Source organism: Spodoptera frugiperda, chromosome 29, assembly GCF_023101765.2.
Source record: "Spodoptera frugiperda isolate SF20-4 chromosome 29, AGI-APGP_CSIRO_Sfru_2.0, whole genome shotgun sequence".
NCBI lineage: Eukaryota > Metazoa > Arthropoda > Insecta > Lepidoptera > Noctuidae > Spodoptera > Spodoptera frugiperda.
This window is the reverse complement of record NC_064240.1, coordinates 3,846,289-4,077,664: the sequence shown is the minus strand read 5'-3', so window position 1 is coordinate 4,077,664 and position 231,376 is coordinate 3,846,289. Positions and strand designations below refer to the sequence as shown.

Sequence of the window (231,376 nt, the reverse complement as noted above, 5' to 3'; positions counted from 1 at the left end):
TCATCCGTGATCATGGCGCTTGCCACAGAATCTGGAATTGTGTCTGGATCTGTTGCATTGAGGAAACCTGGATCTGTGGTTAAAAAAAATTTGTACCTACCTTTTTTTGAGGGGGAAAATTATCCAATGGCTTCTCCCGCCTTGGGCGAGAGGGAGCGTCAGACTCTTACTGACTAAAAACCACCCCGTTCCTACTCCTGCTTTTTGAGCCGGAGCCGCTAGGCAGTCCGCTGCTCCGGGTCGAATCTTTTATGCAACTAGTGCATAAATATGAAATATCCCATATATTATGTAGTTTCAAAATTGCATATTGCGTTTTGTAATGTGATGTGCAATTTTGTTATTTATCGATTCAGATTCAAATTAATGTTTTATCGTTCATGTTCAACGAATTCACGCTTAGGTTCACTCATTTATAAAACTGTGGCATGCGCATAAGCAGACATTAATTTTTTTTTTAATGTTTAATCTATGAAAACGCGAACTGTGGAAATGTGAGGTATTCTTTGATATTTTACGAAGTAGTATGAAGAGACGTGATGCCTTATTAAAGCACTAGCTACTCCTGCACGGTTTCACCAGCTCTGCTCGGTTCCTATTGATCGCAGCGTGATGCTATATAGCCGATAACCTTCCTTAAGTCCATTAAGGACTATCCAACACAAAAATGGTTATTCAAATCGGTCCAGCAGTTCTGGAGACTACAGCGTTCATACAAACTTCCTCTATAAATGGACCATTCAGCACAAAAAGAATTATTCAAATCGGACCAGCAGTTCTGCAGGTTAGCGCGTTAAAACAAACAAATAAATTCTTCAGCTTTATAATTACGTATTAATATAGCTAATGAGTAGATTACCTCTCCGAGCTCTATTAATATCACTTCATTGGTTATGTAGTCACAAGGCTCATATTGGCCAATACCTACCCGAAACCTTCTTTAGTGTTTCACCTTGTTTTTTTTTTATTTAGTACATATTAAGGTACTTCATACATTGGTAGGTACTTCTGTTCCTAATCTATGCGATACTATCATTTACATAATGATGCATTATGGATTGCACTTGCAACAATGTCAAAGATTAACATGTAAGTACTAGGATAAACTATTTACATTGTATATTAGTGGTGCAAATACTAAATGAGTTTGTTATTTATGTACAAAGCCATAAGGCTCATATTTACTCACAGGTTATTAAAAATAACATCTTGCGCACAACATCTTGTTAGTAAAACAAAGACTAATTTATTGTCGATTTACTTATCTTATTGTAGATAATGAAATGATTAATTAGGTACTTGTTTCATACATTACTTGTTACTAATCCTGTACCAATTTTTTTTAGCGTTGATACTTCTGCGTTTGGCCACCAACCCGCTTACTGCCAGTACGGCGAAGCGATGATGTGGCCGAAGATGGAGCACACAGACTTAGAAAGTACCTACTCACTCTGACTTTAAAAAGGCCTGAGTTTTATTTCTCATGAATAATATTTTTTGCATCTTTTATGCCTTGTTCACACTATGCTAGCATTTTAGTCACATAGCAAGTATTTAGTAGTTCTCTCTCGCTTCAATTTTAGGACAGAAGCGAGAGAGAGCTATTATGTACTGGCTACTGGACTAGAATACTAGCGTAGTGCGAATAATTCGGTATATCAATTAACACGAAATAGATAATTAAGAAAGTAGGAAAGTAGAAGCGGCGTTGAAATTGCACTGGCTGGCCGCTGGACCAAAGAGTTTCAACGCATTCTGTGGATTCTTTCTCTTTTTAAAATAGCCGCTCAAAGCTAATCTGATTTACTATATTATTATACGCGATCCCGACCCAGCTTCGCATGGGTGCAATGGTGATATATTATGCATGTATTATACATATCGACGGTTAAAAGGAAATAAGCGACAAAAAATGAAATGTTCAGGAGAGCCGTTTAAACTCGTCGGTCGTCGAAAGTTTTTTTTGCTAGGGTATAAACGCCAAAAATGTCATCGTAGAGCCATGAGAGTAAGCGCATTCGAAAGAGCGGAAAATTTTACATAGGATAGCATAATAAACAAATTTTTGACCAAAATGTCGCTTATACCCTATTTCCTTTAACATATTAAACTAGCAAACCCGGCGAACTCCGTTTCGCCATCAATGATTTTCCCTGATTCCCTTTTTTTTCTTGAATTTTCTTTGCTATAAACCTCACGGAGCCCGAGACCTTTCCAGCGAATGCAAAACCGTGGAAATCGGTTCGTGCGTTCTGGAGTTATAGCGTCAGGAAGGAAAACCCGACTTATTTTTATATTATAGATAAGCTTAATTTATTTAAAAGTGTACAATAAAGGTTATTTATTTATTATTCCTTTTAACCGTTCTAACCTTCCCCTTGAGTCACTTTATCTGTTAAAAAAAACCGCATCAAAATCCGTTGCGTAGTTTTAAAGATTTAAGCATACAAAGGGACATAGGGACAGAGCAAGCGACTTTGTTTTATACTATGTAGTGATTTATATTGGTAGTTATATGTAGAACAATTATTATAAGTAGGTAGATAAAGAGATTACTAAAGACGGCGTTGCAAGATAGCTATAAATAATTTTTATAATAGAGGTAAATCAATTGTCTCTATGTAATTAGTTGATGGCTGGCGTTAATTACTTCATTGAAGCGTTAAAGCACTAATTTCAATGCGAAGATAGTATAATAAGAACTAATAATTACAACACCTAGGCAACCTTAAAATTGCCTGTATTGTCAGTATTGTATGGTACATAGATACGTTAGAATTTTAAACCTAGTTTTATAGAATTTAACCACAGTTTTCGCTTTCTGACTGCCTCGTTGGTCGAGTGTTCGCAAGTGCGACTGCCGGACAAGAGGTCTCAGGTTCAATTCCCGAATCGAGCAAAAGTATTACTGGGCTTTTTTCGATTTATCGAAAATTTCTCAGTAGTAGCACGGAGTCTGGAATTGTGCCCAGTATATGGCAATAGGCTCAACCCCTATTATATGGGACTTATAACTCAAATGCTGAAGAGTGGGTGAACATTGTATAATAGCAGCATTATGTGCCGTAATGTGCACCTCTGCCTACCTCTTCGGGGATAGGAGCGCGGCGTTGCGTTGCTTGTTATCGCTTTCTAAAAAAAGCATCAAATGAAAGAATTGAGCTGTTTATTTTTATATTTTTCGTGACTGGTAATTTACCTCATGATGTGATTTGCAAAGTAAGTGCCGAATAAGTTTGTCCCAGACCTGGTTTGATGGCATCGAACGGTGAAGTAAAACGAGGTAAAGGTTTTTTGTATAAACCAGAAATAAATGCGAATAAGGAAAATTCATGACATTATTTTTTGTTAGGTCTTGTATAAGTACTGGTGGTCTCAGCGTCGCCGTGATCAGAATATGAAATATTATCTAGACGTAAGTCAGTGAATCGAAGCTAGAGTAGAAAAGGGGTGGCTTTTGACTATAAACCACCCGTTTCAGTAGCAAAGATTCTAAGTGGCTCTCGCCTAGGAGGACAATTAATTTGAAGATTATGCTCGCTCATAAAAAGTTCGTAGATAATTAATGACTTTACAGTTACTAAAACCATAGAACAGTAAAGTCTAGTTTTAATAATGCTAAAGTTGAAGTCAAAGCATTTATTTCAATTAATCCTTAACTAGGCACTTTTGAAACGTCAAATTGAAATGTCCATAATTCAGTCCGTCAGTGAATCTTGGTGTTAGTGGGTAATCTTTTAGGAACTTTTATTGACGCCTACTAACAACCATAGTATAGTTAGTTTCTTTTAATAAATCTAAATATTGACAGTACAGTAGAATCGTTTCTCAAGTCGATCCATAGCAAAGAAAAAATAAAAACATTTCTGAATAGGTACGAATCATCTATCTACTAATATTTTTGTTTACCTAATTTAATAACAAGTGGAAAAACCCAACATAATAATGACATTGAACTCAAGTAAGTCACATTTAAAGTTAAATGATAAGGACACTTTTAAATGACGATCTGCAGGTTTACTCGTTTATTAAAATTAATGTTTCCTTTGTGTCTACCCAGCCTTGTACGTTTGACATCGAAGGAAAAAATACATTGCCATATTTTTTGTGAAAAACTTAACGACTTTTTAAATATAGGTTTATTTTGAATACAACTCTTCGAAACGGAGGTTTTAGGTACCTAGAACCGTTACAAATGTCTGATCAAACCTCATCCAATTTTGCTATGAGGCCTAATATTATGTATATGTATAAAAAGAGACTAAATATTGAAAGTGGCGAAATCACGAGCTCAATTCTAGTACCCATAGTTTTAATTTGCTTTACGTGAATGAGAGCGCGTTCGGCGCTCTGATTGGTTGATTTATTCGAGCTGGCCAATCAGAACGCCGAACACTTGTTTCAATTACTATATAAGAAGGTACCTATAAGTACATAAGCAAACTCCTACTAAGGATACAAATTTTATATTTTTACAGAGGAGTTTAGAATTTTGATTATTAGTTTAGTAGGTGCATAGTTGTACAAATCACGTCGTACCTACCAATACACGTATCAAATAAGTGTCACACTTTTTTAATTTAGTAGGTACCTAATCATAAAATATGTTTGTATTAATATTTAAAGGTCATGAGTATAGATATAATCATATTTATCTAAAAATAACTAACTACATAACAAGTATAAATAAATTGGAATCACGCCATTCATAAGTCCTTTTTATTTTGCATACCTAATTTGACAGAGAATGAATTCCTACATATTGATAACCTCATCATAATTAGGTAGAAGATTATTATTATTATATCATCATTAAATACTTCAGCTTAATAGTTTTATCATATATTTTAATCTTATCATCTGATAAACTTTGTTTAAGAGTAGGCACGATATATATTTTAATTTTATGTAAAAAGATAACATGATATTGGATGGCTAACCTGCCCTATTAGAGGCCGCTAGTACCGGAGCTGCGAGCTACCTAGTTAAGAAGGTAACTTTATATAAGACACTTTGCCTAATCTATAAACAGACTAATTAAATACCCATAGGCTCAATGTGAGTCGCTGCTTCCGACTACCTAGCGGGTTTATCGGGGCTCCGGCTCGAATAGCAGGAGTAGGAACGGGGTGGTTTTCAGTCAGTAAGAGTCTCTCCCTCACGACTCGTCCAAGGTGGGAGAAGTCATTGGATGATTTTCCCCTTTAAAAAGAAGGGGCCGTTGGTAAGGGAATAAATCTGCTACTATAATTTATTCAAACAATCTAATTATAATTGTATCTCGTTCTTTGAACTGCTTGACATAGCGTTACTTGTTTAGCTGGTTTGTTATCTAAGTAATTATTATCATTAAAATAAAGTTATTGAGACTTATCGTAACTTTGAAGGCTAGACCAAGTTTTATTGTCGAGTTTCCTTTACGAATAAAGCTGTAAAATACGTCACATTACACTCGTTTTAACTCTTCTTTTAGCAACTACTAACATGAAGATTCAAAACACGTTTTTTTCGGACGATAATGATGATGACTTTTCCGTTAAAAAATCTTTGCCGTGAAAAAAATGTAGACAGATATTTACTTGAATCTTGTGTTAAGTGTCTATTTTTTTAATGATTAATATCAAAGTCTTAATTTAATTTATTGTGACTAGACATTCAATAGATAAAGTCAATTTATTTTCGAGAAGTTTCCCTACCTAATAGCTCACTTGGGTTATCATAAGCAATGAAGCCGCGAAGTCATTATCGCGTATGTCAGAGATTAAAACATTTCTTTAGGCTGTCAACGAACCCTGACCTTGAATAGATATAAAAAATACTCAATGAAATCACGTGAGCCACGTGTAAAATACGGAATCAATTAGGTATTTGATTCAGGAAAAGGATAAAAATCCTAAGACGGGATTTTGAAATTCAAAATCGATTTAGTTCGTCAGTTAGGTAATGTGAAAAAATATTAAGTAGATATGTTTTTTTATTTAGTCGTAGGTATAAGAAAAACAACACTTAGATAAAACGAAATTAAGTATAGGAGTAGCTAGCTACGTAGGTAATTGTTGAGTATAAAAATGTACCGAGAAGTGAGGTCACGCAATATTTGAAATAAATATATCGTCGAAAATATTTGTTTTGATAAGAAAACTAAAAAATACACGTGTAATGTTTTAAAATAAACTATAAGACAAACATTAACATAAATATTAGTTAAAAATTATTATTGCTTCAGAAAACAACAAAACCTTTACTTTTAAACGTATTATCATTAAAAAATAATTTTAATGTTACCAAGAATAGTTTTTTTCTTTTTTATTCAGTTTTTTTTTTTGGGGAAGTACCTATATCTATATGTATGTAGATATAATATAATTTACTCACATAAACTAAAACTTCGTGTGATACACCTGTAGGTAAAATATTCTGATATCCGTTGATAAATCAGTTGGCCAAAGCAGTGATCGATCACGTACCTAATCATAAACACGTGTTGAAATATTGAATAATATTGATTAGTCATTTGCATACTGTTAATTAGGTTAGAATCTATGAACAATGGGTTTTATACTTTTATCAATTTAATACTTGTTTACAATATTATTGAACAGTACCTACATAGTACTATTGTTTTTAGACTACTAATTGGCGCACTCAGAGACATTAAATGTTTACTTAAACTATAGGTACCTTAGTAACGATTTTGTTCCGAAAACGGACTGGTTTAAGTAATCATTAAATTACTCGTTTACGTACGGCGGAGTACGGCGCCACAAGTTCTTGAGTAACTCTTCGAGTCAATAGTTACTTCCATAATTGGTACTTTCGCACTATAATAAATCATCTAGATATATTTATTTTTGCAAGTATTAGAACTTGAAACGGGATATTTACCATGTTTATCTATTTCTATGAGTTTCCGATATTTCAGCACTGTTGCAAGCGCCATGATATACTCATATAAATAGATAAACATGGTAAATATCCCGTTTCAAGTTCTAATACTAGTGTTAGTGACCATGTCAGTTTAAAAACTTATATTTTTGCAAGATCTAGGTATCAGTTATTTTTACTATAATTTACATTACCTATTTACCAACATTAATTTTGAACATCATCATCAACGAGCAACGATAGTACAATAAATTGGTTTTATAAAACGGTGTCAATAATTTATAGACTAACGGATCTCATCAAATTAAATGACTGACTCAAGATATCATCTTCTTAAATGCATTCATAATAAATTGGTGCCAATATAATAATACTATAATAGATCTAACTGACTAGCTGACGGTGAACGTAAGCGCTATGATTCGATCGTAGAGTTGTATTAACTTTCCGGAGCTGCGGACTACTTACCAGGTTACCGGGGCTCCGGCTCGAAAAGCACGAGTAAGAACGGGGTGGTTTTTAATCAGGACGAGTTTGACACTCCCTCTCGCTACGCCCAAGATGGGAGAAGACATTAGATCTTTTTCCCTCATTAAAAAAAGATTTGTATTAACTTTCTCAGTTTAGGGAAGTCAGGAACTGATGAAAGATAATACAGCGAATTCTTGTCATCTTTCTTCTATCCAAATAAGAATGTGCGTATAAAATTGTAAGGATATAAAGTTACATGTGTATAGTAAAAGTACCTATTCTTAATTAGTACCTACCTACTATCAAATTAATTAAATAGGCTCACAAAACCGTTTAACCTAATTAAAAAATTAATTACATGTACGTGTACGCATATGTGTGCGAGGGCGTCAGTCACGCGCATTACGGCATGGCCAATTTTTTGATAATTATCGTAGTGTGCTAATTTTTAAGCCGATAAATCTAATTAGATAATGTCTTATTTGGGTTTTGATTTTTTGTAATTTACGGTATGAGGTATATAATATTATATTACTCTGCCACTAACGTAGATACTTAAGTATATCTGCTATTTTACCCCTACCAAAAATATGAAAACACGTCAAGATGGACCGAGTTGAAATAAAGCTAAAAGCGAAACCTAGTACGTCTGAATCTTATGTATACTTCAAAGAGTCATCAGACCACCACAGATGGAACCTGGACCTGGGTGATGCCTGATCCGGAGCTGCGGACGACCTAACGGGTTTAGGAGTAGGAATGGGTGGTTTTTAGTCAGTAAAAGTCCGACACTCCTCTCGTCTCGCCCAAGGCAAGAGACGTCATTGGATGATTTTCCCGCCTTAAAAAAAAGTATGTCTGAATTATAACAATATGAAATTGTACAAACAGCTGTGTCCTCAACTAAGGCCGCGTTAAGCATCTGCCTACATACATACCTCGGGTCCACAAGCGTGTTGTTTGTAGTCTCGGTGCACATGAACCAGTTTGGCAGTAGGTACGCTCTATATTCTATATAAAGCCCATTGACCTTTGCTATGTGACTCAGAGATACAACTAAAGTCAATAATACCTACATTATAATAGTGTTATCATAACTGCCGGCAATAGTTATTATTAAATTGAAGAAGTAACTTACACTTAGAAGAATTACATACTACAAAGTCTGGACCTAAGTCCAGTATTGTGTAATTTCCGAAGCTGAGGACTACCTAGCGGGTTTACCGGGGCTCCGGCTCGAAAAGCAGGAGTAGGAACGGGGTGGTTTCTAGTCAGTAAATGTCTGACACTCCCTTTCGTCTCACCGAAGCCGGGAGAATACATTGGATGATTTTGTTCCCTCAAAAATAAAAGAATTGTGTAATTATACTTTGTCTGAGCGGACGATAGTACTAAGACTTAAGAAAGAGCTAGAAGACATTTGTTATTAGTCATAGAAGTGCGGAAAGATAACCTTTCTATTTCCTCATTTCTATTAGGAAAGAGAGCGTGTAAACGGCTAAAATCTCGTGTAGGAATGATTGACGTAAAGAATAAATAAAAGATGGCATGATTGTACGAAATATGATACCTACTTATTTTTTCGAGCGTACGAGTACCTAATCGCCGCCGCCCTTAGACATCTGAAATACCAGTGGCGTTCGGTTATAAGCGTTGCCGGCCTTTTGGGATTAAAAATTTAAGGGTTGTTGGGGGATCGGGGTTTGAGGAAGTTCGGGCCTCTGGTAACCTCACACACATCGCAAGCAATGTTTTAAATCGCTTTTCTGTGAGGCCGTGCTATTACTCCAGTCGAAACGGCCCTGGCGTTCGTGGTGATGCATAACTCTCCCACACTTGAAGGAACTTATTAAAAACTAATGACGAAACCAGTGTTCCTTATTCTTAAAAATTCGTAAAATACTTAAAGCTAAACAAGATAGCCGAAAAATTTCAAGAATAAAACTTTTGTTTTTGGAGGTTAAAGGCTATCTAACATCACACTACAAAACTTAGCAACAAAGCCCACGGATAAATTCTCGAAAAATGGCGATTCTTGATAAACAAGCAAATAATTTAATTAAAATCACTCACAACAAACTAGTTCCTTCATGTTAGTATGAACATTATCATCACGATGTTTGTTCATTGACGCTTTGCTGATAACGTTATATTTACCAACTTGTTTATTGTGTATCATATTTTAATTCACGGCTACTTTATTATGAGTAACAACACTACTTGGATTGCTGCGCATTTCCCGGTTCCATATCAGCCAAGGCTTTGTCCTATAGAGATAAAAGTGCAAAAAAATCCTGACAATGGCTTATTTCTGATCTATGGAGGTCACGGTTAAAGTTACACGTGTAGTTATCCCATTAGCATAATAGTTATTGATTTTAAAATAGGTCTGAATGATGTAATGTCAAACGAGTTTGGTGCTTCAAGTGTTGTGGGAGAGCAAGTAACTGCTCCGTTAACTATTGCTGGTTCAATTATTACTCAGTGTAAGCCAACCAGTTCGGGAACGACTTCGTGGAGATTGAAAATAAGATTCGTAGGAAAATATAAAAATTACTTTCTAGTAGATACATAATCAATTTCTAAATCTAATCTTTACTGCGTACCGACGTCACAAGTAATAATCGGATTAAATAGCGTTGGTACTTTAGATAATTAAATATCTCATAGCAATAAGTCACTGGCATATTTTATGCAATTTCATTGAAGTGGTTGACAAAGATGTTTTGTGTTCCTTTCTAAGATTGCTTTCATTATTATGAATGGTTGGTGCGTTGTCTAAAAATAACTGTAACTCTGTCTTATAACCTTCAGAAGCAATACAGGCGTGAGAGGGACCGCTTTGACCAATCACTGCCGTAACTGTACTCTCCGACATTTTGTCCTAACCGACCTCTGGAAATAAATGAAAATGCTTTAAAGTTTTGAACCCCTTTGTTACATTAACCGCCATTTGGGGTTAAAATTGACTGGCCCTAACAGAGGATTTGCCTTCAATAGATTTTTGTTGGCAGTCAAAGTATTAAAGACTCATCATTCATCACTACCCTAGGTACCTTCCGAGAGAGAGGCACCTTCCTGAGAATATGTCTGTCGTGTCTATGCAATAACCGGTCATTGGTAAATAAAGTTAGAATTAGTTTTTATATCAAGTTGATATCTAAAACACTATTCCTTATCATAAAGTCTATTTGGAGAAGTCTTATCATAAAATATATGCCTAGAAACTTTATCATTCTAATCCAAATTTGGAAAAAAATTGAGAACAGAATTTAGTAACTAAGCGGTAAAGATATACATAGAACCTATGCCTATATTCGGACGTAGTACCCATAAATATGAGCACTTGGCAAATACCTACACGTATAACAGACAAGACAAAAAAATATTAACCTTTTGAACGCCAATGGCATGTATAGATGTCATGCGCAAGCGTGCCCTGTGCGCCACCGACATCTATAGATGCCAAGAAACAGATCACAGAGAAAAACAAAATAAACACATTAAATCATTACTTTCACGTGTTTTATTGATGTATCTTAAGAACTGAATACCCAGTTATTACATAATTGTACACAGTGAACAAAATTGCAATATAGTTATTCTAATATTTGATTGATAAAAACAACTTAAATATCGGCTAAAAAAGCATGTTCTCTCGCGCCAATGGCATGTATACATGCCTACTAGTGATGTAGTGTAATTCAAGTAATATTAAAACTTCAGCTAAATGACTCGCTTATTTTTTGTAATAACTATTAAAAAGTATATATATATATAACCTTAGTCTCTGAGAAAAAAGGTAAATATACTATATTTTAAACTGAAAAATTCTTGGGTATAATAGCATATTTACTATATTTTCAATATTATCGATATTGAGCATAATAATTATACACAATTGTTGATTTTTTATATATTTTTAAGTTTCACGTGACGGTTTCAATTACAAGGCTGTTAATGAGCATAATAAATAAATACGATTGTTGATTTTTTTATATTTTTAAGTTTCATGTGTCATTTTACAAATACAAGGCTGATATTGAGCATAATAATTATACACAATTGTTGATTTTTTATATATTTTTAAGTTTCAAGTGACGGTTTCAATTACAAGGCTGTTAATGAGCATAATAAATAAATACGATTGTTGATTTTTTTATTTTTAAGTTTCATGTGACATTTTACAAATACAAGGCAACTATTTTAAGAATATGAAAGTGTATAAATAATATCACTAAAATCTGTACCTATTTAGCAGTTTTCAAATTTGATTACCTAATACATAAATGAACTCGATAAGTTACATTATTCAGCTACATCCCTAATCATAAACGAGAGATTAAAAAAAATGGATAGTTGCCCGCGCCATTGGCATGTATACATGCCAATGGCGCGTAACTGATAGATAATAGTGCTGTAACTTGCTGCAATTTTATATGTATTTTTGTGTCTCAAAAGGTTGATATTTTATTGATAGTTGCTATTAATGTGGTCTTAAGTTTATTACAGTGGGAGATTAGGTTAAATAAATATTCTTTTTATGTTATAAACAGTTTATTCAAAAAAATTTCAGACGAAAATTATTACTCACTTTGGTTTATCGATAACATTTTGGAATCCCTAATATTTTCAAGGTTATTTCGTTGAATTTGTGGCTTGGCGTGGAGGGCACAGCGAAGCGTTTATGCTCTGGCGGTCAAAAGGTTAAAGCATTTGTTTCTTCTTAATCACATTGGGGTTTGCAATTCAAAAGATTTCTCTCAGGTATGCCCAAATCCTATACAAACAAGATAAAAAGCAGCGTAATATTATTTTCCAAAATGCAAGTTTTCTAATGGCAAATTAAGTGCATTTGCCATTTACCATTACCGTTAAACGCTGCCGACAGCTAGTCAGTGGGCCTCCTCTACGTAAGAGAACCTTTAGAATGAACCCTTACGCCTGCCATAACCTCCTTAGTAGGTGGGTTGGGGTTTCGGAATCGTAGTTTAAATTGGAGTGCTATTGCCTAATCTCTATCTTTTTATTGTATTTCTCTATCTTTACCTTGTCCTCTCTTTCCTATGACTAAATAGCTATGATTCAATAATTAAGGTTATTCAAAGCTTGGGTACCGTACCTATTTATGAACGTCGCAGTTGTTTTTATGCACGTGTGTGTGAATGCAAGAATGTATGCAGTTACTCAATAAGTACTTCTGCTTGTACTGATAATGATCTTTTGTTTGCTTTGTTAAGTGCGTGCTTAGGATCCATTTTCATTTTACCTTTTAGTAACTGCGCTTCTTCATTCATTAAATATTATTAGTATTTTTAGATATCATTAGGTATCCGTTACTGTTCGGACATATTGATAAATTATTTTTCATTTGTACAAAGGAAATGTGATATTTGTAATCAATATTTCAATGTCTGTCCGGTCTACAAATAAATAGCGTATCCTGCAGACATACAAGTTTATAAGCAAAATAGCTACCAACTCTAGCCTAATAAAACGTTCAACCTTTAATATTTTCACATAAAAATGTAACTCTACTTTTATTAATAGAATTGAATATTGTATAAATACAAATACTTGTAATAACTATTACATAAATTATTCAAAGTAGATTCTTCATATTATATGTAAAAACGGAATTATAAAGAAGTAACTATACATTAACGAATATCTAAAAATAAATATACATAAAACCTAGACGACTGGTTTTCCCAAATTAAAGTAGGTAATACCTACATTTTACGTACCTACCTAGTCTAGTCTAGTCATTATAAAAATATGATTATCCTACCTACTTGGCCCTACCTTAATATGGTGTATGCAGCCAGTTGAACGAACGTCTGATGAATGCCTGATTTACATACCCATACTTATTCAAATTAATCGATTTTAGATATTATTTATAAACACATATATTTATAGTTAAGGAAAACAGGTTAAGGTATCAAAGAATCTACGCAATATTTGGTGATATTTTGGTAAATGTAATACGCAGTTTTTGCTTTATAAAGATTTTAAGGAAAGAACTAAAAAACGGGTATTGCTAGTACAGATTTCGTAAACCTCACGATTTACTAAATCTTTTTTTAAGAGGTGACAATCACCCAACGTCTTCTCTCGCCCTGGGTAAGGCGAGTGGGAGTGTGAAACTCTTACTGACTAAAATCCACTCTGTTCCTACTCCTGCTTTTCGAGCCGGAGCCCCGATAAACCCGCTAAGTAGTCCGCAGCTCCGGCTCACTTTGAGCCTATGGGTATTTAATTAGTATGTTTTTAGATTAGGCAAAGTGACTTATATAAAGTTACCTTCTTAACTAGTCCTAACGACCTTCCTTTCAGGTTATGTGAATAAGTTGATAATCACGATAAAAAGTAATTTGCAGATTTGTATTCGTGTTACGTCTACTTTTATATCTTTTTCGTTTGATTATGAGATTAAAATAAATGCTGGATTTTATAGTTTTATTACTGCATTCTATTTTAAGAAATATTGCTTAAGTAGTTAAGTTTACATTATCATAGTTTATTCAACTAACATCTCTTCAAGGAAAACAGGTTAAATATATTGAAATGCGGATTTAGTAGTAGACTAATGGTATTTAAAAGTTTCGGTAACGATACCCCGTGTAGCCAAATAACGAAAAAGTAAGCTTTTTCTTAAACCGTTGACTGTCGGCAGAAAATTATTGAAGGCAAATCTTCCCGCTAAGCGTCGACCACCAGTGACCGATGTGGCGGTTAACATGTTAAGTAAGTCTTAGCTTTTCTTTAAAACATATGGTCAAAGTATGTAGGTACTCATGAGTAAAAAAATATCTGTAGTGAGTAGTGACGCGATGACGGTTCAGAGAGCAATTTCTCAGTTAGGTAGACTGGTCATTAGCTAATCAGGAACACATCATAGCCATCCTGTTTAGTCCACGTCACCGTTTGATAACTACGTCCTTTTGTTCTAGTGAGTTTCCGAACCTCTTATTTATCGGATCCGGTATACCGTAGATTAAAAGCACCGACGCAACGGTCCTACAACTGCTCGGTTTAGGTTTTAAAGGGTCAAATATTTCTGAAGATTTTGCTATTTAGTTGTTAGTTTTGACATGATTGGAAGAGAGAGAATTTCTTTTAAACCTATTTTTTAATAGGATCATTAATGCATGCTTCATTTTGCGCCCTTAGAGGTACACTTAGGTATAAAGTTTAAATTGGAAATACTTAATAACTTCCAATGTTTGTAACTAATTAAATACATACTTCTAGTCACATTTTATCAGACCTATTTCAATTATTCTGACGATATCTAATACTAACAGACTAGTGCAATAGGTCGTTCCACGTAGTAACCGATCGGCCACTTCAAGACGCTAGTAAACGCCAATTATTTGATTGCGTCAAGATCAGAATGATATCCCCTTTGACGGTTATCTTAACGGTCATTGAGAGGATGCATGTATAGAAGTTTCTAGCGAAATTAAATTACAATTTTATGCTACAATGAAATAATATACCAATATAATTATGTGCTAGTTTCTATCAAACATGTATCCTATCCTAATAAAAACATCACGCCTTTTATCCCCGAAGGGGTGCACATTACGGTACACAATGCCGCTATACAATTTAGGTACACCCACTTTTCACAATTTGTTATATTAAAAAAATATTAATTATTTCAGCCCAGAATTTAATTGTTGTTTTTCTTGCATTTTTTAGTATTTCTATCTTGTTGATACATGTCAGACTAAGCTTTTTAAATGCGTAAGTTGACACGTCCGTCCCTTTTCAAGTATGGTTTATAAAATTGATATTTAATAAGATAGATTTACTAATTACTAATTATCACAGAACGGTAGCCAATTACAGTGCGTGTGCTATCGGATTGGCTAATTAGATTTAATTTAATCTAACGCGTGTAATCTCAGTCAGCCTATCATTGCACAATATTTAATTTGTAGTAATCAGTACACTTCTAACTACTTAATCCACACATTGATTAACTTTGAAATCAGAGTACAAAAATAGATTTGTATGTGAATGAAATGAAAAAGCATAGGAGTTGCTTAGCTGAAAATATTATTTTAGAAATACATAAGTACCTATTTTTTAATTTCATAAAAAAAATCTACACCGGCTACGCGTAAAGCCGTTGTAGTTTATAGTAGTAATTCAGGTATTGTGGCATAATTTATAGATTATGCAGTAAATCGTTTGAGAAATTATTCAAATTATTCTTACATCTTTTAATTCGAAAATCTATTAATCATTCGAAGTCAAGATTTACATTTGACTATGCGACTGCGTTCTAACAGGTAGGTAGGTATTATACGGCTTTTGGTTAACTAAATGAAATGAATTAAAAAAACTTGTTTCGGAAAGTTATAAAACATTTATTTTCCAGTAGATTCCGACATTACCAACATATAGGTAAAAATAAATAATCAGGCACTTGACGAACACATTCTATACCAGCGGTTATATACCGACGGCAAAGTACCAAATACCTCCTAACTGACAAGACCTTCAAACTCCAAATTTTTACGCAAATTGAAGAAATAAAACGATTGATTTCCTGAGTTTTCATACAATAGTTAGGTACAATATCGATTAAAATTTCGAAAAAATTACAGTTAGGGAGTATTGGTACTTCACCGTCGATACACCACTTGACTAATTAGGTAATTTGAATACAACACTGAGCACGTACCAGTCTTTTAATATCCTTACATCATTCGTAATTTATAATGTGATTTATAAATGTAGAAATACAAGTTCACACTGGTTAACAAAACTGCAATATTGTCGTACAATTATTATAATCACCAAACCAGTATTATCCAGATACACAGGTAAGAGAGAATTTTACAAAAAAAAATGTCATGCATTATACTTCTTCTACTAATTTTTCTAAACTAACCAGAGTTAGTTGATAGGCTTTTGAGCAATTTTTACCTAATTTCATATTAAACCTTAATTAAATGGTATTCTAAAACACCCAGGCACTTAAAGTTACATTTGATTCGAATTGAGTTTTCGTTTCATTTACTTCACCTAAACTTAGACAAATAACATGTTTATTAGGGTAAGAATTATAATCCTTAGTTGTTAGTGGCGGTTACAAATTGAAGTATCATACAAAATAGGAACTTATCGCCTATATTTATAAAAAAACCTACTTAAACTATTTTCTAAGTTGTACCAGTTTAATAGACAGCACCGGCACCGTTACGTAACGATACCAATACGTACTTAGGTAATACCGCATACGTTTGACATGATTTGTAAGGACAAGCACGTGACGGTAATTCACGTGTTTGCAATTCTTTCATTTCATTCAAAAAAATTACTACTTATGGAATTGATACTTCAACGTATCTTTTCCAGTTAACAATAGTGACACTAATCCACAATTACATTTTATTACTTAGTTATCACATATAACTGTATTGAGTATCACGTGTAAGTATTAAACACCTTAATTTACTGAAATAAATCCAGTTCATCCATCTTCTAACTGTTTTTCAATGGTCCCATTATTTCCATTCAACTCTACCATTTCAGCTGCGATTTTATGCTTCTTAGGTTTGTACGCGTCGGGCCCTATTAACGACAAACCTACTGGTAAAAATATTAAACCATTAAACAAACCAAATAATATAACTAGGAGGAAAATTTTAAAGAAGGATTGGAAAGTATACGCTTTGGACATACTAAGAAGAGATAGTGACAGGAAAGTGGAGCCACCGCCCAACATTACCGCAGATCCAATGGAAGTGACTGTTTTGAACGCTCTTTCTGAACTAGAGCCTTCTGTCAATGTTAAAAATGTATGTCCAACGTGAGCAGCGTAATCTACACACAAACCAGTCGCGAGCTCGAGACCTATACAACACACTATATCTACAGTCATACCCCATCTTTGCATACAACCTAATACATTGAGAATAGTTAATAAAACACAAACAAATATCCATAAACACATTTGCAGATTTGTTATTAAAATAACAGTGCAAAGCATTACACAAAGTAGTGCCAGCTCTATGTTCCTTTCGACTTCGACTGCTATTATTTCATCAGTGACCCAATTTGCAAATACTTTTGACCAAACGCTGCGATACCCATCACCAGTTGTTATATTTGTAGTTTTGACAATATTTCTTACATGATTCATAGCTGGTATATATTCTTCAGGGCCTCTAAATTTTGCAAAATTGAAAAGCATTGTTGAAGCCTTTATTTGTGTAGCTGGAATACCACATGCGAACGTTTCAGCGAATTTAAAATTAACTTGAAATCTGCCACCAATAGGACTGTATAGAAATCTTGACAAATGTCTATTAAATTCTTGGTCCGTTAATGCTGAAGCATTTTTTACGAGATCGCGATTATAGTTTTGTAAAACATATTGATGAAAATGTTCAACCCAAGTACTTACATCATAAATATAAGTTTCCTTTTTTAATTCCTGAATCATATCATGTATTTTAATGAATTCTTTATTATAGTTCATTTCACCTAAAAATACCATGGCCATATTTCCCTCTTCGGGATAGTAAACTTCGTTAGCATTAAGAAAATCTTTATAATACGTGTCGTCAGGAATAAACCACTTCGGGTCAAATCTTTGCTCCAAGTGAAGAATAGCTTGTATACTAAAACCAGTAATAATTAAAGTAAATAAAATTACGACGATTTTGCCGGGAATTGTAAATACGACTCGTTTGTAAAATTGTTCCAAAAATGTTTGAAATACAGTTTTACTGTCTGAAATTCTTATTTGCTTTTTATGTTGATAGCAGAAAAGAATTCCGTTTCTATTATCTTCAATTCTTTTTAAATCTAATGTGAATACCGCCACATAAAACGTAACTGAAAAACAAAATATGAAAAATACGCCCATGGCGGCATAAATACAAAAGGACTTTAACGACGGAAGGATCGTAATAGCACCAATAAGCAGAGCAACTATGTCCGTAAAGGACGTAATTACAATAGATACGCCGGCGTGTTTCAACATTAGGCCTACTTTTACAGGTAAAGTTTTTTTAGCTGCTGAATCAGGCAAATTATTCCAACAAGCATTCATTACAAACATATCGTCAATTCCAAGACCCATGAGAAGAAATGGTAGAGATGAATGAATTGGACCAAATGATATACCAAGAACAGAACACCAACTCACAGCAGTTATGTAAGCTAAGCCTACACACAAAAGGCCTACACTACCCAATGTCAGCTTAATTTCTAACCAGTTATAACGTGACAATGCAAACTGGATATACAAAAACATTAATAGTATTCCTAAAAAGAGTTTATCTAATTCATCAAACATGGCTTTGCCACTAATATCAGCAAAACTCCTCCCAGCCTCATAGTATATATTAATATCAGAAAAATTATGAGAAATTGACTCCATTAAATCTAAAAATTCACTTTCCCACATAGCTAGGGGAATGGACACCCAGTCTTCAGTACCAACTAAATTACCCACCTCATTAACATCAATATTAGTCATATTTACTTGAGTAAACCAGGTCAACATAATAGACCCAGCAGAAATAATATCACCATGTTCATCATATTTCATAGCACCAAAAAGTTTTGTATAGTCATAAGGGTGACCACTAGTGGGGTTCACTTTGATCTTATTTATCTTTTCTACAATATCATGTTTAGTGGCTTGATTTATTTCTTCTTGATTATTTTTCCATAAATCCAAAATATTGAGTCGATAACATGTAAATTGAAAACTTTCTAAGAAATCACAATAAAACTCATCATTAACCCAAAGAGTTGGGTCTGAAAAATCACTGACACCACTAGCACTTGTATTTGAATGAGCACTATTTTCAGGTAACATTTCCAAGGACCTTTTCACTCGACCAGCATTATAAAAATTCACAATAGGGACTTTATAACACAATTCTTTCAATGAATATTCTTCATTTTTATATTTTACTTGTATTGAATTAATTTTCTTTGTGATATTGTTGATTGCAGATAAAACTTCAGGTTCAAGGACATTATCCGCTGTTATAATTACTTTTTGAAGTCTAAACCCAGTACCAAATGTGTCTATATACCAGTTTGTGTCATAATAAAAATCTGACTCTGGTGGTACCCATAAATTCATAGGATTCTTTTCTATGTGAAATCTTAGTAGACCAATACAGCTCAGGAGCACAAAACTGAATGTGAAAAGGACTGTCTTCCATGGATGTCTTGCCACAGCCACTCCAAGTTTGAAAAATAATCCTTCAACTATGTGAACAGATTTAGAAGACACAGATTCCCATAGTTTTTGGGGAGATCTAAAACTTTTGTCTTTAGGCATTTTTCTGAATTTCACACCTTATTAAACAAGATAACTTTTCATTTATTGTTTTTAATACTGTCACTGGATTGTGTATTTTTCTTCTGAATTATTGCGCGGTTATTTGAACACTACATGTACGTAGTTCTATTTTAAAATATCGAAGGAACGCAGCTCGACCGCTACATGTGTACGCACGCAGACGGCGACCGTCCGCCGCTCAGAACGCGACTGATATATTTATCTGCGGCTACGCGTCGCGTCGAGAGACGCAATTATCCAATTTTTTTATTTGATAATGCCACTACTTTGCCTACATGTATAGCCTACAGACTGATACCCAGTAGCTACATTAAACACAAGATTTAACGCTTCCTTATCAAAGTGAATCATTCACAGCTAATTTTAAGCAATTATTTAGCATAAATGCATAATAAATGTGACTAACCGGCAATTCATTCATAACAAAACTACGAATAGGTACTTTATATGGTGTATTGGTAAGTATTCGTTTTATTTATTAATATTTCGTATTTGTACGTACCATATCTTTTGTTTGGGCAAATAATTAATAAAATATAACCCATTTCATGTTTGGCCATTATCACAACATAACAGTACCAATCTATTGTAGAATGTAGATAGCGGTATTCACTGAATTGAAGAGTTTTGTATGACTATATAAAATCAAACAAATATTATTATTAATTAAACACATTCACTTTCCGAGTTTACCGACCAAAAGGTGTCATCCGGCCGTCATTTTCACTTTGACATTTTATGACTTTTCCCGCCAATCGCGTCATAGATGCATAAGGTGCATTTCCGTTGCAATAATTCTATTTGGTATTACCGACATGGCTAACATTGAGTATTTATTTATGTGGTAAATCTACTGTAAAAGTTAGCAACGTGATGTAGGTTGATTCTTCAGATTCATCTTTGGTAATTTGTAGTTAGGAAAATATCTAATCACATTTATAATAATTATTTACTTGACGCCTGTTGAGTGGTGCTACGACAAGTGCTCTTATAAAAAGAAGGCTCATAGACGTGTCGTGGATTGTTTCTTGCTTTTTGTTTTGAAGATTTGAACATGATAATATTTTTTTAATTTTACAAGTTTATATATAGCTCCTCACACTGATACCAGGTTTAAATTTTACTAGGTTTTCTATAGCCGAATTATATATTTTTTTATATTCTGTCACACAGCTCACGCTATCGCATACACATACTCCATTCTGGCCATTCCACTCCAATCTCACTCCCACTGTCACTTTGTAATCGGAGCGAGTGTCATGTGTCTGTCAAGTGTCAGTGTCATTATCAGTTATACCGTTTTGTATACATGTGTCACCTTATGTTTATAGCAAGCAATGAAAGTTGTGCACGGAACAAAACTGAGCAATAAATTATCCTAGATAAGTGATTAAATCTTCTTAAATAATTATAACAGCGTTATAATTATTTATTCAAGATGTGGACCACCAAGACTTTTCTAACCAAAACAAAGCGCGGCAACATAATAAAAGTAAGGTTATGTTTTCCAATTTAATGTTCTTATTATTGTTTTCTTGGCACTAACTGTGTGAATGTGTTACAGATTGTGAGAGAACATTATTTACGAGATGATTTGCTGTGTGGATCTGCTGCGTGTAACACGTGTCCTCATAAAGATGACGAGTTTGTGTTGGATGGTAAACCGGAGTCAATATGCTCGCTGTACTCGTATCCTCACTACCTGATCCTCGACACGAATGTAGTGCTCCACCAGATCGATGTGCTGGAAGAAGACGCCTTGTCAAACGTAATTATACTGCAAACTGTGTTGGAAGAAGTCAAACACCAAAACACTGCGATATATCAGAGACTGTTGGAGATTATAGCGAACAAGAAAAGAAAATTTTATTCCTTCGTTAATGAACATCATAAGTAAGATATATTTTTTTAAGATTTTATTACTGTTTTTTTTTACTTCCACACAGGTAAGAAGAAGTAAGAAGTTTAAGCTACACAAAATATATTAAAGACTTGTTTCACAATGCCTTGATAGTCGCAATGTATCAGATAACTTTGAATTAAGAGTATATTTTGTATTAATTATCTGTCACATAAGTGTATAAGGCTCTTATATGAAGATGGTGAAACACGCGCTAAGTATCTCTTATGAAAAGTGACTTTATTGGAAAAATTACACTATTTTGCTCCAACAAATAATGTAATCAAAAAAATGACACTGTATTGTTATAGTAACTTAAACATGTAATAAATGTTCCAGGGACACCTATATAGAGAGGAATCCAGGTGAAAAACAAAATGACCGTAATGACAGAGCTATTCGTAAGGCAGCAGCTTGGTACGAGACACATTTGAGTATCAACAGTGTTGTGGGACAGTTCCCTAAGATTGTGTTACTCACTGATGATGAGAACAACAGGAAAATTGCTCAGGAAGAGGGCATAGTCTGCTGTTCTAGTAAGTGCAATCATTCTTTTTCTTCTCCTCCAATAATATCTTCTGATTTATTTTGTTGCGGGATCCAACACAATTATTCATATTCATGTCCCTAGGACGCACCACACTTCAGTGTTCCGGTGTTTTCATGGCCATATCTACTGTAGATCCTGGCTTACAGGAGTTGTAGCGGTTTTGGGAGGCATTGTGGTGGCTTGTCCCAATAAAAGAGTACAATCATCATAACTGATGTCTGATTGTAATTGGATTCTTTTCTTAAACATAAAACAACAGTTTGAAAAACATTAAGATCTATTAAAAAAACAATTCCAATGGGCATGCATTTGTTGATTGTATTTTATTTAGCTTCCTATAACAAGTGCACTATTATGAAGTGATTATAATTCTAGTCAATTTTATTTACAGTCAAGGATTATGTTGAAAATGTGACTGGCTTCATAGGCCTTCTGGACAAACTGTCAAAGAATGTGGCACCAGAGGCATGTTCAAAGGATGCTCTCTACCCTGCTCATTTGACTCCGGCTCAGATCCATGAAGGTATAAGAGGTGGGAAACTTCATCAAGGCACATTCAGAGCTTCTCGGGACAATTTCTTAGAGGGCACTGCAGTTATCAATGGATTTGAGAAACCTGTAAGTATTTAACATGTACTACTTTAATAATTATGTTATCAGCTTACTATGAGCAGCATTCCGCGACGCACGACACGAAAGCTGCTCATAAATCTAAACATCAGATGAAACTAGTCGAGTTGCTCATCAAACAGTTACATGAGTAAGCTGATAACATAATAAGTAATTTAGTATGTTACGAAAGTTATAATAAGACTGTACTACTTTGTTTAAAATATTCCATTTCATAAAACATTGTCATAAATTAATTTGAAAAACTGATAATATTTAACTGATGTCATGATTGTAATTTCCTCAATTCCTTCACAGATCCTATTACAAGGACACAGTGGTATAAACAGAGCAGTCGATGGAGACTCCATAGCTGTAGAAATATTTCCTGAAGAGGAATGGAGACGTCCAATGGACATTGTTCTAGAAGATAAGGCTGATGATGATCCTGGTGATCAGTTGGAAGAAGAAGCGGTTCTACTGAAGAATACGAAGCCTGTTGAGAAAGGCGATGATGAAATTACACCAACTGGCAGGGTTGTTGGTATCATAAGGAGGAAATGGAGGCAGTATTGTGGTATACTGATGAAGAGCAAGTTTCCAGGTAATTTATGATATTATTTTTATTGAGTAGGGGGCAAACTCTCGGACACTCGCAACACCATCCCACCAGGTTCCTTAGTCTGCTATTACAATTGTGTCAGAATGGTCGATCACTGATCAGTGCCCCTGTGCTCTTCCTTGATGTTTACACGATAATTTGTCTAAACCAATTCTTTATAGTTGTTTATTTGGAAACACAAACTGTTTTTTTAGCCATTCCATGCTGTCATTGGATTTTTAAAATCAAATATCAAATAATAGTTAATTATATTGGGGCTTTGCCTCTGGCTCGAAGCAGGAGTACGAATAAGGTAGTTTTTAGTTACTAAGAGTCTGATAACTACTTCCTCTCGCCTCATCCAAGGCAGAGATTGATGATGATCCTCACCTCCTTCTCCCCTCACAAAAAAGAAACCTGGAGATTCCAACATGTCTTCTTGCTTGCCACTAACATTTTGAAATTCCAAAATCTATTTCTCATTCCAGGAGCCACTCGCCACTTATTCGTGCCGGCTGAGAAGCGTATACCTCGTGTCCGTATAGAGACGCGTCAGAGCGACGTGTTGGCCAGCCAACGGATACTGGTCGCTCTCGACTCCTGGCCCAGGAACAGTCGCTACCCACTCGGACACTTCGTCAGAGCTCTCGGGAAAATCGGTGAGTTGCATCTTGCAAATATTTTATTAACACATTAGACGCCATATCGGACAACGTTGTCCGACACTAGTGGAGGAATAGCCTTTAACAGTTTTTTGTTGGCAATGAAAGGCTTAAATACGTCTTCCTTACATTTCTAATCCTTAATGGTCTGTAAGATCACAACCAATTAGTTTCCAGGTCAAAAAGAATTAATTTTAAAAATCTCCTTAGTCTGAAAAATATTATTCTGAAAATCGCATCAAAATTGGTTCAGTTAAACGCGAGATAATTGCGCACAAATACATACAAGTTCAAACCATGGCTCGGAACCGGTTTAAAAAATACCGGTTAATACCGGTTTATATCGGTTTTCCTCCGAACTTTTCTTAAGAACGTGAACATTAAAGAACTTTATTTTAACCTAAATTAACCGGTTTATTCGACGAGGGACATGTCGGTACACGCGTTGAAATATTATTATTGAAATAAGCTGAACAGCGCGCGGCGTTTCTTTGATGTGCGTCGTATTAACCGGTTTTTATTGCTCTAAACCGGTTAATCCGAAAAAACCTTTATGAAAATACTGTTCCAAATACCGGTTTAAAAAAACCGGTTTCGCGAACGAAACCCAATGTAAAGGTTTTGCGTACAAGTACATAATAACGGTTTGAAAATTTAACCGGTATCCGAGCCTTGGTTCAAACAGAACCTCTTAAAACAAACAAATTAAAAATAAAGAAACCCGACTTAAAAAAAGAAAAGGATGCGAACGATGCGATGTATCTATTTAATTTTTGATTTTGACTAATATGATTCTTATTTCTTAGGTGATAAGAACGCTGAGAACGAGGTGATATTATTAGAACATGATGTGCCTCACGCAAGGTTCAGTGAAGCTGTGCTGGCGTGTCTACCACCTAACGACTGGACCATACCTGAGGAGGTACGATTTTTAAATTTAATTTGCATAATAAGTCATATCAGTCCGTTCGTACTCAGCTAAGCAATGTTTTTTATATGGAAAGATGCGTGCTATGGTTGCGTGAGAAGGATGCGTGCTATGGATATGTGCTATGGATGGCTCGAGCTGCGCATCTTCCTCGCATAGCTACATATCTTAGTATCAGTGGAAACAGTCACATAGTTTCACAGCTTAACTATTACATCTTTATAGCATAGCTACATAGCACATCTCTGGTGGAAAACCTCACCCTAAGACACACAATACAACTAATCAAAACCATAAAAATGAAATACTTTCATTCACAATTCACAGGAAATAAAGAAACGCGTGGACCTGCGTTCCGAATGCATTTGTTCAGTGGACCCGCCTGGCTGTACGGACATAGACGACGCGTTACACGCGAAGGCCTTGCCTGGCAACACGGAGGACGGACTCAAACGGTACGAGGTGGGCGTCCATATTGCTGACGTCACACACTTCGTGCGACCTAACACCGCGCTAGACAAGGAGGCTGCCAATAGATCCACTACTGTCTATCTTGTTGGACGCAGGATTGATATGGTGCCAGGTTTGTTGTATTTATTATTTATAGGCTCACCCCCTATTACATGGGATTTATAACACAAATGGTGAAATGTGGGTGTATGTTGTATAGCGGCATTATGTGCACCTCTGCCTACCCCTTCAGGGGTAAATGGAGTGACGTTACGTATTTTACTACTTTTTTCATTCGAATTGTTTTCGCCATTTTTTGCAAATAAGTAGGAGTAAGTCTGTCATCGAAATTAGTGTAGCATTTCAGATGTTAAATGCTAAAATTCACTTTTACATTTACAATGTTTTTGCCATAATTTAGTCCAAGTGTCAATAATTTTATACTTTTCTTTATTTCAGATTTGTTAAGTTCCAACCTGTGTTCGTTGCGAGGCGGCGAGGAGCGTCTAGCATTCTCTTGCGTGTGGGAAGTGGATGAGAATGCCAATATTCTGCACACCAAGTTTCATAAAAGTGTTATAAAAGTAAGTGTAAATAATGACGTCATTAAGTTAGTATAGGATTAAGTTTATCAGAAGTATATCAGTGTGGGAGAGTCATGCTTCGGCACGAATGAGTCGACTCGACTGCAGTCATACTACGGCCTTCGGAAAACCGACGTGAAAAAACACTTGCGTCATGTTTTCTTGTGTGTGTGAAGTTACCGGAGGCCTAATTACCAATCTTTCCAATGTTACCAATCCACGATTCCCCAGCAACCATTAAATTCCTAACTCCCAAAAGGTCCATGTCCATGTCCAAATGTCATGGTCAAATGTCCATGGGCGGCGGCGATTGCTTACCATCAAGTGATATGTCTGCTTGCATACAGGCTTATACCATAAAGAAATGTAATCCTTTGATCGGTTGTTATGTAATTCCAGTCAGCAGCGGCAATGACGTACGAGGAAGCACAGATAGCGATAGATGACAAATCTAGGAATGACGCCATCGTGTCTTCCCTGAGGATACTGAACGCACTCGCCAAGAAACTCAATAGGAAACGTCTGGACAACGGTGCCTTGTCACTGTCCTCGCCTGAAATCAGGTTCCAGGTAAGCTAGTTAGATATATAATTAGAAAAGATATTCAATGTTTCAATGTTTTTCGTATCGTTTGTATGTGGTTAAATGTTATAGTTTGCTATTTTTCTGTGACTATAAATTTTTTGGGGAAAAAACTAGGGATTCGGAGATTTTTACCTCAATAAATTTCCCCGGTGGCCATTAGCACGTAAAGGAGGCACCGGGTCCTCTTAGTAGACTAACCCTACGCCATGACTATACCATGGATAAGGTAGCGGGTTAAAGTTGTAATATGTTATAGTTTTGTAACTTTTTTCTCTTTGTGATATAGACATACATTAATTTAGACTGTTAATAATAATTACACATTGTTTAAACAGCACCTTATAAATTCAACAGATAGACTCAGAAACGCACGACCCCGTAGAAGTGCAGGCGAAGAAGATCCTGGACACGAACTCGATGGTGGAGGAGTTCATGTTGCTGGCCAACATCAGCGTGGCGCAGCGCTTGGCGGCGGAGTTCCCGCAGTGCGCGCTACTGCGGCGACATCCCGCGCCCCCGCCCGCCAACTTCCATACCTTCTTGAAGGCTGCTAAGCAACAGGTGACTTTTATTTTTTACTAGCTGGCCCGGCAAACTTTGTACCGCCTTAAACATTTTTTTCTCACCTTTTAAACCTTCCCTGGGCTTCCATAAACTTTTTAAGGCCAAAATTTGCCAAATCAGTCCAGCCGTTCTTGAGTTTTAGCGAGACTAACGAACAGCAATTGATTTTTATATATAGAGATGTTTCTTTTTTTTTTAATACCATCTGAATGTTGCACAGATTACAGACACGGACAGATATACAACTTTCACTACTGGTCGTTATTAAAACGTTTATAGACTTTTAACAAATTTAAATATAAGATTTCACACCAAGCATTCCTATCGAGTTTTCTACAAATTATCCGTCGAATTCAATCAATCTTGGTATCCTATGAAAGTCTCGACAATGATAACGACTGAAATAGATCGATAAGTCGTAACTCTCGACTCTTAAATGATAAATGATATTTATTTCTGTAAATAGGTTATAAAATAACACTTTTACACGTCAATATTTCAAATAGCTAGATGAGGCCGGCATTTCCTATCCGACTACTCTGAGAAGAAATGCCGAAACAAACTCAGAGGTCACAGTCTCTTTTAAAGTCCAGACAATGAAATAGAGGATAATGTGAGAGAACCGTGCAAGTTGATTCTGTAGTGGTCTTTAGAGGAAAGAACCACAACAGTATGAGCGGACCTGTTCAGATGGTAGTACGCATGTGTCAGTATACAATCAGCTCAGCTAACGGCTGTTGCTGAATGATCCGACGAACAATGTCAACCAAAAGAACATTTGGGTAGATCTCGTAAATGCTCACACTCTTTTAGTCGATTTTTTCTAGGAAGTCATTAATTTACATGAGTAAGCCTTATTTTTAGTTAATTAAATATTTAATCTAAACATTTTTTCTAGGGCTTCGATCTAGACGTATCGACAAACAAGGCGTTCTCTAAATCCCTGGACGCGGCAGTGATCCCGGGCCGTCCGTTCTTCAACACGCTACTGCGCATCATGGCGACGCGTTGCATGCAACAAGCTCAGTACTTCTCCAGCGGGAGTAAGACCGTCGAGGAGTACTACCATTACGGTCTCGCCTGCCCTATCTACACGCATTTCACGTCGCCTATCAGACGGTAAGTACTCGTTAGACGTTAGAGTTTGTACTTTTTTATGGTATAGGGTGGAGCAAGCAGATGGATTACCTGATGGTAAGCCATCGGTGTTGTCCATGAACACCCTCAAAAACAGAGGAATTACTTAAGGAACGCTTGGTAACCTCACTTACAAGGCGAAATACAACGTAAACGTGCACTTTATCTGGTGTCTTTATCTGGTCATGACATTTTAAATAGGTCTGATGCCTTATCTGCTGCAGGCTACCTAGCGGGTTTACTGGGGCTCCGGCTAAAGCACGGGGAACGGGGTGGTTTTTAGTCTAGTCAGTAAAAGACTGAGACTACCTCTCACTTCGCCCAAAGCGGAAGAAGTCATTGGATGATTAAAAAGTAGTGTGGTTATTTCCATTTTTAGTATTATTATTTATGTCATTATTTTCGCTCCCACAGTTACGCAGACGTGATAGTGCATCGCCTGCTGGCGGCGAGTATAGGCTGCGACGTGACCCACGCCACGCTGCTGGACACGAAGGTGGCCAACTCCGTCTGCGACAACCTCAACTACCGACACAGGCAGGCGCAGTACGCCGGACGAGCGTCTGTCACCATGAACACACATGTACGTTATATCGTGTTTATTTATAACTAGCAATCCTCCCTAGCTTCGCATAGGTGCAATGGTGATACATTATGTAAGCGACAATGTAAGCGGAAAAAAGATAATTGATGACACCACATTAGAAAACCTTAAAAATAACAGTATTTCTCCACTATTTAATGGAGGTTATTATACATATAAACATTCTTCTTGAATCAATCTATCTATTAAAAATGTTCGTGGTTCTGTTGGTCAAAGATTTCAATTTCTTTTTTTCGGATTTTTTTATGATTCTTTCTTAATTTGGAAGAATGTTATTATATGTAACTATTGGTGACAAGTTTTGAATCGGTCACGAAATATTTTATTTTCTGTACCTGTAAAAGATATACCACCGTTATAGTTTGCGCAACATAGCGCATTAGTAGCGCAGTGTTCACGCTTTGCGCAACCGTCGCTCAGCTATGTTGAATAAATTAATGAGTGCTGTTTAATTTCTTTGTACAGATTCTTTTCAACAAACGCGTGGAGGTGGAGTTGGCAAGTGTACTCGCCGTGAAACGGAATGCAGTGCACGTGCTTATACCGAAGTATGGACTCGAGGGGCCTCTGTACTTGCCTTCTGACAAGTTCACCTATAATGAAGAGGTAAGAGGATATCAAATATAACTTGTTATTGTCCTCTGACATTTTTTTTAAGAGGAGAACATCATCCTGTGACTTCTCTCGCCCTGGGCGAGGCAAAGGGAGTGTCAGACTCTCACTGACTAAAAACCTCCCTGTTCCTGCTCCTGCTTTTCGAGCCGGAGCCCCGGTAAACCCGCTAGGTAGTCCTCAGCTCCCTCTGGTATAGGTCACCTACACTTAATCATATACCACAGATCCAAACTGTTTTTTCTTAATGAAAATCGAAATGATTGAAACAGTTTGCTCAGATATTTGGCATGCAAATACAAAAATAAAGATTAATTCAGTACAGAGACAACAATCATTGGTTGGCTATTAAGACCGACCAATGGTTTTACATTATATGGATTAATTAAAAACCATATTTTATATTTTAGTGTAACAATCTTTATCCACTGTCTCTGTACTGAGTTTTTATATTCTTACCTACATACCAAATTACTGCATTGTACTGGCAAATTGACTACGTGTTTTCAAAAGTTTAGCAATAAAAAACATTCCAAATCTCATTTAACACAATATTTCTTCCACAGGAACACATCCAAACATGCGGAGACATAGTGCTGAAGACATTTGATGAGCTCACGGTTCGTCTTAGTCTGGACAGCAGCAACCTTCAACATAGGAAACTGGTCTTCGAGCTGGTGAAGCCACATATCCCAGGGTTCAGTGTTGATATAATGGAAGTTGAAGACTCCAAGGCAGAAACTGAGAAAGACCAGAAGAAGCGCAAAGAAGAGACCCCAGCCAAAAGCAGTAAGAAGTCTAAAAAGAAATGATACTGTATGTAAATGTAAATATATTTTCTTTATTACAAATTCTTGTTGTTTTTTTTTTTATAATGCGGTCCAAATGGAAATTTGTTGTAGAAACCCCAACGTTATTACTGGTGTAACGAATGACAGTTTTAAGATATTCGCCAATGCGAATGCGAATATCTAATCAGTAGACCTGTTTAATCTGTAGATTAGTCTACTCGACAGACCCGTCTACTCAGCAGACGCGTCTACTCGATAGACCCGTCTACTTAATAGACCAGTCTGCTCATGATTATTTAGTCTATTCAGTAGACATGTAGTTGTTGTGTAGTTTAGGTAAGGATTAGGTTAGGTTTAGGGAGGTTTAAATGAAGTTAGGTTTAGTTTTAAAGCTAACCTAACACTAAACCTTAACCTAACCTAAAACCTAAACCTAGCGCGTGATTAGTCTACTCAGTCTATTCAGCAGACCCGTCTCCTCAGCAGCTCTGTCTACTCCGTTGACGCGTCTACTTAATAGACCCGTCTACTCAATAGACCAGTCTATTTAGTAGACCAGTCTGTTTAGTAGACCAGTCTGTTTAGTAGACCAGTCTGTTTAGTAGACCAGTCTGTTTAGTAGAACAGTCTGTTTAGTAGACCAGTCTGTTAAGTAGACCAGTCTGTTAGTAGACCAGTCTGTTTAGTAGACCAGTCTGTTTAGTAGACCAGTCTGTTTAGTAGACCAGTCTGTTTAGTACACCAGTCTGTTTAGTAGACCAGTCTGTTTAGTAGACCAGTCTGTTTAGTACACCAGTCTGTTTAGTAGACCAGTCTGTTTATTAGACCAGTCTGTTCAGTAGACCAGTCTGCTCAGTAGATCAGTCCACTCAGTAGATCTGTCTATTTAGTCTACTCAGTAGACATGTAGTTGTTGGGTAGTTTAAGTAAGGATTAGGTTAGGTTAGGTTTCAGTTAGGTTTTGATTAGGTTTAGGTTAGGTTTAGGTTAGGTTTAGGTTAGGTATAGGTTAGGTTTAGGTTAGGTATAGGTTAAGTATAGGTTAGGTATAGGTTAGGTTAGGTTAGCTTATTATGGGGCTAGAAGAGGCCCTTCTCCTGCGCCCGGTGCGCCTACTGTGGTGGGTGGGGAAGGGAGTCGATATCTCTCTTTCCCGCTCTGCAGTTTCCTTCTGTGATAATATCACGTCCTTACCTAAACCTAACCTAACCTAACCTAAACCTAACCTAAACCTAACCCATACCTAACCCAAACCTAACCCAAACCTAACCCAAACCTAACCCAAACCTAACCCAAACCTAACCCAAATCTAACCTAAACCTAACCCAAACCTAACCTAAACCTAACTTGAACTGAATATGCGTCTTATTTTTTCAGCCGCTTCATTTACATTTCTGAGAAGGATTTTGATAGACGGCCAATGTCGTCAACATAAAAAGGGACTTCATGTAAAAATCAACCGGTGTTAGGTTTCTTATATTTCCATGGCATGCACGATGTCCACAACCTAACACCGGTTGGCCATCTATCAAAATCCTTTTCGGAAATGCGTAAGCAAAGTTAGTAGTATTTTAGCACTTTACAACTGAACCGATTTTAATAAATTTGACTTTACATTTTTATACTTAACTGAAGCCGCGGTTAAAAGACTAGTTTAATATAAATGAAAATAACATTACTTTCCTTGAAACGGTGACAATTGATTCTTATTAAATGCGTAATAACTTATATTATAAATTCTCTTTCATATGTTTCTAATTAGGTGTGAAAATATTGCAGACTATATCATTATATGACATGCAAGTGAAGTGTAAATTACTGTTCAAGGACCTTGTTTTATATTAAAATATACGTAATATCATATTTTATTGTATAGAATGTATTTCTTCTGCAGTTCACATTGTAGTGTTCAGTAGTAATTGTCTTACAAATAAGTAAAAATGTTTAGCTTGGATACGTATGCGGGTGATGCCGTCGTGTAAGTATTAAATTACCATATTTGTTCAATATTATTATTAAAACTTAGCCAGCTTAATGTGATCACTCTCAACTGCGATTGGGACTTCAAAATCAGATTATTTCTGGAGCTGTGGACAACGTAATAGGTTACCGGAGCTCTGGCTCAAAGTAGGAGAAGGACCGGAGTGGTTTTTAGTCAGTAAGAGTCTGATACGCTCTCTCGCCTCACCCAAGGTGGGAGAAAACATTGGATGATTGTTCCTCCTTAAAAAATCAGAAGTCATTGGATGATTGTCGCCCCTAAAAATCAGATTATTTTGCATGTATTTTGACTACACCACATATTGAAATGAATACCAAAAAATTTTAGAATTTAAACATAATTTATCTCACATACGGAAATGGTACTCGTATTCGTCGTATTTCAATACGTCTACCTACTAACGATCACTTATTCTAAACTTTTCCAGAGGCATCACCGGTCCTATGGACTACAAATACATGAAAGTACTGCGTTTTGTTCTCCGCATTATAAGTGGGTGGCCTGGCAAGGCGCTAGGCGAGAAGACCTTAATGATTGAAGGGATGGGTCATGCGTACTACAACACTATACTTTCCTTAATATATTTGGCTTTAGGCGTAGCTTATTTGAAGAAGAACGCTCATAGATTTGGATTTTTGGAACTTGGACAGCTGTATATAGTGTTACTTATGAATATGTTGTCTACTGTGAGTTTTGTTGTTATTTTTTTATGGAATTAGGAGGCAAACGAGTATACAGAACCGTTAGTACGAGTTGGCTTTACGTTTAAAGTAGTACCAATCAGATCGCCTGCACAGATACCTGATGGTAAGCGACCAGCGCCACTCATGGATACTCACAACACCAGAGAGGTGTTTGTAACTGCCGGCTTTTTAAGAATAGGTACGCTATTTTCCTGAATGTTTGAAGAACATATCAGTTCGGAAAACGCCAGCGACAGGTCATGCCAGTTTTGCTGTGTGAGGCAGAAAGGAATTCACTTACGACTATGTATTGTAACGACTATGCGCCACAGGCTTTAAATACTGCCAATCAGAGCACCGAACGTGATCTCATTTCGTTCATGTTCAACTTAAAGCAAACTTGTACTAAGGGTCTCTTAAGTTACCTACTCTTTGACTCACACGCGGCTCGTGACTTTCACTGCGAGTGGTTAAAGAGCAAAGAGTATAATAAGTATAGGAAAAGAGTTAATAATGATCTTGCTTGTTACAGTCGCGAGCATTTACTCTATGCCTCTCAAAAAAGTATCGAGCCGTAGCAAAGATATTCATACAAAAAGTTCATCTGTTCTATTTCAAGGACAAATCTGATTATGCTATGAGCGTAAGTACTATAAATAGTGCTCTAAAAGTTAATTAGAGCACGATGTTTCGTATTTCTTATTTCACTTTTCAATTTGACTGCCTCGTTGGTCGAGTGGTCGCAATTGCGACAAGGGTTTCGAGTTCGATTCTCGGATCGGGTAAAGTATTACTGGGCTTTTTTCGGATTTTCGAAAATTTCTCAGTAGTAGCATGGAATCTGGAATTGTGCTCAGTATATGGCAATATAGGCTTACTTGCTTGTACACAAAATGGTGAAAAGTGCCCATTGTATAGTGGCATTAAGTGCCGTATAGGTGCACCTCTGCCAACCATCTTGCGGATAAAAGGCGTGACGTAGACTTTTTAATATTTTTGGAGACTATCCTTTAGTCACCTTTAGTCACCTACCTACATAACATAAAACATAAGAAAATGCCATGAAAGTTGTACCAATCTTCTTAATTTCAGATACACATAACAGTACACAGAATATCATATTTCTCAGCGGTGTACGTGAGCATAATGCTGTCCATAGCGGCGTGCCTCTTCAACCTGATACCCATGTACAATAACTACGCTGCCGGTAACTTTGAATCGTTCGATACGTTACAGAACAAAACGTATGAACAAGCCATTTCTTGTCTGTATCCGTGGAACTTTGAAACTAACTTCAAAGGATATCTTGTTGCGACTCTTAGTGGCTGGTAAATGTCTGAATCTATTAATAATACTATATTTTGAAGACTAGGTAGAACTAGAATAGGTTGCATTGTCTGAACGGTTGGTTTGGTGCCTAGGCAACTGGCTGTCGGGCAACGTGTAGCGGTCCGATTCCCCCACGAGTAACTCTTTGTGTGATCCACAAATTGTTGTTACTGGTCTGCGTGGGGCAACTTTAAAAAAAAAACTCATCTGATAAATGGTAGATAGTAAATGATAATGAATAACTCTTCAGCACGTCATATAAATTTAAGTGAGCGGCTCGAAAAGCAGGAGTAGAAACGGGGTGGTTTTTAGTCAGTAAGAGTCTGACACTCCCTCTTGCCTCGCCCAAAGCGGGGGAAGTTATTGGATGATTTATGCCCTTAAAAAAAACCCGCCACGAGCCAGGAGCTGGAGCGGGTTGGTCAGTAAGGAAGGTGTTTTAATGGAGGATTTACCTTGAACAGTTTCTTGTCGCCAGTCAAAGAAATTGAGTAGGAAATTAGTGGTGAATTTACCTTGAACAGTTTCTTGTCGCCAGTCAAAGAAACTAATTATAAAAATATGAACATTCCTCTGTCTTCTAAGTTTGTCATCACTTCTTAATCATAGTCTAATGATTTACTTTCTCCGCCACCATTCAAGGTACGGCACAGTATTATGTGGCAGCAGCGTCTCCATGTTCGACCTGTTCCTCTGTCTGATGATCTTCAATCTATGGGGCCATTTCAAAATACTCATTTACAACCTCGATCACTTTCCTCGACCGGCATCAGAAGTCGTTGATGCAGAGGGGGAGGAGAGAAGCGGGAGGATTATAGGGTCCGAAATGTACTCAGAGAGTGAATTGGAAGAGGTTGCTGTCAAGTTGAAGGAATGCATACAGTACCACATGTTGATTGTTGAGTGAGTTTTTAAATATGTAATTTTGATTCTTATTTCTCTTGGTCTATTAACTTTTTTATGGAACCTGGGGGTAAGCGATCAGCGCCGCCAATGGGTATCCATTGGCGGCGCTAATCGCTTACCATCAATACTAGAGGAGTCACAGGTCTGTCACCGACCTATTAAAAAGGAGGACTTTTTTCTTGAAGGTTTGAAGGTCGTATTGGTTCGGAAATACCGCCATCGACAGTTAATTCCACAGTTATGAGAAAGCACGAATCTTTCTGCCTCGTGGCAGAAAAATTCGTGAGACATTTAATGGTTGAATATTCTTTAGTAACGAGTTTTTTGCTAAGGACTGACTCAAGTTACCATTAAGGCCTAATGTCCATGACGCGTTATTTGACGAATGCATGCAACCTACAAATAACGGTAGGTGAATTTGTATGAGGATTGAGAAGCCTAACTGACTCTGCGTACATATATGGTGGTAACCAATCAGATTTGAGCAAATGTCAGTATTGTTATTTCTTGAACATCTTTCAGCTTCACAAACAACATGTCAGATGCATTTGGAATGGCGCTCTTCATATATTACTCTTTCCATCAAATCACTGGTTGTCTGCTCTTACTTGAGTGTTCGCAAATGGTAAGGTTTTTCTGATATTGAACTTAGACATTGGTATTTGTAATTTACCGTTTTAAATAAAAGTACAACTATGTAAAGTTAACTTATAATAAAAATCTATATTTTCATCACAGACGGCTGCAGCCCTGTCGCGTTACTTACCATTGACCATAATTATGTTTGGCGAGCTGGTTCTACTATCAATTATTTTCGAAACTATCGGCACAATGGTAATTTCTTTTTATATATTTTACCTCTTTTCCCGAAATATTTTCACTCACTTGTGATCCTAGTACAACAGGCACAATTTCTTAAGCAACGCTTATGAACGTGCCGAAGTACACTGCAGTACGTTTATGAGTCTCAGGTACGCCTAAGTCAACAGCGCGGTTACTGGTAGCTTTTCCAATGTATTATGCAACCGCGATAGCAACCGCTTCAGGCAATATAATCTTTTGCTTAGTAGTCTTTCTTATGACTATTGGTAATTGAAAATAAGCATCTCAATAACTTATTTTTCATGCACATCAATTTCACACTTGCAGAGTGAGAAATTAAAGGACGCGGTATACAAAATGCCTTGGGAGTACATGGATACTAAGAATCGTAGGACTGTACTAATATTCCTCATAAAAGTCCAGGAGCCAATCCATGTGAAAGCAGGAGGCTTGGTCGATGTAGGAGTCACCACTATGGCTTCGGTAAGCTTTGTTCTATAATGTACCTTATATCTTTAACTTAAAGTGCAATTTCGTATAAGTACTTAATTATACATAGTTGGTATTACCTACGGAGAAGGTACTAGACTGAAATCCACGGTTAAAAACTAGTTAACTATATGCTAGAAGTAGAACCAAATTATGGTAAAAAGTAAAATATGTTTTTATAATTAATATTTTTTTCTTGCTTTCAGATTCTAAAGACGTCGTTCTCATATTTCGCTTTCTTACGCACATTTTAAAAAAGATGTCTCTACGTATTTATTAACTAGTGTTTATAATATTTCTTGTATTGATATTACGCACTGCAATGCAAGTACTATTAATATTATATTGCACGTTTAGACATTTCATTTACTGCTGCAAAACTACTTGAAACTCACTACCCGTAACTCGTAGCATACCTTGATCTCACTACGTAACGCTACGAGTGCTACTACGCATATGTAGTATACGTAGCCACAATTCGTAGCATTGCGTAACCTGACTACGCCACGCTACGAGTGCTACTACGCATATGTAGTAAACGTAGCCACAATTCGTAGCATCGCGTAACCTGACAATGCAACGCTACGAGTGCTACTACGCCAATGTCGCCACAGTCGGTAGCATTGTGTAGCCTGACTATGCATCGGTACGAGTGCTACAAGTCTGTTACCAAATTATGAGCAATGCTCCACGAATTTTATTGTTGTTTTAGTGATATGCGCAATGTAGGAGAGTATTCATGTCAATTTTCTGACAACTATTTAATTGAATTTTAGTCATTAAGTTTTAATGTACAATGTTAACACGTTAATAAAGTATTCTACATGTCTTGTTTCCTTTGAAGTTTTATTCTATAAAATAATTACGATCGGCCTTGTAATTGATGTTGAATTATTAATGAGTGTGAGAAAATAGGCATGCAATTCATTCCAAGTAGCAAAATGTATTACACATTAGTCTTTATAACTTAAGGGATGCTGAATAATAACATAATTTAGAATATTGTCTAATGAAAGGGCTGAAATAAAAACGAAAATATTTTCTACTTTTATTAAAAACAATAATAAATGTCATAACTAACTAACAATTGACATTGACATGATCACAGTTTCGTAACATCAGATATAATAACAACTTACGTAATTAGGTACTCTCGAATGTCAATATAATAATATAGATAAACACACAATTTATCACGGTTGTATATAACTAGCAGTCATCTCATCGTTTACATGATGAGTCTGTACGTCCACTTTCCACCTATTTGCTTCAATCTCGTGTCGGTAACTTGGTAAATTCCTGCCCCGGTGTGGCGTAGTGCCACTCGACTGTATTGAATTTACTTCGCTTAGCTAGAAGCTAGTGATTGAACTAGTTGGCTATACGTCGGCGCATTGGAGGTGGGCTCACTGCCGTAGTCGGCGGAGGTCGTAAGGTATCTCCAGAGTCTTCTGCATCTTCTGTATCTTCTTGACTCTCCGCGCTAGTGCTTGGTACCTCTTCTGGAGTGATAATCTGCGGTACAGTCCCAGCGGCAAGGTGCGCTCTAGCAGTGATCTTGGCAATTTCCTGGTCGATCTTAGCGACTAGTTGTTCGATAGCGGTGGGCCAGCGAGTGGCCGGGATGATGTGAGACGGCACCAGCCGCGCGTCGGCCATTACTGCTAGACGCACGGTGTCCGCGTACTGGATCACCGTTAGAGACATACCTGGAATAATAAATCGAATATCGTTAGAAAAAAATAAGCTAGTAATAGCAACTACCTACTTTCATCTAACAGTAAGAGTTATCATACGGTTGGATTGGAAACTATAAAAAGTATTATTACCTCTACGAATATTTTGAAAGATATTAAACATTTAAAGACGTAACATTCAACAAGTTAATACTTACTTATATTCGCTTGTGGAGGTCTCCAGTACACGACGGCATCGACCTCTTGTCCCCACAGCGTTTGTCGTGGAGGCGTGTGAGGCGGCGCGTCAATCTCGGCGTAAGAGAGTGCATAGCGTCGCGACACCAGGTTGAGAATCAGACGTGCTACCGGTGAGGGTATAGCGCGCGTCAACGCTCCAAATCGCGCTTGCGCCGCCCAGCCTGCCGCGAGCGCGCGTTGTCGCTCGCATGCGCGCCGCACTACAGCACTCACACGGCGCGGTGATGCGCCCGGCGTTAGTGACAGACATACCATACCTGTGTAAAAAAATATTAGTTATATATTATACTCTGTCAGCTTAGGTAGTTAACTAAAGGTAAATCTTGGCACAAGTTTTATATGAACAATGTTTTGAACAAATTAAAATAAAGTCATTTGAAAAGTAACTTTATCTGAAACTTAGTACGAGTTTGCTGCACATTTAACGCAATCAAGAGCGCGTTCGGCGCTGATTGGCCGGCTAGAATGAACCAACAGTTTGACTTTAAAATTACTTTGCGGACATTATTTCTTTTATTTAAATCAAATTGTTCGTATAAAAGTTGTGCAAAGATTGTTTACATTTAATTATTTCCTAACTAACCTAGATGGGGAAGGCCTATGTTCAGCGGTGGACGTCTTGTGGCTGATATGATGATGATGATGAATTTCCTAAACAGATGGACTGTAGATATGGATTAAAAGAAAATGTTGAGGACGGATTTAATAAAAAAAAATATTAAAGATTTTTTCGGGTCCAGTACTTTATGGCTTCCATTTATAGTTTTCATCATAATCACATTTAATTTTAATAACGTACAATGTATGAAATGATGTGTCACATGTTGCTTGGAGCTTCAAGCACTCCATAATGATTCTGTCATTTCAAGTGTTAAGCGAAGTGATATGTATATTAGGAGACTTTTCTGCCAGAAAGCTCCCTTCTGCTCTGCACTCGACGTCCGACCGGGAAATAGTGAAATTATAGTGCAAACTATGTGTTATATTTTACAGTTTTTGTTTAACAATGAGTGAGTGTGAATGTAGTGTAAAGTGTAAATGAAACCATATTAAATGCTCACCTCCAGTTTGTGACTTCTTATAACTCTTGCCGTGTCCCTCGGCGAAGGTGTAAAGGAAGTCCTCATGTGCTGCTCGGGCGGTTGTGAGAACAGTTTCTGGTGAATGTGACTGGGAGTTGTCGAAGAAAGCCCTCAAGGCTTCTGTGACGGCGAACAGTGCTATGTCGGTTGAAGATACGTCCAGTGCTCGAGCTGCGCGCTCCACTCCCGCTCGGGGCACGGGCCGCGACCATGCTGTTACCTGATTGATGATAAGTGATTAAGTAACTTTATTTCTATGTCTAATTATGTCGACATTCCATTTTTTATCATTTATAGCATAGTGTCCTTAAAGATTTTTAATATATTTGATCAGGTAAAACATTTACAATATGTATTTTAAGCAGAATTTTTACCGTGTACAACTTTGATGTATGTATTCTAAGGGCAATATTATTCTATAAAACTTTGTATAGAATTCAAAAGTTACACTCAAGTTACCTTTCTCCCGCACAAAGACACGGTCTGCAGCACATGTCGGTTTCCATCGTCAGCCCCGATCGTATCAGTCCAAAGTCTGGCAGGAGCACGATACACTTCAAGCACTCCTTGGCAAGCCTCACTGACAGCAGCCACGCACAGCTGCGCAAGCTCTGCATACTTCCACGTCAGGGTGTCTGGTTGTCTCGCATGACCACAACTCCGTAACTCGTTCAGAGCAATCAGTTCGTTGCGAACACGAAGCGGCAGTACAAAGAACTGGCGCAGTGACGTGAATATTGCACCGATTGCCATTCCCGGCCATTTTCTAGGGTCTGCTGTTATTAGTGGTGATATGATTATCTGTGAATGAAATGTTTTTGAGTAAAGAAACTAGATTTTTAAAGGCCTGCTAGATTATTTCATACAATTGTGTCTTACCTTTGGTATAGTCAAATTTCTTCTGTTACATTCTCTTTGGATTGCTGCTAAAAGTGTGAGTGCAGTGACAGGAGCTTCTGAAGACGTATCTCTGCCATTAGACTTCTTGTTAAGTTCTCTCAATGCACTCACAGTTGCTATTAGGACTAGACCTGCCACGTGGAATGCTCCAGGCAGAGTTTTGAGGGCTCTCGGACTTTCTACTGGGTCGTATTCTGATACGAACTCATTCCAAGCGTTCGATAGGTTCTCATTGACTTTGCCCCATAGCTCTGGAATAGCTGATGGCGAAGGAGACAATTGAGTTAATGGACTCTGTTGTGTATACTCTGTCGGTGATACAATGATTCTGTCAGAAGGGTTGATCTGTTCCATGAGGAGCAAGTCTCCGATGTTCAGGGACTTCTTCCCTGAGAGCAGGAGGTGATGTACGCGGACTAGAATGTAGTACTTCGGTTCTGCAGACACGCATGGTATGACAATGTACTGCCACGGAGATTGGTCGCTCGCGAAGTATTTTGATACTATATCGCTCACGTATTCCTGAAAACGAAAGCAGTTTATGATTAGTTACATATTGACATAGGAAAAACTGAAAGAATTTTGGTATTTTCCAATAAAATTTACGTTTAATGATGAGCAATCTTACCTGAATATTATGCTCGCCGACTTGCCGCCCTCGATACACAGCGCTCGCCACGATGAAGTGGTTCTCAGGTCTGAAGACCACACTGGGATCCCACGCGTAGTTTCCCCATCTGGACACCAGCTGGTGCCGAAGTCTCGGGAACATGAGGCCATCATTCTTATCCCGTTTGTTGATCACATGGTCAGTTAAATGATTCTTTATTTGTTCAGGGTCTAATGTGCCTGGAGTGGAAAGGATTGGGTTATTGGATGGTTATTAGCAGTATCATCTGGTCATCCGTAATTAATAGGCCACTGTTCAATGTTGAACAGTCTATGTAGGCTTTTCCCTACTAACTTCTTAATCAGCTAATATTAGTGTATGCTTGTCCATTTACTTATACACATATAAATTTAAGTTGTCCTGTTAATGTAGGTAAATGTGCAATTGTGCACAGAACCTAACGATGTAAAAAGGCATTGCACATTTTGGTGTCACGATGAATGTTATGCAAATTTCTGTGAAGCTTCCTTGTACTTATTATGTTAATTCTAAAACCCTTAAAAGTCCTTATATTATAAATTACACTATATAGTAAGTTACATACCTTTTACAGAGAGTAAAACATTAATGATTCCTTGGTTTCTATGTGTGTCGAGTAGAGTGCGCACTGTGTCTGTCCATATAAATTCTAGGTGTGGATACCTGCTGGATAGCAGCTTCAGCCAGAGGTATTTGCTTACTCGTACGACTGGAATTGAAAAACAATATTTCTTTAAGCATTTTCTTTATTCACAATATCTGTTTAAGCATGAGTATTTGATTCGATTCTCCTGTTTAGTTTTGTATTGTTTTCAAATAAAATCAGTATTTGCGCCGAGTTAAAAACGACACCGGCAATTTTGTCGTTCAGCATCGACTGTTAATAAATAAACATGGCATGCTATTTAAGTGTGGGAGAGCCATGCTTCAGCACGATTGGGCCGGGTTGCCCAGAGTGCTCACAGAAAACTGACGTGAAACAACGCTTGTGTTTCGTTGTGTGACTTAGGTTACACAACGAAACACAAGCGGAGGCCCAATAATCCCCCTTCCCAATCTTCCTTATTCCCGATTCCCAACCCCTAAAGTCCTAACCCCCAAATGGCTGGCAACGCACTGGTAACGCCTCTGGTGTTTCAAGTGTCAATGGGCGATGCTATTGCATCAGGTGATGCTTACGCTCGTTTACTGACTTATCCCATAAAAAATGTTTATTAATTTTATAGTCAGACTGATTAATATGAAGAACTTACCAATATATGAAACGGCAAGCACAGGCAGGGCAGACACAGCGATCCAAAACGCACAGTACGTGTAGAACTCGTCCACGAGGCGCGCGCGCACGCCTCTTCTCTTTGCGATCATATTCTTGTGAAGACTGTCAGCTGAATAAGATAGATACTCATATATTTTCACTCTATTTATATTGTCTTCTGACGTAATTTTGTAGGAGATAACATAATCATACATATGGTTATTAATTCTTAATGATAGCATAGTTCGTGTCGGTGATTTGAGCTCAGTGTTTAGTAAAAGACTCTCCACATCTTATGATAGATTTAGAACTGATAACTAAAAACTCCTTAGGTAATTTTTTTAAGGAGACATTAACTCGTCTACTAGCCCTAAAATTATATCTACTTTACAATACACGATATTTATACCCATCTAAGCAACATTCGTACCATGTAATTTTGATACAACATTAAGATCTTAATTCGATAAAACTGTATGAAAAGAAATGGGAGAAATTACGTTAACATTACATAAATTTGTTTTTTTGGGACCACCTGATAGCTTAGCGGCAGGGCAGCGGTATGGGAGGACGTGGCATCCTCCCATACCACTGCAAATCCTGTAAGCCAGGATCTACAGTAGATACAACCATAAAAACATCGGAACACTGAAGTCCGGCGCGTCATGAATGACTGTCTTGGATCCCGCTACGAAATAAATCAGAAGATATTATTAGAGGAGAAGAAAAAGAAAACGATAGTTTCCACTTCCATCGGTTATAAATTAGGTATATAAAGTCCTTTAAATATCATTGGAAACTTAAATCCAGCGTCATCGTTTCGGATAAGCACTTGTTTAATATTAAGTGCATGTACAGTCCTAAGTGCACATTATAGTACGTACTTAGTGCATTATTTATACTTATATAGTACATATGTGATTCGGTTCGTTGCGTTGTTTCTAAACTATCGTTGATAACAACGAAGTGAATTGAAAACAATTAGACGGGTAAACAATATTGTTGTTGTGTTTGATTTTCCAATTTATTCATCTGTTGGTCTGATAGATGTTGTTTTTCTATTTAACTAACTTCAAAAATAGGGATGTTCTCAGTTTGACCTGCTTGTATGTACGTTTGTGCGCGATTATCTTGCGTTTGGATGAACCGATTTTGATGCAGTTTTAAGCATAGTATTATTCTGACTTAGGAGAAGGTCTCGCAATTTAATTTTAGAAGGCAATTCCCTTTAAAAGTGTTATTTTAAAAACGTTTTCGCGTATTTGCAGAAAAATGGCTGCGTTTTCGAGTTTCGCGCCTAGCAACACATTTAGCAGTTAGTTATAATAAGTATTTCACATTATTAGTAGGCCACTATCTTAATTAATTTAACCGTAATTTCATTAATAATGATTGCTGATGAATGTCACGTGAATGTAGGCACTGGAGAGTGCTTAATACCTACGTCTAGATATAATAAGGCAAAAGTATAATAATTTTAATAGTTACCTATTAATATTCGTGAGTAAATCTCGTAATCTTTAGTTTATAAACAATTGTAATCTTTCTTAAATTACCAATTGAGTATTGCGTACGAGACATGAAGAAGATAATTTCACTGATTTGAGTATAAGGGTTCTTTTCTACCAGAAATATGCTACGTAACTATGCTACGAAGATGTAATAGCTATACTGTGAAATCATGTGACCGTTTCCACCGATACTAAGCTATGTGTCCTTGTAAGATGTGTTATGGAGATGCGTGGCCGCAAAGTAGCTGTGCGAGGAAGATGTGCAGCTTGAGTATGCGATGTATCGATAGTAGGGAAGCCATCCATAGCACACATCCATAGCACGCAGCCATAGCATGCATGTTTCCATATAAAAAAACATAGCTTAGTTGAGTCCGTTTCCACCAGTGCCAAGCTATGTGTACCAATGAATATTCTTGGTGGAAGCCAAACGCATCCACAGCAACGTAGCATATCACATCTATAGTGTAAAAGCACCCTACATCGCTCGCTCTGATATAAGTAATTCATAAGAGTTTTATACAAAAGATATGAATTATATAATCTACCGGGTTTTTCTCACCCGGATCTTTGTTGGTATGTTTATAAACAAATCGGGAGTGATTGTGTTAAGTATTGTTTAACATTTCATTGTACTAGTAGTTTTAATTAGATAGCGTTGTGGGCCGGCTTGCCCTCAATATTTTGTTATGAAATACCGACATCGTTATATCGTACCGGCGAAATATTCGCTTGTAGTGTTTTTTTAATGTAAATGTAATCACTTCGTTGTGTGAGTAGGTACTAGGTACACATTATTGGCTCATAAAATGATCAGTACTTTGTTAGGTACCTTTAGTATAGTATATAGGTAATTTTAATATGTACGAATGGAATAAAGATGATTTTAATGCATACATAACTGACCGATTAAAAGCCACTTATGGTGGTTAATGACTGAAACGAAAATCATGAAGTCTAAATTTGTATCTAGCGTTGGCGTGATCTTATATTAACAGATAAAGCAGTGTATATTATTATTTAAGTTATCGATAAGATCTGGTTTTTTGACCCTATGGTGTAACTTTGAGCCATTGAAACTTAGAACAAAGTGTATATTAGTTTTTCTTTGGTCTTAAAGTTTGGGTCGAAATCACCCCATAGGGTCAAAGAGACCCGATCTTACGTTAATCAAACATACCTGTTTTTATATTTGTTTCAAGTTTCACACACATTACCTAACACTAAAGTACTTTAAATAAAATTAACTTAACGTCTTAGTTATGTGACCACATAATCTAAAGTTAATTCACTTGGATCAGCACACGAAGCATGACTTATAAACACCGTATCCACTTTTAATAAAATTAAAATAAATCACAGATAAAAATCACTATCTAAATCCATTTTACAGACAAACAAATAGAGCCAGCATACACGATTAGAAATTACTTATACGAAATTATAAATCCCCTTTTTTATGCAGACAACACGACACTCGCACATAATTCCCAAATTACTTAACCCGAATAAATTGAGAGAACGCGAAACTTCAAACGAAATATATTTAATTTAGTTTAAGGCTTTATAATGTAGCCATTTGTGTACTGTGGTCAGTCGAGAACTGATGTCTGGCCAAAGCATTCACTTTCTCCCACCTTTGGTGAAAGGTTACGTTCATTCATAAAATCTTTAACTAAACAAATAAATAAAGAGATCAAAATTGCTTTCTTTAATGTGATATAGTTGTTATAAGGTAACCTAACCAAATAAGGCCTACCTTAGTTTTATTACCGCCTAGCTCGTAGGTTTAAAATGACAATGGGCTGATAATTTCAAAATCTTATATTTATTTATTAAACTTTGTAATAATGGAATCAAAATGGCTTTAGAAACAAAAATTACAATTTTGTAAACACAAATAACTAAAGTGTCACTTTGGCCTTATTGGGAACCCTATGTCTTAATAAGGCCTCAATAAAAACTAGTAAGTATTCAACTTCTTAATTATAACAAAACTTTGTCAATGCTTATAAGTAAATGTAATGAGATCTTATTAATTAATTTTCGTCATTATACATCAAGCTAAACGAGTTTCTCATCATGTAATACCCAAGTAACATCTTTGAAGTCATCGGTACCCCAGCATTAGTCAAACGAATGAGAATAACTTCTTGTTCTGTAGCCAATTTAGCGACCGACCTAGCTTTCGTGTAGTAGAAACCACTCTTTAGATGATGCGTACTTCTTTGGAAGTTATATCTGGCTGCAGCAGCCTACCGGGTTAAACAGGGTGCATAAAATTCGAAGGGTGAATAGATACTATGAAGAATTTCCCGATATCCATTCACCCCTTTTCTGTATCTATTCACCCCGTTTACCCCTTTCTACCATTTTAACAGCGTTTTCCATCTTTTGCAAAATCCATTGGCTTTATTTTTGACAGAAGCTGGTGATCCGTTTTCTATGAAATTACTGAAAAACAACTATGCCATAATAAGGCCTACACTTTTTTTTGTAGGCTTTATTAGGACATGGCACATAGGTAAACAAAACAACGATTATATGAAATACACCGATATTATAGCTATTTCACTTATGTGAGGAGATGGCTAAATGTATAATTGTCATACAGACAAAACATGGCACGTCGTATACTGATAAATATAAAAATACTAACAGTTTACGATACTCGAATTTTATAAAAACTAAAGTGCGCTCCACGTCGTGATTGTTTTCGTCTGTAGGTTCCAACATAATCGCGGTACGGGTTGCTTGCTGTGCTCAAATTAGTTAAGTAATGTGCATGCACACTTCTACAAACTTTGGCGACCATTTGACATCGGGAAGAGGGAAATTTTCAAAATAGGCTTTATTGGGGCATAGGCCTTATTTGGTTAGGTTACTATACATATAATATGTTGGTAACAATAAAGGACTCTGTCGGATACGCAACTTAAAGGACTAATGACTAATACTAAATATTATTGTTAATATTAGAACATTTTATCAAGACAAAACAACATTTTATTTTTCAAAATTTGTAGTAAATATGTACCTCATAGATTGTTTAGTTAAAATTTGAGGAAACACGGGCTTCAAAAAACTTTATTTTAAATAAAAAACCAATTCTTTAGATCTACTTTTTATTGTTAATCGGTTACGTAAGATAGAAATCTTTAACATTTATGTAACATCACGTCTTTGTTAGTGGTAAGCAGGAATGAAATGGATGTGGTTAACCTAACGTTTTTAGTTTCATAGTAATTAAGTTCCTGTATACACATTCGATACCTACAGCCTATTACGTTCATTCAGGTCATTCGCTTAGATCATTAATGATGAAAACATAGGTACACCGCCCATATATACTCCACTATTTAATTTAACTAGATTTCCTACAGATGGATACGTATCTGCAAAGTAACGCCTAATTCTACTCTATAGAACAAATACCTACGCCTTTTTTTAAGGGGGGAAATCATCCAAAGACGTCTCCCGCCTTGGGTGACGCAGGAGGGAGTCAAACTCTTACTCACTACAAACCACCCGTTCCTTCTCCTGCTTTGAGCCGGAGCCCCGGTAACTTGTTACGTTGTCCGTAGCCCCGGAGAACAAATACGGCTAACAAATAAACATCAGATACAATTTCAGACCCTGTGTTGTTTCTGGATTTAAAATACTTTGATTGAACCACCAATATAAAAAAATTGAACCACTGTAGAAAAAGAAATTTCGTGTCTAATTAGGTACTGGACTTGCGAGACAATCACGATTAAATATGTAGTTCAAATATGTATAATAAAATTATTGAGTATTTCGACAAATAGTTAATATTCGTTCGGTTATCATGAATGATTAATTGAGAAAGGTCAACGGCCAAGATTAAGACGACTGACGTTATCTTAATCACTGATAATGGAATAGGTATTCTATTGAGATTAGTTGTTTACAATATTTATGTGTAATTTTATTATAACTTTCGTGAGACATACTAAATTTATTATATGTTATCGGCTTACTCACGTAACTGTTTGACGAGGAACTCGACTAGTTTCAAGCCATGCTAGAGGCTCATATTCATTAGCAGCATTCCGCGACACACGCTAGCCGATAGCATAATAATTAATATTTATGTGTTTAGCAGTTTTAGTAAACGTTTGGACAAGTTTCGTCATTTTAATTGTACTATTTTTACTATTACGTTTATTCAGTATGTTGCCCAGTTTTTTAAAGTAAAACAATGTTTTATTACGTTCTGGCTGTTGACCGTATTTCGTCATTGTAGTATTATAATGATTTCTGACAGAAATTGGGTTTTTGTTTATTTTTGATTAATACTTATTTTAAAAAACGTAGCTAAACATCTCTGTAAGTCGGGTTTATTTGACCCTAGGGGGTAACTTTGACCCAAACTTTTAAACCAATGAAAAACAGGTAAAACTAATACCTACGCTTTGTTTTGGATTCCTATTCTAAAACCTAAACGGTGGTCGGGTTTCTTTGATACGGAATAAAACAATTTACGTATATTCAAATGAATTCATTTATTACGTCAAATAACTTGTAGTGAGTTAATTATATTCTCATTGTTTCCAAACAATAAATACGAAACTGCTTAATTACGAAGTTAAATGGTCAGACCGAATGTTTATTAAATATTTGTTTATGATAAGTAAAACTATTCCTTTATATCTGAATTTTTAGAATATTTCGTGTTATGAATAGAAATAATGCCATTATAAATCTAGTTATTGCCACAATATTTGTGCAAGCTCTGTTATTACTTATTTGAGAAGTGTCCAGTACCCTTAGTATAAGTTTGCTTTACGTTTAAAGTAATCGAAACATAAAGCAAACTCATACTAAGGGCACTGTGTACTTGTGTAGGTATCTAACAAAGGTTATGTTTCCTACAAGGACTTCTAATCAGCCGAGTAAATAGGTAAATATTTATTTAGAAAGCTGACGTCCAAGCATCTTGACTCCTCTCCTATCTATATGACCCTGTTGCAAGCGATAATTATACGTATCACGAAACTGTCTCATCCTTTGTAATACGTAACGCTTAGTTATATTTTATTCACTGACGTCCGCATTACGTGCAAATAAGAAAATATTGTGATATAAATAAGTAGAATGTCTTTATAAATGTCGATTCACTGTATAATTTAATTTTTATTTTAGTTCACAGCACATGTGAGTCAATCCACGGACAGTGCACGCACAGTATAATTTAAAATATCAGTTGTATAAGAGAACCTCTTTGGTTCCAGAGAATTGCTTGTCAACACAACAAAGACGTTTACAGTTTGACAGGTATCATAATAGAAATACACAAAATAATTAATTATTTGAAAATGAACTGAGAAACTGTGGCTAACCAATTAGTGTGACCATTCTCTCCCGTTTATCAGAAGTTAATGAATGAATGGAATTAGTATAAGACAGTAAATGGACCAACCTTTTATTTTTATCACCGTCAAGTCATCAAAGTGCAACACAAACGTTCGATATTTTCGATTGTCACTTGTAAAGTTTTGAAAAGATGGCGGGAGGCGCGCTCGGTGTGGCGCAGGCGCGGTGCGGTCGGCGAGTGAGGGCCGCGGTAGGTCGGGCCAGTCGCGCCGCCATCACAGCCGCACCCGCCGCCCGATACAACGAGACGTGATTCCCTCGCTTATCGACTCCTCGACCAAGGTCCAAATGGAAACACTAACAATGTTCTCCACTGGTCATTGTAAAATCAATAATTATAGAAACGAGGTGATTGTGTCGTGAGCTATGACACAGTAGCCGTGGAGAGTTTATACTTTTCTACTAGATGAATACGTAATTCGATTTTATGTCGATAGTCCACACTCTATACCCACGTAGCATCTAACATCAACATACAAATATTTCAACTGTAGCCCAGCTTCTCTGAAATCGCTGGTTGATGCTGTTGCTAACTGCATTTTACTTACCTGCTGCACTGTTTTGTCTGCTTATTTAGGTAGACTTCGTTATTTACGTATCGATGCTATTCCTTTAGTTTCTTCCATCGGCACATCGTTTAGTTTTTAACGGGCCTATTTGTTTATTACTTTTAATTATGCCATTACATAATTATAATTACGAAATCTCCATTTATCAAATGTATATAATAAAATTATTTTATTACTCAGCTACTTCACCTATAGGCTATAGGTAGGTATGTTCTTTGTACATTTCTTTAGCTGCCTTTATTCGATTAATCCTATTGAAATATTTTTCTAATAAGATTTTATATTTGGTTGTAGCTTTGTTTTTGCTACGCCGTAGCGAGGCTACCTTTGTAGCTCGTAGCAATAACTTTTGGCATTGTAATGTACCTACCTAGATAGTGGTTTAGGTATTTGTAGGTGCATGCCTGTTCTTTAAATTCTATTTAGTTAGTTTTTTCACATTCACCCCGTTTCATTTTGAGATTTATATTTCATGATAAACTGACGAATGGTGAATAAAGAGACGAAGCTATGTACATTTTCAATTCAGCGTAGTATGGAATCCATTGAATTTCCATATCTTTTTAATGTTGATACCTTTTATACTTACAGAATTATTCTTGTTAATTTGATTGTACGGCTTTTTCACGTCACTTCGAATAGTTGCCGACAGCAACGCGAAGGCGAGCTCGACGCGCATGATTGCTTCTTATCATGGGCCCCTGATGTTGCTTGAAACTAGTCGAGTAACCTTTGTCGAATAGTCCTACAACCTAATAAATAAAATAGATCGAAATTTATAAGTAATACAAAAAGAAAAACGAACAAAAATTAAAATTATTTATTGAAACAACTTCAATTTTTAAATTAAATAATCTTTACTAAAGCTAGTGGGCTTAGACTTACATAACTAACGTAGGAAAGCGCAATATATTGGATAGATACAAGTAGCCATAAGTACACAATAAATTGAAATATATTCCTGAAGTACATACGTAGGTAACCGTTCTAGGTATCAATATAGGATACTTAACTTTAGGCTCTGCAGAAGATTACGTTTTACTAAGTTTAAATATTAAATTACATTAACATTGATTCGACAAATGCTTTAAAATGACATCTGTATTTAAAATGCCTTACAAGCGAGTGATGTTTGTACCTATTTGATACCTACTTTGTCTAAATAACTTTACACAGCAAATTAATGTTCGTAAAACATGAATAAGTTAATTTTGATTATGTCACGTCCGATACACAAGTAACCATACTCAGTGATTAACAATAGGGAAGATATCATGTCGTAGGTATAAATTAAATATAAGGTCTTACAGCCACTCTTATCACATATGACAGCTTTATTTACTAGTTTGTCTACCATAGAAAATCTAAGATAACTTTATCGCCTGTATACAAATTTGTAAATTAAATCTACAAAATTAGTTTCCGTTTAAGGTAATCCACTAACTGTATTATACAGGAGGTCAATATTCGTTTGATTACAATAAAATAAAATGCACTAAGCATCGGATTATGAAATATTTAATTTCTCGTCAAACTAAAATCTTACAATACGATTTTAGGATATTAGATCAAACTATAACATCGATATAATTTGGCATCGTTCAACTAAACGTAGCTTAATTAATTAGCTTTACGATGAGAGGAAATAAATGCGAACAAGCGTTGCTCTAGCGCCCTAGTGACGTCACTACGTTAGTGACGTCACAATCGCAGTCACACACGTCGCACCTGCGGACAGTGTCCAGACAGTCGGGGCAGATGGACTGACGTCATCGGTACATAACATACGAGCGGAACTTGGATACATCATGTCCGGACACTGCCCAGCAAACCGATTCAAAATAATATCACAACAATGCGGGGAATAAACGGAAACGTCACTTCATATAGCACTCGCTTTGACATGTTTAGTGGAAAGGAATTTTTGTTCGATAGACCTCCGCGGGATGCCGCTGACCTTCTTGGGCGAGGCGCTGCAGTTGATGGAGGAGGGCAGCGACTTGTACCCGCCGTCGGAGCTGCAGTCGGTGTCGGTGGACTGGCCCGTGAGCCCCGGGCTGCGGCGCGCCTCGCTGAGCTCGCCGTGCGACGTGTGGCGCGCCGCGAGCTCGCCGTGCGACGTGTGGCTCGTGGCGAGCTCGCCGTGCGACGTGTGGCGGCCGAGCGCGAACGGCTGCTGCTGGAAGTTCTCGATGGAGCGCGAGCGCGCGGCGGGCGGCGCGCGGCGCTCGTGGCGCTCGCCCAGCGACTGGTCGCGCCGCAGGTAGCGCCGCCCGTCGCCCGCCACGGCCTGCAGGTACTTGCTGCCCACGCGGCTGCTGGGCCGCAGCTGCACGGGCTCGTCCGTGTTACTGAGTCCGTTCACTTTCCTAACACCGCACTGGCATTTGTTCACAGTCCCGTTGGTAACAGGTCTCTTAGTCTTTTGTGCTTCACTGTAAGACGGCAGCTTCCTCACGCTAGCTTGTTCATTCCAACTGCGAAAGTAACGACAATATTAGCAATGATTGTTCATGTAATAGAGCAGTTTCTTTTTTAATTGCTACTACATATTTTGTTAATACATTAGGGAAGAATACGTGGTACTTGGTTTATTTTAGCTATTGTAGAGATATTCTTCTTATTTTATGTGAACCTCACCTTTATGTTCTGCCGGGGCAGCGTGCAACACAGAGATATAATTCATAATCAAAGTAAATTCAAATATTAAAATTAATGTTACAGTACAAATGTAGGAAACCACACGACTACCTACAGTCAAACAACACAACAGTCGTCACTAATAGTTTGACAAGTAAGCTACTTGATCCTAATCGATACGTGCTAACAGTGCCGTGCTCTTCAAACCAAACCCATAGACACTCCATGCTAAGACTTTATGTCAGTTCTAGCACCATCAGTTTCACTATCACAGCCAACCGATCACCAAACCTTGCATTATTGTGTTTGCAAGCCTTTTAGTGTCACACCTAGTCACAAAACATACTATTTACATTACGGACGTATTTTCCTATTACCGCACCATGTTCAATCTTCATGCATACTAGCGCAGTGACGGATCACTTGATGTATTTGTAGCAATACTCGTCGATGTCCCTATCAGAGACCAGAAACACGGCATCGTCGTTGGTCCGGTACAAGAGATGCAGTAAGCACAACACATTGACGGAACACAAGAGGCAAACAGCGAGCAAGCAGTCGAGCCACGCTACCTGATCCGACGGACGAACCCTCCCTCCACCCAAGTGGAAACTGCCGCGTCCAATATCCAACATCACGAGAATTTTCAACGAAAATCCAATTCGGAATTTAAAGCAGCATGTGAGGAAAATTAGAACAAAATGAACAATTTTGAAGGACCTGATAATGATGATGACAAATTATAGATGATAACAGATGAATCGACTCTTGTTGATTACATAGATAAATATAAATGAACAAGGATAATTAAATCAGATGAAAATACCAGTGAAATAGGGGGATAGTGTTAAAGTGATTCTACACATTGATGTTGGTGCAAATGTCATTTTTTTATTCATGTAGTCTTTGAATATGATGACCCATTTCGAATTGTTTAGGTTGGATACTAATGTCTGGCTTCTAGTCAGGGTGTGTTGTACGAGTGATGAGCAATGATCTCTATATTGGGACATGTATAAGGGGATGCTGGGTGGTATGTACATTACAATGATGGATGAGTGCAGTGTATGTAACATGGACTTTACTGTTGCGAAGATATACCTAAAACAATAAATAAACATATTTGATAGTGTGGAATAAATAGGAAAGGAAAGTTGGTATGACTAAGTAAATAGAAAGTGAGGTAGCGGTATGGAATAATGTTGAAGCAATAGTTAAGTGTTGCACACAGTGTGTGTAATACGGTGTATTGTATTATAACATTTATTGTTTGTTTTGTTACCTCACTAATCCGGAATTGTCAGAACTCGTTAACGCCGAGCTCATCGGCGGCCGCAACTGGAATAGAAACACGGAATTGTTGGTTGGAATATTGTAATGTGTATTAGTGTACTTATGTTGTGTTTGTGTTTCCCTTACCCGGTCGGTTTGTGTGGCCACGTTGCACGTGTCGTCCTGCCTCGGCTCGTGGCTCTCGGCCATGCGAAGCATCTGTTGTTGCAGGACGCGCACCAACCGGTCACGCTCCTCTAACTGACTCTGCAAATATTTATGGTATTCAGTAAGTATTAGTGTATTATAACTCTCGTGAAACATATTCATTAATTATTACTTATTACTTCGCGGTTCGGCGTTCGCCGCGTCGTGTGTCGTGCAACGCTTTTCATGAATATGAGCTCCTAGCGCGTCTCGAAACTAGTCGAGTTTGTCGTTAGATAATTATGTACATGAGTAGGTATATTAAGTATTTAAACCGAAAACATTCGTTACGAAGTTGTATATAATTTTTTTTACTTAGACAAACTTACTAACATATTAACTTAAATTCGAAAATAATGTGACAGTACGGCTACTGAATTTAGATAGGGATAAATGAAAAGAATAATCACGCAATGTGTTAAAGGATTTATGAGGAAAAATTTTTGGCAGAGGAGAATGTAAGAAAAATTGAATCCCAAGCATTACGGGATGAGGGGATCAGTAAAATGTCCTTTTAATCCTCCCTGTCAAACGTCTTCTTATCAAAAAAACCTTTTCATATTGTGTTTCATATTTTGTGATTGATTTGTGCTTCTTCTTGAGAAGGTGGATCGTTCGTACCGGCTAATATATTGATGGTAAGATCTTTGGTAGTGTAGTCAGTTAGAGCCTGGCGAGAGAAGGCTCTGGATGATATACCCCATTTTAAAAAAGTGATCTGTGGTAGTTGCTCACCTGCAGGTAGAGTATTTGTCGGCGCATCTCTGCGCAGGCGTCGGGGTGCAGCGGCGAGGCGGGGGGGCGGCGCCCGTTGCCGCGCGCGGGGCTCTCCGCGCACGCCGCCAGCAACGGGTCGAGAGTTTCGCTCTGTGTATGGAAATTACAAACTTTGAACCTTCTAATTGTTTAATGTCTTCGTGATAGACAAAATAAACTTCCACCAAATATTCCAGTTAGACCCCTTACGCACTAGCGATTGACCGCTCTACAACCGCGTTGTTAGGCAATACGAACCGCCTGGACGGTCAACCACTGTGTAAGGAGGCTTAGTTTAAATTAATGTAATAATTAACATTTTGACATAAGATTACGCTATGTATTCCCCGAAAGCCAGATGTTACTTAAATGTAAAATCATGTCTCCACTACCTACTACCCTAATTTACAGGAAATGTATAACGAGTCCAATTTTTTGCTAAACCAACCCCAAAATTGAATCTGATATAACCTTTGCATGGTGGTAGCACTTGTGCGAACATTTGTGATAGTAACTAATCATGGAAGCTACCATACTTGGCCTCTGTTAAGATGAGACAGAAAATAAGCAATATTTCTTCGACGCGGTGTTTTAACATTTCATTTAAAAGTAAGTAGTTAAGTAGACTTCAAAGTACACAATTTGCTACCTAGTTGACTCAGGTGTTCACTGCCCGTTCTTAAGGACCATTATTTATGCATTCTTATGCTTTGTCAAACAATCCGGTTGTAAGGGCTTTCAGAATATGCTAATTTTCAAAAGCATATTTTCAAGAACTATTTTGATTGAATACTGAAGTAAGAGCCCTAGATGTAGCTTTTACATTACAGATGTTATATTGTTTTTTTTTTAATTTCAGATATAATAAACCGTTTATCGGATTTACTTCTTTACAATTTAGTATTAGCCTTGACCAGTTGACCTATCTGCGTCCTCAATCCGCCTAAATGCCAGACTTGAGATTATGGCCATTCCTCTCTAAATAGGGAGTTTGAGGCATTGTATATTCCTACTATTGTAACTACTTCTACATATAAGTGACCAAATACCCAAACCATTGTATACGAAACTCAAGAATGAAGATCTATCATAATCAACCTTCTTTACAGATAGATTAGAAAATCCTAGTGTGGGCGAACATTTATTTAAATAATATGTGGACTCAAGAATGTAAAAGTACCCAAGCTAGCAAAACAGTGCTAAAAGTTGCAAAGTTATTAAAATTTAGATAAATAAATAATGGTACCTAAGTGGGTAGACGAAATTAAGTATCCCTAAGCGTTTATGTTTGCTTTTAAGAAAAAGTTTCAATTTAACAACTTTAACTTAGGTAAAGTAACTTTTGTCTTTTGTTTTTCATGAGAAACCTAAGTGCCCTTAGATTCCTAGTACCAAGTACCTACATTGTTTTATTTACATATTTTATAAGGTACAACTTTAAGTATAAACTTTTATATGATGTGAGAATGATAATTACAATCGTAGTTTTGTATATAACGGACTTCAAGATATAAAAATAAAGAACATAACATAATGAATGTGAATTCATATCATTTGCTTCGTGATATAACTGAGAAACATAACTGAACACCTACGACTGTTAGGTAAATGCATTGTGTAAGGTTTAAACAAGAAAATAGAAAGTAAGAATGAGTTTAACAACAAGAGATTCGGCTTAAATCTAGCCTACAAAGATTAACAATCTTACCTCATCCAAAACCGCAATTAATTTGAATAAATATAACATTTGTTAAGACAATGACCTTGTGATTTAATCAGGAAGTACTCGTAGCAATACACAATTGAACATAGTATATAAAATTGAAGGATAATGCATTTTAAAGCGGTGTTATTAGGTAAATTTTGCCATAAAACAGTTTCATACATTCAGCGTCGTATAGTGCAGTGCATAAGTGCTGTATTGCATAGGCAGGGTTACTTACACTCATCGAATGATGCTCCTCCCCAGGCTGCGTGCGGCAAACAAGGCGATGCAACCAAATAAACAAATACATTACAACACGCCAAAACAAATTAAATGTGCCAAGTACAAGCAAATTAATGCTGTTTAGTGAAACACCACTGTCCATTGAACTGTGACCGTATATACGATCTATATCGAAGTGAAATCTATCGTTAAACTTTTCAATGGACATCGGTGTTTAATAAAAAAAGACATTAAAACACTACAGACACAAATAGAAAATCTAGGCTAGATCTAGAAAATAAGTATTAAAGTTTAAAGGACGGTTTTAGAGGCAAAAACATACTGTTTTTAGTTCAAAGCGTTTCAATAGCATTCAGTCGTTGTCAGATTTCTATCTAGCATTATATGTAGGTAGATATAAATCTGTGAACTGTATAGTAACTGTAGGTAACTGCCTGGGATGGGAACGATGGGTCGAGAGAAAGGGGTGACTACACAAACCTAGTTTCTATTACATACACGCTAAGTAGTAGAAAAAGAAAAATAAAATTCTAATTGAGTTACAACAGTAAGTGCGCGCATTAAATATTCTATTCGAACAAACATGCTATTTCGTTATGCACAACAATACTAGGAACGAACAATTTAAAACTATTTCTAATAGGAAGTAATAATGGTATTGGATAACTGAAATAAATTGTGAATGATTTATTGTAATTGACTACAATCTAATGGGTTGTAAGTGCGATGTTTGGAGTCCGATTCTTGTGTAGTAAAATGTGTTTAAGGACTAGTAGTATGTAAAGTAAATTGTGAGTATATGTAGAATCTTAATAAAATTATCACCTAAGAAACTAGTCTTTTACTATTTGACTCTAAGAGCAAAGATACCTGATGAATAATTGGCGTCTATATCTACAACTAGACTGCAATTACAAATGTTTTATTACTGTTTCTAGTTAGTACAGTTGAATCTAAATGTTCTACAATATACAGTTTTCTCATAAAATTAATTTGAACTTAATATTCCTAAACGTCTAACTGGCATCTTCATCAACTAGTAAAATAATAAAGTTATTCTAGACTACTTAAAACCGGACCACGAAAGTAAAATCCATATTAATTGGTACAAATATGATTATGATTCACTATCTCTGAATGGGAACAATTAATGTAAATAGTCCATCGAGCCACGGCAGCAGGTAATTAATATGCGTGTGCAGTGAAACAGATCATCCGATAGACACAGTTTCATTTGAGACACGAGATACATACACACGCAAAGACAAAGAAATGAGCACATTAAATTACTATAGTAATACCACTAGACCACCTTACATAAGTCTCGAAATAATTGAGAAAGTGAGTTTTGAGGTAAAGTGGAACGAAGTTAGCTGCGTCATTTTTCATATTTATTTGGTTTCTGTCAAACGTCTAGTTGTTTCTATTCTAAGTGGCACGTAACTGTTCTTGGTATCGAACAAGCAGAAAATGCTTCTATTTATTATTATGTAGGTACCTATTCTGTGCTGAAATGTCTGCTTATTGAACTGAATAAGATGACAAGATGCTCTTTGTTAAGGTTGTGATTAGGGATTGTTTTGTTTGTGAAGTATTTGAAGGATAGGGTTTAGATGAATAGAGAATTGATGAAAGGTATTGAGAGCTATCGGTAGCCCTGATTGACAAGATATGAATTAGACAATAAAACATTATTATCTACACATAACAAACACAACGTTAGAAGGTGACTGACCTCCTGTAAGACCCTCTTGAGCTGCAGCAGCAGTGTCTTAATGTCGACCACGTCTTGCAGCAGCGAGGCGGGCGCCGGCGCAGGCGATGCACTGCCATCACTGATGCCGGCGTCCGACGGCGTCTGCGTCCGGGAGCGCTGCAGAAGCCGCGCTGTGCGAACTGGCAAACTGGCCCTGTAACCATACATTATTTATTTAAACAACTGTCCCTTATTCTTCAAGCAAATATTTGAGAATATATTAGACTACTATTATAGGAATATCGATCTCTCAAAGGAGGAAAACCCGTCACGATAACTGAAAAACAATTTCCGAAAGTACATTATCTACGCATTCCAATGAAATTGATATATCGGATACGAGGAGAGAATCCATCACCCGCCATTAATCTTGATACGACACATGTATTCTGATCTCAAATACGAACGTAGACCTTGTTTATCATTATGCTTTATCATACCATTTCAACGCCGTTATCTTTTGGGAGGAAACAACAAATTCCAGATCTCACTATCAATGGAGATGGATCAATTGATACCTGAGTTATTTAGTAGATTGCTAGTCTATAAATAGATATTTCCTGAAAGCGCTCGATATTTCCGAAAATTAATAGGCACAGTAATGGCTTGCTGATTCCATTTGAGGGTCATGACGATGGGTGTGAGCGCGACCCGCCTACACAAATTAATTAGCTAAACTAGGGCGACAGGCGACGATACAGACGTTATACCACCTGTTATAGATAGTTAAATACTATATGAAAACAATCTAGGTAATTGATGTCGCCTATCTGAGTCATTTTATTTTATTTAGTAAGTTTGAATAAATTAGCTCATAGACAATTACATAAAGTACCGTAAAACGGGGTGAATAGAAACAAATCGGGGGTGAATAGGAACAACATTTTGTTGTGTTTTCACGTAATTTAAAACTGTTTACACCATTTAAATATTTTTTATTAATTCAATATTAAAACCAAAAATGCTTTATTAAAACCAAAAATATGAAAACAAACTAATAATCCTAATAAAAAATTTGTTTCTATTCACCCCATTTTACCGTAGTGGTACCCAAACGGTGGTCCGTGGACCACTAGTGGTTCGCAGAAGTAAAACAATGGTCTGTGAAATAAAATAAATACACAAGCCCAAATTAAAAATATCAAAGGAGATAACTAAGAGATTTCAATAATCCATAAGTTACTGTTTTAATGAGTGAATGAGAAAATCAGAGTGGAATCACATAAAGTAATAGTGATCCCTAACATAACCAAAAATTATCATAGTGGTTCTTGATCAGGAAAAGATTGGGAACCCCTGACATAGAGGGAAATAATACGCTTCAGTTCTTTTGATACACAAACTAGGACCCTAAATAATTATGTTTAATGTAGTTTCAGGTCTACATCTAGGTATTTGAACGTGTCTGTCAAGTCATGTTTACTAATTATACTGGATCAAAACGATGAGAATCCCACGAATGAATAAATAGTGCGTGTTTCCATATTGTGGAAAGTAATATCAATTAGAACGATGTTAAGAATGTAGGTGCTTTATGTACCTATGTATCTACCTACCTACAAGGAGATTAGTAACTCCCAGACGTCTTAATGAGTCAAAGTGTGCTGTCTAGTTCATCAAGGCTGACTTTAATTATTTGTTTTATTGCTACTCGGTGTATTAGCAGTAAGTTATAATGTAGTCTAGAGTTTTATGAGTATTTGAACAGCAACAAATAAAAAACAGTTTTATAAAAAAGGGCCTTCGAATTGCACGTACCTAAGTTCCTATATCTGATAATATATATAGATTAGATATGTGTTTATTTATAAATGTAATGGATAAAAATAAGGTTTGAATCCGCATTTATTTCAACGAAACAATACAACAAAAGGATCTAAGGGGAATGCATTGCATTAAAACAAACGTAAGATGCTTGCAATTGTGAGATACCTACGTCATGATGAACAACAAATGACGTTACTGCTATTAGAAAAAGAAAACCAATAACAACCGGTTACGAAATCATGAACCAATAGAGCGTATAGGAAAGGTAATATACCAAATAAAAATGCAACTGAAATACGCGTGCCCGCTGTCACGCCCATTACAAAACAAGTAGGTATGTAATTAATATGACCGCCATCATCACTAGCTGTGACTAAGGTGGACCTTCGAACAAACAAGGATAATACTACCTAGTCTGTTTATGATTCATTTATAGTTCAGTACATACGTACAGTGGATTCAACCCGCCTAAATCACTGCCTCTCCATTGGCCTTGCAATGTTGCTTCAGTAGTTACTTGGCCTTTATGCACACGAAACAGTACTAAATATTGCTCACAGACCGACGAGGTTGTGTATAAAATAACATTCGACGATGATTTAATTAAGAGCTCGCAAAATGAAGCAAAGTTCTCCTTCGAGAATAGCAGAGAAATGTAAACGAACAGCGCGAGTTCTTGTTCCACATAACATTTTCATAAACAAACAGTTTTGAAAACACGACACAGTCCTACATAAACCACTTGATATCGTAAGATAACACTCCTGATTCACCGAAGCCGATACGATATCGATTTGATTTTTAAGAATTATTTTCAAGAAATATTAAATTCTGAGACGCGCCTCATTCATATTTTATGTCACTTTCTATCTTAAATTGCAGAAACCGCACAGTGAACACACGCGATAGTCACATTGCTAGTGTATTTATTGGCCACCTGTATTGTTTGGCCCTCTGGCTGCGCAGGCTGGGCGCGGGGCTGGACGAGCGCGCGGCGGCGGGCTCGGAGACAGCGACGTGGAGGTCCGTCTTCTGTCTTCGTGCACCCATTGCATGATGCTGGGCGTGCCCAGCCGCGCCGGTGTTCGTAGACGTGGCCGAAACTGACCGCATGTCGCGCGGGAGACTTTCACAGCGCGCACGCACGCGGACAACTGAAGTACGGCCGCGGTTCGCGCTATCGGCGCCGCCACCGCCGCACCAGCCGCACCAGCTCGCCCGGAAAAATCAGATCTCGTGGCGTCGACCCTATCCATTCATGCCGAACGGATCATAATCATCACGCAGTTTTCTTTTTGTTACACTCTATTTGCACCCGCGTACTGTTAAACCTACAAGTCTACGCACCGTGATGACGGCACGGTTCGTTTTATTTGTTTATCATAATGTCTGACACAACATGACGCGAGATGATAATGCACACGCGGCCACTGACTCTTAGTTTGGCAACAGGGGCATGTCAAATGACGCAGCGAGGTGTGTCGGAAAGGGAGAAGGCTGAACGAGCGATTCTAATGTCTGAGTCGTCACACCGAGCGTCACGCTCACTGACCGCGCACTGCCACCACAAGCACTTTCTTTTGCACGTGATTCTGTTTGTTTTGTGTCATTATAAAAATAGTGTCCGTAACGACCAGGTCACAGTTAATGTAGCACTAACACGTAAAATAGCACAACAGTTTCACACACTACGCTTCACACGAATGGACGGAGAACTAATACAAGGGGTGTGATAATGATTAGAGATCTTATAGGTCAGTGTCAATGTCTCGACGAGTTTGTTTGTTTTGTACAGGGCCGCCGGTCTGGTTTTCATCTGCTAGTGAGTACAAGTGTAGCGCGCATGCGTGAGTCCGTTCAATAACCACCCCCTGGCTCAGCTGATTTATTTCTATATTCTCTCTGTTACACACTGTTGGTAACTCAACACAGTTCGCAATGTATTAGGTACATTAAATTATACTCGCGTAACACGAGCCTTGTATGAATAAAAGAACTTTGTGAGTGAAACTGACGTCATCATAGATTTCAGTCTGAGTATGACGTCATTTTTGTAGCTGACAATACTGGGAAAACTTTTTCATTTTATCATATGACAGAGCTATAACTTGATCTGAATAGAATATTATATTATCATGAAACATGATTATCCATTAGGGTTTGTTTACAATTCGGGCCAAATATTAGGCGTATCGAATGTGTTATCTTCTTAATCCACTGTAGCTAAATAAACATATTTAATGAACTGTTTATATGAATAATATACTGGCTTTTTTATAGAGGGTAAAATCGTTCAATGAATTCTCTCGCCTTGACTAAAAACCACCACGTTCCGACTCCTGTTTTTCGGAGCCCCGGTAACCCGCTAGGCAGTCCACAGTAGCGGATAACAATAGACTGGCTAAGTATTTCTTTTTTATCCCGTTAGTGTTTATTGAGTAAGTACTTACGTCAGTGTGTAAAGTACTGGTAGTATTACTGGGGCGGTAATGGAAGCAAACCAAAGCTGTGTCGGTCACGGTTTAGGCTGGCGACGATCGTAGCCAAGCGGAACGCAATTGTCTAAAAATACGGTAACTTACCATGGGTACAATTACCATCCTGATATTGTTCGGAACTAAATTGCTGGAAAAAACTGGTTTCATACTAAATAATTCGTTTTGAACTTTGTACAGATGATGCCTATTCGTTATTTTACACTTGCGAACAAAGAAATGGAGCCACTAGTACTTTTTTCATTTTAAAGAACCCTCCGTACTTTAAAAACGAAATCGTTAAGAAATACTCTTATTTAAAAGTTGATGAAATTGACTTTCATACGACATACGTTACCAATTAATAAAATACTTATATCAGAAAATGTTTATCAAGAAAATATGAAAAATAAAATCGCTTGTGGCTTCCTTTCTTTGTTCCCCAGTGTATTTTGTTATACCAACATATCATACTTATAATCCCAAGCGGGATGAAAAGGGCAGGTGTCATTTGCCTGTCGCAAAGTTTTAGTATACTATTTTGAAACCTACTAAAAATAAAATATCAAATGAAAGAACGTACATTAATGTCTCCTCAGACTTTGAGGAAACAAATGAATACATTATAACAAAAACCAAAATATAAGAACACAAACATATTCTCACAGTAATTAACCAAACATCTAGAAGAGACGAAGCTTATCTAATAATAACATTATTAATAAAGAGAAAGAACAATTTACATTCACTCTTTCACTCAATTAAGTATCCAAAATTATTAAAACGCAAAAATGCATTTAGAAACACTCGTACTTATTCAATTTGCAGACAAGAAAGTTATGTATGAAACTAATGTTTTATAACTGTTTATTTTAGGTACAGTCAGCCAAGCTATTTAGTATGCGGGTAAAAAAATATCAGATAGATTCAGTACAAATACCGTAACAATTGGTTCGTTACTGAGCCGATCAACGGTTACAAAAGATTTGGTTTCGATACAAACCATATCTTATTAATGCTACTAATATTATAAATGCGAATGTTTGTTACTAAATTATGTCTAAAACGGCTGTAACGATCAAGATTAAATTTGGAACAAGGGTAGATTATGGTCTGGAATAACACGTAGGTTACTTTTACCCCACAGGAACGCGGGGAAACCACTGGCAGAAGCTAATGATATTATATAAAAATAGCTACTGTCTCTGAACTGAATCAGTCTTTAATGTCTTACGTGCATACTTCATAACTTGTCTGAGTGTATATAACATGCAAATAAAGTATGTAAAAGAAGTAGAAAATATAATTATGTACTCGTATTAAGTAAAAGTGTGATCATGCGTTACTCACGTTAGTGCCAAGTAATGACTAAAGTACTCAGGGGAATGGCCGTAAGAGGCAAAGCATGTTTGACTAATTATTACTTTTAATTATAACCCTGCTTACTAAACTGTTGGTAAGGAAACGGCTCGTTCCCTGTTTCCTGTTAAGCAAGGGATCGCGAAACGTTGTTAATTTTTTAATTAAGGATTTTAACGCTGTTTAGTTTAACTTTACTTACTTTAAGGATTATCTTTGTTTTTAAACTTAGGTAATTTAATTTCGTAATATGTTATTAATTATTATAATTATGTAATACTTATGAGGAAAATATAGAAATAATTTAAATTACCAACTAAAACAATTAGGTAATAATATGATGGCCTTTGCCTTACAGTACAATGTAAATCTAAATGTAATGATCACTTGGTAAGTAGATATTATAAACAAAAAATAAGCCATGATACCCTTAATATTAAGTACTGAAATAAAGTGATTAAGGTTTTAATACAAAATACGCTATGAATTAACAACCTAAATGACAAACTTGTGTCATTAGTCGTAGTAACAGTACCTACTAAATGGCTCAACCATTAATTTGGTTCAACTAAACGGCGCGCCTGTAATTTTACACTGTTTAGCACGAATACTTGTGTACAACAATTAAGTAAAACGAACTTTGCTTATTAAAAATATGTAGTGTTCTAGAAACTTATTATTTTTAAAAAAAATATCATTCTTTGGCAAAAACACAAAAATGAAGAATAGAAAAGTTGAAGTTAAAAGAAAGTACCTAGTAGGTACAATAGGGATGATAACGGGGTATGAAAATTAGAAATCTATGTAGTCCGTCAGTTTGGTAATGAAAAAATATTAGACACGTATTTTTTATTTTGCCATATAAGATAACAGTACTTAGGTAAAACGAATCAAAGTTTAGGAATGAGAGCATATACGAAATTTCTACGTATAAAACGTATCAAGTGACGTCACGCGATATTTCAAATCAATGTATATATCTTCGAAATTATTTTTCAGTTTCAATGTACAAAATAATGTACAAGACGGACATTAAAATAAAAAATAGTAATTTACCCTATTCTGTCCCTTTTTATTACTCCATAGATTACTTAAAAATCAATTAAAAGACCAGTGGTTAACATTTCACGCGTAATGTAATACCTGAGCAAATAAATTGAAGTGTTGGTAATGCGATACGGTGTCTAAGAACTTACTTAATTGTTTGGATCGAAACATATCGGATAACCTGTCCGAATACGAGCAAAAAAAATGTCAATATTGTTACAAAGTGCTGTTAATACTTTTTATTAACCAAAAACATACAAGTGTTTTAAATCCAAGTGTAAGTTTAGGGATCAAGACAAGTTAAAATTCATGTAGATATTTTTAAGGGGTTTTTTTGAGAGGGGAAATTCATCCAATGACTTCTCCTGCCATATATTAGACGATCCCTCTCGCCTCTTGTCAGACTCTTACTGACAAAATACCACCCCGTTCCTACTTTTGCTTTTCGAGCGATTAAAGAGTTGTTGGGGAATTTAAGGGGAATTGGTGATTGGGAGGATTAGGGAGGGAGGTAATTGGGCCTTCTGTCTGCCCAAACTTATCTTTTAAAGTCAATCAAACAAATTAGACGATATTCTTTTTAGTAATAACACGAGCAGTCCATAAGTTTTAATTAGGGTTTCAATTAATGATGTTCAGTAACACAGTCGGCGTATTTTGACCTCGGGGCAACCGCAGCCCGCAGGCGATGCTATTCAAACGATATAGGACCACTTCTTTCTCACCGGGGACTCAAGTTACCGTGGTCTGCTTTGCTAATTAATACTACGCAATTTGTTCATTGTTTCTGTATTGTTTTAGGTTACAAGTATGTCTACTGTGTAGTGTGTATGACATTGTTAGACTACCTATATTGTGTTGTGATTTCGGTAGTTATATTGTTAGATGTAGTGCAAAACAATTTAGTGTTGTATCAAGTGCATGGCTCATTAAAAGGTGAAATTCATAGTTGGATCTATAGATATAATTATGTGGTTGGATCATTGTATAAAAAAGTACGTTACCGAAATCAGCTCAATACTTCAGAAATCAACACTAAAAATAATTTCACGCTGGTTTACTAGAAATGTAATTTTAAATGTGTATCTTAGTGATAGCCGAAACCATAATAATCACGTTTTAATTTTGTACAAACGAACGAAAAACGAATCTACAAAACAGCGCAGATTAAAACACGTAAATTCAACGTCTAGACACTTCCTGACTACCTATCTACACAAACACGATAGGAAGTACATAGGGGTTGCAGTGCAGACGGCATTGCACGCAATACCATGAATATTTGCACATAAAAACTACTTAACTGCCTTACTACAGCAGTTACCATGCGTGTCGTCACAGGGGTTGATTTTACCCCCAGTTCCACCTTAGTAAATGCATAAATATGTATGTGACATTATCGTAGCACGTTTTAAAGTTAACTGTGTATGTTAATCTTGACATTTAACGTCATTAAGAGGTTGTTCCAAGTGTTTTTGGTGGTATTTTAAAGGCTAACGTAATGAGGCTAATGAGTGGAAACGTACTTAAGGTTAGACAGGAATTTCAATGTTTGTAAACGTTATTGCAGTGGTTACGTACTAGATTAAAAAGTACTAGTAACTTACGAAATCCAGATGATATAGTAGACAGAAGAGCTCTAAAGTTCAAAACATATACATACGTTTAAGATATGAAAGTCCCCAGAGGATGAAAGCATTTTTATTAGGCCTTACTTAATTGGTTTAAGGGCTTTCACAGCTTTAAGTTATTATGTATTTGTCATTTTTTATGGTCGATCACTGAAATTGTAAATGCTATGTCTCTAGGTATGCTTTTTTACGTTATGCTACGCATACTACGAGTGACGCAGTTGGCTTATGCAGGTGCAGCCATTTTGAATTGCGTGCCCAACGCAATCGATATCAATTCATTCCTCAAAATTTTTATAGTGCAAAAAGTTCAACGTAATACTTTTCTAATGTTACTGGCATACTATTAAGTAGTAGAGTAGTCCGTAATATTACTATTAGCATCGTAATTTGTGTATTAGACACGTTCAATAACTTTCCATCAATCTGTTTTTTATGGTTGTCGAACCTGCCAATCATTGCATCAAAGTATGGTGCGTGAAGGCTTCGAATCGACAAGATATCTTTTTTCTTTTGGCATATTATCATGAAACTTTTACGTAAGCATGCCAATTAGATATTATATTGTACATTGAAAAGGCACCGCCGCTTCTGAGGTCGTTAACTTTTACTGTTTAGTTCATAATTGCTATACTCACAAGGAAAATAAGAATAGGTATCAACATACCGTCTATTATACATATGGTAGAATAGCAGTAAAATAATTAAATACGTATCAAATTATATATTTTATTGATACATAACAGGTGTGTTACAAAAACATTCATTGATGCAAAAAGATTTTTTAATATTTGGATCTATCTAAGGGAATATGAATCAACACAAAAAAATAAAATTCACGTTCATATTTTCATGATATCTAAACGATTGAGATGAAGGTATATTAATTATTTATAAGTGTTCGGAATCGCAAAAGTCATTCCATAATATCTCACGCTGTGGTTACAGCCATTACGGAGCACATTACAAGTAAATGCAATTTCCTAACGTTTCAGTGTAGGTAAAATTAGAAACTTCAATAGTTAGTTGTGCTTCCCTAAAATATCTCATTGTTTTATAGATGCATGTTGAACTAAAACTTATGAATTACAAAACAATTTCTTGATGATTTATTTACATGTAAACACGAAAATAAATACGCAATACACAAAATACGAAAACGAATAATTTCTGCGTATTCCTCTGTTATTACTCCCCGTGTAAAGAATTCTAATTCATTATATTATCTAAGCTACTACGAGTAACAAAACAAAAAAGTTAAATAGGTATTCTAACATGAGGCAATTGACAGATTGGTTTGCAGAATTCCATTGCAAAAATACAAAAAAAAAAACACGCACTAGAGCAGATACCGTACGGTATCGTAATAGCTTCGTCATCTGAGATTAAGAAGCCATTTAAATGATATAAATGATTGAATCTAAAGCCTTTTATGTGCTGTTTTATAGATAGCCACCGAGTGGGTGTAAATGGCACAAGTCGGCCAAAACGTAATCCCACGAGAAAACCTTGATTCACTTTTCTGTTGTTTTCGATTTGTTACTAAACTTTGTTTGTGTGTACTGTTTGGGTTTAGTAGCTACGATGAAAGCAAATAGTTTCCAGATTACAATTCTTAAATTATGAAAAAGCGGTATATCTTTTTTTTAGGGAGAAACTCATCGAATGACTTCTCTCGCCGAGGCGAGAGGGAGTGTCAGACTCTTACTGACTAAAAACACCTCGTTCCTACTCCTGCTTTTCGAGCCGGATCCCGGTAACCCGCTAGGCAGTCCGCAGTTCAACTTTCAGTTATTCTTAAGAGAAGAGAGAAATTTTGGAAATTTAAATCTTTAGGTATAGGTTTATTGTCTGACCAGTAAACTGAAGCCTCTGGGCTAGTTTTTAGTGGTCGCACTAACAAAATTGCTACTACTCTACAAGATACAAGATTAATGTCTTCGTTTTAGTGAGCCACCATTTTTACGAGGTAGTCTATGCAATTATCTATATATCTCATCTATCTCAGATCATAGACACCTGATATTGGAATGTAACTGTAAATCGTACACACACAAGTTTCTATGACAAGGTGAAGTGTAACTCTTGACCGGTTTCTTAGTATTTGTGTTACCTACATTATGTCATTCGTATGAAAGAACGACTATGTATTGTTTCTGCAGAGAGTTAAACATTGTTTACGCTGGAATTAATCTAATTTTAAGGTTTAAAACGAACGCTAGTTTATGTTTCAAACCACGGTGCGGATAAAAATGCATTACAAAAAATGCCATCCTCCCATTTTTTAATTTGACGTTTCTTGTTTATAATTACTGTGACCATTTTTATTTTGACTTAAATACATTACCTACAATACTACCATTATGTGTTTCATATTTTAATATGTTTATGGCAAAATAAAAATGGGCACGGTAATTAGAAACGTCAAACTGGACAATGATCAAAAAGTGTCTGTACCTAAATTATTTTATACACAGTAACATCGATAATTTACTTATAATGTTCGGCATTATTGATGTAATACATACTTAATAACATTGTACCTACTATCAGAAAAATATGAGACCAATCTTCGTAATTTTTTAAAGACGTTACATAAGGTCCCACCGCCATGATTAAAGTTAATTATTGGCCTATTCAAAGTTTAATAACTTTACGTAATATTGTGACTCAGTCAAAAAGCTCAATGGTACTTTTAAAATATTTCCTTTTCGAACAAGTTTTTTGTGACCTAGTAGATACTCGTTTTTCTATTAACTTACATATTTGAAGGGGGCTATTAGCTAACTTGACATTTGCCATTAACGTATGGTGAATAAAATGGGTGTTATTCAATAAACATAACAATGCAATGTCTCTGTGAAACCTATCTACTTGACAATGGAATTGTTATTAAGAATTATGGTTTGTGAAATTCGATCATTCTCATATAGGTACCCAGGGGTAATAGAAATTTTACTAGGAAAGTAAAGTTATAAATGTCAAATAGTTTCTATTTATTTATTTATTAGGGAAATTACGAGAGGCAGTAGAAAGGAGATGTGCATATATCCTGTACAAGACATGTGAACACTTAAGGTTTGTTATGGGAGATATCGTAACATCCAATCATAATTTTATTACATTTAAGATTAACTTTTATTACGTACATTTGTAGGAACTTTTACATGATACATGGAGAAAGCTTGTCCTGCTTTTATAAACATAAAACCAATGTTTTTCTTCGTTTTATGATCATCATCATTGTTTACGATAATGTTTAAAAAAGACAGTGAGATATTAAAACTCTATAATGGCTTTTGTTTAATTTGGTTTTCAATAAACGTGAGAATAGCGGATTGAGTGATCCCTAATACTAAAGGATTGTTATTGAATTTGGATTTTAGTTTACTAATATAGTTAGTGTGACCATAAACATCACCTGTATTGTTTGAAGGAGAGGAGAGCTGTAGTCACTCTTCGTCAGTTCTATTATTCAGTCGTATTGAATAAAAGGTGAGTCCATTAACACATATCGATTGTTGTAATGCTAATTATTGATCCAAGCGATATTTTTGCCAAAATTAATTTATTCGGAATTACTGAATTTTCTCCATCGATTGATGTATAGGTATAACTAAATATCGCAAAAAATATGCCACATAGATCAAATTAATCTCTCAACCGTCATTGTTATTATATAACAACTTTTTGGTGTATAACTACATTGCGATTGAAGAAATAAATTGTTTGTTTGCTCTATGTGAATTATTGATTGTTGCAAATATGTTGCCGGCTTGAAGCAGGAGTAGGAACGGGCGGTTTTTAATCAGTAAGAGACTACATTCTCTCTGCGCTCCCCTATGGAGGGAGTAGTAATTGAATATTTTTTATCTTACCACAAAATTGAGGTGCAATGTAAGTACATACCTTTGTGCTTGGCCATTGAGCATAGTAACCACTTGGGCCACAATCCCCTTGACCGGAGCCTCCTTCTCCAACATGATTGGCTTTTCCATAGTCATCACACTGATTTTATTCACAAACAGTCACTTGAACACTGATTATCCTATTGTTTGTCTTAAAACTTGAAGATATGTTTCGTTACAATATTTGGTATTTTGATATGTGCATTATTAGTTAGTTCTGAAAGTATATTTTCGGTTGCAGGTAAGGGCTTCCCAAGATATATGTTGCTTTTTGATTTGTGTTATTCATTTTACTGTGCTGAGTCGACGATTACTGTAGTAGTTCGGAACTTTAGAAAACAATAAAGTAAAAATGCTTTGTGTGCTTTCATTTTGTATAAATAATTAGGCTACTAATACTAGACTGTTATGAGTAATAAAATTAACCCATTTATCAAAATTGTCGGTAGCTTTATACGTAACGATTAACGTCAAATGATTTCTAAATAAATTCAAAGCGGAATTGATACCGGTACATGGTTAATTAAAACGTAAAAATATCGATACAAACAGGTGTTACATAGACACCGTTACCTGGTCTCTGTCTATTTATCTATGTATGTAGGTAGGTATGTATGTATGTATGTATGTATGTATGTATGTATGTATGTATGTATGTATGTAACTACATGTCTTTCTAACATGACATCTGACGTGAATTACGAAATTTTAAAACTAGGTGATTTAAACGATTGTAGTCAGAAATGTAGAACGTCGATAGTAGACGGACTTAGATAAAAAACTATTCGTGTTTGAAACTTATGTTTTGGTACATTATTATTAATATATCGTCATGTTTTTTATCCCCGAAGGGGTAGGCAGAAGTGCACATTACAGTACGTTATATCACTGTACAATGTACACCTACTTTTCACAATTTATGATATAAGTCCCATGTAATAGGCGGTGATAGCCTATTATGGCCTATTGCCACTACCGGACACATTTCCTTGTTTTATAACATTAATTTAGATTTTCTATTCGAATTAAACTATCTGTAAGTTAATCGCCGATTCTGGATAATCCATACTTATTCTTTTAAGTTTTCAAAGGCCATGAAATAAGTAAGTGCTATAATGTTGTTCAGAGGATTCCCTCGATACTAAAACCTACCCATAAGATTTATTATTACGAGATGAGCAACTAGAACAAGCAGGACATAAAACTGAAATTGATGTGTCTGTGAATCTAGAGGACTAATAACTTTAAGTGGCTATTATACTACCTATAGAACTTCTGATATATGTATCTATCGATTGATATACATTATAAGTGTAGTTAAATTGAATCTCTAACAGTAAAGTCCACTGAGAAAATGTCTGTTAAACAAATACAATAAGTTAGTGAAAATATGAAATTAATAATTGCATTTTAGTGATTCGTGATTGAAGAGACGTGCAGACGCACGAGATTTCTTTAAATAGCAATAAAAATATAAGTAATAACTCCACAGTAAGACGAGATAATAAAAATCTATTATTATTTCTGAAACAAATACTAGGTACCTTGTTATAAAATAACTGCCTGTGCTACTATAAATATATAACTCCCTATGTTACTATTGGCTTTGCAAATTGAATGTACAGTAAACTTAAGTATTAAATAAAAAGGGGTAAATGAAATATTTATATAAAAAGTATAGATACTGCTATAAAGTAATATAGTAATCGTCCAATTATTGTATAAATAGGAGGTAAAAGTGCATAAAAAATGCTTAATTAAATTTGACTAGATTTTCAGCTAATTTAAAAAGCATTACTCAACTTTATGGTGAGTTCATCTATCGATTAATCGGCGATTTGTTACAAGAATCGATTGCGTAAATCTAATGAATTTTTCACCAGCATTTTATCAGGTCTTGCGAAAATCACCTCGGACTTTTTCTCATGACCTCGACCGTTTATTTTCTCTGTTGCTTACTTAGCGTTTAACGACTGTATTTCTATGTAATTGTTATTAATACCATTCTACTAATATTGTTCTTTAATTACGAACACATTTGTGTTAATTGTTTGCTTAATTATTATTCCCTAGAGTTATGTAGTTATGTTAGCAGAATGGTTATCATTATACTTAGTCTATTGTTGTTTGTTATTTATCCATTGATACTATTTGATACAGATGCTCATCGATTATAATTTGCTCAAAGATCAGCGATTACAAGTAATTTTCTGTCACCGAATAATCTAAATTATTGATGTTAGATAAATAACACGATAATGAAATGAAAGAAAACACAAATGTGAATGAAAGATTTCACACATTCCGCATAACGAGGAGTCCCTTTGTGACTCGTAGAGCTTTTTCTCAAGATTTACGGGAGTAATCCGTGATTTTAAGTTACTTTACATGTCTCACGATTGTTAGAAAAATAACACAAATGTGTGTTCAGAAGGATTTTTGTTTTTCAACAACAAATGCAATATTTCTGACAGTCTAAATTATGCTTAAAACTTTGTACTATACAAGTTGAAATGATAACATTAGCTAGTATATAATATAATCTAAACTAGTACTTAGAAAGTTGCCATCACATATGAAGCTAATGGATAATTTGGAGTGTGGTCACTAAAGATTATGGAACTAAGGTCGAATTTGTATGAAAGCCGGATAGCTAATGTGTTATGACTTCTTTTATACGTTTTATGAATGGAATTGTTTTGCGTGAAAGTTATTTGTGGACAATGTACTAGTAAGTACAAGCAAATGGCTGACTAAGATTTCCTTTGTGATTTGCATCTAGGAAAGACTGTATGATTGATATTCCTATCTAAATGATTCTAGATATAAGGCATTATGTAACAAATAGACTTGGTATAATTCATATTTTTCTATTTAAAAAGATGATGAGAAAGTATAAAGATCATAATACTAAAGATTCTAATTCTGAAACAAAAACGGTTTGCAACAAACAAAAAACTAGAAAATTCATTATGTATGTATGTAAGTAAGTAAGCATTAATTACTTGAAGCTTCAAAGAACGGTACCATTTGCAGTCACTAGCACCATAAAGTATTCTAATGTATGAACTAACGTGAGCATAAACCAGTTTTATGAACAACTTTTTTCATTTTACAGCGTACTAAAGCACATTATTTCAATATTTCACTCACAAATCTTGAACACTGATACATTCTTCTATATAATCACAATTATCAGACATTTAGTTAACTGTTTATAAGTGTAATATTACTAAATAGGAGTCAAATAATATTATAAGCTTTAGGGAACTGAGCCAAGCCAATACTAAAAGTTTCGAGCAAAGCTATTCAATGTTGTCATGGCAACGGATTTTCGACAACAATAGCTCATTGAACCGTGCTTCAATTCAATTGCAGAGTAATAAATTCTTTTGAGATCAGACAATGTCGAGATCCTTATATTATTATTTATAGACAGATAAAGAATAAGTAGTGTATAAAAGATACAAAAACGGTAAAACATGATCCGAAGAAGCGTAGAAAATAAGTTATTTATTTATACTACGATTTGAGAAATGTCTCATGCTTAGCCAAATAACCGAAATAGTTACGACATCAAATGTGTTTTATTGTAATGCAGTATTTTGTCTGATAATAATTATATAATATGATATAATTTAAAAATCATGTTGACGATTTGGTGTTAATTGAAAGTCAATATTGTTACATTATGAATAAATGAATAAATCTAGACTCTAATGAAATAATCCTAATACTAGCTAGAAATACAATTTGAAGAAATAAATTGGCTTTATTCACATTAATTTCACTAGATACTGCACAAGTTTATAATAAAATTATTTACTTCTATGAAAGGCTGGATATTCTATGTTTATACATAATAGCAGCGAGCAAGGACGACCACGATTCCTACTTAGGTAATAAGATCTATTTAGAACAACATTTACCTAGTACATAAGTACGTGCAGATGCCCTATGTGAGCAATGTGCAACGTATAGATAAGTAAATCAATGTACACAGATCGAAATACACTCTTGTTATCTGGGAGATAAGATACCATTTGTAATAACTCTGGCTATGTGTTGAGGGCAAATGTTAAAGCCGATTGCATTTTTTTGTTTACTTATGGGCTTAGTAGTAAAATTGTGAAGAACGGGGATGTTATATCATTAGTAATATAATAATAAGTTCATGTGCTTATTTAGGTAGGTATTTATTGTATTTTTTTATAACGATAGGTATTGAATTCTTTCCGAAACTACGAATGCAATTGATTGCAAAGTAGGTAAAAGGTTGTTGAGGAATAAAATGTTTAAATAGTTTCAAATAAAAATGTAATAAACTATGTCTACCCTAGTTCACAATTAGAAAAATATTTATTTTATGAAGGTAAGCGTAAAGCACAACCGACTCATTTACTTGTTATCATAAAACACTTATCAGTCTGATTCACGAGGGAAGAGCATAAAATTAACATCCTTTGTTGACACAGCAATAACAGCAACTGATAGCAATTTCATTGGAGGGTCCATAACCTTATTCAACTCATTGCATTGTGTCCACAACTAGAATCATTTGAGTTAACTAGCTTAAATAGAATATCTATTTGCTGCCACTTCACTGCGACCATTCCCAGTAGCTTCCATGTTAGGAGTATAAAGTTGAGTACTTCCAATAGGGTTACTGCCTCGTAATTAAATTACTAGCTTTACATTGCATTGGAATCACACTCAGCACGTAACAAATAACACAATCCTCGGGAGCCGTTACCCTGATTTTAGATTCACGCTAGGCACTGTTCCTGAGGCATCCTAATTTAAACGTAACGTAAACATTGGCACTGTGCGATTAACCGCAGCTGCACATTATTGTTTGTTGAATTACGCGATCGTTCAGTGACCCGTGCGTTCGATATCGGAAGATAATAATCTCGATCGGATCGTGTCGTGTTCGCGAGGTCGCCGGCACGTGTCGTGGTCGTGCTGCGTGCCGACTACGTACGTCCGCGTGCGCGACGAGTTACAGACTAACATCCGATCGGGCCCGGCGTGGCACGCGGACGCAAACACGCGGCGAGATGAACCGAAGCCCCGAGCCAGCTGCGCCGCTTGCTACTTTATCTGATTACCTCATGGAGCAAGGACCTTTCGACACACAAAGCTCGCCGTAAAATCTACCTTGAAAATCGATGGCCGTACCGCGAAATTCTTACGAAACGTCGTTACTTGACAGCTTCAGATGAAACACAATTATAGTTACGACCATACCGAAGTGACCAGACTTGAATGTTTCAAACGAATATGGGTCTCTAATAATAAGCTTTTGGTTTACCTACATGGTACTACGAAAGTAAAACGTTGTAGCGAGGTGCTACGAGAATTAACAAATGTGGAAGTAGCACATACTTTTGAATATTTTGTCCTTCAAAAAGTAATGAGAGCTCAGTGATAAAAGGTTTAAAGGAAGGTTACCTGGCCCCAGCTGCAAGTCGCAAGGAAACAATTTCCCATTGTCGTAAAAAGCTATTGTGGTGTCATGCAACGGCGCGGGCGCATGGAGGTCAAATGTATACCCACACAATTAATCTGATAATTGGAACTGGAACGGTTCTTTGGCATTGTTTCAATTTTTACGAACACTTGCGCAAACACCTCTGTGTTGAGCTGTCATGATACGAAGTGCATTTAACATAATAGAAGCCCGCACGTGTAGGGTCAGGCGGAGACGTTTTAGAAAATTAAGTGGGGTGAGGATAATGCGGGAGCCAACGTTTTGTATGACCTTTACATAAAAAGACCAGACACAAGAGGAACAATATGTTATACTACGCTACGTTACTGGTATAAAATTACCTGAATAAAAAAACATACCGACTAAAGTAACAGGAACGTAATACCTGCATAATACGCTACGCACGGAACAAGCCGAGCCGCACCTTGATATTTACGATAACAAGCCGAAAGTAAATTTGAAAATATTTTATAATTGACCTGACCTTATTGTTTAAATGTTAATGCTCCGTAATAGTTTGGAACAAATCGGTACAAGAACAGTAGCAGTAGCCAGCAATTAACTAAATTATACGCACCTACACCTATACCGGTCGACGTTTTAAGTAATCGGTGCTCCGTATCTCTGTAATGTTTTATTTTTGGACTACTTACGGTGTACTAAGATTGTTTCATTAATATTCCATTAAGTAAGGGCAGCTAATGCGATAAGGGGAGCCACTTGGCTTACTATTATACTACAATGGCTTCCAGATTTTAAGGTTAAACTCGTAGAAAGTCCGCAACCGTAACAACAGTTTTTCGCTTGACTACTTGTAAAGGCCATGCCCTAAAACGTTGACGGATGTTTTTTCGTCAAGCTTTAGGGATCACGTTTCAATAATCTAGTATCTTGATGTGTAGTCACGTACACCGAAAATGTTGTATAAGATTAACAATGTACAAAATATATCTCGAAAATCTTTAACCGAAACTTTGTTTTTTAAATATTCGTCATTTCAATTAGGCACAAGTTTTCTAAGAAGACATTATGTATTTAACTTTTTTTTTGGGACAAGCCCGCCACATCCTCCATAACCGCTGTAACTCCTGTAAGCCAGGATCTACAGTAGATACAACCATGTGTTGTTGTTGTTGAATGTTTTGGATCCCGCAACGAAATAAATCAGAAGATTATTATAGGAGGAGGAAAAGAAACCTATAGTTTCCACTTCCCTTGATGAATTACGTATTTAACTATCAGAAGTAAATGATTTATTTTGTTGCGGGATCCCAGACAGTTACTAGCTTACAGGAGTTGCAGCGGTGTGGGAAGATGTGGCAGCAGGTCCCATTAAAAAAATGAAGTAAATGTAGATTCCAAACTTGTTGTAGGAAGGTTTATAATCATACCTAGGTCATAGGTATTGTTATGTTCCGATCTGATTCTTAGTGTTTGCTATGTGTATACACAGCGGTGTCAACAGCGGCTTTGTTCGAATATTTCTATGAGCACAAACAATACTCTTGACATAACTACAAGGCCTAGGTGATCGTAAACTATAATAAATAAGGTGTAGGAATTGTAGGAATCTGTAAGTATCTATTAAACAAAGTATTAAGTACCTACTTTGTGTTGAAATAACAGACAAAGGCACCTAAACTATTTCTTTATCGAGTAACTGACTGACAGTCAAAGCATAGCCTTCTTTTTTTTAAGGGGGAAAATCTTCCAGTGACTTTTCACCCCTTGGGCGAGGCGAGAGGGAGTGTTAGGTACATATTGATTAAAAACCACCCGGTTCCTACTACTGCTTTTTGAGATGGAGCCCTGGTAACCGGCAGTAGGCGCCCAGCTTACTAGAGCTAAAAAGCTGATATTTGTCATGAATATTTCTCGGGTAAAGGTATGGGAGCACTAAGAGAGGATTACCCTAAATTCCTACGGGAACGCGTAATATGGTACTTAATTAACAATTAATGCTTCTGAAATCTCTGCCGCTAGTAAACACTACTTAGTTATTAAATAATATCCCTTGTAGACTAGCCATACAGATTCTGAATGATAGTATTTGATAAATTAGTAAATTTAATAATATTTAATATTTGTACATGAAGTCGTAACTTTGACTATTACAGTTTAACAGTGGTACGTAATCGACAAAATATTTCTTATCATTGATCCATTGCTACTATCAGTAATTGCAATCTAATGTTTAATAGTCGTTTGTTTGTTTGTGTGATGTAACTTTACACGTGGTTCAGGTTGGCACTCAGAAAATTAATCTGTCTATTACCACAAGTAATACGAACTTCATACGTTAATAATGTTATTTTGCTTTTAAAGAAAATGCGATTTTCATATTCTCTGTATTTTTTGGTTCCATGCGTCGCTTTGCTTTGATCAATTTAAAATAGCATTTTATATTTTCATATCGTTAGAGCTACATTTGAGACTAGTCTCAGCATCGTGCCCTTTTTACATGGTAAATATATTAAAATATGGGATGGAAAAATAAAAATACGTTATTTCCATCCCTATCATTGTACCTACTCCAAGTACTTGTGGTACATTACTTGAATAGGTATGCAAAGAAAATGTAGATATCTGAATAGTAGCTACTCCTTCATTGAACTGTGACACCCTAACACACGTGTTGTGAGCAAGAACGGTCCATTAACTGTAAACAAAGACCGCGACCGTTTGCGTACGTTTACGTTTTCCAACATAATTCTATCATTCTATGTAAGCACCAACGTTGTTATGTAATACATTATAGAATGTAGTTCTTTATAATTTTGTTTGTTTTCTTGATATATCAATAAATAGTATATAATGATAAATCATAGTTATCATCAGTTAACTCGAGTCGTCCAATCAAAACGCCGAACGCGCTCTCGTTTCGGTTACTTTAAACGTAAAGCAAACTCGTACTAAGGGTACTGATGGAAGACGTCTATTGCTGAACAAAGGCCTTTAGTCCTCCACGTTGAACGACAGCTCGCCAATTACATTCAATGGCTCCCTGCGATTCTGTCAATTTTGTCTATCCAACTTCTTTTTTATGACGGGAGGAAATCTCCAAGAGGCGCGAAATCTTCTTTGAAGAGAAAAACATATAGGGAGTGTTGGATTCTTACCTCACTAAAACCACCCCGGTGTCTACCATCATCACCATATAGGGAGCACCGGGTCTTCTAATAGGTCCTAATCTACACTAATATTATAAAGAGGAAAACTTTGTTTGTTTGTTTGGTTGTAATGAATAGGCTCAAAAACTACCGATTTTAAAAATTCTTTCACCATTCGAAAGCTACATTATCCACTAGTGAAGTGTAAAATAATTAGTATCTACAACTTACCCGATGTTGGTAAGACTGTTGTTGCTTGCTGTAAGCGAGTCGGAAGCGTTTATTCCTTGCGCCATGGCGGCTAGCTGCCGGTCCAGCAGATTGTTCTGCTCCAGCAGCTGGCTCCATTGCCGCACCGCGGTTTTTGATGATGATAGTTCCTGACGAAGCTGCCTCTCGTCTAAAGAGTTGAGGCCGCTGCGAAGTGAACTGTCCAGCCTATGAAGAAAATATTGACGATACTTGAACATATTTTATTATAATTTATAGAATTATGAGTCCTAAAGAAGGGTGCTCTTCCAACTGAGATGTGCTATGTAGCTATGCTACAAAGATGTATGTTTATATGTGTAGCTAAGCTGTGAAATTATGTGACCATTTCCACTGGTACTAAGCTTTGTAGCTGTGCGAGAAAGACGCGCAGCGCGAGTGTGCGATGTATCGATAGTTCCCTACTATCCATAGCAGGCATATGTCCATATAAGAAATGTAGCTCAGCTGAGTCCGTTTCCATCAGTGCTAAGCTATGTGTACCAATGATTGGTAGAAGCCAAACGCTTCCACAGGAACGTAGCATAGCACATCTCAGGTAGAAAAGCACCCTAAATGAGCATTTCTTGTGACCGGTGGTAGGTACAATTTCTTCCAAACATAATTATATGTTAGGTTTTATTTTGATCTGATATAGATAATGAGTAAATACATACTATACATATGTTACAACAAACATACTTAATCATGTTTATACATATGTATTTGGATGACTCAGAAGATTACACTAAATAAGTAGATATACTGAAAGCACTTTTAGTTCCGAAGAAGACTGTGTTATTTATTATGATTAAGTTCTCAGTAAAACTTAAAGATGTTTCTAATTACCTCTCAATATAGTCGTCAACGCTCTGTAGGCTTGTGATGGACTGCGCCAGATCGTTGTCCATCATCAGGTCATCGGACGCGAGGCTGGACAGCGTGTCCAGTGACGGCGTCCGCTCCGTGCCGCCATTCCGCAAACCACACACTGTTATAATAGAAAAAGTAATTTAGAATAAATAAATATTTATAATTAATTCGTTGAAACCACGATTCAAACATTCTAGATTTGTCCTAGTAAAGATAAAAAAAGTAAAATAAGATTACGAGCATTTACTTTACCGCCAATTTAATAAAATTTAAAAATAGAATACAATGTGCCATCAAAATATTTTTTGTCGTATTCTACGTGCGTGCGTCGCGCGAAACGACTAAAGAGGTTTTATTATTTTAAATTACTATTTTTATTAAAAGTTTAATATTTTTGTTTGGTTAATTATTCTTTTTTTTAATAGAAATTAATGTGACTTCTAAATGTTATTGCCGTATTCTACGTGTGTCGTGCGAAACGACAAAAAAGGTTTTATTATTTTAAATGACTATATATTTTTATTAAACGTTTCATAGTTTTGCTTGGATAATGGAAATAAGTTTAGCGTTATCTAAATGTTAATTAATTTAATATGATAAACGTGGTTTTGTTATAGCAGCAGATACGTGATGATTTCGAATAAAACTACTTCTTAGTATTTTGTAATGTTGATTGAAACCAAGACAATGATACTTTGCGGCTATTGTTCGATGTTCATTTCAGAGCATCGTTGATGATAGCCTTGGCAAAGAAATCAAAAAGTTTAATCTACAAGTTCAATACAGTTTTTTGTGAAGGAAGCCTCAGGCCATATAGAAACAAAGCAACGAACTATGTATGACGTAATTTCTTTTAAATTTTTCCTGTTCTAGAACAATCTGGAACCGAAAATTATTTTAAATTATTTTTACTCACATTTGCGATTCCTTTGCACCAATGGACTGGAAGTGATACGCTCTCTTGACCTTCGCAGATGTTTACTCGTGTCTGTCTCAACCGTTTTATTTGAAGGGCTGCCGTCTGCGTTTTCTAGAACAAAGAAAGGGACGTAAAAGGTAACTTAAATGTAAGTATTAAGGTTTAAAATTCAATAAAGAGACGCTCAAAGGAAAATTAAAATAAGATTGGATACTATAACATGTGCTAGACTTTGCACCTGACTTCGAAATTGTTCAAAGTTTTCTTTTGTTTAGAAATAAATTGCTTAACTACAACCATTAGCTTGATCGGCAAAATTTCTCAAGAGTCAATGGATTGTCATTAGATTCAAGTTACTACCTGACCCCTTAGTACGAGTTTCCTTTACATTTTAAGTAATAAGCCGGCTCGAATAAACCAACCAATCAGAGCACCGCAAACGCTCTCATTTCGATAACTTTAAATGTAAAGTAAACTCATCAAGGCTCCGACTCAAAGCACGAGAAGGAACGGGGTGGTTTTTAGTCAGCGTGTCTGACACTCCCTCTCGCCTCACCCAAGGCGGGAGAAGTCGTTGGATGATTTTCGCCACTTAAAAAAATGGGGACAGTTCGGTAGGTTAGGTTAAGTTAGATTGTAACTCCTAAAGAAATCGAATCATCATCAGAAATAAACAGCTACCAGCATTGTACTTCGTTCGATGTAATTTATTAAACAGGCTAGACCTTTAATTCAATAGATAATTAAATGCCAGTTGACTGCGACCAGGTACTTACTTCTGAAGAGTAATGCTGGCTGGTCAGCGATCTCATCATCGAAGAAATCTCGGCCATCAGACAGGGAGAGGGACCCAGAGGCATGAGTTGGAGTCCCTGGAGACTCCGGAGTCGGGTTCTTGCTACCATCTGCACTGCCAGCGTTACTTGCCCTTTTAATTTCACTGTATGGAAGTAAAACATTTGTTAGTTGTACATTAAAATTAAAGTTTCAGAAAACCTTAATGGTTTATTAACTACTATACTATTCTACTATATTATACTACTATACTATTCTTTAATAGATTATGGTTTTTTTTTAAATCACAATGATCGAATGTTTACATAGGAAGTTAAGCTTTTAACTGCCATCAGAAAACTGTTGAAGGCAAATCCTCCACTAACGTAGGTCACCGGTGACCTACGTGGCAGGTAACGTGTTAGGAAACAACCTTTAACCGACTTTCCTCTTCTTTGTGTAAGTGTTTCCATATTGTATCTAATGAAATATAAACATAGAATGGGTGCCCCATTGTATTTTTTATTTATACCTAATTAGATAAATAGCAAAAACACTAGAATATTGTAGTAGCAATAAATATATACTAGATTATTAGACCAACATAGGTAACTAAATACTCACATCACGACCTCCTTAGCAGGTTGCAAAGCTTCTCCATCGATATTATCCTGTTCCTGAATGATGGGTTCTGGAGACCTGGTCTTGGTGTTACAGGTCTGATACGCTGAGCTTATCGAAGGAGGATCCCTTTCCACCTGCAGCTCGTTATTGGAGTCGCTGGTACTGGTTGAGGAGATCAAACTGTCGGCAGGTGAGGTTTCGTCATCCAACATGCTTTGCGTGGAGGTTTCCAGAGCTGATAAGTCGAACTTGGAGTCCTCGAGGGTAAGAGTCAGGTTGTGGTGGTCACCGCTTTGGTTTGTGCATGTGCTTGTGGTACTGTAGTTTGAACTTGTCATGGATCCTGTAAAGAGGATAGAAATGATAAGTTAAAAATTTATTTAGCAAGGGGTTGTATAAGTGACATCTAACAGTACCTACAAGTAAGGGGTTAGTTAACGTTAGTGCGTTGCGTTGTGACGTGTTAGTGTGCTACCTGCCATACTCAGAGACATTTAATGATTACTTAAAATGTAAAATAAATGATTATTTTTTATTTGGTGACGATTTTGTTCCAAAAGCTTTTGTTGCTAAGGACTAGGTTAAGTATTAAATGACTCTGGATAAGAGACCATTGAAGGATGGTTGGTGAAAACTGCCAAGAATTCCCAATAATAATATTTTTAAAAGTGTTCCTCACCCATCATAGTCCTTTGGAGAGCGTCATGCTGACTCATGGTGAGTGACTTCATGAGGAGAGGATGTGGTGGTGGTGGCTCGTCCACGATCACTATCGTCTTCTTAGGTATCTCTGGTTCCACCTTCGGAGGCTCCTTGTTCTCAAGCTTAGACTTGTCGTCCTCACAGCTTGATACACTTAGAGCTAGGGACACGTCATCTTGTGATCTGTGAAGAAGAATTATATTGTGAATGTGGATCAAAATTATGATAATAACACACGAGATAGCTGTCATTTACTATGTAGATAAATTGTAATATAGAATGGAATTTATATAAACCATCGTTGTACGTAGAGGACTAAGAGGGAGGCTTTTGTTCAACAGTGGACGTCTTCCGGTTTATGATGATGATGATAAACCATCTACCTGCCGCATAAATTTATTGTTTATGTGTATGAGGATAGCTATCCACAATAAAAAACTTAATTTCTTTACCATTTGACTTCAAGCTTAAACTAGCCCCTTTAAAAATTTTCATATTCATTACACTAAAATAATATTGCTAGTCGTTATACTTTAGGAGCCCGTTATTGGATGAACAGATTGCAACCCAGCGCGGCAGCAGTGGATTATCACAAAGGCAAACTAAAGCTGTTCTTAGGGGAGCTATGTCGAAAAGGGGACTTAAATAATCACAAGTTATTATAGAGCACACCATTTTTGTATACGTTTAACAAAGTTAGTATGTTTATGTAGTTAGTAGTAGTTTAGTATGATTTGCTCATAACTCTAGTTTAGGCGTATTTTTTCTAGAAAGACTATAACATTAACAATTTTAGTAGATTTCTTATAAAAATGGGCGGTTCTGTATTATTGATTTGAATCTTATACCTGGTGGCCATTGCTTCGCCAGCCGCGTGGCTCTGCCAGGCACTGCTGTTGCCAAAGTGACTCTCCTCACTCTTGCAAGATGGACTGGATTCCTTTGACGAGTTCACCGTGGTCGGAGACACTACTCCGCTTGAGGACTTCACGAACGAGTTCTTAAATAATGAAAATGACAAAAAATCTGTAATTTTGAGGGTTTTAAATAGTAACTAGGTATAAATAAACCTATTATTATTGAAAGGCTCGCGTTACTTCGTCTGTCGAGCGGTAACTGAGGCTGTCGATTATCGTATCGGATGTTGCAAAGTAATATTTTATGAATCTTAAATCTCACGCTATTACTGAATACAACGTAACTTGCATGTAAAATCGGACCAATAACATACGAGTGGGGAAAATATGAAGTAGATATTTTAGGTAAGAATATGACCTTCATCATTGCCTTCGAGGAGTAATAAAAAGTATTAAACACTAACAATACAATATTTTGTTTGTTTTCATTCCTCTTGTACCTAGATGTATTTTCAGCATGTGGTATGCAGCACCACCCTCCCGCCCGCAATTAAATGCTAACGCAGCAGAGGTGCAACACAAAATTACACACAGGACACGCAATAAAACGTTTCGCTCCTCCACGGAGCACTCGAGTCAACACCTCATGAAGATGCTCTGCTACATGAGCATTTAATTGCAGGTGGGAGGGTGGTGCTGCACATTGCATACTGAAAATACATCCACAAGCGGAATGTATGTATACAGAAAAAATATTGTATTGTTAGTGTAGCATGAATTTCCGCAAAGTAACGCCTGACTCTATTCTACATAAAAGTGTTAAAAATGATTTTGTAACTAATTACGTACCTGCTTGTTCAATTTCTCAGGCTGTGCTCTATCCAGGACAAACTTCTCCTCATCCAGGTTAGTTTGAATCAAAGACGGCCTGTTCCTATTTCTGTAACGGTCCAGGGTAGACATGGGCGAGCTCTGTTTTATTGACACTTCTGGCACTGGTTTCGGAAGGATTGGAGACGGTGGCTTGTACGTGGGTGCTGGAGTCACCTCGTACTCCGGAGTCAGGTCATCATCGAAGGTGCTTGGCAGTTTTGGAAGAGGGATCACTGCCTGACCGGTGATTAGAGCGTCATCTGGAGAAATAGTTCAGTTACATTGTGTTATATAGATATTGTAGGTACTATGTATAATTATTATACTTAGAGGTAGCTGAGGTGATCTACCGAAACAGATGATTTATTTTTTCATCAGAAAGAAAAATCGTTAAGTAAAATGTACTTTTCTCTTGATAATAAAATAATACCTATGCAACTTAGGAGCGGTGTGGAATCAATTTATATTTCATAACTGATTTACCCGACTGCGCCAGAAGGAGGGTTATTACCGACATTATAGAATAATATTGTCTACATAGACAATATTAACTTATTTTCTTTTTTACCGACACAATATAATAATATTGTCTACATAGACAATATTTTTAAAATATTTGATTTGAGTCGCATGACTGAAATCAAATATTTTAAAAAATCTTACCCATTATATCAAGGTCGGAAACTTGCAGCTCTCTCAGATGGAAGCAATGAGAGTTGCGCATGACCATCTCCAGGTTGCGCGGACGTCGGCGCATGCGTGGTGAGACATCTCCGCCGCCCTCACCACCAGTCCACACTCCGGAGTCACTTGAAACTGCTGACGCTGCGCCTGGGCAATTCATATAAAACTAGTTAATACAGAAATAAGGAAAGGAATGGCTGGAAATATAAGTCTGGTAAAAAAAGTAAATAAGGAAAAGTATAGAAATATAAGCAAGTGTAAACCTATGTCTCTTTCAGCCACACAGTGCGCAGAGACGATTAAAATCTGGAAAAAACGGATTTTCGTTGGGAACCCTATCGCGTGGTCACCAACCAGATAGACCGATTGAGTTAAAGATCATGACCGTGACTTGACGTCGTGGTGGGCCGGAGGTTTAAGACGTCCTACTCTCATGCATGAGAGTGCGGGTTCGATACCTACCAACGGCAAGTACCAATTTGACTTTTTCAGAGCTATATGTAATTTTTAAGATTATTTTAAACACCACTGACAAACGGTGAAGGAAAACTGGGCCTATAATTACTAATTATAAGTTTGGAATTACCAACCCACATTGAGCAAGCATGGCAATTAATGCTCAAACCTTCTCCGTGTGAGAATAAGCCTTTGGTCAGCAGTTGACATTTATAGGCTATTGATGTGTGTGTTTGTGATTATAGAGAAAGATTCCTTCCAGGTATGGTAATTACGAACGTAAAAACAAATAACGTGTTCACTAAAAACGCTGTCAAACTTCAAACAAACTAACATTAAGTCGTAACTTTCTAAAGAGAATCGTAAATCATTATAATACAAACATATGAAGGCCGTTTAATTTGCTTAACTTTTACTTTCAGTATAAAATTAATTGTAATTCATATTTTATCATTACTGTTTTAAGTAGACAGTATTTATAATTAATTATCGTTACTTAAGTTTGTAAATTGAAGGCAGATATGAATATAATTTATAATTGGGCCTCCGGTAACCTCGCTTATACGGTGAGAGACAACGCAAGCGTTGTTTCACGACCGTTTTCTACGAGGCCGTGGTATTACTCCGGTCGAGCCGACCCATTCATGGCATAGCATGGCTGACCCATATTTTAATTGGTATGTATTTTTTAAAGAAAGAGAAAGAGGTGTGTAATGATTCGTAGTAATTGGCGGTCCACGCCAGAGTCGGCCTAACCCACCACTGGAACTGTCACCCATGGAAGACAGGCGTGAAGTTATGTATGTTTGTATGTAACTTTTAACCCAAATGCATTTATGTACAAAAACACACGCAGCTATTTATCGTATGCATGCTTGCTTCATTTTATTAGTGGTTTTTATGAAGGAAATGTCAACCCATTGAATAGAAGTTTGTTTACGTAAACTAGGATTATACAGTTCTGCTTTTTAGCGTGATTAAGTTAATCCATTGAATTATGTAAATGGAAAACTAAACTTGCTTTAAAAGTACGTAAGAAATAATATTCTGTTTTCTGTTAAGCCCACAATTTTCATAGTAAAAATAATATTTTCTTTACACAAAAGATTTCTGTAATAGTATCTAGGTGTAGTTGAACATAATTCAGGTACTGTTTTGTTACGATTTATTTATAGACAATTATCACTATAGACATCACGTAAATATTATTAATAGGTATAAAGAAGTTCAAGGCTCATACTAAGGCCTCTAGAGTTACGGCCAACGAATTACAACAGACTAATACAATAACACAACAAAATTAATTCATTATAACACCTGTCTCTCTTTGATGACAAGAACATATTTGATATTAAACCATACATATATAAAAACATACATAACGTTTCACCTCTTAATTCCCGACGGTATAGACAGAGGTTCTCTTATACAATATAGCACACTTTTTCACCAATTATGTTATTATGACGTTATGACTCAGTATACTAATTATCGTGTTCCGCACACGCTTCGAAGAGCGTCATCAAACCACCAAAGATGGGGTCCACAGTAGGGCTAATGCCTGATCCGGAGCTGCGGACTACCTAACAGGTTACCGGGGCTCCGGCTCGAAAAGCAGAAGTAGGAACGCGGTGGTTTTGAGTCAGCAAAACTCTGACACTCCATCTCGCATCGGCTAAGGCAGGAGAAGTAATTGGACGATTTACCCCTCAAAAAAGAGTACCTATAAGTACTAATTAAGTATTATTAATAAAACAATGGCTCACCTTCCCTCCATCCGTCAGTAACACCGGACTTCCTCGTGCTGTTCACCACCTGAAGATGAAAACAATGCTTTAACATGGCGATCACCTTTCACTTCACTTTCACATATACATATACAAATATATTGACCATATCGTCTCTCTAACTGAAATACATAGCCGTGAATGAACCCCACACTCCCTAGTTACGAGACCAGATGTCGAAATGACCCGTATTCAAACGAAGTCAACTAACTTTAAAAATAAAACCGACACACACGTAGATTCTTCCACTAAAACTTATCTTAAGACTAACATTTGTATTTTATTACTCACTTTCTTCAATTACTTCGTCACTAATTAAAATATATAATTTGTATTTCAACTATAAATATAATTATTAGTGAAATAAAAAAGTTTTTACACACACACGTCTTGTCACGGTCCAGAACGAGGGGGAAATGTGCTGTCTAATTAATTTGCTTTTTAACGCGATAGTAGGTACATTGCAAAATACAATTATGTTCGTATGTACGAGTATATGCGAGCATGTGTGTTAACTCTTCAATTATGCAAGTAATGTGAATCTGCTTTATGTTTTTCGACAAAGAATTTTGTTTGTATAAATTACTTTCATATTATGAAACTAGCAAAACCCGGCGAACTCCGTTTCGTCACCAATGATTTTTCCTGTTTTCCTGCTTTTCTCTTCAATTTTCTTTGCTATTAACCTCACAGAGCCCGAGACCTTTCCAACGAATGCAAAACCGTGGAAATCGGTTCGTGCGTTCTGGAGTTATAGCGTCAGAAAGGAAAACCCGATTTATTTTTATATTATAGATTAAAATATTGGAATGTAATTACATGTTGGATAAGGAAATATTCGAGAAAGATTTTTCATTGACAATAGAAGTTAAATCTCTGTTTTTCTAATCTCATGTGTATCGCTACGCTAGATGCACTGTGCACCGTAGATATTTAGAGTATACGACCGGCATCGCACACGACAGTCTGAAATAGACAAGTTGTGACCCAGTTTCAGCTTCAGAGGAAAGTGGACTTTTATACACAAATAATAAAGCAGCAAATCAACTGACCAGGAAGCTCTTATGTAATTATTTATGGACCATTTCACGTCCATTAAAAATGTTAAATTTGAAAAATATCGTCACGGATACTGCGGTGTAGTTTTGAATTTGAATTCACCGCGGTTATTTGTGTTTTATGTGCAGTAGTCAACCATGTTTCTTTTTATCTCAACCATTATCGATATCCTCAAATGTTTGGAAACGATCTCTCAAATAAATTATGGCTTTTAAAATGACGTAACTTTTGGGACATTATTATTAATGTACTTCCTCATACTTTGGGACTTTTTAGGGTAGATTTTAAGAAATATTCGCAGAAGAAAATATTCTCAAATGGGTAAATTTTATGCTATTGCTATACAATTATCTTTCTATTTTAATAGGCTACGAGTATATGCTTGAAGTAATAACTTCGTGTAATTACAATATTCAAAAGTCCCGTAATTGTACGGTCTAATGACTCTAATGATTGCAGATTGGCGGTTATAAAGTTCATGTTGGTAGGTGAATATTAAAACACAAATATGATATTGATGATTTTTAAAATCCGACTAAAAAGGAGTGTGTACGTAAGTTTTACTTTTCTGACTGATATTTTATAAACATGTTTATTTAATTTGATTTAACATTTTCTACTCATATAAATCAGGTTAGTTCATAATATAGAAAATAAAAATATATCTAATCATTTAGATAAAATAATAAAAAGCTGTTGTTATTTTGTTTCAACATTTTTATAAATAGGTAATTGTATTATAACTTTCGTGAGACATACTAATTATTATGTTATCGGCTTACTCACGTAACTGTTTGATTATTTTCAAACCATGCTAGAGGCTCATATTCAGTAGCAGTCGTATGTCGCGGAATGCTCATGAATATGAGCCCCTAACAATTTTTTTTATTGTCAATGGAAAGAAATAATAATAAAAAAAAAACTATTGCCTCAGTCAAATCATTGTCACAGCTGGCAGAAGATTATGTCTATGGAGTTAGAGTTATAACGTCATAATATCCTGTTTATTTTTTATAATTGGCGTTTTATTATCTCTGCCTACCCCCTTGGGAGATAGGCGTAAGGTTATGTATGTATAATATTTCCTGATGGGTATAACCTGGGTGTCTTCAAAGCCCGAGTGAATAGGTTGCTTATGGGCAGACGTGCTCCATCGTAGGCCGCATCATCACTTACCATCAGGCGAGATAGCGGCCAAACGTCGGCCATTTAACACAAAAAAAAAGTATTTATACCTGTTTAGTTGCCTTAGCGTCGATATGCTTGACAGCTGGATACTGTGGTCTAGGTAGCTGTGTGGTCTGGAAGGTGTACTTCCCAGGGGCTCGCTGCGGCTCAGGCTGGACTCGGGGCACGGAGGCACCTCGCGAGGCCGGCTCTGATATCCGCACGCTCTTTGTTGGACGGACATCCTGGAAGAAGATATAGAAGTGTTATTGTAGAAGGATAATAGATAAGGAGAATTAAAAAATCAAAAGAGAAATCTGCTACTAACTAACTAAATATGATAGGATGGAACATCAACCACATTTATGTTATTTGCTAAAAAAATAATTGATTTGTATTTGATTATTAATGCTATATGAATATATCATGATTAATATAGGATAATATTATTGTAATAAGTTTAGTTTAAGTTCTTAACTGGCGTATTAACGTAAACCCTGTAACTCCGTTTAAGGTGATTTTAAGTAAATACATGATACCTATGTAGATGTAGGCTATAACTACACGCTTCGATTTTGATATTTAGCGTAGAAAAATTACGTTTTCCAGTAATGTAGCACGGGGTTTGAAATTTCGTTTGGAGTTTTGGCCAAACGAAATATATAAATATACACTAGTTACATGTTTAATTACTATGTATTTAAAAACATACCTACCATACAAGAGTCAAATTCAAATTCAATATCTTTATATGCTTTCCTTAATATGGTATAAGTTCTTTAATAGAGTCCTAATGTAGTCAAGACATTTTTTTTAAAGAAAAGTTCTTTGGTGGTGAAATGTACACTTGTCTTGTGGTTAGTTTTGGACTAACCTGTGCTGGTAATTGTTGTGTCTGGTATGTGAGTATGACGGTCTGCTTGGTGTGTGTCTTGGGCACTCCGCCGGCACCCACGACGGTCGTCACTCCGGTAGAAGACACCTGCGTCGCCTGCAACGGCAGCTGATTGTACCCTGGACTCTTTTTATCTGAAACATTTTGTTTACATAATGTTAGAATCGACAAGGATTGGCCGTAAAAAGCTTTAAACAGAGAGGAGTGGAAGGAAGGTAGGGAGGCCTTTGCCCTGCAGTGGGACGATCATGACTGAAATCTAATGTAATAAATGAATTCAAATCTGTTAAAATAGACCTAGAGAGTATTGTAATGGGTAATCGGTACCTACCAATTTATACACAAAACTTTATAACCTACTTTTTATAGAATAGGGGGTTCAAACGAGCAAACAAATCACCTGATGGTAAGCGATCAACGCCACCCATGCACATCCACAACACCAGAAGAGTCACAGGTGCGTTGACAGCCTTTTAAAAAGGAATACGCTCTTTTTTTGAAGGTTTGAAGGTCGTATCGGTTCGGAAATAGCGCCGACGACAACTCATTCCATAGTTTTACTGTGCGAGTCATTTATTGCTATTGTCCTTTTAAAAGGACGCCGGAGATACACTTTTAACAGGTCAACAAACTATGTAATAAAATCGATTCAGTGATTCAAATGCGAATGCCTAACACACAATTGCTTTAACAATCATTATTAATTAAAGTTACCAATTTACTAAAAGCCCAATTTATTTAAAAAATAACACGTTTAAAACGTTAAAACTTCGCTCAAAACTTTCGGTTACATTATACGGAATACCGTCAAATCGTTCGTTTACATAATCGGCTTAAATGAACGACACTTGTCGTGTAAACCTCCGAGATCGATAAGACTTTGATCAGGTTTCTTTAAACCGCTATCAAGTTGATATACTATTACCTATGTACTATACTTATACAATGTGATAGGGGTGGGACTTCTAACCCGTTAAGGCTGAGTACTACATCTAATTTTATCGACAAAAACAATAATATGGGGGTTGAACCCCTAATTGAAAATATTGAAAAATAGTGATTTTTTCGGTAAATATAATTCACAAATGATTTTTTTTCTCACCAAAACATTATCAAACATATGAAAAAAGTAATGAATTAGTTAGCCAAGGTAATTAGCTACCGTTTGTCGTTTTTTTTTTGTTTCTATGACGCATACAACCTTTGATATCAAAAAAAGTAAAAAAAATATTAAAATAGCCATAACTTTTAGGGGGATTCGACCCCTTCAACCCGGGACTTTTGTCGATAAAATTAGATGTAGTACTTAACGGGTTAGAAGTCTCACCCCTACCACATTGTATATATTCTTTATAGTCAGCCAAGAAATTTGGTATGCAAGTGAGAAATAAAGAAAGGTTGTTTAGTACGAGTTTGCTTTACGTTTAAGGTAATTGAAACGAGAGCGCGTTCAGCGCTCTGATTGGCCGGATCGAAAAATACAACTAATCAGAGTACTGAAATGCGTAAAAGCAATCAAAATCGTTATTCAAACAAATGTACGGACTGATCATGTGATCCGCGTCCAATCTTGTAAATTAGGGTGGATAATAGAACTTTATAGACACAAAATAAATATAAAAAATAGTCTACTACCTCTTTTGGGATAGGAGAAGATTTTTTTTATCAAGCAAGTAATACTAAATTAGTTACCGAGCTCATTTTCCCCTGGGTATGTGGATAATAATATGCAAATGTATGGCGTAACTGTTCACTTGTAATTCCAATCACGCAAGCTCACCTAATGCATTGTTATTTATGGCTGTCTCCTTGTCCTTATGTGGGGCTCCGAAGGCCTGCTCCGCAGCCACGCTCACGTCCCCGACCTTCGCAGTTTTGGCGTGTTGTTGCCTGAAACCGAACCTAACAAATGAGACAATCATAAGACAGTCATCAGTAGAAAATTCTACTTTAATCATCAGCAATAAAAGCCTTTGTATTTCTAAGAAAATCTTCTTACAAAATATGTCTGAATCGGCTGTCATGTTTAGTCGATTCCGATTTATATTCGACACATAAAGCTACTAGTAATGAAAGCGCCTACGCAAAATGTTGAAGCAATAAATTGCTTGTCATACGCATCAGGCGCTCTAACAAATAATTTATAAATTATGTACTTGTAGCTTAGAGTTCACAAACAGAATTAGAATCACAATTAAACATTAGTGGAATTACTTTCTAGTTGATGAATAATTAATTCACGATGTTATTATGTAATTTCCCTATCGCGTTGGCTTTCGATAAGGTGGTAATGTTAGTTATGTAAGCTGTGAGGTGTGATCTGGTTTGTTACCTGGTGGAACGTAGTGGTTGGCCGGGGGTCTCCTTGCGTGGTCTCGCGAGCGGCGTCGACCGGCCTGACAGCACCTCCTCCGGACGCAAATCCTCCGTGGAACCTGTCGTGAAATGTTGCTCTTTAAATATGGACAGACATGCGACCAACTTGTACTTGTAGACGCGCGTACAAGAATACATACTTTCGTTTTCTTTTGATACATGTTATGAATAATACTGTGCTTGTATTATTTAAATGTACGTGTATCTCATGGGGACAATCGATACATTGTAATTGTTAAACGGGTGCGCGAATCTCACATGAAGATTATTTTGACAATATGCAGCTTCGATTTAATAATTTCCTATTGAAGTATGATTAAAACAACTACAACGAAAAGTCCAATTCGTTTTCATAATTATAATTAATGAGTTCTTTAAGATCTTTCTTTGTCATACCCCAGATACGATACCCTAGTACGATGTCATGCGTCAGGATTAATGTCGAACCTACGTCAATGGATACGTCAAGTCACTTTTATTGTACGTGAACCTCTATTTACAAAGGTGTAAGTTCTGATATAATAGGGATGATGACGGGGTATGATAATTAAAAATTGAATTAGTCCGGTAAAGAAAAATATTAGACACTTATTTTTTTAATTTGTCGAATCAAAGTTTAGGCAATAGGATACTTAATTAAAGCAGATCAAAGTTCTAGGAGTATAAAATGTACCTAGAAGTGAACGTCACGCGATATTTCCAATCGATATTCCTTCGAAAGTTTCTCAAAAGTAAGTTCACATTTGCTTATTTTATTATGCGAAAGCAACTATTCTGAGGGGCGCGGGGGGTATGTCAGTCGGTAGTCTGGGTCTCGGGAATTTAGTCACTATGGAGCGTTTCTCTGGTGCGGACCGTGGGTTGTTCGTACGTGAGTTTTACAAAAAAGGTAATTCGGCGACTGTAGCGCGTAGAAAATTCTGCAGTATTCGACATATTCGTCACTTAAATGATGCGCCTAGCACTCGACTCATTGCAAAATGGGTTAAGAGGTTTGAAGAGACTGGGTCAACTCTGGAGAAACCAAAATCCGGGCGGCAAGAACGTCAAGAACAGCCGAAAACGTGGACAGTGTTACGGCCGAATTATCGGCCCTTTTTTGAAGATGGAAGGGGACGCACATTCACAGTGAATTCAGAGCGTTATGTGGAGATGTTAGACAAGTTTTTCGTACCCCAACTGCAAAATTTTCCTGGTTACAACCTAAGAACATGGTTACAGCAGGATGGAGCAACTTCACACACGTCCAACAGATCTCTGCCTCGAGTTCGAGAATTTTTTCCGAACAAATTAATCTCCAGGCGAGGTGACATAAATAGGCCTCCACGGAGTCCCGATTTAACGCCTATGGATTTTTTCCTGTGGGGTTATGTCAAATCAAAAGTTTACGCTAATAAACCGACTTCCCTGGCACAATTAAAAAAAAAATATCCGTCATGAAATGGCAGTCATCACGGAGACTACCTGCCGAGCTGTCATAGGCAATTTTAGTGCCCGACTAAATGAATGCCGAGAGCGCAACGGTTTACATTTGGACGATGTTATTTTTAAAAAATAAATTCCCAAACAGTGTACTTCAATATACAATAAAAAATTTTTCAATAAAGCTAAGACTTTTTAAAAAAAAAAAAGATTTAAATGTGAACTTTCTTTTGAGACACCTTGTATTTGTGTAAGAAAATTGTATTGTAGTGAAATACGTGTCTAATATTTTAAAATAATCTACAAGACGGACATTGAAACAAAAAATAACCATCTACTCAATTCTAGGAGTAAGTAAGTATTTACCTCCATTCCCGTTCTTGTCGTGCGCCTTCTGTTTCCTGCGCGTGTTGTCGTCAGCACGCGAGGTGCTGGCGGGCCGGCGACGGAACCCGAACGAGGTGGCCACTCCCCGGCTCGGTTTCCCGTTACCATTCCCTCCCGCGCTCTTCTCTCGCTTCTTTGCACCCTTCGACTCAGAGTGACCCTGTAGAAGATAAATATTGGTTTAGAAACATTCCCGAAAGTATTTTAAGGGGAGAGCTGTGCTTCGGCTAGGAATAGGCCGATTCGACCGGAGTTATATTAGAAAACAGACGTGAAACAACGCTTGCGTTGTGTTTCGTCGTGTAAGTGACTTCATTCTATGTTTCATTTTTTAATGGTTTTATCCCAATATGTCTCTTTCAGAATACCTACATATCTTTAAGCATTTAGGTACTGAAAATAGACAGATTCATTATATAGGACGGGTTTAGTTAGAGAAAATCGTTCGTCCATTAAGAGAAACGGGTGTCATTGAAACGAGTGAGATCATTTGTTACGGTGACCATAAATAAGTGTCCTTTGAATAACGTAGTGGGTTGTGTAAGAATGAAGCCTTTGTTCATTAAATTACGGTTGATATTAATAAATCATCAGCTATTTGAAGTAGCATCCTTATTCAAAATCTCTATCTAGATCAATCTCTGTTTTTGACAGAATCTCCAAAGAAATGTGTCATAATTCAATCTTAAACTGAAGGTTAGACTGAAGAATAAATTATTAAAAATAGTAAATTCGTAGTACTAACACTTTTTGACAAAGTACCGGATAAGATATACAATTCGAAAACATGACATGAAAATTACAAAATATACGAAGAAACAAATAAGAACCTCTATCGCAAATCGCGTGTGAAATTACAATTTATTGCGTATTTTATTTATTATTTGTTAAATAAAAAGTCACGGTTTGTTGGCCACGGTTTGACCGAAGAAAACAAATGTTAAGTTATCTATTTAAATATAATAATAAAAAAACCTTCGCAAGTAATTATTATTGTACCTAGTCAAATAATATCATGAATGGCAAGGTTTTAAGTTAAAGCTAACATTAGATTGGGATAAGAACCTATATAGTACCTAATAACCTATCTCTACATTATGTAACTATGCTACGAACATGTAATAGCTAAGCTGTGAAACTATGTGACCGTTTCCACCGATACTAAGCTATGTGTACCAATGAATATGATTGGTGGAAGCCAAACGCATCCACAGCAACGTAGCATAGCACATCTCTGGTGTAAAAGCATTCTTATTAAGCTTTTATTATCACTTACTCAATAACGAACAACAGTTTAAGTAAACATGAACACATAAGTTCCCTACACACTACCTAATTGCTGTTGTGTACGTACACCGTTGATAATTTGAATTCCTTCAGGTCCTACTGCAATGGTAACGCTGTAGTTCATGTACAAATGTCACGCAACTTGAAGGGTAGTGTAATGTGCCCTTGACCTTACAATTAAAGATTTTGTAACCCCGTAGTTTTAATAGTAATACTTTATACACTTCTTTATAGGTTAGTAGGTGGGTAGACCAATGTGCTGTATTGGTGGTACAGGGCCAATGTGCCCAAGGAAACTTTGTAAAAAATATTTTTCAAGTAGTTATTAAATCCACAGTGTACACAGATGGTGGAAATACAATATTAAGTCACAATTACGGAGCCTGTTGTGCACAGCAAATTATAAAATTAGTAGGAGAGAGGAAGGGCTTAGAAATAATTTAATATGATATCAATATTAATAAAATAAGTATCGCTAGAGTTAAGGATGTTAGTAACTAAGAGTTATTAAATATGTTTCAAAATGAAAATGTTAGGTAATATTACCTAACATTTTGAACTTTACTAAGAATCAATGCTGCTTCGCTACGTCTTCCAAGTTCGATTTCAACCAAACTATTTTTAGAAGATGTACCGGTGCGATTTGTAGCTATATTATTAACCCACAACACAAGAAAAGTCTAATTTAGATATGGACATGTTTTAACAAAAAAGAAAAAAACAAAAACACCATATCCACAAGTTATATATCACAGTGTTTAGGTCGCATGTAGCGTGTAAACAGTACCTAGAGTACGTTTCACGCGAATTAACTATGTAAGTTGACACTGGACGTAAATACTACGGCTGAACTTGTAGCCAAAGGTTAATTACGTAAGATACGAAGCTGTTTACGCTTTATGTAATGCTCGCTTTCCACTGAAGGGTAAATAGGAGTAACTATAACTTATATAAGCTAGTTTTCAACGATCATTTTGGTCCCACGATTAAAAACTTCACGCTGACAACAAAAATCTCGTTAACCTTTATATCTCCAATCCTTCAAGAAGAGTATAACCATTTTTAAAAGGATGGTAATAAAACTCTTCTGTTGTTGCCATGCACAGTGTTGATCATAAACCATCAAGTAAGAGTTGTCTGCTCGTATACGCCATTCCTATAAAATGTGAGAGTATGTGAGTTTGTGTGCGTGTTTGTTACTCAGGATCAGAACGAAATTTGGAACAGGAGTAGATTTTGTTCTGGAATAACATGTAGGCTCCTTTTATCCTACTTGAACGCGGGCAAAGCCGCTGGCAGAAGCTAGTATCCTATAAAAGCAAAAAAAAATATAGGTATCGCTACGAAATAATAACAATATCAATAACAACAATATCATGAACTTATAAGAGCCCTCTGCTATGCAAAGACTTCCTGTCTCTTCTCACAAAAAAAAGTTACGCTCTACGGTAAGGACTTCGGGCCACTACAACATTTATACGACATTTTATGAATGAATAAAGAAACCTTGTTAATAAACTGAATGTTTGAATGCAGTTACGTTTAATATCCAGTTAATTACAAGGCTAATGTAAATGTGACTCTATTTGCTTGCGTAAATTAATTTCTCGTTACTTTCAGTACAAGTAAGAGTTGACCTTTCGTTTTATGTCCTAGGAAAATGTATAGAGCTGTAAAGTGGTTTAGAGTAGTTGCGTAGGTTATAGTAGGTAGGGCTAGGACTATAAATATAACATACCTACTATATTATGTTATATAACGTCTTACCTTTAATGCCCATAATAAATATATAACAAATCTTAATTCAACATCTCTATATCGATCTCCATTTTTGATAAATTCCATATTTTTGATATTAGTTATGTCATAAAGATTCGGTCTTTAGTCTTCAAAGGGGTAGGCAGAGGTATGTACAATATAACACCTACTTTTTCATCAGTTATATCACGACCACGTGACCCATATAACAGGGGCCGGGAGAGTTTATCGCCATGCCCTATATTGGGCCACAATTCAATTCAAATTCTACATAGTTACTGGTTAATTACGTATAAAATATAATGTTCGTATTACTGTAGCGTCTAATAATTAAAACATTTACCTATTTGTTAGTTAATTTATCGTTTATTATAAGTGAAATTAGAATTCACATAACTTAAGTTACATTAAAAGTGGAAACGGTAAATTATTTACTATATACGTTTACAACTAATAAATATATTGATTTATTCATACGAGAGCGATAAACATCGAACATTTTATAGCCTTTTTACATCGTTATTTTAATGAAAAATTAGTCTTGTGGCCACCTAGTAAGAGGTTTATGTTACTACAAATATTCTACAATAAATAGTATTATCGTCATCAAAACCGTTAACAATCCACTGTTGAACTATGAGTCTCCTCTACATAAGAGAGTTTAATATAATCTTCATGCTTGTCAGACTAGTTGGAGATCGCAGTTTAAAATGTTCTGGTTCATCAGAGAGCGCTGCTGATCGGTGTCTGTTATATGTGTAGTCTCTTAGCCGTAGCTAAAGAGCCATCAGACCACCACAAATGGTTCCCAGTAGGGCTGAGCTGCGGACTGCCTAGCGGGTTACCGGGGCTCCGGCTCGAAAAGCAGGAGTAGGAACAGGGTGGTTTTTAGTCAAAGAGTCTGACACTCCCTCTTGCCTCACCCAAGGCGGGAGAAGTCATTGGATGATTTTCTCCCCTAAAAAAAGCCGTAGCTCACTTAGAACACCTGTGGCATGAGAATGGAAGGTTTCTTACCAGTTCCCTTTTCTCAGTTTAATTAATGACAAGAGTAAAATGATTTCGCAACGCGGATACCTATATACCTACTAATGTTTATTGAGTGACGTCATCAAGACATGTTCTGGTCCTTGTTTCCGTTTCAAGTTCGAAAGTTAGTGTTTGTTAGTTATAAAGGTTAAGTTTTTTTTTGGTTTTTAAGTGCAAATGCTGGTATATTTCTTTGTATTATAATAGCCAGTGTTTAACCGACTTCAAAAAACAGTTTGACCTGTCTACATATTAACTTTTGTACTGTTTTGTTTACCTGAGTACATATATAGAAATTGCAACTATGTACCTAGTAGTGGAATCGTCATAATGACATAATTCTTTTTTTATGGTGTCAGGTGATAAGCGAGCTGACGGATCAACTGATGGTAAGCAATCACCTCTTTTTTTATTGTGTAAGCTAGTAAGCGAGCAGACGGATCATCTAATTGTAAACAATCTTGGCTGCCCATGGACATCCGAAGCATTTTGGAGGTTAGCAATCGGGATTAGGAAAATTGGGAAGGGGATTACTTGGGCCTCCGATTATTTTTAGCCTTTTTATTTACTTTTATCTGTTTTTTTAAATATTTTAACCAACAGTCATAATTAACGTATCAAACGGTATACGGTTGCGGTTCCTTTGCTATTTTTTGTTTTAAATTGCCATTAAGTGTAGATAAATCACTAATTTTCTAGCAGTTTTTTATCGTAAAGCTAAGTTTTAGTCACGATATTGGTATTCCGTTATATTGACGTAAAGTTGTAGCTTTAAATAGTAGAGCTTGTTTAAGATATAATATAAATAGAAAAAATAACGGGTTAAGTATGGTGCTTTACCACCACAGGTGTGCTATGCTACGTTGCTGTGAATGCGGTTGGCTTCCACCTATAATATTCAATAGTAAACACAACTAAGATAATTATGTTTTTTTTTATGAAGAGATGCGTGTTAATGATGAGTTATATGGATTGCTTTCCCACTAGCGAAGTATCGATAATTCGATATATCGCATACTCGAACTGTGCATCTTCATAGCACATCTTACCTTCTCGCACCGCTACATAGCTTAGTATAGTTTCACAGCTTAGCTATTATATTCTCGCATAGCTACATAGCACATCTCTCGTGGAAAAGCATCCTTAAATATTGGCATAGAACAGACAGTTAGGTCACATCTATTAATAACATGCCAAGCAGTAACGTTATTTTAATGTAAAACAACAACGGTGAAGAGCTTTAAAAATTCCAACCATAAAATATAATATGGTCCCAACCCAAAATTGCATCGATATTGATTCATCAACCGGTCGTTTCTCACCAAAATCGATTCTATTCTCTCGAGTATCGATCGAAACAGGTTTCGTAACTCGAGTAGTTTCATCACGACATAGTGTACCAATGGAGATTATAATGATAGCATTATAGTGGTTCTCATGTGTTACCAATAGGCCACGACCAAGACATGCAATGCTGTGAATGATTCAATGTTAATAAGTTCCTGTAGTATCTCACGCTGAGTCAAATCTTCAAACAATTCCATTGATAAAAGATTTTTGTTCTAAGATACCAATGAAGATTTTGAAATACTGCAGTATGTTTGTGGTTAAGCAGAATCCAAAATGTTTCTTGGACTTAGTATTTGGCACCAAACAGAATACTACAAATATTATAAAAAAAAAATATTGATAAAAACTTTGTGGTGATCATGACTTAATCGAAAGCATGAACCAGCACCTGTGACAGTTGGTAGTGGTTTTCTACCACAAGCTAAATACTTAAATACAATCAATAAATCGCAAATAACTATATTCGACAGATACTGTTAAAATCACTATAAATAGATACTTATAAATTCGTCTTCTACAAATAAGAGCCAACATTCTTTAGTCAGTTAAAGTTACATCATTAAAATACAGTTGAAATTAATGCATAGAATTTATGTTTTCGTGAGAATTTCAATACTTTTGCAAACTTGGTTAGATACCCTTAAAACACCACGACGAATTATAATAAAACAAACTGAACTGTTTTAAAAACAATTTCAGTAAAATAGCGATATGAAAACCACAGCCACTATGGGTTCATTATCTAGACACACAGCAGTGTGTCCGCCATGAACTAGAAGATGAAGTATCAAGAAATAATATTGAAAAAAAAAACTAGATAAAAACGTGTGTCTGCTCTCGTAATTTGTTGTCGGTTAACATTTACGATCGCTATGGACTTTGCTGTGAGAAACACTGATGTGCATCATTAATTCTAACCGCAGTGTCGACTCCATTCCGTTTCTTGCTCGTTTAACATAAATAATGCATAGAAGATTCTTTTTTATTATTCCCTGAAGTATACAGAAGTGCGTGTAGCTCTTACATGCTAAATAATGGAGAACATAGGCTTTAAGACACAGGGAATTCCTATTATCGAACTTGGGGGTCCATTATGGGCCATAAAAATTGAAAACTTGAACTTTGTCAATAAACGTATTTTCTACCTATGGACAGTGAGACACATTGACATCATTAATTCTACCAGTGAAAGAAAACTCCAATTTCCGTTTCAAAAAATTATGGATAGAAGATTCTTTTTTACTAATGTCACAAAAGTGCGTGTAGCTCTTACATGCTAAATAATGGAGAACATAGGCTTTAAGACACAGGGAATCCTAGTGTGGGGTCCAGGGCCATATAAAAATGTAAACTGACTTTGTCAATAAATGTATTTTCCACAGGACAGGAGACACAACATATACGCGCGACCGTCGCCGCGTCGTGTGTCGCGGAATGCTGCTCATGAATATGAACCTCTAGCATGGCTTGAAAGTAGTCGAGTTCCGTATCAAAAAGTTACGTGAATAAACCGAAAATATAATAAATAATTACTCACAGATTACTATCCGAATACAATAATACATTGATATAAATATAATGTAGAGATATCATCGATCAATTTCGAAATCTTTTAAAAACTTTCCCACCTTCAGCAGATGAACTGAATCGATGGGAACAAGAGCACGCAATAGGATTCTGTGTCTGTGGGTATCATACCATTGAATTCTTATACAATAGCCGCAGTGTCTCACAGTAATGGCAGACGCAATAGACGTTTTATGTCTTGGATTCACTATAGTTTTATGTGTAGCCCAACTTTCGTTTTTTAGGCTTGTTGTCCACGATGTGTCCTTTTAATATGCGACAATAGGCAGCTTACAAATGACAAATGCTTGCATCTTGCTTAGAAACAGTTTTATGCATGCATTCGACTAATGACGATAGGAGGATTTAACGTAGGATAGTCAAATGGAAGAGACCAGTTGCACTTAGTTTACAATCTTGGTGAGGGTGCTTTAAAGTATAATTTTTGAGATTTTGAAAGGAGCTGTTTTAAGGCATTAAAATGCTAAGCACATTATTAAATTATCCCGATCAAAAATATAATAACGCCCAATAAACAGTTGTACAGTGTCAGCATAACATAGGAACATACATAATACTTACTATGCACAATGCATAATATTTATAACATCGATTCTTTCGATGCATAGTCTAGGCAAGTATAAAACTTATTGAAAACTTTGTTTAAAAAGATTTATAATGCCAACAACACAATATTTACTGCTCAAAACACTGCAGAAAGAGAATTAAGTAGTTGCAACGTCACGCTACATGTTACAGTTCGTATTGCACGTGCCCGCTGTGTCGCGTGTTTATGCATGTGCTAACCTACGAGCCACTGCCAAGGTTAAAGTGAAAGCATTTATTACGGTTACATTATTTTTGATATAATATTGAAATTCTAAATTTAGATTTTAAGTGTGGGAGTGCCATGCTTCGACAGAAATGGGCAGCTCGACCGGAGTGGTGCCACGGCCTAACAGAAAACTGTCGTGAACAACGCTTGCGATGCGTTGTGTTTCATGGTATGAATGAGGTTACCGGAGGCCCTCTTTCCGATCTTCCCAATACCCGATTTTCTAACAACCTTTTAATTTTTTACCTCGACAAATGTATTGTTCTGAATTTATGTAACTAATATTATGTTTGTTACTCAATCAAGTCTACTGAAGGGATCAGTATGAAATTTGAGTCAGGGGTTAATTATGGTCTGGTTTAACACGTAGGCTACTTTTTATTCCACGGAAAAGCGGGCGAAGCTGTTGGCAGAAGCTAGTATTAATAAATATAGTGAAACCATCTTTCAAAATTATTTATGTTGTAGTCATTAACCTTTTCCAACTTTATAGGCTCACATAACGAGGTTATTTATAACTTTACAACATTTTGTAGGTTATGAGATTCAGTTCAATTCAATTTGTGAATTGTGAGCCCTTTCGCAAAAAATGTAGGTACGGAGAAACGGAGCGAAAGTTTCGTCTACTTTTTAACAATAGATGTGCTTAGTTTGAATTGGCTATTGTAGTAACTTGTTATGGTAATGGTAGATACATTTTTATGGTACTTATACGCCGGTAAACGAGCAGACGGATCACCTAATGGTAAGCGATCGCCACCGCCCATGGACACCCGAAACAGCAGAGGCGTTACAAGTGCGTTGCCGGCATTTGGGGGTTTAAAAACTTTAGGGTTGTAGTCACATGTAAATATTATTAAAGTGTGGAACTATGTACGCCTACATAGTTAGAACGTTGATACTCTTGAATACATTATTCATTAAGATTTGTTAATTTCCGTAGACGTTTCTGAATAAACAAAATCGATAAAGAATTCTAACGTGGGCGAGAGTTTAAAAATTATTGGTTGTGTTAATTAATAGATACGTTAACCGGTACCTACTACAAAAGGTTCACATGTAAGACGAAGTTCTTAACTGAACATAAAATGAACTAGGTAATAGTTAGTTCATATATTAATCAGTTAAGTAGTAACTAAAGGAACATCTTCCAGGAGAACAGCCTACTTTAGAAAAATAGACTCTAATAAAGAAGCAATAAGTACAAATCATTATAAATATTATTATCAACAATACACAAATATTATGAAACAACATGGTACCGCAGTCGGTTCACCACTTTACAAGATGGCGATGGCACGGATCCCACGACGCCGCAACTATTTTAATTAAATAGTTTATGATAGGGTTGTTGCTTGTTACACGGACGTCTGCAATCCAGCGCTGACCGCAAAACTTGGCCGCAACCTGCGCACACGCATCCCTATACCGTTATGGACGATTGACCGCAGATACGTTATCATATTTTATTTTCTTAAATGTACTGCTAGGTCCTGTACGGATAGATTGTAATTTATTGTAGGTAAGTTATTTTGTTGGGATAAATAAATAATCTTTTTATTTAATTAAACAATCCGATTACGATTCTAAACTGCGTAGTTTAAATGGTGTTTTAAAATTCTTATATTATATACTCTTTGCATAATGGACATGACACTTTGTCTCGCGACAGTAACTGTATTTTTCTTTTTGTTAAAACGTTGCCCCCCCCTCCCACACTAAGATTTTCTCCTATGTCGCGGGTGCGTTTACAAACATAAAAGTTCACATACAAATGACACCCGAATCAATTTGTGGATCACACAAAGATTTGCTTCATGCGGCACTCCGCTACACGCTGTGTGGCAGCAGATTACCTAGCCACCGCACCAACCGTCCAGTCCAAATATTTTTAATTAGCAGTCGCACGTCTGACCAAGCTTCTACTACCTACGATGCAAATTCTGTAGTCTGTAAAGGCTACCCAAAATAATGGATGTCCCCATAAATTCCAAACCGACCATTAAACGCACACCCTTCTATACCTAACCGTAAAAAACAGCTGACTTCGGAAAAAGGAAAGTGCTAGTGATGTGAAGTGTTCACTCGATTGCCTCACAATGTCAGCGAGAGAGCTATTGATAGTCGACGCGATCGATAGACGTACATCCCTACGGTTACACGAGACGGCTGAACAGACAATTCAATAAAGTTTGCATATATATGTATGTCCACAATACCGTATATTTTTAGTACCTATTTGTTTACAGTACTCTTGGCGCAGTAACTGAGAAAATGGTTGTTCTTTCATATATTGCGTATTCAACAATTTTCATTTCAATAGTAGATGACTAATTTTTATTTAAATGTCCGTCTTGTATATATTTTAAAATATTAAATACTTGATATATTATTTTAAAATATTAGACACGTATTTTTTTCTTACTGCAAGAAATTTTTTCGCAGGTATGATAACTTTAAATATCGCGTGACGTCTCCTCTGGGTACGTTTTATACCTACGTAGAAATGAAGTATTTGTTCCCACTCCTAAACTTTGATCCGTTTTTATCTAAGTAATAGTAGTAATCTTATACGACAAAATAAAAAAATACGTGTCTAATTTTTTCATTATAGGTAATGAAAAAATGGACTGACGGACTAAATCGATTTTTACCTTGCATATCCTCGTCATATCGTCTATCCTTATTTATTATAAAATGATTATAGAATTTTCCCGCAGTAGCAAAAAATTACGTTTTCTTAGCTCCCTTTTACACGTGGAATTAGAGAAATGTAAAGTAATAAAACATGAGTAATAAACCTATTTAGACCGTGCCACCCTGGCCTACGCGTGTCAAAATAATATAAACGGACTCATGCAATGCGACTTCAAGACGGCCAAGTTTATCCATGCACTTGGCAATTTTCCACACGACCAAGACCTTTTGAACTTTGCAAGTAAATTATATAACTTGACTTTAATCTTCGTTTATTTCCCACCCCTTTTAGTACTTTATTAGTTAAAGTTATTACATAGGTATTAGGTATGGCTCTATAGTAGAAATGCTTTGGTACGGCACCTTTTTTTAGAGGGTTGAAAATCATCCAATGGCTCTTCCTGCCTTGGATAGAAAAATAATGTTATTACAAGTAATGCTAATTGTAATTTTAAATGCAAGTAACATTAGAATAAATATGTATTCGTAATGATTTGCATGGAATATTACATAAATAATTGAACATACTACATGACAATAAAGGTCAATACAAATCAAATACAAGTCGGTGCATTAAAAAATATATATATATATATGTAGCGAGAATATCATCCGCCGCGTCGTTTACGTGCTATGTTATAACGAGAATATCATCCGACGCGTCGGTTACGCGCTTCGCGCGCTAACGCAAGCCGCCGCGTTCCCACCGCTCCTCACGTCGCCAGTCGGCCCTACACGCCCGTAGTGAAAGCACATGCGCGCGCGACTGCGTCGCGCGGCGCCCTACCTTGTATTTGATTATTGTGTTGAACTGTATTACTGCTGTCTATGTGTTACCTATGATAATGTGATTGTCACTAACTTTGTAATTATAAAATAATAAACTTTGTACATCCATTACAAAATTGCGCCCAACTCGTGGCTCGTGCTCGAAAGTACCTACGCGAGTGCGAACGTATTCCACGCTCTGTTGAAGTCTGTTGTGTACCTACTGTACCGAGGCTGTAACCGTCGTGTCTCGAGAAGATGCCGAAAACACGCGGACAGACAGCCATCGAGAACCGCAGTAGTGATAGTGACGAAGAGTTCACGGATACGCGAGTGGCGGGAACCGCCGCGGACGACAACATGGCGGCGGCGTCACCTACCACAACGGACCGACGCGATACGAATATGATCACAATGTCGGAAGACCAGCTATCTAGGATCCTGGCCAGCGTGATGAGGGGGTCGACTCAACCTCCTGCTGCAGGAGTGCACGCGGTGCACACTGCGCAGAGCAATTTTACCCGGTGCACGGCTCGGTTCGATGGAGCCGCCTGCAACGCCGACGTCGTGGAAGCATTCATCGAGAGCGTGCTCGTATACAAGGAGTGCGCAGGCGTCTCAGACGACCACGCGTTACGAGGACTGCCGATGCTGCTGACCGGAGACGCCGCCGTGTGGTGGCGAGGAGTGCGACCTACGGTTGAGAGCTGGGACGACGCGTTACGCCGGCTGCGCTTCATGTACGGCGCGGCGCGCCCAGCCCACAGGGTCTTACGCGGCATATTCGCGACAGAACAACAAAGTGAAAGTGCCGACGTATATATTTCGCGTGTGCGTGCTAACATTTCGCGGTTACCATATCCTTTATCAGAACAAATGCAACTCGATATAGTGTATGGCCTGTTACACCGTAGAATCCGTAAACGTGTTCCGCGTGACAGCGTAAGTAGTGTCGACTGTCTACTTGAGAGAGCTAGGTACGTAGAGGAGACGCTGGGCGAAGCGAACCAACCTAGTACATCGTCTAACAATAATACCGCGAACACGAATTTACATGATAAAGATAACCCTTCAACGTCGACCGGTAAAAATATTAACCCGCAAACGGCTACGTTGAAAAATGTTAACCCTCAAACGGCTACGTCCGACTCTAGTTCGAACATAGATAGTAGTAGCGCGACTTCTAAACGTGTTAGACCACGCTGTGCACGCTGCAAACGTTTCGGACACACGATGGGCGAGTGTAAGTCGAAAGGTAATGAGTTAGCTTGTTATGGTTGCGGTCGTGAAGGCGTTATTCGGTCGAAATGTCCCACTTGTAAAGGCAAGTGCAAGGAAGATGCACCAGCCGCGGCCGCCGACGGGAAGGTAAGTTTCCAAAGTGCTTATACACACGATTCCTCCACGTCGCAGCCGACGATAAATATTGAAGTGGCTTCGTTATTAGGTGTCGCTGTGCTTGATACCGGCGCTACCGAAAGCTTAGCTAGCCCCGGTTTGTATGCTATTTTGTTAAAGAACGGGACTAGTTTTACATCGGCCCGCCGCACGATAGGGTTGGCCGACGGGACCCAACATACACGTGACGTGTTGTTGTGCGATACGAATGTTGTAGTACGGGGACGTATTGTACCTACAACATTTATTGTTATACCAGGGGCGGAGAATAGGACGCTTCTCGGACAAGATTTTATTACGAAATCTGGTATTTTGCTTGACCTTCAACGTGGTTGTTGGTATTTTTCAGATTCGACAAAGGTGAAGGTACCCTTTGTGCGCTCTTACAGTCTTATGTCCACCAGTGACGCAGAGCTGATGCAGGTTAACACCACCGGCCTGGCACTGAGAGAAAACGAAGGATCTAAGCTGTCACCTGCTCAGAGGACGCAGCTCAACCAGCTTATAATTTCTAAGGCTGCGCGCTTCGCCACCGAGGGACCAGCTACATCTTACGCTACTCACCACATTCGAGTAGGCGAGAGGCAGGAGCCTACCGCCTCACCACCCTACCGGATGTCGGCAGGTAAGAAGCAGCTGCTGGACGGTGAGCTCGAGAAGCTGCTGCGAGCAGACGTTATAGAGGAGTGTGAGTCGCCATGGGCCGCGAACGTAGTGTTGGTGAAGAAGAAAGACGGTGGCGTCCGGTTATGTGTGGATTACCGCAAGCTCAATGCTGTGACGGAGCCTGACCGGTACCCACTGCCGCGCATAGAAGACGTGCTTCATGCCGCGAAGACCACCGCCTACATGTCAACGCTCGACCTTCATTCTGGCTATTTCCAGGTAAGTGTCGCAGAAGAGGACCGCGACAAGACCGCGTTTGTTACGCCCTCTGGCACCTACAGGTTTAAGAGAATGCCCATGGGATTGCGCAACTCCGGTGCCACGTTCCAGAGACTGATCGACCGGTTCCGGTCGAACCTGGTTGTACCAGCGCGGACACTCGAGACCAGTGACGGCGCTGTGACGTCCTCAGACCCCCGGGGTGGTGGTAGATCGGTAAGTATCCTAGGCTACCTAGATGACCTGATTGTTCTGTCACCCACCTTCGAACAACACCTCGAGGATCTGGAGGCAGTCTTCGATAGGCTGGATAAATTTAATCTGCGTGTTAACCGCAAGAAAAGTTGTTTTGCCTGTGATTCGGTGCGGTTCCTGGGGCACATTATTGTACCCGGTGGTTTGCAGGTAGACCCGGAGAAGACCTCAGCCATAGCTGACATGCCTGCCCCGAAGAACGAGAGGCAGCTTAAAGGTTTCTTAGCTACGTCAAGCTGGTTCCGGCGATTTGTGCCGAATTACGCCGCTGTCGCGAAGCCTTTAACTGACCTTCTCAAGAAGAATAGCTCGTGGAGGTGGCATGAGGAGCAGCAGGCTGCGTTCGAGCATATCAAGAGGCTCCTGGTCACCGCGCCCATACTCCGTCAAGCCGACGAAAGTAAGCCCTTCTCTCTTAATACCGACAGTAGTAGTTACTGTCTCGGAGCAGTTCTGATGCAGGGGAGGGCCCTGACGAGAGGCCTGTGGAGTACGCCAGTCGGTTGCTGTTACCAGCTGAGCGCAACTATACCACCACGGAAAGGGAGGCACTAGCTGTGGTCTGGGCGGTGACTAAGTTCAGGGGCTACATCGAAGGGTCAGAGGTCATCGTTAAGTCCGATCATCAACCCTTGCGTTGGTTGATGAGTTTGAAGTCCCCCAGTGGCCGTTTGGCAAGGTGGGCATTGACCCTTCAGGCTTATAACTTACAGATACAGTACACCCCCGGTAAGGTGAACGTGATCGCAGACGCGCTAAGCCGCCCCGCCTGCTGTGAAAAGGACCCAGGTGGATGCGAGGTATGCTTAGTGACTGTAGATATACCGCACAGGGCACCTACTGACGTTCGTGACAACCAACTCAAGGACCCCGAGCTGAAGACGATCGTAGAGGATCTGGAGGACTCCGATCCGTCTAGGGGGAGGGGCTGGTCAGAACGAGGTTATCTGATGTCTGATGGAGTGTTGTATCGGTGTGCACCCGAGGCTGACGACGCTGACTCCGCCTGTCTCGTGGTACCGAGTCATGAAAGAGAAAGCATCCTTGCTGACTTCCATGACGCTCCTACCGCAGGTCATTTCGGTGTTGAGAGAACCCTGCAGCGCATCAGAGCTCGCTACTTTTGGATAGGTATGAGAACCTTCGTTGCTGACTATATTAAACGTTGTGCTGCTTGTCAGCGTTATAAAGCAGACAACAGAAAGCCTGCAGGACTACTGCAGACGCCTGCTGCGACTCGCCGGTTCGAGGTCGTTTCAGTGGATTTGTTTGGCCCTTTGCCGAAGACGGCTAAAGGTAACCGTTGGATTTTCATCATAGAGGACGTGAGTACTCACTGGGTTGAGTTGTTTGCGTTGGAGACTGCCACCAGCGTAGAGTGCGCCGAGACTTTAATCGGCGAAGTCTTCTTGAGGTTTGGAGTCCCGCGTAGGATGGTCAGCGACAACGGAGTTCAGTTCGTAGCTGAGGTGATGCAACAGGCATGTCATGTGATGGGTATCAAACAGTCTTTGACGCCGTTGTACCACCCGGAAAGCAACCCCGTTGAACGCAAGAACCGGGACCTCAAACCCCAGTTGGCAATTCTGGTGGGGAAGGACCACGCCTCTTGGGATCGCCATCTCGCAGCTATAAGGTTTGCGATGAATTCAGCCGTGACAGCGAGTACGGGGTTTTCACCGGCTTTTCTTACCTTCGGAAGGGAGCTGCGCGCACCATCTGACGTCGTGGCTGATATGAAAGCCATCGTAGATAACGATAATTTTGTACCGAGTATTACGCCTTACCTTCGTAGGTTGTCGACAGCGCTTCTAGATGCCAGGGATGTCCATGAGCAGGCTCAGTCCATCAGGAAGAAGTATGCTGATGAAGGTAGACGTACGCCTCCGGATTATAAGGTAGGTGACCTTGTCCTCCTAAAGACGCAGAGCATGAACGACGCAGGCCGTGGACAAACCGCGAAGTTCATCCCTAGGAGAGACGGCCCGTATCGTATTCGGGAAGTGGTAAGTCCCACCACTTATGTTATCGAGGGACTTACGCGAGCTGAACACATTGGACGGTACCATGTGTCACACTTAACGCCATTCGTCGGCGACATCGTGTCTCCGGTTCGTGAGAAGCGCAAGCGTGGTCGACCCCGTAAATTCGATGCTAGTCCGAACGCGAGGGCGCTATGTCCGAACTAGAGGGGGAGTGTGTAGCGAGAATATCATCCGCCGCGTCGTTTACGTGCTATGTTATAACGAGAATATCATCCGACGCGTCGGTTACGCGCTTCGCGCGCTAACGCAAGCCGCCGCGTTCCCACCGCTCCTCACGTCGCCAGTCGGCCCTACACGCCCGTAGTGAAAGCACATGCGCGCGCGACTGCGTCGCGCGGCGCCCTACCTTGTATTTGATTATTGTGTTGAACTGTATTACTGCTGTCTATGTGTTACCTATGATAATGTGATTGTCACTAACTTTGTAATTATAAAATAATAAACTTTGTACATCCATTACATATATTTTTTTTTCTAAAAAAATATTAATGTTCTGAAATACTGGTGTACCAAATACGAGTATCTAGTAGACTAGTACATATGCCTATTTATAAGATTAACGCATTCTAATGACCAACATAGTTACAAACATGTATTTGCTTTTCTTTGTCTGTAGTACAAGCCAGTACAAGGTACTACCAAGCCAAGACCGTTCTAATAACACTGATGCTTCAAGCCCTTCATACAATCCTAGTACTTCATCAATCTGTACCAGATAACGGCTCTCTACATTCTTAGCTGTAATAAATTGATGGTGTTTAGCGGACGGCCCGCTCCTTCGAGATTGTGGCTTGCAAAGATAATGTGTGCACATTATAGTGCTTCACTAGTTATGCTGCCCTGGTACCTCAGACTTGCCGTCTCTTGGAAATACTGTAGCTAAGATAACGAGTTCTATTATAATTATAATAGATGTCATATTTGAATGTACTTATGGAGGTTCATAGTTTGTACTAAAAGGTTATTTTACTTGTGTTCATAAGTTCTTACTCATATATTTTGTTAAAATGGTCTACAGTACGGGATTTTCTTAACTATGCTTATGATATCTTTTAATTCAACAACTAGGTGCATAATAGAATATTTTTTACTTTACAAATAACGATTTTTCAACCTCGTACTTATAATAGGTTACTTTGTAGGTTAGTAGGTGGATAAACCAACGCACTGTATTGGTGGTACAGGGCCAATGTATTGGGACCTACAAAAGTTCTTAAAAATTACTATAAATAGATATTATGTTTAATTATTAAGTGTAAATATTATGACCTCTGTATAACAACATCATTATTAATTATTATGTAAAACAATATAATTATGTATTTGATTAGTTGTCAATAAATTAATTAACATATATTAATTAGGCTTTTTTAATATAAAAACGCGTTATTATTGCTCGATAAACATTATACAATTAGTAATCATAGCTAGTGGTAGGTTAGAAAAATGGGGAATAGTAAAGAAGAGTTAGGTTTTGTGTCGAAAGTAAGGGAGTTTGAGAAATGGATGGGTTTCCAGACCAAGATAAAATGGACGGTAGCCTTCATAGCTTTAGCATACCATATTTTAGCAGTCTACTGGTGTTACCATTACACATTGCCTGTGAAATGGCAGACTGTACTATTTGGTAAGTACAATTTTGTATGTATTTTAAATTGTGGTTCATAATAACTGTTCGTTTTAAGTGGAAAGTAAAGTTTTCTTTTTCTTCTCCTCTAATAGAGATCCAAGACAGTCATTCATGTCCCTGGGACGCGCCGTCCTACCTTAGAGGAGTTGCAGCGGTTTTAAGAGGTTGATGACTGGTTTGTTTCATTAAAAAAAAACTGTATTTTTTTAAATACCATGATTTTAAAGTTAGTCGCAACAAGAAGTGATTGAAATTATGACTGCTAAATACTCTTATTAACTTCTATAAAGAGTCTTCTACACACAGATTCAGTAAAGTCGGTTTATAAGCTACAATCAAACACAACGAAAATTATCCCTAGTGTTGGCCAAACCAAATGTAGAGGTACCTAATCACAAAGATATAAACTCGACTTTATAACTAAATAGTAACAAAAGTAAAATAAAAAAATAAACAGCAAATTAAATTAGATTAATAATCCTGGTGACTATACAAAAAATAGGTAGTAAAAATGTGTGCTGTGCAAGTCAAAATTTAATACAGTAACTATGTTCCCTTTACAGCGTACATGATGTTTGTGTTCAGTGGTTTCGGCATAACTGGGGGAGCGCACAGATACTGGGCACACAGAACATTCAAGGCTTCCACACCATTGCGCATCATCATGATACTCGGCTTCGCAAGCGCTGGACAGGTAGTAAACTACTCATTATTAAATTATCCATAAATTATCCATTTATTAAAAATTCGGCAAATATTTAAAATATAAAAATAGGAGCCGACCGGTAGTGGGAGCATGGTCCAAGCTACCGGTGGTTAGGGCTCCAGAAACAGAAACCTATTCACAATACGTGCCGTTTCGAGGAGGCAGTGCCTTTTGCATCAGGAGAAGTCATAGGATGATTTTCCCCCCTCAAAAATAAAACCCTTTTGCATCAGGCCTTTTATCCACCCGCCCAACATCATCATCAGCCGAGAGACGTCCACTGCTGAACAAAGGCCTCCCCTTACGCCCAACGCTAGCCTCCAAAGGTGGTTGTCGAGGCTGTTATTAAATTAACTATTATGTGACGAGGAACTCGACTATGACGTAGCAATTTATTACCAAACATATTACGACCTGTAATTATTTACCTATGTTAACAAATAAATAAATGATTGATTGATAATATTGCGGATAGTTAACCGCAATTGGTAGCAAACACAATATTTTTAAGGGAACTTACTGATGAATAAATAATATATAAACCGCTGTTGCCACCAGAAAGCATATATATAAAAGGCGATATTAAAACGAAGTAAGTACCAGTTCGTAAAACACCTTAAAGCTTTCGTACTAAGCCCAGCCAGTGGTTTCAAAATAATACTGCCGCCTCATAAAATGGCAGAGTCTAGACTCTCCAGGCGATACCGGGAGTAACACTTAGTATCAACATAAAAGTTAATGGCGCACTCAGATACTTATTTTACAGGTATGGGTACTAGGAGTTTAAAATGCAATGATTGTTTAAATCAGAGAAAGATATAATTCCAAAAATAAACATTATTTTTGTTTACATCCATTTCTCTAAATCGGTTTCGATCTCGATGTTCAGGTCTTAATTGGGCACAGAAGAATGGTATTGTAGTGTAAGAAAACTCACAGGATTGTTATTACCAGAAAGAAGTTTGACGTGACGTCAATGAGATAGTAGTTTTCACTCTCAGCAGTCTTAAAAATATATTCATCTTTTTTTTGAGGGATGAAAATCATCCAATGACATCTCTCGCCTTGGACGAGCGAGTGGCAGACTCTTACTGACTAAAAACTACCCCGTTCCTACGCCTGCTCTTGAACCGGAGCCCCGGTAAACCACAAGGCAGTCCGCAGAAAAACATCACCCTTATCATCATGTTAATATGAACTTTATTTTTTCTAGAACACCTTACGCCAATGGGTCCGTAACCACAGGGTCCACCATAAATACAGTGACACGGACTCGGACCCTCACAATCGTGAACGTGGACTGTTCTTCTCCCACATCGGCTGGCTCCTCATGCACAAGAACTCGGCAGTCGTCAGCAAATTCAACGAGATTGATATGTCTGATATTGACAATGATCCCATTGTTAAATGGCATACCAAGTAAGTTTTGTTGCATTGGACTAGTAGAAAGATTTTTGCAAATAATGTTTTGGACTATTGGTCTAATGAGAACTACGACTATTTAATATTATAATTGTCGCTTAACTATAAAACAACCGATCTCTGTACATAATGACGATGTATTATATAACGACATTCTATAATACAACGATTTCCCGATTAAAAAATGTACGCAATGCAACAATTGCTCTAAAATGAGAAAACAGTCAAAACCGCGGCAAAGGGCTAGCTGCTACGTAAAGCAGCTCATTCCAAATTCCATCCACGTCCCCCATAAAATGAATTCTTAAACAATTTACCACAAAATGTTATTCTGTGGAATTTTGGTTGTTGGCTCATGAATATTTCATGTATCGTTAATGTTCCAGGTATGTGGATATAGTGAATCCCTTGGCATGTGCAGTGATACCGACATTGGTGGGGATTTTGTTATGGGGGGAAGATTGGCGCGTGGCCATAGCTTGGCAATGCTTCATCCGAATGATGGCCGTCTACCACAGCGAACTGACCGTCAACAGTCTTGGACATACACTGGGATACAAGCCTTATAACCAGTAAGAATCATAATCGTAACTTTTTTAGAAACGAGAGATTGAGCAGCAGTGCTTTCTGTACTAGATCAATAAAAGGTTTCATGTATAGGTTTATTTAGTTCAATAAATAGAGCCATTTCTTTTATTGGAGGATGGGGTAACTCCAAATAACATCTAAAAATACAGCATATGAGTAACAGACAACAATCTTGGCCTTGGTAGAAGCTTTTATTCTATTGACTGTATATACATAGAGGGGCTAATCTATCACTTAACAGACGAAAATGTATCCGTTAAAAATATTCAGCTACCAATTGTGGGTAATAAGTATCGTCTGTATTGGCAAAAGCTGAATTTAATGACTGAGATAGCCGATTAAGTCTTACCTTACGACTAAAGACTGCGGATCACCTGAAAGACTTTAGATAGACGATATATATACCTAGGTTTTGTTGCAATGATATAAGCCGGTCAACGACCAGACCAGACAGAACATCTAATGGTAAGCAATCGCCGCCTCCCATGGACATAAAAAAATTACCAGAGGCGAAAAACAATTTCAATTTTCATTTCTTTCTCAACAGATCAATAAGGCCAGCGGAAAACGTATTTATAGCTGCAATAACCGGCGGAGAGGGCTGGCATAACTTCCACCACGCATTCCCCTTCGACTACAAGACCTCAGAATTGCCCCACGGCATAGACACTACCACTAGGTTGATCCATCTGTTTGAAACATTTGGCTGGGTGCAAGACAAGAGAGAAGTGTCGCCAGAAACTATTAAGAAATACTCCTTGCAACACTGTGAAGGTATTGAACAAATCAAGATGGCTGAAAAGGAATTCTAAACTTAAAATGGATTGGTTTTTAAATTCATCGACAATTTCGTATTGTTTTATTGTATGATAATGTCTTCAAATGTTATTCGAAATGTACCTAAATATTTTTTAAACACAACAATGTTAGGTAAACTTAAAAGGTTTTATATTGCAACTTTAGAAAATAAATAAATACTCTAGAATACTTGTTTCTTTATTTTAGTTTTAAGTTAGTTTTTAATAAATACTTGTAATGGTTTTCAAACGAAAGGGCTTGATTGGAAACAAAAACTTCAATAAGTAATTAATAAATATGTACAACTTACTATAACTTAAAACTAAAATAAATAAATAATAATAATCAAATTGATAAGTTGTTTATCATTGCATTACCATTCATATATATAGCTTTAGACTAAGAAACATTAACAATAACTGATGGAAAACAGTACACCATAGAAAGTAGTGCAAAAACAGTACAATGATCATACAAACACCATACAATTGCACCATAATGGCGGCTGTAAAGGCCATCGCCATTCACCATAACTCAATCCAAACAACTTGAAACGTGCCGTTAAAATATCTAACTTTAACGTATCTAGGTATACTAGGTTTTAAATAAGAAATAACGTAGGAAAATATCATGCCTTTTACATATAAATTAAAGGAATGTAACCACTACGTTTAGCTAAAAGTAGTTTTGTATCTCCGATATAATAAAGGACAATCCTTTAGAGATTTAACTAAATCTCATATTATTGAGAACCTAAAAATCTAATTTTACAGGAGACTCAAACCTAGACAAATCTGCCAATATCCGCCTCTGCCGATTGCCCCAAATCTCCCAATCCTCAAACATAACCACAAAAGATCGGCAACGCACTTGTACCTCCTCTGGTATTGCGAGTACCCATGGCCAACGCTTATTGTTTACCATCAGGTCATCCGTTTGCCACCACGTTAAAAAAAATACTTTAACCTCCAATGACTTAACTCGATCGTCCAAGGGACAAGAAACTTCCAAGATTAAAAGTCGCAATAATACTTTGAACACCTACTCGATAGTAGCACGAACACTAGACCAATGAAAGTCAGGTAACATGGTAATAAATTCAGCTTAGAAACGTTTTAAGTAATTAAGTTAAAACAATAGTAGTTAACAAAGATGTATAATGGCTGGCTAATAGAGATTAATCGCTCTACATTACCATACGAAACTTGGAATGTTACTCGAAAGTCAATGTTTCAACATCAATACAAAACTATACCTAGACCAGACTATTGTTGCTACTAACTATATACGTTCGCTAATTCAGTGTTTTTGTAAACATGCCGAAAAATATCCCTAGTTTTCACCAAACCAAATATAAACATAATCACAAAGATATAATTCAACTTAAGAAAAATAAATTATAAAAAATAAAATAAAAATTATCTCTATTAGGGGTCGAAGTAATCGTCCTCATCACTGTCACTGAGGAACGTTCCCAGAAGACTAGCCGCATTGCCACGTTGCATGGCAATGCTTATCTTCTGACCGAAGAAATATAGGTTTTTATTCCCAAGCACCTTACTAAATGATTAAGAAGAACAAGTAAGATACCATGGTTACCTTCTGTTCTTCAACTGTTTTACAATGCTGGCATAAAAACATGATAATATCAACTGTAATTAGTTATAGATAAGAATCATTTTTCATAACTTGTACTCGGTGAGAATGCCAACGAATTCCCACTTGGAGCTATGAGAGCTGTTTCAAGTAAAGTAGGCAGTACACAATAAATAGTAGATAAAGTATCATTTATTTAACATAACGATCTTGTTTTAAATTGTTATTCTATCTTCAAGGCCAATAATGCAATAAACATTGAAGAATACAAAAGGAAACAATTGGAATTAATAGATTACTCAATTCGTAATATTTAAGTAGATAATAGAATATCTGTAACTTAGATCGCAGAAAAAATGACCTGACTTTAAGATCTATCGCAGTACCAAAATAAATTGAAATCTGTTTAGTAGGATAAGTTCAGAGGTGTATACCTAATACTGTGAATTCAGCCATTAGTCATGTTTGTGAGTAGATTCAACTGTAAAAAGTCACAATATAAACAAATAGTTTCAAAAGAAAGAACAAGAAAGAAAATAGTTTTATGGAATAGGAGGCAAAAGAGTAGTCAGATCACCCTGATGGTAAGGAATTAGCGTCGCCCAAGATCACCTGCAACACCAGAGGAGAGATATGTTACCTACTTTTTAAAAAGGAAAACGCTCTTTTCCTGAAGGTTTAAAAGTAAAAAACTCTGCTTATTTCGCTCAAAGAAACAAAAGTTCGTATTCTCCCAACCTGTTATCACAGGTGGAGTTAAAATGAAAAGTAAACATCAACATCATAAAGTAAAACAAAGGCATTGAAAGTGTTTGACTTAAAATTCAAGGTTTCAAACTGGTCCCGCCCACGTGTGCAGAACCAATCTAGATAAATCTTCGGCACTAGCACGAAGCTAGAACTAAAACCAACAATTTTACACTTATCAACTATCACATCACTTGAGTTTAATCATCAGCTTTCATGGCCTTTCATTCACGAACACTAATTAAATTAGAGATATCACTAGAAGCTATCAACGGCTCAAAGTAAAATGGATGTTTTCTAGTCATTTTGTATTGGGGCATAGTTTAAGTCTGATGCCTATTTCTAGTCAAATCATATATTTTAACAACATATCAATAGTTCGTGACATTCCTCTGCCGGTCGATAGACCTCCTCTTTATTTTAAGAGGTGAAAATCATCCAATGATTTCTCAAACCTTGGGCGAGCCGACAGGGAGTGTCAGACTCTTACTGACTAAAAACTATTCCGTTCCAACTCCTGCCCATTGAGACGGAGCCCTGGTAAACCCGCTAGGTTTACGCAGCTCCGGATCAGGCATCATACCTACTGGGCCCCATCTGTGGTGGTCTGAAGTCTCTTTATAGGCCACCTCTTGGTTTTACCATTTTTCCAACGCTTGCCAGGCGTGTTGGATCGTTTATTTCAATAACTTAAGGGATTCGTTAGTTTTCAAACTATAACATCTCTGGTTGGCTCAAAACAAACATCTTTTTTATTTTTATGAACCAAACCGTGACGTAATTTAAACATCAATCATTCAAGAACAACCGAAGGGCCTGCCACCAACTAAATTGTATGAAAATTGGTTCAGTAATTTAGCCGTGAGAAGTTAACAGACTAACAAACAGATGAACAGTTACTTATTAAGCATTCATAGATTAAACAATAGGCCGTGTTTTATTACTAAAAGAAGACAAAAGAAAGATGTAGCCCCAATCATGTATTGTTCTTTGTAATTAGTGAACTATGAGCGATTATGGTGCTTCGACATAATGAAGATTAATTCTGCAATTTTGTCTCGACTTTCACTGTACCAGTGTTGTGGCCATTACACATTAATGATTTATTATTGAACTGAACTTGTATGGTTGAGCAATACTTGTTGCTTTTTAGATGATGACACAATCATTTGTTTTATTGTAAGTATGGGAATGGGATTGATATCAAGAGCAATTTCTCTATTAAGAGAATTTTAAATATCAATATAGACAGGACGAGCTAAACTACGTGTAACTACTGCTGTTCTACTAATAGCTATTATTAGCATGATTAATGAGAATAGCTTACTAACTAAACAGTACCTCTAATATAACCATGAGTAGACGTTTAAAATTTGTACAAAATCAAGAGTGAAGCGACTATTAAACAGACACAAGATATGCATACATTTTCTGCAAGTAATTTATTATCTCTTTTATTTCTTAAGTCCTTTATAATGTAATAGTAATTAATTATTATGTTTTTCGGCTTGCTCATGTAACTATTTGATAAGGAAATCGACTAGTTTCAAGTCATGCTAGAGGCTAAAACTCATGAGCAGCATTCCGCGACAAACGACACGGCGAAGGATTCAATATCAAATCGTGATTAGAATTATTGTTATATGGTAAGGCTTTTACTAATAAATAACAGTAAGGCTTATTGTCCACGTTGCGTAACTAATGCATGCATTTGTCAAACGACAATAAGCGATGGCAATGCTTGCATCGTGCTTAGACACAATGAAAACTGTCCACGAAGCGGCAAAGATAAATCCACCTATCGTTTTTGACGAACATATGCATTCACCAAATGAAGTAACATGGGTAGTGGGCCTAGCCTAAAATTAAGAGATAAACGGTAAATATAAATTCCATGCACGCGTTTATCAGTTGTTCCTATTACTACCATATGTTTTACCTAACAATGGCCATGTAATCAAGTCTAATGTTGTAATTAGACTGCAATAAACGTTACCAAAGCTCTTATCATAGGCAAGCAAGTAATTAATTGCTACAACCAACGCAGGAATATGTTTTTAATTGACTAATTCTACATCATGTTGCCAATTAACCACATGTTCCCACAGAATGCCTCGTTAAATTTACTTATCTTATAGGTGATACATGATTTCGCTTTTACGGTACAAACGCACCTTAACGGTACAATATGATTTCTATTAACTCACGACCATTTGTTAACAATACTCACAAACTTGGCTGTATTATTATTTTTTTCTAAAACATAATTGTTTACATCGCACAAATGACAAGAATGCCTTCGGTATTTTGTTTAAAACGTTAATTTTCAGTAGCTAATTATTACGATTATGAAGCAAAACAGTCACGGAATAATCCAAGCGCTTCCAAGGTCTCAGACGATGCAGCGAACTCTGTGTAAATCTATTGGTTGTTATGATGCTATTAAACCAACCATTATGTTATTTAAACTGCAGAAGAAATTGATCTCCTATATCAAAATGGTAAACGGTATTGCATCATTGCAAAACCTGCGAGATCGTCCATTTTGTGCACACATTCTAGTGATGTTTCCGCGTTATATAACCACTGAAATCCATAGCATATTTTTGTTTTGCAATGTAATGATCTGAATTAAGACAAGATGAAGCACTGATCGCATTGTTTAGGTCTACTGAAGGTTTATGTCAAGGTTAACTAACTGATCGTGTTGGACGTACCATATCGCACTGAGCTTCACCGTCGTCGTCATAGAATATGGTGTCGCAGTCGTCCATCCCTGCAGATGAGTGCTCCCCTCACTCCTCAGCAGCGGCCGCCGGCGCCGTCATCAACGTCGGCACACGGCCGGACCACCGGCATCCGAACTTGCACTAATTACCGATACGGTTACACACCGACACCGACTCTAAGCCTCCACTATCGTAGCGAATTTAACGATCGAAATCTTCTGGATAATCCGGTGAGTCACGCGACAGCGACCTGACTAGGTGCAACACTGGCTCGCTCCGCAGACGCTCGGAAGGTGTGGGTGTCCTTAACGAGCTGAATCACACCGAATCACACGCTACCTCGAGGAGGTGCCTCGCGTTCACTTAACATTTTTTGGGTACTAACTAGCGGATGAGCCGATTGATTGTGTTTTTTGTTTGCTCAAGGGCGATCCGCTGTGTGCGCTATGTTTTAGATGGTGTTTTTGTGGCCAACTGCGTAGATAGCGGCGGCCGGGGCGAGGGTGGCGCGCGCACTCGTCGGGGTGCATTGATCGGATCCCTACTGCGCATGTCCCCCTTTACGTTTCTCGACTGTTTTGACATTTGCTGGGGAGACCTTATTTTAACACGTCCGCTGCAGATGGAAATTACTCGATACATTTTCTCGTAAACCTGCTTTGTAAATATGCAAAAAGAAAACAAGTAAAGCAACACAAGAACTGTAGCGTTCAATATTCTCATTGAATAAAAAGTCTGCATCATTGAATTAGTTCACACTGTTTTATCGCGTTTGTAATGGTGGCAGGTTAGAGCCTATTCTATTCAATTATCGCAATTCTCTGGCTGTACAAAAAGATGGTGAATGTAGACGGGCCATTTATGGGGAGAACATTTGTTTTGCCCATAGACGTACATGCGTAGTGCGTGTTTATGTTACCTACGTCAGAGAATATCTTTGTAGACTGTAGTAAGAACAGTAATTTTATTAAAGTTTCTACACATCACGTTCTTTGTGATTCAATTTCGAAGCAGATTGCCGAACTCCGAAACAAAGACAAAATGCCGTAAAAAGAGACATTTAATGATTACTGAAACGATTCCATTATATTGACTCTGAATAAGTTACTCTGAGTGTAGTTTCAACGCACTGTTTTCAATTGTTAGAATAATTAAATCTAAATAAAACCATTTACAATTAATACGTCAAATGTTTCAGATTCCATCTCCTTTGTTATATTTTTTGTTGTATATTTTTATTGTTTGATTATGCAGCTATGAGCATATAAGTATCTATTAAAATATACTTACATATTTAATTGAGAATTACATACATAGTTTAGACAAGATTTTGAGTAACTAGATAACTTAGACCTTCATAGGTATGTCGTCTGTTATTTTTAACCAAAATAATTAACGAAGATATAGATATAGTGTTTTGGTAGCCTTTATATTTAGGTACCAGCTGTGTTACGTAAGTTAGAATTGTTATCTTGTACAAAGATCAAAGTATCAGCTGTGTAGGTAGGTTTCTCCTTCATTGGCTTCCATTGTTTTGACTTGCTACCTATAATACCACTCACTATAATACCACAACTGCATGATTGGCGCAGTGGCAGGGCAACTGGCTGCCACGCAAAGTGTAGCGGGTACGATTCTCGGATGGAGCAACTCTTTGTGTGTTCCACAAATTATTGTTTCGGGTTTAAGTGTCATGTGTATGTGAACTTGTATGTTTGTAAATGCACCCACGATACAGGAGAAAATCATAGAGTAAGGCAACGTTTTTAAAAGAAAAAAAAAATATATTTAAGAAAATTGTACAACGTAAACCTCGTTTATTCATTCCACTAGAGCGGCTCTAACCAGATTTTATATCACTGTAGCTGAAACCTGAAATATGAAGGTGCAATAAGGCTGAATATTTCAAAGTCATATATTCCCGGAGCTGTAAGATATCTTTCCTCCGAATAAATGTGTAATAGCGGTATTTTACTACAAGCTCAAACCTTAGAGGATGTAATATTTTTGTCTCTCTAGCTTTATTTAATAACCCTCAACGGGTTATGATGGGCAGACAGACCCGCAAAAAACTTATTGGAAAAAGCTAGGGTTGTTTTGGTGGGGGGGGATCATTAAAAGTAGCCGGTATACAGGACATTGTGTCTCGAGTAGATTTGCGTTCTGCATTACCAAGGGTTATATTGAGTCAAGTCGCGGTAAATTATACCTAGTGACTTTATCTGGAACCCCGGCTAGGGAAATAGGATTTACATGCCCTACATCGCCTATCAGCCGAAATTATTAAACGAAATTAAATATAATATGAAGTGTCCGTCAAAAATCAAGATCGATCAACTTTAGATTAAGATCGCTTATTGGAAATCACACTACAGTTTTCCCCAACAAAAGACATCGAATCTGAAATCTTACCTCATCTGACAAGCAACAAGGCATTGAACTACAAGTAGGTATAATTATGTAGATTTAACAAGCGTCTAAACAAAACAAGTTCTGTCAAGTATCTGTTAGTAAGGCACCTGTTTATGAATGGAGTGAAGTATGTCAAGGCGCTCGGGACAGGCGTTCACTTGCTCCAGTTATATATAATGTATATAACCCCGCTGCGTAAACACTAAACAGGTCCGTGTCAACGTAACTGTGTCCCAGAATGTATACAACGTATTTGTATATGTATTGTGGCTTATATCCTGTATAATACGTGTAAAGGGATGGAAAGTCTGGATTTTGCAGCCCTTTTAAGGAAACTATCGTTTTCTTTTTCTTCTCCTCTAATAATATCTTCGGATTTATTTCGTTGCAGGATCAAAGACAGTCTTTCATGTCCCTGTGACGCACCGGACTTATTTGTTCCAGTGTCTTCATGGTTGTATCTACTTTAGATCCTGGCTTACAGAAGTTCCGGTTTGGAGTTTGTGGCGGGCTTGTCCCAACCCGTTTTAAGGCATCGCTTATTCATATTTGCGCTATGTGGGTTCTATCAACTTTCATGGGTCAAAATATTAGTTGCTACAACAAGAAGCTTGTAATGCCATTACAGAAACTTTAACAATCGGACAACGGGTGTATCTTCAGTGGATTAAACGAGGCTTATGGCCATCTTCACCAATGAATGACACAAAGATTTTAACTAAGAGGAACACCTAAACTAACCTAAATTACAGGTAGGTGAAAGCCAAAATGTTGTTAAGTGTCACCTAACTTAGCATGGGTTTCTTAAAATTTAAGAGAAGTTTGGTGAAATGGGTATTAATAGTTAATTGATAATTACCTTATTTAAATTTTAACAAGTTTATGAAACACATTAAGCGATTCTATGACTTAATTACTAGATATTACTATTACATTTACGTTGACAAATAGTTTTCATTCTGATTGTAGTAAGATTGTGGAATTAATATTAATGATAGTACTGAACTATTTCGGTCGTGGATTCGTGGTGCGGTTACGAAATGTCAAGGGAACGTTTTGTAATGTCAGATATTAATGATCATAACGAAGCAATTGGAACCTTAATGGTAACCGTAATAGAGTGCTAATTGTATTGATTGGGAATTATTTGATTTATTCAGATAAAGAGACATCACTGGGTTTATAAAATAGCGTAATAAAATAATGTGGTACATAGAAATAAGCATGGTTACGCGTTATCAGAGGTGCACAAACAAACACGGGCATCGAACCCGATACCCCTTGCCCAGCAGTCTTCAACCACTCGACCAACGAGGCAGTGCAAATAGAAATATTATTTTGTTTATTAGGTTCATTTAGAAAATAGGTAGGTAGTTAACTTTCTCGGTCTACGCTGAAAATTGGCGCTGAAACTACCTAATGTTGCAAATCTCTAAAACGATAAATTAAAAATGTTTATTCTTTGAAAAAACCTAGTTTTTATTAAATTTGAGTTCTCGTTCTAGTAATCTAGTTGTACTAATAAGCCTATGTATGTGGCAATTTCTAAGATAAGCCTAGCTTTCTTAATAACAATAATGCAAATTAGGCTTTATTTCATAATTGAAGACGTTTACATAATAATTATAAATGTGCCTCTCACAATAAAATAATAAAACCTTTTTCTCAAGATCTTTAAATGTCTTTACAGCCTATATAAACCCAAAAGTAGAATAGAAAATTACTTTGATTACTGTATTACTCACCGACTTATAAAAGTTCCTTAATTATTCATTCTTACATTTTTAAACACCCTATAAGTCTATAATTGGCCAGAATAATAGATCATAACCGACCTTAACATGTCAAATTAAAATGCAACCTTATCTCTATTAACAATCGTCATTCTTTTGAACGACAAAGCTACCTGTCTAGTGACAGTACAAAACTAAACCACATTCTTTTATACCTAACTTTAGACCTAACTTTGAGTTAGACCATTTGTTAATAACGGTTGTTATTAAGTGTAGGAGAGTCATGCTTCGGCACAAATGGGCGGCTCGACCGGAGTGATACCACAGCCTCACAGAAAAACGACGTGAAACAACGCTTGCGTTGTGTTTGCCTGTGTGAGTCAGGTTACCGCAGGCCCAATTAGGTACCCCTCTTCCCAATCTTCCCTATCATCTCCGATTCCTCAACAACCCTAAAATTCCTAACTTTCGAAAGACGGACAATGCACTTGTAACGCCTCTAGTGTCTCGGGTTTGCAGAGAGAGTAAAGGAACATAAAAACACCTTCAGAAAAAATCATAAAACAATATTATTATATTGCGTATTAACGAAACAATGCCATAAAAACCTACCACACTTTCTAACATATAAAATATTATATATCCTGTTTAACAATTTTATTTATAGTGTGTTATTCCACTACATATATTTCCAAGTTGTTATATTCTCAGCTGTAAGAAAGGGGTGAGGAGATAGCATCAAGCTACACTCGCTACACGCCCGCACCGGGTCGGAGGAAACGATTATATTGTCGGTTGTCCGGTTATCCCCCTTACATCATTCATTAATTCCATTCCTTGCCAAATAGGGGAACGGAATTCATAATTTAGTTTATGTTGGTACCAGACTTACTGTTTTCTTTTTATAATAGTTTGCGTTATTATTAAGGTATAAATTCTGCCTCGACTGCCTTGTTGGCCAAGTGGTTGCAAGTGCTACTGCCAGGCATGGGGTCTCGGGCTCGATTACCGGGTCGGGCGAAGTATTACCGGATTTTTTTCGGTTTTTCAAAAATTTCTCAGCTATGTACCCGGTGTATGGATATAGGCTCACCACCTGGGATTTACCACATAAATTGTGAAAAAATGAACATTGTACAGTGGCATTACGTGGCATAATGTGCACCTCTGTCTACCCCTTCGGGGATAAAAGGGATGATGTAGAAATCTCAGTGTTACTTACGCTTAAAGAACTATTTCGCTAGATTACAGCGTACATCACGAGTTATGTGAATGTTATAATGGAATGCAAATCCATTTAGACTCTACGAAGTCCGCTGAAAAACTCTTTTAACGTCTATTTTATATAATTTTTTTGTTTCAGAAATCATAACTCTATCTTATAAAGAAAATCTAAGGACACCTTCTTCTATACATATAATAAAATCGTAGAAAAGTGCTGTCTGTACATTGAAAATAAAAATAAAAAAAATAGCAGGGGTTATTGTTATGTCGATGTCGAACCCAAAAATGTAATTAACTTTTTTTTTGTCTGTTTGTCTGTTTGTCTGTTTGTCTGTTTGTCTGTTTGTCTGTTTGTCTGTTTGTCTGTTCGTCTGTGCGCGCTAATCTCAGAAACGGCTGATCCGAGTTGGATGCGGTTTTCACGAATATATTGTGGGATGCTTAAATTTACATTTAGTGTTTGTTTCATGTTAATCGGTTCATAAATAAAAAAGTTATGTCAAATTAAAGAATCACGTCGAACACTATTCTATGCTTATACCATTAATCTCCGCAACTATTTGACGGATTTGGTTGAAATTTGGTACAGATATAGTTTAAAACCTTAGAAAGGATATAGGATAGTTTTTATTTCAAAAATCTAAAAATAAAATGCTGTTTCGTATATTCTAAATAAATAAATTGGTTTCGTTGTATTAGTCAAATAATAAGTTTATTTGTTGGGTTTTCCTATTATTCTGGTTAAATTATTTAACGTAGGTTTAGTTTGATATCGATTATTAGTAGTTACTGTAGTTAGTTTTTTTAATAAAGGAGAATGCTCAACGAAGTATGGGGAAAATACCCAGGCCCGGCGCAAACGATTTGTATCTCAGTTTATCAGTATAAATGAGTAATAAAATCCCGTATAGTTACCATCGTCGAAAACGATGGCTAAATGTAGGAAATTGCTATTTGCTTTTGTCAGGGACTATATTTAAATCGATCAACAGTGGACGTCTTTCGGCTGGTATGATGATGATATTTAAAGGATATTACGAGTAGAAAGTATGAAAACAAATGTATACATTATCAAAACATCATGTATTAGATTATTCAAAGTTCAATCATTTTCTACATCTAATATTACATTTTGTAGTGAAAGTGCGGGATTTGCAAAACCATCTTGGTGCCTTGCCCACCCAAGGTAGTATATGATGGACATCACATGGGCACAACAACCGAGCGTCCTTTTCCCATGTATGCATTAACAATAATATTCGCCAATTGCATTTCTCCCACTACCTCTACTATATAAAACGTCTTATATCACGCTGTATTGATGAGGGGGTGATTGATGCTCACGGCGTATACGAAGCGTATTAACTCAATAAAATAGAGATATTACTAAGTTTCATAAATCAAAACAATGATAAAAATTAATCCATGCTAAAAAATAAATATCAATTTCCAACATTTAGCCATCGTTTTGATGATGGTACCTATATAGCATTTCGGCGCCGGGCCTGGGTTTTTTTGAGCATTCTCCATTGTAAGTCTAATTTATTAATTAATTAGATAGATTAGATTTAAGTCGTTTCTTTTAAATTATTTAGTTTAAGCTTGGTTATTATAGCATAGAGGATAGGTTGTAATACAATTTCTTTTTTAATTGTTATAAATTCGTAATTCGTAGCTTTCTTTAGTTTAAGTCCGTTTTTAAACTATTTTTTCAATGCCCTAAGTGAGTTTACATCTATTAAATTCAAACGCAGAGCTCATTATCTTGATTTTTGAAGAGTTCCCTGGAATATCTTCTACATCTCATTTTTGAAGAGATTCCGCGAGATCGGGAACTATGTGGTTAAAACCAAAAATTTGCCGGAAGTCACTATTCCACGCGAACGAAGTCGCGGGCAAAAGCTAGTTTCTAAATATAATTACAGCTGCAGGAACTTTATTATTTTGTAACTAAACTGAGGAAACACCAATTAATAACTTTCTTCGTATCAAATAAAATGCAATATTTCACTATTATAATTTAATATTTTATAGCAAAAATGTGTACTAGAAAAACCGTGAGACCGTGCATCGCGTGCATATTGATTACAAGGAAGTGTTGAAGACTTCCTTCAACAAACAAAGCCTATCTAGGTTTATGTCTCAGTAAAGTATTAAAACAAACGTTTTACTTTTAACTGTAGCAACACCCACGATCTTGCGCAAGAGACTACATTGCGAGTGTTCGTTTAGGGTGCGTTCTGTGTGATAGTGGCAGCGGATCACGTGGAAAACTGTTTGTTTCTGTATACATATGTATGTTGTAAGGGCCAAAATTAATAACGAACCTCAATCCTCAATTCGTGTTTCGCGCACAATTTTAAGAGTCATCAGTACCAGCGCTCTGATTGGTCGGCACGATGGAACCAACCAATCAGAGCGCCGAACGCGCTCTCGTTTCGTTTTCGTTCAACGTAAAGCAAATTTGTACTAAGGGTACAGACTACAGACCACAACAGACGGAGCCCACTAGGGTTGATGTCTGGTCGAGGTAGCGAATAAAGTCGCCATAAGACGTTATGGTAGCAACTACGGATCTTAGCAGGAGTTGCAAAAAGGAGTGCGTTGGGGTTGTTTTAAGTTAATAACAGTCTGACTCTCCCTCTGACTTCACACTAGAGAAAGATAACTATCATATTTTCCCCTCTTGATAAAATACTATAAACAGGATAATTTCTCGCTAATTCCTATGTTCCATAATCCGCTCCCGCTACCTCCATCACTCAGTACACACATTTACTATGTAGGCTAGAATACTAATGCGCAAGAGTTTTTACATCTCTACGATAACAATCAACACTCGTATCTTCCGCCATTCTAATAGTAAAATAATTAATGTAACCACAACACCATATATGTATACTGACTGACTCTTTGGAATTATGTATAAAACATATTATGTTATTTAATAACTTGCTAAGATATGAAGTTATTTCGAATAAATCTATATTGAAAAATATAATAGACGCATTACTTGCTCCTAAAATTTCCGAAAGTTCCCTTCGTTTTTTCTAGGATTCCATCATCAGATCCTGATTTGGTGGAAAAGGGGGTCTCTCGGGAGTAAGTACCTATAGCATATCGAACAAAAAAGATTTGTGAAAATCGGTCTACAATTGGCGGAGTAATCGGTAAACAAATAAAAAAAATACAAACATCCGAACGTAGTACCTCCTCCTTTTTTTGAAGTCGGTAAATGATTTGAAGTTGAACACATTTTACCGAATACGAAAACTTTCTTGGATTGGAATAAATATTCGGTACTTATTGTATTACATGATTATAAAATTTTATGCATTCAAACCTTGCTCCCAAAGAAAAGATACGAGTAAACACTCAATACTACAAAAAAGGAAATATCCAATTTGGTGCTGTCGTTCTTAAATTATGTACATTTTAGTGATTCATTTTTATTTAGTACGTAGTGAATGCTTAATCTGTATAGACGTTTATATAAATAACTCTAGAAAGCATGAATAAACTAAATAGTTAATCTAAGTCACCCGAAAAGTCGAATATCAGCCAAACAATCTCAGAATTCTTAAAGATCACATGAATCCCATAACATACAAGTCACGAATTAAATATGTATGTCTACATAAATATATCTAAGTACATAAATTGATGGAATCCAATTCCAACTATAATTATTATACGCTAAATTATTACTAATATACACATAATGCTGAAGAGTTTGGTTGTTTGTTTCAACGCGATAATCTCCGGAACTATAGATTCGAATTAAATAATTATTTTTGTGTTGTACAGTCCATTTATCGAGGAAGTGTATAAAACATCACGATACGATGAATAAAACTCTAGCAGTAGCAGTGAATACGATCGATACGATGAAAAGGAGCTGGTAAAAGCGGGAGTAGCTAGTTAATATACAAAGCTGAAGAGTTTCTTTGTTTGAACGCGCTTTTCTTAGGAACCTGGGTCAGAGTAGTTCCATTTGAAAAGTTTTTTTTTAACTCAAATCATAGTTTACTCGCGTTAATTAATAGAGAAAAGCTCTACTAGTTTCGGGTCACAGAGGGACTCTTCATGATGAGCAGCGTGCGCAGACGCGGCGAAATAGTAGAGCTTTTCTTCATTAATTTACGTGAGTGAACTGTGATGTTAGTTAATTTAGTATATCTTATGATAGTTATTATAAAAAGTCTTTTTGTGTTGGATAGTTCATTTATCGAGGAAGACTAGGTCATTAAAAACAACCAACCTGTGGGTAAAACCGAGTGGGAAGCTAGTGTAATATAAAGCTCAGTAACTAAGTGAGTGAGCGTGATTTCGTTCGCTACGTGCAATTCACATGCCTCCCGGGTCAAGGCAATGTCAAATCAATAAAATTATGAACTTTACTATTATTATAGACTAGCGACACGACCTGGTTTTGTGCATGCAGTGCTAACAATGTAATAAAAAGGTCATTCATTGGTAAAACGGAATGAAAATGATCCCTCTAAAACTGTTAGATATGGGTATTTATATAAGTAGCCTACGTAATGCCTACGTAATGCTGTAATGCGGAATATAATGTACACCAATTTTTCACCATTTTGTGTTTTAAGTTTGTCTTTCAAAAATAACGTGATATCATTTCTATTTTCTAGGGTCCCATCTATAACAAGCAACAATAAAAACAGTTATTAATTTAAGCGTGAAAGCGTAACATAATACCTTCATCACCGGGCCTTTTAGGGCAAAACTAAGGAGTGTGTGATTCTTACCTCAGCAACACCACCTCTGTGGAAACCATCACTACAATAAGGAATCACCATCACAGCCATTCAATGGTAATCACCTGTACATAACTAGATCTTCCACACTACACTACGTGTCTAGCTACTAGCCGTGGACAAAGTTAGTGAAGAAAAACAATTACACACATGTCTTACAACTTTGTTTTCATTACATTATCTACTATGTCGCCTGTCGCATTGTCGTGTCGCAAGAACGTGAGTTAATTGTCGCGTAATCGCAACGTTTCCTGCCAGATGCCATTGTCCTTTGACAATAAAGCTAGTTACATAACACGGGTAACCTAAATTATCCAGACCGTGTACACTTGGCTTAACATTAATTTTAGATTCTATTGTTTTTTTTTCTTTAATATTAAATTGTAAAGGTCTGATCGCTGTCAAAACTTTTATTTTGTGCGATAATGCTTTCGGATACAGACGTTTGAAGTTGGGACGTCCCAAAAGTTTTTTGGAAAATGTTTTTTGACGTTTGTTAACAAGCGTTTCGGTACATACCTAATTAATTAATGTTTTAAACAGAATTTCAGATTTTTATGCGTGAATAAAATAAAACTGAAAATACTCTACTCCGCACCTGTGACTGCTCTGGTGTTGTGGGTGTCCATCGGCGGTGGCGATTATGCCATAAAAACTAACTAGGAGGCAAAGGCGCATTACCGGCCTTATGGGGGTTAGAAATTTAAGTGTTGTTGGGAAATCGGCGATGATAGGAAATATTGGGAAGAGGGGGTAATTGTGCCTCCGGTAACCTCTCTCACACAACGAAACACAACGCAAGCGTTGTTTCACGACAGTTTTCTGTAAGCCGGCCCATTCGTGCCGAAGCATGGCTCTCCCACACTTAAAATGTTCCATAAAACCTCTATGTTCATGAGAATTTCTAAATCGAAAATGTACATAAGTACACAGGCTTTTCACCTTAGTGGTCTTTACGACCATAACCAATAAAAAGCGTATTAGCTCGGTATAAGTTGACAGTTAATTATAGAAATGCTAGGGAATTAGTTAAGTATCTACCTATTGCTACTCGTATCTACTTGTGTGTGAGTGCGTGAGTGAGAGTTAATTTGAAACAGGTTACTGCGAAATGGTTCTCGTCAAGAAGGGAAAATAATGCTTATTAGACCAAGTAAACATTTTACTTTAGAATATAAGAGTATGGTGTATATGCAAATAGAGTATACAAGAGTAGCCTGTTCCTTGGCATGGCTAATGTAGTCATCAGCCCTAAAAAATTCGACAGAAATCGGGTCTAAATCAAAAATTTAATTATTAAATAGATATTCAACTTTTCAATCGGAAAGTATTTAAAAGTCCTGACCAGCTGCGAAGCGTGAACTCTTGGGTTCTTCCTTTGGGTTCCTCAAATGGGGATCTTTTAAAATGAGATTATATTTCTACAAGGTTTATCTCGTACTTAGGTACTTAAGCAATGCTTTTTTAGCCTATGATAAGAGTGATATGCTATGCTAGAATACAAGATTACATATCGAGCCATACAAAATAATTTTGATGTGGTCTCACTTTGTATGACCTTTCCGCACATTCGAGTGTCAGTTTACATTGGTTATATGTATAGGCTTATGAGAGCCACATGAGAGCCCATGATAGACGCCAGTAGTCCAGAAACGGTCGCCGTAGCCGAAACCGGCATGGAAGGATTATTATTATGTATAGGCTTAGAAAATATACCATTCCCGACAAAGTCCATCGATTTAGTGCGCCCTTGGTGGCCAGTTAATCGTGCTGGTAGCGACTTAATTGATGAATAATAGCCAGCAGCAATTACGTCGTGCCTGTTAGATATTAATTTGCAAAATTCCTAAGAAATATTTACACAGTGGGCGAAGTCGGTTAATCTTATTCTTTACAGAAGCGCAAAACAGTCATTTTTAAAGGATACTCACCGGCGTACTCAGAATCATTTTATAGATTACTTCAGTCAGTCCTTAGCAATAATTGTTTGCGGAAGAAAATCGCAAACACATTTTAAGAAACCAATGACATTTAATAGTTTTTTCAGACGTGCACAAACATAAATTCTAACAATTATCGTATTTATTCTGCATCTAATGTTATTCAATAGACACATTGACCCATGTTCTAACCTTAAGGGACTGCTGATATGAATATGCAGTACTTTGAGATATTAAGTAATCGACTTTGAGTACGGCAGTTAGTGTTTTATCTTGGCATTTTGACAGGATTGAAGTACGATATATCGAATTCGATACTCAGCATAGTAAGTTAAAGTTGGAAAAATGCATGTACTTAATACGCAATTTTAAATTAAGCTCAGTTTTTATTAAGAAAACCAAATCGAAAGCATTCATAACATATCTAGGTGCCAAAACAGTACAATTTTTATACATTGAGTAGGTAATTAAGTATTTACACTTCCATTTTTTTGGAAATTACAAACGTTAATTGCAATGTACGTTTATGTATGAATGGTCAGCGTTCCTATGCACGTACGTGGCGATACGACAGCACGGCCGGCCGCCGGTCATTGCCCGTTTCCTGCCCGGTTACATTCCTACGGGACCCGGAGTGGCACCCGCGGGCTTCTCACACGGCCCGGACCGGACCGGACACCGTGTTAAATAACAGAGGAAATTGTTCTCTTGATTGTTTCTCATAATTTATATAATTCTCGGGTGTGGGTGGGAATTTATATCTTAATTTTTTTTTATTTAGTAGGATGACGTTTGCCCATTTCGTCTGAATTGTTTTGGATCTATGTACTTGTAGATTTCTTGGATAAAGGATGGGTAAAGAAATATTGTTTGAGAATCTTTTGGTACGGATTCATTAAAGTTACGTTCAACAATTTTATAAACAAGATTAAAATCATAGGATTAACTTGAACTTATTAGTAATAGTCAATGCTACGAAATTAAAAAAAATACCTAATAACACAAAACATCAAGCCTGACTCTTGACAAACTCATTTAAAATTAGGTATACTTAGATTTCATATAAACAGTAACCCCAAGCACACCTTTGAATAAAACTATCTAAGTCAAAACTAATGTATAAGTAGAGGTAGTCATCTCAATAAAGTTAAATATTATGACACAAAATACCTTTGTAGTATTGTAAATTAAAACTCAATGATACCTACTTGAATAGACGATAATTAAACATTGCCAACACTCACACATGCGTCTTTCAAATATTTTGACACACATATGACCATGATCTTTTAACATAATGTGTGTCGAGATTGGTAAACTTAATGATGATCGGTCATTCCACCAATAAAGTTGTCAATTCATAAATTCTATCTAACCGCCGTACTCAGAGTCATTTAATGATTACTTAACCCAGTCCTTAGCAATCGTCTTTCGAACAAAATCGTTACTAAGGAATAGTTTAAGTAAACATAATTGAGTTTCATTGGCTGTCTGTCGATCTCATATTTGAATTAGTCTTTTAATTTGATATCATTGAAATAAACATTGGCACTCGTAGGTAATTGGAAATGAGTTCCAGGTAGATCTATGTTTTGAAAAATTTGTAGAAGAAAATCACTGTCTTACTTTCTCCATTGAAGTGATTGACAAGTACTAACTGTGTTTAGTTGTATAGGATTTATTAAAAACACACTTGCATTGTAATATTAAAATAACAAAAGGGGAATATAAATCTAAACCACATCTGACAGAAAGCAGAAACAGTATCAGGAAAAACATAACATTAAAAAAATACAACTGGAAGTGACTGAAGCAAGTCGATGCAGCTAGTCTGTAACTCTGCGATAATCCGTAGCATAACAAAATCATTATCCACGATTCCCACATTAGGTAAAGGCAGAAACACAGCACCGTGGCGTGACGTGTTATAGTGCATCAGAAGTATATCGGTTTCATACATTTAACTTGATTAGAGATATTTGCATATCATGCCGTGTCGGGCTGCCAAATGCTTACACTTGATTGGTAGCTGCGGCAGGCGCCACGACACGGCACAACTCGCCATGCCACGGTAGTGGATTTCTACCTTTAGTTCATGATAATGTCACGAGACGCTACACCGCAGTAATGCATTTCTGCCTTTAGTTCATGGTCACGTCACGTCACGTCAAATCGTTCCATCTCAATATTTGCTTCAGAACTTATCAATAGAAGTCGATCTTTTACGTGTGTATCTAAATTCGAGTTGGTTGCAACATCGCGATTATCTCACTCCCAGTGCATTTGTGTAAGCAATTACACGCGGTGTTGATTTGTAGAATATTTCGAGTGTTACTTGCCGGAATGTTGCTTCAATTATGATTTTTAAATGAGTGAATTCAACTTGGTCGCTCGAGTGTATACAATGGTTGGTACAGTCGGCGAAAGAATGCGTGCGATGGGTTTATTTTTAAGAATTTACATAGGAACGATAAAAAACAATGTTATACTACATAATATATACTTTCTAAAGACCCAATAAAATTAGTTTACCATTTGTACAACTACCAAACAATACAAGTATAAACACACTATCGAAAACATACAATAGTCCTAGGCAACATGGAAACTTTATTGCAAAACCTTACACTTCCAATATCCGATTAAAAAATCATTAGAACTTAATACCAAATCAGTACCAACTAACAACATGTTTTGTCAACAGTACTTTCGTATTCTTTGTGCACTGAAGCAATTACGTAATCCTCACATGTGTTCCCGAGTTGAATAATTAGATAATTAATTACACTCTTACTGCGCATGCTCATCGTGGCGTCTAGCGGCGACGCTAAGTAAACCCACGGTTACACAACACGGCGACTAGGGAGAGTTGCACGAACACACATACATACAGACAAACAACTAGATAGTTGCTTGGTTATATATTTCTGCGTACGCGCAAACTGATCAAAATCTCTCGAAGGACAACTTTATTAGTCACGCCTTATGAATCTCATGCTTTCGACATTTTTATGTCATGTAGAGCAGGCACGGTGAACATTTTGCATAATATCTATGTATGAGTAAATTCACTAGTATTTCTTTGAAAGTGTGAACCTATTTCATGGCAGTCTTGGAGCTATGTATTGCTCCTAAGCTCTTGGTTTCTTAAGTTGGGACTTGGAGAGCCATGCTTCGGCACGAAGCGGCCGGCTCGATCATAGTGATATCACGGCCTCACGGAAAACCGGCGTGAAACAATGCTTGTGTTGTTTCCCCAGCAACCCTTAAATTCCCAACCTCCAAAAGGCCGGTAACGCACATGTGGTGCCTCTGATGTTTGGTCATCGTTGTCTTGGCGGCGGTGATTGCTTACCATCAGGTGATCCGTCAGCTCATTTGCCGGTTTACACCATAAGAAAAATAGCTGTTTTAATGACAGAGATCTTAGTGATACTACGGAGAATCTCGATATTAAAATTATCCCTGAACTAGGAACCAGATTTATGGGCATACGTAACGAACTTAGATATACAATATACGTAGGTATATTTTAGACCTTAGTGCACTCTAAGTATAGTTTTTACATAGTTACATTAGCATGTCCTCTGATTATCACCAGCTTCGCCAGCGTTATATAGGTAATGCGTTTCTGATTACAAGAACACATCGAAATGGAATTTCTTGGAACTTGAAACGTAAGAAACCTTCCCATAACATAAAATTCATTGCGACATTTTATGATCAATGAATAAACGTATAGAAAGACAGAATATGAGCTGTGAGTTTATGGACACTTTGGGTGTTCATGTAGAATTCTGACTCTGAATGAAGCGAACCGATTTAAGTATGAGTATTTTTTTAAACGGGATTCCACCGTTGTAAAGAATACCTCCTTTTTTAAGCGGGGGAAAATCATACAATAAGATCTCTCGCCTTGGGCGAGACGAGAGCGTGTGTCAGACTTTTACCTGACTAAAAACCACCCCATCCCTTTTTCGAGTTTCACTGCTTTCCGAGTCGAAGCACGGTAAACCCGCTAGGTGGTCCGCCTAGCTCCGGAGATGTAAAGAAAACCTTAGAAAACCAAAACAAAGTCTATTTTAATCTGCTTCATTAAATAATATCTCGATTCCATAAGGAAATAAATAACTTAGAGTTCTAAAAATTAACTATCAGCTTATCTTACTAGGGAAACGAAACAACAAAACAAACAAAATATAAATTCTCACTCAAAAACAAAAACTAAAAAAAAAAAAAAAAAAAAACGAAAGCGTGAACATTTTCCGCAGTCACCACCAAAAACGGTTATTGTTTGAAAACAAAGAGGTTTTATAACAGGCCAGCCAATCAGCTGCATTGCGATGATTATCACCGTCATGCTGAGCCGACACTGGGTCCATTCGTACATTCGTACCATGATCAATTGTATCAGTGGCATACATCTGGGCAGGTGAGATTGTGTACTGAAACAGAGTACTTAGTACGAGCTTGTTTTACGTTCGTTCGGCGCTCTGATTGGCCAGCTCCAATAATCCAACCAATCAGAGGGTTAAACTAGTATTCTGTGCTTAAAGTTTCGATCGTACTAAGCCCTTAGATTGGCAGACGAAGAAACTTCGCCAATTGCAAGGGATACGGTGAAAGGGCTCGAAAGTTCTCGTATTACATATAAACGTGCGCCCGCGCTCCCCGTCCTAAAGACTTTGTAGGCACCTGCATCGAGTTATGCGAACATCTATTACAAATGGCAGATAAGATTCATTGGAGCTTAGATTATTTTAATGGGATGGATAAAGAGAGTTACTTTCCCTTGATAATTATGCAAAATATATTATTTACCAGCCATTGTTTTGTTTATGTCTGTTCCATTGTTGGATTTGTAGTAAGTGGGAATACTGAGCGTTTACTAGTTACGTTATAAGCATTATAAATGAGCCTCTTACCATATTAACTATGCTGGCCATAATTCCAGGCACCTAGCTAAAAATCGAAAAGTCCCCGTATCACTTTTACCCAATCATACCTTTTTTGGACGGGGGAAAATCATTCAATGTCTTCGCCCGCCTTGAAAGAGGCGAGAGGGAGTATCAGGCTCTTACTGTCTAAAAACCACCCCGTTCCTACTCCTGCTTTTCGAGCCGGAGCCTCAGTAACCCGCTAGGCAGTCTGCAGCTCCGGGACCCAAATTGTACCTAAGACGACAATAGCGATCTCTCGAGCAACGACCGGGACCCAATCTAAGACTAAATTTGCGATCTCTCGAGCAACGAACAAATCATAAGAAAATTGTGCTTATATTTCACAAAACATAATAATATGCCAGATAGGACAGCTGGTTCTATAGCTCGCTCCCTAAGTGTTACATTTGCATATCAAATAAAACCAAACATGAAGTAAATGTACTGTTACATTCATTTGAATACGTTCAAGGTGTTTTACACAGGATAGGATATACTGTTTGAAGTACTTTACTTTGATATAGTCTAAATACATAAACTTTAAATAGTTTGGCACCACTGACAAACGATAAAGGAAAATATCGTGAAGAAATCTGAGCTTATAATTTCTAATTATGTTTCAAATTGCCAACCCGCATTGAGCAAGAGCGTGGTGATTAATACTTAAACCTTCTCCATGCGAGAAGAGACCTTTGGTCAGCTGTTATAGACTTATACTTATAGACTGTTGAAGATGATAATGATAAATTAAAATGAAATATCTTGATATTCACTCTTCACAACCTGAGCCCAATATTTAGAACCGAATCAAATATATACAACATAGTTTTACTAAAGAACAAATCTCCCTTTTGTACAACACAAACAACTCGCTCCCTAAATAAATGCACGATGTTCCAGAATGTTCGTCGTCGAATGTCTCCGAGCAATTCTTCACTAGGACCTTGACTTATATAAGCGGAATTTACCGAACACTTTACCCAGGGACAAGGGTAAGCTTTTACCTTGATAGAAACATTCAACATTGTTAGAGCTTGTAATGTAAATTTACACTTTTTGCTGCTAAGCCTAAGGTTTTTTTATGGAAAAGGTGGGAAACAAGCCTACGGTTCATATTATGGTAAGCGATCAGTGCCTCCATGGACACCCGCAACACCAGAGGAGTCGCAGGTGCGTTGTCGGCCTTTTAAAAAAGAACACGATAGTTTCTTGAAGGTTTTAATTTAATATTTTGTCAATTTTGTCCAATATTGTTAATTATTGTAGGTAGTTGTGGGGAAACCTATCTCTAAAATAGTTTAATTGGGAGTTCCCTTTAACTAAACTAAACTTTAGAGAGGCTAATGAACTTATTAAAAACTGCATATTATTACGACAAGATTGATTGTAAAAGAAATATTTCAATCCAGTTGTTGGCGCATCACCATGGCCGTCATCCATGTAGGCAGCAGCCATAGATATAGCATGCACGTCTACGTTCTACTGTTTACGATAAATCCGTACCAATCATAGGCTATTTAAAATATTAATTCCTATGAAATTCAATGAGTTCCTACATTTGAGATTTATTATTATTAGGTATTGTCTTATTTTCTCATAATAAATATAAAAATATGCCAATTAAACTTGAGTGCCTACCTTTAAAATAAAAAATGTGATGGATGTCTTCTGCAGTATATTATAACTAAGGAATAATCAAGAGGTTGGTTACAATACAAGTTACAGAAGTATATGTATAGAAAATTAATACAGAGTTCACGAATCAATTGATCTTTTTTTATGGATGCAGATGGGTCACCTGATGGTAAGCGGTCAGCGCCGCCTATGGACCCACAACACCAAAACTATGTTTAAAAAAAATACAACATATAAAGAATAGAATAACTAGATAATTGTGACAAAACCAAAAATTTAGAACGACTAGATAATAGTGACAAAATTATTGAAACCTTAAACTTAAACTAACAAAGAAATATCAGTTGCCAACACTAACGTATTGAAGTTCTGACGAATCTCGAACAAAAAGAAAACCAGCTATGCACTCGACATGCCTATTATACCGGTCTACATTTTCTTCTACTCCAAACACTAGAGTCACAAATATGAATAAATAGTACAATAACATACTCGTAAACTAAGCAATAAAACAGTATATAACTCGATTGAAGACCAACCTCACATGTTATGGAGTATGTGACAACTTTCTACCATTTACTCACATTACCTAACAGTCTAAAAGCTTCTAAACTATTCACTTCCGAATGCAATATCAATATAGAAACTATTATGTGTAATTAAAGTGTTTAACTTAACAGGATAATTATAATTAAATTAAATAAACAACCGTTTGTGAAGGAAGTAATGACATAATTGCAACCATTAGTTAATGCTCGAGACATAATCGTGGAAGCTCTCAATGTAATAGAAGGATGAATTTCTTTCTCTTAATGTTTGTATTCAATACTCAACATTAGCAACATATAAAAATTATTTTGGTTTAAGTGTTAGGCTAAAATTAGAGGATAGATTTACTATTCAATCTCTTCAAGAAAGGCCTTGAATTAAAGATATTGGTTGAATAGACTGATGTGCGCACTTCGATGTTTGTGAAATTATTATATGGCTTAGCGTCAAAATTTGTGTATTATGCTTTCTTCTTATTAGACTAGCACGCAAATTTTGTAATGAATTGGCACAAAATAGATCTGCTGTATGTCTTTACCCTTTACCCTTTGCGAGTACATGACACGTCTCGAAGTCTCCTCCTCACAATTATAAAACCAATCAACTCATAAAAGTTCCCGCGCCAACAATACTCGTACATAAACAACTACAATACAATAAAAGCTGTCAGACCATCAGAGATCTGAACAAATAACCATCCGGAGCATTATCCTCGAGTACATAATTTCACCTTGCTTTCTCTGTATCGAAGAAGATCATCTCGATAAAGCTAAGGTAATGGTGGGCTAGTAATTTTCCTAGGAGCACTTACATTACTAATGACAAAAGGCGAGGCAATAGCCAGTAATTCTCTAGGGGGTTTAATGAGAAAATGAATAGCACTAACACTATAACTTAGGTACCTAGGTGCCTAGGTACAGCGTACGCGCTGGAATTTTCATTCTATTCCACCATCTTACCGACTGACGTTTACTTTTACGATATTGGTTTTTACTAGCTCTTGCTTGCTGGAGTATTAAAGATGGAGGCGATTTGAGCCGGCTTTCGGGACTAGGCGTTGGTAAGTGTATGCGAGTTGAATAGACTGATCAAATATCGTGGAGATTTTGTAGATTTAAGTATTTGAGTGTAGATATATTTGTAAAGCCTTCTTCTTCCTTAATCCTTAATAGACAAGAACTTATAGCTAACGACTTTTGTACTTCTTACAATCTATATTTCTCCCACAATAGTAGGGCGCGAAACTTCTAAAATAAGGCGATATTTTTTCAGCTCCTTTAGCGCAAAATTACTGAAGTGTAAAGATAGCGTAGTCTGCGTTTAGGATAGGCACTCTTTATTCGGAAAGTGGGGGTGGCAGTTAGTAATTTATAACCCTGCAGAGACAAAGAGTGTATAGGCACCTATAATAAAATACAGGTACATTTCCAAGCCATTACACATGAAGTCAGGAATAATGGAGGCAGCGATTCGATCCCAGCGCTACTTGGAACAATTGTCGCAAACAACTGCGACTAGGAAGTCGCGAGATTGCTGAGCAATTCAAACTTTTTTGTCCTAACAATGCGATTTATAGAGAACAATGCGACATTATACATACGTACAACGTTCATTAGAGAGAAAGTTTTCCTTTAAACAATAAATAAACAATGAACACGCTTTGTAAGGGAATAATATAAAGCTGTAACTACTCGGCTGTAGCTAATGTTGAGTGAGTGGTTTCTTATTATTTTTCCTTTACCGGCTGGACGGAATTCCTAAAGAAAGGTAGGCAATATAACTTGACTACGTGAGGCTATGTCTAGAAACCATGTAGGTAAGTAATAACATGTTTAAGGTATGGCAGGTCTGCTAAATTGGTCCCGGTATTGGGTGCTTGCTCAAACATACCTGCTCTTAAATTACTACAATATTTTTCTGGTACACACAGACCTTTTTCGCTGCCTGGAATTCTTAAGTTATGTAAGAGCTCTGTACAATTGGAGGCTTTGAGGGTCATACCTTTTACTCAATTGCTTGTCACGTGTGAGCTATTTTATTCGTTTCTTCTTAAATTAAATATGTGAAGCGTCTATTGTTGTACTAGTACACGAGACTACTCATGTCAAGAGTACCAATGATGTAATAAGATCTAATTAGCAAATAGATAAAAGTATAACCATTTTTTTTCAGTCTTTCACTTTTTTAATATACTATACTACTAATAACTGCGTATATAGGTACAGCGAAAACTTCGTACAATCTTCTTTTTTTTTAATTCAAAAGCCTATTTCATGCTCTCCGACCAAAAATAGTAAACAACTACGAATAGTTACGACAAAAAAACCCGACTGCATAAAAAACTCTTTAAATAAAAACTGAAAAGTAAAAAACAAGCTTAGTCTAAAAGTGTAGATAGCAATGCTATTACCACAAAATTAAATAATTTCATAATCAATACACAAAAAATAATAATCTTATGCGAAACATAATTGAGAGCAACAGTCGGGACCCATATTGAATGATTTTAGTCTAGTTTATTTAATGGGTCCCGACTGTTACACTCAATTATGTTTCGCATAAGATTATTATTTTTTGTGTATTGATTATGAAATTATTTAATTTTGTGGTAATAGCATTGCTATCTACACTTTTAGACTAAGCTTGTTTTTTACTTTTCAGTTTTTATTTAAAGAGTTTTTTATGCAGTCGGGTTTTTTAATTTTTTAAATTTATTTATTTTTATTTAACACTTTTTAGTTAGTTATAATACGGCTATGTGTTTCTCAAGATTTCACCCGCGACACGAGAGAACTACTTCCAATACCAAGATAATAAAAAAATAACACACGTCGATCCAGTTATTTTAGATTGATTGCGTAACACAAAGAGAGTAAAGGAATTAGAAAAAGAAGAAGGATTAAGGGCAGTAAAATTTACTATTTACAAATTTCGTATTTCGTATTCTATTAATTTTCTACATTAAATGAAGATAAAATTTTCTCTTTACACTGTTTCAAAATTTCTACTAGTTTTAGACAAAAAACGGTCTTTACAGTTGACGCGTCGCATGGGCTATAGGTAAACGACTATGTAGATAGATTCCTTATTTAACCTTCAGCAAAGCGAGGGCGGGTCGCTAGTCCTTTATTTATAAATAAATTCATTGTAAATAATTTAGTTAAGACGTACTTTTATTATCACTTTTCACTTTTAAGTTCAGACACCGCTAGTCAATCGCGTCGCGTAGTACCTATACGAGTATTTAGTTTGGATAATAAAGAACATAATTGCACATAGTATTTTTTTTCTATATGTCAGTGATATACCTTTTTGGAATCCTCGTGATGAGTTCTTTAATTTGATACCCATATTGCAGCAAATAAAAAAAAAATTTTTTTTTTTACTCCTATCTAGGGCGCCTCACGGCCGCCATGTTGGTTTTTGTTTTACGTCACATATCTAAGAACACTTGGGTAATTAAGACAAATCCAACGATACCCTGATTGTCGAAATCCATCAAGCCGTTTCGAAGAAATGAGGTAATAAAGAATATTAGGCTCATACATACAAGATACGCGCGAAAAACATAACCCTTCCTTGGCAGTCGGGTAAAAAGAACACAAGGCTATCACCTACGAATGTAACTAAAAACTGTTTGAATCAATTAGATTCCCTATTGTCCTTTATAAATCGTGTCTCGTTGTCCGTCTGTCCGTAGTAATTGCAGCCAAAGTAAATGTCAATAAAGAGCAGTCGTTGAGTCGGTCCCCGCCATTGACCTAGAAAGTTGATACTAACTTATTACGCCGATGTTTGTTTTATAACTTAGATACGTGTTAGTGGAAACATATTATAAGGTAATCTGTTTATATTTTGAATATAGTCTAGTTTGTTTTTTAAGCTTGCTTCCGAAGAACCGAAGTCCCGGCAACCGGTAAAAACGGTTCTCCGAAGCCATCACTGTTCTAGTTGATGTTCCATACTGAATCGTTTTAGTTGAAGATAACTCAAAATTATTAATAGAAACATGAACATTATTTGTGGTGATAACAGCCCAGTTATAGAACAAACAATAGTAATAATATCTACCTATATATGTAATTGGCGAAAGTTACGTGCGTTTTTATTTACAAGTTTACCTTCACCTACCCTTTTGGGGAAATACAAGTCACTTTATCCTTTCTGTTACTATTTATTAAAATAATTACATAACAAATGTCAATACAGAAACTTTCACAGAGTTTATCAATAAAAAAAGTAACATGTCACCAAAATAAAACTAACTTCCTGCACAAAGCTACAAAATAACTGTCACTTTTTAATTACCAAAGTGCAAATTACTAATTAGAATTGATCTATATACAGAGGTAAATCCACAGTGACGGTGCTGTGAACATTTATTAGTTCGTATGTGGTTTAGTCGTGGACCGAGGACATTGTCAAAGTTACGAAGAAACAGTGGATGCAGGCGCTTGGCAGGCAGAACAGTGGACGTCTCTCGGCTGATGATGATGATGTGGTTTGGATAGATCATAATATTATTTACTATTCCAATTATTCTTATGGCTACGATAAGTCTGGAATAATCCTTTTAGACTTATAGACTCTAATCAAAAATGCTAATGCTACCGCGTTCTTGTACTACTATCTAAAACGAGTGCATCGTAAACATTGTAGATTGCACAATAATTTAAGTGAGTGTACTACAGTACTACTCCATGTAGTGGTATAGTTGGCATTCAACGACATCACACGAGCGATAACTTTGAATGCAGAATGAACATAGCCAACCTAACACACTCCTTCCCTTTTAATATCGATTCACTTAGTGCTTAGGTATACAACGGAGGACTTAAAACTCCTACTAATTTGCGTCTGGCCATTGACTGGCTAAAACTCCTTCTGTTTTATTACTATGCGTCGGTCATTAAACGTTCTATTCCCTGACGGGAGACGCAGACGGACACTTTTTGTACTATTAGGTAACACTGCATTTAGAAATAAATATACTCCAAAACCAGAATCTACGCTAATAATGAGACTTTTACACAATTTGAGCCTTCGTGTAACGTAACATAATCAACTTAAGTGGTCAAAATAAGACATTTAGGTAAATTACTAGTCTACACTAGCAGCTTTTCTCATCCAAACTTCTCAACCACGGTAGATTTAGCAATGAATGGCAAATATGGAATGACATAGCAATTTGATAGACCTCTTTCTACCTACTTTAATACCCTTATTTTTATTTTTCTTGTAAGCAGAACACCCACTGCGATTGCCTCATACATATATTGTATAATATTTTTTTTATAACGTTGACGTCATATTTATACAGAGACAAAAATCAAATAAAAATGCAAAACGTAATCCCGATGAAGCCATTGGGTTGGTTTATTGATATTGAACTTACCATATGCGTTAAACTAAGTACTTAAAGCTCTTTCTACGTGACGTGAACTGTTATGAATAGTGAAGGAAGTTGGGGGGAATGGTCGTGGACTGCGTCACGAGTGGGGACAATCGTGCCGGACATCAGTCGGTGAAAATCGCTACTAATAAATATTGCGTACTCTCTATCGCTCTGTTGCTCTCTATAACCCATTGTCTGAATCACGCCTAACGGCTGTTTATTTTAAAATATCGGCGGCCATGTTTTATTTGTTTTGTTTTTCTATAGTGTTGCAACATTCAAATTTATGTCTTTTTTTTATTAATAGCGTTTGAGATATCGATTTTAAGATTATGCGTGTATCTTAAAAATATTCTACATTATGTAAATGGTTGTATATTTTGATTAGGAAAGGTTAATGAAATCAGTTCTTTGCTGTTAAGATTACTTGTTGTCTATAAAAGGAAAGACGTCTCTTTTGTCAACAAAATGTTAATGCTGATGGCTTATTCCATCCAAAAGGTTGTCTGTAAGAAATCGCTTTCTGCGATAAGACCCCCTATTATACATATATTGTATTTCATAATATTTATTTTTGTTTTACAAAGTGTATAAATAAATAAATCAATGTTTTTTTTTATTATAAAGATAAGTCTATCAGATCTTAATCGAATACAGACCGCAAAAACAACATTTTATGGAGACAGAAATAAACATTTTTAAATTATTCAATTTACAAACAGACAGTCAGACAACTGATCCATATCAATACAAACCACAAAAAGTGCGAATTCCCAAACATATAGAGTTACGTGTGAAAGTAAGAACAAAGTAACGATATCTGGCTAAGTTTGCAAATAGTTTTATTTCTTATTCACGAGACCACATGCGCACCCGCACTTGTAAACTGATCTACTAAGAGGGAAAGTTTCACATTGTCGCGTTTATTTTTTTCTATTTTTCTATTTATCGGAACAATTTATTTATTATTGCGGTGCATTTGTCATGATAGTGAGCAATTTAAATGCAGATAATGCAAGTGGCTATTTTGTGTTGTGCAGGAAAATTACTTCGGTAATAAAATCTTTTATTTTTTTAAGTAAATGGGTACCTAATTGTTGTTGAAAGCAGTGGAGCTTGTGCTCTACAATAGATATAATATGACAGTTGTGTCTGTTATTAATGCAATAAACCTATTACTCTTCTATTGATGAATATTGCAATAAATCGATGACCTGATCATTCATCAAGTGCGCGGTTGGTGCGGTGGCTTGGCAACTGGCTGCCGTGCAACGTGTCGCGCTTCCGATTCCCGCACGGAGCAACTCTTGTGTGCAACACAAATTGTTGTTTCGGGTCTGGGTGTCATGTGTACGTGCAACTCTATGTTTGTAAACGAACCCACAACACAGGAGAAAATCCATAAAAAAGTTACTGGTCAATCATTGTATTACTTTACTTTTGTCTTTTAATGTACATTTTTAAATTACATTCCTATATAATCTTCTCCCAAAATATACGTATACCTACATAAAAGAGAATCATGTCATTTGCCGTTCCATTGTCTCTGCCTCCCACTGCAAGAGATCTCCACTTCTAAACTGTATCTTCTAAACTTCATATTTTTTTTAACTCGATTTACGAACTATTTATAAGTAGTCCATAATGTTTAATCATTTCAAAGCAATAAAGCGAGTTAACGTAGGCATAAATTAATTGAGCAGCTTCCATATAAAGACATCAGCCGACATCAGAACTTATTTCACTTTCTATATCACTTCTGAGTATAAAACAAACAGCTTAAAGGTATCAAGTTTATTTATGTTCAGGTACAAGTAAAAGTAAAATAAATTTTCCTGCGAATTTCTTTGAAATTTTGACTGTGTGCCCTTTCATGCTGTATAAGAGAGAAATCGAAAGACCTGACCCTTAAAAGGCAATGGTACCTTATGTAATACAAATTAAGACAGTGACTGTAGAACATGATTGAAGCGAATACTCTTTTTATTTTAATAAATAGTTCAGTACCCTTAGTATCAGTTTGCTTTACGTTTAAAGTTATCGAAACGAGAGCGTGTTTGGGGCTCTGATTGGCGGCTCGAATAAACCAACCAATCAGAGCGCCGAACCCGCGTTTTGATAACCTTTACACAATATAACATTTTATTCAAATACCTACCTATGTTTTCTGTAAAGTGTATGCAGTTATAAGCGCGCGTTATAAAAACGTGAGATGAGAATATAGGCTTACCCCCACAGGAAGACGAGGGGTGGTGGTAATTTAATTCTACTCTCCACATTCTACACACCAAGGCACTAGTCCCTTATGTAATAAAAATTAATATATTGGCTATAGAACAAGTCTGCATAGTACTTTTTATTTCAATAAATAGCGGTTGACGTAAAAATTATTCGTGCGTAACTTAGCATAGAAATATTTAGAAATAATACATTACGAGTTGAAGTAGATATTGTTATTACACTCTATTTAAATCTATTATTGCCACCGTAATAGTGCACGAGATTAAGTAGTAAGTATTCAATTTAGATTCGTAAAAAGTGGAGTAGTTTTTGTCGGTTATAACTCGTTGAAAGACATTTACCGATTTAGAGGAATTTTACAATCAACTTCGCGAGTGTTGCAAATGTTTCGTAATAGGCATAAAAAATATTTAGACCTATTCATTGGAAATAGTTAGTTTTAAATTAAAACTCATATCTATCCTTTCCGTGAGAGATAATCATGGAAAGTCAAGAACTAGAATAAAACTATTCTATGTAGTACACATATACAAGTAAACTTTCAAGAGTCACTTCTTGAAAGTTTACTAGCCAAGGATAAGGAAATAAGTAATAAGCCAAATGTTTTTTTTCTACATCGAGCTCAAAATTAATTTGAAATTGCAAACACAGTAATAACTACGTAACCTGTACCTAAATAGTCTGCCTAGAATCTTTTACGCCAATTTGCAAGCCTTACCTTTCAAATAGGTACCGTACCTAGTTCTTAGCAGACAACGATACAAATATTCGAAGCAGTAGAAAAATACGTACCTAGATGTTGATTGATGACAGGGGCGTAACTAACGCCGTAGGTATTTGCCGTATCAATTATGCTTACGCACATAAGCAAAAAATAAAAACATCCAAATTTTTTATTTCATTTCAAAAATTACAAATATCGAACCAATTCCTTTTTTCCGCGTAAAGTATGTGTTCAAAAGATATACAGTAACTTTAGGAAAACATCTTGTCTTTATTAGGGTTTCGCTTTAATAGCATCGGTTAGCAAGGCCCCTCAAAAAAAAAAAAAAAACATTTTTTTATTGGGGCCCCGCCGCGACACGCTATGCCACTGATTGAAGAGTAAAAACATTAAAATGATTGTGTTATAAGAAAGCTTGTATGTAATCTTGGTAAGTACTTAACTACATACATATTAGCTAATTGATGTCTTCGGTGTGCATTGACGTGGAAACTCTCGCTACCACTACCACCCACTGCCACCCAGCTCGTATTCACTGTGTGATGGTGAAAACACCAGCCTGTGTAACTGGCCACCATGAATAATTACACCTGATTGGCTATTGCGTCGTTAGTTCGATTTTTAAATTTGAATTAAGCTGTTATCACATTGAATTGCACCATTGCCATTCTTCGCATGGATCTCAAAAGAACCTGCGATTATTTGAACAGTGTCCTTTTGTGGCTCTTACTTACCTACTTGAAATTATTTTGGATATTTTCTGAACTGTTCTGAAAGTTAGCTTATCATACGTATCTACCTACATTCATATTATTTATACGTACATAAGTATAAATTACCATGAGGTATAAATATAATTATTATAGTATACTGCAGGAAATAAATCCCGCAAATCATGATATAATTTGAATAAAATAAATGACAACTTGAAATCAAATCACAATCACAATAACAGTTAAGTTCATTGTGAAATGCAGTGTGATATGTAATCATTTCATATATAAAGTAGCTACTTATATAAGTACTTCGAATATAAACATACAAATCCGACAATGAAAAGTAAGACACATCCATCATCCACAATTTTCCATTTAGTGAACATATGATTATGTTCACGCAAACTATGAAAGGGTAAAGGTACGTTCAGATAAGAGTAGGAGAGGTCATTGAACTGCATTGTGTGGTTGGGTAACAATTGCCGGCCATGTGATGTTAATTGTGGCGCGCGGTCTAGGAGTATCTAGGTAACGATCTGGTGAGGCTCTAACAGCCTCCATTCATACACAGTCACGCCCCGAGAGCTTTGTGAAGTCTGCGATCGATATCTCGGTTTGCTACAAATCGATACAATCGCGTTGTTTCAAATTGAATGCGGCGCCTGCGCTAGTGCGCTCGCGACGGAATTCCTTTGGTTGCGTTACACTCGCTGTTTTTCTAAGATAGCAATTTAGCTTACTGTTTATTTTTTAAATAACTGTAACGTGTTGCAATGGAAATATACATTTGATACAAATACAATTGTCATTTTATTTGTTAGAGTTTTTCGCAATAATAATTAAATCTGCTTAACGACTGTGACAGGTGTCTACAGAAGTATGATTGTAAAACGTAATTGTAAACATGATTGTACAATGTTTACTTTAAGCATTATTTACAATTGATTATATCCTTCCATTCACACTTACAGCTGTTCTATAATTCAATTGTTTAGATGACCTAGGAGACTGGAAGAATGGCTATAGAATTGCTAACACATAGGTCACAAGGAGTATTTAACAAAACAATACATGATGGTGACTATGAAGTTAGTAGCACCCATTTGGGAGTTCCAGAGTTGCATTTAGTTTATTGTATTACCAAGTAAACTTTAGGAAGTGGACATTTCAATTCATTCTACATTCATTTTTTAAGCACGTTGCGCAGTTATTGGTCCCATGTTTTTTTTTTTATATAAGTATATATAATTGATGGATCGACGTTTGGCCGTTATCTCGCCGGATGGTAAGTGATGATGCGGCCTACGATGGAGCACGTCTGCCCATAAGCAACCTATTCATTCGGGCTTTAGAGACACCCAGGTTATACCCATCAGTTCGCACAAGGAAGGTTGAAGAAACTCCATGATATACAGTTGCACCTGGACTTTGAACCTCCATTACCTAAAGGGATTCCTCATAATTTCTAAGCTCGGAAAGGGGTTTAGACATGAAGATCGCTCATCGTAGTTTATGAGTCAACACCACAACACACACATTAGTTTACATAATTACAAACTAGTATTTTTAACTCAAGCTTTAATTAACTCAAGTACTCTTATGAAATACTCATGTTATTCATAGCGAGGGAGGTAAATATAATAATTAGTTATGATGCACTTGATGGCTCCATGCGATGCAGGCTTGTAGGTTGTTCAGCTCCGCTGCACATCAAGTACCTATTTATATGTATAAAAGCTTCAGGTACAAATAAATGTACAGCACAGCAGGTCAACTTATTCCAAATTCGTTTAAATTATTTTCAGCTTAACTCTTTTGGTGATAAAAACGATATTTTGTTGGAGACATCTCTGTGCTAAAACTAATACTCAGACACACTAATATTCAGTATTATATAAAATAAATACAAAACGGCGAAGGTCTTACGATGGTGAATATCCTATTTGAGCTTATGGACTCGCAGGCAGAAGCCAGTTATTATAATTATAAATAATAATAAATAAATACAATGCACACATAGGCACTATTCATAATTAAGAAGCTTCTCCGGATGACAACACTTAGATACGCAATTATTACAAAGGTGTAACTCGTGATGTAGGTGGTTAAGTATTCAATGACAGCACTAATGAATTATTCAAATATCATTCAGTAGTTCATTATTTTGGACTGATGAACACTAAAAATGCAGCATAGTGTGTTACTACAGACGAATTTGGGAGTTGAGTTCCTGGTATTGAAAAGCGTTGTTCCCAAAATATGGAAATTTTATTTCGATTACTCTGCACTCTGCCGGTGGCGGCTTGTCGTTCTACGTGAAGAACTAAGAGAGTTCAATATTGGACGTCTGCCGGCTGATGATGACTCTGCTTACCTTACAAGTTTTATGGATATAATCAACCTTAACTATCTAATTACACCTTCTAGCATGAAAGTTGTGGGCACATGAGTTATTTTTCATTAATCGGTTTTCATGAGAAAATGCCCTATGAAAATATGTTTGACAAATTTTAAATGCAAATCCGTGTATAACAAATCCTTATTTTACTATATGCCCATGAGTACTTACTGTTTGTTTAATTACTTCTTAAGTGCCTACATAAACACCAAATACTTAGCGCACTATACAATGCTTGCTTAATTTTTAAGCAAAAAAGCCTATTGTCTTATTCCTATTCAGATAAAATCTACAAGGTGAATGAATGTGCAGGTTGCATATACTGAGGTATGCACTATGCACATGTCATGTGACGTCAAGTTTCTTTGTAATGGCTATCAAACGCACTCCCTTTGTCTAGGCATTAAAAAGAATGTACCTATGTACCTAAGTATACTTAAGAACATATTGTTTAACACAACTTTACCGCTGTTACGCCAGTGATGATTAACTCCAACAAGAAAAAAAATACACGATGGAGTTTATTCGCCAATTCTGACAAAATGAATTAATTTCGGAGTTATGAATTACACTTTAAAACTGTGACTTAGTTTGAATGGTATTCATATCAAAATTATATTAAAACATTTCGTAACTATTCTGTATAATCAATCTTTACTTGAGGGCTTAGTACGAGTTTGCTTTACGTTGAACCAAACGAGAACGCATTCGGCACACACAACCAATCAGAACGCCAAACGCGCTCTCGTTTCGATCTTGTTAAACGTAAAACAAACTCGTACTAAGCCCTCTGATCGTATATCACCGGTGTTTTATCGAGACACGATGTGGTTTGACCAGTTTTTATACAACGCATCAAGGTTTGATGAGAATTGAATCACCAAAAAAAGATTCGATTTTATACGCGTTCTAACTTCTAAGTGAACGAAGTATCAAATTGATTGCAGTTGCCAGTTATCATGTTAAAATTAACTCTCAAGTTACAAAAAAACATGATATGAACTAACTTGACAAAAGTTTATTTAATAGATATGAAGTTTCTTATTGGAAATATTGGAATATCTGTTATTTCTTATTAAACTTAGGTAATCCTAATGCTTGTAGAATTTACAAAATACCTATCACCTTGGACTTATTAAATTCTCGATTTTCACGTATTTAAAGTCCACATTTCGTCTTTAAACATATACACAAAACTGTAAATAATAGAACTTTAAATTAGTTGTAGGTACAACCATTTAATCACATATCAATAGTCTAATGATTGTTCTAACATTGATTGAATTAGTGATCCTCGTAACTTAGGTAATTTAGAATTACTGCTGAAATACTTTAGACGAACCTTTATTTATGTTTATAAACATAAAGTTCATAATGGTATAAGTACTAAGTACTGAAAGCATACAACAGTTTAATGATTTTAGATGTAAATAAATAACAATAATGTATTAAACTTACCTTTCTGACAGCCCCGCTAACAGTACTGCCTAGGCTCTCAGCGTCATAGTGACGCGAGAACGAGTACGGGCCCGGATGGCTCCGGGATACGCATTGCCCCATATGCTCGTCACACACAAACACAAATCACATATTATGTCATATATACATATGAGTACTGTTATATTCACTTCACATCACCACGTTCCCACACAACTCTGTGAATCGAATAAAGGATTTTTATGTCAACTGATCCTACCTAGCCAGTGGTCTGCATTTTAATGTGACACCCACACTTTGGCTAAAGTTTATCGGAGCATGTTTTACAAATATGCGTGTGTGTGGGTAGATCTAAATAAAATATCTTTAGGACATTCTTCCGTGTCGAGAGTAAGACTTCTTTTTTGAAAATAGAATTTGCAGCCTAATTATTAGGTAACGGTTCAACGGGGTGAATACAATTCAAACGGTGAATAGACACAGGAATGGGGTGAATAGTTGTTAGAATATTTTCCCAACATTTATTCACCCCTCGAATTCTATTCACCCCGTTTTACGGTACCTACTTATCTAATAGTAAAACTCTTATGGATACCAACAAGGCAGACTGCTTTCTTTCAAACTGTACTCCGGAAATGTCCTATAGAACCCAATAAACCGTCATCAATTTGAACTTTTTATCTGTTCAGGCCGTAGTGCAAAGAGGTCAAATGCACAAAGCGAACTGGGACGATGATATGTTTCTGTCCCTTTTTTTTTAAGCGGGAACAAAAAAGTCGGCAATCTGTTATGAGTAAGACATCTGTTTTTAAATGTCTTTAAAGTCATGAGAATGAGGAGCAAAGACTTTGAACCTATTTGTTTAAATAAATTCGCGGTTATCCATGACTCATAAAGCAGGATTTTGAGTCATAAAAAACGTGCTAAAAACCGCTTTTGTTTTGTTGTGATAGGTACAACTAAAGGCCAGTTGTTGTTAGCAACGATTGCATCTAAATCTAAATACGGAAGATTATTATTTACAAAGTCAAAATACCTAACAAGTTGTTTATACTTTACATTAATTGTTGTTGGTATTTATCAATCAATAAGATAACGAGTGAGTGATAAAAGATTACTTATTGATAAGATAAGACTTCCTAAGTAGGTATTAAGTAAAGGATAAAATATAAAAAAATATTTAATAGAATAATATGTGTTTAGTTATACTCTGTTTTTTTATACTCTTCCAAATCCAAATGTCTCTGTAAAAGATTCGTGATAGATAAACTGTAGCGAATAAAGAAACGTGAACAAAAAACTACTTTTTTTTCAATCCCGAAGGCCAAATGAACACAATCATGGTCATAAACTGGAATTTTATAGACATACAACAATTTCGTAATAACAGCTCTGATAACGAACTAATGCAGTTTTTAATAAGAAATAAACAGTGTCACTGATTAAACATTATTTCTTACAAATTTTTTTATCAATTAATGACACAGATAAAAAAATCACCATAGGTTTGAATAAAGCCACAGTTTGTCTGCGAAAACAGATCAGCTGATCACAGGATTTAATTCAAATTGGGGTCTTTGACAGTTCACATGTTGCGGTGTAATGCACGGGACTTTTGTCACGAGTACGGCGCGTCGCGCGCACTGCGCACGGTATACGACTGCGGCGCGCGCGCACCTCGCATCGCAACCGCCACCGGCTGATCCGTTGACTCATTCATGAGCCGTCGTGAACCCTCCCATCGGGGAACACATAATAATGGAATATAATTAAAAGTTATTGTGTAACTTTTGATTTAAGGTGCAATCACTGATGTTTGTTGCGTTGCTGTTGCCTATTGCAAGTAACCTAGTACAATAGTAGTAAGACTTACTACAATTTTAACATTTAAGTTTAATCATTTAAGTATAGACCTGAAGAAGAAGTTTTTACTGCTTTAAAATATTACTAGCTACTTTCGCGCAGTTTTACTCGCTGCTCGGCTCCTTTTCAACGTAACGTGATGCTTTATAGCTTTACTAAAACCTTCCTCGATTAATTAACTATCCAACACAAAATAATTATCTATTTAATTCCCACCATTAGTTCCGGAGATTAGCGCGTTTAAACAAACTTTACCTTTTGCCGAGCAAGCGAACCGAATTCAGATGCGCTCTGCCTAGTGCCTCCTCCATCGGGAAATACCATCCATGACGTAATCCCTAATAAACCTCTTTTGAAGTGAGCCATGTTATATACGAAAATGCCCAAACTGGGAATCGAACCCAACACTCCTTATTTAGCAGTCGTATTTTGGTTTGTCAAGCTGGTGACTAGTGAGTCTATTGCTATAAATCGGACCTACTTTCAGACATGTGTTAAATAAGTATCTAATACTATGGAGAATTTCAAAAACAGAAAACAGAACATGCTTACAGTAGGTATGGATAACCAATACGTTCCATTACTTTATTTTTGTTCTACAGACTGTAAAATGTTGAGTTTAATACAATGAGCTTCGAATGAATGTTTCACAGTATTCTTAAATATTTAACAACAATTCAGCTTTCTGCTGGGTCTCAAAAATAAGTATTTCATTTGATTATTTATTTATTGTAATCATCATTCAAATCAATGCATGTTATCATCTTGTTATCATTCGTTCTGTCTATCATGTCAAATGTCACTGTCACGATTGTCAAAATAATAAGTTGCGCAATTTCATAAAATTACTGTAAAGATAAGCGGTTTTAAGCAAGAAATCATCAAATTTTTCTAACAAAATTGTGTATTTTACGTAAATACTTCATAAATTTTTATCCTGTGTACTTAAATAGGTAATTGGAATGTTGACCAGACTTGGCGCGCGTTGTTTCTCTACGGAGGCTTTGAAAGTTGTCAACAATGTCGCTAAGCAACAGTTTCAAGTAACTATGGGTGATTGTGAGTACACAAACTACACAAGAAATATTAATTTCATTTGTTCATCAATTCCTTGTGTGTTTAATATCATATTCGAGTTAATAAAGCGATAAGAAGTGTTAAAAGTGTCCATAAGTGCTGCAAGTATAAAACCGGTACCGCAAAACGCAAGCCGGATTCCTTTAATAGGCCTAAAAGTTTGTGTTGGTTAATAGGTATGAGTAAATTCTACAATATTTATCTTCCAAAGACGAAACGTACTACTTATTCTCCTTTAAAGTTTAATAGATATGAAGTTTCTTATTTGAAATTTGTAATACCTATCTGTTCTTTCTTAAACTTAAGTATTCTGGTGCTTGTCGAATTTACAAAATATCACCTTGGACTTATTAAATTCTTTAACTGGTTCTATTTTCATGCATTTAAACTTTAAACTCCACATCAGTCTTTAAACATATACACAATATTGTAAATAATAGAATTTGATATTAGTTATAGGTACAACCATTTAATCATTTATTCACATATTAATGTGCTAGTGATTGTTAATATTGTAAATAACTAATAGAATTTGATATCATTCAACCATTTATTCAGTTATCAATGGTCTAGTGATTGTTCTAACATTGATTGCATTAGTAAAATTTTGTTTTAGATGATGCAACTTTGAAGTATGATAAACAAGGGAAGGATGACATAACATTTACCCATACTGATGTTCCACCAGTGTTCCAAGGTAAAGGAGTTGGAAGCAAATTAGCTAAGGTATGAACCAATAATACTAACAGGAAATTTCACTACTTTGTTACCAGTGACACTAACGCTCGAATACTGAAACGCTACTCAATTTTAAGTTGTACTTAAATATTGTTCTATCTCTTTCTTTTATAAAGAATGCGTTGTGACAGAACTAAATCGTAAAATTGAGTAATGTTTGAGTATTTGATCACTAATCACACAAATATTATAAATGTGAATGTTTGTTTGGGTCTTTGTCCATTAATCATGCTAAAACCTCTGAACAGATTTTGATGAAATTTAGTATACAGATAGGGTAAGAGCTGACTTGAGTGATAGGATACTTTTTATCCCACAGGAATATGGGTGAAGCCACTGGCAAAACCTGGTACTTATACATATAATAATTTATTGTCAACCCTATGAATATTTATATATAATTAATAGTATTTTATTTATTATTTACAGTTTGCCTTTGACTTTGCTCGGGATCACTCACTTAAAGTGACTTGCCAATGTCATTTTTTGGCTCACTATTACAAGAACCACCAAGATCAATACAAGAACCTCAAGATTAAGTTTGACTTAGAGGAGGATGAGAATACAAAATAATTAACTTAGTATCAAGTATCAACAATGGACTTAGCTTGGATAAGGTGTAATATATATTATTATTTTAGAGAAAAATGTTTTGGTAATGCTAAAAAACTTGCTGAGAAAGCCTCAAAACAATATGGTGATGCTGCAGAGTTTCTATTTTATAGTGGACTGGCCAGTATACTGGAAGGACAAGTCCAAAAAGGCATCAGTGAGCTAACTCCCTTGCAATCTGAGAAAGACCTTCAATTGGCTGTTGTCATTGCTCTGATATATGGGTATAAACTAAGTAGTCCAACAGAGAGGGAAGCCTTGTACAGCCTCGAATCTAAACTTAAAGAAGAAAAGAAGCAAGCCGGCACTCTGTCTTTCTACTATGCCGGATTATTCTTATCTTTTGCTGAAAAGTATGAAAAGGCTTCAGAGTACATTAACAAGTCGTTGAGGAAAGATGCCAATAATTTAGAAGTAATTATCTTGAAAGGCTGGAACGACATGTACATGAATCTCGGAGACATGCAAGTGTCTATACTGGATTGCCTGGAGTTAGCTCTCAACAAGAGTGATAGAAACATTGAAGCATTACTAGGATTGGCCAAGTTTAAATATTTCTCCAAAGACTATGATGCCTCAAATCTAACTTTAGACCGACTGATTGTAAATAATCCCGGACAAGTTGTGCCATTAGTAGAGAAAATGAAAAATGAATTTGCTTTGCAAAAATGGGATGCAGTTTATGATACAATGGAAAGAATATTTCCCCTTGATCCAGATAATATTGAGGCATTGAAAATTAAGATATTTATTGCTCTTTGCAAAAATGCTGATTATATAGAAGCAGCTGATCAGTTGAACAAGTTCTTTGCTGTACTAGAGAATGAAGAACCACACAATGCATATCAGTTTTACAATACAACACAGATATTCTCAAGGTCTTGTGGCAGGTCGAGTGCTGTGCTCTCACAAGTGTATAGATTTGCTCAGTATGCCTCAGAAATGAATCCAGGCAATGTGGATTACTTAAGCGAAGTTGGATATCAATGCATTCTTCAAGGAAAGTACAAAGATGCTCTAAGCTTTTTCAAGGCAGCTAGCAAAATAGATAGTAATTCTATTACTGCACTATGTGGATTAACACTATGCCAAATGAATGAGCATGGCCCAACAGAACAGATAGCTCAGCAGATAGAACTCTTGTTTGAAATGCAAGGAAGCTCCAAGCTTCCAGTTTTGTACCATTTATCAGCACAGCTGAATTTGAAGAATTCTTCTAGTGCCATATCATTTTTGAACAACGCTTATGAAACTAAAATCGCGTACGCAAATCGCAATCCTTTCAGCTTAGCATATGTGAAGGATTTAGATCCAGATTTCCTTTTGGAAGTTTATAAGGAGTATAAGAAACATCTGCCTAAAAAGCCGTTTATAATTGTGGGATATTTGATGTATTCACAAGAAGTGAAGAATCCCGTAGTAACACATTGTTTGAAGTTGCTTGATGCTATATGTGAAGCGTGTCCCGGTTTGATAAATGCTTTATATGAGTTGGCGAAGCTGAAGTTTTTGTTTGGGTATGCGAGTGACGCTCAGAAGTTGGCGCAGCAGGTCAATGAACTGGACAGTACACACGCGGGCAGTCAGGTCCTCATGGCCCAGATATTGGTACAGCAGCAAGCTTATACTAAAGCTGCACAGAGTTTGGAAATGTGCTTGAGTTATAACTTCAAAGTACGAGACAGTGCAATGTACCACCTCCTCAATGGAGTAATTCTAAAAAGTGTGGGTCAGCTAAAGGAGTCTCTGTCTAGTTTCCTAACTAGTCTGCAAATTGCGACGAACAAGAACGTGGTTGGAAACGTAAACAGGGCGTATGAGTCCGATCTAAACATTATTGATAAAGCTACTTTGTATTTACAAATAATTGAAATACAAACACAGTTGGAACAGTTTGCTGAAGCTGGGAAAACAATGCAGGTAAAACTATACAATGATATTACTGGTCCACATTATATTCTGCACAGTAACCAACAGTGTTATTATGATTATCGTTCATGACCTGTTTATCTAAAAGTAACTAACTAGTTGTTGCATTTAAGAATTTCGAATTTCTTGTCACCAAAGACAATGCTTTGAGTTAAAGTCTCGACTCACTTTTCGACTCAAGTCGACCGGTATCTCGCTCTCTTTTTCACTCTATTTTTCTCACACTCTCTCTTTCTCACACTCTCTTTCTTTCTGTCTCTCTCTTTTTCACCTTCTTCTAGATATTAATGATATCTTCACCATCCACATCATGAGACTAAAAACACAACTGGAAACAGGTGCTACTCCAACACTTGTTCAGAGAAATTGGCCGTGATGAATTACGTCACACAGTTATACGGTCTTTATCCACCCACTAAGTTACATCATATCTACATACATAGCCATTATCTCTTTTATCGAAATTATTTTTATGACCATAAAATTGCAATGTTTACTGCTGTGCAGAATTTTTATCTCTGCAGGTGTATTTGTTGATGTTACATTATCCAAGTGTTGAATATTGTTACTTTTATGTGTGTACAATTTTATTGATCTTTTTAAATATGGCTTCCTGTCGTTCTCACCATTATCGTTTAATGTTATTAAGAAGTGAGAGTTTTTATTTTATAAAAACATTAAAGTATAAGGTGGTTGCAATAAAAATATGGACCATGTAGAAAAAGACTTGTTGTATTTAATATAGATCTTTTTAACATTGATAACTGCTGTGGCGAAGTATTGGATAGATTAGATTATTTTTGTGTCTTTAGATTCTGTGGGCTCACTCTCTTGGATCAACATTGATATTGTAAATTTTCATACCCTTGAGTTGCAACACTAGCGCCCATTGCATCCGTATTGCGTGGATATTTAATGAACTAAACAGTATTGAATTTGACTTTATATTCCGCACTCTGAATACTATTTTAAAACCTACGATTGGGGATGTATAGTTTCGACATTGAATAATAAATTATTTAAATTGCATTGTTATTGAGATTGGTTTCAAGAGTAAGCACCCTGATGTTATGGCCATTTCATTACAGGAAGCAATACAAGAATTTTCGTACACATCCGAAGAAAGCCGACTGCTAATCGCTAGGGCTGATTTGGCCCTCAAGAAAGGAGACGTAGACAGTGCGATAGACCTTCTCAACGAGATCAAACCGGGCCAGCCCTACTACTTCCAAGCCCATAGCAAAATGGCCCATATCTATTTGAAGGAGAAGAATGATCGGGCTATGTTTACTTCGTGTTTTAAAGAGATCGTGAGCAACCATCCTATGGCTGATGCTCGCACTATGATGGGCGACGCTTATATGTCGATACATGGTATGTATGATCTTTTAAAGATTTTTTGTAATACATAGTTTTTTTTTTTGGGGGAAAAATCACCCAATGGTTTCTCCCGTCTTTTACGAGGTGAGATGGAGTGTCAGACTCTTACCGACTTACAACCACCCCGTTTTACTCCTGCTTTGAGCCGGCGCCCCGGTAACCCGCTAGGTCATCCGCAGCATATAAGGACTTTCATCATCATCAGTTCTCCACGTATTTAGGACCTTAAGACCAAAATATGAAGCGTCTCCAGCACCTTCAACTGCGCAAACTCCTTATTTCAAAAGGGGATACTAAAGACTTTGGTTATCCATACAGTTAAATTATTATTCAGACTTATCATTTCATTTCTAGACCCGACTCAAGCAGCAGAAGCGTACGAGGCAGCTTTGAAGAGCAATCCAAAGGACGTGCAGCTGGTGAGGAAGCTGGGAGTGGCTCTCGTGAAGATGCATGAGTACGACAAGGCGTGCCACCATTATGAGAGCGCTATCAGAATACTCAATGATGAGGACTTGCAGTTTGAGTACTATGAACTTCTTATAAAGGTTAGTGTGGATGAATGATTTGAAAAGGGTGTCTCAAAACTATTTTTTATTGTAGGTTTTATATAATGTAACAAATCTTGTTAGAATTAGTGTTTGTGCTTTTCCGAGAGATTCGGATTGTTTCAGATTGCATCATCTCTTTACTGACTGAAAAAAAAAAAAAAAAGTATACCTTTTTACACTACCCATTCCACAGTTATGCTGGAAAATTTTATATGACATTGTACATCTGATTGAGTACTATCTTAAAAATCTCTGGTTTAGCCTACTGAAGACATAATCTTTATCACTTCTTCAATGAAATTTTTATTTAAGTATAGTTCAACGATATTTTAACCACTACTAACATAATTTTTCCAGCTCAAACAATATGACAAAGTGGAATCATCAATATCATCAGAACTAAACCAGATGTACAACAGAGACAAGGATATCAACCAATTGAAGCGTCGCGTGCGATTGTTACTAATGCAAGCTAAAGGCCGGGAGCTAAAGAACCCGACATCAGCTAACGTGAACCTCTTACTAGCTGAAGCGAAAGATTTGCAGACGACTTTGGTGAAGAGAATAGAGATTGACTCGAGAGGAGATATTCAAGAAGAGAAGCAGCAGTTGTCTAACATACTCTGTGCTTTGGCCAAAGCTAAGTCTTTGAAGGAACCGGCTGTGGCAGCTAATTTGTACTCTGAAGCGCTGGTCCATGCCCCTAGGGACCCTGATACGCTGTTGGCGTTGGCTAAATTGTATGCTAATGTAAGTTACAAATTCTTTTTATCGTTTAAGAAAATATTTGTTGCGCTCATTGAGTGGAAAAATAGTTCACAATGCGTTGTGGTCAAAGTAAAACATCCACATCGCGAAATTCGTGTTATGGCTCTAATGAAAACGCGCACGACACATTGTAGCAATCACAGAAAAACGAAATACTGAAATTCGTGTCGTGGCTGCCATGCTCTTTGATCTCAACGCGTTTTAGTAATGAAGTAAAGATCTAAACACGGCCCTGTCCTGACCAAATTGCTGATACGTTTTCATGCTTAAATGCTGATTAGGTTAGGGATACTTTTCTGGTATATGTGATAGAATTGAATTATACTTTCAGATAAATAACCCCGAGAAATGCGAACAGACTTGCGCAGTTCTTTTGAATACGGACCCTAACAATGAATCCGCAGCTGTTATGATGGCTGACCTTGCATTTAGGAAGGTAATGTTACATTTTTCTTTCTTTCTCTTCACATCACACATCACATCAACAATCTATGGCCAAACAGTTACTAATGCTAACAAAAAGCCTCTTCTCACACGGAGTAGGTTTGAGCCTTAAGGCGCGGTGAATAGACAACTTTTATGTATTTGAGGGGGTGAAGCAGGTGAAGTGGGTCTCGTGTACTGAGGGGTGCACCGTGCAAATGTCATTGATACGCGTATTCCATTTTATTTAGGAGCGTAATTTCGCTACTGTAGTTTCATGGACGAGTGGCCCAGTGCGTTGCTGTCTAGATTCGCGTTCCGTGATCCTTAAGATCGAATCTCATTACTCGTATTAGTTTTTGTTTTCTTATTTTTTCAATATTATTATGTTGTATACATTTTTATTTAATTTTTTTTATTAGTTTTTTTATGACTAAAACCGAAATCGAACAATAATTTACACAAACTTACTACTACTATAGTTTTTGCGCTAGTGACAGTTGCCTGTATGACGTTGACATCTCTCAGTACCACATAATTAGGGATGGACATTAGAAAGATCTTTTTTATCGCTATCGATACTCGCAGCATACATTGAATTCTCTTTAATTTTGTTATTAAAGTGTGTTGTTTAGTTGTGCAGTGTATCTGCGTGTATATAATGTCAGATATACAGATACAGATTCAGATGATCCTGACTCAGATAATAATATGAGTTTGGACGAATAAAAAGTAAATAATTTTTCTTAGCAACTTTTTAACCCATTTTATAATGTTCCGTTGTTTCATCAACATAATTAAGGGTTTTTTAAAAATAAAAATTAAACTACGCACAATATTTGTTTTCTATTCCAAAAAATCATCGACTTCCTATCCATATCCCTCATAGCAGTACATCTCATCACTAAACACGTCTATGGCAGTCAAGGAGCGTGTGTGACGCAATGATATTATATATTATCTGAATCTGAATATTATTTCTTTACAATAAGTATGACGTCTCTATTAGTAAAACCTCATTGGTGTGACGTGTCGAAGATCTGACACGTTTGGCTCTCCCGGACCCTAAAGGTCTCAGCACACATATGGGATCGGAAAGGGATCGTAACCGTAACGCCTTTCGCCTCGCTGTCAACCAGGCGTCAACCTACCGTATGCACGTAACGAAAGCGTATCAGCAGCGCCTGTACGTCAACTCGGCTACGGCTAGGCGACACCGACTAGACTAACACGATAGTTAGTCGGTACGGAGAGACGTAAGCGCGGGGACGGAGAAACGTAAGCGTGGGGACGATGAGCCGTAAGCGCGGGAATTCAAGTTCGGAGCCTGTTCCGAGGCGAGGCGATTACGTTATTATTCCGATTAGTGTGCGTTGCAGTAGGGAGTTTAATACAAACCATTCTGAACGGCTCGAGGCGATACGGTGACGATCCCTTTCCAATCCCATATGTGTGCTGAGACCCAAAACAGTCGCTACAGCCAAAGATAAGTTTTTACATTCAATATTCTGCACTTATAAGCAGTACTAACCTTTTAAAAACTAAAAAAGGGATAGGAGGATATATAAATAAAACACCAATATTAGTATAAAATATGTATTATTCATCTTCAATAATTAGGAGAATGTCATCTAAGAATTGGGTAGGGGGTCGGGGTATATTTTCTTGGTATCTTTCCCAACTGAGATACCATATTATACAGGCTGAGATGCACGCCACTGACGAATAACTAATAATTCCAAGACTCTTCTGCCAATAGAGTTACTGCGACCAGTCGCAATTGTACAATTTACACAGCGATCCATGTCGTCAACATCCAATTGATAGGCTTAAACAGTTGTCCAAAATAGAGAGTCAGGTAATTTAGAAATGCAAGATCCGTCAAAAGTCCTTTATAAAGCCGAGGTCGTGGGGTTAAACAATAAAACATGGAAAATACGTGCACACTCAGAACGAAACACAATGAACGAGTGTCATCTGTCAATCGGTATTATGACTGATATCAGACAGGAGTGTTGTAAAAAGTTTAAATCACAGAGTACGTTATACATAAATGATTAAATAATCATAAATGTTTGATAACTTAATTTAAGTTTTCTCGCTTCCCAGATAGAAACAAGGTACCATATTTTGTGATTTCCCTTAGAAAAAAATTACGGTTTTTTTAATATACATTTCAACTAGTTAACTGCTGGGCCCACAAGTCCCCTTCTCCTTTCAAGAATGGTACGGAACGTTACTGAATGTGTCATCTGCACCATGCTACGCGGTAATAGTATATGAAAAAATTAATTGTATTTACACAACTTATAATTCAAATCGATTTCGTACAAAAAAATATACTGACAACCCAACTTAGAAAAAGCTAATTACAAAATAAAATATTACAAACAGCAAAAAGATATGTTAGTGAATGATTATTTTCTGAGCGGCGATTGACACAAACTGACATAGGTCCACCAAGCAGCGCGCCTCAGCGGTCACTGCCGGTCCGCGTAGGAATGAAAGAGAAACGAATAGATGTCATGATCGGACGACGTTTTGTTCGATTCGTTCTGAGTTATTTATCATGAATTATATTAATTCTTACAAATATCTCATTTCAATCGACAAATAAATAAGGCAGATCCCTTTATTATTTTAAATTACGTCACTGTTATTAATTTTATTAAGATATGTTCATAAATAATATAGTTACAATGGCTAGAATTTCAATTTAAATGGTTAGTTTATGATTTTTTTCTATCGAGAAAATTAATAGAAATCGTGTTTTGAAGAAGGTGGTCCATTCATAAAAATGATCAAGATTAACATATATTTTTTTTGTTGCTCTAACATGTAAACATTGGGCAAAAAAACTGTTGAATCAATCCTATTTTGACTATGCACAGCGCCTTAATCACCAAGCTTGCTCAATACGTGTTGGCGATTTGAAACTTATTAGAAATCAAAAAAAAAATGTTATTGTATGAAGATTCTGACTGATTCTGTCAAGAACAGAGATCGACACAGAGACTTTTCATAAAGGTCGGTTATCAATTTCGGTCGTTAATTTTCAGTTCTTGTTCTGGTTTGTTGTATAAATACTTACATATTATTATTATACTTAATTCGCCTATTTACCGTGGAAACGAAAATAAAATTATTAATTATTAAACTTTATTTCTAGGTGGACTTAGAAGCGGCCCAGCGCCACTTGAATCAGATCCTATCAGTGAAACCAATGAGTTGGGAAGCTTTCGCGCAGCTGATAGAAGTACAGTGGCGACGTGGAAGACTGTCTGATGCTGAACAGGCATTGGAGGCTGCTAAGACGGCTTTGGGAGAACAAGAGGATCCTGGTAAGTGAATATTTCACCTGGAAAATACATTTTTGTCCAAAAGTCATATTAATTTTTAATTCAGATCTATTGATTTTTGTGATAAGAGTTTGTATAGACGATTGAAACTGTTACGTATATTTGTTTGTAATCTCTAGTCCAAATTCTTTACTCACGTGAAAAGCTTCGGTTGAGAAAAGCAGTGTGCGTGGCACGGTGACCTCACGCACCTAAATGATATGCTTATAAATAAGAATCCCGTTTTAACTTGAAACTAGTTGAGCTTTTGTTTCAACGTCCCACACTAAGATTTTCTCCTGTCTAGTGGTTGCGTTTACAAACATACAAGTTCACATGCACCAAACTTAAAACAACAATTAGTGGATCACACAAAGAGTTGCTGTGATCGGGAATCTAGCCCGCTACACGTTACATGGCAACCAACCGCACCAACTTTGCAGGCTTTTCTCTATTACTTTGCGTGAGTAAACTGTTATTGTCAATGAATTTATTAAGTTCTCCACTGCAGGTTACTGGTATTGCGCGGGCGTATGCAACGCGTACTGGGGCCGCGCGAACGCGGCGCTGCGGCAGCTGAACCAGGCGCGGCGCGGCGCGCGCTGGGGGGGCCGCGCCGCGCGCCGCATGGTCCTGCTCTGTCTCGCGCACCACGCGCCCCTCGCCGCGCACGACTCCTTCATCGCCGCGCCGCTGCACTCGTCAGTACTTACACTTTATGTACTTTTTATTAGCTACTTATCAATCCATCGTGATGTTTGATAGCCTTTTAGTCTTGCTCAGAAAATAAACTAATTAAATCAAAGAGAATTTTCAAGTTTAAACGGTAATATTCCGGAGATTAGCACGTTTAAACTAACAAGCTCTTTTTCAATTTTATACTATTTCACTTGGTAAACTTGATAAGCAATCGATACCGCCCGTGGGCACCCGCATCACTGGAGGAGTTATCGAGTGCGTTGTCGATCTTTTGGAATTTGGAGGATTGGGAATGAATAGAGAGCAGGATTGAGCCTTATGTATTTTCATTGGAAAGATAAAAAATAACCCTTAAATTAAAATTTTGATTGTGTTAGAGTACTTACATTTATATCATCTGCATAGATTTATAAAAACATGTTATTAAATACAAATTACATGTCTTATCAGGGAGACCAGACTACTGGCGCTAAAAACAGCAGAGAAACTGCTAGGAGAAGTGCCACCGCTGGACCGCAAGTCGTTACAAGCGATGTTGCAACTGGCCACCAAACAGAAGCCTCAAGCGGAGAAGGTACTACAAGACCTACTGCCATTAGCCACCGAAGACAACTACCAAGATGATCCATACTTAATCCTAGCTATAGCTAATGCGTAAGTCATTTCACTCCTTTCAAAATTGCCCGTCGAATTTCTTCCTTATTTCAATAACTGTAGGGTTTCAATTTCGTATTTACAGATACAACATCATAAAACAACCCACTCGAGCGAAGAATATACTGAAAAGGACGATTTCTACTATACCCTGGTCTCCTGAGAAAGCGGATGGTTTGGAAAAGTGAGTTATTTAAAATTATTTGTTAATTATGTACACTAAACATCAAGCTGTACAATCCAGTCTAAACTGACCGTCGAATGTGCGAAAACTTATAAGAAAGTGGGACCATGATAAAATGGTTTTGTATAGCTCAATCTGTAGCCGTATCTACCATATTTTATTTAAACGAATATGTATCTTATGTTCAATGTATTTGTTTAAGATGTTGGCTGGAAGTAGCAGATGGTCAGATAAGTTCTGGCAGATTGGATGCGGCAAAGGAACTGCTGACTAAAGTGTTGAACCATAACAACTCTTGCGCAGCTGCGTATCAGTACTTAGGTGTGTGTGATAAACATTAATTTACTTTTGTGTATATTTTTTTATTTTTACTCAAGATTTATTTACAAGATTGTTTGATTCTTCGATGACCTTGGGTTGGTTCCTGCGACTAACGGAGGATAAAATATATTATGATTTTTTTTCAAATACTTGTTTTTCTACGTTTGGATGTGAGCCATACCCACTGGGTTTTGGGTGGGGTAAGCTGGCCGGCTTATAGTATTAACATAAACAAGGAACGTTAATGTTTCCATCTCTTCTATATACATTTATCGAGAAATAAAAGTTTAGCTGTTTTGTGTGCTAGATTGTTCACCTAACTTTCTACTTTTTCAGGCTACTTAGCAGAAAAAGATCAGAACTACAAGAGCGCTGCCCATAACTACAACAATGCGTGGACTCACGGTGGCAAGAGCGATCTAGCAGTTGGATACAAACTGGCTCACGCGTACCTCAAGCTCAAAAAGTACCCAGAATGCATCGTTGTCTGCCGACATATACTCAAAGTACACCCAGATTATCCAAAAATTAAAAAAGAAATATTAGAAAAAGCTAAAACTAATTTGAGAACTTAAAAATTATCATGTACTTAAACCACCCCGTTCCTACTATTACTGTATTTAATTTAAATGCATTTAGGGGTTTTCTATTTCAATGCCAGATAATTTTATCAGAGCAATAATTTTCAATTTTAAACATGTCTTCTATACAATAACTGACAGATGTCAATTTTATTCTATGAATAAAAAATATCTGTTGATTGAAAAATGAGACCCAATCAAATTATTTGTTTCAAAGTACGTCTTTGGTCTATATTAAACTTGCGTCATCCGTCCATTGCGTTTGTTCAAGAACGAAAATCTGTAAATTTTCTAATTTACCGTTATTATTTACATTTATATCGACTTTTAATAAGAATATTGTACAATAAAGCTAAGAAAAATAAAAAACCGTGTGTAACATGCATAAATATATTTTATTTCAATTCAATTCACTCAGTTGTGACATTTATTTTGCAATTATTATTATTATTTTAATGAAACATTAATCAAAAAATACTGTTCTGTATCTACGCTACATGATAACCGCTGATTGGTTAGTCGTCCTTGTTGTCTTCTTGTTCTAAAATAGTCTTGAAGCAGAATGGCTGGAAGATGTAACCCAGACCCGAGTAGAACTTGCTCATGAACTCCACCCTGTGGAAAGAAAAGAGGTTGTATTAGTATTAAGTACACATCGTACTAACTCGCTATAACTCCAGAACGCACGAACTGATTTCCACGGTTTTGCATTCGTTGGAAAGGTCTCGGGCTCCGTGAGGTTTATAGCAGCAGAAAAGTTCAGGAAAAATTTAAGAAAGCAGGCAGCCTGAACCAGCATTACTGAACAAACTTTAGATAAGTCTCTCAAAAAGTATTGAGATTACTCGACTAGTTTCAAGTCATGAACGGGGCTTATAAAAATCTTTAGATAGAAAAGTAGTAGTAATAAGGTCAAGAGCTTGATGCAGAAAGCAGTGCTTCTGGACACGGCGCGTATTGTCCGGAAATTCCTTTCTTTTGAGCCCTGACCGCCGGACAAGTGTGATAAATATATAAATAATAATAATAATAAAATCCGCAAGGCAGCTTGTGGCGAGCTGTTGGGCAGTGGCGACCCCACGGACCTGACTCCCGGGAGAGGCCCTACTTTTTAACTCCGGTTAGTACTTGTGACTATCCGGAGCGGCCTCTCCTACCTCACTCTTGCCTTAACCGGCTGGTTTGAGTGGAGATTCGCAAGAGTGGAGTTGCCTTCAGCTCCACTTGGGGGAAGGACGTATCCCAGTAAGATGCTGGTAGGGGTCTTGACCGTACTTCCGGGATTGCTCTGATAGCCGTGGGATGCCCCCCCTTCCTCAAGCAGCTCAACGGATGTTGCTTCCCTTGTCGCTACATGCTAGCGGCCGTTTCCGGGGCCCACTATTGAGTTTGCGAGTCACCCCTTGCCTGTTTATCCGTATTTTTCAATATTGGTCAGGGGCAGGGGCCATAGTCCCCATAGTTAACCGGTTAACTATTCCACAGCCACCCACACCCATATCCCTATCATTTCCTTTTACCATATCTCGCAATAGTCCTGCATCAACCGGGGATTGTCCTTTGGTGTACTTCCATAGTGCATACAGGGATAATCGCCGGCTGATGTCCCATTACATTTAGATCAAAATTGTTCAACGGGCCTCTGCGAGTTGGCTTCGGCCCCTCGTACGCCTTCCAAAGGTCCGGGACCCTGTGGTCCCGAGATTATGTAAAGAACAGACATAATAATAATTACCAGTGCAAACGTAGTGTGTGAAGGAAGGCGGAGAGTCCCTCCATCATGACGAGGATGGCGAGCGTGAACAGCGCCCAGAAGCAGAAGGCCACGTACAGCTTGATGCCGCCGATGTAGTCGTGGTCCTTCAGACCGAACGTCAGCACCATGTTCCATAGCACCTCCGACAGTTCTGGGGGATGAGCAGACATCATTTAGTACCTAATTTATCAGTAATTAGGAAATGTTTTGTTGAATACAGAGTTTGTTTTCAATTATAATTTTCGATTTTTGGCGGTCTCCCCAGTTGACAGTAGTAAGGTGCTGAGTGCTGTTTTTCTGTTCAACGTGTTATGTGCCCATCTACCGTGAGGATATGATAGACTAATTAACCTTTTAACCGCCAGAGCCGGATAAATCCAACCACGAAATTGGCCGTGGCGATTTTTTTAACCGCCACGAGTTCATTAATAATAAACAATTAATAACCAATTACTACACTAGCATTCCTAGCAGTAACCGCCACTAGATTTGTTGTCAAAAAGTAAATAATATTGTATTCTATTTGTCTAGCTCGTGATAATGTTACTTCTCTTTCTAACCGTCTCTCTGTTACTTCTTTCTCCCGATATGACCGAAAAGAGAATTTTGTATATTGGATACAAATACAATGGAAATATGAATTACCTGCGTGAGCAAGCGAGAGAGCCCACAATCGAAGGTAGGAGGCAGTGTGTGAGATGGTACTGAGGACGTATTCGATGGTGTGGATGGCCTGGTGGATCATGATCTCGCTGAATGGCTCATCCTCGTGGTCGTGGCCCGACGCGGCCGGCTTGGCCTCAGGTTTGGGCGCGCCGTCGCCGATGTCAGTCTGCTCCTGCATCTCAATGCCAGGGTTCACGCTGCCGTTTGAGTGTTCAGGCTGGAAATGTGAATATTGGTTACAGTTTTGGATATTTCATGGTTTATTACGGTACGAGTTTAATTTATCGTTTATGTGATAATCGAGAGGGGCGTTCGCTACTGTGATTGGTTGATAATTGGAGCCTGCCAATAACAAGGCCGAACGCGGAACAATTTATGTTGTAACGCCCCAGGTTGTGGTAGGCCGATTGCGTTTTTTTCTAGCTCCGTATAGACAAGCGGTGCTTACTTTACGCAAATTTACTAAGTGACTTGCTGGAGCGTAACAGGCGCACAAGCAATCCCCTACCTTGCCTACAAAGCCTATAGAGTACTATATTTAAATAAAAAGCTACGACCTTTAGAACCTAAACCTTTCATAAGCTAAATAGAAGGGACATTTCTAAGTTAAAAAGTTCTTAGTTACCTTAGCTTCCTTCTTCTTCTTGCCAGCAGCGAGCAGATACAGCGGCTTGCCGAGCAACATGACGGGTATGCAGCACAGGGCGACGAGGACGAACACTCTCTGGATGGACGCCTGCGCCTCGAACATGTACTCGTTGCAGCCCTCGGGCGGCGCCGTGCTCGAGAACAGCATCATGTTGATGAACAGAATCAGGACTGATGGCGCGCAACCCGGGGTGTAGGCTTGTTCTGGAACATTCATTATACATTGAGTATTTGTATTTCAAGTAGTCCCTAATCACCTTTTCCTTAATCCTCAAATCCCTAACCTTCAAAAGCCACATTCAATCGAGAGGATTTTTGCTTGTTTTGCCGCCCTATTCATAGTCTTGGTTCATTGATATATTAATTGCTAATAGCACAAACATCAAGAAGGATCGTCGAAGGATAAAATGTCACAGCAGTTTATATGAATAGAGTTCTAATCATACTGGTTTCTAGTAAATAAATCGGAACCATACTCTCATAACGTATGTCGCGGTATGTTTAACAAATCGTATATCCCTTTACTCTTACTAGTACCAGAATCAAAGGGTTAAAATATATTTAGTAATGTCAATAAAATTGAGTTAGTTTACCTTCGGAGAAGGCGCTGTAGGCGACCCACTTGTAGAACATCATGAAGACCATGTACAAGAAGAGCAGACAGAGGAAGATCACTTGCGGCAGGAACTCCAACACGATGGAATAGCGGCGGCGGAAGAAGCTGGAAACATCACATCATTGTTGTAATACTCCACTTACCATACAGGAACCAGAAATTCCTGTGTTTAGCGTGTTTGAACTAACAAACAACGTTTGTTTGAACAAGTCAATAAGTCCAGAAGGGCTTTTTTAGTTGGGGCTCCAGCTCAAAAAGCAGGAGTAGGAACGGGGTGGTTTTTATTCAGTAAGAGTCTGACACTCCCTCTCACCTCACCCAAGGCGGGAGAAGTCATTGGATGATTCCCCTAAAAATGGCAAGTCCCCCTGGACTTAAAGTGCAAAGTCGGAACTGTCCCATCAAATGGCTCTTCCTACCCTGAGTGAGGCAGGAGTCTTAGAAGATTTTGATACTCCCTATTAGTTGTTTTGCTTAAAACTATAGGAAGTAATCTTTATATTATGTAAGTCGTTTAAAGTATGTTGTAGGCAACTTACTTGTAGTTGACGACACTCATGCAGACTCCGAAGATCATGTGCAACACTCCGAAGATGATAGACAGCTTCATTTTGTACGAGTTCAGGAAGATGATCTTGTTGTCAGCGCTCTGGGGGGAGAGGAACGTATTGTCAAGTTTTATGCCAAGTAATATTGTTTGGGAATATACACTTTATTGCTTTACATTAGAGTACTATTTGCTATGCAAATGGTTATTAAAAAAATGCTATGTTTTGTATTAGCAAATTCCGATTTAACTTATCATTCAAAAATTAACTTAAATAGTAATTCTATAAAGTCTAAATTCGTTTGACATTAACTATTATTATTTTAATAAATAAAAAGTAAAGACAAAATTCTCACCTGCCAAACAGGATCAATACCGATGAAGTACGGATTGTTGTTGTAAGATGTTTTCGGGTCCATAGTCAAGGCTGCGTTGTGTTCCATAGTATCATTGTCATAGGGAACGCTCCACGACGAACCGAAGATGTTCATAGACTTGGAGAAGATATCGTTATAGACCAGCCCAGTGTACATTGAGAAACAACCCATGAGAAGAATGATGTAACGACCGGCGAAGAAAATGTTCCAGATTTCGTTGTTGGACTTTTTGGCGGCGAGTTTGACTTCGTTGCAGACCATCCAAGCTCCGAACAGTGCCATGATGCAGCCGTGGCCCAAGTCTCCGAACATCACCGCGAACAGGAACGGGAAGGTTATGGTCGTGTACAACGCTGGGGAAGAGAAAATATTGGTTAACTTTTTTAAACAGTTAAAAATTGATCAGGGATTTCGTGATGTGTGTGGAAGATTCATGCTTCGGCATGAATAGTGATAAACCAATCCAATTCCTTCCCTCGAGCCCTAATCCTCGAAAGGGCTGGTAACGCACTTGTAACTCCTTTGATATTGTGGGTGAGGATGATTTATGTTTCGGCCCGAATAGTGATAAACCAACCCAATTGTAAAATTCCTAACCCTCAAAAGGCCGGCATCACACTTGTATCTCCTTTGGTATTGTGAGTGTCCATGTGTGGCGTCAATCACTTAGATACCGTTAGGTGAACCATTTTGTGTTTTTGCGTTTGCCATCCTATTCTATAAAAAAATCATTAAAATTAATAGTTACCAGGGTTGCACTCCCTGTAGGAGGCGACTCCGTAAGCATCGATGAGGTTCTGGAAGCCACGAGTGAAGCGGTTGGTGCGGTTGAAGGTCGGAGGCTCCTCGTCCGTCTCGATGCAGTTCAGGAATGATGGGATCGAACTGCCGCAAGCATTCTGTGGACAAAAAGTTGTATTTTAACGTTATAAGTCTTGCCAGAAACTTGAATAGGTATTCATATGTTGTGGCTTGTGGCTGAGTTACAAACACATTGTTACACCTAGATCCCGTTGGCAGAGTTACAAATACTCAGTTAAACCTAGTTTCCGAGTAACAATTTGTGGCTCACACAAAGAACTGTTTCATGTGGAATCGACATCCACATTCATTATATTAAACTATTTTATACAATATGGAGATCACTTCGTCCGTCCACAGAACCATTCAAAGAGACTATTTCACTTTTTTGCTTACACTGAGCCTATTTCGCTCATTTTCGTATAATGATAACAAATATGTAGTATATTAAGTCATAAGATATTTCTCCATACAGTATAATACTTACAGAACCATCAGCCAAAGCCTTCTGTACATTGGGCAGGTCCTGGGTGGGTACCCAACACTCTCCAATGAGGCACTTCTTGGTGACGTCCATGTTGAACAAGTTCAGGGTATGGTAGATGGCCTTCATCTTGCGAACCATGATGGTCCAGCTGGCTAGTTCCTTGGCCACGCTGGCCAGTACTCTCTGTCTGTGGTCACTGGTTTGGTTCAGCACCTACGAATGATGAACAGGAGATTAGGGAGATGTTATAATTTGTGTTTCAAAGAACTGATGGAAAAATTATAGGTTTTGTTCTAACGGAATTTTCGTCTAGAGTAGATTTTGCGTTAAAATAAATATACAGCGTCCTCACGTTGATCATGGAGTCCCCTTGTGACTTGAAACTAGTAGAGCTCTCAGTTACTTCGCGGGAGTAAACCGTTATTTTCAATTCATAAATATTGTTTTTATTTTCTTCAAACACTCGTGAGACATACTAAATTAATGAAAAATGACGCAAATAGGCTAAATGACGTCGCCGCGTCTGCGCACGCTGCTCATGATAAAGAGTCCCTCTGTGACTCGAAACTAGTAGAGCTTTTCTCCATTAATTTACGTGAGTAAACCATAATTTTATTTAACAGCTCTTACTTTTACAATGTATAGTTCAAATTAATAATAAGATACATACCATGTTAAGATCTTCAAGTCTAGTGCGGACTCCCTTGACCATGTCCTGTCTCTCAGTGTTGGAGGGTGGGCAGGGGTACAGCGACGCGTGGAACCCGGAGCACACCTTCTTGATGCGAGACTTCAGCTGCTCTCCTTGGAAGAACGCCACGAACACCGTCTTGTAAATCTCGTTACCCTACCGATGTATATTTTACAAATTAGTATTTGTAAAAAAAGATTAACCTAAAATATACCTACATGTTTATCGTGAGACATTTTTTCTATTGTCATATTCAGCATCGATCGGATGTCCGTTTTTAATCAGTAAGCCAATTGTTTGAAGAGAACTATTCTAAACTAATTTAAAGTAAATTAAATAGTTTGAAGAGTTATTCTAATTTAGCACATAAATATGAGCCCCTGGTGTGTTTTGAAACTAGTCGAGTTTATTGGACTTACAGATAAGCCGTACGCCGTTAAACAAATAATTAATTTAACTTAAAATAATTATAACTATTATAACTTTTGTCTTACCAATTAAAGTCAGATTTCTGATCGATATTTTTTAAAGCAATGGGAGAAATATTCAGAGACCTATTATGTACCCTATACTAATACAAATAGAGCACATAATACAAACAAACAGAATTATGGTATGTTATGTGTAGTACTCGGTGGAATGGTTTTCGTTTTGATTCAAATGCAAAGTCCAGTATCAATTTTGTTGTGTTCAAACAAACAGCTCAGTTCACAATGCATTTCAATAAAGCTGAATTATATAGTATTGTTAAAATTTGTGTGTTATTCAATGCAACAGTAGTCGGGCCCATACATTGTTTAGTACAACAATATTACTGTCCAGTTACACTGTTGTAAGTTTCAACTCAAACCGTTTAAAGGTACGCGTCCACAGGCCCGCATCGTACGCATCGCACGCAACGGATTTTAGTTTGTCTTGTATAGAAACTCATACAACTGCGTCCACTGATCCGCATCGTACGGACCGCATCATCGGCAATGCCTACTTACGATGCGTACCGATGACGTCATACGGAATGCGTATTTAAAACGGGTCTGTGGACGATTACCTTAAAACGCTAATTTTAAATGGTTAGTTTGTCTTAATCCCATTCTAAAAAGTTTAGCTAGAATATGACGTAACTCATTTGTTCTATCGAAAGGAGTATCCACTTATTACCATTGTCATCTATCAAGCAAAAATCAACCTTATAGCAGTACAAACTAACCGTGGCGGGGTCCTCCAATGGCTTGTCAAGTTCAGCACGCCTGAGGAAGACGTTGCCCCTGGAGATACGCCACAGCATACGTTCGAAGGCGGGCACTCTCTCCCGGTTCACTACTCCTGCCACGAAGCCCAGGCGACCACGTGTAGCCGCCTGTTGGCCTGTCTCGTCCGATATCAGCGACCTAGGAAGATAGATTTATTAGTATTATAGCTATTTTTAGACTATGTTAATTAGGCTTTAATCATGTGTCGGTGCTTAAATAACATAGATTTTCACATACACATCAGACATTAATCCGGAACTATAAAATGTGGATCACATGAAGAGTTGTCGGAGGAATCGAATCCGCGATACATTGCGCAGTAGCTGGTTGCCCATTCACTGTGCCAATCGAGCAGCCAATTTGCTGTCAGAATAGCTAAATAACTAACTACTACTAACTAACAGTTACAACTATAAGTATGCAGTCGTTCAGCAAGTTATTAAGCAGTAACGTTGAAACTTTTCGTGGGTAGAAGAATGGTGTTTCATTTATATTTGCACGCACAAAACAGTACCCTTAGTACGCGCTCCTTTACTTTAAAGTAATCGGCGTTCTAATTGGTCAGCTCGAATAAACCAACCAATCAGAGCGCCTAACGCGCCCTCGTTTCGATTACTTTAAACGTAAAGCAAACTCATACTAAGAACACTGGAAGAAATACTACTCTGAATGTTACTTACGCTACTCTAATGGCCATAGTTGCCAGATTACTTACAGTCATTTAGATAAAGTAAAATACTATAACATTACAGTCCTTGACACCAAAGCGTTTTCGGTACAAAATCGTTGTTAAGGAATAGTTTAAGTAATCATTAAATGTCTCTGAGTGCGGCAGTTGGGACATAGTTGCCAGATAATAAAGGATTAAATAAATAAAACACACATCATAGCTGCATTACGCAAGTACTACTTACTTGGTCATGGAGTCCATGCCGATCTCCTCCTGCGCGATGAAGAAGGCCTCGGTCTTCTCCAGCACATGGCGCAGTTCTGTCAGCTCCAAGTAGTTCTGCTTCAAGTTGACCGCGTTGTGCGACAGCTCCAGAATTTCGTTCTCTGTCTTCTCTAAGTGGGCCTAAAGGTAATAATAAAATGTTTGTGTTATAATATTATGTAGAATTAAAAAACTAAAATTAAGTACTTATACATAAAATGTTTCCTCTGAACTGGAAACTAGAAGTCGAAGATTCCTAAAGACGTTAGTTTTGAAGGAACGATTTTTACGGTATATGTACTAGGTAGACACACTCGTCTTATGTGAGTTTAAGGGTGTGTGTGCATAATAGCTAGCTTGGCTTGGTGGCACAATTTAATTCAAGTGTATAATAGGCGTACAATAAAATTATCCGTACTTTTTATAGAATAAAATTGTAAGCACATTTTAACAACATTATGACCCAATTTTTCTCAAAAGTTGGGAATCTAAACCGATGTACCCGGTGCTATTGTGTACTTGGCTTTATTTGGAGCAACTCTTTGTTGTACCTTGTACAATATGTAATTCAGGAAGTGAGAGTAGCGAGCTATTATCTCTGCCCATATACCATGGGATTGGGCGAAGGGCCCTAGAGTGAAAACAGCTAAACAGTCCCTTTGATGAAATCTATATTACAATTTACACCTGTATAATGTTAAACATATATTTGCATCAAATAAGAACCAAAAGATATTTTTAACCGACTTCAAAAAGAAGGAGGTTCTTAGTTTTGCTCGCACACATGTATGGATGTATGTTTCTCCGCGATTATCTCGCGATTGGCTGAACCGATTTTGATGCTGCTTTCAGAAAAGTGTTTATTACACTTAGTAGCAAGTTTTAGTATATTAACCAGCTGTATTACCAACCGACTTCGACTTTGAAGTCGGTATTTTTTAAGTAGTTTATTGAAAATTACTTTAACACTATTCTACTTCAACAACTCATTCAAAAACGAATCTTGCTGCTACGACATAGAACTGTCTTCATCAAATTACCATAGATGATGGAATTCAGAACGGGTGAATGACCTCTTTATTGAGTATCCTTATCTAAGCGCTGTGCCTTCTATCCCGTTTGTTATGTAAATAATTTTACCTTATTTAAGTCTGTCACATAATAAATGAGCGGAGTCGTGAATTTAAATAATTAGTTTATTTAAAATTGAATGGTGAATAGCTTCTTTACCATTATTTTTTTTCTTTAGACTACTAGGATATTTCAATATTATACAGTAGCAGCTTGTGTGAATATTAGTCAACTTAATTTACAAAGGAGTATACATACTTATTTGTTTCTGAGAAACTAGTCACAAATGTTAAAATAAAACATGGTAATTTTAAGTGTAGCGCATTCAAGTGTTAGCTTTAGTTTTACATCTTCTCAGTAGTCATATATTTAAACAATTACATCATCGTTAACAGTCAGTACCCTTAGTACGAGTTTTTGGTTAGTTTATGTCGCACCGAAACCGAATCGAGAGTTCCAAACGGCGCTCTGACTGTTTCGTTTTCGAATAAACCAACCAATCCAGAGCGCTAACTGCGTTCGCGTTTCGTTTTCGTACTAAGGGTACAGAATACGTCCACTGATGAACGAAAATCTCCCTTTTAGCCCGTTTGCCATAATATCCGCGCTTGGTCATATTCACCTAAATTTTAAAGGGCGCTATATACACAGAAGTTTTAGGACGTGTCTACACGACCCAGGTCTGATTTTATAAGTATAATTTCATAATAGTTTCCTCACCTCAAGATCGATGATTTCCCTCGGGTTGGGGGCTCTGGGGGCCTCTTTGACGGCAGGTATGTGCACCCCATCCTTATGTACCTCAGCCTCGATGTACCGAAGCTTGCGTTCCATTTCGTCGCAGCGACGCACTTCATTTACGAATTTTCGCTGGAACGCGTTCACGTCTGGGTTAAGCTGGAAATAAAAAATGGCTTGGTTATTACATGTTCAATTAAAATACGTTATATGTATATTTAACTAGGGTATTTTTAAGGGTTTTTATGACATAGGACGGCAAATGATCAGGCTGGTTAGCGCATGACAAGTAATCGCCGCCGATGGACTCGCAGTAAAGTTACAATTGCGTTGCTCCATCACAGATGGGGCCCTGTTTAGGGCTGATGCCCGATCCGGAGCTACAGGCAACGTAACAGGTTACCGGGGCTCCGGCTTAAGCAAGTGATGGAACGGAGTGGTTTTTAGTCAGTAAGTCTAAATGGGGGGGGGGGGAGAAGACACTGGATGATTTCCCCTTCTCAAAAAAAGCCTTTTGATAAAACGTTAAATAATAGTTTAAATAAAATTAGATTGCGCTAGTTAAGATTGTTTGTGTCAATTGTCAATTAGAATAGATTGCCATGCATATGTCAGCGGCAGTTTGTGTCTAATTAGTAATTAGACTGAATGTTCGGCGACTTAAAACAAGAGTGGTTGAGTGGTCGTATCCGGCAGCAGTCGGATAGGCAGACCTACTTATTAGTGCGATTATTTTAATGATTTAATGGGTTCCTGTTCACTTTTAAATTAGTACCTATGAGAAAAAAATATATTAAAGGGGTTTTGTAAGCTAAGGTACCGTCTACATATAGGACCTCATATGTCGCCTGGCGTATAGGCCTTTTTGCAACTGAGTGTGTTGGATAGATTTAGTCAAATAAATTCTACTAATATTGTACTGCTGAACATAGGCCTCCTCCCAATGATATTATAAATGCAAAAGTTTGTGAGTATGAATGTTTGTTACTCTTTCACGCCAAAATGGTTGAAGGGAACGGGATGGGTAGATTATGGTCTGGAACAACACATAGAACTTTTTATCCCACTGGAACGAGGGCGAAGCCTTTAGCAGAAGCTAGTCTAAATTAATTTCGAAATACAAACCACAGATGCTGACGAAAATATAGCATTCATATGAAAATCAAAAATACATTTCTTTGAAAAGCGTTTCATGTTATGCAAAACGAGTTCGACTTTGCGCAAAATTGTGTTCATGACGTAATCGTACATGACTAAATACAACGCTGCAAGCAAATTAGGTAGGTAATTGTTATAGGTACCTACTTACTTTGCTGTGCAGTTTACATTCATAGGAAACTAGACTCAGCAAAATCTAGTTATAGTTTTTGCTTATTCAGATACACTAGCAAGGACAAGCAGTCTGGAGTTGCACCCGACTATCTACTTAGACAAAATAAAAGGGCCATTTTTGGTAACGGGGAAAACTTCTGGAAGGGTCATTTAGGGACTAGAGTGTTCGATTCTTACTTTAACATGACCACTCAGGTTAAACATCTTCTTATTACCGTGTCTTCTAAAGGGACCAGCTCTGAAGCCCTCACTGTGTAAGGCCTCTTGCTGCAAATCAAAATAGAAGCTATAGCTATAAACAGCCGAAGCTACAAACAACGTAACGAGTTGCCGGGGCTCCAGATCGAAGCAGGAGTGACAGTATGCTTTTTAGTCAGTAAGAGTCTGACACTCTCTCTCGTCTCACCCAAGACGGGAGAAGCCAGTCGATGATTTACCCTCCTTAAAAAATGGCTATAAACAGGTTCAAACGAAATGTCACTATATGTATTATTTAAATAACAATCTACATGTAACTACATTAAGCATGTTATGTTAATTACTGTTAGCATAGAACTACAAAGGTCGCTTATAGAAAATGGCAGTGGAAGGCCTTGGGTGCTCTCACGCGCCGTCTTTCACATCGTAATGTTTGAAGTAGATCAACGTAATGACTAGAGCGTGGGCCCTAAGCGGTAAGCCACATTTGATAAAATTGAATTTTGATTATTTTATTTCAATTATTAGTATCGTCACGTCTTTTACTGCCGAAGGGGTAGAGGTGCACATTACGCCCACTTTTTACCATTTTGGTTAGAAGTCCCATGTAAGAAGGGGAGAGCCTATTGTCATATACTGGGCACAATTCCAGACTCCGTGCTATTATTGAGATAAAGAAGCCTAGTAATGCTTTTCCTGACCCGGCAGTAGCACTTGCGACCACTCGACCAACGATGCAGTTATTTTAATTATTGTTTCTCCATATTTCTTGCTAATCATTTGGTTTATTCCCAGTACTTATTACTAGGCTATGCGGTTTCCTTTTACCTAATGAGGTAAGCCTACAATCAGTTGAACGCTTGTATATGTAGGTAGGTACAAGTATGTTGGCATTTGTCTATATTTATGGGAAAAATGAGACATTTTGTGACATTACAAAGTAATTTCGTAAATTATACATTCCAATTGTTTAACTTAGTAAAAATACCAGTTACAATGTGTCTACGTTACACTAATTCAGGTATAATTACCTCTTTTCAATAAAAACTGTAATTAGCAAAAAACATTAAACAATCTTTTGTTTTCTCTTACTTTGTAAAACATAATGAACACCGAGAAACATTTCTTACTTGAGTGTTAATAATTAACGTAACATAAACATAAATCCTCGAATGGGTAGGTAGAATGTCTAGTGTCCACATTGGCCACACTTCGTCTATTGCATATGTTTGACGACGTGAAACACACATAGTAGACACTGACACACCTGATTACCTGGTCTTAGGGTAATTTTCCAACGAGATGTCCTATGCTAAATTGCTGTGGATGCGTTTGGTTTCCACAAATCATATTAATCATTGGTAGTACATAACATAACACTGGTGGAAACGGATTCAGCTAAACTACGTTTATATGGAAAGATGCGTACTATGGATGCGTTTTATGGATGTGTGCTATAAATGGCTTCCCTACTATCGATACATCACAGCTTAGTATCAGTGGAAACGGTCACATAGTTTCACAGCTTAGTTTTTACATCTTCGTAGCATAGCTACATAGTACAGTAAGTAGACAACTGAAATCATTAAAGTGTTCTACTTTTCCTATTAGTATTCCTACTGCTAAACTAAAATCGATTAATTTTACAGGCTTTCTTACTTTAAAGTATACACAGCAAGGTCTATCGCACGACAACGTCAGTTAAAAAAGTATTCATTATAGTAAATTATAGCATATTTTACCTTCATCCCATGTTTTTTATATGAATCCTACTACAATAAAATCATTGTGGCGTAAATCGCGTGATGTTGGAAACCGGTCTGACGGGAGGCATAACCTTAGGAGCCAATGATTGCATCCTTACACATGGCTTACTGAGTCAGTGGACATTTTTATTACCCCCTCCCCCCTTCAAAGGAACTATAACAGAGCTATAGGTAACTGTTATTTTGATTTTAATGGCTTATTTATTATGATTGTTATAAAGAGAATTGATTGTTTATAGTGCTTAAATAATATTATAGCCTTTAGTTTTCCTGTTATTGTCATTGGGTGGCTGTTTATATTTACGTGTAGGTAAATACGGTTGACGCTGTGTTGATTTCCCAGATATAATTCAAGTGTAACTCATCATTCATCACGCTACAAGACTTATAACCCTATAACGGAGATCGCGAGATGTCTTTGAACTACTAAGAAGTATTATGATTTTTATTATTAGACAAATCGGTTTGGATAACGATATGCCATTCATAACTCGGTTTTGTGGTTGATTTATGTCTATAAGTACTTTATGTCGCTTGTTTAAATATGAATATGAATTATGAATAAATAAGTACTGGTCAGTTCAAGATTATTTATTACATCTGTTGGTTTTAACCATAGTCTTCTTATCAAAACACGAGGTACTTACTCAAAGAAAGATTCTGAGTAATCGTGAATAGAAAAAATAAAGTAGGATGACAAGATTTGTATTGTACCTAGGCATACTTATTCTATTTTTACTTTATAACTTGTTTATGTATATTTATGTAAATGTGGCGTCTTAAGTAGCATTCTTAGGTATATTCTATTGAAATAAAACAGCAAAACTAAGCGCCATTTAGTCGTTATCAACGGTAGAATGTATTATTTCTACCGTACTAGAAAAATAAGGAAAATAATGACTGCTACACTTTACAAGAGCTGACGAATGCACTGGTTAATTTATGCGTGTGCGTTGATTCGCCGCGAGGTACAAGGGACCTTGTGGGACCACCTTCGTAATGGCTTGAAGGCCCCGGATTGCCAGCCCGGGCTTGCTAACCTTCCCACCGCGCCCCACTGGTCGATCAAGCCAAACTAACTCGTCACGCTCACAACTTTCGGATGATTATGCAACGACACTTTTTATTCATAATTCATCTTGACAGATTACTGGGTGGCAAGTACGAGAGGATGTTTGCAATAGCAGTTTTATTTTTTTGCCATTTCGACCTCATGAATATTTATTTATGCACATTTTTAATCAATTTCGTAACTCGTTCCGAATTGGAACAGACAAGGCGATGGCGGTAGACGAGCATTTATAAACGTATTTTTTTCTGTCGTGGTTAATTCAATATCAGTTTTATTATTACTGAACAATAGATGCCATTATTTACCAAGTCGATAAGAAATGTAGAGGAAATAACATAACACATGCCTAGTGAGTGAATTCATAATGAGTACCTACTATAGTGCCATTTCCATCCAGACAACAGCGTATACATAATTTCACCATTATGATTATGATCTAATGTTAATGTATTATGATACCTTATCCACAATGACTTAGGAAGATGAGTAGTTTATCTATATTTTGACTACTTTTAACGAGGCCATAAAGTTTAAAGCTTCTGGTGTTCATTTTTTCTCAACACTGATTTTAATGTACTATATGTAATCCCCTGACGGTTGGTGCGGTGGCTGGACAATGGCACGTAATGCCACTGTACAAGGTGTAGCACCCTCGATTCACAATTTATGTTGTAAGTCCCATGTAATAGGTGTGATCCACAAATTGTTGTTTCGGGTCTGGGTGCTACCATGTGAAATGTGAACATGTATGTTTGTAAACGCACGATCCAATCGACACAGGAGAAAACCACTCGTGCTAACGGGCAACGTTCCATTTTAAAGAATACTGAAAAAAATGTTATTATCTGTTTTGTAATAGGTACTTACATCTCTAAACTGCACACTGCCGGCTTCTCCCAACTCGGAGACGGACGTGTACGCCGCCTCTGGCTGGATGAAGAGCTGGCACAGAGCCATCTCTTCGCTGCGGAACATGGCCCCCATATTGGTGGTCTATTATGCCCCGCTTGATTCTGCAACCAAATAAAAAACACACTTAATACATTGGCTGCCAACAAAAATCTGTTGAAGGCAAATCCTCCGCTAGCGCCGGTCACTTCTACCCCCCATGGCGTTTAATGTGTTAAAATAAAGTCTCTCAAGTACTTGCAAAAAAAACATGTTACATATTTACGTTGCAAGTTAAAAAGGTGTAGAAAACATGAACCGTCAACCGCGACTTATCGCTAAAGAATTTCTTAGCATGAATTAATTTGATCCGGTCAATGCGCATTATTTATCAAAATAGTCCGAATGCCGCAGGTACATAATGTAGCTACCTTACGAGCCGGCAAATCTTTTAGGTATCATAGTCCTCATATTACAACATTAATGTCCGAATACTCAAACGTTACTCAATTTTAAGTCGCTCCCAAAACTAGTTCTGTCCCTATCAATTCTTTATAATATGACAGAGATAGCACGATATTTAAGTATGCACAACTTAAAATTGAGTAGCGTTTCAGTATTCGGGCGTAAGTCACATTTGACACCTGTCGTAGTAATTGCTGATCAGTAGTACAATAGGGCTAACGCAGGCAATTTGTTTTCGCGGCCATTGATTGAAATGGGGGCAACTTCAACTTATTATCACTCAACGTCGCAAGGTTGACTTATGATTACTTATTGCAATTTATCGGTAACGTGTGAATTGAGAGAAACGACATTGCTTCGCTGCAAGCTACTTATGGAACGGGCAATATTTAGTTTAGTTGTTTAACAATGATCGTGGTCTCTATATAGGGATCCGAACGCATTAGTTACATTGTTAGCGGTTGAATCGGCGCGTGCTTTGTATTCCAAAAAGAGTGGCTGGCTAAATATGGGATAAAAGTCGCACAATGTTGGTGGCAGCGGTAGCATTTGTTACTTTGTAAAGTTAATGTTAGCAAGTACGATTACATGGAATGTAAACCGTACTGTTATAAAACAAACGTATTTTAATTCCTTGAAACATTTTATGGGCTACAGCTAATATTTTTCCTCCAAAATGATCAGGATTTTAACACGAGGGAACCATTATTTGGCACGAATAGGCTGGTTTGGTCGGAGTGATACCTTTGTTTATCAAATACATCCTATCCTATGCGTACCCAATCCTTATATCCCTATTTCAAAAAAGACTGGTAATGCACTTCTAACTCTTTTGGTGATGCGGGTCCATTGCCCTTATCATCAGATGATCCGTTGTTGGTTGTTGGGCACGGTTGTCGCCCTATTCAATAAAATAGGTTACCAGCACTTGTTGAATTATTGCACTGGAATCAAGTGAAGTGACTCATTGCACCAATTACGCCGGCTAGAGTGCGCCACTTTTTTTAATAAATTAAATCATGAACGAGTTGTGTCCACTAAGCGTAACGTTAGATTCGATACGCGTACTCAGGCGTGCAAGAAGTTTTTAAAAGCAAACAGTTTCGTCAGACATAAATGGTTTAATTAAGATCGTGAGTATAGGTAGGAATATATGGAGACTGGAGTCTGTGTGTGATGTAGGTATGTGTATTTCCTATTAACAACACACTGTGAATTTGTAAAACAAACTTTCGTTGCTCTGCTGGTAAGCGCAATTACTTGTTTGAGTTTATGTAGTCGTTTTCCATGTAAAGCAAATATAATTTAGAAAATAGCAGTAGTAACTTCGAGACAGGTAACATTGTTGTTTCGCCTATTTCATTAGATATGAACAAACGAAACACCATGTAGCAGAACAAGCTGTATCTAGCTAATTACTCCATCTATAGCTACATGATGTATAAAACTGATGACTCATCAAAAAATACCGCAGACTATTATTAGACATATCATCACTAGAAGATGCCTTTAGCTAAAGCCAGACATTCAATTAAAAACACAACGAACTGTAGGTAAATTCTGATTGAAAACGAAAACATGAACCCATAGCTAATGCAATCAGGCAACACAACAACACCGTTGAGAAACTGGTGAACTTGACATTCAAAGCATGACGTAACATGGAAAACTGTTCCTCCTTAATTGAATGATTGCAGTTGAGATGCGAAGTGATGATTGAAGAAGCAAGTAAAGGAAATATGGATGTTTGGAGAAAATATATGAAGGGAAGGCTGAGGAAAGAAAGAACAGTATTAAGAAAATGGGGTATATTAATATGCTTTCTCTCTTGTCGATAAAGAACTGAGGATATAAAACTATAGATCTTCAACTTCTGGAGATGTTAACAGTCATTAGCTAGATAGTTGAAGATAAACATTATGGATAGGAAGATGCTAGAGCAAGTAAATTGGAAAGTATAGATTAGCTGGTAGCTATTTTGGGTCAATGAAAGAAAGATGTAGAATTTAGTGTTCTAAATTCTACTGTTGTTTATGTAACATCTATGAACAATTAAAGAAACATTGTCAAAGGTGATGACATCACCACGAAATGGAATGTTTGAATGGAACATTTATAAAAGGGTAATTTACAGTACTCTGAGAGTTATTGACGTCTTACTTATTATAGTACCGATATTTGGAGTAGTTTAAGTCCCTCCGCAGAGAGCCGATTGTTTTACAAGCACCCACTTCAAATGTTTTTGTTATTGCTAATGATTTGCTCATACCAACTCACGTGTGCGCAAAGAACAACAATATTCAGAGAAACACCGAATCGAATGCCTTACTTGGGTCCAAGAATAAACGAAATACACAAATTCATAAAGCACTACACGGAATCGAGTTAATTGAAACTATTTAATAACAAACAAAGGAGTATTGTTATGAGCCGAATTAAGTTCGTATTATAGGCTTTATCTAAAGACAATCGCATTTAAAAGCAAGTTCTGCGTAAAAAACCGTCATCAGATCGATCGTTCCCATTCAATGAAGCAGGAATTAATGTGCAGTTCGCGGTCAGTGGCGAGGCCAACGGTTTTTGTGGACTATTGACGCCTATTGCCATTCAGTTTTTATGATAACTGCTATTATTCTCTCAGTGCGATGATTTTAGTTTTGTAAATAAACTTCCTATACATTACGCGGAAAAGGAAAATGCGCATGTGATGTGAGTTCCATTTGACGATGAAATTTAATGATCACGTCACAGCTATGTGAAGTCAGAGAGAGACAAACCTATTTCTGAGTTCCGTATCTATTTAGATGTTAAAAGTAAGCAAGAAAAAATATGATAATTTGTTATCTTCAAAATTTACTTTATCCTTTTAGTTTGCACAATCACAGCAGTTGGGATTTAGTTGCTGTAATCAGTTCCATGGCAGTTAAACGCAAACATAGATAATTATCACATACTGGTACACCTTTATTTGCAGTATGACTGTAGAAAGTAATCTGTGGTCGTAAAGCAAACTGAGAAGTTGGAGCGAGTTATAAAACAATTCTTAATTTTAACACGTTTTATTTAGCCGTATTTCCTCTGTGTTATTTGGAGTAAAAAGACATTTTTGGACGCTATAAAGAACTAACAAACGTTGCAAAATTGACGCGGATATCCGTGGGCGTCGAAGAACAACCTCATTTCTAAATTCGCGTACAATTTACAAACAAATATTTGTATTACGTTTTACGAGGAGTGGAAATGAAAATGATGGCTTAATACCAATGAATACTAATTTTGGAGCGAGCGAGATAAAAAGTCTCGATAGAGTATTGACGTAAGTAGAAACAAAAGAATTTCGTTTCAGCAACCATCAGTAGATAATTTAACGGCTGCTAAGTAGTTATCATAACAAATGATTGACAAGGCAGTTATAGTGATTAGTAACGTTTGCCAGACACAAACAGCGGGCAAGAGGCAGTTCATTTGTTTGTCCGTCCTCTTGTATATTTGTCTATACATATTTCCAGTGTATTAAACATTCGGCTCTCGGAAAACTTATTTGCGTAATGTTCACTAATTCTACCTAAAGGTGAGTATATAGTAGACTACAGCATTTTCTGGAGAATTTCTGTGTAATATAAAGTTCTTACGAATCTATACTAATATTATAAAGCTGAAGAGTTAGTTTGTTTGTTTGAACGCACTAACTCCGGAACTACTAGTCCGATATGAATTATTCTTTTTGTGTTGGGTAGTGCATTTATCGAGGAAGGCTATAGGCTATAAAACATCACGCTATGACCAATAGGAGGCCAAGCAGAGTGGGTGAAACCGCGCGGAAGTAGCTAGTGGTACAATACGGGCAGAAGCTCAGTTTCCAAAGCAATTTTAGTTGGTTCGTAAAAGGATGATAGACTGTTACCAGTAAATGTTGTAGTCTATACTCACCTTATGCTATGATAACAGAGGTGATTTTATGAACGAGTCAATATTTAAAAGTTGTTCAAATTCGAGTCGGGTTTGGCCACGATAGATACCTATTATCAAAACTCCATTCACTTTATTGAACTTAATATTATTATTTCATTCAATTTATTTTAAAATAGGTATAATAATATTAGACTAGACTTCTTGTGATCACGATTTGTGCAACCTGTTCCAATAATAGAGCGTTTATTTCCGTGTATCAGATATATAAATGTGTATTATACTATACAAAAATAAAAAAAACAATCGGAGGTATAATTAAACCGGAGCTGCGGACTACTTATCGGGGCTCCGGCTAAAAAAGCAGGAGTAGGAACGGGGTGGTTTTTAGTCAGTAAGAGTCCGACACTACCTCTCGTTTTGCCCAAGGAGAAGTCATTGGATGATTTCCCCCCCTTAAAAAGGTATAATTAAAAAACTAATTTCACTACATACTCATATAGTATCTACTGGTATATGTACATGTATTTTTCTAAAAGGTAATACACGTATTTAAAACTGGTGGAATTTATGCAAAAGTATCATTAGTCGGGTGTCTAAACATGGTATTTCTTTAAATATCTTCGCTGCCCTAGTTTCTCTTTTTATCGTATAAGCCGGTAAACGAGCGGACGGATCACCTGGTAAGCAATCGCCGCCGCTCATGGACACCCGAAACACCAGAGGCGGTACAAGAGCGTTGCCAGCCTTTGGGGGGTTCGAATTGAAGGGTTGTTGGGGAATCAAACATAGGGAAGATTGGGAAGAGGGGGTAATTGGACAATCTAGTCATTCAAAACGTTTTTAAGTATCTCAATGAAAAAACTATTCTACACGGTGTGGATCAGTAAGACTTTAAGAAAGTAGAATTATAAATATTTGAACATGTATAATGATAACGGTTCATAAGTAAAGAAGACATTAATGTTTTGACGCAAGTTATTTTATCAGACTATAGGCTTTACAGAGTTTATAAAGTTATCAACACAAGTACTTCAATTAATTGACTTTGATATTTTATAATGATCATTTAACGGGTATTATGGCAATAAATTAATCGATAACAGATAGGTAGCAAGCTACCACAATACGGTACAGTTGCATAGTAAACCTTTATGAGGAAAACCAATTTGGGTAAGTTGACATTTAGATTCAAGAGCCAGTCGTCAGCAATTTTCTTGTTTTGAGGTTTCTAATTACCTTGACCATTTATATTTTGACCAAAACACATTAAAATATGAAAAATAATAAAAGAAACAAATTCAGTCTTCGATGCGGCATGTCACAATTATTGGCGGTTTTGTAAATACATGTAGGTATATTTTGCTTATTAAGTCAAAATAAAAATGGTCACTGTAATCAGAAACAAAAAAGTCAAACTGGAAAATAGGGAATGACAGTCGTGTAGTATGTACCCAATCACTCCCATCCCAAACTTCCCAATCACCGAATCCCCAACAATCCTTAAATTCCTAACCCCTAAAAGGCCGGTAACGCACTTGTAACGCTTCTGGAGTTTCGGGTGTCTATAGGCGGCGACGACTGCTTACCATCAGGTGATCCGTATGCTCGTTTACAGGCTTATATCATAAAAAAATCAATTTCCAAATTCCTACCAATCAGTAAGAATAATAATTACACACCATAAGCTTCAATTCATCAATTGTTTTTAAGTCTTTGACTGCCAATAGAAATTTGTTGAAGGCAAATCCTTCGTTAACGTCGGTCACCATGGCGTTCATTGTGTTAATTCTGCTAGTTTCGTGAATCATGACGTCATAGCTCATGAGCAGGATAAATCGCACTACAGTGTACCACAGTGAAGGTTATCGCGTAGACTAAGATACACATACAAAAGTTCCTACAATACATACATACATATATGTATACATACATAGTATTTTTAAGGTCACAAGTCCACCTTATTTTCCGGTGTCGACTGCTTATCTCACTTCCGATAAAACTGACCTTTTTATTATTTTAACGGGACTGGAATGTCATATCATATGTCTGTCTGTATGCAATTAATCAAAGTCGTTTTCTTTTAATATATTTTTATTAGCATTCTGCAATGACATTATTGTATTTGATCATTGGTTTTTACGTTTTGTGTTTATGTGACTAGACTGCGAACAGATTGCATGGCAAGTTATGTGGTACATAAGGACATTTGTCGGTCGAGGAAAAAAGTTTATAGCATTTATAATCGTAAAAATGTCGTCACATACAATTGTAACAATTATTTTATTTCTTTACTCACATACGAAGGTGAAATTAATATCAGTACGAGTACGAGTTTGCTTTACGTTTAACGAAAACGAAACGAGAGCGCGTTCGGCGCTCTGATTGGCCGGCGCGAATAAACCAACCAATCGGTGCGCCGAGCGCTCTCGTTTCGTTTTCGTTCAACATAAAGCAAACTCGTACTAAGTGTAACTACTGCTTTGAAGAGACAAAAAAATATTTTATTTTGCGCGGTCGTTGAAGAATTCTCTTAAATTCCCATTGCATGGTGAAGTTATATTTAGACATACACTTTATCGTTTACTTCATAATCTAAAAGTTAAACGTTCAATAACAATAAATTGTCTGTTGTCTTGTTGTGGTAACAGACACGTTCTTACTAACATTATACCTAAAAACAAAAGTATAGGTATATGGGTATGTATGTTTGTTAATTATACTGGATTTTGCTACTAGCTGGAATCGATCAACAGCGCAAAGAACGATTAATAGTCTGGAAAACCACATACGCTATTTTTTACACCGGTAAAAATAATGCTCTAACGAAAACATGTGCAAAAACAAAAATCTTACGAGTCACGTGTTCTAGATGCAATACAATGTAGATACGGGAATATTTGGAAACTTTCCTCAATAAACAATTACAATATATGATATAAACGAGTTATTTCTGTATGTTGAACGATCGCGAACACGACCAGTTTCTGGATGACAGCCCATAACGTGTTGCCATCGAGAGCATTTGCAGCAGGAAACTCATAATTGCATTATTTATGGTTAATACATTCATGTGTTTTATATCATAATAACGGACAGAAATACACCGAATGGTAGTACGCTTCGTACATAATAATTGTTGACATTGTTATATGTCATTGGAGTGTACAGAGTGTCCAAAAACCTGCATGCCTAATAATTTCCACATTTTTAGGTAGAAAGAAGGGAGGAAAAAATAAGGGAAGGAATTAGAAAAGATTAGTTTAATCGACTGAAGAACAAAGTTAATAAAACTGTACCACCAAGAAGTGCTAAATTAAGTGCTAAATTATTAATAAAGATCTAAATTATTTTCAGTAGTTATAAAAATATTACACCTCAATTCTCAACCATCGATTAAGTATTTCTCTCGGAAAGAGGTGTCGAAACGGGTCCTCACGTACCTAGTCGTAAAATAAAACCTGGTCAAATTGGAACTCGCGATAACACTTGTTTTATTTTCATGTCGTCCGTCGAAGAAGACCAAGACCAACCTTGCACTCGATACTCATAAAGACATTTCAATATTTGTTTTATGTAATTAAAGTTTGTACAGCCATGTTTACGTTCAAAATAAAACAGCTACATAATTTTATTTGTAACTTAACTACTTTGGTCACACGACTGTACCTGTAAACTGTACCTTAATGGTGACTAAATAGGAAATTAATTTGTTAAACATGATGGTCCATGATGGAGCATCAAGCATTGAACAGAGTATAGGAACCAGATTCATGTTGTGATGTTATGCACCTCATGTAGAGAGATCTTACTTGCTAAATAGCAAACTAATACTGGGTACTGGTGTACGCCAAGGGAGTACGGGAATCAAGATCTTTTGGCAAGTGATAATAAATTAAAATCTACTAAGTATAATATTTGACTGCACGTTTAGCGCAACGGCTGAGCAACCGGCTGGGAATTTGTATGTTTGTAAACGCACCTACAACAGAAAATACTAGTGTGGTGCAACGTTTAATAAATATATATCGACATATTTTTTAACACTCAAGTTTATATACAATTGCAAGAAAGGACCCTAACAAAACTGGGCAGAGCAGTCGATATCTCAGCCGCTGCGTCAACAGTGAATGTCTTTCATAACGATAAAGTGTAAAGAAGAAGCATGTATGGTACGTACACAGTTACAATATACATACAACATACATCTATGCAAACGAAGTTCATAAGTCCACATACAGACAACGTAATTTGCTCAGCTCTACAAATTAATTGTCGGTTATTAAAAAGTGGTTAGTTTTGAACGAGTCGAGGTTATTGCATTAATATAAATGGTACGTTGCAAGTCAATGAGTGCAATATTCGAGTTGTTTCTTAGTTTGTCAACTTTAGAAGTGTTCATGATTTATTTTAACTCCTGCCTTGGTCTGGAAATTAGGTATGATGCCTGTTAGAATCCATACGATACATTGCCATAATGTGCACCTGTGTCTACCCCTTCGGGGATTAAAGGCGTGACGATATGTATGTAATCCATACGATAAAATAAATTGGTGCACATATTGACATTACATATTCCTAAACCATCGTTGATCACTCTGTGCATATAAATTTAAAGGCAAAATGCCCGTTGAATTTAAAAAAGCACGGCCAATACTTAAGCTTAAAATGTCATGTATTTTATTACCAAGAACTTGTCACATTACATAACCTGTGTCTTGGAAAATCTAAAAATAGTTTTAATCGTAAACCATTAAACTTTCCTATCTAGGCGATTAATTTTAATCTGTCACTATTCTGACAGTTATAGTGGCGGGAAAATTTCGTTATTTTTTTTAAAACGCTGTCAATGGATAATGGAAATAGGCTTTGTATGACTTTATTATCAAGCACGTGACACTTGATGTGATACTGAAGGGACTAAATAAACACCTTGGTCACAGTTTTCGCATGGCCAACTAAAATAGAATTAAATGGATAGTAGGTATCTAATTGAAATGATAGCCACACATGCCACTGGGAAATTAAGGGGCGGTCAACCGTACTACACAAATTGGAGTTTAAAAATCGCCCTTATTACTTGGCTGTAATAGGAACAATATTGTAAGTATAGAGATCTAAGTATTTTCAGTATAAAGTATGCAGACTACATTTATGATATAGAAGTAAGTCCTAGAAGTTTCTCGCCATCAAACTCTTAACTGTTTGGTGGGTTTATATAATGTATTATTTTGGATAGAACAAATAAAGGATTTTACAATTATTATTATTCAAGCAGCAATGTCATAACAGTCATGATAATTATGTTAGAAAACCAGATCGCTAGTAAGATTTCTAAGTGCAATAACAAAATGTAAATGAAGTAGTTAGTTCCTAAGAGGAAGTAGTAATCGTAGCCATGTTTGTCATGAACTCATACAAGTCGGAAGCCTAGAATCAGTCAGTCAGTCAGGTGACTAAACCAAACGCGATAAAAGTTTCAAGTAAACAGATCCGAGAGGGAAGGTCGAACAAAAACCATTCGCAGACTATTAACAGGATAGTTTTGCAATAAATCAACAATTGTTACTTGTTTGGAATAATTTATGAGTAATACTAATACTAATAAGTTAATAAAGGCACGTGATTTAATGGGTGTGTATTGTTAAGAGCAAGAACCATTATTATTTAAGTGTGGTGTAGCTGTTATAAAATAACAGACAGGTCTTATAAATAAGGTGTTGCATGATGCGTACCGTGTGTGAACAGCCGACTTAGATATTAACCAGATATTGACACAGACAAATGATAAGGAAACTCAAAATGATCATGAATGCCAACTATCAAGAACTCTCGACACATGATAAAAATCTTATGACACAGATATGTACTGTTGAGGGGCAATGTTAAGATAAACTGAACTTATAAGAAGTCATGCGATTTAGTTGTGAACTTGACTGTAATAATTCAAATATGTTATATATGTCACATTAACAATGATGAGTACAAATACACATTCATTACATATTTATAAGGAAAACAATGGGACAAAAGAGAAAAAAAATACAGAAAAATTATGATTGCTTAATGAAAGCAAAATAACAAACATTAAAATGCAGATGACTAATAAAACTCATACTGGCGATATTTTAAATTAAAATCACGGCAATGAAACAGTTGAACGAGTGAGTTACTCTCACGTAAGTAACGCGATTAGCACCGTCAGTTACTCATAAAAGTTATCAAAACACAATTTCCCCACTAATTACTAACAAATGCTGAGAAGAAATGCGTCCGATTCAAGTCATCAAGTAATCTCGAGTAATGTAAGGCTCGATCCGAAGTCAAGGCGGCTGCTATCGCATCGTACGTTACATTCAATGCAATTATACACTCAGGAATTTTTGTTAGTCAATTATGTACACTGCGGAAATGAACCCTATTAGCTAAGTGATTAGGTTTGATTAGTATTTTAAATTTAAATAGTGAGGTAGTAGACGCACCAGTGATCGTGTTTCGTATCGCAGTCCTCGCACGGTAACACGTTTGGCGCGACGAACGCGCGGTAACCAACTGACGTTGGTCTGATATTGCCATGTTGGTGCCGCCGAGCATGTGACCATGCTAACTTCGTGATGTGATCGTTAAATCCGTGCCCTAACTTTGAGCCCGCTGTACACCTTATTAATGATTTCCAATACATTCTAAATTAATCCCACAATCCAAATAGGGATTTTTACTACGGATGCGCATGCGCATAGTTAAAATTATTACGTTATTCTTGTCGCTAAATACATCCCGTTTGCGTAAACTATGTTGTATATTATGTTTACGTAATTTTATTAGATCTATTAAACCGAATTTTAGTTAATATATTTTGGTGTAAGGTTTAAAGTAAACAAGACGGTCTCAATCTATTTTAAAAAATTGGATCGTTACGCACACCGGTCACTTGACCGAACTTATGTTAAAAATAAATTAAAAACAACGGAGAGGCGTGTCCAAAGCGGTAGAAAGTAATAATTAAGCCTAATGGCAATTAAAATAAAATTACAAAAAGGTACTCACGTATGAATTAAGCGTTGGTATTCCGCAATAAAAATCCACACAAGTGAAGAAGTCGTGTCTATGTTATTCTCACATCAGCTGATGATAAGGAAGATGAGAGCTATCTCGTGATCGCGCCGTGCGGTTGGTAGCACTGCCGTCTCCTGCGCAGCCTCCGCGGCCTCGCGTCGACTCATCATTGCGTGATTCGTACTGCGGCTAAAATTATTACTATTATACACTACACTTTACTCGTAATTGAATGAAAAACTGAACAAATTTTTCAAGCAATTTTAGATAATGTTCAACATAAATATTTATGACAATACGTCCATTACAATTGTAGTCTATGTTATCTGAAGTAAAAAGCATTAAATAGTAATTACAACTAGCTACTTGAAATACTGTCACCCGCCAAGTAGGTAGATAAGCAGGGAACTACAATACATTTATAATATCATTAAACTGTTGAAGTTATAGTTACATTAGGTAGGTATATTATGGTATTCGTCGTTAAAAATTCAGCCAAAATTTCAGTCCAGCAGTCGCTAGCTATAGATGAATTACATGAGAGAACGTCTTTGATATTTTATTTTCAGTTTAGGTCCTAATTGCTGAACCAAATATCGTCAATTTTTGGTATAGCGATAGGTTGGACCTTGAAAACATTAGACGTTACATATGTATATACCTACATGTTGTTGTAGAAATAACATTTGAAGAATTTAGAAGTATGCTAGGAACCGAGTTACATGCATACATTACCTCACGCCTGTCTCCCATGGGGGGTAGGCAGAGACAATTGAACGCCAATTGCTACGAATCTTACATGCCTCTTTCGCTTCACAATAAACCTAGTTCTATGGAATTAGGTATGTTCAATGAATTACATACATATAAATTAGTATTCTGTTCAACTGGTTATAAGTTAAATGTCAATACATTGCCTTCCATGCTGCGATCTTGCACAAGGTGATAATTGACATACGATTTAATTGAATGCCATTTATCATAATAAACATTACCTAAAGCTTATTAGAAGGACAATTCACTTACGGCCAGTTTCAATAACCCAACTGTCGGTACATTGCAAACTAGAATAAATTAAATTGTCTTGTATGAAGATGAAGTCAATATGCTATCTCTAGTAGCCAAATCCGCTGATAAATAGGTCATTAAGCCTTTGTTTTGAGGAGGTAAATTCATCTCCATGAATCTCGAATTACTTCTCCTTCCCCTGGGTGAGGCATGAGGATGTGTCAGACTACGTCACGCCTTATTTATCCGCGAAGGGATAGCCAGAGGTGCACATTACAGCACGTAATGCCGCTATACAATGTGCTCCCACTTTTTATAATAATTTGTGTTATAAGTCCCATGAAATAGGGGGTGAGCCTATGGTTCCTACTCCTGTTTTGAACAGGAGCCACGGAAACTTCTTGTATTTTTCCCCAGCCGAGGTTATTAAGGGTCGTTAATAATTTAGTAGGTATTTAGTACTTACCTTCAAATGCCAGAAGTAGCTTGATATGTACCGCTGGCGATGCCGTCTTAATGAGGTAGCGGCCATAAGAAGACTAAAAAGCATGGTTAACCTTTTGAACGCCAATGGCATGTATAGATGTCATGCGCAAGCGTGCCCTGTGCGCCACCGACATCTATAGATGCCAAGAAACAGATCACAGAGAAAAACAAAATAAACACATTAAATCATTACTTTCACGTGTTTTATTGATGTATCTTAAGAACTGAATACCCAGTTATTACATAATTGTACACAGTGAACAAAATTGCAATATAGTTATTCTAATATTTGATTGATAAAAACAACTTAAATATCGGCTAAAAAAGCATGTTCTCTCGCGCCAATGGCATGTATACATGCCTACTAGTGATGTAGTGTAATTCAAGTAATATTAAAACTTGAGCTAAATGACTCGCTTATTTTTTGTAATAACTATTAAAAAGTATATATATAACCTTAGTCTCTGAGAAAAAAGGTAAACTCGTGACGTCGTAAGCGCGTGCCGTGTTTTTAAATGCGGGGAAGTTGCAAAAAATATTTTATCTAGTACCTACATTTTAATTGCAAAAATGGCGAGTGAAGAGGTTTATAGTACAGAAGAACTATTGCGCATTCTAGATAATTATAAAATATTTTTGTAGGTTACTATCAACATCAGAAATTTTTGTTATTGATAATAATTATAGATAATATACAATTTAGTTTTAAATTTTACAATTCCAAGACTGTTAGTGAGCATAATGTTTTATAGGTACAATTGTTGATTTTTATATATTTTTAAGTTTCACGTAACCTTTTTCAATTACAAGGCTGTTAATGAGCATAATAAATAAATACGATTGTTGATTTTTTATATTTTTAAGTTTCATGTGACATTTTACAAATACAAGGCAACTATTTTAAGAATATGAAAGTGTATAAATAATATCACTAAAATCTACAGATTTTTTATATACCTATATAGATATTATAGATACCTATTTAGCAGTTTTCAAATTTGATTACCTAATACATAAATGAACTCGATAAGTTACATTATTCAGCTAACTACATCCCTAATCATAAACGAGAGATTAAAAAAAATGGATAGTTCCCCGCGCCATTGGCATGTATACATGGCAATGGCGCGTAACTGATAGATAATAGTGCTGTAACTTGCTGCAATTTTATATGTATTTTTGTGTCTCAAAAGGTTGATATTTCATTGATAGTTGCTATTAATGTGGTCTTAAGTTTATTACAGTGGGAGATTAGGTTAAATAAATATTCTTTTTATGTTATAAGCAGTTTATTCAAAAAAAATTCAGACGAAAATTATTACTCACTTTGGTTTATCGATAACATTTTGGAATCCCTAATATTTTCAAGGTTATTTCGTTGAATTTGTGTCTCGGCGTGGAGGGCACGGCGAAGCGTTTATGCTCTGGCGGTCAAAAGGTTAAGTACAAGTGTACGTAACCATGCCTTTACCTTGGGCGTTGCCAAATAGGCGAAGTAGCTACCTGGATGGCCATCCATTATGTAAATGGACTTAACACATCTTCGAGCGACCAAAACGCACAGCAACCGCGTCGGCGGCTGGACATCCGTGTTAGCGTCAGCACAAAATACGAACCACCTAAGCGGTCAATCGCTAGTTTTTAAGCCACCTAACGTACCATCGGTTCGCATTCTAGGCGATTCTTGTCGCCTGATACGGTTGCCATAGCCGTTGTATCGCGGTTACATATTAAATTGGAACAACGGCTTACCGCGGAGGGCGAACAGCCGCGCGGTTGACCGCTAGTGCGTAAAGGGGCTTTTGTTTACAATATTATAATAAAGGTTGAATATTCTTACGCTACACAATAGAAAAAAAATCTTCACGTTCTCTAAAATGTGTAAATTTTATTGGTAATAAGTACATAAATATAAATACATAGAAAAGTTTTAAATGATAAAAATTTTAAAAAATACATAAATCAAATATTATGATTCTCTTTATCTAAATGTCGATTGATTCGTTTGTGATGGGAAAAATAGAGTTTGGAACAGTATATTATGTATATTGATTTAAAAACATAATATAATTACTTTGTTCCAGACAACATTTTTCTTCTAAGAATCTGTTCACTAGTAGACAGTTTTTTTTTTTATAAATTGGATAAATATACGAGTACAAAAAGTTTATAAAATCCACCCAAAGAAATAGCGGATGAATAAATTGTGATACTAAATACATCGATCCCGATCATCGAAAGCAATGTGTGCTTAGGTTGACTTTAAAAAATATATCAATGTTCCATTTTAGTATAAACAAATAGATGAATAATAAGTAATAACATTGACTTTCGCGTATCTGATTCAAAAACCGAGTAGGTAACTTATTTTAGTTTATACTAAAATAAACAAATTTTAGTTTAAACTAAAATAGTTTTCTCTTATACTCTCAGAAGAATAAAGTTCACGTCATGGTTTGTATATCAAAAAACTAAAAAGGGAAACTGCAAAACAATGTTCAGTAATTTAGTTATTTTTAAACTAAGCGCACATCACTTCATACGGATTATACATACATATATATAAAAATTATAGTTTGTATACATGTCTGATTCATAGATAAAATATTAAATATATAAGTTACACGTTAGAGCCTCACTCTACTCCTATCGTTACCTGATACACATACCTTCATAAATAGTATTACAAATTACAAAATTTATAGTATTGATTACATTGTTGATAATAATATGAGCTACTGTAAAAATCTATTAACACCGTTTATTTTCTAAAAGACTTCAAAAAAGAGAGGTTTCTCAATTCGACCGTATATATGGTCTAATAGTATTGAATAAATGGTTGGTAACTTGCTGATTTGTAATTATGAGCACAGAAGCTAAGAAAGTAACTGAGTATCTATTACCTACAAAATGTCAGGGGGTGGGCACAACTATCACATTAATCCCTAAAACGGGCTTCCACAATTGGTTGAACTATTCCATTCCAAACTAATCAATAAAAACATTTAACAAATTGTACTAAAACTAACATAAAAATAAACAAGGAACAATAATTAACAACATGCGAGGTAGAATGAAATTAATTATTAACTGGCAACACCAGGCGACAACTTTTTTTATAACATACATACAACAGTATTGTGTTATCTGTTATCTTTATACACACAAAGAAAATAGTAAAAGTAAAAAAGAAGAAAATCTTTTGTCTTTTCTATTCATTGTAGACTTTAAAAAAGTATTTATTGTCATGGTCCTATCGCACTAAACTTGAAAAACGTGAAAGTTTGTATGGATGTTTGTCCGTCAATTACGCTGCAATTACTAAACGAATTTTGATTAAATTTGGCATACGGACAGAAAATGAGCTGAATTGGATGATAGGATAGTCTTAAAGTTGTTCGTAGAAGCTTGTCTCCAATAATCCAGAAAAATATCATCATCAACAACAACCCATGAAATTCAGATCCAAACGATGGGACTCCTCTACAAAAGAAGAGCAAGCGAGTTGGAGATTTAAATTAAAATAAGTAGTCATCGGCGGAGTGGTGACAAATTCTACTCCGTCACCATCAAACCAAATGGAAAAATATAAAACTATTCATTCACAAAAATGGAGTTCTTTCCACAACACAACAAACGAAACACCTCAATCATGAATATTAAAAATCGATTAAGGATTCAAACACTCATGTCGCCCTAATTGGACTTAGGTATTGTTAAGTATGTTAAATAAATTGGAGTATAAATTAATGCTTTGGTTAGTTATAAAACTACACATATCTATACTATTATTTACTATCACAAAATTAATACTTTCTGTTTGTGTGTAAATTAGGTACAAATACAGGTGTGATGCACAAACATGTAGTGGACAAAATTTATCGCCTGGTGTTATAAACTTATAAATAAACGCAACTAACAAAACAGTTTCAACTAATAATAACCATTGTCTCAAAATATGTCTACATTACACAGTAAATTATACAATATCCGCATTTTAGACAAAATTAAAACCATTGCATAGCTATCAGATCATAAATTATATAAAAAAAAAACTTAATAATTATACAAAACACCGACATCCATTCGTTAAATTACGTATACAATACAATAAGTGGATGTTTTAATATCGTTCCCACGACAAACTTGACAATTTATTCTACTATTCTATAGAAGTTCACTCTACGCCAAGGTTACGTCATCAGCCGTGAAATAAAATAAATGGGAGATCAATGGGCCTATGAAAACTAAGTAGATATTATAATATACATGGACAAATGGGTGCTTTTCCACCAGAGATGTGCTATGTAGCTTTGCTGTGAGGATGTAATATCTAAGCTGTGAAACTATGTCGCCGTTTCTACTGATACTAAGTTATGTAGATTTGCTATGAAGATGCGCCGCAAAGTAGCTGCTGTAGACACTCTGCTCTGCACATGAGTTTAAACCAAAATCAACCTAAATGACAGAAACAGTGAGTTCTGTTCCCTTAGTTACAAACTGGAAATGGGCCGTAAACTAACATTCTATAATATATTGTACTAAAACATTTTATTCCACGGCTGACAATGTAGTTAAGTACCTACTTTTTAAATGTAGGTACGGAAGCACCTACATTTTAAATGGAATGAGCGTTGTGATATAACTTAGGAGTATATTGTTATAAACCACAGTATAATAATATAACCTTTTTGGTATGGACTATCTTCATAGGTTTTTCTACAAACTCCTTTAACTAGTTACAGATTTTTGCTTCTAGATAATCAAGAGCATATAATAGCAAAGAAGGATTTCACGTCACTGGTATCACATAAAATCTGTAAAAAACTAAAATATTTTTTATTTCAGTATAATTCTCACAACTGTCATCAAACTAACAAGACTTTAAGCTGCAGTGGCGCCCTCTGGCAATCACAAAAATAGTCATTAAGGGTGTTAAAACAAGTGCGAGAATGATTTCATTCAGTAACCATGATGTCTGTTGTTGGAAATGATTAAATTTAAACAGTTTGTGATGATAAACCCTAAGTAAAGAGTATAATGCACTTGGCACGTTTATATTTACCTACATAATTACACTAGTAGTAGGAAGATACAAAATTGACAGTATAAAAAGTTAATATGACTGCTGTATTACATTAGCAGTTTATAGACACCAAACCTGTGGAATATTTCTCCTACAGTTAATACAAAATTGTCCGATACGTTTTCCATTTATGACACTGAAACAAAATAAAAATTGTTTGGGTTACATTTTTAAAAATCATACCACATATTATTATGTATATGTTATAAATGCAAATTATAGGAAAACTGTGCATTAATGTTACTTTTGTTTTACAAAAGGGGTAGGGGGCAAACTAGCACACGTGTCATATAATGGTAACCAATCAGTGCGATCCGTGTACATGCGCAACAGAGAAGATAAAGGGTGGATTGTGGCTAGGGGGATTGTTTGGGCAAGCTTTAACCCGAATATTTTACAGAGCCATGAAGACATGTGCTTATGCCCATTTCTTTTTGTAATGTAATGAGATCTATTTATTATCTACTTACTTGTAATAACGGGTACTTTCATCGACCATAGTAGAGTGTGGCTGCATTTTATTGTGACCTTCTGTGAACCATCGAAGGTATTGGACGTGCTTACGATTCCACCAAACCGCAGAGGTTGGTTATCTGGAAAATATCAAAATGAATAATGAAAAAGACAGGCAAAATACAGTTTAATACGGTTTAAGATGTTTTGTCTAAACTATCTGAAATGTGAAGTTGCCAAGTGTAGCTAAGCCTCTTTATTCATGGTTTCGTATCTCAAGTGTGTGTTTTTAATCTGGAGCAGCGGACAACGTAACAGGTTACCGGGGCTCTGGCTCAAAGCAGGAGAAGGAACGGGGTGGTTTTTAGTCAGCAAGAGTCTGACACTACCTTTCGCCTCACCCATGACGGACTTCTCCCATAGTAATTGGATGATTTTCCTCACTCAAAAAAATTGCATTTTTTTTTTGTTAGCCGCATAAAACTAGTGCTAACAGAGAACATACAGGTTCATTTTTATATAATTTTAGTTCGTATTGTCATAATTATAGTATATCAGCTCATAGAAGTCGCTAAGAGTAAAAAATACTAACCAAGGTTCCATTTTAATCCAGTAGAAGTAACATACTGGCAGGTTTCTCCAATAGGCACTAAAGAGCACCAAGCTCTCTTGTGCTGCCTAGTCTCTTCTGGCACATAAATGACATGGTCTCCGGGGTACAGGAGCCACGATATGGAGTCATCAGACATTAGAAACACATTAGTTTCTGGATTCAAGAGGAATCGTTCCTTGACTAGGTACAAGGTCTGGATGTTGGCAATGATCTGGTCCAAGCGACCAGATGTTTGGCCCACTGCTATCACGTGAGACAGCTGAAAATCAGAGAAGAATGATTACACAATAATCTATACATTTACTTAGTTAACTGTTAATAAATGAATAATTATTATATTGTGAACCTGATTGAAAAACCTATGGAGGTCTTAAGGAGCAAATAACGGGTAAAAAATCACAAGAGGATTGACAGACAGACTGGTTTTTAATATTTGCTTTGACATCAAAAGTGCCTTCCTGGTCAAATTAAAATAAATGATTTTGACTATTACAAATTCATTGTAGTTTACTATTAATACTGATACTATTCGTCGCTGCAGACCCAGAAGGAGATGGTGTGGAGAACTTGACGTCTATGAAAAGGATTGGCCGAAGAAAGCTCTACGAAGAGACGAATTGAAGCAGGATAGAGGGCTTTTGCTCTGCAGTGAGACACCCATGCTCGCTGATAATAATATAGTCTTAGTATTAATACATATATAAAATTACCTCCATGCCAACCCGCTTAGTGTGAATGTTCAGTTCAATCAACGCCTTTGTGAAGTCAGTGTAGTTTTGATCGGGAGTGTGGATAATCTAAAGATAATAAAAATATGACAAGATTAATGTTACCAAAAACATTCAATAAGATAGAGTAACAAAAATAAAAATGGACTTTCACCTTACAACCTTTATTTCTATATTTTTCTAATATTTCATCGGTAATAGAGTCAAAATCTCCTGAGATGAGGTCTGGATCCTTGATGTTTTTCTTTAACTCGTCTGGCAGGCCACCCAGGAACTTATCCCACTGTTTAGTGCCGCCATCTACAGTCATCCTGATAGCAGCTGGAAAAGTAAACATTATAATCTATGAAACATGTGCCATTGGTGCTTTCCTTTAACAAAATTACTATATTTTACTGACACCGGTAGCAATAAAAAATCAAGTCCCACCCTAAAGTAAGTGCCAAAATTTAGATTTTTCATCAGGCTCTAAGTGGCCACAGCTGGCCAAAGGTCACTTTCCACATGGTCAAGGGTTGACATTGAGCATTAATCACAATGCTTGCTCAATGCGGGTTGGCGATTTCAAACTCATAATTAGAAATTATAAGCCCAGTACTTTTCTCAAAATATTTTCCTTCACCGTTTAACAGTGATGTCTAAGTAATCTTAGAGAGTCCATATAACTCGGAAAAAGTCACATTGGTACTCTCATGCATGAGAAGTGTGGGCATCTTAAACCTCCATGCCAACATTTAAGGAAAGAATTTAGTTATTTGAGGAGCAACAGTAAATCACATATTAAACAAGATTTACATTTAAAAGGAAATTATATAATATAATCATGCCTACAGTTTATTATAACTGTAAAACTTATTAAAACTCACCTTTGTTCCACAGGCGCTTCATAAATCCTGGATTTTGTGGGATTGGGCGATTCAAGATAAGGATGCCATACATCATGTTGTTCAAGGTCCTATTCATGATGATCTGATTGACGTCCCATTTCCAACATTTGACGGCACAGGCAGAACCGCAGCTGCTAGGCTGGATACATAATGAATTACTAAACCTTCTCACCTAGAAATAATTTTGTGATAATGAAATGGAGATGACAATGATCAATGGGACTCCTGACCTTGTGCGGAAAATTAGTGAAAAGTGAAACATGTATGAAAAATGCATGTTAGAGTGAGAAGGAAGTTATGAGAAATTATTGATGAACCATTTTCATTCATGTGATGAGAGGAATAATATATAGTATACATAGTTTTGTGTCAGTGATGTGGATGAGTACTTTGATGCCTAATGTAGGAAATTATCATTTAATTTTTTCTTTGTTTCATTTTTAAATGGTTGTAGGTTGTACATATTTATTTAATACTTATTTAATTTACTATTTCATGTAGATTTATTTAATGTCACCATGTATTGTATATAAATAAATTTATGCTTTGTGGTTATTTTAAAGCCTGGTGCCATATAAGAGTTTAAATCATAAAATATTTTTGACTTTGGATAGAAATTTATATCATTTTATCATCACTTGAGCCCCTTTATGGCCTCTGATATATTTTAATTAATTTTTATTGCAATAGTATGTCAAGAATATGGGTTAGTTCTTGAACTTATTGATTGTGTTATCATTTTATCATTAAATGGGATTAATGTCATAGCATATTTTGGACTATGGAATATCATTTCGATTCTTGAAAGAATCTAAAATCTTAAATCAGGTTATATTTCTTACCTTAATTTATTAATACTGGTTATTTCATAAGTAAATGAATAATTTAGAATAAGACATTAAATATTTTTTTATATTGATATACAAACCATTTCGCCCTTAACTCCGTTGGTAGCCATGGTGACGAATTTTTTTAAAGAAAATTGTTGTTATCAAACACAGCACTGAACTCGAACCAACGTGTAAATTACTTTTTAATAATTTCCAATCAGACAGTGACCCATCGACACGAAATATTCGCAATCACATTGATTTTAAATGCGATTGTGATTTGATTGATTGATTTGAAGTTTAAAGGGGTTGCAAGCTCGTAATATACAATGTAAATGATTGTCGATGTCCTCTCGATTTTTGATCTGATCGCAGGATGTGGTTATGCATAATGTATCTCAGCTTTTAGCATAGAAAAATAACAAAAGCAGTAGCCTTGTAGACGTATTATTCTACATCACAAATTCACAAGACACGAGAATTCGGAAAATCTGTTTGCCAGTCGTCGAAAACTCGAAAGAGAATAGTAGAAAAACTAATTTATTTGTTTGCAACACTCTTCTTCCTTTGTCAAAGTTGACACTAGCATCTGTGACGATTCGTCACTGACGAATGATTGATTGTTGAAACGTCAAACCACGGAATTGTTGTGAATTTTATTGTTTCACCTTTTTATTCTTTCTATAATAGTTGTTTGCGATTAATATTTCAAGATGAACAGAATATTCGGAAGGGGAAAACCTAAGGAACCTGGTCCAAGTATTACGGACTGTATTAGCAATGTGAGTGTACTTGAAATCGCGTCAAATTGTTTAATAGATGATAGTCTCGATGATTCATAGTTTCCATGATTGTCCAAATTAATGTTTATTCCAGGTGGATAGCAGGGCTGATAATATTGAGCAGAAGGTCCAGAAACTGGAATCTGAGCTCAGGAAATATAAGGATCAGATGAACAAAATGAGAGAGGGACCAGCAAAGAATTCAGTGAAACAAAAGGCAATGAGGGTGTTAAAGCAGAAGAAAATGTAAGAATACTGTATTTACTTGTATGTAGTAGTAAGGTACTTCCAATACCATCATTACCGGATCAGATATTATGAAGAGATATGAGTCTAATAAGATAACTAATAATGTCTAATAAGATAACTGAGTAGTGGGTATTCTGCCAATATCCAATATGCCCTTGTAGAATAAGTGCTCCTCACGGAACTAATTGTCACAAGTTATAATTTAGAGTATTTATAGACATAATAATGGCTATTGCATCATCTGCAATATAACTACTTATGGTAAATTGCAGTTTGCACCAATTTAATATGGGATAAGGCCAAACATTGGTCAGACACAAAAACAGTATTAGAGAATTTCAATAATGAAAACTGGTTTCTGGTTTGGAATGTTCTGTTGTAGAGCAGTTATGCATATGATATGAGTTTCTAAAAATCTTACTATTATCTATATCTATACATATAATAAAATTATAACAATCCATGTTGTACATTACAGATATTTAAGAAAAAATAAGATGGGGGATCTTTATTCAACGAATAGAAGCATAAACATGATTTAAAAAATGTTTGTCTGTCTGTCTGTCTGTCTGTTTGTTGTTCGCTTTTCACGCAAAAACTACTGGACGGATTTTGATGAAACTTTTTTTTTATATAGCTATTAGTCCTCGCTAACATATAGGCTATCAATTTTTTGGAAATTCGTTTAAGGGGTAAAAAGGGGAGGAGTAAGTTTGTATGAAACTCCGTCAGTTTTGAAGCTAGATTCGATTAAAATTAATATTCGGCTATTTGGTTACAAATTAAGAATGATGCAATGTTTTTTGGAAAATATGCCTAATACAACAAAAAAGGGGGGTAAGTTTCCATGAAACTCCGTTAATTTTGAAGCTAAATCGATGAAAATTAACGCTTGCCCTTCGTTTTGTGACATTTACCTGTTTAAAGAATCTGTAATAATAATAACGAGCTGTTTTTCACATGGACAGCTTTATGTGGCTTTCTCGCGTGTCACTAGCTCATAATTTGTTTGTATTGGCTCCTAAGGTAGAACATCAAATGTGGTGTATAAAGAAATCTTTAGGCTATTGCGATGTATTTCGACGTTCGGTATGGTGGAAGTAAAAGTGTCCTGATCAACATATATGAGAAGTGGTTATTTAACTGGCATGCAACACCTTCACTTTAAAAACATACGGAAATGACTCTATTATAATAGTTTTTTATCTTCTGTTGGCGCATAACATCTCTTGGCGACGGAGTTCGCGGGCACCAGCTAGTTATAAATACAATTGTTTCCGATTTGTGAGTATGTTAACATAATCACATCAAAACTACTGTAGGAATCATAAAATTTGTAACAGGGGTGGTACTGGTCTGGAATAATACATAGCATACTTTTTATCCTTAATATTGCTGGCAGACACTAGTAAACTGTTAATAAAAGAATATCTACTTCTGTCTTTGACTCATTTTGATCAAAGTTACTCTGCCACTTTATATCATAATCTTGTAATAAACTGCATTTACTTTATATTCTGACAGTATGATTAATATTGTTTTATAGATATGCAGTTACAAACATGTTCTTGTATCGTCATATCTTTATCAATACTCAACTGAGAATATGTTGTCAGTAAAGAGGTTGATATTATTTGCAACAATATTTTGTATCAAGTGTCTGATATCTAGACTAATAATAAGAATTGGAGTGTTTGTTTGTAACATTGAAATGATTGTTTTTTACTACATGCATATGCATATATACAACAAAATAATATATATAGTTTTTTATATTTGTCTGTCAGTCTGTTCTGGCTAATCTCTAAAATGGCTGGACTGATTACTTACTCAGTAGTAGGTAGCTGATGTACTGAGGAGTAACTTAGTCAGTTTTTTAGGCACAGAGTCTGTAATTCACGCAAGCGAAGTTGCAGGCATCAGCTAGTAATAAATATACCTACTTAAAATGTTTTTTGACCTGCAATTGAACCTTTATTTCATATTTTTTTAATTCCTAAGGAAAGAAGAGTGTCATAAAATAAATCTACTATGTATTGTAGCAGTTTCTTTTTGATTACCGGGCTAAAAGTTATGCACAAATGTTTGGATTATATGTTACATTACATTTCAGCATCTAGGGCTGAATTAAAAAAAAAACCTCTACATAGATTCTATATTACTTTATTGCAATAGTAGTTATGTCAAGAATCTAATCTTACTTTTTTATACTCATCAACCTCCTTACTACGTTTTCAGGTACGAACAGCAGTTAGAGAACTTGAGAGCGCAATCTTTCAACATGGAGCAAGCTAACTACGCCACACAGACACTAAAGGACACACAAGCAACTGTAGCAGCCATGAAGGACGGAGTCACACAGATGAAGAAGGAGTTTAAGAAGATTAATATTGATAGCATTGAGGTATGTTTCTGTTTACAACCAATATGTGCTTTGTTGTAAGCTACTAAAGTTCAATCTTGTCTGTGAACAGTTCAATAACCAATATGTACTTTGTTATAAGCTACTAAAGTTCAATCTTGTCTGTGAACAGTTCTATATTCAATCAGTTGCATAGATTGAATTATTACTTAACACATTAACCATCACGTCGGGCACTGTTGACCGATGCTTAGCGGAGGATTTGCCTTCATCAGTTTTCTTTCAGCAGTTAATGCTTTAACCTGTTGTGTGCCTGTATATGAGACACAATAGAAAACATTGTGTCTCGCGTAGATCTACGCTCCCGGCATACCACGGGTTAAAATCCATTTTTTTTAATTATTAAATATTTAATAATATATATTGATGTATTGCAGGATGTTAACGACGAGTTGGCAGACATGTTGGAGCAAGCAGACGAGGTCCAGGAAGCGATGGGTCGCCAGTACGGCATGCCAGAGATCGATGATGATGAGCTCGCCGCTGAATTAGATGCCCTCGGTATGTATTGGAAAAACCTTGAAGTTCTAAACAAGCGGGGGCTGGAAGGGACGCGTCGCGGTGTCGTGGCATCGAAATAAAGTAACATGAACTCTAAGGTCAAAATTGGATATTATTTATATATTGGTTGAAATAAGATTCAAAATAACTTTAAATCCTTTAACATGCCATGCTGTACCGTGCTGTGTCCCACCAGTGAGTTTACGGATGATTGACATTTTACATGTTTCTGTCTTTTTGTGAACGGTACCTATAAAATGCACGTCCTTGCTGTGCTTTCGGCTATATCTTAACATATCTTAGGACCCGCTGATAGTTTAGGTGACTTTTTTGCAATCTCCAAGCCTCCTACCAAGCCCGTTAGGCCTTATGGTAATCCCGTTAGACGTTATTGAGCAATAACCTTGTTAATTTTACTGATAATGATGACAAAAAACGTCCGTTCTTCGTATATAACTTTCTTTTATCGTATTACAGGTGACGAGATAGCGTTAGACGATGACGCGTCGTACCTAGACGACGTGGTGAAAGCACCAGCGGCCCCCGACAAGGAGCCGGGCGCCGACAGCGTCCGCAACAAGGACGGGGTCCCAGTGGACGAATTCGGGCTACCGCAAGTACCCAGTGCCGCGCAAACTTCCCGCTGATCTGTGACGTCACACGCGGTACAGGTAAAGGCTTTAAATATCCTTCAATTTTGCTTTTAAGTCAACCACCTTTGTTAATGTAGTGTTTTTTTTTATTGACGTTTATTGGCGCGTGTTGCAAGACCTTTTTTTAAGCTGTGGCGGAAAATAGATAAACGTTTTGTAGATATGTACACCGAAAATAAATATGTTGTTGTAAAATTCACATTTAAAATGCTCTTTTATGTCTAAAAGAGAAAAAGGAATCTTTATAGAAGTTACTTTCTTGTTTAAATTAATATGAAAAAGTTACGCGTTGCCTCGTTAATTTTACCTCAATATTATAATTCACGCCTGTACTGCATCTAACATAATAAATAAATACGTTAATTGTATGTTGTATTAAACTAAGAGTTTAAAAAACATTGCGATTTCACTTTGTAAACACATAACACTCATTCGTTTTAAAATTATTTAGTTTTACAACTTAATATGTATTAGAATTTCACAAAAAATCGAATTGTAACTATAGAAGATTTTAAGTATTTTAATTGCACTTTTCATTGCAAAAATATGCATTTTTTTTTGCAACCACTGTGTTGTAATATACAGGTTGATTCTCTTTCACAGTTTGTTAGAATAGAAGTGTTTTGCTATATTTTTTTATTTCAAATGTTCTTGTCATACAAGGTGAAGTAATAAATTGCATTGTAACGTTGTTTTGTGATTCAAATTCTATTCTTAGTTCGTGTAACAATATGTAAATGTAATCTAGTGCTTATAATTTTTATATACTTAAGTTAAATATATTATTATCTTTATAAAATGTTATGTTTCATTTACTGATAGTTAATCTATTTATAATAGTCTTCTAATTACCCTTTTCACTAAGTTTTTTGTAAGTGGTATCTGAGTTTCCAATAATTATCACAGGTTAATTAGATATTATCAGCATAATACTGTCTTCTTCTATTTTTGTCTGGTGTCGTCACAAACTCCCTTTTTATGTAAGGTTTTAGAAATAGAACCAGTAGTCGCACTCGCAAAAAACAAAACATAAATCTATATTGTAATGCTACCGTTAAAAATGTTGGGCAAATTCATTGAAGTATCTCTGTTTGTGTAGATATACTACTTTATTATAGGTATCTACTCGTCTGGAGGGATTGAATTTCGTTAGAAACTTTAACCACGACAATAATTGGTGTGCATAGACAAAAAACCATACAAAAGAGAGTGGAACACAAATCTTTGAAGTGTTAGAGTGATGCTACCAAAGTTTTGTTGGGAGTTAATTTGTGTTTTTGAAGATTTCGTATCGATTTTAATACGTACATTCGTACTTACATCAAATAATATACAGAGAAGCGAAGAGTGACTTGTAGGTACATACAGGATAAAAAAACAACACAATACAAGTAATTAGGTAATCAACCTTTAATATTTAAATATAATAATTTAATTGATTTATATTATATTACACAGTCAACGCTAAAATACTGTAATGTTCATCACTTAATAACAATTATTTGCATACTGTTCGCAGTATGTGTTCAACGGTGCCACACAGTGTTGCGACACAATAAATAAATACACGTACTTCAAACAACCTAAGTATGTACAACCACTTCGAACCGAGTGATATATATGTGACAGTCTAAATTATCATCTATGTTTAAGTAACTGGTAGCTTAGTCTAGGGCTTCCTGTCCCGTCTTTGGCAAGAAGAAGCAGAGTATTGCAGCAACTGTGGGTGAAACAAATGTTGTATTAGTTGTCGAAGTCAAAGTCAAAATTATTTCTTTCATATAGACAGGGAAGGCACATTTGAACGTCAAAGCAGATAACACAAAATTAAAATAAAAAACAAAATGTCAATATTAAAAAAGTGAAGCTATTTGCTAGTTGACATTGTACTACAAGTACTACAACTGTTGCTCTTTGAGTTTAAAAATTCATATAAATGTCAATATGTTATAATCCACTTGACTGCCACAAGCCGGTAGGTATATGAGACAACAGATGTGTGACTACTATAGAGAATACCCAAAGTAAAATAATATTTTGGGGCAAGAAATCGAATCGTAGCTTATATTTCAACCGCCTTATGCATGGGACTTCATAAAAGAAATGTCGAGAAGTTTTCGTCAACATTTAGCCAATATGTCTCAGCTACAGAACAGATAAAAGAGGGTTTATCCTTTTTGTGGTCTCAGCCCTCAAGAAAAGATGTCGTATACTTACGTGTAATAAATGAAATACTTACGGAATAAGAATGCCGAAAATACAACGATAGGAACGACGCAGTTGATGTCGATGAGGTAGCCGAAGGACAGGTTGCCGATGAGACCGCCACCTCGACCGGCAGTTAGAGACAGCGCGGCGGCCATTACCCTGTGGATATAAACCATTTACATGAAATTCAAGTAAGTCCAAAAATGTGATGGGTGGACGGATCGCCGGGCACAGCCTCGCACAAAGCAAAGAAGTATGCAGACCTATAAACCCAGTAGTGGAAGTGGGCGTACCCGGGCTGATCTTCTGATGATAAATGAAATTGAGTGGACCAAGAAGTATTGCTCATAAAGACTCATTTTGGTCAAGTCGTCATTCTACTATGGGATCATCAATTCGCACCCAATTCTTATTGTTGAAACAATTCCAACACATAAATATAAATAGTAGGTTAAAGTTCTAGATGTATAATTAGATTCTATGGAACAGAAAAGAAAAGAGTGGGCCTATTTGTACTAAAACAGAAGAGTCTGTAGTAACTAAGTTTAAACTATTTCACAAGACTAGGTTGGTGTGTTATTCCTATAGGTAATAGTATCTAACTACAAAATATTTACCTGAGGTTTGTAGGGAACAAGTCGACCAGCACGCAGAATACTAAACTGATGGCGAGTGAGGTGAGAGCTTCAAAGATGCAGGACAGCACCAAGTTCTGTGTGGAGTTCTGGACGAAGTAGAGGCCGATGGTCACTACACCGGCAAATCCTAAACTGAAGACTGAAACACGAGGCGGTTATTGTAAAATTGTCCTTTTATGTAAGGAAATAAGATAAAAAGTCCTGTAACTTATAGGTTACAAATATGTGAATTGGGTAAGCGAAGAATAAATTTAATTTTGGATAAAATTATCTGATACCTAGCAAAGTTAATGGCAAACTACATATAGTAACAGGACATTTTTTTCTTTAGGTAATTTATAAGAATACAAAGCATACTTTGAGTATACAAGAGTCAAAGAAAAAAAAATACGCCTGGAAATGCACCGACTGCTTAACCCAGAAGCGTATGAGCGAAAATGTCATAAATTAACGATAAAATAACAATCGTTTTGTAAATATTAAACGATACTTACTCAAGAAGAATTTGGCACCAAGTTTGTGGACGCAGAGAGGAAGCCACAACGAAGTGGGGATACAAGCGAGACCGACGATCAGGGTGTGCATGTATACGCTGGAGTCGATGGTCTTCAGGCAGTCGAAGGGATCGCCTTCTTCCTCGTCCACGACCACAATACCGGAGACGTCACACACTGAAGCCGAAGTGTTGGGGAAGCGGTGCTCGAATTCTTCGTAACGGTTGAACAGCTCGGGGAACCAGATCATGAGGGTGTAGTAACTGGAATGGTTAGGACCATGTAGTTGGTATAGTAAAATGGTAACTGTTTTTGATACTCTCTGAAAACGTAGACATGTTTGGCGTGTTTGAGAGTTTAAACGACGTCCCTCCAAAAATTATAACTATCTTTTTATCATTATTATTACAAAACAAAAGCTCAACCACAACTCTGAAGGGGGATGAGCGGCGGACACTGTCCAGTCTTATGACGCAAATGAGCCTAATTAAGAACCCTTTCAGGTCATACAAAGCTTGAAAAAATATGCAGAATTGATACCTTGTAGTTAAACCGAACTGAATGATGCAGGTAAGGATGGTGTATTTGAGGTAGGGCGGTCTGCACAGAGCCTTGGTCTGGACCCAGATTTCGGAGAACAATCGCTTGAGGTCCTTAGGTTTACGCATGCTCAAGCTACGGACGGACTTGACAGAGGTCTGGGAGCCAACAGATACAGTACGGACTTTCTCCTTGAGGCTTTTGATCTGTGAAATGAAGATTTGGTAGGTATGAGTAATTATTCAGACGAAAAAGGTTCTTGTAGTCTAGCTAAGGTGGTACAATGGGTGTGAAAATATTTCTTACCGGGTAGTTTTCAGGGTCATCACCGGTGTTCTGCTTGTAGATACCCTTGAGTACTTTAAGAGCATCGTCGTAGTCACCGCATTCCATCATGAATTTAGGGCTTTCGGGGAAGTAGAAGAGCCAGAAACCGAGAAGGAGTGAGGGAACACCGCAGGCAGCGACGAACCAGTTCCATGAGTCGTAAGAGAAAGCACCGCTCTCGATACGGATTCCTGAGATGGGGATGATACCCCAAGCAATCACTGCGAAACAAAATAATCCATTATTTTATTTTTTATAAACTAGTAACCAGAGAAATATCGACAGATCGCAAGAGTGACGTAGGTAATTAATATTGCAAGAACGATCTTGCCTGTATGCGTGATAGACGAAAGTGAAGTGGAGGAAACATGGTAGGTATATGTAGCAATTAAGTAGTCACACCCACTTTATAAATGTCTAGACAATTTGATATAACTTCTTACTCATTTTAAACTTCGATAGGGATAAGTAACTATACATACATGTATAATCGAATATACGTTAAATTAAGTTAATACTAAAGTTTATAGATAAATTGATAGGTATGCTTCCTAACTTACATGGCAATAAGATGACTCCGAGTGTCCAGAACATTTCCATCCAGCAGAGGATCTTTTCTCTGTATTTGGTCTGTTGGAACTCTCCCAAGTAGGGGAAGCAGATACCCATAGCACCAGCAACACTGTAAATATAGAAAGAAAATTATAACTTAGCTAAAAGTTTGCCCAGATCTCATATTACTAAAATATTTATGTGTTTTTATATGGAATAGGAATGGAAGAATGAATAGAGGGATCAAACAAGTCGAAGATGTACCACTTCTGCCTGCTGCCTTTACCATTCACACCGGTTATATTTGGGCGATACCTATCATTTCAATCACTTCTGGCGTGCCTTGGGCGAGGCATATTCATCCAGTGTCAGACTCTATACTGACTAAAAACCACTCTGTTCTTTACTCCTGCTTTTTGAGCTAAGCTGATAAACCCGCTAAGTGGTGCAGCTCTTGAGTTATTTATGGGTGATACCTATGGAAAGTTTCACCAGGTTGAGAACAAAATGTTTGAGGCGGTACAAAGTTTGCTGTATCAACTTGTTCACCTATAGAAATTAAAAACATTCAAAGTACCCAATTGAAATAGAACTGTGACGAGGATAAGAGATGTCATATTAGTCGTGTTACGAGCATCCTGATGCCGGCACGTTTCAAGCCCAAGGTATTTTTCTCAGTTCATTGTAAACAATGGAGGCCACTAATCATGCGGACAGGCACGCCACAATTGATTCCAAGCACATGCTTCATATAATTACCCAGTAGTACTTAAGAGCGTAAAATGACCAGTAAAATGGTGTCATCACATCGATTAAATGCTAACTAGCTTGATAACAATCATTGATACAGTTTGCTCTTAATCCAACATGTTACTACATCTTTTGTTGTTTACTTCTGTCACCTCCTTAAATGCTTCCGTATTCATAAATTAATAAGTACCTTGACTGTCCTTTTTCATTTAGGTAGTAGGTAGCTATGTATATCCTAATTTTTGTTACATAAGTATTTGTTAACAGCTTTATATTTATTATTGGTAAGTATATAGATAAACGTGAGTATGGTTAGTTTACTGACTGCACGGTTGCCGCTGTGGCTGCTAACCGGCTGCTGCGTAACGTATAGCGGGTTCGATTTCCGTACGGAGCAACTCTTTATGTGATTCACAAATTGTTGTTTCGTATCATGAGTATGTGAATTTTTACTTTTATGAACGCAACCATGACACAGGAGAAAATCCTAGTCTAAGGCAACGTTAAAAAAAAAACGAAAATATGTTTAAATACTTACGAGAAACCGTTGATGAATCGACAAGCCATGAAGATGGGGAGGATCTGCACGAAGGACGAGATGATTCCAACGAAACCGTCCATCAGCAGAGTGGACACCAGCACAATTTTACGGCCTTTGGTGTCGGCTAAGCAACCCCAGAAGTATGACCCGAGCACCATACCTGTCACAATATTATTTGTATTAAATTTTTGTATCGAATGATAATGTAGGACTAATGTTAAACCGTACGATTCGTGTATGAAATTAAATAACAAACATTCAGCTGCATTCTACATTTTTGCTCACTTTACAACGTATACAGTTTCAATCCCATTTTTTTAGTGCACTTATGTTCCAAATTAACCTTATGCCTTACGTAGGTATGTGGTTAAATTATTAATTACATACGTAAGGCATACTTTCACGGAAAACGACAAGAAACACGAAAAATTGAATCAAACAAAAAGTATCAAACAGTGCCACGATGTTTAATGTTGAGGCTGCTAATTTTGTTTCATGTTCTGTTTAGACCATAACTTTAATAAAACTTACCCAACATAGGAGCGGCAGTAAGCCAGCCCTTGTCCGAAGATGTCATCTTGAAGTCACATGTCGCCGCCGGTAAGACGAACGACACTATAGTGATGCCAATGGCAGTGTTGGCGTAGATCAGTCCGGTGACCGCCAGCAGGCAGAAGTGGAAACGACCGAACCCTGGAATTGACCAAATGGAATTTGAATTAAACACTCCTTAAATAAAACCCATACTGGGCGAAATGGATTTCTCCCTCCTCAACCTCAATCCAAAGTCTATGTATGGATTACGATAAATTTTTGGTAGAAACTCCATCCAACCAATAGCAATGTAGAACCGCCAACCACAATCATTCTTACTTGTTCTTATACTTGTTTTTTTTTAATGTCCATAATAGTTGATGAAATAAACATTTCTTTTAATTTTTAACTAATGTAATAAATCAATCCTAACCCATAGATTTTGGACTGAAGCGCAAAATTGTCTAGGAAAATAATTTTGCATTCTTTAGGCCTTGAGATTCCTTTACTTAGTATCTATACCTAAGTAGCTGGTCTTCTAGACCCTATTTGAATAAATTAAAACTTATCTGAGTTAGTCAATAGATCATTCATAAATAGATGACCTATTGTTTTCATCGCGATCGTCACTATCAACACTGTTGTAGGCAAAAAATAATGAGTTGCAATACACCATGCACTTGATGTAATTATGCTTAACATTTCTATGTTTTACTGTATGAGGCCTAGGTGTAGTAGATTCTTATGGAACTTACCGCCGTACTCAGATTCATCTAATAGTTATTTAACCCAGTCCTCAGCAATTGTTTTCAATACAAAAATGGTTACTAAAGAAAAAGTTTAAGTAATTATTAAATGACTCTGACTACCGCAGTAAGTTAAGTAATGAGATAAATAATAAGACGTCCACTGCTGAACATAGGCCTTTCCCAATGACTTGTAGACAGGCCGATTGGAAGCGACCTGCATTCATTAATTATATTTTTTATAGTTTCTTACCTGTCGCCGATATTGCAGCTTCGAAGTCTGCTCCATGTTCCAAGAAGTCTAGACCTGTAACAATATTTATAACATGAACATCTCATTTCTTGCACTTCCTTGGTTTATTCATAAGTTTAGTACACCATTTCTGGATGTTTGATCCTTAACTGATAAAGCTGGTTTTATAGAAATCCGTGTTATTGTGAGATGCGTTATCATATTTAACTGAATCATATTCCCATTTTCATATTATTTTGTTTTCACCAACAAACTTAATTATTGACACTACTTTGATTACTTTTTAACTATGCGATTATATTAGGCACATACTGCACTCTGTCACAAGCTATTTTAGACTTAATTTCAATAGTATAAGGGTTAAATTAGAGTCGGGTACATAATACTTATCGAGGGTGTTTGAAAATTGTGTTCTACCTACCGATGTTTATAGCTATTGTTTATAATAGATATATTATATGGATTATTACGTAGGTACCTACGTAATAATCCTACTAATATTATAAATGCGAAAGTTTGTATATTTGTTTGTTTCTCCGTCACTACAAAACGGCTGAAGGGATCGAGATGAAACATAGGTAACATAAGTAAATTATGATCTGGGATAACACATAGCCTACTGGGTGTTTATCCCACGGGAACGCAGATGAAGCTGCTGGCAGAAGCTAGTATTGTAAATGCGAAAGTTTGTATGTTTGTTTGTTACTCCTTCACGTCAAAACGGCTGAAGGGATCAAGATGAAATTTGGAATAGGGGTACATTATGATCTAGAATAACACATATGCTACACACAATCCCACGGGATCGCGGATAAAGCCGCGGACGGAAGCTACATTAGTACGTAATTTTTAGTCATCTAATGAATGGTAAGAAAACAATTCACCTTACATGAGGGGGGAACTGTTATTATGCGTAACACAGTACACAGTACACATGTATAAGGTACCATGACATTAAAAGTAAAACATGTTTCACTGGCCACAATGTAGGTAACTGTTTGTATATTAGTGTGGCTAATGTCCGCACCAATGTCAATAACACACGCGTGTTCATAACATCACGCTTGTTTTACTCAAAGGTGTATCGTGTATTGTAGGCAAACGTTTGTATTAAGACTTTAACTGCCAATAGAAAACTGTTGAAGGCAAATCCCCCAGTCACCTGGTGTCCCCCATGGGGTTTATCGTGTTAATTATTACTTTTTATGGGATGAGGCGACAAACGAGTCGACTGATCACCTGATGGTACGCGATTGGCATCATCTATGGACCCTCGCAATTTGAGAGAGGTTGCAAAGTGCATTCCTGGCCTATGAGGCTAGGGATATGAGGATTGGGGATTTTGGGGATTAACGATGAGGGCAGGGCAGGGTTTAACCTCTGTAAATGTCCTTCAAACTACGAAAGATAAGTTGTTAAATCGGTGGGTCGGTTATTTCATACGAATCTAAAGATGGTTATCTGTAATCCGATATTTCAACTATATGCAGCGCCTTCCTACTGCACTTTTAGTGACACCTTCAAAGATTAAAGGTATCAAATGCAATGCGATACAGCTAACTTAAGTTTAGGATTACCTATCGGGCTGAAAATACGTTTACGTTAGCAAACATACGATTATTTGTTTCATAAAGCCGACAGTCTCGAGTATAGATAAACAATGGACGACTTTATTTTATTTTGTTGTTGATACTGATAGTGTCAGTTTGAAGAGTCCGTCAGTGGTTGAGCGTAGCCAATTGATTAAGAGATTAGTATGAGTAAGTAACTAACACCTACCTAATAGTTTAAAGTTAAGATGGGAAACTGTTTACCTACTATAAGTTACGTAGTAGACACACATGTATGGTATTGTGTCATGATATTTATAAGTGGACGAGCCATGTTTCGGCAAAAATGGGCGGGCTTGACCAGAGTGATACCATGGCCGGGTTTACAGAAAACTGTAATGAAACTACGCTTGCGTTGTGTTTAGCCTATAAGTGAGGTTATCGGAGGTCCAATCCTTCACTCTTCATTCCTAATCCTCAAATCGTCAACCCCCAAATGGTACAACACACTTGTAACTTCTCTGATGTTTTGGATATACTTGGTCACCGCGTCGGTTCGTTCCGTTCTATTAAAAAAGGATGGACAGACGAAAGGACAGTGAAGTCTTAGTAAAAGAGTCCCGTCTTACCCTAAGCCATTAATAGGTAGATCAATACCACATTACTAATTTGACGTAGTATTCAATTGAGTAACAATACATGACCCCAAGAGAAAAGGGTCGATGTCGAATGTCTCTTGTTAACCGTCAATGGAGTGGAACCAAATGGAAATGATCGCTAATGAACGAACGTATATCGGAAAAATGTTAGGTTCTCCATGGAAAAAATATGTGGGCATTTAAGATAACTTTTTCCTTGTTAATCTTTTCGTCTCTTCTGCGCAATGCAAATTGCACTTTATTGAAAGTCTACTTGTGACTATTTTGCTATAGCATAATGGTTATAATATTCTAGTTCCAGAGATGAGTGCTTTAAATAAACGAAAATAACAAACACTTGAGCTTTATCATTCGTATAAGTAAGTACTTATTGCAGATTGCGTTTTAACTAGCTAGTTCATAATTCGATGTCGCTCGAACAGTTTCGGACTCAAACGGAGCTTGTCGTTTGAAGATCAAGCAATAATAACAGGTAACTTTTTTCTACTTTTACTTGTAACAAAATTTACATCTGTATTCTTAGTACAAGGTTGCTTTAAGAACGGGTGTGCGTTCGGCGTTGTGATTGGCCAGTGCGAATAAACCAACCAATCACAGCGTCAAATGCGCTCTCGTTTCGATTAAGCCCTCTGTTTTTCTATGCATATTAACGTGATATTTGTTAATAATATTGATATAATGCATTGTATGGATAAAGACCTTATCAGTGTCATCGTCTCGCAACAAATACTGTAATAATTTTACGTTTACATAAATAAGTAGTCTGCTATCTTTGTATTTGTCTATCTAAATATATTTTGCGGATGTGCATGTAACCTAAAACTCAAATTATGAATAATATTACGACGAGAGGAACTGTTACCTGTAAAATAATACAATATAATGCAATAGCATTACGCATTTGTCACACCTCTGGGTTTCAGCTGTTCAAGGGCGGCGGCGATTGCTTACCATCAGGTGATCCGTCTGCTCGTTTACCGGCTTAAAAGAAACCTATTAATCTTTATTAGAGAAATAAATCAGCGTATTTCTTTTTCTAAAAAGACCCAGATCTAATAACGAAAAGAATACAGATTTGAAATGATAAATTCTATCTATTTTAGTACTTATCATATATCTATTATTAAGTATCATCATCAACATCTGAATTCAGGTAGCCTCGTCAATATTTGGCAGACATCTTTAGCTTCCATTCAAACCATTTGTAAACAAGGTTGATCGCTCATAATACTTTTATTTGAGGCTACTGTTATTTTTGAGTTTCAAATGAGGTTATTCAAATACACTATAAGTTGTCTGTTTTAAAACAAGTTAATTCAATTGTTAGCAGTTGTTATCTTATCTTTTATAATGAAAGTACAGGTAGCTGTTTACATGTACATGTCATATGATTAATCAATTTTATAGTGAACGTGAGATGAAGGGCTTTAGAATCGTAAATAAATCAGCCTGACATGGCTAAACACGGTGGCCATTTTATCAGAACGTTGTGTGCTTTCAGATTAGTTCTCACAAATGTGTGACAATGACATAGTCGAATGATTTGTATGTGTTGGCAATGAAACTTTGCTCAAGGACTGCGTTTTGAAATGGGGAATAGGTACTAATAGGTTTTTTTAGAGGGAAAAAATATCCAATGACTTCTCTTGCCTTGGGGGAGGCGAGGAGTGTCAGAATCGCACTGACTAAATCGCCCCGTTCCTATTCCTGCTTTTCGAGCAGCCCCTAGCCCCGCTAAACCTATTGGGACCCATCTGTGGTGGGCTGGAGGTACTAATAGGTAAAATATCTTTTACTGTAATATTCTACAATTTATGGGACTATGTTTGCCATTTCATGAACAACAGTATGCGTTTCTTTACCCTATTTTTTGCACACAAGCTCGTAGTGTGCCTACGGGCAGTTTGCGTAAGTCTTGGTTTCAGGCAGTCTTGTCATAATTAGTTATTAATTGAAATCAATGACCACGCTCTGCTGGACAAAACCCAGGATATACAGGAATAAGAATATCATAAAGTCTACAAAACACTGCTGCACTTTTATGTGTTGCTCTTGATAACTTATACTGCCTGGGTAAAATAGGGACGTAATAACATGTGATTATGATGTTACTTAGAATCCTATAGAACTATTAATAAAAATGACAAGTCAAGTAAGTCAGGATGTATAATTTATTCTTCAGGTAGGTCTGTAAGACCCTGTAATCCTGTAAAATGGAGGGCAGTACTAAGAGACACAATGTACAAAGAACTTATCTAAAGACCAACATTAGTGGTTCATTGTTGCAAAATTAATGGTTCTATATGATGTACCACTAGTGAAGTATGTAGGATAGTTATGTGAAAATAATTATGCTAATAGTGACATTGCGCGTATCCCAAGGTTGGGCCCGTATACAGGCAGCGCATAAAAAACACTAAATGAGTTATTTGCGCGTTGCTTTTAATATCATGTAATGATTTATGCAAGTCCTATTCTTTTGTTGATACATTTTTCCTCAAAAAAGGAGGAAAATTGAATGATATTAGTCTTAGTACCTGGTACGTGCCTGCTACTGGGTAGATCGTAACTAGTGATAGTGATTAAAAGTAACAATATATTTTACAAAGACGAGTAAAACTAGTTGATTCGAGAATAAGGTTTCGGCTTCGCGTTTTTAAAAGGAAAATAAAGCAATCTAGCTTTTTTATTACTGCGAAATTTAATCAAAATTCATAAAGATATTCTCTTAAAAGTTAACAAACCTCAATTACTAAGGTAATATAATTTTATCTAGTTCGGTAGCTAAATAGGTACTTAAGAAATGATGATGACAACGTTACAAATTTATTTAAAGTTACGCAAAGGAAATGCAGACGGATTCGTTACAACAGTTTAAATTTCGGAGCAGTAGTGGCAGTAAGCAGTCTTTCGCAACTAATTTCGACAATCAGTTTAATTGCATCGGATCTCATGGCTCTTTTGTCTTCAAATGACTTCAGCACTTGTACGAGACAAATTAATTAATTGTCATGTTTTGTACGGGCGCCGTAAGAACGTATGAAGAATTAGATCGATGAATGCTGGAAAATTATGATTGGATACGCCTCTCTGACGTAGATACTTTGTATGAAACGACACCTTCGGAACATTATTTTGTAGTGAAGTAACAATTGACTGAACTAGGAAGTGAAGCCTCATGATACGCTTCAAGTATTTTATTGATAGTACACGATAGCCATTCAGTAAATAGGTCTTATTAGTTATTTTGATTTGACTGCTGTAGTTCTGACATTCTTGTGATGGTTTGTAATTATTTTTAGAGTGAATTTACTTTATGTTTTGTTTGAGTTGGCTTTTATTTTATATATTTTCATATTGTTTAATTTTTTAATCTACTTTGATCAATGTTAATATATTTTTGAAAGTGAATTTTAAATTACACGAAAAATGTCGATATGTAACCGACGTTTGCGCAATAATAGATTCTTAGTAGCAGATACAGCGTAGAAAATGTTTGCTCGTATGTGTATTTATATATTTCTTTGTATAAAAATGTTAATTGAAAATAAAATGCACAACCTACACGAGCACCTGTGCGTTTAATAAAAACAATTAACTTGTCGTAAATGGCATTATGCACATAACATTAAGATCCTACTAATACCAATAATAATTGCGAATCAGAAGATTTTACCCATAATTTATGATTTGTACTCCTGATTATATAAACACGTAGTTATAGTTCACATAAATAATTATAATTTATATATTTATCTATAATAAAATAATAATCTGTATAATACTAAACATATTTGCATATTGGATAATTGGTTAGGTACTTTATTTTTCCAAGAATTATATCGTAAAATATTTTGAATAAATTTACTTCGGGTAGGTAATAACTTTTTCAAATTAATTGAAGTCTTTATTCTGAGCTGCGGACGACCTAGCGGGTTACTGGGGCTCTGGCTCGAAGCTGGAGTAGGAACAGGGTGGTTTTAGTCAGTTCTGATACTCCCTTCCGCCTCATTGAAGATGGGAGAAGTCATTGGAAGATTTTGCCACCCCAAAAATAGCTTGTATTTATTATAGCGCTAATAGTATATATATTGATGAAAACTGCATTTTGTTGCATTATTATATTAGTACATAGAACCTAGTTATTAAGTGATGCATTGAAGCAGACAATGGTTCTAAAAGTAGTCATTTCAAATTGCTGAAATACCTAAAAGACATTTATGTAACAATTTTACAAAACTTAGGTATCGATTGAATTTTATTTATTTCAACAAAAATGACTCACAGGTCTGAAATTGAATTATATTATTAAAGGCAATTCACAATGAGCATTTAAGTAAATGTCTAACTAAAGATTACATATAAAAAGGAAACAATATCCTAACATGTTCCTTGGATGCTGTAAACGAACTTTTTGTAAAATAATGTCAAAAATACTAACAATGAGTGTCTGGAGGTGAGTGACAGGCGTGTGTAAGAGATTTGCTAACTGAGCTGACTGGTGGACATCGCCATAAAGGCTATTGTGGAGACAGGATGATGAGATCTTCGACAGTCCATGCGGACGCCATGACGTTGATTTTAAACATATCTGTCAAACTGTTTCAATGCTACCTCGATATGTGCACAGACATCGCTTTTGTTTGCTGATGATTTCTTAGACACCCCGTAGACACTGAGATTTTATGTTTGATTTATTTTTAAAATTTTGTCCGTTACGTTTGAATTTATTTTCGTTTCGAATTTTTGTCGGGGATGTTGATACGATTTTTTTTGTAAGTAATTGTGTTGTAGTATTTTATTTCTTTGATTAATAGATATTTTATTTTATTGGATTTTTATTTAATTTTAAAAATTTTCTTTCGGTACAGAATTTTTTTTTGGGCATTTTATTTGCGAAGATATAATAGAAATAGAAAAATAACTCACCCATTTTTATTTAATTCACTTTTTCACTTTTAAAAAGTCCGATTTGAGATCACGTCAAGAGATAAACCGCGGTCACCTATCACCAACGTTTCATCGTCACCCTGCGTGTTACACTAGAGGGAGGATGCGCGTGGGCAGGCCGGGTATGTCGGCGCACGCGTCGTTCGCCGTCACCTCAAGGATGTCGCGTGCTGCCTGCTGAGGCTTCTGTGCGAATGTGGACTCGCTACCGGCTGTCGCCTAAGATTCCTTCCACTTGAGATAACGATAAGGCCGATGCTCGATCGCTCATCTTGTGTTATCTAGACGGCCGATGACGGTGACCACGATCGATCTATCCGCACATCACCACATTGTTGTCATGCTCAATGTGTTTTTTTAAACTATTATGTAACACGTTACCGTGATTTTACTTATTTTTCTCATAAATGTAAGATTTCAGGCTCGAATGTAATTCTTTTTTTGTGTTTTTTTTCAAGATTGAGCAGATAATAGGATGATATTTAGATATTGTTTACGGATGGATTCTCGATATGCAATCAAAATGTAATGTATAAATATATCTATGTATTTCATCACTCATACAGTTAGTTCAGACTTACATACGAAAAAATAGTTTAAGTACCGTACCATTTTTGTAAATTATTAATGTTACAGGTAAGGTCACCAAATAAGGCCTACCTTATTTTTTACTACCTACCTAGCTCGTAGGTTTATAATAAACATGTGCTGATAATATCAAAAACTTATATGTATTTATTTATTAAACTTTGTTATAAAGAATACCAAATAGCTTTGAAAAACCAAAATCACACTTTTATGAACACAAATAACTAAAATGTCACTTTCGCCTTAATATTGGAAACCCTGTATCTTCAAGCCTTAATAAAAACAAGTAAGTATTCAAATCCTTAATCAACTCTATCACTACTTATATTAATTCTAATGAGATCTTATTAATAGTTTTTTACTTACATAGAGATATCACTTCAAGTAAAGTAAGTTATAAAAACAAAGTTATTATTAAATACGCTATCATTCCAATAGACTCGATATTCCCTGGATCGTGAGCTACTCAAGTTGATTATTATTTTTAAGAGAACAACCGTAGGACTGAGTCTCAGTCCCGCCGGGACCCGACGAGCCACCGCGTAATGAGCTGTCTTCTAAGACGATTACTTTGATTTGTTTTTATTATTAATAACAATTTTTAATAAGATGGTCTGTACCAGTAGCAGGTTTATTTAAAAGGCAATTTTGTCAAATAACGTTGCTATATGATATGACCTAGATTTATGCGTTTGGTAAGTGCCTAAGGTTGGTAAAAATAAATAACTAACTAACCTGTTATCACTGATCAACCCTAAACTACCTTTTTTTTTCCTATGACTTCTTCCGCCTTGGGTGAGGCGAGACGGACGAAAAGTTGGTGAAAACAAAAATGTTATTACATATCACCTATCTTAGCTTAGAGGAGAAAGTTACTTAGTGTGCGGAAATACCCAAACTATACTCTTAATTGTACTGTTAGGTGTTAGTTATAGGTTGGTGAAAGTCAAAATATCGTTAAATGTCATCTATATTTTTTATGTTATAAATCGGTAAACGAGCAGATCTGATGACCTGATGGTAAGGAATCGCTACTGCCCATGGACACTCGTTACAGTACATCAGAAGCGTTACAAGTACGTTACCGGCCTTTTGGGGTTAGGAATGTAAGGGTTGTTGAGAAATCAGGGATTGAGAAAGGGGTAATTGGACCTCCGATATATTCACTCACACAACGAAACACTACGCAAGCGTTGTTTCACGTCGGTTTTCAGTAAAGCCGTGGTGTCACTCCGGTCGAGCTGGCCCATTCGTGCCGAAGCATGGCTCTCTCGTACTTATTATTTGGACTGCCATCAAGGTTCTATTTGGCATTACCTTTACATAATATAGATGGCTAATTGTTATGTGTGAACGTATGTACGTGTAATTGGTGATTCTCAGTAAGTAAGTACTGTTTGTAGTGCGATAGGACGCAGGGTCGCACATCGCCTTCGGTCAAGTTCGACTACATACCATGTATGGTACAAATATAATATACACCATAGTTTAATATAAGTCCGTGTTATCCTAGTACTAGTAATACTATAAATGCGAAAGTTTGTATGTTTGTTTGTTACTCTTTCACGTCAAAACAGCTGAAGGGATCACGATGAAATTTGGAACAGCGGTAGATTATAGTCTGGAATAATACGTAGGCTACTTTTTATCCCACAGAAACGCGTACGAAGCCGTTGGCAGAAGCTAGTACTACATATCTAAATGTAATGTATCAGGTAGGTACGACTGTCTTTACTCAGATACAGAATATGGTTTGGTAAAGATAGAGGTCATTATTATAAGTGCATGCTGGCTGAACAAAGCCGTCTTCTCTCACTGAAAATAATAAAGCACATTTTAACAATTTATGCTTATTTATTATATTATTATTCCATTATCCAAGGTGGGGACTCCATCCTACATAATTACTAAGAATTTCATAGAATATTTTACTCAGGAATCAAACTCGAACAGTTTCACTTACCATTCTACCGATAACGTCCACTAACACAATTTTCCTTGTCCTATGTACTTCCTAGCATAATTATATTTTGTAAACAGATTTTGGTAGTCGCAACACATCGGCCGTACGCTCGCGACCTTAGAGGTCACACTCGACATTTCACTGAATCCAGTGATTGATGTCTGCTAGTAAAAAAAAAAACGATTAATCTTTTTTACAGCGATTTAAATGGTTTCTGATACGAATGTAATGTTATAGGTATCATTAGACTTGTTATTTTGTTAAAGAATAGCCTAGTCCTCAAAAACAGGAGCTATACTGGGGTTTTCTGTACGCTGCTGTTTGTCAGCTATGGTCCTAAGTTCAACGGCGTATCTAGATATTGGTTGAACACGAAGATGACGACTCGAAAGGTTGTCAAATGTCAAATGCACAATCCTCAAACCTCTAACCCCCGAAAAGCCGGCGTGAAAGTGTCATCAGGTGATCGTTTGCTGCCCTATCCCATAAAAAACAAATAGGTAACTATACGCAATTGTTGTCAGCTCATCATTATGATATCAGTATTGGTACTCCTTTGGACAGAGGCAGCACAGAAATACATATTTATTAAACTTATATTACCATACCCATGGGAGGCAATAATCGAGTCCATAAACAAATAATCATCATTATTAACATTGACAAGTACTTAAACATTCAATAAATTCAATAATCGATGCTCAATTTATATCCAAAGATAATTATTAGGTAATAAACAAGCCACGTAACGCCTGTAGGGTCGGTAGTGGTCGCAGATTGAATACTAACACTCGATATAAGGAAACAAATTATATTTATGCCAAAACCTCGACCTCCTTGCGTAGTGTTACGAAACACATTCTTTTTCCACCTTATGTTATGTCCAACGAAAATAATGATGTTGTAACGTTATTGTAATATTACGCTTGTTCCTGTAAAGGTCTGGTAGAAGTCCTTTTCTGTCACTATTGCCTAAATAGTAGTGGCATAGCATACCTTGGTATGTAGACAATTGTTTGGGGGGCCTTTTCTTTTTGACTTTTGTTATTTCTGAAATAAAATATTTCGAAGTTTTTATTTTTGCTTACGCAGGTTGTGGGCCCCTATAGCTCAAGGGCCCCGTATAATTGATACTGCAGATACAGTGCCAGGTACGCTCCTACTAAATAATAATGTTTTCAATCTGAGGAACTATTTCATAATATCTCATTACGCTGCTGAGAGCTTTGTTACGATATATTTTTTACTTCATTTTACATTATACATCATTCATTATGTTTGATTGAACTGCATCGTTTCACGCCGGTGTTATGTGACGCCGTGGTATCACTCCGGTCGAGCCGGCCCATTCGTGCCAAAGCATGGCTTTCCCATATGAACTGGCTACAAGTAATAATAATCATAGTAGTTCTAAAATAAATCAATTACTTATGTATCATAAAGACATATTTAGTGTTGTTGCGGTACTTAGTCGTTTAACTAGTGACTTATTGCGTTTCCTGATAAATTATTGTACCTAGTTCCTATTTGTTTTTTTTAATTGACAGTCTATGATGGCAGTTCATGGCATGGTCTGATATGAACAGATAGGTATAAGTATTAGACATTTTCCAGCCTCTTTTATCCTTGGAAATTCTTCACTTCGGTAAAGTTTTACCTATTTAGGTTTTATTCATCTACCTACAGCAGTATTCTTTTTATTCTATCTTTAAATTTGAAAAATCGGGGTCATCAAAAAAAGTTAAAACAGTTTCTGATTCTGAATTTGAATAAAAATGTTAGCGACCCATTTTACCACCACCTAGGCAACATAAAAAGTAAAATTACCGTAGGCAAGCGGATTTTTTTAAAGTTCTTTATTCAAAAATACTTTCTGAAAATGGTACTTAATAATATTCCAGTAGGAAATATGTAACAGTCATAGCTTAACTAAAAGTGAAATAAGAAAATACATACATATGTACATACTCTCGAAAACTATAACCCTCCTTCTGGCGCAGTCGGGTAAAAACCGACAAACACACACACAGTACATACACGTCTTTGTATGATTAGTATTATATCGGAAGTGCACTAGAATCTCGATGCAATTCTGACCAAACATGGAAGACGGAAGGTAGAGGAAAAGATTATCTCGGTGTGAAATCAATCAATCATTGTACATAGTACACATACTTGTAGTACTTATAAAATGTTGCTGAAGTATTTATACGGCTGTGTGTGAATTCCAATAATAACCGGCATGTTTCTTAGTTTACCGGTATTAGGTCAACTGGCATTATTATATATAGAAATTGTATCGTAGATTATTGGTTTGACTGCACGATTGCTGTCGGCTGTCTCACAACGTGTAGCGGGTTCGATTCCCGCACGAAGCAACACTTTACCTATGTGATCCACAGATTGTTTCGGGTCTGGGTGTTATGTGTATTTGAAATAAGAACAATCTGCTGATGATGATGATGATCAAACGCACCCACGACACAGATGAAAATCCTATCGTGGGAAAATGTTTAAAAAAAGTACGGTTTTTTTGGAACACGTCATGTTTGCCCAAATTACACTAGTTATAACATAATTGGTGAAATGTGTTCTTCTGCCAGTCTATTGAAGTCTTATGTAGAAGTACAAGTACCTACATTGAGAAAGACAGCAAAATTTCATCCAATGATATCGTGATATCAACACTTATCTTGGCACAAAAAAAGTAAAAATCTAAATTTAACATTGCAGCATTTCCATCTTAACTTATAAAGGTACTTAGACAGACAGTTCACGTGTACTGACTGTAGTCATATATCATATTTATGACATATCACTTAAAATAACAAATCCCTATGTCAACCAAAATTAATTCAGACACGAGATTCTGTTAGTCTTAACAAAAATATTGAAGAAAATGGAAAAGACTACGTTTTATAGGTTCGTACAGTTTCATTAAATTATTTATGTTGACGAGGCTCGGAGTGTAATTTGACGGTGACCTTATTAAGGGGCTGTGGAAAAATAATATTTTGCCTCGCGGCGTTTTTTGAGTCGTTGTTGTTAATTTACTGATGTTAGACTATATACTTACAATAATATTATTATATCTATAGGTTATAAAAACAATCTTTATCTTTATTTTGCATAATTCAGAAAAAAATCTACTTATGAATCCATCAAAATATCCAATCATTCAATTCTACTACTATTCAAAATTAACAGACCAGGTACATCTATTGAAAGTATCTAACTGTTTTAGTAAATTGTCCCCTTCTTCGAATAAAATATATCTACAATGTAAACATTATGAGGCATTAAGTATAGGTGTCATCCGTCTTGAGGGCTGATGCCCGATCCGGAGCTACGGACAACGTAACTGGTTACCGGGGCTCCGGCTCAAAGCAGGTAAAGGAACGGACTGGTTTTTAGTCAATAAGAGTCTGGCTCTCCCTCTCGCCTTTCCCAAGGTAAAAGAAGGACTTGAACGATATTCCCAACTCAAAAAAAAAGTATCCGT

General features: G+C 36.6%; 11 protein-coding genes across 21 annotated transcripts; 5 read left to right on the top strand and 6 right to left on the bottom strand.

Moving 5' to 3' along the window:
- Nucleotides 1-16,700: 16,700 nt before the first annotated feature.
- On the bottom strand, nt 16,701-20,331 carry LOC118268585 (protein patched homolog 1-like). Its single transcript, XM_050706266.1, has one exon. The coding sequence runs from the start codon at nt 19,682-19,684 to the stop codon at nt 16,850-16,852; it is 2,835 nt and encodes a 944-aa protein (XP_050562223.1). The 5' UTR covers nt 19,685-20,331; the 3' UTR covers nt 16,701-16,849.
- A 662-nt stretch (nt 20,332-20,993) lies between these two features.
- LOC118268200 (exosome complex exonuclease RRP44) lies at nt 20,994-30,342 on the top strand. The gene is made up of 15 exons (XM_050706265.1): nt 20,994-21,197; nt 21,270-21,598; nt 21,945-22,141; nt 22,547-22,773; nt 23,083-23,368; nt 23,854-24,024; nt 24,834-24,949; nt 25,283-25,538; nt 25,865-25,989; nt 26,389-26,559; nt 26,929-27,135; nt 28,037-28,257; nt 28,690-28,858; nt 29,345-29,485; nt 30,058-30,342. The coding sequence occupies exons 1-15, from the start codon at nt 21,144-21,146 to the stop codon at nt 30,301-30,303; spliced, it is 2,916 nt and encodes a 971-aa protein (XP_050562222.1). The 5' UTR covers nt 20,994-21,143; the 3' UTR covers nt 30,304-30,342.
- A 1,792-nt stretch (nt 30,343-32,134) lies between these two features.
- On the top strand, nt 32,135-36,833 carry LOC118268584 (odorant receptor 85c). Of its 2 annotated transcripts, XM_050706273.1 has the most exons (9): nt 32,135-32,260; nt 32,712-32,970; nt 33,500-33,610; nt 34,060-34,295; nt 34,939-35,199; nt 35,725-35,827; nt 35,941-36,036; nt 36,352-36,507; nt 36,720-36,833. In XM_050706273.1, the coding sequence occupies exons 1-9, from the start codon at nt 32,223-32,225 to the stop codon at nt 36,765-36,767; spliced, it is 1,308 nt and encodes a 435-aa protein (XP_050562230.1). In that variant the 5' UTR covers nt 32,135-32,222; the 3' UTR covers nt 36,768-36,833. The 2 variants fall into 2 exon arrangements, with proteins under 2 accessions (XP_050562230.1, XP_050562231.1); XM_050706274.1 differs by lacking the exon at nt 33,500-33,610 and having other exon boundaries at nt 36,720-36,782.
- A 716-nt stretch (nt 36,834-37,549) lies between these two features.
- Nucleotides 37,550-49,487, bottom strand: LOC118268413 (uncharacterized). Its single transcript, XM_035582886.2, has 9 exons — nt 49,291-49,487; nt 42,335-42,466; nt 41,647-41,790; nt 41,061-41,281; nt 40,412-40,954; nt 39,992-40,333; nt 39,512-39,752; nt 38,408-38,707; nt 37,550-38,222 (listed from the first exon to the last, which is right to left on the bottom strand). Exons 2-9 carry the CDS (start codon nt 42,444-42,446, stop codon nt 37,885-37,887), a joined length of 2,241 nt encoding a protein of 746 aa, XP_035438779.2. The 5' UTR covers nt 42,447-42,466; nt 49,291-49,487; the 3' UTR covers nt 37,550-37,884.
- Nucleotides 49,488-50,619: 1,132 nt separating this feature from the next.
- LOC118268129 (uncharacterized) lies at nt 50,620-155,193 on the bottom strand. 8 transcript variants are annotated; one of them, XM_050706264.1, is made up of 24 exons: nt 154,998-155,170; nt 153,519-153,715; nt 95,266-95,446; nt 93,434-93,536; nt 92,882-93,003; nt 91,081-91,235; nt 90,275-90,451; nt 87,960-88,008; nt 85,717-85,884; nt 85,030-85,313; nt 84,172-84,323; nt 83,301-83,506; nt 82,622-82,964; nt 82,000-82,163; nt 81,221-81,334; nt 80,281-80,422; nt 79,414-79,620; nt 58,372-58,546; nt 56,632-56,658; nt 54,668-54,799; nt 53,873-53,992; nt 53,736-53,791; nt 53,026-53,065; nt 52,150-52,290 (listed from the first exon to the last, which is right to left on the bottom strand). In XM_050706264.1, the coding sequence occupies exons 2-24, from the start codon at nt 153,618-153,620 to the stop codon at nt 52,282-52,284; spliced, it is 3,228 nt and encodes a 1,075-aa protein (XP_050562221.1). In that variant the 5' UTR covers nt 153,621-153,715; nt 154,998-155,170; the 3' UTR covers nt 52,150-52,281. The 8 variants fall into 8 exon arrangements, with proteins under 8 accessions (XP_050562216.1, XP_050562214.1, XP_050562217.1 ...); XM_050706259.1 differs by lacking the exon at nt 53,026-53,065 and having other exon boundaries at nt 50,620-52,290; nt 92,882-92,991; nt 154,998-155,193; XM_050706257.1 differs by lacking the exon at nt 53,026-53,065 and having other exon boundaries at nt 50,620-52,290.
- On the top strand, nt 112,592-116,365 carry LOC118268131 (acyl-CoA Delta(11) desaturase-like). The gene is made up of 5 exons (XM_035582432.2): nt 112,592-112,786; nt 113,353-113,483; nt 114,709-114,914; nt 115,304-115,489; nt 116,053-116,365. Exons 1-5 carry the CDS (start codon nt 112,606-112,608, stop codon nt 116,315-116,317), a joined length of 969 nt encoding a protein of 322 aa, XP_035438325.1. The 5' UTR covers nt 112,592-112,605; the 3' UTR covers nt 116,318-116,365.
- A 963-nt stretch (nt 155,194-156,156) lies between the features above and the next one.
- On the top strand, nt 156,157-169,004 carry LOC118268119 (tetratricopeptide repeat protein 21B). Its single transcript, XM_050706256.1, has 13 exons — nt 156,157-156,419; nt 157,054-157,163; nt 157,605-159,707; nt 160,805-161,090; nt 161,451-161,644; nt 162,005-162,397; nt 162,747-162,851; nt 166,008-166,179; nt 166,688-166,877; nt 167,326-167,529; nt 167,615-167,713; nt 167,916-168,034; nt 168,371-169,004. Exons 3-13 carry the CDS (start codon nt 157,773-157,775, stop codon nt 168,607-168,609), a joined length of 3,936 nt encoding a protein of 1,311 aa, XP_050562213.1. The 5' UTR covers nt 156,157-156,419; nt 157,054-157,163; nt 157,605-157,772; the 3' UTR covers nt 168,610-169,004.
- On the bottom strand, nt 168,992-196,049 carry LOC118268152 (V-type proton ATPase 116 kDa subunit a 1). 2 transcript variants are annotated; one of them, XM_050706267.1, is made up of 15 exons: nt 195,875-196,049; nt 184,433-184,578; nt 179,180-179,356; nt 177,369-177,529; nt 176,412-176,592; nt 175,184-175,360; nt 174,514-174,726; nt 173,974-174,124; nt 173,205-173,578; nt 172,841-172,950; nt 172,279-172,406; nt 171,663-171,889; nt 171,017-171,254; nt 170,351-170,522; nt 168,992-169,230 (listed from the first exon to the last, which is right to left on the bottom strand). In XM_050706267.1, the coding sequence occupies exons 2-15, from the start codon at nt 184,547-184,549 to the stop codon at nt 169,131-169,133; spliced, it is 2,526 nt and encodes an 841-aa protein (XP_050562224.1). In that variant the 5' UTR covers nt 184,550-184,578; nt 195,875-196,049; the 3' UTR covers nt 168,992-169,130. The 2 variants fall into 2 exon arrangements, with proteins under 2 accessions (XP_050562224.1, XP_050562225.1); XM_050706268.1 differs by lacking the exon at nt 195,875-196,049 and adding an exon at nt 195,310-195,474.
- A 3,196-nt stretch (nt 196,050-199,245) lies between these two features.
- LOC118268531 (thiamin pyrophosphokinase 1) lies at nt 199,246-206,334 on the bottom strand. 2 transcript variants are annotated; one of them, XM_050706281.1, is made up of 7 exons: nt 206,073-206,334; nt 205,124-205,316; nt 204,412-204,578; nt 204,240-204,326; nt 203,509-203,788; nt 202,934-203,056; nt 199,246-202,599 (listed from the first exon to the last, which is right to left on the bottom strand). In XM_050706281.1, the coding sequence occupies exons 1-7, from the start codon at nt 206,100-206,102 to the stop codon at nt 202,592-202,594; spliced, it is 888 nt and encodes a 295-aa protein (XP_050562238.1). In that variant the 5' UTR covers nt 206,103-206,334; the 3' UTR covers nt 199,246-202,591. The 2 variants fall into 2 exon arrangements, with proteins under 2 accessions (XP_050562238.1, XP_050562239.1); XM_050706282.1 differs by having other exon boundaries at nt 205,124-205,283; nt 206,073-206,319.
- A 242-nt stretch (nt 206,335-206,576) lies between these two features.
- Nucleotides 206,577-211,380, top strand: LOC118268603 (charged multivesicular body protein 5-like). The gene is made up of 5 exons (XM_050706283.1): nt 206,577-206,756; nt 206,851-207,002; nt 209,244-209,409; nt 209,805-209,928; nt 210,406-211,380. The coding sequence occupies exons 1-5, from the start codon at nt 206,688-206,690 to the stop codon at nt 210,573-210,575; spliced, it is 681 nt and encodes a 226-aa protein (XP_050562240.1). The 5' UTR covers nt 206,577-206,687; the 3' UTR covers nt 210,576-211,380.
- A 587-nt stretch (nt 211,381-211,967) lies between these two features.
- LOC118268459 (synaptic vesicle glycoprotein 2B) lies at nt 211,968-225,540 on the bottom strand. Its single transcript, XM_050706229.1, has 11 exons — nt 225,303-225,540; nt 218,165-218,218; nt 217,163-217,324; nt 216,629-216,791; nt 215,349-215,470; nt 214,768-215,009; nt 214,462-214,667; nt 213,922-214,184; nt 213,407-213,566; nt 212,821-212,948; nt 211,968-212,301 (listed from the first exon to the last, which is right to left on the bottom strand). Exons 1-11 carry the CDS (start codon nt 225,304-225,306, stop codon nt 212,246-212,248), a joined length of 1,560 nt encoding a protein of 519 aa, XP_050562186.1. The 5' UTR covers nt 225,307-225,540; the 3' UTR covers nt 211,968-212,245.
- Nucleotides 225,541-231,376: the final 5,836 nt, after the last annotated feature.

What these genes read in the sequence shown, in the direction of transcription:
- LOC118268585 (XM_050706266.1), bottom strand. Translation starts at nt 19,684, where the DNA reads ATGCCTAAAGACAAAAGTTTTAGATCTCCCCAAAAACTATGGGAATCT.
- LOC118268119 (XM_050706256.1), top strand. Translation starts at nt 157,773, where the DNA reads ATGGACTTAGCTTGGATAAGGTGTAATATATATTATTATTTTAGAGAA. An exon ending in CTGACCTTGCATTTAGGAAG is followed by an intron (nt 162,852 to 166,007) that starts GTAATGTTACAT and finishes CTTTATTTCTAG; the next exon opens with GTGGACTTAGAAGCGGCCCA. An exon ending in GGGAGAACAAGAGGATCCTG is followed by an intron (nt 166,180 to 166,687) that starts GTAAGTGAATAT and finishes TCTCCACTGCAG; the next exon opens with GTTACTGGTATTGCGCGGGC.
- LOC118268413 (XM_035582886.2), bottom strand. Translation starts at nt 42,446, where the DNA reads ATGATCGCAAAGAGAAGAGGCGTGCGCGCGCGCCTCGTGGACGAGTTC. An exon ending in TGTTTTACTCTCTGTAAAAG is followed by an intron (nt 41,282 to 41,646) that starts GTATGTAACTTA and finishes TTTCCACTCCAG; the next exon opens with GCACATTAGACCCTGAACAA. An exon ending in TAAGAAGTCACAAACTGGAG is followed by an intron (nt 38,708 to 39,511) that starts GTGAGCATTTAA and finishes TTTTTTACACAG; the next exon opens with GTATGGTATGTCTGTCACTA.
- LOC118268531 (XM_050706281.1), bottom strand. Translation starts at nt 206,102, where the DNA reads ATGGCTACCAACGGAGTTAAGGGCGAAATG. An exon ending in CTAAGCGGGTTGGCATGGAG is followed by an intron (nt 203,789 to 204,239) that starts GTAATTTTATAT and finishes TCTGATTTTCAG; the next exon opens with CTGTCTCACGTGATAGCAGT. An exon ending in TGGATTAAAATGGAACCTTG is followed by an intron (nt 203,057 to 203,508) that starts GTTAGTATTTTT and finishes GATATTTTCCAG; the next exon opens with ATAACCAACCTCTGCGGTTT.
- LOC118268584 (XM_050706273.1), top strand. Translation starts at nt 32,223, where the DNA reads ATGTTTAGCTTGGATACGTATGCGGGTGATGCCGTCGT. An exon ending in AATCTGATTATGCTATGAGC is followed by an intron (nt 33,611 to 34,059) that starts GTAAGTACTATA and finishes TCTTAATTTCAG; the next exon opens with ATACACATAACAGTACACAG. An exon ending in GTTGCGACTCTTAGTGGCTG is followed by an intron (nt 34,296 to 34,938) that starts GTAAATGTCTGA and finishes CCACCATTCAAG; the next exon opens with GTACGGCACAGTATTATGTG.
- LOC118268459 (XM_050706229.1), bottom strand. An exon ending in CGATTCATCAACGGTTTCTC is followed by an intron (nt 215,471 to 216,628) that starts GTAAGTATTTAA and finishes CTATATTTACAG; the next exon opens with TGTTGCTGGTGCTATGGGTA. An exon ending in ATTTTCGGCATTCTTATTCC is followed by an intron (nt 212,302 to 212,820) that starts GTAAGTATTTCA and finishes TTTCACCCACAG; the next exon opens with TTGCTGCAATACTCTGCTTC.
- LOC118268131 (XM_035582432.2), top strand. Translation starts at nt 112,606, where the DNA reads ATGGGGAATAGTAAAGAAGAGTTAGGTTTTGTGTCGAAAGTAAGGGAG. An exon ending in ATTGTTAAATGGCATACCAA is followed by an intron (nt 114,915 to 115,303) that starts GTAAGTTTTGTT and finishes TTAATGTTCCAG; the next exon opens with GTATGTGGATATAGTGAATC. An exon ending in GGATACAAGCCTTATAACCA is followed by an intron (nt 115,490 to 116,052) that starts GTAAGAATCATA and finishes CTTTCTCAACAG; the next exon opens with ATCAATAAGGCCAGCGGAAA.
- LOC118268152 (XM_050706267.1), bottom strand. Translation starts at nt 184,549, where the DNA reads ATGGGGGCCATGTTCCGCAGCGAAGAGATGGCTCTGTGCCAGCTCTTC. An exon ending in GGCATGGACTCCATGACCAA is followed by an intron (nt 176,593 to 177,368) that starts GTAAGTAGTACT and finishes CTATCTTCCTAG; the next exon opens with GTCGCTGATATCGGACGAGA. An exon ending in CACACACTACGTTTGCACTG is followed by an intron (nt 169,231 to 170,350) that starts GTAATTATTATT and finishes TTCTTTCCACAG; the next exon opens with GGTGGAGTTCATGAGCAAGT.
- LOC118268603 (XM_050706283.1), top strand. Translation starts at nt 206,688, where the DNA reads ATGAACAGAATATTCGGAAGGGGAAAACCTAAGGAACCTGGTCCAAGT. An exon ending in GTGTTAAAGCAGAAGAAAAT is followed by an intron (nt 207,003 to 209,243) that starts GTAAGAATACTG and finishes CTACGTTTTCAG; the next exon opens with GTACGAACAGCAGTTAGAGA. An exon ending in TTAATATTGATAGCATTGAG is followed by an intron (nt 209,410 to 209,804) that starts GTATGTTTCTGT and finishes GATGTATTGCAG; the next exon opens with GATGTTAACGACGAGTTGGC.
- LOC118268200 (XM_050706265.1), top strand. Translation starts at nt 21,144, where the DNA reads ATGTGGACCACCAAGACTTTTCTAACCAAAACAAAGCGCGGCAACATA. An exon ending in TTCATAAAAGTGTTATAAAA is followed by an intron (nt 25,990 to 26,388) that starts GTAAGTGTAAAT and finishes ATGTAATTCCAG; the next exon opens with TCAGCAGCGGCAATGACGTA. An exon ending in TGAAGGCTGCTAAGCAACAG is followed by an intron (nt 27,136 to 28,036) that starts GTGACTTTTATT and finishes CATTTTTTCTAG; the next exon opens with GGCTTCGATCTAGACGTATC.
- LOC118268129 (XM_050706257.1), bottom strand. Translation starts at nt 153,620, where the DNA reads ATGGGGCAATGCGTATCCCGGAGCCATCCGGGCCCGTACTCGTTCTCG. An exon ending in CTGAGAAATTGAACAAGCAG is followed by an intron (nt 84,324 to 85,029) that starts GTACGTAATTAG and finishes TCATTATTTAAG; the next exon opens with AACTCGTTCGTGAAGTCCTC. An exon ending in GGTGCAAAGGAATCGCAAAT is followed by an intron (nt 80,423 to 81,220) that starts GTGAGTAAAAAT and finishes CTATTATAACAG; the next exon opens with TGTGTGGTTTGCGGAATGGC.